Source organism: Pinus tabuliformis, chromosome 2_2 (genome assembly GCF_031772625.1).
Source record: "Pinus tabuliformis cultivar Carrire ecotype Pingquan chromosome 2_2, CPIR1, whole genome shotgun sequence".
Lineage (NCBI taxonomy): Eukaryota > Viridiplantae > Streptophyta > Pinopsida > Pinales > Pinaceae > Pinus > Pinus tabuliformis.
The window spans coordinates 232518810-232807167 of NC_142300.1; the positions used below are offsets into that span (position 1 = coordinate 232518810).

At 38.8% G+C, this 288358-nt stretch overlaps 2 protein-coding genes across 2 annotated transcripts; both read right to left on the reverse strand.

Annotated features, from left to right (window-relative positions):
* Positions 1 to 22778: 22778 nt before the first annotated feature.
* On the reverse strand, positions 22779 to 192589 carry LOC149192167 (nifU-like protein 2, chloroplastic). Its single transcript, XM_089404493.1, has 4 exons — positions 192244 to 192589; positions 191949 to 192066; positions 96308 to 96618; positions 22779 to 23269 (listed from the first exon to the last, which is right to left on the reverse strand). Exons 1-4 carry the CDS (start codon positions 192370 to 192372, stop codon positions 23081 to 23083), a joined length of 747 nt encoding a protein of 248 aa, XP_089260619.1. The 5' UTR covers positions 192373 to 192589; the 3' UTR covers positions 22779 to 23080.
* Positions 192590 to 279505: 86916 nt separating this feature from the next.
* LOC149192168 (citrate synthase, glyoxysomal-like) lies at positions 279506 to 280271 on the reverse strand. Its single transcript, XM_089404494.1, has one exon. The coding sequence runs from the start codon at positions 280221 to 280223 to the stop codon at positions 279543 to 279545; it is 681 nt and encodes a 226-aa protein (XP_089260620.1). The 5' UTR covers positions 280224 to 280271; the 3' UTR covers positions 279506 to 279542.
* Positions 280272 to 288358: the final 8087 nt, after the last annotated feature.

Below are 288358 nucleotides of genomic sequence, written 5' to 3' on the forward strand. Positions count from 1 at the left end.
TTCTCAACAAGCATTTCTTGTTGCACACTTTTCAACAAGATATGCCTCATCTCCTCCTACTACAGATTAGCCCATACACGTTCCCAATCTGGTAGGTTTTCTCTACCCAGGATGCTCTAGACAAACACTTGCCAATCTTTAGAAAAACTATTCAGCACTAATCAAACAAACTCTGTAGGTTGGGGCCCTGACCCTACTGAAGCCAGTTGATCCCGAACTTCCTGAAGCCTCTTAAGGAAGGGGTATATCCACTCCCCTTTTTGCATCCTAGTGCATCTCAATTTCTCTTCTAAGTGCATCTTCCATTGCTCGGAAGATCCTTCGTATAGCGTATATAAGGCTTCCCACATCTGTCGAGCAATAACTGGTTATATGGGATACTACATCATCTCGAACCCCGTTGAGAATGATCCTCTTAGTCTTCGCCATCTCAGCCTTGTACTTCTTGAGTTGATATTCATCGGCGAGCACAGCTACCATGCTATTGACATACATCTTGAGATCATGCTCATCTAGAAGGCAGGAAATTATGGCCTTCCAGATCACATAGCTGGACGCTTCATCCAACCAATCTTGATCTCTCAATTTTGCGGATGTCATCTCTCCTGAAAAAAAGTCGAACCACTCCCTCTTCTTCTTTGCACAGCTGCTTCCCAATTATTCGCACTCCCTTTTGAAGTGATAAATCTCACACACAGCTACTGCTACTCTGATAGAAAAAATCAGAATTCTTGGTTGGAAGCCCTCTAAGGAATAAATTCCCTCAGTATGTACTATTCTCTCCCTCTAACGCTATTCTACCAACAACTGCTATAAAAGATTTGCGTCCCAACTGAAGATCTTCTCTGCAAGGAAACATCATTGCTCCCTTTTGCATCTAGAAAACTTCAATCTAGAGAATCGAATTTCTTTGTCAACTCACTCACAGAAATCAATCTCACTCAAAACTTTGACCTCTTTGTCCCAAGTACTGCGCTGCCTTCTAGGGTTTCGAATTTTTGCCTCTGCAATAATTTCAAACTCCCTCCTCCTCTCTTTCCTGAGCTCTCCTACTCATGATATGTGCTCGGATACCATGTAAAAAATCGGTTACCCGATTCCTACTGCAGCAAACGAATAATATTTCACCTACTTGTTTAAATTACCTGAACAAGTTGCTTGCAGTTTTCCAAGGAAAATACTGAAATACATACACTGTAGCCTACACAAAATAAAATATTGTGGAAACTAAATATTGTACTAGAGAGAGAAATAAACACACACATCAACACGGTTTTTTTGGACAATGTCCCTGGAAAAACCCAACTTGGGAAAATTGGCACAGCATCTGAGGGTTTTAATTATTATGGAGCAGTAAATCTAAGTACAAATCATTGGACACTCAAACTAGCTATCCGATGCAGAGAAATGTTGGAAAAAAAGTTAGTGAGAAAAATCTCACACTGATTCGAGAGATCTGACTCTGATCAAGGGCTGCCTGAATGGCCTCATGCTTCTTTTGTGCAACCTCTATGTCAATCCTACATAGATTTGCGTCACACTGGTTGGGCTCTACATCAATCCCTCTTCTACCTCTTGTTGTTTGGAAATTCGACCTCGTGGCCCTCTGGTCTGACACCCCAGCTTTTGGCACTGAATCTCGTCTCTCCTAGCTGGAATTCGAACTCCATCTAAAGCTTTGCGCTGCCTCTACGTGGCACCGCACTTCCTCACTGTACTTCTCTCTACCTTCTCTTCCTTACACTCCCTGAATCTGGAAAACTTCCTTCGATATACTATCCCTACCCCTCTCTAACTACTTCGACTTTATTGAATCACTTCTGGCAACTCACAGCTGCTACTCAAGAAATTGATTCTCTAGTAAAATCGAACTGCTCAAGTGTGTTTCTCCAACCACATCGAACTCCTTCTTATAATCTCTTGTTGGAGATCCAACAGCCAGTATTAAAACATAATTTATGGCTAAGATTAATGTAGAACCTCATGAATGCTTCATTTTGACACTCTCCCTTACCAAATTTTCCTCTATCTGACCATCATCATCAACTCAAAAGGCATGAAACTACAAGGTTTTTGGCATGGTAATATATTTAATTGTCTTATCTTTCATATTTAATAATGTTCCTTATTATTGAATAAATGTTTGTATTAGCTACCGAATTCATGAAATTCTGCAACTAAGCCACGTTTATGTAGCCAACTCCAAGTTTTACCAGGATCCGAGGTGCGAGCTAAGAAGAAAAAGATATGGACTAGTGGAGATTGATCTCTTTAACAATTCCCTCCTATCCATCTGAAACAGATCATCAAAGGATTGTTTGATTGCGTGGTCAAAGTGTGAAAGTCAATGTGTTGCTGAATAGGCGAGCGAGAGTCCAAAAATCTTATGATTCACGATTTTCTTTTCCAAATAGAAAACTGTGAATGAACGATATTTTGATACATTGTGAAGCTAAGTTTAGAAGTTTGTTAGCTAATGGTAGGCTTAAAATCCTCGAACAATTATCTGACACAGGCTTTGAAAAATATCATGCAACAAAACATGAAGAAAGGTTGAATTTGATGTATTTGACAGTGATGTTTTAAATACTTTGTTTTCCTGTTAATGAATAATGAATCTTGATGCATAGCTAACTGTGTGATTAGAGTTTCGTGACCACATGTTTAAGGAGGGCCCATGCAAACAGTGAAGGTTTTGCATTTCTATATTTCATTTTTATCATTTATTTCAGTTATTTATATGTTATATGATCGTTTTGCAGTGTTGATTTTAATTAAATAGCAATAGCAAGATTTCACTAATGATGATAATTGTATCATAGACACCTTTCATAGATTTATTTACAGCTTTCATTCCAAAAGCATTTTGTAGATTTCTTTACAATTTTATTTCAAAGTGTTTCATTTCAAAACATGAGTGATTTCCTTACAGTTTTGTTTCAAAGTATTTAATTTTAAAGCATGATTGATTCCTTTGTACCTTTGTTTAGAGGATTTCATTTCAAAATCATTTTATTTCAAAGCATGAGTGATTGATAATGAGAAGATGTATGGTTTTCATTTTAACTAGAGGTCAATTTCATTTTAGTTTTTATGCAAAGGATTGTTAGAACATTAGATGAATACTTCTACTTTTAGAGATTAAGTTTGTGTTGCAATAGATTAGTTAAGTTTTTTCTTAATTGAATAAGATAGTGTAAATTTTCTATAGTTTCATTTTACAAGTTTAAAGAGCATTTTTTTGATTTCATTAGAGAGGAGCGAGCAAGAATATCATTGATATTGAATATGTTAATTTCATTTTGTTTAAAAAAATAGGAACACAAAAAATCCTTAGAAATAATTTTCAGTAAGTAAATTATACACAGTAATAATCTAAAGGCTTCTAGCATATATAGTGCACTTGCACTTCACAAGTTTACCAACTTCGGTCGATAATAGTAACAATTTAAGACAACTAAATTGACAAACATTTTGGCATTGTTGCCTGGGAATTGTAACTAGAATTCTTTATCTTTTCATAATTAAAAACAAAAAAAACATGATATGCATAGGGAAAGAGATTCTAGAGGCTGATTTGTATGTAGAGATAAGATTTTAATTCCAACAACATCACTCACCCCACCACGACCTCGTAGTGCCACACCACCCACACCAACCCTAATTTCATCCATAGTAGGAAAACACAAACTCGCTAAGGTATTAAGATCCAAAATCCAACCTAGAGATTCACCAACTTCTTCAACATAAGTCGTAATAGATGAATAAGATCCCATATCTCCAACAACAAGAGTAATTTTCCTATATTCAACTGGAGAACAACTTCTAGCTCAAGAGTTGGAAGTTCCTGCTGAAGAAGAGGAAGAAGAAACCTATTCTAACAAACCATTGATAAAAGAACCAGAGGAACTAGAGGAAGCTGAAAACCCAATTTTGGAACCAAAACCCTATATTAGTTCTAGAGAATCTACAATGGTTGGAGAAGGGGAAGGAGAGTTACATAATGTGAATGGTGAACAACGGTATAGGATTGGAGGAGGAAGAGGAGGAAATAGGAGAGGTGGAATAGGTGGAGGAAGAGGGAGAGGGAGAGGAGAAGATATAAATCCAGAGCCCTTTGGATTTCCTATCCTCGATGAAGATACAACTATGACAATGAAAAATATATCACCCTCTATCCTTCCAAACTTTCATGGACTAAGGAGTGAAGATCCTGAAACATTTCTCTTTGAATTTGAAGTCTTGTGTAGATCATATGATTATCTACATGATGCTCAAAAGTTGAAATTATTCCCTGCAACCCTTAAAGATGCAACATTAAAATGGTTTATGGGTTTAGGAATAAATTCCATAAGAACATGGGAACAAATGAAAACTACATTCTTAGAGAAATATAAGGAATATTGTATGCCCCATAATATTAAGGATGAAGCCTTTAAATGGTACAGAAAGAAGATGAAAATCTTGAAGACTTCATTGAAAGATTTTCTTATAATGTTAAAAGGGAAAAAATGAATAATCTAGATGAGGAAACTTTGAAAGCTCTCTTATTGAAATCCATTAAAGATGAGTGGATTGATCTTCTCAATCTAATGGGTAAGGGAGACATTTCTTAGTTATCACTTGGGAAAATTTGTGAACATAGTTCAAGAGGCAAAGAAAGAACTCAGAAAAATCCATGAGATCCTCTTTTATCAAGGATTAATAAATCTACAATTGGGACAGTAAGTAGAGCAGGATTAGGTAATTTGCTTGATAATTTTAAAACCTATATTTTAGGGGGTATTAGTGAACAAGTTGACACCCTTAAAATACAAAACAAGCAAAAACCTGAAAATGTTTCATTATCCATCTTTTGTCCTAACTGCAGAAAGAAACATGCCTTGAGAGAATGCCCTAACTTGTGTTATATGTGCGAAAAATCACGATATGAAAGAATGTGCCTCAATAGCAGGTCTTAAAGCTATTTATCAAGAAGAAGAAGTACCGAATCGGGTGGATCCTCTTTTTTGTATTACTAAAAGACCATGGAAAAATTCACAACCAAATACAACTCAAGGTTTTAACACCCACCAACCATTTGCACAACCATCGCAAAGTAATTGGAATGCACCAATGCCTTGGCAATCTTGGCCACAACCTTGGACACTAGGATGGAAAAATCCTTATGGAAAATACCCTCAATATCCTCAATATCGAAAATTTCAACAATCATATCTTATTTTTCCTCCATGATATTATCCTTAGCCTGTTCAACAAACTCAACCCCGCAATTTGAATCCACAACTTTCATTACCATTTCCTCAAAGACCAAACCAATTGTCTGCCCAACCACTTCCAAATCCAAATAATAATAAAAAATCACAACCTATTTACAATATGGAAGGGAAAATTTTCCAAACTTACATGATAACTCAACTAGATCTAAACAATGTCCAACTTAGACCTAGTAGAGTATTGGAGAAAAAGACCCCGTCAATTTTTATTCAGGAAAGTGAAAAGATCTTTGAAGTAGAGAAATCTCTTAATGAAAAAGAAAAAAATCATAAACTAGTTACTCCAACACACCCAAATAACTCAACTCCTATTATGGAACAACCTTCAGTATCTGTTTCAAAACCACCTTTTCTTGAGAGATTGAAAATTGATGGAGTAGAAAAGAAGATTTTATTACCTAACTATGATATGTTAGATGAACTGAAAAATGTTTGCATAAAAATTCCTTTGCTACAATCCATTAAGGAAATACCAATTTTTCAAAGACAATTAGAGAGTTAATCATAAAGAAACCAGGAAGAAAAAGAAAATAAGTCAAAAGAATCCATCTAGTCGGGAAAATTGCAGATATCATGATGGGTAAAACAACAATTCAAAAATATCTTGATCCAGGAAGTCCCATTGTAAAGACACACATCAATGGTGTATAGATCCCAAATACATTGATTGATTTAGGAGCAAATATAAACATCATGAGTAAATAAACTATGAATCAACTAAAACTTCCTAATATACACCTACAATGTTACAATTAGTAGACAGATCTATAATCAAACCTGATGGTGTATTAGAAGGTATATATGTATCATTATATTCTTGGAATATCCTATTGATTTCATTATTTTAACACCAAAGAATAACTTAGGAGAACATCCCTTGATTTTAGGAAGACAATGGTTGGCTACGGCTGATGCTTTCATAAGTTGTAGATCTGGTGATACGATTATCTCTGATGGAAATTCAACAAAGAAATTCACACTGTATCCACCTGCAAGAACAACGATAGAAGTTGAAAATGAAGAATGGTTAGATGATGACATTGATATAAGACCAATATTTGCTACTTCACAAATAGATGAGGAAGATCAAATTTTGAATTTAATGGAAAATAATGAGTCTTCATCATATTGTGAATCTAGTCAGAGTTTTCAAGAACAATGCAATATTGAATATTTATCATCTCGTCAATTATCCTTGCATTCTATGGAAAAATTTGGCAATTCCACAATTGAAATCTTTCTACAAAAAACTTTGAATATCAATAATAATTTGGAATAATTTCAAAAGAAATAACTAATAAAGATGTTACAAGAACATTCCTCTGCTTATGCATGGGAATATACTGACATGAAGGGAATTGATCCTGGTACTTGTATACATCATATTTACATTGAATAAAATGTCAGACCAATTCTACAACCTCAAAGAAGAATGAATCCAAATATAATGAAAATTGTTTTCATGGCTTACCGAGTGCTTCCTTTTGTATTATGTAATGCACCTGCAACATTACAAAGACCAGTATTATGCATTTTTTCTGATCTAATTCATGATTGTGTGGAAGTATATAGACGATTTTACAGTTTATGGAAATTCTTTTGAAGAAGCTCTTAAAATTTTGGAAAAAATTATCATTAGATGTAAAGAGGCAAATCTCTCATTAAGCCATGAAAATTGTTTTATGATGTTTACTGAGGGAATTGTTTTAGGACACCATATTTCAGGAAATGGAATTAGAGTGGACACATCTAAAGTAGAAGTTATTTCTAAATTATCAATTCCAACTTGTCAACGAGATGTTAGAATTTTTCTTCATTTCATTGGTTATGATTTAATTCACAAAAGATTGTGAATTAAATTGGAATTTTGATTGCCAAAAGGCCTTTGAAACATTAAAGGAGAAAATCTCTAAAGCACCCATTCTTAGAGGACCAAACTGGAAACTACCTTTTCACATTTCAACTGATGCTTCAGACACAGCTTTAGGAGTTGTACTAGGACAAAAGGATTTAACTCCTTATTCCATTTATTACACCAGTAAAAATTTGACTCTTGCGGAGTTAAATTACACTGTCACAGAAAAGGAGATTTTAGTTGTTGTCCATGCCATCAATAAATTCAAACATTACATTACTGGCTATGAAACTTTTGTACATATAGGTCATTCTGCAATTTGGTACTTAATGAATAAACCTATCACAAATGGCAGAATTATAAGATGTGTGTTGTTGTTGCAAGAGTTTATCATCACTATTTTGGATCGACCTGGGAAACAAAATACAGATGCTGACTTTTTGTCTAAGATTCAAAATGATAATATTGATGTACCTGTAGAAGACAATTTCCTTGTTGAATATCTTTTTGCAGTATCTACTAAATCACCTTAGTTTGCAAATATTGCTAATTATTTGGCTACGGGGAATTTACCATCATATTTATCTCCTCGAGAAAAAAGGAAGGTAATTCAAATTAGTGCATCTTATTCATGGATAAATGAAAAATTGTATAAAATAGGGCCAAATCTAATCATTCAAAGGTGTGTTAGAGAAGATGAAGTACGAGAGATATTGAAAGCTTTTCATGATGAGCCATGTGGAGGACACTTCGCTAACAAAACAACTTCCTACAAAGTCCTCTTAGGATACTATTGACCTTCCCTTTTTAAGGATGCCAAGGGTTATGTTAAGAGATGTAATAGTTGTCAAAGGATGGGGAAACTTGTTCCCTCTAATGAAATGCCTCTACAGCCTCTGACACTTATTGAGCCTTTTGAAAAATAAGCTTCAGATTTTGTTGGTCCAATCAATCCACCATCAAAACAGAAAAGGTACATTCTTGTTTGCACTTATTATGTTACAAAATGGGTAGAAGCTAAAGCACTTCCTTTTGCTACTGAAAATGTTGTAGTTTCATTTCTTTTCGAGGATATCTTTACTCATTTTGGTGTCCCAAGGGAAATTGTAACAGATCAAGGTACTCAATTCACATCCAAGTTGGTACAGAAGATAATGGAGGAGTACAAAATCAAACATCGGAAGTCCACTCCATATCATCCTCAAGCAAATGGACAAGTGGAGTCCACTAATAAAGTAATTGAAGCAATTCTCACCAAAATTGTGCATCTGCATAGAAGAGACTGGGCATAAAAGCTTCCAGAAGCTTTATGGGCATACCATACCACATGGAGAAACACTACAGGACATACTCCCTATGAAATTTTTTATGGGAGGAAAGTCATTTTTCTTATTGAGTTTCAAGTAAAAACTTTCAAGACAAGAGTTAAATTGGGTCTTGATCTTTCAGAAGCACAAAAACAAAGAAGGGAGCAACTAAATGAACTTGATGAGATAAGACAAGATGCAATCCAAAGAACCAATCTAGTTCAACAACAGATATCCAGGTGGCATCACAAATATATCAAAGAAAGAAAGCTCCAGCCAGGAGATTGAGCATTACTTTTTTATTCAAAATTCAAATATTTTCAAGAGAAATTTCAAACTCATTGGCTTGGGTCGTATGAGATTGAAATAGTTTCTGATAATGGTGAAGTTAGGATCAGAACTATTGATGAAGAAAGAAACACCTTCCTTGTAAATGGTCTTAGATTAATAATTTATCATAAGCCATTTACAAAGGAATATTTTATCAAATATCTGCAAGACAATGCTGATTTTCAGTTGGTTAAGAAGGATTTTCCTTCTCCTCCAACTTGACTCGCAAGCTTTGTTCTTTTAAAATATATATATATATAAACATGAAAACCAACATTGTTGGCATGTTTATACAGAAAATTCAGGGTGAAAACCAAGTAATTTTGGCATCCTAAATTTTCTTTCCCATTCCTATTTTCTTTTTATCCCTCTTCTTCTTTTTAGAATAATTAGCTACAGAATTAATGAGATTCTGCAGCTTTGACAGAATTCTGCAGTTGATGTTTGACAAGAACCACTAATTGGAGCAATTGAAGAAATTATCAAATCCACCCTTGGAAGCACCTGAAGACAATGCAAAAAGGAGAAATCAAATGTTAGAATCATCAATTCAAAAGGTATGCAAATATTTAATTTAATAATAAGGGTCAAAACATTAGTGTATGAATTATATGGAAAATATACTGTTGGTTCAAAAATCATCATTGCTGAAAGTGAGATGAAAATATCTTGTCATATCAAATAAAAAATCTGTAAACTGTTATTTGTCCCTCATCATTACACAACACTCCAGTCTCAAATTCCACATTCATTGTTGAGATCGCCCAACTCATATTCATTCATACCCTAACAGTCACTTAACTTCACTTATTTTTCCTCTCGCTCTCGTTCATACTCTCACCAAAAGCCATTATCCTGAAACCCTGACTCATACCCTATCAAGAAGCGAATTCTGAGGTGAAACTTCTCAACCATGGGCGTCATAGTGAGAATAGAACCAAATGGTAGAAAATTTATGGAAGGATATCCGCAGGTGAAAGAAATGTTGCAGAAAGCATAGTGGCTAGATTTCGTGGAAAATTTTGATGGTTTTAACAAGGAAGTAACCAAATCATTTGCCAGAGCTTTTGATGGCGTAGAGGTTGAAATTGGAGACATTAAGTTTGCAGTGACAGAATCTCTTATTGTTGAAGCCACCAAACTGTCAAGAATCAGAGAAAGATGGTTTAAGAATGGGCGCATTGAAGGAGAAGAATGGAATACTTTCTTGAAAAACTCAGGTATGGATACCCACTATTTTTAAGAAAGGAATTCTCAGTGCAGCACTTAAAGGAAAATGGAGAAATTTGTTGCTACTAATTTAGAAAATTTTCACTTGTGAAGGAAGATTTGGTTGTATGTTCTTTTATCACATTCATTTGATGATGCATTTTCTCGAAGAGAATGAAATCAATCTTCCTTATTTTATGTTAAATAGATTAAGGAAAATGTCTCGGAATGTTCAAAAAATGAGCCAATTCATAGAAAACACCATGTATCACCACAACCTTATAAAAGTACTCATTGAATTTCATCTTGAAAGCCTAGGAGATAATTGGGATAACCTCCTAGTTAGAAATCATTTTGAGGAAGATCAAGAGCCACTTAGCAGCAACAAAGAAAAAAGAGGAAGGAAGAGAATATCTAAGAATCCAAATGAAAAATTACCTCAACAACAACTATAAAAACAGTCAGAAGATGAGACTCCTATTGCATAAGTTTTAGGAAGCATTAAAAGGCAATCTGTTAGAAGAAAGAAATCTTGCAAAAAGGAACAAAGCACATCCAAGAAAACAGAGGAAGCTAAAACAAAGAAGAAAATAGCTAAAACTAAAACCCCACTTCCATCAAATGTAAGAAGAAGCGCCATGCTTAATCAAAAACCATCTCAACAGCCTACATATGTTGTTAATTTGGAGGAAGAAGGGAAAATGAAAGTTCCATCACCTACTGTCATCTCACCTATTCATAGCCCAGGCTGAAAAACACCAAAAAAAGATCCAGTACAGCAAGAAATATACGATTACATTGAATCTCTGGATAAGAAGGCCACAGGAACAACATCATTTTCAAATCAAGAAAAAGAAACTCAATCTAGTAGCCCACAAGAACCTCCATTCATAAATATTTTGAAACGGGAAATATTTGAGCTGGAGACGCTAAATAGACACATACAGCAGGAGCATGAGGCCTTAAAGATACAGAATGAGATGCACATATTCTTTTGCATTTGAGCTTGTGGTATAAGAAAAACAAACAGTTAAAGCAAAAGAATAAGGTTCTTAGAGGAAAGGTGATAAATCTGAAGTATAAAATCTTGATGAAAAGGCCAAGAATGGCAGTGGCTAAAAAGAGGGTGAAGAAGATAAACCTAGATGTACTAGCTCAAGTCTCAGAAGAAATGCAGTAGTCCAATTCTAAATTTTTGCATGAGGACATGCAATGGCCTCCATGTGGGGGAATGTAGAGCCTCATGAATGCTTCATTTTGACACTCTCCCTTACCATTTTTCCTCTCTTTGACCATCATCATCAACTCAAAAGGCATCAAACTACAAGGTTTTTGGCATGGTAAGGTATTTAATTGTCTTATCTTTCATATTTAATAATGTTCCTTATTATTGAATTAATGTTTGTATTAGCTACCGAATTCATGCAATTCTGCAGCTAATCTATGTTTATGTAGCCAACTCCAAGGTTTACCACGATTCGAGGTGCCAACTAAGAAGAAAAAGATATGAACAGGTGGAGATTGATCCCTTCATAAATCCCCTCCTATCCCTCTGAAACAGATCATCAAAGGATTTTTTGATTGTGTGGTCAAAGGGTGAAAGTCAACGTGTTGCTGAATAGGTGAGTGAGAGTCCGAAAATCTTATGCTTCATGATTTGTTTTGCCAAATAGCAAATCGTGAGAAAATAATATTTTGATACCTGTTAGAAGCTAAGTTTAGAATTTTTTTAGCTAATGGTAGGTGTAAAAGTCTCGAACAGTTATTTGACACGGGCTTTTATAAATATCGTGTAGCAAAACATGAACAGAGGTTGAATTTGATGTATGCGAGAGTGATGTTTTAAAAACTTTGTTTCCTGTTAATGAAGAATGAAGCTTGATTCATAGTTAACTGTGTGATTAGAGTTTCGTGACCGCCTATTTGTGGAGGGCCCCTGCAAACAATGAAGGTTCTGCATTTCTATATTTCCTTTTTATCATTTATTTCAGTTATTTATATGCTCTATAATCGTTTTGCAACATTAATTTTAATTAAATAGCAATAGCAATATTTCACTAATGATGATAATTGTAGCATAGACACCTTTCATAGATTTATTTACAGCTTTGATTTTGAAATCATTTCATAGATTTCTTTACAATTTCATTTCAGAGTGTTTCATTTCAGAACATGAGTAATTTCCTTACAGTTTTGTTTCAGAGTATTTCATTTTAAAGCATGAGTGATTCCTTTGTAGTTTTGTTTAGATATTTCATTTCAAAAGCATTTTATTTCAAAGCATGAGTGATTCGAATTGGATCCAAGAAGAGTTATCAAAGAACCATGATTGTATCAGGTCGGGACAGGCTTCAAAGAATTAAGAGCAGCAATCAGAAACACCTCTAAATAGTGGCAATTAGTAGCCAGCGTGGAACGACGAGGACCTCGGTAAAAGTGTGCTGACCGAGGCCCATGGAGACTGCGCAGGAGGCGAAACTAACCCCTGGGAAGCCCGAATTAGGAAAAGGAGGAAGTTTTTGATGCACGATTAAATCGCGCATCGCTGGGAAAATCCCCTTGAGAAGGAGAGGCCCCGAGCGCTCGGTCGCATGAGAGCCGGGAAAACCGTGGGGAAAAAGGCTAAAGGCAAAGGTAGGACCCGCGCTCCAAAAACCGGTGGTATTTATCGGGGGCACCCTTGGGCGGTAAGCAGATTTGGCAAAAATGGAGCGATTCCACTTAGCACCCGACGCGTGGCAAGTGGAGGAGAGAGAAAACTGCCGCTCATCACGCGCTAACGGTCGAGCAAGTCAACCACGCGAAATGAACGAATGGCGTTGGATCTGGAGGATTCAGATCTAACGGCTGAGATCGTGCCCGATGGGAAAGCCAGAATCGACAGGGGATTAAGTCGCGATCTATATGAATTTGATGTCTGATTTGACCGCTAAGGTGGCAAATGACTCATTCCACGACTTAACTGAAAAAACCGAATCGACGAAGCAAGCTAGCGCAGTCATAGGAGGACAAGTGGCTACTCCCTGTGAGCCTGATGATGATGCTGAGACAGGGAACTCCAAGCGAAGCTATAGCAGGCGATCCGACGGAAGTGGAAGAGGAATCGAACAGCCATGAGCTCGAATGGCTTTAAAGCCATGAACAGACAAAGCAGAAGACAAGGAAGATAGAAGAGGAAGAAAGAGAAGAAAGGAAATAAGACAGAGAAAATGAAGGAAAGACAGTGAAGCAAAAAGCAGGAAGAAGACAGAGGGCCGAGCTGACCAAAGGAAGCATCGAGCACCAGAGAGCTTGAGAGATTCAAGCCATCCCTGATAGGATCTGTCAAGACTAAGCACCACGCTGGGCTCCTTCCATTAAAGACCAAAGAGGTCAAAGAAACTAGTGAGGGAAAGAATTTGTGCATTTTAGTGGCTTGGGGCATCCAAGAACCACCCTGCCAAGCAAATTCTGTTTCAAGAGACTCACATTGAGCTCCTTCATTGTAATTCTCTGCTTCAAGACACAATAAAAGAAGGCCACCACTGAGCGTTGGACCGGAGATGTAGCCCTGGAGGATAAGGTGAACTCCTTATTAATTTCTTATGTTCATGTATTTTCTTACTGTATTTCTCTATTGTTTTCCATTTCAAGTGTCTGTGTATTTGCAATATGATCGATCCATTGCCTAAATAACATAGACACACACCAGCACATGAGTCTGTAATACCTTCAAATAATAATTCTTAACTGAGAACACTCATAGGATGATTTTCAGATCAATGAGTGATTGATAATGAGAAGATGTATGGTTTTCATTTTAACTAGAGGTCAATTTCATTTTAGTTTTTATGCAAAGGATTGTTAGAACATTAGATGAATAATTCTACTTTTAGAGATTAAATTTGTGTTGCAATAGATTAGTTAAGTTTTTCTTAATTCAATAAGACAGTGTAAATTTTCTATAGTTTCATTTTACAAGTGTAAAGAACAATTTGTTTTTTATTTCATTAGAAAGGAGTGAATAGGAATGTAATTGAGATTGAATAATATAATTTCATTTTGTTTAATTAATTTCACTTTGTTTAAAAAAATAGGAACACAAAACATCCTTCGAACTAATTTTCAATAACTCAATCATACACAATAATAATCTGAAGGCTTCTAGCATATACAATGCACTTGCACTTCACAAGTTTACCAACTTCGGTCGATAATTTATGTAACAATTTAAGATAATTAAATTGACAAACAATTAACTTAAGTTGATCCTCATCTTCTTCTAGAAGATTCACACCTGATTTAATTAATACCCTTTAATTAACCAAATTTCCTAAGTTTAGACTTAGGGAACCATTTTAAAAAGTTAATTATTTTAATTAAATCATCTCTAGGTGGAATTTTCATAAACGATTTCTAGGTTTTGGAGAATCCATGTGTCTTAGCCTCTCTGCAAAGTTTTAAGGCTAGAGCACATCCAATGCTACAAAAATCAACAGTCAAAACTTTTGGATCTTTAAATTTGTTGTAGCATATGTTAGATGAATTAAGAATCACAACCCATTAAACATAAAGCATCTATCAAGGATGAATTTTATGCTTAACTTTAGATGAAAAACACTGGTATTATTTGAAATGGAATGAAACAGAGCATCTATCTAGGATGAATTCTGTAACATATAATATTCATTCAAATAATGGAAAGAAGAACATGTTCATGAATAACTTAGAAAATAACACATAAACGCAAAAGCTAATGACATGGGAATCCTTGAGAAAAAGAGCTTTGTACTTATGTACTGATCACTTGTATTAAAACTCCACAGTTTACAATATCAAAGAAAAAATTTCTCTTTTTATCAACCCTTTGCACACTAAAATTCATGAAATATATACAATTAGCTCATCCCTGGACTAAGGAAGTTGAAATCCATCATTTTCCCAAAGATAGGAAGAGGTTACAATGCTTTAGGAATAAAATATTTGGAAAATCTGTCCATATCCTATTATCTAGAGTTTGGTTTTTTACTAAACAAGAATATGCTAACTGAAGAGAAAATCATGGAATTGGGAAGAAAAATCTTCAAACTTAATCATCCAAATCAATTTGGAGTCAATTATTCCAAGTTGGAGATCCACCAAGTTGAATTCCAAAAAATTTTAGAACTCTGTCAACAAATCTGGCTTGGCGAAATTGTGAAAAATGGGTCTCAAAGTGACACCTATAATTCCCAAACTGTAACACCTGTGTAAAAACAGAGAGAGTTTTTTGTTATTTGATCCATGCTTGACAAAAACCTCTTTTTGTTTTCAAAAATTCGCTTCTAGATATTATAAAATTGCACCAACAAACAATGACTAAAATAGGAAAAAATACATAATTTTATTCTTTGAAAATAGGCCTCAAAGGTGCATATCTCCCAAACCATGATATATGTGTAAATTATGAGAGAGGTTTTTGTTATTTGGCCTATTATTGAAAAAAACCTCTCTTTTTTCAAAATTCATCTCGAGTTGGTCAGAAACTATTCTTAAAGTTGACTTGTAAAACAGTCAAAAACACAGCAGAAGCGCAACAAGTTCATCTCTTTGTGAATTTTGAGACCTCCTTGAATTTTGAAAGGTTGTATAGGTTATGAATGATTTTTGGAACATCATAGACCTATCTAAACACTATTGATCATACTGCATCCTCCCATTCTTTAAACATCAACTTCTAAACAGAAAGCGCAACAAATTTGAATACATTGAATGTCTTCACAAGAATGAGGCTCAAATATCCAAAATTCTTAAGGACACTTGCCACAACCATAGAAAATGATTTCAAGAAGTTTGGAGTCAAATTTGATGGTTAAATTGATGACTATGTAAAAGCGCAACAAATTTGTTGTGTTTTCCCCTTCCTTCAGCAAAAGCGCGGCGACTTCTCTCTTTTCATATTGCAAATCATCCTCTGGCCTCCTGAATGTGATATGAAGGTGAGAGACATCCTTAGGATAATCAAACACTGGTTATATAACACCTGTTCATTGAGCTATAAAACTATAATTCTTCAAAATCGGCACCTACAACAAAAGTGCAACAAATGTTTACTTCCATGATTTGACCTGATGTTCAAATCTCTGACTAGGCAATATAGTTGATGGATGATGTTGCCACCCCTGTAAACTTCCTTTAAACCTCCATACATAAGGAGTGCCAAAACTCTAATCTCACACTCTTCACAAAAACTAAGGACTTGATCTCTATGAGATCATAGCAACACTTTACAAATTGACCAAAATGATGAAAAGACTAAACTTGACTTTGATTACTATAGCATAATACTCTAACACCGTATAAGAAACTAACCCTAAACCATTTCTTGATAGACCCTTAACAAATAGATATACTATACACAATCTTAAGGGGACTGCTCCTTCTCAGAGATGCCTTTCTTATCAAAATTGCTTTTAGTAGGTGAATAACTTGTAAGACTTGTTATGAGGTTAGGATTCTCCTCAAAATATTGGTGTATAGACAATCTTAAGGGGACTGCTCCTTCTCAGAGATGCCTTTCTTATCAAACTTGTTTTTAGTAGGTGAATAACTTGTAAGACTTGTTTTGGGGTTAGGATTCTCCTCAAAATACTGGTGTTTACTAGATATGTTCATAATGTCTTCAGAAGTGTTGCACTTCATTGTAAATTCTTCAAGGACACTTGTATGCCTTACTCAATTTCTAAAGTCTTCTTGACACATAGTCCATACCTTAGAAAATATGTGCTTAGAGTGATATATAGGTTTGCGACTTTCTCTTTCTGTAAGGTGATCATCTCTTGGGGGTATAAACTTCACAAGTCGACTCCTCTTACTGTTTTGGCTTGCATAGAATGATATATATATATATATATATATATATATATATATAAACTTCACAAGTCGACTCCTCTTACTGTTTTGGCTTGCATAGAATGAATATATATATATATATATATAACACCATATCTGTGCTTCCTTTTCACAATATTCTAGTCACCATACCATAGTACAAGACTGCGAGATTTTTCTTCAAGATTGATAATTATAGAAAAGAGACAGATCTACCAAAGCAACTTGATCTTGGGTAGATTGTACAGTATGGACAAGACTACTATGATCTTATACAAGACTTTGACTCCTTTTATAGGATGACAAGGATGACATGGAAGACAATCCTTAAACAATTTGTTCTTCGGTCTCTTTTAATGTACAGATCTGGAAAGGGTCTCGTCTTTTCACAAGATGACTATGGATAAGTCCTTCAATAATACACCTAAGCTTGATGAGGAGTCTCAAATCCCTTTCAAGTTGTTGAGGCCATCCAAAATTTATATAGGAGACTCAGTTCCTCTTTTTCAAAGTGAATGAGATTGTGATAGATCTTATGCCCAGATATTTCAATTGTATGATGATGCTTAGCACCTTTTACACTCCTTTGTTGGCGATTAGGACTGATATTTTTCCACAAATATATACTTATAAAAATTTGGCTATGAGACACCACAGAGAATGCGGACTTCTTATGACAGTGATTTCAGATCTTTTAGAATATGCCTAGAGGTTCGATCTCTGGCTTGGTGGATTTGGCCTTCCCTATGCTATAAAATAGGCCTCTTGGTCCCAAATATCAGAGGCTTTAAGCCTTCCAAGAACCCTCGCTTTGCTTGAAGAGGACTTCAGTCTTTTCTCTGTGAATAGAGTTTCAGAATTCTTATCCTTTATTTCTAGGAGCTTCGTCCTAGCTATAAGACTTCCCTTGACTGTCTTGAAGCCTTTAATGATCTTCTTTTTCCCTTATGTATATGAACCGTAGCTCTAATACCATGTTGAGAAATCTAGGGCTTTCATTAGGGTAAGGTAATTACATGATTTCTCTTGAATGGTGACATTTATTTGTGACATATAGTTACTTCATTATCATTATTATTGTGTTCTTTCCATCATCAAATGAATGTTGAATGTAGAAGATCACAAAACAACAAGAGAACACCAGAGATAGGCTCCAAGCCCGGGCAAAACCCCTCCATAGGGGAAAAACCAAAGAACTTATAGAATCATTGTCAAAAGAGACTTCCAAGACCATAGACCCCAAAACAAATTCACCAAGACCAGGCCAGCCACCAACAAGAAATTTCTTCTTCAAATTTCTTATGTTCCTCTTTAGACATGTAGAAACCTTTGTATCCATAGAAAAACTCACCTGGGAGCAGTATTAAGACAGATTTCAGATGTAGACGTCCTCCTCTTCTTCGTTGGTCTTTATCTCCCATATCCAAGACTCTCGCACTTGTCTCTAGCCACATATCAATTCAGATATCCATATGCTAAGTGTGTGTTTAAAGGAGGTCAAAGTCTCTTCTTTATATAGGCTTCACAAGTGCTGGAAGGGCCTCTCTAGGCTGACATGAAGGGGGATAGCCGACCTAGTCTTGGGGACTCTCTAGAGACTTCTAGACATCAAATAATTTTCTTTTTCTTGATACAAATGCCCAATGGGTCTTTTACATCATTGACTTTGACTCAATACTAAATCTATAGAGCACTCAATGAGTGTTGGACCTAGTACCAATGACCATGGGCAAGAAACCCATTCCAAAAATGAATAGTTTTTCTTTTACACAAATATTTTATTTTTCGTTCTTTTGGAAAGTACAACAATAATTACATCAAATCATGAGCCAAATACAATTATGAAGACCGAAACTAGTTACAACTTTCAACAACGAGGACCTTAGTTGGGGTGTTAAAAACACCCTAATTTCACTAACCAAGAAAGCCATCATTGACATTCAAACATGTATTTTGAGTCTACATACTTGATTATTGTAGGTTCAAGTGCTTTCAAAGTCACTTCATAACCATCTTGGTCTAAGGAGAGGAATTTCTCCTAGTAGTCAGTGGAGTAGGTCCATGTGAAACAAGTCATCGAATATTTGAAAAAACATCTACTCCCCCATTATATTTGAGATAGAATTCGTCCTTGAGATTATCATCTTCCATAATAAGGTCTTCACATTGAATATGCTTATGACCTAGAATGTTGATAGGAAAGCATTCGTTAGTATCTAGATGGAGGGACAATTGTTTAATTTCTTCTAATCTAGAGTGTTCAATGTACTACCACCATAACAAGGGCTCCTTGTGCATTTATTGATATGGGCATCAATCTTCTTAAGATATCAAGTATCACCACCTAGTCACTGCAAGAAGGGACACTATGGGTTCTTTATCGTTGCAGTGGAGGGGATTAGCAAAATGACTATCCAATTCTCAAGAAGAATACCCTCCATGGATTCATATTTAGGGTAGGTCTTCAACCATCAAAAAAAAATGGGTATCGTGGAGATGTCCTTAATCCAAGGTTGAGAACATCTACAACAAAGATTTGATGAGGAAGAGCTATGGTTTTGGTTGGGTCAATGAGTAGGATCTTTGATTTGTGGCATTTAAGTGTTTCCCTCTTCAACAACCCTCTTGTCATATGTATAACCCCTACTACTAGAGCCAAATATTTTCATTTCAATAACTTCAACATGACTCAACAATTTCTTTCTGTAGTGATGGATTTTCCAAAAGATTGAAGTTAGATATCTCACTCTAGATTTTTGTACATATATTTGAAAAAAAATGTCCCACAACAAATCTCTATATAGTTTGACCTTAGACTCAAAGAATTGGAATTTATCAATCTATTATTCAACAATCAAGTAATTCTAGAAAAAGAGCATGAGTTGATCATAAGGCTCACTCCAACTACAATATATTCTCTGAGTTTATTCCTTTTGCAAAACCCCCTATATTTTCTCTGGGATTTTTAGCAATCCATCTCTCACCCCAACTAAGGGTCATTCCATCCAAATGCTGTAGTTCCTCATTCAACTTATCCACCTAGTAATACATGCATTTCACTTTGAATGTTAGCTTGACCTTGCTTAGACATATATGCACATCCACTGCTCTATCAAAGTCATATTGCAAGATCTTCATCTCTTGCAACTCATCCATGATGGTACTATGTCAACAATGATTTCATAGTAGAATTTATTTTCTTTCCAAAAGGGTTTATCTCTACTTCCTCCTCAAAGCCTTTATGATTTTGGAATGAAGACATTGGGCCATGTTCAAGGGACCCTTTCCTAGGGGCTTCTCATCATGTCAATTCCTTTTCTTCTTTTGCAAAATTCCTTAAACTTTCTTGCAACTGTCTTAGCCACACACTGATATTTCTTCTTCAAAAAAAAACTTCTTTTGTATAAAAAATAAAGCATACAATCGAAAATCCACTAAAGCTCTTGAACCAACTTGCAGTGTTCTAATACCCAACATCAGATTGGCACTACAACAATGGAATTACCAAAACAGAAAACAAAAATTAATAGCAAAAAGAAAAGAAAAGATTGGGGGGCCTACATATCAAAGAGTAAATTTTACCTACAAATGCAAGAAACAGAGAAAAGCATGTCCAATAAACCCCTGCAATTGATTGATTGCATTGACAAATTGATCAAAAATACTTCTATTATGAAGGAAACACTTATTTATAGCAACAATGTTACAAAAACCTAAACTTCAAACTTAAATCACTAATTGTTTAAAATTGTAACTAGGTTCAGTCTTTAGTATGATGTAATTGTAATCATGACATTGTATATTCTTTGGAAAGAAAGAAAAATAAATTATATTTTTATTTTTGGAGTATGGGTTTCATAATCAAGTTTGATTCAAAAGCATGTTCTTCGTGCTTTTAGGCCTTCTAGGTCTTTCTAGGATAAAGAATAATGTTGGTCATGTGTCAATCCGATTTGGACTCATTGTAATGAAAGAAAATATTTATTTTGTCAAGAAAAAACCATGGATAAGCCCAAGACCAAGTCGGCCCAAGGAGCAGATCAAGTCGGCCTAGAGGGAGGGAATTCGACCCTCACGAAAGGTTATATAGAGTGAAACTCAACTCATTTGGTCACTCATCTCAAGCAAGTTTGATCTGCAATAGCAAAGTTGAAGAGGAGCCGCTAGGATGGTGAAGAAGAGGAGAAGAAGTCAAAGTCTATCAAAGAATCTCTCCCCTTGTCTCACTAGGGTTTGTGAAGCTACTAGTTGCAAGAAGCTGAAATTCAAAAGCCACTGCAAGAGGCCAAAATTTCAGGGCCGAAAATCTGTTGCAGGGGACGAAGTTGCAGCATCAAGGAAGCATTATCGAAGTTCTGAAGTTGTGTCAAGGAAGATCTTGCTGGGGGTTGGCTTGCGGCTTGGAGAGTTTGTTGGCTTTGGCCTTTGGGTCTTGGAAGTCTCTTTTGTAAGCAAATTCTAAAAAATAAGAGAAGCATTTTCTAGGTCCCTTGGAGGGGTTTTTCCCTAGCTTGGAGCCTATATCTTGTGTACTCTGTTTCTTTGTGATCTTCATTGTTTTGGTAATTGCTTGATGAACAGAACTAAATAAGTGATAAAGAACCATCTAACATCACAAGTAATTATCAGGATAAGGAAAATAAGTTCTAATCTACAAGTCTCCATATTTTCCAACACTAATAAAATCATTAAACTCTTAATATATTAAAATGGTTTTTTAACTCAAAGATAACATTATTAATCATCATGAACATACACACAAAATGGTCCATATACATAGAGCAATACCTATTAAACAATGATGTGGTTAGTTAAGTACATCAAATTGTAGTTGTTATCTATAACCAGAATCAGTGCTTTATAATTATAACCAATTGTATTTGAAAAACACCCTTGTTATATAAATGCCATGCCCAAATGCAGGTAAAATTATAATGGATAATCTGTAAGAGAATGATGTGCTCAAATTTATAGCTCAAATATACAGAGATGCAATAGGAACTTAGAGTTCAAGAAGGTGATAGGAACTTAGAGTTCAAGAAGGTGATAGGAACTTAGAATTCAAGAGGGTGAAATTTAGAATTGTAGTTCATACCTTACCAATCTGATTGTTCCTATGAGAAGTTTGTGTAATTCAAGGAATTTAAGCTGTACGACTATATATCATATTATATCAATATCCTCTCAAATTTATTCCTTTATTTTTCTGTACATGATTATTTCCAACTCTATTTGCTGATGTGACTCATGAATTTTATGGACACACATATACACTAAATTGTTACTTGATTCAACCTAGCAAAGCTGGATTTAGATTTTTAGTATCAATGTCAATCTCGAGATGAAACCAGAACTGACCACATTTAGTAGCAAAGCCCAGTCCTAGTACCACAAATAATTTTGATATCAAAACTCATTAAAGTTCTCTTAGAACATCATACATTTCCAGATCAACTCTGGCCATGTATCCAAACATCATGAATTTTGAATCTCTATTCGGTATTCTTTTTTATCTATAAAAAGCAGATGGATTTGATGTGGAAGTAGTAATCAGTTACAAAGAATATCTGTTTTTTTGGTGTATTTTCCAATTTTTTTAACTCCTCTTTACATCATTCAAATTATTTTCTGTCCTTTATTGTCTTTAATTTTTCTAATTTGTGCTCAAAGGGCTGCAATGGTGACTGAATGATTTCTATAAAATCTAAGTCAAATATGCTATGTTACCTCATCCTATGTGACACAAAATAAATGTGTTATCTTCAAACGTTTCCTTGAACGAATCACATAAGACATATGCTTTGTCAATATTGAATCTATGTTGTTTAACTGGACTTGAGACTGCCTCTAATAAAAAATCAAGATTTATATGGAGTAAAAGCTCGTCCCTGCAGAGGTTGATAACCTTGATTACTATGAGCTAAAGGAAAACCAGCATGATGCTCAAAAACGGAATATAAGTAGGTTTTTATTAAATATAATAACTTGGAAAAATGGTATGAGTGGCCCACCAAAACAGAGACTTTCGGGCTGACATTACTGTTCAGTCATAATGGACTTGATGTGTAAAGATTTACAAATCGTTTTATTATAAATGGTACTGACTACACGTAATTGCTACTCTACTTGTAGTAGACATCTATCGAACCAAATAGAAGTAATTGAAAAGTAATTTACTTTACAATCATTTTATAGATACAGGTGGATGATTTTAAATCATCTCCAACTTCCAACATACAGAGATAAGCTCCAGTTTATAACAGTTGGACTGCTGCGATTGCAGGGATCTTTTCACGTAGCTTTTGTGTGACTGCAACACGCACAGTCATAACTCCTGCTGCTGGTCCACCAATCCTCACTTTTACTATTGGATCCTCAATTTCTACCAGTTCAAGCTCCCCACCGCCCGTGCCCACAAGATAAGGCCTTATTTCTTCAAGAACCTGGACAATACAAGTTGAATTAGACATATATAGAAGAGGATTAAATGTATCTACAAGTTGATTTTTCTGTAAACGGCATATATATTATATCTGGAAGAAAGTGAAATATCACATACAAGTGAGAAACTATAGTGGCAACTCAACACTCACTTTATCATTAGCAATCCTTGTCCACTCTTTGGCTTCTTTAAATAATGATAAATTCCCATCTAGCACTAAATCTTCTATGTAATCATAAGTAATCAGTATTTCTTGGAAGCATCCGAAAGTTCTACTTACATTACAATTAAGAAGCTACAGTGGCAACTCAAAACTCACTTGTCATTAGCAATCCCTGCGCATTCTATAGGTTCTTTAAATATACAGAAATTTCCATCCAACGCCTAAATCTTCTTTTAAGTAACCCAGGTTTCTTGGGAGCAGCCTTACAACATCTAAATATCTCCACCCTGCTCAAATACCTTCAATGGTAGTTGATACTGAAAGTATTTTAACACCTTGCAATGTGACAAATTTATAGTCTGTTTTATTCCATACTATTGCATTTTCAGCTATTACTCACTTCTATTCTTGAAAATATGTAGAAGGTGGCATCTTTTTCTGGAACACCTTCTACATATTTTGATATGAAGATATGTTCACAATCCATGGAATTAGGGTAACACCATCAGCCACCTATGACGACCTTGCATGTTGAAACAGCAATACAATGGGAGATGAAGTGAGTAAAACGATTCATATATATTAACAACATCACAATAGATATAGCAACTTTCCTAGAATTATCAAAATAGCCTAAAGAATTGTAGATATTACTTCATGATCTGAATTGGATCATTAAATTGTTTGCCATCCATCTCGATGCATTTGGAGTGGAAAAAATGGAGTAATTAGCTCACGGGGCAGTTTTTACCAATGGAACCTAGTTTGGCGAAACGCAATCTGAAACTTTCTGAAGCATTTTTGAGGCATCAAACGACGCTTTATTCTACACACAGAGACCTTTCCAACGGCACAAGAAGCACGTCAAGTCCGTATGCAAAAATGATGCCACTCAGAAGTTGACCTTGTTTTCACACCTATAGTTCAGGAGAATACCACGTCAGCCCCCATTATTTATGGAAAAGAGGCTAGCCACGTGTTTGTGATGTAAAAAACCAAATGTTATGAATAAATATATAGCAAATAATGTAAATGATAACAATTAATAACGATTAGTTAATTAGTAATTAGGTTGAAGAGTCATGTCTAAATGAGACATGACTCTCCATGAAGAAGCACCTGCATAGTTTATAAGCAGACCTCTCACTCTCATTTGTATCAATCTTATTGACACATTTAATATATAATATTTGTATCCACATGGATATCTTTATATTCCAAGACTTCTGGAGTAATTAATCTGAAGAAGGAACTTTGTTCGTTTCATTTGGTATCAGAGCAGTTCGATCCCTTGGCCGCTTCACCGCTGCACAGAGCTCGTTCTCTGATCCAGATCTTTGGCCATCAAAATCCGTCAACTTCGTTGTCGTTGAAGCGTTTCACTACAAGCTTTTGGAGGGTCTCCAATCCGCCAGTTGGCCATTGACCATTTAAAAAAAGAATATTAAAAAAATAACAATAAGTCAAAATTTCTATATAAAAAAGAGCATATATAAATACAAATATATATATATATATTATTTAAAAAAATAGTTCATATAAAAGATAATAATAATAATAATAATAAACAAATAAAAATTACCTATTCTTACCTGCTCACCTATTCGAGCATTCATAGGCCAAACATGGTGTTCGACTCTGATTCATCGGAACCATCAGTAACCTAGTCGTCGCCCTCGACAAAAGAGGAGTTGTCATCGAGGACGCCACCCTCACCACCGTTCAAATTTCCGTAGATGCCATTGCTCAACCGCCACCAACAACGGTGCTCAGGTAGCTACAGCCCGAGCCACTACCAACAATGCCACCCAAGCCACCAAAGTCGCCATCAATAACATGGCCTGAGCCAGCCGATAACGATAACCAAGTCACTTGTAGCTGCTTTGTTTCCTTGGCAGTTGTGGGCGCCATCGTGCGAGCTTCCGTCGTCGCAACGCGCACTGTGGCGAGCGCCTCCACAACAAGCCGATCAACCAGCGACCAACAGGCCCTGCCTCCAACTCTCGATTGTTGTAGTTTTGTAGCCACATCCGTCGTCGAGCCATAGGGAAGTATTTTAATTACACTGCCTCCACATTCGTCGAAAAACAACACCACCGACCGTTGTCACACTACAATCAACAATTCTGACCATCTGCCACCCATTCAATCCAAATAGTGGACGCCATTCTGTCGTAATTAAACAAATCCACCACTTTGGCCACACATAGGGACAAAATCTAGTTCAAAGAAACCCCTTTAATTCCCTGTTGTGGTGATCTGTTCATACAAGGTATCGATTTAATCAAATCAAGTGATATAGTACTAAACGCTACTCGAGGGAAGATTGTGATGGTTGAGGGCAGGAAAATCGACCATTTGTGAAGTTTAAAGAAATTTTAAAAAATTACATCAACGTCTTAAAAAAAATATAACGTTTAAAGGAAGTAACGAGTTATTTAAATTTTAAATAAAGAAATTATTTAGGAAAATAGATCATTTTGAATCATAAAGAAGTTTTGAAGCACTAGAGGTAAACAAGTTTTGAAGCACAGGGGAAGTTAATAAGTGAAGGTTTATAATAATTAAAAAGAAAAACAAACTGCTAATATATATATCTATATATATAGAGAGAGAGAGAGATGGGGGGGTTATACTTTATAAAGTAAAGGGAAAATATCAAGTAAGTCATTAGGAAAACAAAATTTAAAAGGAAGTTAGTGGAATTAGGGTTATTTGGGAAAAAAAATTATGGGTTTCTTTTCAATATGTCCTTTTTGTTCAAAAGGATATCCTAATTGTCAAGAGTCATTCAGAAATCAAAACATCGTCTGCACAAAATGTTACAAATTTTTTTACTTTAGTTGAATGTCTAAGTGATACAGAAAAACAATCATTAGCAAGAGATATGAAACAATTAATGGCAACAATTAGGCAGCAACATACAAATTTTAATAAGGAAATGAAGAAAACGGAATCCAAATTACAATATAAACGCCCATTATCACCCCTACAAAACGATGTAATCCAATGTAACAAGAAATCGCAGCTAGAAGATCAAGAGAATGGCAAAATAGCCAAACTTTAGCAAAACAATAAAGTGTTACAACAGGAATATGAAGATCTTCCATATATTCATTACAAACAAGTAATGGAAAAGGACAAAGAAATTTCTCGCCTCAAGGACCACATTGAAAAATTAATTGCACAAGTCAAGAGACGAAAGTCACAAAGAAGGAACTCAAGTAGCAATTATCAGAACAAGAAGAGGAAAATTTACATTTAAAAAACCTTAATAAAAATTTATAAGAACAAATCAGAGATCTAAAAGATGAAAAACTTAAAAGTCAAAACACTGAAAATAAGGTTGATAAATCATAAATCAAAGAACTTTTACGTCTGAGAAACCATAATCAAAATCTACTCACTCAAATTAAGAAACTTAAGGATGATAAGAAAGCATTAAAAGACAAGTTAAAACAATTTACTCAAGAAGAAGTATCGAAATCTCTAGTCGTAACAGTCCAAGTTGAAGATAAGGGAATGAATACCGATCCAATGAATATCATAACTCAAGAAGAATGCAAACTAGTTGAAGAAAAGATGCACTTAGATGTTGCAGTTCAGATGATAAACACCCCAAGTGAAGGTTTTGTAACCAATTCAACAACATCGTCACCTAAAGTAAATCAAAAAATTTCCACGTACTTAATAAGGGAAAGTCAAACCAAAAAAGTTCCCCATCGACATTTGAATCATGAGAGTAGACAACTCAACCATGCTACGTATCAGAATCATTCATAATAGAAACAACAAACCGATGTTCCAAAGAATATTGATGTAACCTCAATCTAGTCCTATGATGATGATTCGTTACAAAATTCCAGTGATCAGAATATTCCACAGAAGATTAATCTAGGATGGTCTGATCCCTTCTCAGTGCGACAGCTTTGTTTGTCACTTAGAAGATCATATCAACTTGTATCGACGAAGATGATTGTTCTGGGATGAGAAGACATTTGAAACTAAAAAAGAGATCAAACCTTTTTCATCGACAAGCTTTGAGGACAAATTTCCAACCTCGAAATAATAATAATAGAAATAACAATTAGCAAAAGAAGGGTCAATCTAGTGAGCAGAGACCTCCTAATCCGTTAACTAATTTGGTCAATAATGCTCCTCCTTACTGTCGGGTTTGTGATGCTCTTCATGAAGAGGCCACTTGTCACATCATTGGAAGAATTTTAGATAATGGAATGTTTGGCGCAGGTGATCAAATAAATGTAGTAGGTAACAAGTTTCCTTTGTCTATGGATGATTGGATAGAGGTCAAGGAAAATAGTCGTGACGTTATGAATCCTTCATCAGCTTTTAGTATAAATAACCTTGAAAATGAAGATGACATTTTGGCTAGGTTATATGGTGAAAAACCCTCTGCAGAGCAAATCATGGAAATTGCTAGAGATAAAGGTTTAACCTATCAAAGAAGAGATAAAGATCAAAGCGGGAATCAAATTCCCCCTCGAACCTTTAACCCTGGTTTAAACTCTGGATTAGATGTCGATTTGGGAAGTTGGTTTAACAATGCGAAAATCTGGGTTCCTGTCTCCGAGATTGCTAAAATCCCTTCCCAAAGAGATAAGTTACTAAAAGCTATTCAAGGTCCTCAAGTAAAAATTTCTCAAGAGAAGACCCAAGAAGTTGACTATCACGATGCTCCCATATATTTGCAAAGCTTAGATGCGGATAACAAAGATCACCAGCGTTTCTTTATCACCTTGTTAGTTAATGGATATAAATTGAATAATTGCATGTTGGATTCTGGTGCATCAGCTTATGTAATGACTAAAAGGGTCATGGAACAGCTTAACTTAAGAGTTTCTAGAAGGATTCTAAGAAAATTGAAGTGCATGGTTTGATCAAAGATTTACAAGTTCATCTATCAGTTTACCCAAACATCATGATTGTTATGGATATTGTTGTTGTTGATGTGCCTGAGGCCTGGGGTATGCTTTTATCCAAAAAGTGGGCCTCTGATTTAGGAGGAAGTATTCAAATGAATTGGTCATATGCTATGATCCCTTCTCCTAGAGGTGATGGTTTTGTAAGACTTAATAGAGAGCCCGAAAGAAAATTCCATGTGGAAGATCCTAAGAGACCTCACAATGAGATAATCAAAGAGCAATCTAACATTGGGAATTACGCTATCATGTCTAATTTCATAATTCCTCCTAATGATAAGATTAAGGATCTCAAAGATAGAGTTTGGTACATGTACTTTGATGGTGCATCGTCTAGGCATGGTAAGGGTGCTGGAATAGTGCTTCAATCTCCCTTTGATCACATTTTCAAGTTTTCCTATTGATTAGAATTTGAAGCAACCAACAATGTCGCTGAATATGAGGCTTTATTGTTGGGTCTTGAATTGGCAAAGTATTTGAAAATTAAGTTGCTTAGCATTAAGGGGGATTTTGATTTAATTATCATGCAGCTTAAAAATAAATTCACATGTAAAAATCAAAGATTAAGGAATTATTGAAATGCTGTGTGGGATACTATGGAACCTTTTGATGCCCTTGACCTTGAAGTTATCCCAAGAGAGCAAAATAGTTTGGCAGATGAGCTTGTCGTAGCTGCTACTACTTTCCAGTTATCTGATGAGTTAATTAAGGATAAGATCAAAATGGAAGTAATATTTAGACCATCTGTTCCAAATAACTCAGAGCATTGGCAAGTCTTTAATGATGAAAAACAAGTCATTCGTTTTCTTAATAGTCTGGATGAGTTTGAAGATTTCCAGATAGATTCTGAGGAGGATGGATCTTTAAATCATGAGCATATCATAAATCCTACTCCTAGGAATGTGGTTTCCTTTGAGCAACACTTTGATCGTCATGATGCCACAAAGTTGAGAGAGGAAAATAAAATGGACCTAGGCGAATATCTCGAGATAAACATTGGTACTTCTGAGGACCCAAAGATTGTTAAAATTGGTAAAGGTACTAGTGTGGAGGAAAGAAAAAAGTTAACTAATTTACTTCGCGAGTATCGAGATGTTTTGGCTTTTTCTTATGATGAATTAAAGGGCTATAGGGAAGATGTCATGGAACATACTATCCCCTTAAAAGATGAAAATGCTAAACCCTTTCGCCAGAAACTTAGGCAGATTAATCCTAAGTTAGCCCCTTTGGTTCAGAAAGAGCTTGCGAAAATGCTTGCAGCAGGAATTATCGCTCAAACAAGGCATTCGACATGGTGGTCAAATTTGGTGATTGTTAGGAAAAAGAGCGGTACGATAAGGCTTTGTATTGATTTTCGGAATCTTAATCTAGCATGCAAGAAAGATAATTACCCTTTGCCAAACATGAATACTTTATTGCAAAGAGTAACCGATTCTGGAATAATGTCGTTGCTAGATGGTTTTTCTGGGTACAATCAGGTATGGGTTAAAAAGGAAGATCGTCATAAAACCACATTCACCACACCATGGGGTACTTTTGAATACATTAGAATGCCATTTGGATTAACCAACATTGGGGCTACATTTCAAAGGGCTATGGATTATGCCTTCAAGGGGTTAATCGGGAAATTTATTGAGATTTACCAAGATGATCTTACTGTATTTTCTAAAGATGGTATAAGTCATATAAATCATCTTAGGCAGGTTTTCGATAGATGTAGAGAATACGGGATTTCTTTGAATCCAGCTAAGTCTGTTTTTGGAGTAACCAAAGGGAAATTACTTGGCCATATCATTTCTAAGGATGGAATCAGAATTGATCCTGAAAGAATTGAAGCAATCCAAAAGATTCCTCTTCCTCATAATCTTAAATCCCTTCAGTCTTTCCTTAGAAAGACAAATTTTCTTAGAAGGTTTATTCCAAATTATGCAGAAATAGCTAAGCCTATTCAAAGTCTTCTGAAGAAAGATGCGAAATTTGTTTGGCAAGAAGACGGCAAAAAGGCTTTTCAAGAAATCAAATGCGCTATTGCAAGAGCTCCTGTCTTAGTTAGTCCTGATTATTCCAAGGATTTCATGATTTTTTCTTTCGCTTCCGAAGATACCATTGCTGGTGTCCTGTTACAAAAAAATAAAGATGGTCACGAGCAGCCTATTGCTTTCATGAGTAGAGCGCTTCAAAATTCCGAATTGAAGTACAATACCATGGAAAAGCAAGCTTATGCCCTGGTCAAGTCTCTTAAGCACTTCAAAACTTATGTGGGTTATTCTAAAATCATTGCTTTCGTCCCACATTCTACTGTTAAAGATATATTAACTCAAACCGATTGCTTAGGGACTCGCGCTAGGTGGGTTACTAAAATACAAGAATATGATTTAGAGATCAGACCCACCAAGCTAGTCAAAGGCCAAGGTTTGGCTCAAATGTTGACTAAAAGTAACGAAAAGACTCTTGGTTTGTTTTGTCTTAGCGATCTATCTTCGTCGGAGTTGCAAAGATTAGGAGAGCATGAGTGGTACAAGGACATTGTTTATTACTTGATGAATCTTACATGTCCTAACCATTTAGCTGCTCATAAGAGAAGGGCTCTTAGAATAAAAGCCACTAAGTATTGCCTTATGAAGGATGGCCTTGGGTGGAGAAATCCTAAGGGCATAGTGCTTAGGTGTGTCGATGAAATTGAGTCCAAGAAATTAATCTCTGAGTTTCATTCAGGATTTTGTGGTGGTCATTATGCTGCTAGAACTACCGCCCACAAAATTATGAGAGCTGGTTATTATTTGCCTTCAATTTTTTCTGATGTGCATAAGTTTGTTAGGACTTGTCAAGCCTGTCAACTGTTCACTGGGAAACAGAAGCTTGTTGCCCTGCCCTTGCAACCTGTCATTGTAGAGGCACCTTTTCAGCATTGGGGTCTGGACTTCAGAGGAAAGTTCCATGAAAATTCTAGCAATGGCTACTCATGGATTTTGATTGCTACTGATTATTTCACTAAATGGGTTGAAGCCATTCCTGCTAAGAATGCCACTAAAAAGGTTATTATAGATTTCATTGAAAATAATATCATTACTAGATTTGGTGTCCCTGCTAAGATCACTACTGATAATGTCAAGGCTTTTAGTTCTTTAGAGTTTTCATCTTTTTGTTTTATGGCATTATCTTATCTCATTCATCAAATTACTATCCTCAAGGTAATGGTCTGGCTGAATCAAGTAACAAGAATCTCATAACCATTATCAAGAAGATAGTAGGAAATAATAAGAGATCATGGGATAGAAAAATCAAGTATGCTTTATGGGCAGATAGGATCACTAAGAAGAAAGCTACTGGTAAATCTCCCTTTGAATTAGTTTATGGCTTGGATGTAACCTTACCTGTGCACCTGAAATTGCCAGCTTATCAACTCCTTCAACATTTTTCTACTAATAAAGATGTTGTTCAGAATAGAATAGATCAGATTGTGGAGTTAGATAAAGCTCGTAGGACAGCTTTTGATGCTATATGTAAAAATCAATCTAACATTAAGAAAATCTTTGATAAATTCTTTCGATCTAGGTCTTTGCAGTTGGGAGATATGGTACTTCTTTGGGATCGCGAGAATGAAAAACCAGGAAAACATAAGAAGTTCGACAGTTTGTGGCTGGGACCGTACATCATTCGAGATATCGCTGGACCAAACTCATTCCACTTGAGCAGATTGGATGGCGAACCACTTGATCTACCTACAAATGGCCAAAAGCTCAAGTTGTTCTTCAAAGATGATATCTGATGCCAAGGGGCATCCTCTGTATTGTATTTCTAACCCTACTCCTTGTCATTTCAACATTTTATTTCTGTTTTAAGATTAGATTTACTTTCCTTGTTACTAGATAGTTAATAAATGAAGATCTTATATCTTTCATGTGCTTAATGTTATATGATGATTTTTGGATGGACGCTACTTATTTTTGGTTGTGTGTTGCGTGAGTGCGGATTCTGGATTCTCACATTCCTACAGTGCAGCAACGTGTCCCCAAGTAGAGCCAGATGTTGACCACTACGTGTCAACTACCCATAGCAGTACACCCCTTTTTTTCGCAAAAGGGATAGCGCTTGATCGATGTGTCCGTGCCATTCAACTTCCATCATCAATCTAATTGTGTTATGTTGCAAACCCAGTCTACATGTATAAATTGTAAATAATCTTAGCAGAGATGAGTCATATATGTAAATTGCCTAGGTGGACCTCATTTTTTAGTGATAATCTACGTTCCGGAAGGTTTTTTGTCTCACCGATCCATGATCGGCAGAGTTTTCCTTCAGCCTAACCCCAAAGCCAGAATGAATTGTCATTAAAATCTTAGGGGAATCCTAGTGCGTTGATCTATTAGATTATATTTGATCGCAGAACTAGGTGGTTTATGAGGGTCTATGTCAAATGGGTTTTCCCCCTTGAGATGTAAAATTGTAAAAGTCATGATGTAAAGTGTCTTGAGGGTTAGAAAATGTTTTAATCCCCTCATAAGTCCTAAGTCCTAGGTCCTAGGTGATTTTTCCAAAGACTAAGTTTGGGGATCCAAAAATAAAAATTAAGAAAATTAAAAAATCAAAAAATAGATAAAAATAATAATAAAGTAATAATAAAATAAGTCGAAATTTTGGGAAAACAAATGCAAAATTTTAATTTTTAATTTATTAAAATTTCGACGGATGAGATTAAAAGATATCTTGATCCTCATCGACGGTCGAGATCATTTTGACATGGATCACTTGAACTAGCCGTTGGGAATTTTTCCTTTAAATAAGGTGCTAGGGTTCATTTGAGATCATTCGATCTGTGAGTCTTGTGCTGAAGAAAGCTCTCTTGTAATCTTTTTCTTGTGCAATAAAGAAAGAATTTAGAGTTGAAATCTGCTGGTCTTACTCTCCTAAAATGTTGTAAGCTGCTTTATTTTCTGCATAAACTTATTTTCAGCCATTAGTAATAGCTTGGTGAAGAGTGATGTTGAACACAGGTATCTTGTTTACTCACTAAGGTTTAAATGGTAATAAACTTTCTGAAAATAATGGCTGGTATCTCCATTAGATTTGGATTTTACTACTGTTTTTTCCCTCTTAGTTGATAGTTGAAGTGAGCTGTGCAAGAAAATCTAAATTGTAAGGATCATTGGGCGTTTGGGGAAGTTCTCAGCTGAACCAACCAACTCGAGAAAAAGCATTTTCTTGTAGAGCCCAACCAGTTTCGATTCTGGGTCTATCATTTATTTTTATTTTTTTTAATTGCAAGAGAGATTTCTGAAGTATCTCATAGTAAATCTGAAATTCTGAAAATATTATTGAGGACCACTGACAAATCTGGCTGTTGTAGAGTCATAGAACTGTAAATATTGTAGCTGGTTTGCAAGGTTTTAGTTTTTGCATATATATTCTCTGGGTGTTTATCTTTCCATTACAGGTTGCAGGGTCTTTTAAAGATTTCCGAGCGTTTGATCAGCTCCTTGCTATTGCTCAAGGTTTCATTGTGTCACAGGTTTAATTGTGTTACAGGGACATTTTGAAATTTTTTGAGGCAAAGCTGCATTCTATTTTATACACATTTTCGCAGTCATCCCAGCTTCTCCTTACGCTGCCATCATTCTTCACGCGGATTGTTGCAACACTGCCCATGCAATCCTATTTTTCTCCTCATGCAGTCAAATCCGCATTCTCCACTTTATTGTCATAAAAAAAAGGGGTTGCGTTTTCCTCCATTTAGAAGTGCTGCCAACGTTCAATCCTTTGTTCAATCCAGCATTCAAAACTAAGCCGTCCTCACTCCCTTCAAAACATGTGGTCATCCAATTCCTACGATTCCTTCACACTGCCCACGTAGCTTCAGCTCTCACCATTGCTAAACTATGTCTTCTCTGCTCTTGTACGTGGCATTCAACTCCTTGCTCATCCGTTGCCTGCCCACGTATTGTTGTCGAAGTCCCTCACCCACTGGCTGATACCTCCCCTACACTGCCCAATCTCCTTTCAACCGTCGCTGTCCAACTCCACGCAGTCATTGTTGCTACCTGCGTCCATCTTCCTCCAGCTCTCCCGCTGATCCTTCTACCTCTCCTCTCCACAGCCACATTTGCTCTCTTCCGTACCCTGCATCCTCCGTGGAGCTCACCTGCACACACAATGCACGCTAAAACAAATAAAGATTTTTCTTTTATGCACGGTAGGGTTTAGAATTAGTTCTTTTTTTTTTAGATTTCATTTTATTATATACGCTTCATTTTAGTTCACATGTTTTATTAACATTTCATTTAGGATTCATTAGATTTCATTTTTTTTGTTTAGATTTTAGAACTTTAGATCGATCTCTTTCAGTTATGTTTAAGTTTTTTTTTAATTTTAAATTTTAAAATCATAAAAACAAAAAATTTAATTAATTAATTAAAAAAAAAAAATTCAATTTTCATTTTCTTTTAGGTGTTAGTGTTTTTATTTTGTATTTAGCATAGTTAGTCTTACGGTTAGTATATTTAGATTTTTAGTTTTTAGGAATTAAATCTTTATGTTAGCTTAGTTCAATTTTAAATTTTAAGTTTTTGTTTAGCTTTAGATTTTTTATTTTTTTTAAATAGAATTAATTTTGTTTAAAGTTAGATCTTAATCATAAAAATCAAAAAAGCATGAAAAATAATCTTTAGACTTTTATTTTGTTCCATAGTTTAAATTTTTATTTAGATTTAAATTACTTTTACTTAGAATCTAGTTTTTGCTTAGCTTATTTTTGTTTTATTTGAAAATATAAAAATATTTCGGAAATATTTTGCCAGATTCAGTCTTGGCTCAAGGATTTGTCACGTTTGCAATATATCTTTTCTGCTGAGACTAAAATTTTGATGTGGGATTGAAATTTATCATTTTTTATGTGGTTAAACATGCTTGAATCTCCATTTGAAAATTAGCTGTATGAAATTGATAACTGGTTAGCATTTAAAATTACGTGGTTATTTAAAGCGTTTAATCTTTCGAATTTTAATCGCTGGAATATCGTTAAACCATTGAGCATTTATCGATTATCTCGCATTTGGTAAAAATTAATCTTTGTTTGAGTTATTTGATGGTAAATTATTGTTAATGAGTTCATATGTCTGCAAGCATTTGATAAATAATCATTCAGTCATTAACTCCATAAGGCACTGGTCTATTAACTTAATAAAATCAATTAAGTGCTTGTTTCCCCTCGTGTCTCCCAACCCAACTGATCCACAATTGGTCATCCATTGTCCCATAGGGTCTACCCCTCTTAGCCGCGGGAGACAGGCTTAAACGGAGAAACCGGGGATCAGGGTGACAGCCCCCGGTCTAAGCGTTGTCGTGACAATTTGTGTGACAACACTCCCCAAACACTATGGCATACCGGTCAAGGATGGCCTGTATCTCTGGGTGCGTCGTCTACCCTGTAGTCCCTGCCTCTGATGCACGCAGTTCCACTGCCCACTCTATGTCTCCCTTCCGGAAGACTGCCTCCATCTGATGAGCTGAAACAGTCTGAGGCGGGTATGTGTGTTGTCCCCATATCTTCTCATGCCTCCCTGTCTTCTCATCATCCCACTCCATCTCTAGGGCCTTCCAATCTGTAGTGACCTTCCCTAGAGTGATAAGCCACTGAACACCCAGTACTATGTTGGTATCCGGAATATTGACCACGAAGAAGTGATCAGTCAGTGTGTAGGTGCCCATCGTCACTGATAACTCTGGAACATAACGAGCACACACCATGGTCTGATCTCCTGGGACCAAAACTAAAAATCCATCGAAGCTCTATGTCAGTATACCTCTCCGCTCAACCATCTGTGCATCGATGAAGTTGTGGGTGGCCCCACTGTCAACCAAAACTGACACTCGCTCGCCACGTATTGTCCCCCATACGTGCAGCATCAAATACTTGGGAACTCCTCGCAATGCTGCGAGGGCTCCTCCAGTAGGTGCAAAAGCTGCACCACCTGCTGCTGCTAGTGGAGGCAGCAAGGGACCCTGCATGGCATGACTATCTCCTAACTCCACATCATCCTCCTCATCCTCTTCCCCGCTGCTCTCGGAAAAGACCTCAATTAAATGTGCTTTTCCAACAACACATCTATGTCCTAGTGCCCACAGCTCCTGACAAGTGAAGCACAACTGCTTCTTCTTCAACTCCCTCCTGGCATCATCATCAATCTGTACCTGTCCTGGATTCCCCTTCGGAGGCGGAATCCTCACATCCTTCCCCTTAGGCTGAAAAGCCTGTCGCTGGGGATAAGGTGTCTGGGTCCTGGGTAAGACATCCTGTAAGTCCCGGGTCCTGCTAATAGCATCCTGAAGGGTGGTTGGTCTAGCGGATTTGACTAGACCCCGAAGTGGCTCTGCTAACCCCTCAACATACATGTAGATCCTGCGTGCCATGGATAGATCTAGCACCATCACTAAAACCCTCAAAAAGTCCGCAATGTAGGTCTCTGGGCTCCCTGTCTGTTTGAGCCTTGTCAGCTCAACAAAGTGTTGTTCTGGATCCCTCCGGTCAAACCTCTCCATCAATCTCCTAGTGAACTCAGCATACGCCGTCGCTGTGGAATGCCCGAGTGTAACCATCCCATGGAACCACCAATCTTGGGCATCACCATCCAAATGTAATGTCGCCACCTTGATGGCCTCTGTATCCGACATCTGGTTAAGCTGGAAATAGATGTCCAGCTTCTCCACCCAAGACCTTGCCAAACAGTTTGATGAGCCATCAAATGTAGGCAAGTGAAATCTACTAGTAGTGCGGTGGGTGTCTCCATCGTGATAATGCCAGTATCCTCTGTGATGGTCGCGGGGTCTACTATCCCGCTGGAGCTGAACAAAGTCTCTGAATGAGAGAGCATCCTTGAACTCCTACCCATAGGCCTGGTACTCCGCAAAATAGTCGCCTATATGACCGTGCTCTGCCTCCTGCTGTGCTCCAGCCCTCGTATCTGCTCCTAGGAAAGTGGGCATGGTAGAGCGTATAGGGGCATGTGAGGCCACTTGCTAAGTAGTATCACGCTGAGTGGCACCCTACTCTGGCAAATGGTGAGATGCACCCGATCCCTCTCCAACCTGGAAAACTTGTGGGCTCTCACGCTGTCTAGCCTCCACTGCCGTGAATCTCTGCCCCATCACCTCGATCTGCCTCGACAGATCCTGCACTGATTTGAGGAGCATGTCCACAAATTTCTTCCCGTCATCATCTGCCATCGGATTCTCCTACTCTGCGTCCACCACAGGCTCCTCCTGTTCTGCGTCCACCACCGGAACACAGTCTCCCTCTCCGTAGGTGTTCTCCAACCTACGCCCAACATCTCTGTATCTCCTAACTCTGTAACAGATGTAGGGCTTTTCCCCGGTGTCATAAATTGCTAGCTCCACAGGCTGAGCCAGATCTATGTTCTGATACCACTGCAATATCCCGTTTCAGAGATTTTCCCTCAAATCCTAGTAAACTCCAACCAAATACGCACAAATAATATAATAACCGAGAAACTCAAAATGATAAAAATAACAGTGGTGTAACATATAATAATATAAGCATGAAATATAAGAAGATACTCAAGAAATGTAGAGAGAAATGCTAAGCCATTTTATTATACTGAGTAATGGAATGAGTACAGGAGGTGATTAGAAGAATGGCACCTCGACTTGCACCAAGCAAGTGAAAAAATACACTCAGAATAACAAAGGAATGGCCTCTGCATGGATGCTGCTGGAAAACTGTCGTGCTGCTGCTACTGTTGGAAATCAAATGAGGATTTGGGGTTGTTCCCCTCCTCAGAAAACGCTGAAACTCTGGAATCTGCCCCTACTCAGAAAACCCAGAAAGCTTTTCTGAAATGGCCGACCCCCAAAAATCGCCTCCTTGGGGAATCACGCAATCCCTCAAGGCCCTGCGCTGCCACTGAGTAGAATCCTCCAAAATACTGCCTGAAACTCTGCCAAACCCCTCCAATATGCAAGAGTTGAACCCTTGCTCAATATCCCAGCTCAACTCCTCCACAAATCCTCAACCTGGAACTGCTCCCAGAAGAACTACGTCCCTCTCTCTCAAGATTGCGCAGTCTTCCAATGCTCAGCTCCACCTCAATGCCAAAGATCAAAACTACTGCAAAAAGACTGCTGAAAATACCTTGCCCGAGTAGGCACTCGAAGTCCCCCAGGGCTAAGGGTGAGATCTCCAAACGAAGACACTCATTGCACTAAACAGTGCTACAAACAGGCTAAACAGCCAATGTGCTCCAAGTTGAAGTGACTAGCTCAAATGCTCATAATCCTCATCACAAAATGAGGGGGTTCCTCTCTCCTTTATAGCATTGGCCTCTCCCAATCCCAAGGCTCACCTCCTCCAACGTAATCCCCTCTTGCCACGTGTTCCCTTTCCATCTGCGCAGTCCCTCCAAGTGTCTGCGTGGGCCCCATCTCTGCGTGGTCCTTTGGCCCCCTTGGCTCCCCTTTAAGTCACAATGTTGTGCTACTAGGAAGTGACTTTTTATTCTAAAAGTGAGTTATGTCCCATTTTCCTCACCTTTTTATCTACAAATAACTATAGAAGACACAATTGAGCAAAATCAAATATTCTAATTAGCCATGGCTAATTAGGAATATTACACCCTCTGATCACAAACCTAGCTTTATATTTTTCAATACTACCATTAGCACCATGTTTAATTTTATACAACCATTTAGAAGACACAACAAATTTACCTTGTGGTCTTAGAATCAATTCCCATACATCATATTGAATGATGGACTCATATTCTTCAACCATTGCATCTTTCCACAATTGAGCCTTCACAACTTCTTCAAAAGTGCATGGCTCAACTTGAATAATGTTGCTCATGGCTACAACATATCCTTGGAACCGACATGGTTTCTTGCTCTCTATGAAGGTTCCTCTAAGAGCAGCATGTTTATCAGCGTCTTGAAGGGTGTCATGAAGCCATAAAGGTCTCCTTTTAACACATAGAGAAGCATCCAAGGACACCATGGGATCCATTGGTTCGTCAACAAGATCAAGCTCAAGCTCAGGATCTTATTGTGCATCCAAGGCATCATCCTGTCTTTCAACATTAGTAGGAGTGTCTATGGATTTTCAAAGAGATGCATCTTCCTCAAATGTTATATCTCAGCTAAACTCTATAGTTCTTTTACCAAACACATATTTTCTGCAAGCTTTAGAATTTTCACAATAACCATCGTCCTTGCAAAAGTCTTCAGCTCTTGTCCACTTCATGTCCACTCAAGTCATGGGATGGCTTGACATCTTCCTCAATCTCGATACAAAGGACTTGGTTCTCACATTCATCAAATGTACTTGTTGATCCTAGAACAAGAGCAAGAGCAATAGTAGCAAAGTAAATAAACATAATGAAAGTATACCTGGTGATGAGGCAGGTCTTTCTTTCTTTTCTAGATGTGAGAGTGGCTCCTTCATTATCCTTGCACCAACTTCCTCTTGGAGTTTACTCTTCCTGCACTATTTTGCACCCTGATGATCTTCAAGATCTGTTTTTCTTGATCACATCCTCATCAAGAAGTTAGTGAAAGAATCATTCAAATACTCATGCAGGAAGAATAACCAATGATCTATAAAGATAAATCTAAACAAGAGTGGTGACATAAAGAAACAACATAAGACTTGAAAATTATTATTTTTTCTTTAAGGGGATTGAAGGAAGTTGTTAGTTCCCTCTTGATTCGGCTTCTATAAGTTACCACTGTCCATCAAACATATGTCATTGACAAAATAAATGCATCTTTTGTTGAAGGAAATGTAACTAGGTTCGGTCTTCATAAATGTACTTTTGATATTTGTATTTATTCAAGAAAAGAAATATTATTTTTATAATATATGTCAATGAGTTTCTTGCTCATTGAAATAGGTGTAGCACTATTTAAAGTGCTATAGGTGAATCAAATAGTCAAAAGAAAAGGTTGAAGACCTTAAGGGCATGTTACACCTTGTATAAATATATATTAAAGTCAAAGGGAAAACCTCCAAGCAAAGTCAAGTCTATGCCTATGCAATGGCACCATCAAGAAGCTCCTTCAAGCATGCTACACCACCATGGAAACTATCTGAAGTCTGCTCAACAAATCCGCCTCCTAGCAGTCCTGAAGTCAGCCTACAAACAGTTGACAAGTCAGCCTGCAAACAGTGGACAAGTCGGCCTAAATGGAGGGACAGACCTCTATATATAGAGGTTGTCCACTCCTCCATAACGCATTCAAGCAAGCTCTAAAATCAGCAAGGAGACAAGCCGAGAAAAGGAAGTTAAGGGAAGTCTAAAGGGTCTCCAAAGTGCAACGAAGAAAGAAGGAAACTCAGCGAAGGTTAGGGACTGTTTCTAGGGCTAAGAAACAGTCACACATGCGAGGATAAGGAAGACAGACTGCGGTTTTAGCAGCAGCAAGATTTCAGTGCAAGATTCGTTGGTATTTGGGCTAGTCACTAGGCTCACAAGGCCTCCCAAGACAAGCAAAGAAGCCCCTCTCTCTAGCAAAGGAAGAAAGACCCTAATTCACTAAGGGTACTCTCCACACATGAAAAACTAGGGCAGAAAAACAGCAGAACAATCATACACTCAAAAAGGATCTCGGTTGGTCAAAGTTGAAGTATATTTGAGCAAGGGATAGAAGAGGAACACCTCATCTAGAAGACTCACTCAAGGAAGATCTATCTCTAGACAAGAATCATAGTACGAGAACGAAGTGCCAGAAGAAGGAGGACGAAGCGCTGGGAAATAAGGTGCAGAAAGAAGGAAGGACTTGACTTGTGCTTGGAGGATACTCTTGTCAGGGGTCTAGGGTTTGGCATTGATCAATAGAAGCTTCAATAAGAGAAATTCTCTAAAGTGTTTTCCTCTCAAAAGAAGAGAGGTTTTGGCCCTAGCAGAGAGCCAACATCTTGTGTTCTTGTTTTTTATGTTTTGGTAGTAGTTTGATGAAGTACACACATATGCACTAATAAGAGGAATAAGAAGAGTAAGCTAATAAGGAAAAGTAAAAATACCCCACAAATTGTTATCAAGTAACGAAGAATCACACTACACTACATTGCCCTAGATTCTTCAACATGGTATCGAAGCTAAGGTGACACATCAAGGAAAGGGCATCTCAAGAACACTCATCAAGGGAGAAGCATCTACAAAGTTGAAGCATCAACCCTAGATGTCTCAATCACTTCAAGGACAAGAAGGGTATGCAATCCATCATTCATCAAGGAGGTCTACAAAGCTAGAAGAAGAGCCTTACATAAAGGCACCTACAAAGAAGAGCAGGTTGAAGCAGGACCTACATCAAGCTACCAGTCATCAAGCAAATCTCATCATCAAGCAAGTCCACTTGGAGAAGGCAACTTGAAGAACATTAAGATCCAAGGAAGGCAAGCCATCAAGTCTCCAAAGAGGAAGAAAATCCACTACATCTCAAAATCTATCAAGTAAGTACATGTCCCCTTCTGAATATACATCAATGTCTTTTTGCAAGGAAAACAATAAATTGGTAGGTACCAATAACTTTCTTGCATGGAAGAAAAGGACTGATCTACTTCTCAAGGAGAATGAACTCCTAGAACATGTCAAAGGGAATATCACTATCCCTGCTAAGGAACAAACTCAAGCCTTAGCCAAGTACAATAAGGATGAGACAAGAGCTCAAAGGATTCTGATAGAATCAATCAAAGACTCTCGCATTCCCTATGTCTCCAAATTTGAAACATCAAAAGAAATTTATGATAATCTAGTAGAGCTATTCTCGGTATCCACAAACGAAGAAGTAATATCTCTAAGGAATGAATTGTACAAGATGAAGATAACAAAGGAAGGAATATCTCCCTACTTCATGAAAATCTCTGAAATGAGAGATCAACTTCAAGAGCTTGGGGAAGCCATGTCTGACAGAGAGATGACAACTGTAGTACTAAATGCTCTACTTGAGGAGTGGGGAAACTTCACATCAAGCATATATGCCAAGAAGGAAGCAACCACTCTCAGTGAAATGTGGTCTCTATGCAAAACAGAGGAAGCTAGACTTAAGGCAAAAGAAGATGTGGGATCAAAGGAGCAAGCATTTGCTACCATGGCCAAGAGAAAGGGTAAATTTGGCAAGTTTGGTCCGCGAAGAACAAACAACAAAGACATTTCCAAAATCCAATGTTTTGGATGCCAAGAATATGGACACTACAAAAGGAATTTTCCTAAGCTTAATAAGGACAACAACAACAAAAGAAAGAGGGAAGAAGTGAAAGAAGAAGGAAAGAAGCAAAAGAAGGAAGATCCTCTAGATCTCTACTATGACTAGGTCAAACTCTTTACTTCTAGACTTCTTTCAAAGTTTTGAGTAGTATAGGAGCATGTAGAAATATTGCATGGCTAGAACCATCCTCTAGAATCTAGAAGCATGATGTACATAGAGTTCTAGATACTCATGAATATGTAGCATTTATAATAAGAATAAAAATGCATGGGTAGTGTTGACCACTACCGGTCAACTACCCATAGCAGTACACCCCCTTTTCTTTGCAAAAAGGGTAGCGCTTGATCGACATGTCTGTGCCATTCTGCAGTCATCGACAGCTTGATCAATTCATGTTGTAAACCCAGTCTGCATGTATAAATTATAAATAATCTTAGCAGATATGAGTCTGTCTGTAAATTGCCTAGGTGGACCTAATTTTCTAAGTGATGATCTACGTCCCGGAAGGTTTTTCGTCTCACCGATCCATGATCGGCAGAGTTTTCCTTCAGCCTAACCCCAAAGCCGGGATGGATTTTGTCATTAGAATCTTAGGAGAATCCTAGTGTGTTAATCTGCTAGATTATAGTTGTGTCGCAGAACTGGGTGGTTTATGAGGGTCTATGTCAAATGGGTTCGCCCCCTTGAGATGTAAAGTTGTAAAAGTCATGATGTAAAGTGTCTTGAGGGCTAGAAAATGTTTTAATCCCCTCATAAGTCCTAAGTCCTAGGTCCTAGGTGTTTTTTCCAAAGGCTAAGTTCGAGGATCCATTTAAAAATAAATTAAAAATTAAAAAATTAAAAAAACTAAAAAATAAAATAAAATAAATAAATAAAAATAATAAAATAAAGAAAAAACCCTAAAAATAATAAAATAACAATATTTTTGAGTAAATAAATGCAAATTTTCATTTTTTAATGAATTAACTAATTCGACGGATGAGATTAAGAGATATCTTGATTCTCATCGACAGTCGAGATCATTTCAACATGGATCACTCGAACTAGCCGTTGGGATTTCTTTTTCTTTAAATAGGGTCCTAGGGAGTCATTTGATTCATGAGATCTATAAGTCTGGTGCTGAAGAAGCTCTCTTGTAGTTCATTTTTGTGCAATAAAGAAGACTTTGGGGTTAAAATTCTTGCTGGTGTTACTCTTCTGAAAATGTTGTAAGATTGTTCTATTTTTTCTGCATAATTTTATTTTCAGTCATTAATGATAGCTTAATGAAGATTGATCTAGGCACAGGTATCTTGTCTGATCTTTGGGGTTTGAATGATAGTTTAGATTCTAAAATATATTGGCAGGTATCTCCATTTGATCGGGGTTTCACTATTGTTTTCTCCTTCTATGTTGATGGTTGAATTTAAGCTGTGCAGGAAATCCTTTTTTTAGATTACCGGGTGTTAGGGAAAGTTCTCAGCTGAACCAGCCAACTCCCAGGTTGTGTTTTCTGAAAGAGCCCAGCCAGTTCTTGATCCCGGGCTTATCATTCGAAATATATTTTTTATGAATGCATGCAGGCTTTTCTGAAGCATTTTACATTTAAATTAAATTCTGATAATATTACTGTGATTATTGATAAATCTGGCTACTAAAGAGCCCTAGATCTGTAAATACTGTAATTATTTAGTTAGCTTTAGGGTTTTGTCTCTAGCATATTTTATTTCTGGGTTTTCTGTTATTGTAGGTTGCAGGTACAAGTTTTGAAAGTTTTGCAGGGTCACTGTTTCGCTGTCCAGGGGTTTTTCAGATCTGGAAAAATTTTCGCATCAGTTTCATTTGATAATCAGCTCCTGAGTTTCTCACCGTGAGATCATCATTCAGCAAACTCAAACCAGCGCAGCTAAGCCTCTCTACCAGGCTGCCAACTACCTCACGTCTATCCCATTTGCTGCAAAATCCGCCATTCAAATCCTCTCTACAGTCATCTCAGCTCCACCTGGGCTCTATCCACCCCACGCAGTAGCAGTTTTCAATCGTTTCTAAACCCTCACGAAGATATTTTCTCTGCCTTTTTCCTCCTTTCCTCACGCCGGCAGCTTCAACGCACCCCTGCAGTTGCTACACCAACCTGCATATATTACGCCCAGCAAATCCATTTTAAAATTTGCTGATCTACCCACCAGATTTTTGTTGGTTCAATTTGCACATTCATTACGACTCCAAACGGCAGAGAAGAAGCGTCTCTTTTGGGGATACACGCTGTTCAGGTGATATATTTTGTGTTGTCATGTGCGTTGAAAAGAAAAACTGTGCTGCGTCCTCACCCATCCGCCGTCAAAGGTATCCCGCCAGAACGTCTCCCTTTCTCATGCAGCCCAGTCTCAAATCCCTGCGTTGAACAGCAAAATCGAATCAGCACGCCAAGAAATCGATCACGTCTGCATACAAACAAGGGTGATGAAACGTTAGACGCAGCATCGTTTTGAAAATTCGCAATTGATCCACTGTCGCCGCCCTTCTCTACCTGCAACTTGGCCTGAAAGGAATAAAATCGCAGGCGTGGGTGATTCGGAGCTCTGTCCGCCGTCGAAGTTTTCAGCCGACAAACAAGAACTTGTTGTTACGCAGGCCAGTTCCCTTCATCACGCAGACGGTAACATAAAATCTAAGTTGTTTTGAATACGCCTGGGTTTTACGTTTCGATAAAGTCACTTTCTTTTCCTTATCATTAGAGTTAAATTCAATGTTTCATTTTTGTTTATTAGCAATACGATTTGGTGTTAGCATAGTTTCAGTTTTTTGTTTTTTTTTTATTTTTTTATTTGAACAGCGTAAGTCCCTTTCTATGATGCGTTTTCATTTTATAAAAATCTAAAAAAGAAATTCGATATGATGTAGATTTTTGATTTATATTAAATTTTCATTTTCTTATTTTCTTTGAGGTAGGTTATATATTCATGTATATATGTATGTTTTAGGTTTTGATATTAGAATAGACTTTTTTTTATTTAAATAGTTTGTTTTTGTTTAGGAATTAATTTTAGCTTAGTTTAATAATTTAAATTTTATTATTTGTTAAGCTTTAGTTTTATTTTAAATAGTTTCAACTTTTTAGATTTTATTAATTAAAAATCATAAAAAAATATAAAATCAAAAAAAAAAAAAAAAAAAAAAAAAAATCTTTTCTGGTAAAATTCATTTTTAGATGTAAAGTTTCATTTTCATTTAAAAGCTAAAAATAAAAAATAAAAACATAAAAACATAAAAAAATTTAAATTTTAAAATCATAAAAATAATTTAAAAAATATAAAAAGTCCCTTTAGTTAGGGTTTTGGTTAATTTTTTAGAACTAAAATTTTAGTGTAGATTTAGATTTTTTTTTTTTAGTTTCATTTAGTTTTAATTTTTGTTTTAAATTTTTGTCTGAAAAATAAAAAAATTAAAAAAAAAAATCTAAAACTTTTGCCAGATGCAGTCTTAGCTCGGGGATTTATCACGTTTTATTTTTTCCTGCTGAGGCTAAAATTTTGATGTGGGATTAATGTTTATCATCTTTTATGTGATTTGGCATGCTTGAATGATCATGAATGTAATATCTGGTTAGCATTTAAAATTACGTGGTTGTGTATCAAGCTTTATCTTTCAAAGTTTTAAATTGCTAGATCATCGTTAAAGCATTGTGAATTTACTGGATATCTTGCATCGTTCGAGTTATTTGATGATAAATGATTGCTCTACATGGTTTACACCTCTGCAACATTTAGTGAGTAATCATTTAAACATTAACTTCATAAGGCACTAGTCTGTTAATCTAATAAAATCTATTTAGTGCTGGTTTCCTTTCGTGTCTCCCAACCCAACTGGTCGACAGTTGGTCACCCATTTTCCTATAGGGTCTACCCCCCTTAGCCGTGGGAGACAGGCTTAAACAGAGAGATCGGGGATCAGGGTGACAGCCCCCGGTCTGAGCGTTGTCATGACAATCCGTACGACAACAGGTAGAAATATCCTCTAGCATATAGGAGCATGGTAGATATAGCTCAAGATATTCATGTAGAAGAATCATACCCAGTATAGGACCTCATCCACGATGAAAGAAAATTGATCATGATTAAGAATCTTAGAAGACCTCCATTATCAAAAGAAAAGAAACATTTGCAAGGCAAGGATCTTTAAGATCCTATGATAGAATCTTCAAAAGAAGGTTCATGGACCTAAGCAAATGTCTCATTGGGAATCCCATTCCTAGGATTCAAGAAAAGGATGATATACAGGCAAGCTAAGATGAAGCAAGAAGGGCAACACCAAAAGATGATCAAAGAAGAATCAAGATGAGGTATGTATACATCAAATTTTAAGTCATGTTATCATTTCTATATTATTAAGTCATGGGAATAGTTCTATAACATGATCAAGTATGAAAGAATCTCTTTCACCAAGGACATGCTCAAAAGCATGCACTACATTGCAATGACGGTCAAAAAAAGAATATGCTCACATAAGGAGCATCAGATTGTTGACTAAGAAGCAAGAAGAAACGCTGACAAGTCTAGGAAGCAAGAGATGAAGTAATGCTTTCATAGGAAGCACAAGATGGTTGACCGATCATCTAAGGAGAAGCAAATGAAGAAAGAGATCAAGCATGTGAAGAACACCATGATCGTCGAAAATCACTATTTGACAAGATACTTTGAAGATATCTCCCGAAAGAAGGCAGGACAACTCTGATATAGGAAGAAAGAGTCCTTGACACCTATGAAGGCCTTGGAGATATAAAAGGTGCAAATAAGTGATTCTACTCTACAGAGATGTCGTGAAGAAGAAGCCATCCAACAAAAGAAAAGGCAATGTTGAAGCAATATCAGGATGAAGTCATGATGGGCTACTAGGTCAAAGCATGTAAACAAGCAAGTACAATGAAGCATCCATGAGAAGAATATTCTGAAGCATGGACAAGATGACAAAAGAGTAGCCAAGATGACAAGAAAACCTAATGAATGACAAGAAAACCACTTTCCACGAAGGAAGCAAGACATGACAAACCAGGAAGAAAAGTGATCAAAGGATGGTGCCCTACCTAGAAGAAGTTCGAACAAAGAACTTCATGACATCAAAGAAAGGAAGGAAATCAAGCAGCTGAAGGAACCCCGAAGAAGAAGTTGTTGATGAATGAAAGAGTACCTAGTTAAGAGGGAGCTTTGACAGGTCCCTGATCAAGAGGGAGTTTTGGATCACCCCTGATTACAAAGGAGTGACAATTGTGCTTTCCATTTCATGGGTCATGCACTAGACCAGGACTAACAGCCGTAAGTCTAGATGAAGGCCATGAATGGAAATTTAGACACAAGATGGACACGACATTCTTGTCTTCACTTGGGAAGAAAGAATGGGAGGATTAGGTAATCATCTGGCATCCAATACTCTTTGAAGATGTGTGGGGCATCCAAGATAAGAGTAAGCAAGAGGACCAATATTCTTTGAGGGTTGGGAACCCAAGATAAGAATAGTCCTAGAAGGTCATACTCAAAGAACACCCGAGTGGGTATGTACCATGAGAGACAATGATGAAGGTGTCTATAAATCATTGGTCTCACCAGCATTGTAGCTCATGGTCTCGTAAAGAGATGGAGCTGTTAGTCAAGGCCTTGCACTATGACAATGCTGATGGATATGATGCTATAATAGATGGATTGCAAATCTGATTTCTCTTATGTGAATTATTCAAGATTGATAATAGCCAAACACCTTAGAATATTGTATGAATACCTCCCTAGATAAGAGGGTGTTGAAAGAAATGTAACTAGGTTCGGTCTTCATAAATGTACTTTTGATATTTGTATTTATTCAATAAAAGAAATATTATTTTTATAATATATGTCAATGAGTTTCTTGCTCATTGAAATATGTCTAGCACTATTTAAAGTGCTATAGGTGAGTCAAATAGTCAAAATAAAAGTTTGAAGACCTTAAGGGCATGTTACACCTTGTATAAATATATATCAAAGTCAAGGGGAAAACCTCCAAGCAAAATCAAGTCTACTCCTATGCAATGGCACCATCAAGAAGCTCCTTCAAGCATGCTACACCACCATGGAAACTATCCGAAGTCTGCTCAACAAATTAGCCTCCTAGCAGTGCTCAAGTCGGCCTACAAACAGTTGACAAGTTGGCCTGCAAACAATGGACAAGTCAGCCTAAATGGAGGGACAGACCTCTATATATAGAGGTTGTCCACTCCTCCATAACGCATTCAAGCAAGCTCTGAAATCAGCGAGGAGACAAGCCGAGAAAAGGAAGTTAAGGGAAGTCTAAAGGGTCTCCAAAAGTGCAGCGAAAAAAAAAGGAAACTCAGCGAGGGTTAGGTATTGCTTCTAGGGCTAAGAAACAATCACACGTGCGAAGATAAGGAAGACAGACTGTGGTTTTAGCAGCAGAAAGATTTCAGTGCAAGATTCATTGGTATTTGGGCTCATCACTAGGCTCACAAGACCTCCCAAGACTAGCAAAGAAGCCCCTCTCTCTAGCAAAGGAAGAAAGACATTAATTCACTAAGGGTACTCTCCACACGTGAAAAACTAGGACAGCAGAACAGCGAAACAGTCATACACTCGAGAAGGATCTCGGTTGGTCAAAGTTGAAGTATACTTGAGCAAGGGATAGAAGAGGAACACCTCATTATAATACTCACTCAAGGAAGGTCTATCTCTAGACAAGAATCATAGTAAGAGAACGAAGCGTCGGAAGAAGTGTCGAGAAATAAGGTGCAGAAAGAAGGAATTGACTTGTGCTTGGAGGATACTCTTGTCAGGGGTTTAGGGTTTGGCATTGATCAATAGAAGCTTCAATAAGAGAAATTCACTAAAGGCTTTTCCTCTCAGGAGAAGAGAGGTTTTGGCCCTGGCAGAGAGCCAACATCTTGTGTTCTTGTTTGTTATGTTTTGGTCGCAGTTTGATGAAGTACACACATATGCACTAATAAGAAGAAGAAGAATAATAAGTTAATAAGGAAAAGTAAAAATACTTCACAAATTGTTATCAAGCAACGAAGAATCACACTACACTACTTTGCCCTAGATTCTCCAACATCTTCTTCAACACCACTTTGAAAACTTCATCATGATCCACTCTAATCTCAAGCATTTCGGAAACCATCTTTCTCACATGAGGTAATGTTTTATAGTGAAAATGAGTAAACCTTCGGTGCCACAGTTTATATTGATGATTATTTATCATGAATCAATGCATGGATAAGTCTTCCATTGATTTTATAAAGATCTTCAAATCGTGATCCAAGAGTGAAGGCATGTAATAATAATTATACATATTGACTTCATTGCCTGTAATGATATTAGTTATAATCCATCTTTGTTCATTGAAAAAGAGGTTAGTTTAGAAAACTATCATTCTATCTTTTGCAAAAGTCATGATTCTTACCTATAACCACAATTGTTAGTAAAGTCTAATATCAAAATTATCAAAACCCATAAGATTATGACCTTTGTAAAGTTTTGTAGATGTTCTATGCTAAGAGCAATTTCACTTTTCTCACAGCAATCATACAAGTAGATAAGCAAAATGCAGATAGAACATATAAGCAGATCTTACAGAAGACAAATCAGAAACAAGAAAAATGTATGTGTTTGTTTCGGCGGTCAACAGGATGCTTCAACCAGCAAAGTCTCCTTTGGTCAGCCAGCCCAGCATGTGTCACAACAACCCTCCAACCAGTAGATGAGTCAACCCAAGTCAGTTCTACAAAAGTCAACGCTGTCCTAAAAAGTCAACGCAGGGGCAGCAAGCTAAAAGTCAACGCAGCAGCAAAACGGTCAACCCTTTGACCTCGATTTTTGTGCCAAGTAGTATGGCCTTCAAAAATCGAACCTCCCACAAGTTTTCAGCTTGTTTGGACCAAGCGTTGACCAAAGTCAACGCTGGTCAAACTTCTGCGAAACCCTAGCAGCAGAAACCCTAGCAGCAGAAAAATCCTCTTCGTCCTTCCCACGTGTGGCTGAAATTCGTCCTCCAGGTAGCTCGTACTTTTTAGGATGAGAGAGGAAGATGTGAGTTGTTTTTTTTTTTTATCAAATTCTCTCCAACTTTTCCTGTATATATATATCCATCAATGAGGGTGTGTGACACATCTGTTGGGCATGTGAGCCTACATTACAAAACTGGCTGACCTTTGCACATATAATTTATTAAGAATAATAAATTCAAAATATAAGTTCTGCTCATCGGATTAAGACTATTTTTATATGGATTTTACACCTCTCAGAAAGAGGAATCCAACAAAAATATTAGTCTCTTAATCTGAGCATCAGAACATGGAGTTTGGACCTAGTTGTCCAAATTTAACACTCCCTCTCAACTAGGGAGAACTCCATCTATTAGTGCGATTAACATCGTGAGTCATCCCGCCGAAACTTGCTTTACTGGCTTCTTTATTTCAGAACAGAAGTGGGTCAGTCACAAAGACATCATTCCCCGACTGACATAATCAGTCCAGAGGTCCCAGACCTCACAAATCTTGATCCCAGATCAAGTGGTTGGACCATGCCATCCTAGATAGAGAGTACGGCAATCTCTGATGCGTCCATCAGTCTTTGCTAATAGTCTCTAGCTTTTCCACACCTCATTGGCCAAATGAGAGGTACTTCCCATGAGCCCTGAACTCAATGGGTAGGATGCATACGGGGCACAGATTAAATGAGTGGCGAACCAGCTCAATAATCACAAGGGTGGGGCAGAAGCATTATGAGTGCTTATAGCTCCGAGAAGCTATCCCCAAAGCCCCCCAGAGCTCCCAGAGCTCATTGTCCAACAGGACCCACATCATAGGGTCTTTCCACGACACCAAGACTCTCACGGAAGGTTAGGAACTTGACCTTCCCCAGGGGCTTAGTGAGAATATCCGCGACCTGCTCATCAGTTCCTATATGATCGAGCCTTACGGCGCCTCGCTGTACCATATCCCGGATAAAGTGGTACCTGATATCAATATGCTTGGATCGGTCGTGGAACACAGGATTCTCAGTCATACGAATCCCACTCTGATTATCACAGAGTATTACAGTGGTATCTAGCACATGTTGGAACAGCTCACTAAAGAGCTTCCTCAACCAAACTGCTTCACAACAGGCCATACTAGCAGCAATGTATTCGGCCTCCGCGGTGCTCAAAGCCACCGACTTCTGCTTCCTGCTCATCCATGAGATCGAAGCAGAACCAAGATTGAAACAGCATCCAGATGTGCTCTTACGATCCACCACACTGCCAGCCCAATCGGCATCAGTATATCCCCGGAGTATCACACTCCCGGCAGTGTATCTCAGCCCATGTTTTATCGTGCCCCGAAGATATCTCAAAAGATTCTTGGCACCAACCCAGTGAAAATGATGAGGCTCAACCATCTGTTGACTCAAAGTATTCACTGCAAAACATATGTCCGGACGGGTGTTCACTAAGAACATCAAAGCTCCTATGAGTTGACGATACTCAGTAGGATTGGCCAAGATAGGCCCTGCAGCGCTGCCACTCAACTTCTTAAAGTTGAGTTCCATTGGTGTCGACACGGACTTACAGTCCACCATCCCAAATCTTTCCAGAAGCTTCACAATATACTTTCCTTGAGAAAGGAAAATCTCTCCAGGTCTCTGCCAGACCTCCAGGCCTAGGAAATAGTGCATCAGTCCTAGGTCTTTCATCTCGAACTCAGCAGCAAGCTCCCTCTTACATTGATGAATGAGAGGGTCATCACCTGTCAGGAAGAGGTCGTCCACATACAGCACTAGAATGAGAGGCTTTCCTTCCTCAACCTTAAAGTAAAGGTTTGGATCAGCATTGCTTCGAGTGAAGCCCAGCTTCATCAAGTAACTATCCATCCTCTCATACCAAGCTCTGGGTGCTTGCTTTAACCCATAGAGGGCTTTCTTCAACCTGCAGACATAAGTGTCTCGATCTTGAACTTCAAATCCCAGAGGTTGTTCTACATACACCTCTTCCTTTATTGCACCATGCAGAAAAGCAGTCTTGACATCCATCTGATGAAGACTCCATCCTTGCGTAGCAGCAAGGGCTATGATGGATCGGATGGTGGTATATCGAGCCACAGGTGCAAATATATCGTCATAGTCAATTCCTTCCTTTTGAGAGAAGCCACGGGCAACAAATCTTGCCTTAAACTTTTCAGCACTCCCATCAGATCCATGTTTAATCTTGTAGAGCCATTTAGCGGTGACAACAGATTTGTCCTTCGGTCTCGGGACCACATCCCAGACATCATTCTTCATAATAGCCTCATATTCTTCATGCATAGCATCCTTCCAGACTTGATGCTTGATGGCTTCTTCAAAAGATCCAGGTTCAGATTGTATAATAGTACTCATGGCAGCTAGATACCCTTGGTATCTACACGGCTTCTTGCTTTCTCGGAATGTTCCCCTTGGGGCAGCATGACCCTCAGCATCTTCGAGGGTGTCCCTGAGCCATGATGGCCTCTTTCCTAGAGAAGGGGAAGGATCAATAGGGTCCATTGGCTCTTCAACATCAGGCATAGTCTCATCCTGGGGTTCTTCCAGATTTCCAGGTCTTTCTTCATGGTTTTCTTCAGATCTAGGAAGATCTACTACTTTCTTCAGGGAAGCATCTTCGTCAAAAGTGACATCATGGCTTATCTCTACTTCCCTTTGACCAGGTACATAGACTCTATATGCCTTAGAAGTCTCACTGTAGCCCACAAACATTCCTTTCTTCCCAGTAGCGTCCAGCTTACTTCTCTTTTCTTTCGGCACATGAAAATAGACAGGACATCCAAAAATTCTAAAATGTGAGACATCAGGTTTCTTACCAGAGAAAACCTCTTCGGGAGTTTTAGAGTCCAAAGCGGAATGAGGGCATCGGTTTTGAATGTACACAGCAGTATTTGCAGCTTCTCCCCACAGAAACTTTGGAAGACCCTGGTCACATAGCATGGCACGGGCAGCTTCCACAATAGTCCTATTCTTGCGTTCAGCAACACCATTCTGCTCAGGAGTATATGCAGTGGTAGTCTCCCTCTTAATGCCAACTTCTCTGCAAAAGTCTTTGAACTCATTTGACTCATATTCAGTGCCATTGTCAGTCCTCAAAATCTTGATCTTCTTTCCGGTCATATTTTCCACCAAGGCTTTGAAGGTACGGAACCACATGAAAGCCTCATCCTTCTTCTTCAAGAAGTATATCCAGGTTTTGCGAGAGAAGTCATCAGTAAATGTCATATAGTAAGAACATCCCCCCAGGGATGTTACAGGCAACATACCGGAAAGATCAGAATGGACCAGTTGCAATATCTCAGATGTCTTTGTGACACTTGAGGGGAAAGGTCCCCTTGTATGTTTTCCTTCAGCACAGCCCTTACATACACCTTTATGATTATTTCCAAAATCAGGCATCCCTGTCACCACCTTCCTTGCTTCGGGAAGAGCCTTGTAATGAAGGTGTCCAAATCTTCGGTGCCATAGTTCGGTTTGACGGATAGTATCACAAGTCATAGCTCCCAACGGACTCCCTCCAACCTAGTAGAGTGTACCAACTCTAAAACCAATTGAGATAGCTTCCTTGAAGCTCTTCTTCCACATGAGTACCTTTCCATCAGAGAAAGTTACATTGAATCCTTTGTCTTCCATGGCAGATACAGACACAAGGTTCTTCTTCAATTTAGGTACATAGAGTACATCTTGTAGATGGAGGACTTGTCCTTGAGACAAGTGGAGGGTCACAGTCCCGGTCCCTTTCACAGGATAAGTGGCATTATCCCCAAGGGTAATTTCTAGATTAGTATCCCTTTCAACCATGTCAGAAAGTGCTTCCTTGAATCCGGTGATGTGTCTTGAGGCACCACTATCGATTAGCCAGACATCCATAGTGTCGGGCGGAGATGCAGCTGAGAGAGCAGATATTAGAATATACTCATTTCTTTTATCAACAACATTAGACTCCTCATACCTGGTATTTCTGGTCCTTTTAGAAGGTGGATGGTTTCCTTCAAAGTGAGCCTTCCTCTTTCCTTTGGATTTGTCATTTCTTTGATTCCCATTCCTTCGGTTGTTGTTGTTGTCGTCACTATCGGGAGAATTCTTCTGGAAGGGGCATTCTCTAGCATAGTGTCCAGTCCTATGGCAGGTGAAACATTTACCCTTCTTCTTTTGAGTCTTAGTCCTTCCTTTGTCCTTGGAACCACCAGAGTTCTTCTTTTGGGAATGAGCAACATAGGCAGCATTTCTTTCATTATCAAATTCCTTCATCCTTGTTTCTTCTTGCATACATCTAGACAGAAGCTCATCAAAGTTAGGGATGGTATTATTGTTGAGAATGGTAGTTGTGAATACTTGCCATTCATATGGAAGTCCTCCAAGTGCGGTGAGAACCATCTCATGATCAGCTATTGTCTCCCCAATAGCTAGCAGATTGTTCCTGGTTTCGGTCAACTTCATAAAGAAAGTTTGAATAGACTCGTCTCGGCCCTTCTTCATATTCTTCAACTTGTTCTTGAGGAATAGCACTTGGTTCACATTGTTTACTCGGAACATAAGTATCAGTTTGTCATACATCTCCTTGGATGTGCCTAGTTCAGATATGTAGGCAACCAGACTCTTATTTATGGATTCCCTGATCAGCAGTTTTGCTCTGATTTCTCCCTTCTTATACTTGTGTTTAACAGCAGCAGAGGCATTTGATGGAGGTTCTTGAATCTTCCCTGTCACATGATCTAGGAGATCATGATCTTCTAATTTGAGATCTAATAACATCTTCCAGGCATGGAAGTCATCACTTCCAGTCAGCTTGTCATTCTCCCTGAATTCAAGCTTAGAGGAATCCATTTCCTTCGATGATGATTGCTATAGATAGAGTTTGTCTTCACCTCAGCTCTGATACCATGTAAAGTTTTGTAGATGTTCTATGCTAAGAGCAATTTCACTTTTCTCACAGCAATCATACAAGTAGATAAGCAAAATGCAGATAGAACATATAAGCAGATCTTACAGAAGACAAATCAGAAACAAGAAAAATGTATGTGTTTGTTTCGGCGGTCAACAGGATGCTTCAACCAGCAAAGTCTCCTTTGGTCAGCCAGCCCAGCATGTGTCACAACAACCCTCCAACCAGTAGATGAGTCAACCCAAGTCAGTTCTACAAAAGTCAACGTTGTCCTGAAAAGTCAACGCAGGGGCAACAAGCTAAAAGTCAACGCAGCAGCAAAACGGTCAACCCTTTGACCTCGATTTTTGTGCCAGGTAGTATGGCCTTCAAAAATCGAACCTCCCACAAGTTTTCAGCTTGTTTGGACCAAGCGTTGACCAAAGTCAACGCTGGTCAAACTTCTGCGAAACCCTAGCAGCAGAAAAGCAGCAGAAAAATCCTCTTCGTCCTTCCCACGTGTGGCTGAAATTCGTCCTCCAGGTAGCTCGTACTTTTTAGGATGAGAGAGGAAGATGTGAGTTGTTTTTTTTTTTGATCAAATTCTCTCCAACTTTTCCTGTATATATATATCCATCAATGAGGGTGTGTGACACATCTGTTGGGCATGTGAGCCTACATTACAAAACTGGCTGACCTTTGCACATATAATTTATTAAGAATAATAAATTCAAAATATAAGTTCTGCTCATCGGATTAAGACTATTTTTATATGGATTTTACACCTCTCAGAAAGAGGAATCCAACAAAAATATTAGCCTCTTAATCTGAGCATCAGAACATGGAGTTTGGACCTAGTTGTCCAAATTTAACAACCTTTCTCATATAATGTGAGAGAGTCAAAATCCCCCTATCTTCAGCATTCAATTTCTATGAGTTACTCTTTCATAACTTCTTATGCATTACACTTTTTTCAAGACAACACTTCCTTGCACATGCATAAACAGAAGTAAAATTGCTCTTTATTTCTGTATGCATCAACAAGTACCAAAACCACAACTATTAAACACATGCAACACCTTAATTACTATATACAAAATTACTATCATATCTTGGGTTCCTTGAAATCTTGTAAGAACAGTAGCAGTAAAATTTCAACAATAAAATCTCAATAGTAAATTTCAGCAGCAAATAGAAAAGGACAACCAGAGATATTTCAACTGTAAATGAGATATTTTAGAAGCAAAAGGGAAGAGAAATTTCAGCAAAAAATGAGCAGCGAGTAAAAAAAGCAAGGGAATATTCAACAGAAAGAGAGTTGCAAATGGAGCAGACAACAAGAGATATTTCCACAGAAACAAAGTTGGAAATGGAGTGGACAACAAGAGATATTACAGCAGAAAGGGAGTTGCAAATGTAACGAACAAGAGATATTTTAGCAGAAATAGAGTTGGAAATGGAGCTTTTCTTCACCAAAGCTTTGATACCATGTTGAAATTCTAATGTTCTATGTTGTAACAATCACTTATGACAAAAGTTTTTTATGTTGCAATATTAGATAAGCAATTGTAGATAGATAGAACACAAATCAAATGCACAATAGAAGAGAACTAAGAACAAAATGAGACACGAAGAATTTAGGTTCAATGACCGGGAAAAACCCACAAGGGGAAAAACCAACTAGATTCTTCTTTTATTAGAAATCAATTGTTCAACAGAGATACAGAGTACAGTGATAGATCAAGAGAATGAGTAAGTTCACCCAAATCTGAACAAGTTGTAGCATGAAGATCACTGGTAGCAGTAGCAGATGCGCACACTAAATAAACCTTCCCTTTAACTAAATCAACACTGAAACACTTAAGCACTGAATCAACCTTGGCTCACCAAGTTCTGCTCTTACTCTCCAAGTCTCTCGCTCACAATCTTCTTCAACTCTCTCCCACTCTCTCAAGTTTGAATTCTTCTTTCACAATGCACAAGTAGTAAAAATAGAGGATGAGAGGCACATATATATAGGAGGAGCTAGGAGTTTTAATCATAAAGGAGGAGTAACTCGCATGCCTTGAGGTAGAGTTACATATGCCAATTAGGGAGTGTAACTCAAGCCATTAAGGAGAGAAATGTAGCATATGTATTAGAGAGTGTGTAAGAGGAATCTTTTATGACATCCTTTTATTGAGTGTAAGAGGGTGTAGGAGAACCTTTTATGATGTGCTTTAATGAATGTAAGAGGATTATGCTATGCCAATAATGAGAATGTAAGAGAACATTATTGAGAGCCATGATTGAGTGACTTGAATTTCTTTTTAATAATAACATCATAGTATCATAAGAATATTAATAATAATAACAATAATATTAATGATAATATTGATGATAAAGTTGAAATTGAACTATTAGGATTGATTGATGATCAGAAGGGATTTTCCATCAACAATAATTGATTACTAATTGATGCAGGGTGATTTACTATTTTTGGAAATTCATACTTTTAGGCTTTCTATTTTTAGAAATTCATCCCTGAGCTACCAAATTTTCAACACTTTCCTAGTCCTCAGCCTTACTTATTTAGCCCTTGCAGCCAACCTCCTTTCTCCTTGTTTTAGCCAACAATCCCAAAACTATCCACCACAGCCCTGTGGCGTCACTTCTCTTTGTTGCAAGTAGGGAAACAAGCCCTAACACAGGCTTCGTCGTGTCCCTTTCTTCACTTGTTTCTCATGTTTCCTTGCTGCAATAGTTACAAGGCTCGCCTCAACCCTTCCTCAACTACATGTGTCAAAACCACAATCAGTCCCTTCCCACAGGGCTCATACTTCTCCTTAGCCCAGCGGATGCCTCAAACAAAACATGGTCCATCCACAAACCTCAAACTCGGCCAACCTTCTTCCAATATTTCTCTTGCGGCTAGGTCTCTTCTAGCCTCTTGCTTCTCAAAAGAAAAAATAATCCCTCATTCTTCTTCTCCTCAAGCCTCACCATTGGCTTCTTATTTATACTTGTCCATTGGTCCCTTTGGAAGCCCCCTTTTCCATCAAGAAACCTCCAAAACTAAACTCAACATTAGATTAAAATATTAAATGTTTTCCTTGGGCATAGACCCCCATCACTGTGGGTATTGTTACCCACCAAAATGGGTAAACCTATAAGATAAAACTTTTCTTCTACTCTTGCTAGTCAGTCGATCAGTCACATAGTCAGTAGCCCCTGACAGCCACCACTAGTTAATGATATGCCATTATATCTCCGCCACTTGCATCAGCCACATGCTTCTCACCCATCTGGCATGAACACATGGATGAAGGTGGGCTTCCACTCAAAAGGCACTTTAATCATTTTGCAATTAGGTGCTTATGCTTGTTTGTATTTGGGCATTTGGTATGGATTATGAGGTGATCTGAAAGAAGAATGGGCCTCGACCGTGATCTTTTTCTCTCACCTTAAATGGGAGCCTAATCTTTGATCCTAGTCCAATGGGACCTCCCCTAATTTCCCAGTGGGTATAGGAGGGGCACTACTTTGGAAGCCCAGATTGAGATAGCGAAGTTCCATCTATCCCTATGTCATACTTAACACTTTCCATCATACATTACAAGCCCATATCTCACATCCATTCTTCGGGTTCAACTGACCATTGGTTATTTGGTATTTGGCACCCATATGTCCACATACTTGGGTAGGGCCCGTAAACTTTTCCCTAGGAGATTGATGCCGCTAAAAGTAATAAAATGAGCATATCACGACCATCGCAAAATTTAAAAGAAAGAATACCAAAATTCAAAAGATGGCCAAGGACATATACATTACCCAGTGAGCAAAAGCCCAACATGAGCTCTATCTCACTCATTATGGCCATCACCTAGTTCTTGAGAACATGTTGCTCCATTACGTCAAAGAAGGAACCCATGCATGTCCCAACCCCAATGAGTGATAAACTAACTCATTATTAAGGGGTAATACAACTGCCACATCATTCAAAACAAGCTCTAACCATTGAGTTATGAGCAGTAATACAAAGAAAAATCAATAAAACGATAAAGTCGCACACAATGGGTGGAAAAACAAAGGCCAATTTGGTATCTGATGCATCCACGAATGCTCCTGCCTCACATCTATACACTCAAGATGTGGATACCCCCATCAGTTGGTCCCTTTGACCATGGCACTTGGCCATGAAGTCTTATCCCCTCCGTCACCATCATTATTATTCATTAACACCTATCAATTGAAGGGTGGACTGAGGAAATGTTACTTCCCCTTAGGGGCTAGAAACACCTAATAGGGTTGTCCTTTAGCCACTCCTACCTAGGGAGGAAACACCATTGCAAGTTCAAGGCCTTGATTTTGAAAGGGGGTCCTTGTATAAAGTATTAAATAGCCCACAACACTCAAATTTGGTTCCCTTAGATGCAATAATGATTTTTGTCCCTAATGACTGGTTGCTTTCGCTAGAATCTATGTTGTCATTGTCAAGTGGTTCAGTAGCCCATGTCTTGGGCACCTTTACACAAGTATCTAGACCATAAAGAAGCATATTGGCACAAACAAGTGATGCGTTGAGACTCTTGGGTCTCCTAGCAGCACTAGCATATGACACATGTACTAGGGCACCTCCTACACCCAACACATTGTACCACTTTGCAATGGATTTGATGATTCTTCAGGATGACACACTGGTGGGCCCCAGTATTGTAGCAATAATGCTACAACTCCTGGAACTCCCTTCTTTAATTTTATCAACCCGGTAGTTCGTAACAAACTTGGAAGCGACGGTGCTGTATGCACAAGTACTAGCTCTTGCCGCAGCTGTCACTTGGTCAGCTGGCACAAGTCCACTAGGAGCTAAAGCCAACTTCTATGAGATCTTAGAAGAAGCTTTTTAATTGATGGATGAAAGCTAACTCGAAGGAAGCTAATCTAATTGCAAAAAGAAACTGAAAGCCAAAAAGAAACGCAAACCCTAGCAAACCCTAATTCTACCAACTAGTCCTACTGATGCAAAAATGAGAATGCAACCTACGAGAAGAGATGCCATTACTTCTAGGAAGGTAAAATGCATGTGTCTAGACTACCTCTATCTGAAGAAAACATCTTTTTGTATTTTTGTTTAATTTGTTGGAATTATCATGCATGTGCTTTTAACTGGCTTTTCACTGTGCAGGGGTGGATCAAGGAGGAGAAATGCTTGGAAAAGGTTGGGAAGACTCGGAGAGGGTCTAAGGGATCCCTATCATCCTTTCAGAGAGTTTCACAAAGTTAGGATGCCATGCAACCGTGTTTATGAACTTCTACAGGAAGTCTGCAGGGGTTTCTACAGGAAGTTCTGTAATTCTTCTACAAGATGTTTCGTGATTGGGTTTTTGACTGATAGGTGAGTGGGAGAGAATGCATGAATGGGTAGGGAGGTAGGGTAGGGGCCTGGAATGACCCAATGACTGAGGGATGAGGTGATGAGAGGGTGTGGAAGTCTAGCTTGCATCAAAGAAGGTTTAGGCAATGGAAAGGCAAGAAGGTAGGGTTACGTGGCAAAAGAGCAGATGGGAGATGAGGAAACAGACTTGGTGATGGAGGAGCTGATCTGGACAAGGCTCAGATGAACGAGGAGGTGATGAAGGTTCCCTGCATAGTGTTTACCAGATCAAACCAACTACGTCTTGCATACAATCAAAATATTAGATGATCTATCTAACAGTTTAATGAGATCAGTGAACAACAACCTTATTCATGACAAGAATCACGTACAACATGTGAACAAAACATTATCAAAGAGATATAAACGCATGACTAACTCCTACCAATCCATCCTAAACATAAAAAGCTACTTCAACCATCAAAAGCAACCTAAGTAACAAAGCACGAATTAAACCTAAAGAGCAGACTTTATTTTAAGAATGCAGCGAACACACATAAAGATAAACAAGGGAGGTACTGGGCGCTTGAGATGGGCCCAACCCCAAGAGCTACAGCCTCCCAAGAGAGATTTAGAGCTGGTGCAAAGCTGGATTCATCTTTATTAATCAAGAATGAAGAGTTACATCAAAACTGTCCACAAGGAGAGCTTGAGAATGAGCTAAAAGCAAAGCTAATCTATTGCCTACAAATCGAATTACAAAATGATTACAACAAGGCTATGAAATGACTAACTACTAGCTACTATCTACTGGCTAACTAGCTAACATCCACTGGCTACACTGGCTAACCAAAATGAGGCCCTAAGCCTTCTTATTTATACAAATTGAGGACCCAACAGTCCTCCTAAACTTTAGGGACTCAGCTGCCCAAGACTTGTCGTTAACAGCAGTCCTACTTGACTTGCTTGGCTGCCCTTGTGTTGATTGATTCGGTGGCCCTTGAACTCCGAGCTGATGGTGGAGAATTCGAGGTAAGGGCCCATAAATGAAGGGGACACCTTCCTACAAATCCTCTAGCTTGTTCTCCCACGAATTTCGCTGCCAAGTGCTCATTAAGACCTTCAATTTTGTCTCCAAGTTGACCAAAAAGGCTACACAAAGCACCCATTAGACTTGTTGGCATAATGACTAACCAAATTCACTCTATTAACATAAATATAATCAAAAACATGCAATAAACTAATGAGAATGGTGGATTAAGTCAAATTAGGAGGTTGAATGAGCCCAAATAATTGTCCATTTTTGGGGCTCATCATCACCCCCCTACTGAAAGTGTTGCTCATCCTCTGAGCAACCAATCTCTCTCCTCGTCTTTGATGGCCCTGGTGGCTTCTTTGGCTAACATCTCGGCTGATTTCTCCTTTGGCTTCCCTCTTTTCAAACTTCCTGTAGAAACAGTTCACTGGCTTCCTGTAGAAACAGTCTGCTAGCTTCCTGTAGAAACAGTCTGCTAACTTCCTGTAGAAACAGTCTGCTAACAGTTCTCTGTCTTCCTGTAGAAACAGTCGGCACTGTCTTAGCCTGCTTGTCCTCTCTCTGCTGTTCATCAGATGTTTCCTTGTCTGCTGGAGGCCCTTCTTGCTGCTGTTGTTCTCCCAAAATGGAGGGCCTATCTTCGTTATGACTTCCCTATAGCTGTAACTACTGTTTCAGCAGCTCATTCTCCTCCTGTACTTTGTCTCTTTCAGCTTAGCCAGAGTTTCCTGTAGAACCATCTCAGCTTCCTGTAGAGCTGTCTTTGAGTCCATCCTTTCAATCCTTTCTCTCCAGGTGGATGTTTTCGGGCTTCGTCGTTCATAGGTGATGGATATCTTTGGGGGAGACTCCTCCTTTTGTTTAGTTGTGGCGTCCTCAATGATAATTGGCTCTTTTGACTGTGGTTGGGGTCTGCCCACTTTTATCCGTGTGCTCCTTCTTGCTTTAAAGTACATGGATGTTCCCCTTTTTCGCCTCCCTTTTTGCTTTGGAGATGTGCTTAGGGCAGCAAGCACAGTTGCTGCCTCCCTAGCCAATATCTCGGGTGATTTCTCCTCTTGCTGCTCTTTTTCCCCGCTTCCTGTAGAAATCCCTGTGCCTATTTCTGCCTGTTTTGCTGACTGCGTTTTCTCCTTTTGTTTTTGTGTGGTTTCTTTGGCTGTGACACTCTTCAGTTGGACTTTCTCGGCCTTCTTTGTTCTGTGCTGCATCCTCTTTTCCCTTGGTGTTTTTGCTGTTGTTTCTTCCCCTGTTTTAGGCTTAGCAATCTGGCCCATTTCTCCTTTTCCTCTTTGTTCTTGCTGTGCCTGGATGTCTTGCGGTTTTTCACCATCGATTTTCTCACCTTTTTCAATGTGTTCTTCTTCCTCACTGCTGGATGGGGTGATATCTTTGGCCAAACTCTGATATTGTCATCCCTAGACATGTTTTGGAAGATTTCCCATGATATGGGGACAATGTAGGTGTGCAGGGCATCTTCTACTAATAATTTGATGAGCCCATGATGGGCCATCTGGTCTGGAATCCCTTCATTCATTTTTGTCCCACATTCAACCAGTGACTGAATAGGGAATGCTGGTTTCAAGACTGCTGTGACTCAGCTCTCAGCGATCTGGTTATGAAAGGAAGAGTTTTTCTTCTACAGACAGAGGACAGAGACCAAGTTTTCTTCTCAGGGCACATTCAGATATGCAAATTTTAAAATTTTCATCCACAGGCTGGCTCTCACAGCTGCATATGCCTTCCTTATAAGAGAATTTTAGAAACAGGAAACGTGGAGAAGAATCTTGATGCAGACACAACTGAGAAACTCAGTGCAACACACAGGCAAACTTTCTATTTCCAATACACAGGCAGATTTTCACTGATTGTCCAATCCGATGCCATGTTTAATTCACCACCTTGCACAAACAAACCATGCATAGAGGAGTTTTTTTCGAGCCTACCTCGTCTGGAGCTCCAAATTCAACGAAAATTCTGGGTTTTCCTTCCGCAGAGCTGTTCTCTGCCTTTCCTGTAGACGCCTTCCTGTAGGCGGCTCTCATTTCCTGTAGAACGAAACAGTGCTCCCTGTAGAATGCCGATAAGCAGGAGGGTTCTGAAAAATGGCCGAGAAAGATTGGTTTGCTACTATGGAGGTGGTATGGAGCTTGTTGCAGCTGCAAGGACGATGATAAACTGGAAACAACGGAGGTGAGAGTTTGATTGGCTGTTTATGGAGACTTCCGTTGATGGAGGGTGAGCTGGCCAAGTGCACGTTGGCCCCATGCAGACCGTTTAAACAACCACCACTAATCACGTCCATCACGTTCACCAGACTGTTTGTTCTCTGCCTGTAATCACGTCCATCAATCACGCTGGAGTTTTACTACCTGTTTCCAGTTTTCTTCCTGAGATGGCTGAGCACACGTGTCGTAGTCACCCACCGAGCGCTGTTTGAACTGGATGAGGGTGGCCAGTTAGCTGGCCACCGATTTTTTTAATCACAACCATCTCATTGTTCACGCAGTTCTCAAATTACATTCATGCAACAAAGGAATTAGTTTCAGTCACGTACCTGGAAGTCGAACGGCTGCTTGTGAAGCTTTTTGCTGCTGCATGCTCTGATTCTGCTGCTGCATGCTTGGATCCTTTGATTGCATGAGGGCTTGGCTGATGGTTTTTGATTGCTTTTCCTTGTGCAGGTGTCCTCTGGCCGGATCTGAGCTGCATGCAATTGTTTCCACGTTCAGATCTGCACCTTCAAGCTGCTGCTGCTGCATGGTCACAAAACCAGAACTTGTTTTCGCCATTGCTCTCAAACGGTAAACCGAATTGATCTGAAACTTGGTGAGCATGTTCCTATCATCATTATGCATCTCCCATAGCAAAATCATGATCAATGGATGCACGGATTTCGAGAAAAATGGAAAATGGCTGAAGATTTCAGAGATCGATTTCTCGGAAACCGTGCATCGGAATCGGCTGAAACTGCTTGGGTTGGTTACCATCACTCATATGCATATCCCCATGAAACAGGTTTTGAAACGGATGCAAGGATATGGAGAAAATGCAAAAATGGTTGATGGTGATGGAGGCTGATTCCTTGGAAACCGTGCACCGGAATGGCATGAAATTGCTCAGGCATGTTGTCATCACCCTTGTACAATTCCCCATAAAACGGTTTGTCAAATGGATGCATGGTTTTCAAGTTATGGCAAAAACAAATTTTGTTCTAGGTATTTTTGCTTCAAGGCCTTTTGCAAGTGTTTGCATGGAAGGAAAAACTGAGCTTGGGCTGTGATGCAGGTATGGAGATGATGGAGGAGGAGTTGGAAGATTGCATGAGGACTTCTGAACCCTTGAGGAAGCTACCATGTTCGCCAAACCACTTTTTGAAATCCATGTCTAGTTTCCCATAATTTCTACAGGAAGTTCCTGTAGAAGCACAATGAGAAGCACAATGGGGTGGAAAAACGATGGAGAAAGGCAAGGGATGGACACACAAGTGCTTGTGGGCCTAATCAACAGATTCCCACCATTAGATTCACTTTTGAAATTGGATTTGGCTCGTCCAAAGGTTCTACAGGATGTTTCCTGTAGAAATACAGAGCTTCCTGCAGAAGGCACAAGAAAAATTCCTTTAACCTTGATTTGAGTGCTCCTCCTGTCATGAAACGTCCTCCTTGCAACCTGCAATTAGCCAATGGAATTAGTTTTACTTTTCTTTTTCTTTTTCTCTTCTTTTTTTTTTTTGAAAAACAACTAGGGCGCCTCATGGAGGTTTTCACCCTAATTGCCTGCCTTGGGCGCCTCCAAGGGAGGTTTTCACCCAAAGATCTTATTCTCTTTTCTATTTTTTTTCAACCCATTGACCGCCTCATGGAGGTTTTCAATCAATGAGCCAATCTAAGGCGCCTCCGAGGAGGTTTTCACCTTAGATTTTTATTTTTTCTTTTTTCATTTTTTCTTTTTTCTTTTTTTTTTTTTTTTTTCTTTTTTCTTTTTTTTTCTACCCTACCCTACTTGAAAAACAAACTCATTTTCAAGTATAAGAATACTTCCAATGGAGCCATGTGCACATCGAGATTAGAGAAAAAATCATGTGAAGGCTCGAAATGCATGCTTGGACAACTATCCGGACTTTAGAGACCAAATGATCTGACTTTGAAGGGATCAAACATAGCTGAGGAAGAGAGTACCGCTGCAACTTAGTGACCTTCTGAAACCATATCTCAATATAGCTTTGATATCCTTGGTCCTCTTGCTGATTTGGATCATTCTTCATGTCACCTTCTATCATGACCTTCTGATCTTCCTCTTTTTGTTGATCTTTCTCTTGAGTACATGGAGGATTTGATGATAACCATGAGGGAACTCTCTCGATCTCTGATTTAGATCTCTTCTCTTCATCAAGTGCAGCCCATGGTTCTTTGATCTCCTCTTTGGAACCTTCTTTTTCCTTTGGTCCTTCAATGTTGTCAATAGATTCTCTCTTTTGCAACACTCTTCCTGAGCTTTGGTGAACATCATTGAGCTCAAAAGGAGTCATTTGCATATGTTGTGCCTCAGATTTGCAATTGGGTTGAGCTGCTCCAATGGACAAGTTTGGAAATGGTAGTATGGGTAGCTCAGTGGGGGTGTATATTTGAGATGGATGCGGATGGGGTTGTGGTTGGGTAGGCATTTGGGGTTGCCTTGGTGGAGCAGGAGGCGATGGTTGTGGATGAGCAGGTGGTGGAGGAAAAGAAGCGGGAGGAGTGTTGTATTGGGGCCTCCACCCCTGATGATGTGCATTCCATTGAGGCTGTGGCTGAGCATAAGAGTGAAATGAATGAGCAGCTGGTTGGGCATAATATGGATCAGTGAAGGAACAAGGAGGAGGTGTGAACCATGAAGGATGAGCAGGGGGACCCCAAGAGGGCATGAAAGTGGCTTGATAGGGGTCATAATAGGTCTCGAGTGTCCCTTGCAGTTCCTGCTGGTAAGATCTAGGTCCATGCGGCCAACTTTGGTTCATGTAATAGAGTGATTCAGTGGCTCCTTTGGCTCTCTGATATGCAACTTTGAATCTGGGTAAGGAAGGGCACTGATCTGTAGGATGGTATGCTTCACAGACAAAACACACTTCTATGGAGTACAATGGACATTCGTTCCTAGGATGCTTTCTAGTGCACCTAGGACAAAAAATGACCAAAGCCCTCTTGGCTTCCTCTTGCTTCTGTTGGATCCGCAAGGTATCCAGTTGCATGGCAAGAAACTGCCTCATATCACTCTTGAAATCTTTGATCTGATTTTCAAATTCATCTTTGGACAAAATGTTGCTCCCAACATTTCTACTTGTAGCCATTTGCTCCAGAGGAATGTTTTCTTCTTCTTCTCCCCTAGAGGTTCTTTAAATATGCCTTGATGTCCACCCAGGGGTTCTTTAATCACAGCCATCGAAGAAGAGAGAACGTTGGCTGTTTGAAGCAGTGGGGGTGTTGTGCAATCATTTTTCTAACTTATCTCTACTCCTACAAGACATGAAACGAAATCTTTTTGGTTGATTTTTTCTTTTTTCTACTTCTACATGCAAAACTGAAATAGATTGAACTGCAACTAACTGTCTTGCTAAAATGAAAATGCGGAATTGAAATGAAAGCAGGAAAGGACTAATATATTTTGCTCAAATGAAATTGCAGGAATGAAATGCTAGGCTACGCTTGCGGAATTGAAATGCTAATCTACGCTTGCAGAAATGAAATTGCAGAATTGAAATGCTAATCTATGAAAGCGAGAAATGCTAATCTATGAAAGCGGGAAATGCTAATCTACTTTTGCATAAACGAAATTGCATAATGGAAATGAAATAAACTACTTAGCAGAAGATTGTAGTGGAAAATAGAAGAAAAGCGACAATCACCAATACTTTGACGCTTCCCCGGCAACGGCGCCAAAAAGATGGTGGGCCCCAGTATTGTAGCAATAATGCTACAACTCCTGGAACTCCCTTCTTTAATTTTATCAACCCGGTAGTTCGTAACAAACTTGGAAGCGACGGTGCTGTATGCACAAGTACTAGCTCTTGCCGCAGCTGTCACTTGGTCAGCTGGCACAAGTCCACTAGGAGCTTAAGCCAACTTCTATGAGATCTTAGAAGAAGCTTTTTAATTGATGGATGAAAGCTAACTCGAAGGAAGCTAATCTAATTGCAAAAAGAAACTGAAAGCCAAAAAGAAACGCAAACCCTAGCAAACCCTAATTCTACCAACTAGTCCTACTGATGCAAAAATGAGAATGCAACCTACGAGGAGATGTCATTACTTCTAGGAAGGTAAAATGCATGTGTCTAGACTACCTCTATCTGAAGAAAACATCTTTTTGTATTTTTGTTTAAGTTGTTGGAATTATCATGCATGTGCTTTTAACTGGCTTTTCACTGTGCAGGGGTGGATCAAGGAGGAGAAATGCTTGGAAAAGGTTGGGAAGACTCGGAGAGGGTCTAAGGGATCCCTATCATCCTATCAGACAGTTTCACAAAGTTAGGATGCCATGCAACCGTGTTTATGAACTTCTACAGGAAGTCTGCAGGGGTTTCTACAGGAAGTTCTGTAATTCTTCTACAGGATGTTTCGTGATTGGGTTTTTGACTGATAGGTGAGTGGGAGAGAATGCATGAATGGGTAGGGAGGTAGGGTAGGGGCCTGGAATGACCCAATGACTGAGGGATGAGGTGATGAGAGGGTGTGGAAGTCTAGCTTGCATCAAAGAAGGTTTAGGCAATGGAAAGGCAAGAAGGTAGGGTTACGTGGCAAAAGAGCAGATGGGAGATGAGGAAACAGACTTGGTGATGGAGGAGCTGATCTGGACGAGGCTCAGATGAACGAGGAGGTGATGAAGGTGCCCTGCATAGTGTTTACCTGATCAAACCAACTACATCTTGCATACAATCAAAATATTAGATGATCTATCTAACAGTTTAATGAGATCAGTGAACAACAACCTTATTCATGACAAGAACCACGTACAACATGTGAACAAAACATTATCAAAGAGATATAAACGCATGACTAACTCCTACCAATCCATCCTAAACATAAAAAGCTACTTCAACCATCAAAAGCAACCTAAGTAACAAAGCACGAATTAAACCTAAAGAGCAGACTTTATTTTAAGAATGCAGCGAACACACATAAAGATAAACAAGGGAGGTACTGGGCGCTTGAGATGGGCCCAACCCCAAGAGCTACAGCCTCCCAAGAGAGATTTAGAGCTGGTGCAAAGCTGGATTTATCTTTATTAATCAAGAATGAAGAGTTACATCAAAACTGTCCACAAGGAGAGCTTGAGAATGAGCTGAAAGCAAAGCTAATCTATTGCCTACAAATCGAATTACAAAATGACTACAACAAGGCTATGAAATGACTAACTACTAGCTACTATCTACTGGCTAACTAGCTAACATCCACTGGCTACACTGGCTAACCAAAATGAGGCCCTAAGCCTTCTTATTTATACAAATTGAGGACCCAACAGTCCTCCTAAACTTTAGGGACTCAGCTGCCCAAGACTTGTATTTAACAGCAGTCCTACTTGACTTGCTTGGCTGCCCTTGTGTTGATTGATTCGGTGGCCCTTGAACTCCGAGCTGATGGTGGAGAATTCGAGGTAAGGGCCCATAAATGAAGGGGACACCTTCCTACAAATCCTCTAGCTTGTTCTCCCACGAATTTCGCTGCCAAGTGCTCATTAAGACCTTCAATTTTGTCTCCAAATTGACCAAAAAGGCTACACAAAGCACCCATTAGACTTGTTGGCATAATGACTAACCAAATTCACTCTATTAACATAAATATAATCAAAAACATGCAATAAACTAATGAGAATGGTGGATTAAGTCAAATTAGGAGGTTGAATGAGCCCAAATAATTGTCCATTTTTGGGGCTCATCACACACCTGGACCCAACAAGCCCCCACGCTAACCTTAGCACCAATTGACGGATGGCAATTGATTCAAGGCCCATATGAGGATGGTCTCACCTTCAGAGACTAGGGAGACCTAGTTGCACCAAGAAAGCCCTCAATGTTGGAGCAAAGATGGACACTTTGAGCAGTTGCAGACCCATGGAGACCACTTTGTGGTACCCTAGTTAGATCTTGGGACCACAGGGAGCCTAAGGAGCCATTGAGGTGAATTTGAGGGCCAACCCTCAAATATTGATTTTTACATGCTTCTACATCACCTTGGACAGATCATAGCACTTGGACATGGAATTTGGAGGCTATTTCATGCATGACATCATCCCTAGAATGCTAGCAGCTCATACGTGTGGGCTTATTAGAGTTTTTATGATTTAAGCCAGTGGGTTGGCTTATAACCCAAAGTCATTTTGTCATCAAACTTGTTTTTAGGGGTGTCATTAGGCTAGTATTAGGTCCTACTCCTCATATAAATAGAGGAGAGGCTCATTCATTCTATCTATCATCACTAGTGACTATTTCAGCCCTCTAAGGAGATTTTCAGCCTCTTTATATCTTGAAGAGATGTAATCTATGGAGAACTTTGTTTATTGGAGCTATTGTCTTGGCATTGGAGAAGTTATCTTGGATCAATGAAAGGATTGTTCATGCATTTTGTCTTGTAAGTGAGCCTTGAATTTGATAATTTTTTTATCTTATTGTCTAATGTATGGAATGTATTGATAATCTATGGTTTTTCTATTGCACCATTTATTATTGAAGATCAATTGTATAGAATCTAGATATCATCATTGTATGCATTACTCATGAATGAAATGTGAATGGAAATCCCCTTGGTGAACTTTTGAATTAGCTCTCCCAAAAGAATATTGATCCCTCACAAAGGTAATAGTTAAGATTTTGTGCTAGGGAATCAAAACAACCTTACTCCTTTGCATGATTTGGCTTATCTATCACACCCATAGAATCCATCAGCCCAAGAACTAGGCACTGGCCTTGTCAAATTGGTGATCAAACCTCATCTTATCCATAACTTGAATTTTGCTCTCTTTCTCTCCTTTAATTTTGGAGCTCTTAAGGATAAGCATCCTAACTAGAGCTTGGAGCGAATTTGTTTAGAAGAGGATTTTTTGGTGGTAGAAGGATTCATCATTCAACATCAAGGTAATGCTTGGTTGCCTCAAAATCAACCCTTTTTGGTGGCTAATCTCTCTATTTTAAGCCTTGTTTCTCTTTCCGTAGCTAATTTTCCCTAAGAGAAACCCTAGTTTTGCTAAGCTTCAACTTGAGGACTTTTGGAAGGTTTCACATGCCATTGGCTTGCTAATATTCATTGTTGGAAACCTTTTCTTTGCATATTGACCTTAGAATAATCCATTTTTCTTGCTATTACTTGAGCCCTAGATCTAGTGTGCCCTAATTAGGCCTTTCTAGAGGATGTGAATTGTCGTTTTCCATTAGTTGATCCTTGTACTTAAGAAGAGCGATCCTTTAGTAGCCTCTTGTGCCACCTTAAACCTTCAAGCATAAAATATCTCATAGGTGACCCATCTACCAGGAAGCCTCCCATTTTTGAAAGTTCATAAACAGCAGGGGGTAGTGGTTGTGGTGACAATGGGCCAGACCTCATTGTTGTCACTTAGTCTAGTGCTTGCCGTATAGAGCACCCCTTTTAAACACCTACTAGATTTTGAGGCAACATTTTTGGCACCATTGTCGGGGAGGAATTGAGTCAACCTCCCTGTAATCTTAAGATTAGCTTCATCCCTTTGAAGAGAATATCTCAAACGACAAGATAGATCCTCTTCTGGGGACTAGAATATAGCTAAACCATGGAAGTAACTACTCAATCCTTTTAAACATATCATTGAAGGAATGATGACTCTCCTGGTACTCCCTTCATAGGCAGGGTGAGCATGAGGAGAAGGATTGCGCATTGGATTCAATATGTTGAGCCCCTTGAATTTTGAAAATATCCTAGGGGCACCTCACCCTTTGCCCATTAACTATATATGGATACTTTTGTTCTATGATGGGAAAGATAGACCCTAGGAAGCACAGCTGTGAATTTGAAATAGCTTGCTCTAGTATTCATATTAAAGAAGATCAAGAGGATGTGGTCATGACCTTGTTCACCCTATCGCTAAAAGATTATGCTCAAAATTCGTTCATGAACCTTCCAGAAAAGTCCATTAACTCTTGGGATGAGTTTGTCAAAGCAGTTTCCTTTAGGTGGACAGAGGAAAGAAGTATTGTTGATCTATATAAGGATTTCCTCTTAATACAAAAGGGTAAAACCGAAACCATTAGGGAGTGCAATCAACAATTTAATGCCTTGGTGGCCTTGATCCCCATAAAGTTAAAACTACTTGATGAGCTAGCCCTTTCAATTATCTTCAAGCCTTTTTGGGGGAGATGGCATATTCGACAAGAGAGAAAAAGCCTACAACTCTCTTTCATGCACAAGATGCAGCCCTTAAGGCTTGTGAGATCCTAGAGCTTGAACAAGCCAGGCCAATAAAAACCCTGGAGCCTATCCAGAGGATCTCTTCAACTAGTTTGAAAAATGTTTTGAGAGTGTAGTTCCTACCATTTTACAGAATTACAACACCCTTATCTCCCAAGTCAACAAGATTGAAGAGGAGCAAAACAAATCCTTGCTCAAGGTTGATGAGGAAATCAAAACTAATCCTCCAATTGTCTTTTACACTAGACAATTTGATGAAAGGCACCCTCCATTCTTTATCACCCTTCAAATTATGACTCCTTCATGAATGTATGCTTGATTCTAGATCAGAAACAAACAATATGCCATTAAAGGTAATGGAGAAATTAGGCTTACACATCTCCAAGAAGTATAAAAATGTCTATGGAATTGACTCCAAAGGAGTCAAGGTATGTGGGATAAGAGAAAACCAAAAGGTTAGTCTAGAAAGGTACCCGAAAAAGAAAATCACCATGGACATTCTGCTCATTGACATCCCTGATAATTGGGGGATATTCATATCCAAGGAATGGGCATCCAACATTGGAGGAACTATCCAAATGGATATGTCTTATATAAAGATTCCCGTGGAGGAAAATTCCTATGCTCTCATACACAGGCAATCATCCACTTGACCCTTGGTTGTGCCTCCTTGTGTAACCATTGAGGAAGATGTAGAAGAAGAAGATTACGGATGTGAGGAATGGAGGATATCTCAGAAGGCTTCTAATCCCAAGCCAGAATATAGAGAAGTATGGGCTATGTATTTCGACGGATCATGTTCTAAAACAGGTTCAAGGGCATATAAAGTTTTGATATCACCCTCCAAGGCTTACACCATGTTTTCTTATAGGCTGGAATTTAATTGCACAAATAATGTAGCTAAATATGAAGCCTTATCTTTGGGCCTAGACATAGCCTTGAGTAAGAAGATTCAACATCTAAAAGCTATAGGAAATTCTCACCTAATTGTGACCCGAATTAAGGGATCCTTCAATTCCAAGAATGAAAGACTCAAAAAGTATAAAGATCACATACTACATAACATACAAGAGTTTGAAACATTTGGTATTGAAGCGATTCCCAGAGAAAAGAATGACCTAGCTAATTCCTTAGTAGTAGTTGCATCTACCTTGCAACCCCCTAGTAATGAAATCACTAAGTTAGGCTACTTTGTGATGCAAGTCATCTTTCAACCAGCTATACCTAACAGTGGAAAGCATTGGCCTGTGTTTGAGAATGACAAGGAAATAATAGGTTTTCTCCAAAATAATGTCTCTGACCAAGTTAACCCTAGGGGCGAAGGAAAGGAAATAGCTATGGAAAAGGAATTTGATCAAAATGACAAAAGTAGAATCAAAGAGAAAACCCAAGAATCACCTGCCATTATAGAGATCAACTTAGGTTCTAAATCTGCTCCCCAAATGGTTAAAATCAGGAAAGGGTTATCAAAGGACGAAAGGATTGAATTAGAAAATCTTTTGAGAGAATATAAGGATGTTTTTGCTTGGTCATATCAAGATCTTAAAGCATATAGCCCTAAGGTCATTCAGCACACCATCCCTCTTCAGGAAGGGGTCAAACTAGTCAAACAAAAATTGAGAAGAATAATCCCTATGTTAGCCCCTTTGATCAAAAAGGAACTTAAAAAGATGTTGGATGTCAGAGTAATCTCCCCTATTAGACACTCCTCATGGGTATCCCACCCATGTGGTCACACGAAAGAAGAAAGGAAACATTAGGATGTGTGTGGACTTTAGAGTCCTAAATCAAGTGTGCCTCAAAGATAACTATCCCTTTTCCCAATATGGACAATCTGTTGCAAATCACTAGATCCAAGATTATGTCTTTCCTTGATTGATTTTCCAAATATAATCAGGTAACAGATTGTAGTGAAAGAGGAAAATGAATTAAAAACTACCTTCACCACTCCTTGAGGAGCCTACAAGTACCTAGGAATGCCATTTGGATTATTGATGCTAGAGTTCCACCTTCCAGAGGGCAATGGATTTTGATTTCTGAGACCTCATAGAGAAGATCAAGGAGATATATCAAGATGATCTAATCATCGCATCTAAAGAAAGACATAACCACTACAAGCATCTAAGGAAGGTGTTCGAAAAATGTAGGCAAAACAATATATCCTTGAACCCTAAAAATTACATATTTAGAGTTGACCAGGGAAAATTGCTTGGTCATCTTGTCTCTAAAGATGGAATTAGCATTGACCCTAAAAGAATTGAGGCTATCAAGGGTATTTCTCCCCCAAAGGATAAGAAGACCTTAAGATCATTCTTTGGTAAGATTAATTTCGTGAGAAGGTTTGTCCCAAACTTTGTTAAGATCATTAAGCCTGTGAACGACTTATTGAAGAAATATGTTCCATATGTTTGGGATGAAAAGAAAGACAAATCCTTTGAGGAAATCAAGGAAAAGATAGCATCGGCCCCCGTCCTAATTAGCATTGATTACTCCAAAGATTTCATCATTTACTCATTTGCATCTGAAGATATGATTGTTGGGATATTAATGCAAAAGGATGACGACAAGAATGAAAGACCCATAGCATTCATGAGCAAGCCCCTATGGGATGCCAAAACAAGATATACTCTTACTGAAAAGCAAGTTTATGCTTTGGTGAAATCCTCGAAATACTTCTGAACCTACATAGGATATAATAAAATCCACGCGTTTGTTTCTTACCTAGCTATCAAGGATTGTTGTCTCAAAACAATTGTCTACGATCAAGGGGAAAGTGGGTTTCGAAAATCCAAGAATATGACTTGGAAATCCGACCTAAGAAGATCATCAAGGTCCAAGGCTTCGCTGAGATGCTAACCGAAGGTATGATAAGGTATGATAAAGCTCTCCAAATGGGTGAGGAGGAATAAATTTGTGCCACTACCATATAATTAGAAGAAGATGAATGATATTCTGATGTGATATATTACCTTAGGAATTTGTCTGCTCCGAGATTGGTAGATCATAAAAGGAGGGCCTTTAGGTTAAAGGCCGCTAAGTATTGCTTAACTCAAGATGATCTTGGTTGGATGAACCCTGATTGAGTTATTCTTTGTTGCATGAAAAAGATGAAGCTGAGAAACTAATCAAAGAGTTTCACACGAGCTTTTGTGGTGGGCATTATGCTGCCAGAACTAATACACATAAGATGCTTAGGCCAGGATATTATTGGCCCACTATTTTCACTGATACATTGAACTTTGTAAGAACATGCCAACCATGCCAATTATTCACTGGGAAGCAACAACTCCCATCCATACCACTTAAAACTGTTGTCGTTGAATCTCCATTTCAACAATGGGACCTTGATTTCATAGGAGAATTCAAGGACAACTCTAGTAACGGTCACAAATGAATCCTTACAGCCACTGACTATCTAACAAATTGGGTTCAGGATATTCCCACTACGAAAGCCAACAATCAAATAGTGATTGATTTCCTCGAAGAACGTATAGTTCAAAGATTCAGTGTCCCTACCAAGATCGTGACTGACGGTGCTAAAGCATTCAATTATATGGCCCTCGCCTCAATGTGTTGTAATTATGAAATAGTATTAGTCCACTCTTCAAATTATTATCGTCGAGGAAATGGCCAAGCTTAATAAAGCAACAAGAACCATATGAGAGTAATTAATAAAATCATGGGCGAGAATAAAAGGAGTTGGGATAGTAAGATCAAGTGCGCCTTGTGGGCCAACTGCACAATTGTGAAAGCATCTATAGGTTATATTCCTTTTCAGCTGGTGTACAAGGCAGAGGCAAAGTTACATATCCAATTAAAATCACCTATGCTTGAGTGCCTCAAAGGATTTATGGACCAACAAGATGTCATACAATCGAAAATTAACTAAATCATTGAAATGGATGAGGCCTAGCATAAGGCCTGTTACCCAGAAATCATAGGAGGGGTATGTAGGAGTGTCCCCCCCCCCGTACCCGCTCCCAGAGCGCACTCCAGAAGGGAGCGCATCGAAAGCGACCCTGAGCGCACTCCCAAAATTCGCTCCCTGCCAATTCAAGAGCGATAGCGGGAGTTGAAACATATTTTTTTGCGTGGGGCGGCCTAATGTTCAAGCCTATGGCCTTAGTGTTGATATGCGGTTCATGGTAATGTTAAATTCTTAAAGTAAAAGTGACATTCTCCTAGTGTTCCACGGGGACGCGTCCCCCAGGGTCGGGTGCACGCACCCCACACACCTGGGACGGGGGGACGTCTAGGGAAACATTTCCCCACGTCCCCCTTTTGGGGAGACGCGGGGAGACGCAGGGGGGGATGTTTCCCCATTGTGGGGGACGCGACTCCCAGAAAGGGGGACACCTAGTCGTCCCCCCTTAAATTTGCTTGTAAACAATGGTTTATGACAAAGAAAACCTAGTATTTGACCATATTTCCCTACTAATGCTATGCAATTCATAGTAATGATAAATTCTTAAAGTAAAAGTGACATTCTCCTTTATCTTTCATTTTCATCCTTTTACTTAAATTTTTAACATTATCATGAAATGACTCAGGATGTTTGAGAGTGGTTCTGACCTCATTGGATTTCATATGGAAAAAGTAGAATTTTAAATCTCACTCAAAATCCAGCAGAGTTAACAGTTTTTCAGGAATTCGGAATTCGATGGATTGCAATGTTTCCATTGCATTTTATCATGTACAAGGGTATGGAATTAGTATTTAATCAAAAGCACCAAACCCTCTGTGTATTTTAGAGTGACTTTTAGACTCATCACTCCACTATTTTTGAGTTTTAGTTATATCAATTTACTATCCCAGACTTTAGATTTCAGTATCTATTGTAGTCTATTTTTCTTAGTACCAATTAGATTCTAGAATGATGAATTTAAATTTTAAATCAATTTAGAATCTAGAATGATGAATTTAATTTTTAAATCAAAGTAGATTCTAGAATGGTGAATAATGTATAATGAATATGGATCAGAGTATTTCATTATTGAATCTTGTGGTCTACGGATGAATCATGTATGTATTAGTAAGGATGATAAGTATGGATCAATGTATTTCATTATTTAATTCCAATGTGTGTATTATTGTATTTATGCTTTCATTATAGAATATGAATTTGATATCTATATATATATATATATATATATATATAAAAAGAAAAAAAATTATATACCCCGACGTCCCCCCTAAATTTTCCTAAAATTTGAGGGTACTCCCACACGTCCCCTTTGTGCGTCTCCCCGCACACATGACTCCCCGTCCCATAGTCTTGGTGGAACATTGCATTCTCCTTTATCTTTAAATTATGAAAATGAAAGATAAAAGAAAATGTCACTTTTACTTAAATTTTTAACATTACCATGAAATGACTCAAGATGTTTGAGAGTGGTTTTGACCTCATTGGATTTCATATGGAGAAAGTAGAATTTTAGATCTCACTCAAAATCCAGAAATTAGAAATTTCTCATGGCAAGAGGGTCAAGCAGTAGATAATAGATTTACTTGTCTTCTTTAGTTTCTAGTACTTTTTATAACTATTGACTCTTTCATATTTATTATGGTATTTTTTGTAAACAATATATGACAATTTAAGTTTGAAGTTTGAAGTTGGTACTTATAACTCATTGGTAATGAATTATGAATATGATGCTTCGTGAAAGTTGAAACGTTTCATTTCATGTTAGATATTCTTTTTTATCATTTGGTTACTTGGTAATGGTAATGGTTACAAGTACAAGTTACAACTTTAGTGATCAATGATGATAAATGTTATATATTGAATTTTGAAAGTTTTAAACTTTAAGATTGATGAATCATGAGACTCGATATGTTGTATGTTACTAACTTGTGGACGTAGTTGATGAAGATTATAACTTCTAGATGATTGATGTTATATGGTTCAATCCATGTTTTTATGTTTTTTATATCTAATTCATCATTCTACATGTTTTTGTTGACATATATGCATCAAAATATATATTATATAAAAATTCACTCCTGAGCCAGGAGCTTTTGAAAATGTCGCTCCCCCGCTCCCACTCCCAAGTAACCTTGGCCGGTACAAACACATTTAGCACGTGGGAAAAAGCCAATACATGAGCTCTACCCTATCATCATGGTCATCACCCTGGTTCCCCATCATCATGGTCACCACCCTGGTTCCTATAGGTTCTATAAGCCTCCTTCATCATATAGGAACCCATGATAGTCCCAACCCGTGATGGGTAATGAATCGACCTACCCTAAAAGGGGGTATCCACTGCTATATGTCACACATCATGCTCTCACACCTTGAGCCCCGAGCAATTAATTAAAGAAAATTCATAAAAAAGCAAAAGGCATATAAAGAAGGGTGGAAAATCAAGGTCGTGCCACCTCATGTACCACGATTGCTCCCTCCTATACATTATATACCCAAGTGTGGGCTTCCTTTCTACTAGCTACCCTTGTACCCCATCATGTCGCCCAAAGCTGCCCCTTCTCATTCCCTACTCCATTCACCTCTTTATCACATGCCACCACCTTTTAAAGGGTGTATCTTGGACATATTATCCCCTTTAAAGGTAGAAACCACCTAATAGGATACTTGGTTAACCCCATTTGGAGTTTGGATACTTTAGCACATGCCAAAGCCCATTATGGAAGGGCAGGCCATTATGAAGTCCCCATTTGCAGTCCATGGTTTGTAAGCTCTTTTACTCGATTTCCTTGATGACTTGTTGTACTGGAAGGCTAGGGAATGCATTGGATCTTATGTAGGATTGCAAATGGTCTCCATCTTGGGTTTCATCTCCCTATACGGAGTCCTAACCCTCCAAAGGGCTACATGGGCACATGTAGGGTGTGTGTTGAGAGCCATGGGCCTCCACAACATTAGACAGCACTCCATGGATCCCCAGAGATGTTCAGAGACTGCTCGAGATTCACCTATTGGATGAGGAAGATGCACCTAGTTCACCTTTGCCCTGCCAGCCCCACAGATGTACCATGCGCTTGGCAGCTAACCCAGGACTTGTAGGATGATGTGGCATCACCTACACCATCATTTGAGCCCTTAAAGATGGTCTGCAGGCATCTTCGACTTACTTGGAGACCCATGAGGTCACTTGTGTTCCCTCACAACCATTGGGAGCACCACAGATTTATTATGTGGAGAACAAGGGGCCAACCCCTTGTCCATCACTTTTCGAAGTCCAACTCATTTTTGGCACTTATGGACTTCATCAAGCCTCTTAGAGAGCCCAACAACATGCATTATTGATCATTCGACCTCTTGGGAGGCTTATTATTTTCTTTGTGAGCTAGTTTGGTGGGCTTGTCACCAATAAATAGTTATTTGCACATTATTTTAGTCGATGGGCTAATGTAGTCTCAAATTAGGTCATTCAAACTCCTAATGAGTGTATAAATAGGAGAGACATGAATTCATGTGTATCATCACTTTGGATTGGATCATTCTTCTCTTTAGAGAATTTCGCACTTTTTCTGGGATGATGAATTGGAGCATGGATGAATTTTGATGTTTCGATTGGAGTATTTTATCTTGGAGCTTCTTTATTGTCAAATTGTTGATGGTTGGATATGTTCTATTACATGTAAGTACACACGTTTAATGCTATTCTTGTTTTACTTTTGTCATATGCATTGAATGGGATTTTCGCTATATTAGGGCTAATTGTTGCATTGCATAATTGAAAATTTGTGGAATTATTGTTTTTATATAACATCTCTCAATGTTTGGGTCATGTATGTGAATGAAATCTCCTAAGGACAATTCCATTGGTGAATTTATCTTGATAAGACATCTCCTTTTTCAAAGCGAAGTATAAAATATTTGAGGTCTCTTCTTGCCCTAAAGGCCAAGCGAAGTAGCCCTTAAGGCCTCCTTGACTGAAATACGAGTTCCTTTCTCATCATTCTCCTAGACTCCATTCTCCCCAAGGGATTAGGCACTAGTCCACCAATAGGTGATCATTCAAAGAAGATTTTTTCTCCACCTCTCCCTTTCTCTTCTAGGTCTAGCCAAGTTGGGTCACCTAGGGCATCACTTTCCCGACAAAATAGCCAAAGAAAAAGTTTGATCTCCTAGCCTCTACTGCGTTGGTGTGTCCTCAAGGCCTCCTCCAATTTTGAAGCCATTCTGATGGTGGAGTTGTGAGATAACCCAAGCCCTAGCTCTGAGATCAAACTTTGCCCTGGTATTCCCTAGGCTAGCACCTCATAGGATCAATTTGACACCTTTAATTGGAAATTCTTGTTTTGATCCTTTCCCCTTCCTTGTCTGGGTTAAGAACACCTTTGGTTGCTAGATTCTCTCTCCTTAACCTACGTTGGGTCCACTTGGTCCCATACCTTTGAAAGGTCAATTCTTCAAGAACCATTCGGGAAGTCAAGTTCAATAAGGATTTTAGGATTGGGAAACTCCTTTACAAGGCATATTCCTCTAACCTAACCCTCAAATCCTCACCTCCTTATCCTAGAAATCTTTGTACCTTGCTTGAAGAGCAAGTAAGCTCCATTCTTTACCCCCTTCTAGGAAAAGGATCATTAAGGTCACTTCACATCCATTTGTTGATTCATCCTTCACAAGTGACTTCCATATACTGGGTCTCCTCCCATCGGTGAAAGTCCGTAAAGAGTAGGGAGTCTTAGCTAAGGTGATAGTGGGCTAAGTCTCCATTGTTTCCCTTGGCCTAATCGTTGTCCCCCTTAGGAATCCCCTTTAGGCCCCCTACTAGTTTGAGCAGTAACAAGTCCATACCCTCAAAGTGCCAAGAAGACAATGAATCATAACCAGAGAAATCACAAACAATTACAGAACTCAGACTTGTTCTTTTTGTTTTTAATCTTCAATGCAGAATAGATATTGCACCAGATCCATCAAACACCATATCAGTGCATCTTTTAATGCCTGAACAAATACATACAATCGCTCCATAATTGATGCAATTTCGCCTTTATTACATCTGTGGCAGAATAGGGCTCGCATTTCACTACACCTTCATCGCACCTGGGCTAGCAAGTAAATCAAATGAAAGACCATTGCACAGACCATTCTAAAATCTCTTTCGTCAACACTTCACTTCAGCCAGCACACAGATTAGTCTTCCTTTTTGTTCTTACATATGAGATCCTTCTCACTTGTCTTTTAGGCTGCTCTTTAGCTTTGCTTTGTATACCATGTTGATTTTTCGTGATCTTCTAATCTAATAATTACCTCCAATGATTTCTTAATTAATTCTTCTCAAGGTTACTTAGGAGCGAGAGCATGAGCGGAAGTGGGAGCGAGGAGCAACATTTTCAAAAGCTTCCGGTTTGGGAGTGAATTAGGAGTGAATTTTTATATAATATATATTTTGATGCATATATGTCAACAAAAACATGTAGAATGATGAATTAGATATAAAAAACATAAAAACATGGATTGAACCATATAACATCAATCATCTAGAAATTATAATCTTCATCAAACACGTCCAAAAGTTAGTAACATACAATAAATCGAGTCTCATGATTCATCAATCTTAAAGTTTAAAACTTTCAAAATTCAATATATAACATTTATCATCATTGATCACTAAAGTTGTAACTTGTACTTGTAACCATTACCATTACCAAGTAACCAAATGATAACAAATAATATCTAACATGAAATGAAATGTTTCAACTTTCACGAAGCATCATATTCATAATTCATTACCAATGAGTTATAAATGCCAACTTCAAACTTCAAACTTAAATTGTCATAAATTGTTTACAAAAAATACCATAATAAATATGAAAGAGTCAATAGTTATAAAAAGTACTAGAAACTAAAGAAGACAAGTAAATCTATTATCTATTGTTTGACCCTCTTGCCATGAGAAATTTCTAATTTCTTGTCTCGTGCTTTATTTGGAGTCTCCTCTTGCATAAGTCGAACGACTTTGGCGCTCTTGGTTAAATACAAGTTCCATACCCTAGTACTCTAGGTGCTCCTGATTATTGGGAGTCTCCCCCGCATAGAGGGCTTGATGTTCTTGATTAAATACAAGTTCCATACCCTAGTACATGACAAAATCCAATGGAAACATTGCAATCCCCTCAATCCTGAAATCTTGAAAAAATGACAAGTTTGTTGGATTTTGAGTGAGATATAAAATTCTACTTTCTCCCTATGAAATCCAATGAGGTCAAAACCACTCTCAAACATCTTGAGTCATTTCATGGTAATGCTAAAAATTTAAGTAAAAGTGACATTCTCCTTTATCTTTCATTTTCATAAATGAAAGATAAGGGAGAATTTCTCACTTTTACTTTAAGAATTTAACATTACCATGAACTGCATATCAACACTAGGGCCATAGGCTTGAACATTAGGGTGCCCCACTCAAAAATTTATGTTTCAAATCCCTCTATCACTCTTGAATTGGCAAGGAGCGAAAAAAAATTAGGGAGCACGCTCTAGAAATTTCTGGAGCGCGATGTGGGAGCGGATTCGAGGGGGGTGCTCCCTCCGCAACCCTGATTCTTCTTGTGTTACATCCTTCATTAAGCAATTATGCATAGAAAATATCAACTGTAAAACGATAATGACAGTAGGATCATGAAGGGACAACCAAACACAAGAGACACAATTTTTTACACTGGGAAAGTCCTAACTAGGAAAAAAACCAACAATCTTTTCTTAGAGAAATTGTCCAATTCAACAAGAGATTCAATCTGATTTTCCTAGTCAAACTAGGTCAAAATGACCATCAAATAAACTTAGGTCAAACCTAGTCAAACTTCATGTTGCACCTATTTTGTCACAAGTCCAAGGAAGCAGTTGTGCAATTTTTTTCAAAGTTCAGAATCATTAGCGAGCACTTTGATGTATCATTGTAAACCCAATTTCTGCAAATTATAATGTAAATAATGTTATTATAATGTAAATGATGCTAGTACAATCATTTAATTATGTAACAGCCTAGGTAAGCCTATGATTTTGGTGACGAATTTCATTCGAGGAGGTTTTTTAACCTCACCGCATTATGTGTGTTTCAAAACACAGATAATCGACGAAGTTTGTCCTCTAGCTTAAATCCCAAAGCTAGGGTGAAATTTAGTGACAAGTCTTAAGTGAATCCTAGTGTTATATCGAGTTGTTGTAAAAGTGGTTTGGGAAAATTTTAGGCTATTTGGCTAAATTATTTTATTAGAGATTACTTGGTGTACTAGACCCCCGCAATCTTGATTCTTCTTGTGTTACATCTTTCATTAAGCAATTATGCATAGAAAATATCAACTTTAAAACGATAATGACAATAGGATCATGAAGAGACAGCCAAACACAAGAGACACATTTTTTTACACTAGGAAAGTCCTAACTAGGGAAAAACCCAGCAACCTTTTCTTAGAGAAATTGTCCAATTCAACAAGAGATTCAATCTTATTTTCCCAGTCAAACTAGGTCAAAATGACCAGCAAATAAACTTAGGTCAAACCTAGTCAAACTACATGTTGCACCTATTTTGTCACAAGTCCAAGGAAGCAGTTGTGCAATTTTTTTCAAAGCTCATAATTATTAGCGAGCACTTTGATGTATCATTTTAAACCCAATTTCCGCAAATTGTAATGTAAATGATGCTAGTTCAATCGTTTAATTATGTAACAACCTAGGTAAGCCTATGATTTTGGCGACAAATTTCATCCAAGGAGGTTTTTTACCTCACCGCATTATGTGTGTTTCTAAACACGAATAATCGACAGTGTTTTTCCTCTAGCTTAAACCCCAAAGCTAGGGTGGAATTTCTTGACAAAGTCTTAGGTGAATCCTAGAGTTATATCGAGTCATTGTAAACGAGGTTTAGGAAGAATTTCAGCTATTTGGCTAAATTATTTTATTACTGATCACTTGGTCTACTAGATCATATTGTGTCGCAGAATTGGGGAATTATTTTGAGGGTCTATAACAAATGGGTATTCCCCCTTTGAGAGTTGAAGTTGTAATATCTAATGTAAAAATTATTTTAGTGCATGGTCCCTCACAATCAGGGACCATGGCCAAAGTATTTGAGGGTGGAAAAATTGATTAATCCCCTCTTGTGTCAATTAATTAATTTTTCTAGAAAAAATAAAATTAAATCCTAAGCCATAAAATTAATTAATTTAGAGTCAAAAAATAATTTTAGAGAAATTAATTTCTCCAAGTGGAAAATGACCAAAAAAATCGTGGGTCTAAAAAAAGTTGATTTTTGAAGGTCCTCCGCCAACGCAAAAATGGATTTTTGAAGAAAATTAAGCCCTTGGACCTTGGTGGTTAATTCAAAGTCAAATTGTTGAAGAAATTAATCCAAAAAACTAATTTTTGGATTAATAAAAAAATGGGTTTTATGAGAAATTCGAAAATTCCTCAAAAATAAATATTTTCGATGGCAGAGATTAAAAGATGATCAAATATTTATCAATGGTCGAGATTATTTTGACAACGATCAAACCAACTAGCCGTTACTTTCCACTTGGAAGATTTATCTATAAATTAGAAGCCATTTTGCTTCTCAAGTCATGATGATGACTCTAGTTTTAGTCTGACGTAATTTTGTAACACTGGTGTTGAGCCATTGTTTTGCTGCGAACATTTGAATATCATAATAAAAGACTTTGGGGTTCAGTTCATGGTGTCTTTGTCTCATTGATCTGTGGTACGTGTTGGCTATGTGCTTTCCTATATTGTGTTGAATTTTTATATAAGGTTGTTATTTCATTTGTCGGTGATAAGAGCATTCTATTGGTAGATTTTGGGTCTATCTTAGGTGATCTGATTCACCATATGTCTAACAAGTTTGCTTGAAGAAATATATAGAGATTTGCAAGTAAACCAGCCCTTGGGCTCCAAGTTCACAGACTGTGGGCACGAGCTGACCTTGTTTGGGCTCCAGGAATTTTATATGATTTTCTTACTTCGGTAAGATTGTGGTTAATACTCTCTTTCGAAATACATTGAGCCAATTGTCATTATTAAATAAATTAATTAATTAAAACAAAACAAAAAAATTACAAGCATTGTATATTTGTACATAATTTTGTAAAAATATTTTTTCGTAAAATACTTTTCTAACCCTTGTTTTGCAGCAATTGGGATTTGGGGATTATTTTTGAATTTTGTATATATTTGGGTTTTGGGAAATTTTTTATCTCATTTGTGCAGGTGAGCTCTCAAGCCAAATCTGAAGTTGCGGAAGGGTTTCAAGGGTTTCTACCCTTGGGAAAAAATTTGTTGGGTTTTCTAGAGGTAGATCTAAGCCTTGGAAGGCAAGATCCACTCTCTATTTTCTCTTCTAAGCTCAGCATCCAAGCAAAGAAGGAGGTTGTTAGCATTTGTGGCATTTTTTGGGAAAATTTGTAACAAATTTGAAGATCTGAAGTGAATTTTGGGATTTTGCAGGGTTGTGATAATATATTTTGGGCATTTTGGGCCCATCGTCAAGCCTCCAGCCTTAGTCACATGCCTAATTTGGCCTCCTAGGCCTGGTCATGACCCTTTTAGCCCCTGCCGTGAGCATCTTTAGGCCTTTCAGGTCCTGCTCTGCCGCCTTCCATCCCCTCTGTCAGCCCTCTTTCCCCTTCACTGGCCCTTTCATCCTCCTCCGTGATCCTTTGCTTTCCCTCTCTCAGCCTGCCGCAAGCCCTCTTGGTTCCTTCTCCCCTACCGCAGGCTTTGAGGCCTCTTTCCCTGCCTCTATGGCCCTCATACCCTAGGTCACAGGCCTTAGGGCCTTCCTCCAGCCCCTCGACCTTCCCTTAGGCTAGACGGCAGCCCTTCTAGGGCCTACCGTGAACCCTAGAGGTTCCTCCCTTGGAGTCGCAACCCTTTATTGGGCCTCCCTCTACCCTAACGCAGGCCTATAAGGCCTTCTCCTTCCATTGCTGCCCTCATTTCAGCCCTCTTCCTTGCCCTCTTTGCCATATTCAGTCATTTCATTGGGTTGTTGGGCTAATTTATTGTGGTTGCAGTGATTTTTAGGTGAGTTTGGAGCTAACATTTGTGGTTGCAGGTGGTCTAGTCATTGGAGAAACTTTGGGCTAGTCTTCTAGTCATCTACTAGGCCAAAAGGCCTATTGGTTTGCCTCTCAAAACCTTTATTTTCCTCACTGTTTTGCGTCAGTTATCTGATCATTTCCTAACAGTGGTAAAAATCTCATTTGGATGCTCTAAAATCATTAACAAATCACCTAAGTTCCTCAACTAGTTATTGCATAAATTTGGTAATCATTAATTGGCTTGTTTTAATGATTTATTGCTGACTGTCAGAAACATACCGAAGTCTGATATATAACAGTGACATTGGCATCTAAAGGAGCTTAATATCATTAAGGGTCTTGCGGTTGCTAAAGTGGTTTTTCTCATTTGCATTTTTGATCTCATAGACATCACATATTTTGCATCTTGAATGCTCTAATTGGAATTTACTCACTGCTGTCATAAGAATTAAGTTTGCTCATTTAACATCATTGGAACGTAAGTTTGTTATCGGTTGATGTCTTATTGATAGGCATAGCTCATTGTGGAAAAGGTAGGTTTCATGGTCTATATTGTTTACATTGAGCTATTGAAGTAATCTAACAATTGTTCAAGTTATTTCGTTAGAATACTAACTCACTGTTGTCTTTTGTGAGTTTCATAAACTTCAAAGTTTCACATTTTGCACTTAATAAGCTCACTCACACAAGCACTTGTCTAATCAAAAATTTGAATCTCACCTTGAATAATTAAATATTGCCTAAAGGATATTGGAAGCCTAATTGTTCAACATCTAATTGACATTGTGATAATTGGATAATCGCTAATTGTGCATCTAAATTTTGAGCAACCCCTTGTTGGCAATTTCTTTTCATTATTGTGTTATCTCTAAAGAACCTTTGGTCAAATTGTTTCAAGTAATTTCTTGGTGATAAGTGCTCTAAGTTCTATTATTGGCATTGGAATTATTGCTCATATGAATGTTTGACATATTGGTAAATTTGGCTTAAAGAGAATTTATCTTGTTATCATTTGGGCAATTATCTCTTGTTTATCTCTTGTATCTTGTGGGCACTTGAGATATTGAGCACGTTTATCTTGTGTTTTAGATTGTCCCTTAATTCATTTATTAAGTACTCTTATGATAAGTAAATATCAATTGTAATCAAGTATTAAAGATCATAAACAATCTTGAAGCAAGATCACTCAAATTAATTTGCATTTGCATCCTAGGTCTAGATTTGCACTAATCAACTTACCTCCAAGCCTAAGCTTGGTTGATAGAAAGATAGGAACACCCTTTATCTCTTGCTTGGGAACGCTAGACCCTCTATAGTGGTTAAAACTTAAAATGGTGACCTTGTAGTCGTCAGAGCCACAGTCTCTACAATACCAGAGGCACCATGTGATGTCCCTTCCCAAATGGAATTGTAACAGGTTTTGGTCTCTCCCCAATTTTGTATAAAATTTTGATAAGTAAAGGACTCAAGCAATTATGACTTAGGGACTTAGGAGAAATGAAGGCTAGATTAATTTTCTAGTGAAAAGTGGGGGCCACCCACATGGGAAAATGCATTGGGCAATTCGAATTGCCTTGGGGGGGAAATTGTATGGCTTGTGGAGGGGCCCACATGGGGAAAAGGGAGGCCCATGAAGTTATAAGGAGGAAGGGCTCTTCATTTGATCATTCATTCATACTTGCACATCGAATTCACTTGTTGTTTGCTCGAGTTGCTTAACCGAGTCAACTGGTTGTTTGGCCACAAGTCTCTAAGGCGGGAGATTCAACCTTACCTTCGGGGGACTACGAGTGCCACCCTACAAAGGCCTTTTCAGATTACCTTGAGGAGCACAGGGGAAGATTCATAGCCATTACACTCATCCCACAGACCAACAGAGCGTATTTCTGGACTACGCAGAGAGGGGAACACGTAGTTGTGATCAGGGGCTCATTCGGGCAGCACTTGCCGGAGAAACTTGGAGAGTTGGAGCACATCAGGAGATCAGCCTTTGGGAGGAGTTTTGGAGCAGGTGGGTGCAACATCTGGGCAGTTCGAAATTCAACTTTGGAGGACTGCGCAGAGGGCCAGACTAGGCTCACGTAGGTATTGAGGGAGAGAGCCATAGCACTGGGACTAAGCTGGAGAAGGTTGGAAATTCATGAGGGATGGCATCTCAATGATTTGCTGCAGATTTGGAGAGCTTTCCCAGCACATTCCAGACAGGCCAAGTTTGCAAGCTTGAGGAGGAGGACGATCTCCTTGGGGGTCGATTTTCAGGGGTCTAAACTAGGCCAAACCCTTCCTGGGTTTTGATAGGTTTTGGCTGAGGATCTGGGAGCTGAAGTTTCATAATTTTCTAAGCAAGGGAAGCACTGGTTCCAGCACTTCCTTTCCAGCAGACAGCGTCGTTTTCTAGGCAGCGTGGATTAGTCTTGGAGCAGCAATTGGGCAACGCTCAGATCATCATTTTCCCACCTGTGTTTTGTCACGCTTGTCCTTGGAGACAAGCCCAGGTGCACCATTCCATTCATTTTTGTATTTGCCCCTTGATGATTTAATAAAATGGCTCAAAAGTTCTCTATTTCCAGTGTTTTCATGGTTTTTGGTGATTGCATCTCATTTATGATTGTTGGTTTGTCTGCTTGCTTTGTTTATCACTAAATTTCCTAGTTAGGAACATTACACACCGGGTACGTTAGATTTCAAGGGGAGGTATTGTTAACCAAGCCTTTGATTGCTTTTCCTTGACTTCTCTCTGCCACTTACTTTTGAGACTAGCCTCAAAATAGATAAGGATTAAGGGATTTACTTAGCTAGGCATTTAATTAAAATAAACCAAGATCTTGCATTTCACCTAGATTTTAGATCTTGCATCTCATATAGGATAGCTAAGCATTTAAGCAGCAATTATTCATTCGATCACCTGGTTTTCAATTTATCTAAAGCAAGTAGTTGACTCCATAAGGCACTGGTCTCAGAAATAATTCAATCTAATCCTTTTAACTTGCTATAATCAACCAAGTGGCTAGGCCATTCAATCGTGTCTCTCAGACTTATTGGTTTCCATTAAGTCGTGCATTTTCCATCTTCCATGGGGACTACCCCCCATAGCCTACTGTTGGGAGACAACTAGAATAGAGACGTTGGGGATCAGAGTGGCAACCCTCGACCTGAGTCATTGTCGCATCGTGCCTGTAAAATTTGAGCAACAACACTACCCACAAATAGCCTAAGTCAACCTGCGGTCAACTGTCTAGACACAAGTTGAATTTCGACCTCATGCAACTGCCTCAGAAACTCAGTCAACGTGTCTCAGACCTGCAGTCTATGTTGCACGGGTTCCCGCACCCGGGGGTGGGGTTCTCGAACCCGTCTCGGGTTCCCGCACCCAAGTACCGGATTCGGGTACGGGTTCTTCATAGAAGAACCCAGAAGAACCGGGTTCTTCCATGAAGAACCGGGTTCTTCAAAAAAAAAAATTGGGTTCTTTTCCTTTAATGGGTTCTTGGATTCTTGGGTTCTTCGGGTTGGGTTCTTTGGGTTCTTTTAAAGGCTTGCCGGAATGAATGTCACAATTTCTTGTTGTTTCGGACTGTCTGCAACATGAGCCACAACTGTCAGTCCACTTTTATACACTGAATTTGCCTCCTACAGCTGCAGCATAGTCCCTCCTCCTTGTTGTTGTCAAACGCTGAGCTGTAGGGCTTGATTCATGCCACTGTTTACATAAAACAACTCACTGTTCACTAAGGAACAGACCTTGGCCTCCCTATGCAGACTCCTGTACCCAACCGAAGCCCTAAACAGAGATGACAATGCCACAAACTTACCTCTACTCAGCCCAGACTTGTTAAATTTTTAATTTTTTATACTATATACTATAATATGAGAAGTATATGTTTCAGTTCTTTTAACCTGAAATAATTGCAATTAGATTAATAAAGCGCAAAAAATATTCATCATTTTTTGCATTAATGAATGGCATTACATAAATGCATTCATACACTGAATATAGCTCTGTGCTATTCTTTACAATATAAACCGTCCAGTGAGAATGTATTTCAACTCAATCAGCTACACAACATTCAAGTCAGTTCATTATCTACCCTCTATCAATGGTGTTGTTTGCCCTTGCAATGTAATTTCACCATGTATCAACAAAATCCAATTAAATGGTTCAGAATTTGTTCAGGAAAAAGTAAAACATTTCATAGTATATATATTTTAATTTTTGAAAAATTGAATCATTACATTAACATATAAATTCTGTGGTTTTCTTTAAGGCTTGTGGCTACATTAAAGTATAAATTATGGCTGCTGGCAGCATATAATTCACTGCTGTCCCACAAAACACACAAGGCAGCCCAATAAAATAAAGTTTAAAATGTTGAGTCTTTGAGAACTCAGAATACTTTAGGATTTTTTAGCGTACTCCTGAGTTTGTAGGAAACTTGGCTAGTGTATCTCAGTCAGCTGTGTGTGACAAAATCTGTCCCATATCATGATTCATGTTAATATGTAAACAATGAACAGTTTTTTGGTGATAAATTTTGAATTTCAATGTCAATGTTGAATGTTCAATGATGTGCATGTTTAAATGATTATCATTAAAGTTTTCTTGTTTAAAGTTGAAAAAATATACAAATTCAAATTTCATATATATTATTAATTATAAATTTATAATTTATAAAATATAATTATTAAAATTTAATATTATTATATTACCCAACGAACCCACGCACCCTGTTTCCAAAAATGCCGTCCCCGTCCCCGTTCCCGTCCCCGAACCCACGTTTCCTGGCAACATAGCCTGCAGTCAACCTTCCTCAGAAATTCGGTCAAATCTTGAAAATTTGGTCAATGCTGTTCAAACAAATCTTGACTCTCTCTCTCTTTCACAGATGTGAACAGAAATCAGATAATCTTGTTAGGTGATCCAAATTTTTGCTCCAAATGGGTGAGGAAAAATGGCAATATATAGATATCGAAAGAGCTCAAATAGGTGTGTCTTTTCATTCAGCCGACCTATACTTCTTGGAGGGCCAACTTGACTTTTGGAGGCAAAAATAATTTCCAATATCAACATTTAACGTTTTTCCCTTTTTTCCTCTTTTATATGGAGCCGACTTGAATTCAAATTTATATTTTCATTTTCTTTTTCTTTTGTGAGCTAATACAGATATCGAAAGAGCTCAAATAGGTGTGTCTTTTCACTCAGCTGACCTATACTTCTTGGAGGGCCAACTTGACTTTTGGAGGCAAAATAATTTCAAATTTCAACATTTAATTTTTTTCCCTTTTTTCCTCTTTTATATGGAGCCGACTTGAATTCAAAATTATATTTTCATTTTCTTTTTCTTTTGTGAGCTAATACAATTATTGAATACCAACCATAGCTACAAAAATTCAACACAACCATGGTGGCATGAATTACCCTGTTCCTTAGGCTACTTTTTCCGCCCCTCTGGTGCACCTTTTACTTTTTTATGATTTTTCATTTATTAGGTGTATAGATTAGGAGACCAAGCTTTTAAGATTTTATATTACCCGTTTAAGCTAAAGCAGTTTCTCGCTCATTAGAGTTGAGACATACAAGAGTGAGTTCATTTAGATGAAGCATTAAATGCTTGAGGAACTAGGTGATGGATAATGAGCGGGGTAGAGCTCACGCTAGGCTTTTTCCTACATGTTAATAAATGTCCCAGTCTTATTTTGCATTTTAAATTTTTCTTTCATTGTGGCTTTCTTATGCTTTTATCCTTTATTTTAAGTTTCATTAGCCTTCAGGGCTAAGTTTCTAGGCCCAGGCTCAAAGATGAGGATGAAGGGTGCCAATTTCAATGACCAATTACGACCAGCCCGAAGAATGGAGATGATTAAGAAAGAAAGATGCAAAGTGGTAAGTACAGATTACCTTGGACATCTACTTCAATCAGTGCTTCCCTAGTAGTACCCTTCCCAATACCCTAAGGCCTCAAAGGAGGTGCACTTAACTCAAGGACTATCTGAGGTGAAGTAAGGGAACAAGAATACGTAAAGATTGGTCAACCATCCAATTTGCACCATGATTCATAATTTCATATTAGTATGCCCATAACATTAAGTGAAAGCACATGATTGCAAAATGGTCAAAGTAACTATTGATGGATGACCCACCTTTCTTCAAGAAGATATACTAGATGGGACAGAAATCTAACTGGAGCAAGAAGTGGAGGATCCTGGCATCATGTTATGCGCTGATCATATAGGGCTGCTGGCCGGTTGGCTATCCAAAGAGCAGAAAAATTTTCCCCTATGGGTTACCCACTTTCTAGTATGTAACACAACCAATTATTGAATGTTGATGAGTCCAAGCAGTGGACCAGGATTACAATATGGGTGTGGTGTTTCCAAGAACCACCATGTGGATATCATGGTGTGCTTGAGTTATGTAACAGCATGTGTAATAATGCAATATCCACCAAGAAGGTTGCTAGAGGAGTAACAAGGGGGCCATAATACCACAACATGGGAAGAAAAAAGGGGGTACATGTGTGAATTGACCTTGTCACTTGTCCTTGAGGAAGTACTACCCTTTTTCCCATGCTTCCTTGAAAATTTCTCACATCAATCTTTGATGTATACAAGGTACGAGTTGTCACATCCTTGGGAAGAGAGAATGTAGCCTTCATGCAATAAAAGGTCTCTTCTTGTTTTTCATTCATAATTCTTCCATTCTTTCCAAGAATTCTCTCCCATTGTTCTTCTACTTTTCATATCCCATTCCATGAGATTTTGTCCAGTGTGTTATGTAGTAACCTGTGTGAAATCATGGCAGTTATGCCTGCAAATGGAACAGAATCCCATCAGCTTGTGGCTAGTGAGAACTTGTGATAACATGGGAATTTTTGTTGTTGGTAAGAGAGAAAATGGATTGGTTCTTAAGGGAGAAACATCACTGGAATGTCCAGCATCGCTAGAGAAAATTGTAAAATCTACAACCCTTGTGTTTGTGCTAAGAATTGTCCGTAGTTGAGCCAGTGGTCTGCCACTCCATGATCCCCAAGGAACATTCAGTTGTCCAGATTCTTCATGCTTGCACTAGAGCATTGAGGGGAAGGGTTTTAGAGGGGCAGTGAGCAAAGAAGGGAAAGATAGATTCCTAAGGGACCTTTGAGCAGAGAAGGGAATTATGGACTCCTGAGATACTGAAGAAGAGAGAAAGACCTTCCCTTGTGTTGTGTTTCATTGAGGGAAAGATGATCCATGCTAAATGAGGAATGGATGAAATGCTTGGAGGAGCTTCCTTGGGAGATTTGATGGTAGATGGGAGACTAGTCTTAATTCTTGGGCACTGTGGGTTGGGTTGAGAGAGAAATAGAGCCCCATAGAACTTTCCTTCATTCTGGTGCTATCATGGCCTAACTTGGAGGTGGAATTGATAGTCAATTCCTATGGCTGGGCAGTGAATTGCTCCTTAGTAGCCAGTTCGGTGGACTTGCATGTGATTACCATAAAGTGTTCAGATTTATTTAAGTGTGGAATGCTTATGTTTGTACTCTGTTATGTGATTCCAAGCATTGAGCTAGCTGTTAATATGTGAATTATGCAATGGAATGGTTAATGGATAAGAATCTTTGTGATCATGCATGTAGAGTAATGCTACTCAAGCTATTTATGAGATCGGTGTGTAGGCATGGTTTAAATCCACTACAAATATAAATAATGTGAATAATGCAAATGTAGGTGCTTGTAAAATCTGTTACAAGGTTGTGGGACTTCACTGCTGGTAAATCCAATTAAAAAATGAAGAAATTTTATTTGGAGTGCCCCAATGGCCAAGGGAGGCACCTAGGTGTGATACAAGTTGAAGGAGCTTCTTCAGCCAAGAGAAGAATCGCGAACCAAGAGACGTATGAGCAAAAATAAACAAAAGAAGCAAGTTTATTCCTGTTTATTTGATATCGTAGTAAAGTCATCAAGATTCAAAAAAATGTTTCACTGAAAAGAATGAGGAAGAAAGACCTCAAGGAGGGTGAAGGTAAAGTTTCTTGTACAACAAAGAAAATCCAAGACAACCATGAGAACTTGAGTTAGTTGGTGGAGCAGCAAAATGAATGTAAAGAGTCGTGAAGTCCAACTATAAGAGGTGCAATGGACATTGCAGGCTCAAAAGGCCTGGTATCCCAGCAAAAGTTTATTATGCTAAGATATAGAATAGATGCATCTAATGGAAGACAAAAAAACTCTGCGTAAATGGTAAATGGGCAGAATTTTTCAATCATCATTGACTCCAATCCAACTAGTGAGAGAGTAGATGATCAGATTGTTGGTGACTTGGTATCAACTATGTTGGATACAAATTTTGCAGTCAACTTTATCTCATATTGTGGCAACATCAAAGAGATATACAAGTTGCATAGAGAAGACTGCAGATTGAGACGTTGTAAGCCTTACTTTTTTGTTGATAGGTTGCTCTACTTAGAGAGGAACTGCAGACAGTTTCCACAACTTTAAACTAGATTAGTCACCTAACTATTTTTCAATTCTGGGAATAAGAAATGAATACTCAATCCCTCCATGTACCCACATAAAAAAATCTTGGAAAATAAAAAAAACTAGTTCAAATTGTTCTCTCTCAATCGCCTGGTTTAAATTTTCAGCTATTGCTTATGCAATTCCTGATATGAACATCCACAAATCACAGAATCAGTACCACAATTATCGTAGTTGATTTTATGGACTATCACCTCTTGGATGGGATGGGCTAAACTATCCAAACCAATATAGTATATACATGAAGTTCAAGGAACTAAGTTACTAACTACAAAAATTCTCCAGGGGAGAACAGACATTAAACACCAGATAAAATCCAGCTATAGCAGCAGTTAGACATGGCCATATGAGCAAAATCTAAAGGAGGAAACGATGGGCATTACACAGCAAAGTAGGATGAAGCCAACAGTAGCATCTATCACACTTGCCAATCAAAAAAATAGTTACCAAACAGTAGAAAAAAGAACACTCATACTGAGGAACTAGAAATTAGAGCAGCCAATAAAATAGGTAACACACAACAAAAGGAATAAGGCTGTGACACTTGTTGGCCCTCTATGCATGGAGATCATGGGTCTAGTGAAGAATGGCTGCATATTAGAGGAGAGGGAATGCAACCAGCCTGTCATAACCCAATGAGTGTTAGACTCATGACCTTTTAAACAATGTAGGAAACCATGTGGCAAAGAATATAAGACTCTGTAATATGCATATAACACCCCCATTTATATGAGAAAGGAGATAGATCTCCTGTAATTTTAGGGCATCAAAGCCAACTATTTCATGTTCAAATTTTATATGAAAGAATCTAAAATCAATATCTATTGGTTTAGCAAAATCTGCATTGCCTTGAGATAGTTACAGAAGCAATAGCTGCTCATCCTTTTTAAGAGTAAGCAACATACATGTCCTCGCGGCAGCAGTAACTATTTGTCCTTAAATTTTGGGAAAATTAGTTTGTCCTAGCTTGTCATAAAAAAGGTGTAATGGATGTTCTGTTAATGTGATGGCCATGGGTGATTAGTCAACTTGTCTCTGCCACCCTAAAGCAACTAGCTAGAGGTGATACCAGAGCAGTCAAGAAAACAGTATTTGTGGCAAGAAAAAGCAATGGTGGCAAGGGGCATTTACAAGGAGATATCTGGAATAAAGAAAAAAGAAGCTATCATGTTAGCACTTAATGAAACAAGCATTGAAACAAAGCACCAACATTGTAATTTCTGAGAATCTCAGTTCTAATTTGACCCAATAGCCATGGTAACATAAATAATATTTCCCCACTTCAAGATTCATAGATGGGAAAGTCCAGATGTGCACATGAAATCTTTCAGGTTTCAAAAGAAAATAACAGTCAGAAGCTCCTCAATGTCATTTGACTTGTTCAGTGCCAATGTGTTGAACACAAAACAAGCTAATAAGGTTTGAGCATCTACCAAAAAACGATGATCCAACAAACCTTTTGTGCAATTTCTTGTCAGAAGGTTTCAAAAACTGAAGTGGAATTGCAGTGTAATGAAAGAATACCTTTTCCACATTTTCTTCAGTCAGCTGAAGACCAGTTTCCTCATCCATAACTTGTTCCACTGCAACAATTTCTGGAATATTCTCCATCAAACGCCTTTCAATACCCATCTTCATTGTCATCATTGAGCTTGGACATGACCCACATGCCCCTTGTAGCTTCAATTTAACCACAAGACCATCTATATCATATAATTCCACATTTCCTCCATCTGACATGAGATATGGTCGCACTTCATCCAATACCATTTCGACGTTTTCTTCAGTTAGAGCTAACCCTTCTGTGGATGGTGGACTGGCAAGTGCTTCAACAACTGCAACCAATAAAATCATCAGTTTGAGTACAGCTTCAACTTTTAAGAAGAGGAGTCCCCATATCCTCAAAATTTGTTTTTAAAAAACTAGACACTTCAAATCTATTTGAGAATCAACCCACTTAAATCATATTAAAGGAATAATCAAGGTCTTTCCAAGCCAAAGTTGGGAGTGATTCCTCTTTGAATACCCCAGAGTTTATTAAAGAAATAAATAATAATAAAACCTACAAGCAAACAGAGACTACTTAAACGTGCATTAATTATGAACTACTATTTTCAACAACACTGAATGATCAAAAACCAGATGTTAGAAATAGTAAAAGGAAAATGAACTTCTGTCTCTAAAGTATATAGGTTTCTATCCCTTAATTTTATTTCCAAAACGACGAGAACAGTGTTGAAGATTAAACATTTGAAATACATATTTCCCCATCTCCATCACCAATCATCAATTACACACCAAATTTGTGATAGAATATTTTGACAACACAAATGGATAGCCGGTGGTTTATGAAAATGAAGACAAATTCAGAATTACTGGGGATCAAGCAATGGATGACTTAGTAATCAAGGATGAGAAATGACCAGGAAAAATGACTTATTACACTATGTCTTGTAAGCAAGCAAAGGAGGCTCTGTGGGGACAGGTGAGTCATACACTTTGCAGTTTTGTAGCAGAGCAATTATCTCAATGAATGCTGAGAAATAGCAGGCAATGAATGCTGAGTAGCAACAGCAATTGATCAATTAATTGCTGATGATTTTCCAGCTTGTAGAATCGAAAACCCATATATGGTTTATGGTTTTGTTGCCTAATTATTGAGTGCCTGAATTGGAGGTATAAGAGAGAGTTTTTTAACTTTATCATTATGCTGCGAAAATTTGTCCAATACATTTATGCTATTGGATACTCTGGTTGAGCGCACAGAGACTCTATAGCGTATTGCAACCATCTATTAGTTGTTGAATAAATTATAATACATTGAGTGTGCTTTGAACTGGGGATTTTCTCTCAAAATGGTTTTCCCAAGGAAATCACCGTTTAATGGTTGTATGTTTCTGTGTTGTTTATTACTAAAACTATGTTTATTAAGTTTTCTGCACATTCTACCCTGATTGATTAGTGTAGGAAGCACATTCCACACCTTTGCTTCCTTTCATACTATTGGAAAATATGGAGACTTGTAGATTAGAACTTATTTTCCTCATCATGATAATTACTTGTGATGTTAGTTGATTCTTTACTACTTCTTTAGTTCTGTTCATCAAGCAATTATCAAAAACAATGAAGATCACAAAGAGACAGAGTACACATGATATAGGCTCCACGCTGGCGAGAACCCCTCCAAGGGGAAAACCCAGAAAAATGCTTCTCTTCTTCTTTAGAATCTGCTTACAAATGAAACTTCCAAGACCCAAATACCAAAGCCAACAAACCCTCCAAGCCCCAAAGCCAGCCCCCAACAAGATCTTCCTTGAGACAGCTTCCAGAATTTCGATACTGCTACACTGCTACTGCAACTTCGACCCCTGCAACAAAATTTCAGCCTTGCAATTTCGGCTCCCCTACAACTGCTACAGAATTTTGGCCCCCTGCAACTGGCAACTTCACAAACCCTAGCGAGACAGGAAAAAAAGAGATTCTTTGGAAAACTTCAACTTATGCTCCTCCTCTTCGTCCTCCCAACTACTCTTCTTCTTCTTCGCTATTGCAGATCAAACTTGCTTTAGTTGAGTGTCCAAATGAGGTCGAGCTCCTTTGTATTTATAGCCTTCCTGAGGGGTCGAATAACCCTCCTTTAGGCCGACTTGATCTTGCTCTTGGGCCGACTTGGTCTTGGGATTATCCATGACTTTTTCTTGACAAAATAAATATTTATCTTCACTACAATGAGTCCAAATGGGACTATGACACATGAGCAATATTATTCTTTACCCTAGAAATACCTAGAAGACTTAAAAGCACGAAAAACATGCTTTTGACTCAAACTTGAGTATGAAACCCATACTCCAAAAATAAAATATAATTTCTTTTTCTTTTTCTTTCTCTTTCTTTTCTTTATAAAGAATATATAATGCCATGATTAAAATTACATTATAATGAAGACAGAACCTAGTTACAATTTTCAACACTCCCCCTTAACTAGGGAGGTATTCACAGTGCAAGGAATCTCAATCTTGAATCATTCTCATAAGAAGAGTTGGATTGATAAGCCATCTTTTGTCAAGCATCTTTATTATAGCTAGCATTGTCCCTGGAGACCTTAACTGGACAATCTCACCTTTAATAGTGAGCATTATTTTGGGAGGCTTTACGTGAGTTGCCACACTACCTCTCAAGGCACATACCCCATCTGGATGTCTACAAGGTATGCCCTTTTAGGACTATTCTTATCTTGGATTCCCAAACTTGGATCCTCAAAGAATATTGGTCCTCTTTGACTACTCTTACCTTGGATGCCCTACCTCATCCTCAAAGATCAACGGTCAACAACTTCTTTCCATAAACTCTCCAATCCATAAGAAGTTCCAATTTAGAAGCTTATCCAATCCTGCGGACTCCATTCTTCCTTTATGGCCTTCACTAAGACTTACGACTATTAGTCCTAGTCTAGTGCCTGGCCCATAAAGACAAGAACTATCTGATATCACTCCCTCTCAATTAGGGAAGAGATATCCACCAAACCAAGCTTACCTCTCAAGTACTCAAGCTTCTTGTTTGGTAACGCTTTAGTCAATATGTCTGCTACCTATTCATTTGTAGGTAGATAGTGCAGCTCCATGACCCCATCTCGTACCAAGCTTCTGATGTAGTGGTACTTGTTGTTTATATGCTTCGTCTTAGCATGAAACACCGAGTCTTTTGTCAATCTTATGCAACTCTGATTATCACAATGTATCCATGTAGGGCTAAGCGGTCCTTCAAACAAGTCTAATAGTAACTTCCTGAGCCAAACTGCTTCCCGACAGACCTCGCTTGCAACAACATATTCAGCTTCAGCACTACTCAAAGTAACAGTATCTTGCTTTCTTCTCATCCATGAGACCATGGAAGATCCTAGGTTGAAGCACCCACCAATTGTGCTTTTTTCGTCTGTCTCACTGCCACCCCAATCTGAATTTGTATATCTCACGAGTTGGACTTCATTACCAATGTACCGGAGGAAGTGATATATAGTTCCACGTAAATATCTTAGGATATGCTTGGCTGCAATCCAATGATCATGTTTTGGCTCCATCTGAAACTGACTTAGGACATTTACTGCAAAACAAATGTTCATTCTAGTATTTACTAGATACATCAAGGACCCAATCAATTGTCTGTAGCAAGTAGGATCCATCGGACTAGATTTTGAACTCCTCAACTTCTTTAAATTGATAATCATAGGAGTCATCATAGGCTTGCAATCCATCATGCCATACTTTTGAAGCATCTTGATCACATACTTGCCTTGACCAAGATATATCTCTCCTGGCTTCTGCCATACTTCTAGTCCCAAATAATAATGCATAATCCCAAGATCCTTCATATTGGATTCTGCTACTAACTGCTACTTGCATTCCTGAATATGATGCTCTACACATGCAACTAGTAGATCATTTACATACAAAAGTATAATAACTGGTTCATCCTGGACCACTCTGATATATAGGTTAGGATTTGTAGTACTCTTGGTAAAACCAAGTCTCAACAGATATGCATCCATCCTTGCATACTAGGCCCTAGTGGTTGCTTTAAGCCACATAGAGCCTTCTTCAATCTGCAAACATGAGTATCCCTCTAATTTATTTCAAATCCTTGAGGTTGCTTAATGTAAACCTCCTCATCAATGGTCTCATTCAAGAAAGTTGACTTGACATCCATTTGATGGATGTTCCATTGATCCAAATTGGATCATTTTATTGTTTGTCGTCCATCTTAATGCATTTGGAGTGGAAAAAGTGGAGGAATCAGCTCACAGGACAGTTTTTACCGGTGAGACCCAGTTTGGCCATATTTCCAAACGGAGAAAGAGAGCGAAGCAACCTCACCTTCTAGTTGGGTTTTCTCCCGAAAGGGTTTCCTAGAGAGCATATCTTGTGTCTTATGTGTGTGTGAGTTTATTTTATCGTTCTCTACTTTTCTACATAATTTCCTTTTGCATGCATGCACTAATTACAGTAAAATCTACATATCTAGAAATTAAATAAAACTATATAGTGCAGAATCTCAGATTTTTAATATAATATTATCAAATCTATTGTGGTGAACTGTCCAGTGGAATATCCACGACAGTTTACAGATCATTTGGTACCAGAGTAGGTTTCTTTGGCTATTTGTGGATATTTGCAGGGGATCTAGGTCGGCAGGGTAGAAAATCATAAAACCCTAATCATGGTCGACGAATCCATAAATGAACCTCGTGATCCTACAGAGCTGAGGTTTTTACAGCTCGAACAAGAAGTCGCAGATATAAACCGCAATGTAAACCTCCTCATGGCGACGCTAAGCAATAAGCTGGGGATATTTGGAGAAGATGGGGGTTTGAATGCAGAGGAAAAATAACAAGGGGGATCAGGAGATCGAGAAGACACGAAGAACATCCGAAAAAAGAACCCAGAAAGGATCAATCCAATTTGAGTGTCGTGAATCAATCCAAGTTCAAAATGGAGGCAAAAGTTGATATCAAGCCGTACCACGGCAAGATCAACACTCTGAAGCTGAACCACTAGTTGCAGCAACTGGAAGTTTACTTCAGCGTCCATCAGATCGAGGAAGGGCAAAAGATCTCATTCGCGTGACTAAAATTAGAGGGCCATGCACTGACTTGGTGGGAGAGCCACACGGAAACCCTAAAGTTGGAGGGAGAACCTCCAGTGGCTGAGTGGGAGGATTTCAAAACCATCATTAACTCACATTTTTATCCCATTGGGTACGTGGAGGACCAGTGGATCCGGTGGCATTACTTCAGGCAAAATCCAGGCCAAAGCATGCAAGAATACACCACAGAATTCAAAAAGATGGCTATAATGTTGGGTATCTCTCCAAAGAACCCAGATGTACTCCTCAAGTATTTGGGGGGTCTGCACCGCCATCTGCGTGAGCAAGTGATGTTGTTCAAGCCCAAATCGGTGGACGAGGCTTGTGTATAGGCACAATACCTAGAGAACATAGGCTTGAAAAGAGCGCAATCAAGTGGATCGAAGCAAAAGGAGCAACAAGAAGCTTCTAAGGAGGGGAAGAAGAAGCAAAAAGGGGGAAAAGATAAAAAGACAACAACCACAGCACACTAGTGCAAAGATCCTAGCAACCACTGCAACATTGATGGCCATACAGAGGAGAAGTGTTGGAAGTTGCATCCAGAGCTAAACCCGAAGAACAAGAAGAAAGATAATAAGAAGAAGAATCTCATGGCCACTGATTCGAGCAACCAAGTTGAAAGCAACTCAGATGTGGATGAGAAGATCATTTGTACATTAGTGCAGAAGGAGGTGAATCTGAGTAGCCTTCAACAACAGGAAGAGAAAGAAATGACCAAACTCTTCCATATAAAGATACAGGTCAAGAAGACAAAGATTGATGCTCTGTTTGACTCAGGATTGCAGGCGAATCTCATTGCAGCAGAGTTGGTCAAGAAGTTGGGGTTGGAAGTTCATGATCATCCAAACCCATATCCACTGGGATGGGTAAATAAGGATGTAGAGATGAAGGTAACAAAACAATGCAAAATTAGATTTGTTATCAGTGTTGATTTTATTGATGAAGTAGATCTGGATGTGGTTCCCCTTGATGTATGTGGAGTCATGTTTAGGAGTCCATACATGTACATGCGTGATGCAATATTCATGAGGAGAGCTAACCAGTACCAGCTCATCAAGGATGGAAAATCGTTCATCATCAACGTGCACAAAGTCAAGTCAAAAATTTCACTGATAAGTGCCAACCAAGCCAAGAAATTGATCAATTCCAGCAAGAAGTATGTTTTATTGTTTTTAAGAGAAATTCAATCTGAAGAGGAGTCAATAAGAGGCAAGGCATCCCGAGAAGGGTGTACTATGAAACAGAAACAACAAATGGAGGAGTTATTATAGGCATACAAGGATGTGTTCAGAGAGCCTAAAGGGTTACCACCTAAGAGAGAAGTGGAACACGAGATCCAACTATTGCCAGACTCCCCATTGCCAAATATTGGGTTGTACAAGCAATCTATTATAGAAGCGAGGTGAAGAAATAGTTGTAGCAGCTGCTGGAACAAGGTGTCATACGACTGAGTACATCACCATGTGGGTCACCCATCATCATTGTGCCAGTGAAGGATGGGACTTGGCGGATGCGTATAGATTACAAGGCGTTGAATAAAATCACGCTCAAGAACAGATACCCCCTGCCCAGGATAGACGATCTGCTAGATGAGTAACAAGCGTATTTCACCAAGGTGGACTTGAAGTCTAGATATCACCAAGTTCGAGTCAAAGAAGAAGATAAATGGAAGACCACCTTCAAAACCAAGCAAGGTTTGTATGAGTGGTTAGTTATGCCATTTGGCTTATGTAATGCACCAGCTACATTTATGAGATTAATGAATGATGTACTGCACCATTTTATAGATTCATTTGTTATTGTCTATTTGGATGATATACTAGTATATAGTGCTACCTTGGAGGAGCATATGTCACATTTGACGCAAGTCCTAGAAACATTGAAGAAGCACCAGCTCCTAGAAAATCTCAAGAAGTGCAAGTTTTCGCAACAGTCTTTGGTGTATCTGGGGTATGTGATCGGTGGAGGAGAACTGAAGATAGATCCTTCCAAAATGCAAGCCATCATGAAATGGTCGGTGCCTACTAATGTTTCTGAGATCAGGAGTTTCATTGGGGTAGCACAGTACCTAAGGAAGTTCATAGCCTCATTTTCAGCATTAGTAGCACCACTCCATGCCATAACAAGAAGTGGCAAGAGTTTCCAATGGGGAAAAGGTCAGCAGAAGGCTTTCGAGGAGCTAAAGAAGAAGATCAGTCAAGCACCAGTTATGGCATTACCAAACTTGCAACGGCCCTTTGAAGTGGAGACAGATGTGAGTGGGTATGCTATGGGAGTTGTCTTGATGCAAGGAGGAAGGCCCGTTTGCTACCATTCTGAAGTATTTCATGGGGCAGTTCTTAACTACCCTACCTACAACAAGGAGCTCTATGCCATGGTGCAAGTTGTGAAGAAGTGGAAGCACTATCTGATGGGAAATGGGACAGTAATCCATAGATCACCAACCGTTACAGTGCTTGCAGGCCTAAAGTAAGCTACAGCAGACTAGGCATTACAAGTGGATGGGGCTTTTACAGCAGTTTCATTTGGTGATCAAGTATAAGAAGGGCAGCACAAACAAGTTGGTCGATATGCTTTCAAGGCCACCCACATCAAATATTATAACTTTGGGGACTCTTATGCACATGGAGCCATTCGCCCATAATGCATACAGAGAGGCATATTTAGAAGATGAGGACTTCAAGGAAGTGTATCAATAGTTGCAAAGTCAAAGTCATGTGCACGATGGCGATAGCACGGTTGACTACCATCTCCAGGATCAGTGTTACAGGAAACGCCCCCCCCCCCCCCCAAAATCAAAACCCCGATCAGCGATCCGTACAGATGCGTGGGGAAAGCGTCGTACGAAACGTGATTCGGACTGATAAACACGCTTCCTGGAAATTTCGGAAGCGTGTGACCGAAACACGTTTTGGTTTTTTCGAAACGCGCTTCGTACGAAGCGCTGCACTTCGGAGTACAAAGCGTACGGATCGCGAGCGATTCCGTACACGCTTCCTCCATTTCCGCCGCGCAGCCAAAAAAAAAGTTATTTTTTTAATATTTTTTTTTTTTTTTGGTATTTTGACTTGTTGGGGGTGGGTCCACCTTGGGTTAGGGTGAGGAATGAAGGGATTTAAGCCCCCATTCATCTCTCATTTTCTCAATTTGAATTTATGAGAGTTGGACAAGAGAATAGAAGAGAGGAGAGCTTGGAGGAGTGAAGGAGGAGGAGCTAGGAGAAGGAGCTTGGATGACTTCCATCTACAAGAGCTAAAGAGGTAAGTGCAAACCCCAAACTCCCTTATTTTTTTTACATTTTTTTATGTATTTTTCTCCTCCCTCTCCTACTCTTTCCCATTATTTCTACTTGCTCATTTAATTGCAGGTTGTCCACCACCTATATCCATATTCCAAGATGGTGTTCTTTTGGCTTCTATGTATCATTCCACTTTTGGTTTTAATGATGGCAAGGGAGAGTAGGAATAGAAGGGAAGAAGCACAAGAGGACAGTGGTCCCAATATGAGTGACCCAATGTATGATGAGGGGGAAGGGTTTGAAGAAGAAGGGGATGAAGTTGAACCTGAAGGGGAAACTGAAACACTAGAGGGGACGTTGCATTAACACCCTTGTGGAACTATGTGATCAAACTTGAAGGGGGAAAGGGTGGTGGAAGCTACAAATTTTTGTGCCCTCATGGTTGTCATGGAGGAAAACCATTTAGTGGTTCATATACCCGTGTGAGGAGGCATCTTTGTGGGGTGATGGGCAGTGATGATAAAAAGGGTGTTGTTGCGATACAAATTTGCCAAAACATTTCATCTAAACAAAGAAGAAAATACATCCAAACAGAGGAGGCTGCACAACAAAAAAGCAAGAAACAAAAAACTCATTCTGCATCAAGTGCAAACTCTAGATTTGGTAGCTCATCTCCTCATGGTACTTCTGGAAGCTCTGGAGGTAAAAGAACAATAGGGGATTTCCTTAATGTTGCTGGGAGGGATGATGTGGATGGAAAGATAGTCCGATTTCTTTGTGCTTGCGGCGTACCATTCAATGTGCTTCTCTCTCCCTATTGGCATGAAATGGTAAAGGCCATCAATGAAGCCCCAAAAGGGTACAAGTCCACCAACTATGAGAAAGCTAGAACAATGTTATTAGAAAGAAAAAAAGCAAAGGTTCAAAGAGCTTTCACACGTTTTACAAATGAGTGGGTAGATTGTGGGGTATCCATTGTATCAGATGGGTGGACAAATATTAGAAACCAACATTTGATAAATGTTCTTGGTGTTTATGCTAGTGGTGCAGTATTTATTACATGTCATGACTCCTCCTCCATCAGTGCATCTTCCCAAAACATTGCAGATCTCCTATTGCAATCAATCAAAGATGTTGGTCCGAATAATGTGGTTCAAGTGATCACAGATAATGTAGCAAATTGTAAGGCAGCAGGAAAAATTATTGAGCATACTCATCCACACATCTTTTGGTCTGGGTGCCTGGTTCACACATTGAACCTTTTGATGCATGATATTGTGAAGCATAAAGAATGTGGGTGGATTAATGAGCTTTACAAGAGAGGGAAGCAACTCATTAAATTCATCACAGGGCATACAAGGGTAAACTACTTCTATGGCACTTACTCCAAGTTGCAGTTGCTTAAACTTGCAAAGACAAGAACTGCCAGTTATTACCTCACCTTTAGGTGGCTAGTGAAGGTGAGACAATCTTTAACTAATATGATGTGTGCTGAAACATGGGATGAAATTAACACTGATAGAGATGGTGCTAATGCAGCCAAGGACACTATTCTTGACATGTACTTTTGGTCACAAGTTAAATATGTTTTGCAATTCACCAAACCAATTTATTACATGATCAAGTTTGGAGATTCGGATTGACCAATAATTGGGGAGTTGTATGAGCAAATGGATAGCATGTTGGGGCAGATTAAAGACATTGTTGAGCCTAAAGATATCACCTTGTACATATATATTCGTGCAAAGGTGGAAAACTGATGGGAAATGCTAAATTTTCCATTGCATGCATTAGCATATGTTTTGACACCTAAATACTATCATCCATCATGGCTTTCAACACCAGCACCTGGGGGGGGAAGCAAGAGAAAACAACACCAAGATCAAGAGGTTCCCAAAATATATATGATTGCATTGAGTAAATTAGTCCCTGATGAGGAGGATGCTGCCATGGTACGGAGACAGTTGAGCAACTATACGCTTAACACTAGTCCATTTGGGAGCATGCATGCAATTAGAGATCGAGAGACTTTTTCTTCTCGAGTGGTGGAACATGCATGGAGGGGCTACTCCACTTCTACAGACTTTGGCATTGCGGGTGCTATCACAGGTGGTAAACACTTCATCTGCAGAGAGGTGTTGGAGCTCTTATTCTTTCATCCACAATGTTAAAAGGAACAAGTTGAGTTTAGACCGAGAAGAGAGCTTGGTTTATGTTCATTACAACTTGCAATTGTTGTCCCATTACTGTGATGATGCAAAGACTAATAAAGACCTTAAGGGGACAGGAATCCAGAGGAGCCCAATTTGGAGGGATGGAGTGTTGTGATTAGAGCAATTAGAGGATGCTCTTATCCAGGTATGTCCATTGTGGTATGAATTTTCCTTATAAAGCATTTCTCTAATTCATGTTTTAAATTTTTTTTGTTAACTAGTGGTTTGTTTTTGTATGAATTTTTTGAGCGATTCCAGGATGATGATGATCGTGTTGAGATGCCACCTCCATTTGGTCCCTTGGTTCCTAGGTTCCATGGTTCAACACCAACAGCAGGGGGTTCGTCTTCATCAGTTTCAATGCCACAACTTCCACAGGAACCATCTTCTTCATTGCCACCATGTGGAGGCCCGTCGCCACGTTCTCTTCGTGGTGGAAGGAGGAGAGATTAGTAGAAATATTCACAATTTACTACTTATGTCATAGATTAATCATTAGACTTGTAGGCTTGTGAATTTGCACCTTTTTGTCTTGGCGGTGACCAAGTGACATATTTTGTAAACATTATTATTTGAATTTTGGACATGATAAATGTTGACAGTTGCTCACTTGCTAGATAAATCATAATATGCTCTATGTTTTATGTTTTATGTTTTATAATATGCTTAAATGTTTTATGTTTTATAATATGCTTAAAATTTGATGTATGTTTGTAATTGCTAGAATATAGATGCTTGATGTTCAAATAATTAATCATTGATGTACATACTAGTAACTACAATGGAATCATGGATGCCATATCTATCTTGATTTACGCAAAAATATGCATGTTTTCATGTCTTCTACAACTAATTTGGTATTTGGGATGTTTGTTTTGAGTATAAATGCAAAAAAATATAATATATCTATATATATAGTAGACGCTTCGCTTCCTAGATTTTTGGAAGATGACGCTTCCGCGTCCCCGCTTCCAAAAAATGTCCCCGTTTCGTCCTCGCTTCGTGCAACATTGTCCACGATGGGTTACTCTATAGACTGATAAGCTATGTGTTCCTAAAGGTGAGAATTTGCAACTGATTATAGAGGCTCACACCTCCAAGGTTGCACGGCACTTTGGTGTAGGGAAGATCGTGGCTAACTTGCAAAGGTATGTGTATTGGCCCAAGATGCAAGAGCAGGTAGCTAGCCACGTTTCTATGATGTAAAAGACTCTAGGAGAGTCTAGATTGTAACTCTAGTTAAGAGTTGATGTAGTCAAAATTAACCACTAGTAAGATATCAGGTTGTGTTATAACTGGGCCACTAGGAGGAAGAGGCATTCCATTCTTTCGGGAGCATTTTGTTCCATCGTTGAGCAAAGATAACCCGGAGAGATAGGACGTAGAGCACACAGAGAGGAATTGTGCACTGTAGCAGCCCACAAGCCACAGGCATTACTTCTTTGTACATGCAGCGATATTCCAAACAGAGAAAGAGAGCAAAGCGACCTCACCTTCCAGCTGGGTTTTCTCCCGAAAGGGTTTCCCAAAGATCATATCTTGTGTTTTATGTGTGTGTGAGCTTATTTTATCATTCTTTACTTTTTTGCATAATTTCCTTTTGCATGCATGCACTAATTACAGTGAAATCTAGAAATTAAATAAAACTTTAATAGTGCATGTTGGGCTTCAGTTTTGATCTTATTTTGCTTTGAGAAACTTACCTAACTATCCATTTATCCTTCATTTTCACTTTATCCATTTCATTTTAATGAATATTTGATGTCTAATCAAGTATTTAGCTTTAATTTGTCAATTTCTAAAGTTTTTATAAAAGTTTGATTTTAAGTGCAATTTTGGCAATTTCAGAAATTCCCGTAATCACTTCATGGTTGATATGGATGCAGGCCACTTCAGCACGAATGAGATGCATGAATAGAAAGCTTGGGAACTAGGACCAAGCCACCTATGCTTGGTTCCAACAGAACGAGCTTTATTATGCCTTTTTGGAGCTAGTCAATCATGACTAGTCATCCAGAAATCCCATCTAAATAGGGCTGTTTTGGGATTCCAAGATATTAGTCATATTTCTTGGGATGAGGGAGGTGGATTCGACTTGGATAAGTGGATTAGAGTAGATATGTTTGTTAGAGTGATTTTAGATCAGTTGGTTTCATGAACTCCTTATTTAAGAGCCACACTTTGATGGCTCAACACAATTGACATATGATACTTTTATGCTGTAATATTTTTGGTTTGAAGACTTAATTTGAAGACTTGTGTTACTCTCATTTTGCTGATCAATACATGGATGTTTGGCTGATATAAAGCTTCTGATATCATCTTCATAAGTGTGCAAGGCAAGGGTGGAGGGCCCCCACTCCAAGCTAAGTACACTTCCAAGTTAAACTAGTTTTATTTCATTGCAAATTTGGTTGATGGTAGCTTTAGTTTTTCAAAGTCTTATTTCAGATTGCATCATGGTTATGAATCGTGATTGATTTCATTTGTTAATGGTTTATTCATCATCTAATTGAGTTGGGAAACAAGTGTTCAAGTTGGGCATTCTCTCTATGAAATAGTGAATTAGAATTAGTCTCTTTTGTTTACATGCAAATAGTTTGTTTCCATTTAGATTTATATCTTGAGATGAATGAGTTATGTTGGAAAACCTTAAGTGTCTCTTAAGTTAAGAGCCTTTTTCATGTATGATTTATGCATCTTGAGTTTTTTGTTATAATCTCTAATTCATTAAGTAATAACTGAGGTGGAAGTAGACTCCTTGAGTCAAGAACTCTTTCAATGTTTCCTCTTTTAAGCTGATTGAATCAAGAGTTTTAAGATATATTTTCTCTTAGTTTTTAATCATTTATCTTTCAAAGTTTGGTTATATTTGATCTTCACAAATAGTGAATTTGCCTCCAAGAATAAACAACCCGGATTGATAGTAAATAATTGTGTTAGTTTAGGAACATAAATTAGCTCAACATTTTGGCGCCGTTGCCGGGGAGGCAAATATCGGCATAATCAATAGAGAGTTAAAATCCAAAATACACAAAAACATTAGTTACATTTCATTTCTTTAATTATGTTTCTTTATGCCTAGAGTTAGAGATCTTCAAGGTAGATTTATCAAAAACCCCCCACAAGTAGAGATAGGATCATCACATACACCTGTTACTGGTAATCCAATCATTGAAGAGCTGATTGAAAAACAAAGAAGTGGCCAAAGATTAACCTTGATTGAAAGGCAAACTTTGTCAGCTTGGGAAGCAAAGCAAAAATTCTCCACTTCCGGAAAACCAAAAGAGAAAGGAAAACAAATTGTTTTTCCATCCATCGATCCTCCTATCTTTCCACAACTTGAACCTCCACCTAAAATTGAAACAACTCAAACAATGGCAGAAGGACATGGATCCATTCATCTTAATGATGAAGAACAAAGAGCTGAAAATGAAAGACAAGAAAGAGAATGGAGAAGAAAGAGAGAAGAAGAAAGGAAGCATGAAAATGATAGGAAGGAAGAAAATGACAGGAAAAGACAAGAAGATGGACTTGACCAAGAATCAACTTTTGGTTTCCCAATAATAGATACAAGTGCAATACTAGGAGAAGAGGTAAAGATGAAAAACATTCCACCTTCCATGTTGCCAAACTTCTATGGAATGTCTACAGAAGATCCTGATTCATTCATGTTTGAATTTGATATCTTGTGTAGAACATATGGCTATACTGATGATGTCCATAAGCTCCGTCTTTTCCCTGCAACATTAAAAGCAGCAGCCTTAAAATGGTTTATGGGTTTAGGAGAACAAACAATAGCCTCCTGGGATGATATGCGAACTGTCTTCCTTAAGAAATATCAGCCCTATTGTAGATCTAGAGATTCAAAGGAAGATGTGTTTAGAATGACACAGCAAGAAGATGAAAATCTAGAAGAATATTTAGAACGATTTGCATATAATCTTCAGAAGTCTAAACAACATTCCCTAAATCAAGAAACTGTTCGCACAAGCTTCCTCAAAGGTATAAGAGATGAATACCTTGACATTTTAAATGTAATGGGTAAAGGAGATATTTCAAATCTTCCATTTGATGAAATTGTCGAGTTATGTCAGAAATATTCTAGAGGAAGATCAAAAGCCGGAAGAAGGGAAGTGAGTTCCAAAGCAGCAAAGTCAGCTGCAGGAGGGATAACAAGGGCTGAAATAGGAAGTCTACTGGAAAATTTCAAAACAGATCTTTTGAGTACATTAGGGACACAAGTAGATGTGCTAAAGGCAAACAAAAAGAAAGAAGAACAAGAACAAGCCTTAGCAATATTTTGTTCAAAATGTAAAAAGAAACATCCTTTGAGAGACTGTCCTTTAGATAGCATTCAAGTGTGTGGTCTTTGTACAGGCAATCATTCCACTGAAAATTGTGTAACATTAAAAGACTTGCAAACTAATTCAATGGAAGAAATGCAAGGAGCAGAAGGTTTCTATTATGTTGCACCAAGAAGACCATGGCCACCTAGAATGCCACAACCGAATCAGCCACAAGTCCCTCAGCAAAATTATGCTTATCCATCTTATAATCCTTGGACCCCTCCAATGCCATGGCAAGCTTGGCCTCCACAACAATATCCACAACAACCTGCACAAGGTTGGAGAGGATATGGTTATGGAAACCAACAGCCACAACAGTCTCAACAATATCAACAACATTACCAGCAACAGTACCAACAGCCATTTTCATATCCTCCGTCCATGCCAGTTCCGCAACAAAATTCTGCATATCCATTCCAGCAGCAGAATCCACCACCATTACTTTCACAACCACAACAGTTACAGTTACCTTCAAATCAACCCAGACCAACGCAATTACCATCCCAACCGGTGGCAAATCCGAATAATAGAGCGGACAAATCTACATATACAGTAGAGGAAGCAGCATATTATCCTGCATATTCAATTCTTCCTCTTGATGATGTCCATTTAAGGTCTGGAAAAGTACTTAAGAAGGATTCTCCTCCAATTATAGAAGAACCAGCTGAACAAGGGAAATCATCTGAAACAGCACAAACTAAGGTACAAAATCAGCACAAACTAAGGTACAAAATCAGAAAGGAGCAAATATTACACGAACACCACCTTATCCTGAAAGGTTGGTAGAACAACAAATTCAAAATCAAATAACCCTTCCTGAATTTGATATCTTAGATGAGTTAAAAAATGCATATGTTAAGATTCCTTTATTAAAAGCCATTAAAGAAATACTGATATATGCAAAGACAATAAAGGAACTGTGCATTAGGAAAGAAAGAAAGAAAAAGGATCCTGCAACAATCCAAGTCATTGGTAAATTAGCAAGTCTCATGTCTACTCAAACTGTAATAGAAAAATATATTGATCCTGGTATCCCAATGGTTACCATATCAATAAATAATTTCTCTGTACCTAACACATTAATAGACTTGGGAGCAGCTATCAACGTAATGACAATGGAAACAATGAAAACTTTGCAATTAAACAACATTAGATCGACCTCAACAGTCTTGGAATTAGCAGATAGATCTAAGGTTGTTCCTGAAGGAATGTTAGAAGATATCATAGTTTCCTTGGATTCATGGGAATATCCTGTTGACTTCTTGATCTTGCAACCGAAGACAAACTTGGGAGGACATCCTCTGATATTAGGCAGACCATGGTTAGCCACTGCAGATGCCTTCATAGGATGCAGATCTGGAAGTATGATAATTTTACATGGAGATGAGAGGAAGCATGTCACTCTTTATTCACCTGCACAAACCACTTCTTTAGAATCAATACTTGAAACCCAGGAAAAGCAACAAACAAAAGCAGTTTTAAGTATCAATCAATTCTTTGATTTTAGAGAAGAAGAGGAGAATGAAGATCTGATGGACCTTTTTATCTTAGAATCAAGTATTTCAGAGCAGCTTAGGAAAGTTCAATATGAAGCTGCAAATGAACTTTTGAATCAATGTTTTCAGGAAACATGTACTATTCGAACTTTGCAGAATTCTTTGGGAAACATCTTTCCTGTAAACACAATTAGCAACCCAATAATCAAAACAATTGAGGTACATCCTGGAAAACATTTAAATATTGGAAACCAGCTGCAATCAAAACAAGAACAAGAGGTAATTGCATTACTACAGAAATACTCAAAAGCATTTGCCTGGGATTACACTGACATGCAAGGAATCCATCCTAACACATGTATCCACCACATCTATACAGATGATAAACTTAAACCTGTTAGACAACCACAAAGAAGAATGAATCCAATGATGAAAGAAATAGTGAAAGAAGAACTGCAAAAACTGCTAAATGTTGGATTCATCTATCCTATTTCAGATAGTCAATGGGTTTCACCACTGGTTGTCGTACCAAAGAAAAATGGAAAATGGAGGGTATGTATAGATTACCGAGAATTAAACAAGGCTACATTGAAAGACCATTTTCCTCTAACATTCATTGACCAGGTGCTAAATTCTTTGGCTGGAAAGAAATACTTCTCTTTCTTGGATGGGTTTAGTGGGTACAACCAGATTAGAATAGCAACAGAAGACCAAGACAAAACTACATTTACTTGCCCATGGGGAACCTATGCATATAATGTTTTGCCATTTGGTTTATGCAATGCACCTGCAACTTTTCAAAGAGCAGTGCTCGCCATATTTGCTGATCTAGTCCATGAATGTGTAGAAGTTTATATGGATGACTTCACAGTGTATGGAAACACATATGAAGATTGTTTGAACAATCTTGAGAAAGTCTTGAAGCGATGTATCGAAACAAATCTGTCATTAAGTAATGAAAAATGCTATATGATGTTAACAGAGGGTATAGTTCTGGGACACCATATTTCCGGCTCCGGAATTAAGGTGGATCCAGCCAAAATTCAAGTCCTAGTTAACTTAATGCCACCTACAACTCAAAAGGAGGTTAGAAGTTTCTTGGGCTATGCGGGCTATTACAGAAGATTCATAGAAAACTTTAGCAAAATAGCTCAACCCCTGTTTAAACTTTTAGCAAAAGATGTTGAATTCCAATGGACGAATAGCTGTCAGAATGCTTTTCAAATTTTAAAAGATAAACTGTCAGTGGCACCCATACTTCGAGGGCCAAATTGGTCTTTGCCTTTTCATATTTCCACTGACGCATCAGACAATGCAATAGGTGCCTCTTTGGGGCAGAAAGAAAATTTGTTCAACTATGCAATATACTTTATCAGTAAGAATTTGACACCTGCATAAACAAACTATACAGTCACTGAAAAGGAAATGTTAGCCGTCATACATGCAGTAAACAAATTCAGGCCTTGCATCACAGGATATCAAGTTTTTATTCACACAGATCACTCAGCAATAAAATACTTGATGAACAAACCCATCACTAAGGGACGAATTACTAGATGGCTCCTGTTATTGCAAGAATTTAACATTACAATTCAAGACCGGCGAGGTAAAGAAAACCAGGTGGTTGACTTTCTGTCCCGCATACAATCACCTGAAGACCCAAATCCAGTTATAGACAACTTCCCTGATGAACATCTGTTTGCCATAGCAGTTAAAACACCTTGGTTTGCAGATATTGCCAATTACTTGTCATCTGGAAAATTTCCAACTCAGTTCACTAGCAAGCAAAGAAAGAAAATTGTTAGAGAAAGTTCTAGGTATAGCTGGGTGAATGGTGATTTGTTTTATACAGGTTCAGATCTAATGATTAGAAAGTGTGTGCGTGAAGATGAAATACTAGATATTCTCAGGGCATGTCATGACGAACCATGTGGTGATCATTTTGCAGACAAGCGAACAGCATATAAAGTGCTGCAATTGGGCTATTACTGGCCATCTATCTTCAAGGATTCTAAGGCATATGTCAAACAGTGTGACAGTTGCCAAAGAATAGGGAGACCCATCATGTCAGATGAAATGCCGCTCAAGCCACAAGTCCTCATTGAGCCATTTGAACAGTGGGCACTTGATTTTGTTGGACCCATTAATCCACCATCAAGTGGAAAAAGGTACATACTAGTGTGCACAGATTATGTAACAAAATGGGTGGAAGCCAAAGCAGTGAGCAGAGCGACAGAGGACACAGTGGTTACCTTCCTCTTTGAAGAAATTTTTGTGAGATATGGAGTTCCAAGACAAATAGTGACAGATCAAGGAACGCAGTTTACCTCAAAGTTAGTGCGGGATTTGACAGAGAAATATAAGATAAAGCATAGGAAGTCTACTCCATATCATCCTCAGGCAAATGGTCAGGTAGAATCCACAAACAAAGTCTTAGAAAATATCATGACTAAGACAGTGCAGCAGAATAGGAAAGATTGGTCTGAAAAGTTGAAGGATGCATTATGGGCCTACAGAATCACATGGAAAAACACAACTGATTTTAGTCCATACCAGTTGGTCTATGGGAAAGAAGCCTTGTTGCCTATTGAATTTCAAATACAAACCTATAGACTAGCAGCAGAATTGGGCATGGACCTGACTGAAGCACAGCAACAAAGAATTATGGAACTCAACCAATTGGATGAACATCGTCAACAAGCAATTGAACAGACAACATTAGTACAGCAACAGAGAATCAAATGGCATGATAGATACATAAAGACAAAGACATTTCATAAGGGAGACTGGGCCTTATTATTTGACTCCAAATTCAAGGATTTCAAAGCGAAATTTACGACACACTGGCTAGGGCCATATGAAATCGAGGAGATTTTTGATAACGGAGCAGTGAAGATAAAGACCATTGACCAGGACCCCACCTCATTTGTTGTAAACGGTCATAGGCTGAAAGTTTATCATCAGCCTATTAGTAAAGAGACATTCATGAAACAACTGGTAGAAGAATCAGGACTGGAAATTATGGCTCTGCCATCTTCCAGTTCAGAAAAAGAATAAAAAAATAGTAAAAAAAATATATATAAAAAAAAAAACAAAACAAAACAAAACAAAACAAAAAAAAAGAGAAAAAGATATATGAAAAAAAACAAAACAAAAAAAAATATAAATTGTTTGCTGGTGAAAACCAGGCAACTGGCACTAAGAAAACACGAATTCATAGGGGAAAACCAGGGAAACCTGGACTCTATGAATTCTATATTCTTGTTTTACTATTCTCACACAATTTCAATGCAGGACCTTTCCACAATTGACTTGAAGACAAGTCAAACATTCAGCAAGGGAGAGTCTTGTAGCAAGCTTTTAGCTGTCACAGCTAAGGGATTGTGTTGTCCACTTTGGACCTGAAGCAAATTTGTTGCAGCAGAACCTGAAGGGACCTGAGCTGAAACATTATTACAGAAGGGACCTGAAGCAAACTTAGTTGCAGCAGATCAAATCATTCCAGAAGCATTGCAGAGGGACCTGAGATGAAACATTATTCAGTGGGACCTGAAGCAAACTTAGTTGCAGCAGAACCAGATCAGAGCCGACATAATCTATCAGAAGCATTGCAGAGGGACCTGAAAAAAGAAACATTATTCAAAGGGACCTGAACAATTCAAGAAATGGAGCATAGTAAACAAGGAGCAGTAATAAAAGTCTACTTTTCATCTATCCACAACATTTTGGATTCCATTCCACCTGAACAAATAGCATTCAACATTCCACCTGTACAAACAGCATTCAACATTCCGCCTGTACAAACAACAGCAAGGGAGTATATTCATAGCCATTTTGTGCTTGAAATTCAAATTTTTTTTTAGAAACTTCTAGTTTTGATCTAATTGAAGTTAGTATCTGCAAATATTCATTGATATTCATTCCCAATATATACCCCACATTCCCTATTCATATTCCATTTCATTCACATAAATTTCCCTAGGTATTTTCCTTAAACACAAAAGGATCAAACTGGGACCACTCTTTTCACCTGCACATGAACTCAGAGCATTAGAATGATTATAATTTTAAACATGACCCCAATGGTCATTTTAAAATTATAAAGCTATGTTATAAAGGTATGCGCTAAAGTTATCAAAGCATTGAACATATACATCATAGGTTATATGAGCGCTAAAGCTATTTTTCAAATGTGCATAAACTAATAATGTTGCAAAAAGAATATAGTATGCGCATATATCAAAGGTATTGGGTATAAAATATTGCGCATACAATATGGAGATATAAGGAATATATATAACCAAATGCGCATATCCAAACAACCAAAAAGCATATAACATAGTGATAAAAGGCCGCGGGCAATGTAATGATACAAGTGGAGGATGTAATGATACAAGTGGAGGCCGTAAGCATTCAAACACGATGGTGAGAGAAACTATGGTATGGATATATATTTCAAAAGCATATATATTTGAACGCGTTATGGCATATATATTTCAAACGCACCAAACTATGGTATAACGTTAAAAGTGCAAAGGTTATAAAATTCAACCATAAGCTTTGGGCGCATATCATATGGAGCATAAGGTATATATTGGCATAGTTGTGCACAAGCCATATGATAATGATCAGACAGCAGTGCGGCAGCCAAGTAATGAAACGCCATATGCAAAGGTCGTTGTAATGAAGACGCACGACGGTGGCCGTAATCAACAAACATTGCAGCAAAGAATAAAATGATAGACCATAAGCGCCTCGCAGGCCAACACACAGGTACGGTGGTGACACAGTGTTCTGGCCGTTTGTGGGTATTGGATGATGGAGCGGTGGAAGGTATGCATTTGAAACAACCATACGGCCATCCTCATGACTCAGTCGGGCGACTGAGTCAATGAGGACGGCCATGTAACCACGTATACCAAACAAATGAACGCAGGGTACAGCGAGGAAACGGTCATAAGAAACCTTCCCTGCGCTGTTCAAACCACCATTCCTCATTGCCAGAGCTCAGAAAGTCGAGTTTGAAGCCGAAACATAGCAAAAGGAGAAAGGAGTGTGTTGAGGGAGATTTTAAAGGCAAAATCTGAGTCGTATGAGTAGAAGAAGCCGAGTTTTGCAAGCAAACAAGGTAAGAACTCGAGTTTATTTCGCTCGGCGACTGTAGATAGGGATGAGTTCGCCATTAACTCACAAGATTTCGTTGCTTTGACACCAGTTCGACTGACCGAGGAAGGAGGGATTTGAAGTGTTTGTTTGCATCCCACGCGGCCAGTGACAGTCAGGTAACACTAAAACCGGGATAACTCCAAGTCTGCAGCACGTATGGATAGATTGAACAGATATTTATGCGTAGATTATGGTGTAGAAACAATGGTCAATCGCCCAGCATTTAAAGTTATATGTTGCATGCATAACACGATAAGAGGAGTTTGAGTTAAATGTGGAACCTAATGCATCAAACGCGGAGAGTTAGTTTGAATGCTGAGCGCTAAGGGTTGTTATATGTATGAGCGCTGCTTGTTAAACCATTGTTGCATTTAACCTTCATTTGTTTGCTGCGAGCTAAGTCTCTGTCATATGCATGATTAATACGATTTTGCTGTGCGCAATTGTCATTGGCTGCCAACAGAGGAACGCATAAATCATGGAATGTTTGTCATATGCATATGGATACATGTTTGCTCAGAACAGAGGACGCATTAAATTGCCGAGTGTTGTCATATGCGTTGTGAAATGCATTAAATCAGATTGTTGAAGTGCTGTTATATGTGTATGGGCTGTAAACCGAGTGCGCATCGGTATATGCCGAGAGGATTGTCAAATAAAAACAAAGGAATGTTGTAGGGTGCATATTCAAAACAAGTCAAATGCATTCATGCTTCACTGTGCGCCTATGTATTAAAATTTTAATATATTTGTGCCATTGGAATGCGTGGGATTGCCTGCATATACGCTATATTGACTGCAAATCTTAGTTGAATGTTGAATTTGCATTGTTTGTGCCTTGAGGCCGAGGGTTGCATAGTCTGCGGTTTTAAAAAAAAAAAAAATTGTTTGACATTTGTTATAAGCAGTAGGGAATATGAGGTCGAGCGCATGTGATTAGTCCTCTAGGCTTATAACTCTGTGTGCAGTATTTACACAGTCATATTTTTATAAAAAATGAATGATGAAAAGGATTGAGGCCAAGAGCAATTTGCTAGTTTATACAGTCATTTTTTGAGAATTTGTTGAAAGGCCAGAGCAATTTGCTGCATTACAGTCAAATTTTGTTGAGATTTCTTGAGAGGCCGAGAGCAATTTGTGCATTACACAGTCATTTTTTTTCTCTTTGTGAATCGGCAGAGAATGTTTTGGAAGAGCTGTTGAGAGGCCGAGAGCAAAATTTTTCAAGTTTTTGTTTAAATACACAGTAACACATGTTATTTTGAGATTGAGAAAACATGGTTATTGCTGCATGTGTATTTACTTTTCAAAAACAAACAGAAAACAGTGTATTGATAGAAGATATTCAGGTGTTGTGTGCCTTAAACAGGGAATTGAAACAGAGTTTGTGCAGAGGAATTAAAATCAGAGAATAAGGCACAGAAAAAGGACAATGCAAAACTAATGAAAACAAATGAAAAGTTACAAGAAGAAATAAGCAGGTTGAAAAGGAGAAATGAATTGCTTTCCAAACAGGCATTCCAGTGGTTAAAAGATAAAAACATGTGGAAAGCTAAATATGAAAAACAAAAGGTTAAAGCAGCAATGTTAAAGGCAAAACAGGAATCAGAATCTGATTGTGTGAACAGGGAAACAGCTACAGGTACAACATCCACTTCAGAGGGCAGAAGGTCCAAGAGGAGCAAGCAAGCATGGGGACATGCTTGATCATAAGCATGGGAGAGATGTTGGACTTCAGTTTTGATCTTATTTTGCTTTGAGAAACTTACCTAACTATCCATTTATCCTTCATTTTCACTTCATCCATTTCATTTTAATGAATATTTGATGTCTAATCAGGTATTTAGCTTTAATTTGTCAATTTCTAAAGTTTTTATTAAAGTTTGATTTTAAGTGCAATTTTGGCAATTTCAGAAATTCCCGTAATCACTTCATGGTTGATATGGATGCAAGCCACTTCAGCACGAATGAGATGCATGAATAGAAAGCTTAGGAACTAGGACCAAGCCACCTATGCTTGGTTCCAACAGAACGAGCTTTATTATGCCTTTTTGGAGCTAGTCAATCATGACTAGTCATCCAGAAATCCCATCTAAATAGGGCTGTTTTGGGATTCCAAGATATTAGTCATATTTCTTGGGATGAGGGAGGTGGATTCGACTTGGATAGGTGGATTAGAGTAGATATGTTTGTTAGAGTGATTTTAGATCAGTTGGTTTCATGAACTCCTTATTTAAGAGCCACACTTTGATGGCTCAACACAATTGACATATGATACTTTTATGCTGTAATATTTTTGGTTTGAAGACTTAATTTGAAGACTTGTGTTACTCTCATTTTGCTGATCAATACATGGATGTTTGGCTGATATAAAGCTTCTGATATCATCTTCATAAGTGTGCAAGGCAAGGGTGGAGGGCCCCCACTCCAAGCTAAGTACACTTCCAAGTTAAACTAGTTTTATTTCATTGCAAATTTGGTTGATGGTAGCTTTAGTTTTTCAAAGTCTTATTTCAGATTGCATCATGGTTATGAATCGTGATTGATTTCATTTGTTAATGGTTTATTCATCATCTAATTGAGTTGGGAAACAAGTGTTCAAGTTGGGCATTCTCTCTATGAAATGGTGAATTAGAATTAGTCTCTTTTGTTTACATGCAAATAGTTTGTTTCCATTTAGATTTATATCTTGAGATGAATGAGTTATGTTGGAAAACCTTAAGTGTCTCTTAAGTTAAGAGCCTTTTTCATGTATGATTTATGGATCTTGAGTTTTTGGTTATAATCTCTAATTCATTAAGTAATAACTGAGGTGGAAGTAGACTTCTTGAGTCAAGAACTCTTTCAATGTTTCCTCTTTTAAGCTGATTGAATCAAGAGTTTTAAGATATATTTTCTCTTAGTTTTTAATCATTTATCTTTCAAAGTTTGGTTATATTTGATCTTCACAAATAGTGAATTTGCCTCCAAGAATAAACAACCCGGATTGATAGTAAATAATTGTGTTAGTTTAGGAACATAAATTAGCTCAACAGTGCAGAATCTCATATTTTTAATATAATATTATCAAATTTGTTGTGACGAACTATCTAGTGGAATATCCACGGCAATTTATGGATCATCCATCCCATAGTAGCAACCAACAAAACAAGCGATCTTATTGTTGTATACCTAGCTATGGGAGCAAACGTTTCCGCATAATCAATTCCTTCCTTCTGCGAGAATCCTCTTGCTACAAACCTTGCTTTGTATTTGTCTATGCTCCTATCTGCATCGTGCTTTATCTTGTAAATCCAATTTGAAGTGACTATTGATTTGTCACTTCACCTAGGGACAATCTCCCAGACATCATTCTTCATTATGGAATGGTATTCTTCCTGCATAGCATTCCTCCATTCTTGATGTTTAGCTGCATCTTCATAGGAGGAAGTTTTTGCTTCAATAAGCCTTGTCATGTATGCAGCATATCCAGAATACCTCTTCGGTCTCTTACTTTCCCTAGATGTCCCTGATGTTTTATGTCCTTCTACCTCTTGAAGGTTTTAGCCAAATAGGCTTCTTTCAATTTTCTGGAACAATTACTTGTTGTATAGCCTCACAAGGACCTTTAATATCTTCTTGAGCAAATCCTGGTTCTTGACCATTATTATCCCTAGAGATATCCTCAAAGATAGGTATCTCTTCTTCATCAGAGTCAATCGAAACATCCATTGATTTCTTGTAAGCTATGCTCTCATCAAAGATGACACCCCTACTTACTTCAATTCAACGACCCTCCTTGATATAGATTCTTTATGCTTTTGATGAAGCACTATATCCCACAAAAATGACCTTTAGACTAGTAGGATCTAGCTTCTTCCTCTTGTCCTTAGGTATATGAATATACACAGGACACCCAAATATCCGAAGATGATCCACACTTGGCTTCTTTCCTGTAAATGCTTCTTCCGAAGTCATGTTGTTAAGAATCTTGTGAGAACTTCGATTCTATAAGTAGATAGTTGTGATGCATGCCTCTCCCCATAGAAATTGAGGGAGATCTTGATCATGTAGCATATCCTTGACACATTCTTCAATAGTACGGTTCTTCGTTTCTGCCACACCATTTTGTTCAGGATTAAAGGGAATAATGAGCTCCCTCTTAATTCCTGCTTCCTTGCAACTCTTTGGAGGTGTATTCTCCTGTGAAAATTCCTAAATCTAACGCATCAGAAACCCCTATTGCAATTATTGGTTTACAATCTCCTACTTGTTCTTTACATTAACAAGATATCTAATTGCATAAAGATCGAAGTAAACACTATTGCAACCTTCACAGATATACAGATCATGTACTGAAATAAACAAAAACAACAACACAAGGGACACTGTTATTTCTGGACAATCGTCCCCGGAAAAACCCAATTCGGGAAAACCGGTGTAGCATATAGAGGGTTTGTATTATTAAGCAAATTTCGTGAATACAACTAGGGTGCCAAAAATGGCTCACCGAACAAAGAATATCCTCGACAGTAGTACCTCTATCCGGAGACAGATATTCTGGCAAATCAGCAACCAGATGATCAAACCCCACAGCGACTCCAACTGTTCCCTATGCTGGACAGTGAAAACTGCTCCAAGCACTGCTCAAAAACTACGTCAGTCCTCCAGGAGCTATGTCACCCTATCCCGGCTTAGAGTCTGTTGATCTGCTCCCACCCTACCCCACAAAATCTCCCTAGCACTACCTCTGAAGCCCTCTACGACTTCTGCGTCAGCCTCTACGGCCCTCAGCGTCCTTTGCGTCAGTTCCTACATCCTCTGCGTCAGCCCTTCTAGGGCCTGCATTGTCTCTCTCGGCACTTCACTACCTCTTTGCTATGTATTCTTCAACCTCAAATGGAAATCCCTTGCTTAACTACCCCTCACTGCAACTAATCACTAACTCGATTTCCTCAACAAACCTCACCCCAGAAAATCGAATTATTGATCTATCTTCGTGTGTCTCTAACTGACCCTCAGGCCTCCTCTTATGCTTTTCTTGTTAACAATTCAACGACCAAGATTAAGTCCCTAATCAATGGCTAAGATTAGAACAAGCTTGATCCTCGTCACTTAGAACTTTCTCACCCATATTTTATTACTACTCATTAATATTTTTATTTTCCTAAGTTTAGACTTAGAAACCCATTAAAAATAATAATTATTTTAATAACTCCTCATCCAGGCGGAATTTCTCCAAACGATTTCTGGATCTTGGAAATCTCATGTGCCTTAGCCACTCCACCAAATTTCATGGCTAGAGCACATCCGATGCTACCCAAAATCAATACTCCCTCTTAGCGAGGAATGTGCTCTAGCAATGCTTCACCATAGAAGCATCACACTAATCCTCTGCATCGGTCCTCTGTGTTGATGTTTGGCCTGCTGCCACACATACACTGCACTATTGCTTCCTGTACTGTTGCCCATGACACTATCACTGCTACTGCTACATCTGTACTGCAACTCCCTCTCAACATGTTGCATCATACTGCCCATAGCACTGCCACTGCTAACGGTTGCACTGCAACTCAGTTACCGACAAGTAAGTAACGGGCTTCACCCAATCACTGGCATCCTAGTCAGTCTGGAACCCTTGTGATGTTGAAGCTACCTCTTCTGCTATCATGTTCTCCCTCTGTTGCCACTGCGCTACTGCAAACACCTTTGTGCCTCTCGCACTGTTGCAACCTCCACTGCGCTGCCTCAGATTTCGACACTCCAACACTGCCATTGTTGCTCCATCACACCTTGCTCGACATGACACCTGTCATCATGCCACTGTCCTTAAGGGCTCCCGTAACCGTATGTGATCCAAGAGTTTGGGCACCTCAAGGATCCTACCCCTGCTTCTGTAGTCCTCTCAACTACAGCTTTATGTCTCCCCACCTCTTCTTTAGGGGCACATGAGCACTCATGGCACAATCGTCATCAGTCTCGACATCCTTCTCTGCCTTTACTAGAGCATCCTTTGAGTCAGAAGCTTCTCCCTTGCCTTTCTTCCTGGGGCACTGAGAGGCATAATGTCCTAGCTCCCCACAGTTGAATCATTTGACCTTGGAGATGTCTTTCTTCTTCCTCTTTTGTACCCCCTGCTGTCCCGTTGGTGTGAGAGTTGCATCCTCCTCCTCCTCCTTCTTGGTTCGAACTCCCTTACCGCTACTCCCCGCCTTGGCCAAGCTCCTGAGCTCTTCCTGTCGAATAGCTGCCCACATCTCCTCCCAACTCGGGAGAGTCGCTCTGCCCAAAATGCTTTCGTCAAACGTCTCCCAGTCCTCAAAGACTGCATTTAGAGCAGTTTTGACCATGAACTCTAGATCTGCTGTAGACCCCACGGAAGTAAGTTGGTCGCAAATTCCTTGCAACCTTAGAAGGAACAGATCTATCTCCTCTCCTTTCTGCATCTGATATGACCTTAGTTGATTTTCCAATAACATCTTTCGCTGCACGGAAGAGCCCTAGTATAAGGTGGTCAGTGTCTGCCACATCTCCCTTATTGTGTTCTTCTCAGCAATATGTGGTATGACATGATCCTTGACCCCGTCTAGGATCATGCATTTTGCCTTCGCCTCGGCCTCCTCATACTTCTCATTTGCATTAGGGTCAACTGGGACAGCTACTGTTTTCAAGGCATAGTCCTTGATGCAATGTTTATCCAAGATTGCCAAGATCCTGACCTTCCAGATGACAAAATTGGAAGCCCCGTCCAATCTGTCTTGATCCCTCAATCCGTTCACTGCCATCTCTGCTCCTCTTCTCTAGACTCCCTCTGAGTCCTGATTTCCCTCTCGGAAAATCCTCTGGCCAACCGTCAAATCACTCCTCTCCAATCCTCCTTTGTCGCTGCAACCCGGATCTAGATTCCTTGGCTAGAAATCTGTCGAGGTAGTGCTTCACTCTACCTTGGTTCAATCTCCTTAGACATTGTTCTGCACCAACAGAAACAACGTCCCACTAGCTCCTCAAATCAAAATCTGCACAGCTCCCTTAGCCCTGGCAACTTGAAGAATCTGAGCCCTTTATGCTCTGCGCAATCTCTACATGGGTTGAATCTGCTCCTCCAAGCCAACTGCATCAATCCTTCCTGGCTCATAAAGATGACGTGGCTCTGTGTGAGCCTGATTTTCCCTTCTCTGCCTCTGCGTTGGCCTTGGTAGTTGACGCAGCTACTGCGGGGGCTCCTCCCAGCTAACTGCGTCTTCCTCTCCCGGGTTAAAGTGCTGACGCAGGCACTGTGTGAGCCTCTACGTCACCTCTTCTGCACTGAGTCACTCCTCCTTCTGCCTCTCCGGCCCTAGAACAGTGCTGTCTCTCGAAACGGCTGCTTCTCTGCTACAAACTCTCAGATTTCTTGGCTGGTGTCTTCAGTCGCCTATGATCTGCAATCACTTTGATACCATGTGAAAATTCCTGAATCTAACACATCAGAAACCCCTACTGAAATTACTAATTTACAATCTCCTGCTTGTTCTTTACATTAACAAGTTATTTAATTGCATAAACATCGAAGTAAACACTATTCCAGCCTTCACAAATATACAAATTATGTACTGAAATAAACAGAAACAATAACACAAGGGACACCGTTATTTTTGGACAATCGTCCTCGGAAAAACCCAATTCGGGAAAACCGATGCAGCGTATAGAGGGTTTGTATTATTAAGCAGATTCCGTGAATACAACTAGGGTGCCAAAAATTGCTCATCCAACAAAGAATATCCTCGGCAGTAGTACCTCTATCCGGAGACAGATATTCTGGCAAATCAACAACCAAATGATCAAACCCCACAGCGACTCCTATTGTTCCCTATGTTGGACAGTGAAAGTTGCTCCAAGCACTGCTCAGGAACTGCGTCACTCCTCCAGGAGCTGCGTCACCCTATCGCGGCTCAAAGTCTGCTGATCTGCTCCTAGTCTGCCCCACAAAATCTCCCCAGTGCTACCTCTGAAGCCCTCTACGACTTCTACGTCGACCTCTACAGCTTCTGCGTCAACCTCTACAGCCCTCAGCGTCCTCTGCGTCAACTCCTACGGCTTCTACGTTAGCCCTTTTAGGGCTTTCACTCTCTCTCCCGGCACTTCACTGCCTCTCTGGTATGTATTCTTCAGCCTCGGATGGAAATCCCTTGCTAAACTGCCCCACTAAAACTGATCACTAACTTGATTTCCTCAGCAAACCTCGCCCTAGAAAATCGAATTCTTGATCTCTCTTCGTGTATCTCCAACTAACCCTCAAGCCTCCTCTTATACTTTTCCTGTTGACAATTCAACGACCAAGATTAAGTCCCTAATCAACGCTAAGATTAGAACTAGCTTGATCCTCGTTACTTAGAACTTTCTCACCCATATTTTATTAATACTCATTAATATTTTAATTTTCCTAAGTTTCGACTTAGGAACCCATTAAAAATATTAATTATTTTAATAACTCCTCATCCAGGTGGAATTTCTCCAAACGATTTCTGGGTCTTGGAGATCTCATGTGCCTTAGCCTCTCCACCAAATTTCATGGCTAGAGCACATCCGACGCTACCCAAAATCAACATCTCCACCATCGTCTGACCTTAGAATTTTGATCTTTCTCTCGGTTAGGTTTTCCACTTCATTCTTGAACTCCTAAAACTTTTTGATTACCTCATCCTTGTTCTTGAGAAGGTATAACCAAGTCTTCCTTGAGTAATCATCAATGAAGGTTGCAGAATACTGATGCCCACCAAGAGACTATGCCCACCAAGAGACTTTACTGCCATAGGTCCACATACATCCGAGTGTATAAGATCTAAATTTTCCTTCGATATGGTATCACTATTTACAAATGGTTTCTTTACATTCTTGCCTAGAGCACATCCGTTACAGATCCCTTCATGATCTTCCTTTATTTTGGGGATGCCATTGACCATTTGACTCAAAGATGGCAAAATCTTATAATGAAGGTGACCTTACCTTCTATCCCATAGTTCGGAAGGGTTCAATTCTAAGCGAACTAGGGCTTGAGTTAGAGGTGTATAGAGTCTATACAATGTCCCCTCATGAATCCCAATCACCCTCCCTTCATTAATACTATAGCCCTAACCCCGAACCAAAACCTTGCCATCAACAAAAGCAACTCTATCACCCTTATCCTCTAAACAAGAAATAGAAAGTAAGTTTTTCTTCAAACCTGGAACATATAAAATGTTGTTAAGGTGAATGCTTCCACCTGACTCGAGCTCTAATGATGTATATCCAATGCCTTTCAATGGATAGCTCTTCTTGTCTCCAAGTTCGATAGAGTGAGATGAGTTTCCCTTAGATAGAGATTGGAATTGACTGCATTCTCCCGTCATATGTCTGAAGGCACCACTGTCAATAACCCATACATTCTTGTCCTTGAATGTGCCAGATAAAGCGGAGAACAAGCTTCCATCTGTCACTTCCTTTGCGATCTTGGGGATGATATGCAATAGATAATTCTTGATAGATGTAGCGAGACTTCCAAGAACCTTGAAACCCTTTCTTTTAACCTTTTCCTAGTGCCAACAAAGATGTGATCTTCAATCTCATTCTTGCATCTTAGCTCTAATACTATATTGAAAAATATGGAGACTTGTAGATTAGAACTTATTTTCCTCATCATGATAATTACTTGTGATGTTAGTTGATTATTTATTACTTCTTTAGCTCTGTTCATCAAGCAATTATCAAAAACAATGAACATCACAAAGAGACAAAGTACACAAGATATAGGCTCCAAGCCAGGGCAAAACCCCTCCAAGGGGAAAACCTAGAAAAATGCTTCTCTTCTTCTTTAGAATCTGATCACAAAAGAGACTTCCAAGACCCAAAAATCAAAGCCAACAAACCCTCCAAGCCCCAAGCCAACCACCAGCAAGATCTTCCTTGAGACAGCTTCCAAAACTTCGATACTGCTACACTGCTATTGCAACTTCGACCCCTACAACAGAGTTTCGACCCCCTGAAAATGCTACAGAATTTTGGCCTCCTGCAACTGGCAGCTTCACAAACCTTAGAGAGACAGGAAAAAAAGAGATTCTTTGGCAAACTTAGACTTTTGCTCCTCCTCTTCGTCCTCCCAACTACTCTTCTTCTTCTTCTTCGCTATTGTAGATCAAACTTGCTTTAGTTGAGTGTCCAAATTAGATCGAGCTCCTTTGTATTTATAGCCTTCTTGAGGGGGTCGAATAGCCTCCTTTAGGTCGACTTGATCTTGCTCTTGGGTCGACTTGGTCTTGGGCTTATCCATGGTTTTTTCTTGACAAAATAAATATTTCTCTTCATTACAATGAGTCCAAATGGGACTATGAAACATGACCAATATTATTCTTTATCCTAGAAAGACCTAGAAAGATCCAGAAGACCTAAAAGCATAAAGAACATGTTTTTGACTCAAACTTGAGTATGAAACCCATACCCCAAAACAAAATATATATAATTTTTTTCTTTCTCTTTCTTTCTTTATAAAGAATTTATAATGTCATCATTACAATTACATTATAATGAAGACCGAACCTAGTTACAATTTTCAACACATACGGTATCAGAGCCTAATCATCTTGGTTTGAGTGGGAGCTTGCATAAAAGGATATCTTCTTGCAATGAAATGGTGAGCATGTCTAGACTAGAAATGGAGAAGTTTAATGGCACTAACTTTGAGCTATGGAAGCTCATGCAAGAGGATTTGCTCCTAGATCGCAATCTATGGGTTACAGCATCTAGAACCAAGCCCTCTACTGTGAAAGATGAAAATTGGGTAGTTTTGGAGAGAAAGGTAAGAAGCCTTATCAAGTTTTGTTTGGACAATTCAATGTTCCAAAGAATTTGGGGGATATTTACTAGGCTAAATCCATAAGCCTTTTTCTATGGAAAAAAATGTTCGCCTTCAAAATGGGTGATGGTGATTATGTGGGCATGTCTAGATTAGAAATGGAGAATTTTAATGGCACTAACTCTGAGCTATGGAAGCTCATGCAAGAGGTTTTGCTCCTAGATCGCAATCTATGTGTTACAGCATCTAGAACCAAGCCCTCTACTGTGAAAGATGAAAATTGGGTAGTTTTGGAGAGAAAGGTAAGAAGCCTTATCAAGTTTTGTTTGGACAGTTCAATGTTCCAAAGAATTTGGGGGATATTTACTAGGCTAAATCCATAAGCTTTTTTCTATGGAAAAACATGTTCGCCTTCAAAATGGGTGATGGTGATTATGTCGCCAAGCATCTAAATGCATTTAATACTATTGTGACCCAGTTGATCTTAGTAGGAGTGAATATGGATGAGGAGGATTGTTGTATGACCCTTTTGTGTTGTTAGGAAGATTCATGGGACAACCTAGTAATGACCATTGGAAGCACTATAAAGAAATTGATGCTAGATGAGGTCATGGATGCTTTACTCTTGAAGGAGGTGAGGCAAAAAGCATTTGAATGCACCAATGAGGCATTGGTTGTCCATGGATGATCTAAGGAGAAAGGAAGGAAGAGAAAAAGGGCATTATCCAAATCTAATGGGAGACCTAAGTCTCATAGGAAGTCTAAGGCAACATTTTGGAACTATAATAGGATCAAAAGTTCCATAAGAGACTGCAAGGAAGAGAAAAAGAAGAATAAAGGAAAAGAATGATTTTGATGATGAGTTTGAAAAATCTTCTGAGGAGGATGCTGGAGATGCCTTTGTTGCATCTTTGGCAATCGCTGTAGGTCTTAATGTGTGGTTCATAGACTCTAGAGCTTCCTTATGTATGATCTTGAATAGCAAGAGCATATCTTGGAGAGCCAAAGTGATTCAATGTTTGCATCAACTACTGCTATCAGAAATATTCTTCAAATTTGGGTGAACTTCTTCATTCTCTCAATGTACTTTCTATCTCTGCTGAACAATTGATTTCTAATAGAAGAAGAATTTGGTTGGGTTTTTCCCTAGTCATTGACCTAACTTCTTTGTGTCTCATTGAGCTTTTGCTTGTCTTCCATTGTGCATATGGTTTATATGGTTTATGATCTATCTACAATTACTTAACTTATTTTGTAGCATAAGGAAGTTTTGGATTTAAGTGATTGTAACAGCGTAGAACAACAAAATTTCAACATGGTATCAAAGCTTTGGTGAGGACAAGATCAAGAAGACAAACTCCATTTCCAACTCTCTTTCCACTGAAATATCTCTTGCTATCCGCTCCATTTGCAACTATCCTTCTGCTGGAATATCTCTTGTTGTCCACTCCACTTCTAGCTCTCTTTCTGCTGAAATATATCTTGTTGTCCGCTCCATTTGTAGCTCTATTTCTGCTGAAATATCCCTTGTTGTTCCTTTTACTTGCTGCTCATTTTCTGCTGAAATATCAATTTTCATTTGCTGCTAAAATATCACTTGTTTCCCCTTATTTCTTACTGTTGAAATATTATTTGTTGCTCCTTCCTTGTTGCTGAAATTTTATTTGTTGCTTCTTACTTGCTGCTGAAATAAGAAGATCTTATTTGTTGTCCTATTTGCTACTGAAAGCAGAACCAAAATCAGAGTACTTTCTTGTTTCTGCTCTTTCTAGTTCCTCTCCTGCAGATTCTTGTGACAACTGGTTGGTTGATAGTGGTGCTTCAAGGCACTTTACTGGTTATAAAGAAGTTCTCTCAAATTTGGTTGAGAGGGAGACAGATCTGAAAATTATACTACATATCCTATAAAGGGATCTGGTTTTGTTTCTTTTTATCTGGATCAAGAAGTTTTGTATGTACCTGGTTTAAAATTAAGGTGTTGCATGTGTTTGGTAATTATGGTTTTGGTATTTGTTGATGCATGTAAAAGTAAAGAATAGTTTTACTTTTGTTTATGCATGTGCAAGAAAGTGTTGGCTTGAAAAGAAGTGTAATGCATAGAAGGTTATGAAAGAATAACGGATAGAAATTTAATGTTGAAGATACACTGATTTTGATTCTCTCACATTAAATGTGAAAGAACATAATCTTATGGGTTTTGGTAATTTTGATATTAGATTTTACTAACAATAGTGATTGCAGGTAAGGATCATGACTTTTACAAAAGATGGAATGTTAGTTTTCTCAATTAAGCTCTTTTGCAGTGATCAAAGATGCATTATATCTAATATTATTGCATAGAATGAAGTCAATATGTATAATTATTATTACATGCCTTCACTATGGGATCAAGATTTGAAGATCTTTATAAAATTAATGGAAGACCTATCCATGCATTGATTCATGATAAGTAATCATCAATATAAATTGTGGCACCGAAAGTTCACTCATCTTCACTATAAAGCATTACCTCATGTGAAAAAGATGGTTTCTAAAATGCCTGAGATTAGAGTGGATTATGATGGAGTTTTCCAAGTGGTGTTCAAGAAGATGCATTTCTTCTACCAATGACATATGATTGATGGATAGTGGTAACTTATAGAGGTCAGATCAAGAGGGAGCTAACATTAAAAAATAAGTATTTTCAAGTCTTATGTTGTTTCTTTGTGTCACTGCTCTTGTTTATATTTATTTTTATAGATCATTGATTATTCTTCCTGCATGAGTATTTGAATGATTATTTCACTAACTTCTTTATGAGGATGCGATCAAGAAAAATGGATTCTGAAGATCATCGAGGTGCAAAATATTGCAGGAAGAGCAAAGTTTAAACTCCAAGAGGAAGTCGGTGCAAGGATAATGAAAAATCCACTCACGTCTAAAAAAGAAAGCAATGCATGCCTCATCGCCAGGTATACTTTCATTATGTTTATTTACTTTGCTACTACTACTCTTGCTCTTGTTCTGGGATCAACAGGGACATTTGATGAATGTGAGAACTAAGTCCTTTGTATCGGAATTGAGGAAGGTGTCAAGCCATCCCATGACTTGAGTGGACATGAAGTGGACAAGAGCTCAAGACTTCTGCAAAGAAGTTGGAATCGGGAAAGAGACCACCGTACAATATAACCCAGAACAAAATGGGCACTTAAGGATCTTTGACTGCCTGTCTACTTTCATGTGCCAAAGGAAAAGAGTACCAAGCTAGAAGCTTCATGTAAAAAAGGTATGATTGTTGGTTATTTATAAAATTCTAAAGCTTATAGAATATATGTACTTGGACAAAGAAATATAGAGTTTAGCAGAGATATAACATTTGATGAAGATGTAGCTCTTTGAAAAGCCATAGACACTCTTCCTCCTGCTAATGTTGAAAGACATGATGATGCCTTGGATGCACAAGAAGATCACAAGCCTGAGCCTAATCTTGTTGATGAACCCATGGATCCCATGGACTCCTTGGATCCTTCTCCATGTGCTAGAAAAAGATGATTATGGTTTCATGACACTTTACAGGATGTTGATAGACATGTTTCTCCCCAAGGAACCTTCAAAGAAAGCAAGAAACCATGACGGTTCCAGGAATACATGGTAGCCATGAGAAACATTATTCAGGCTTAACCATGCACTTTTGAAGAAGCAATGAAAGATCAAGTGTGGAAATATGCAATGGTTGAAGAATATGAGTCGATCATTCATAATGATATATGGGAAGTGGTTCCAAGACCACACGGTAAATTTGTTGTGTCTTCTAAATGGTTGTATAAATTTAAACATGGTGTTGATGGCAGTATTGAAAAATATAAAGCTGCATATGTGGCCAAAGGGTTCTCTCAGAAAGAGGGAATAGACTATGATGAAATCTTTGCACCGGTTGCCCATTATACAACCATCTGATTTATTGTGGCTCTAGTTGCTAGCCAAGGATGGTCCCTTCACCAAATGAAGAAGATTTCTTTTCTGCATGGCTTCCTCAAGGAAGAAGTATTAGTGGAGCAACCACAAGGCTTTGGCGTACATGACCGAAAAACTCATGTGTTCAAACTAAAGAAAGTCCTCTATGGTTTGAAGCAAGCTCCAAGAGCTTGGTATGCCTGCATAGGTAGCTTCTTGATGAAGTTTGGTTTTACTAGAAGTAATGTTGATCCAAATCTTTACTTCGAGATAGCCCAAGGTATGCCTTTTGATTTTGGTATTATATGTTTATGATTTATTTCTAACCAGTGGTGAACCTCTTATCCTCCAATGTAAGAGAGAGTTAGCTTTTGAATTTGAAATGAAAGATCTTCATTTGATGCACTACTTTTTGGGTCTTGAAGTATGGCAGAGACCTGGTGAGATTTTCCTTTCTCAAGGAAAACATGTTGTCAAGCTACTGGAATGATTTGGTATGACATAATGCAAGTCCATGAATTCTCCAATGGAAATGGATTTCAAGAAGCTATGTGGTGATGTTGTAGGTCCTAATTTGGCAAATCCTTCTGAGTATCGTGAACTAATTGGGGCACTAATGTTCTCAGTGAAGACTAGACCGAACATATGTTTTGAGGTGAATACTCTAAGCCAATATACGATTAAGTCATCACATGCACACTAGATTGTTGCAAAGCATATGTTGATATACCTGCATTGAACCATCAATCTTGGATTGAGATATACTAATAAAAATGTAAGACTTCATGGATACACTCATGTTGATTGGGTTGGTAACTCTGTTGATAAAAAGAGCACTTCTAGGTGTTGCAATAGCTTGGGATCTGCCATGATCTCTTGGATGAGAAGAAAGCAGGAGTCTCTTGCACTGAGAACAACTGAAGCTGAGTACATTGCTGCTAGCATGGCTAGTTGTGAGGCAGTATGGCTGAGGAAGCTCTTTGGAGAGCTATTTGAGCAAGTTCCAGACACAACAGTTATATATTGTGACAATAAGAGTGGGATTTGTCTTGAAGAAAATCCTATGTTCCATGACAAGTCCAAGCACATTGAGATCAAATATCACTATATCTAGGATATGGTGCAGAAAGGAGCAATGAGGCTCCATCATATTGTGACTGATGATCAAATAGTTGACATTCTTACCAAGCCTTTACCGAAAGGAAAGTTCTGGGGAGCTTGGACTTATGGACATGACCCTTTCGGGAAGCAATCAACACTGATCGAGAACACTAAGTTTCCTTTCCCCTTGTCAGAGCTCACAGGATTAGGGAATGATGCCGAAAAGATCTTGATGATGAAGGACCTCTTATGTAGTGTGTGCCACAAGAGTAGGCCTCAGTATGCATCTAACCCACAGTCTGGGACGTGGGAAGAGCCACCTATCTGGCCAATAGGTGTAGTGAGACTTGTCTATGTGACTTGTCTAGGATGTAGGTGTTTCACCACTTGACATTTAATGAGACTTGGATGTGTGAAATCCTTGTCATGTGTTGACAAGTGGATCCCCCCAAGTAGTGATGAGCCTTGGATGTGCGAGATTCTTGTCATTTGTTGACAAGTGGATCCCCCCCATGAAGAGATGAGCCTTGGATGTGCGAGATCCTTATCATGTGTTGACAAGTGGATCCCCCCAAGCAGAGATGAGCCTTGGATGTGTGAGATCCTTGTCATGTGTTGACAAGTGGATCCCCCCAAGCAGAGATGTATGTGTGAGATCCTTGTCATGTGTTGGCAAGTTGATTCCCCCAAGCAAAGATGAGCCTTGGATGTGCGAGATCCTTGTCATATGTTGGTAAGTGACATTCCCCCCAAGTGAATACAGGGTGATGGATGAATCTCCCCAATGATGATTCTTCTTCATTAGAGTGAGACATCATTGTTCCAGATGATACAGAGCAGAGATGAACAAAGATGAGCAGAGAAAGTAGAGATCTTTAATGCAAAAAGAAATTTCTCCCTAACTGAGAGGGAGTCTTGAAAATTGGCAACTCAGGGATGAATTTCTAAAAGTAGAAAGTCTAAAAAAATAGAATTTCTAAAAATAGAAAGTCTAAAAACGGAATTTCTAAAAATAGAAAGGCTAAAAATAGAAAGTCTCAAGTATGACTTTACAAAAATAGTAAATCACCTTGCGTCAATTCGTAATCAAGTATTGTTGATGGAAAATCCCTTTTGATCATCAATCAATCCTAATAGTTCAATTTCGACCTAATCATCAATATTATCGTTAATATTATTATTATTATTGTTATTATTATTAAAAAGAAATTCAAGTCTCTCAATCATGGCATATGTAACTCCCCTCGATTAATGCATATGTTACTCTCTCTCTCTTAATGGATTCATTCCTCTCCCTTTAATGCTCTTACACACCTCTTACACTCTCTTACACACTTTAATGACTCGTCATAAAAAGATTCCTCTTACACTTCTTAAATGCGTAAGTTACACTCCTCTCCTTTATGGCATAAGTTACACTCCTATTTTGGCATATTTAACTCCTCCTCAAGGCATAGGAGTTACTCCCTTGTGAATTCAACCTCCTTGCTTTTCCTATATATTTGTGCCTCTCATCCTCACTTGATACACTTACTTGTGCATGTGAAAGGAGAATTTGAACTTGAGAAATAGAAAGTTAGAGAGTCTAGATAAAGATTGAGAGAGAGAGAGTCTTGAAGAGCAAGAGGATATCTTGGAGAGCGAAAGTGATTCAATATTTGCATCAGCTACTGCTATCAAAGATATTCTTCAAATTTGGGTGGACTTCTTCATACTCTCATTGTACTTTGTATCTCTGTTGAACAATTGATTTCTAATAGAAGAAGAATTTGGTTGGGTTTTCCCCTTGTGGGTTTTGCCCTAGTCATTGACCTAACTTCTTTGTGTCTCATTGAGTTCTTGGTTGTCTTCCATTGTGCATATGGTTTATATGGTTTATGTTCTATCTACAGTTACCTGACTTATTTTGAAGCATAAAAAAGTTTTGGATTTAAGTGATTGTAACAACATAGAACATCAGAATTTCAACATATGACATCCCATCAAGACTAATTTTCAATGTGAAAAATATGATAGTGGGATGATATACCTAGATGATGACTTCCCTCTCAGCATAGTTGGCCTTCGTAGAGTCTTGATCAAATTCCCTAATTGCAAAGTGAAGAGGATCAATGGAGTTTTGCACATTCCAAATTTGGCTCGAAACCTACTATCAGTAAGCAAATTTAATGATGTTAGTGTACAGGTTATTTTCTTTGATAAATGGTGTAAGATGCTCTGAGGAGCTATGGTATTCACTAAGAGTGTTCATGTGGGAACTTTGTTTTAGCTTGATGCATGCATCATTTAGTGTAGTAGTTCTTCAATTTTTGCAATGAAGAGATACGTAGAATCTACACCTTCACAATCAACAACCTATATCTACTTCTAATGGTCATGCTTTTTGGGTACCTAAACGAGCTCTTGCTCTAGAAAGCAAGTTAACTATGGCACCAAAGATAGAGCCATATAGAGGAGAAGGGCCTATGGACCTTGAAAAAACAAAAATCTTGTTGATGGATTGAATGATCATGCTCTTGGATTTGATTTTTGCGAGCATTGCATATATGGAAAATAGAACCATGTCCAATTTTATCCTAGTTCTCACAAAATGCTCTAGGTTGTTGGACTTATTTCATTCTATTGTATTTCATCCTGTTTGAGTTCCTTCAATTTATAAGGCTTTGTATTATGTGCCATTCAGTGATGATTATTCTAGAAGGACATGGGTATATTTGCTCAGAAGTAAATCTAAGGTCTTTAGTTGATTTAAGGAGTTTAAAGCTCTCTTGGAAAAACAAAAAACTAGGAAGATTAAGTTAGCGACAACTAATAATGGCGATGAGTTTTGTTTTACAAAGTTTGATAAATTTTGTAAGCAAAATGTCATGAGAGAAATAAGACAACTCCATCTACCCCTTCGCAGAATAGAGTTGCATAATAGATGAACAAGACATTTATGGAGAGAGCTAGGAGTATGCTTAGTTGAACCAACTTAGCGCAGAAGATCTAGGGAGAGGCAATTGCTACTGAATGTTACCTAATTAACAAGTATCACACATCAACTCTTGTGGATAATATGTTACCCATTGAAAGTGGGTGACCCCTAGAAGAATTTTTCTCCTAATCATCTTCTTCCAGCCGGTAGCCAGCAACCCCTAACAACCACCTTGTAGCCGCTGTGATGTGTCATTTCTACTGCAACCTGCATCAGCCATATGTTTCCTAGTCCATTTGTCAAGAGCACATGTTAGAAGGTGAGCAATCCAATCCAAAAGGTATATTATTCATTGTGCAATCAAGTGCTTATGCTTGTTTTTCATTTGGACATTTGGCATGGATTATTGGGTGACTTGGAAAAAGGAGGGGTTTTGACCATGGTTTTGTTCCCTCGACTTAAATGGGGAGTTAATCTTCAATCCTAGTCAATTGGGACCTCCCCTAATGGCCCATGGCTTTAAGAAGGGCACTACCTGAAAACCCTGATTGAGATAATGTGGTCCCATTTTCTCATTCCATACTTATTACTTCCCTTCGTACATTACGAGCCCTATACTCCACCTCCCATCTTTGGGTCCACTAGGTTCTAGCACACCCCCTCCCCTTACCCACATGTCTGGGTCAGGCTTGGAAACTTTGCCCCAAGAGGTTGACGCAACTAAAAGAAAAGTAAAAAGAATATCATGGCCACAAGCAAGCAACAAAAGAAAGAGAAGATTATAAAATACAAAAGATAATCAGGACATTAACAATAGCACGTGGGCAAAAGCCAAGCATAAGCTCTACCCCTTATCATTATGGCCATCACCCGATTCCTAGGGCCAATGTTGCCCTGCCACATCATAAAAGGAACCCTTGCATGTCCCAACCCCTAGTGGGCAATGAACTACCCCACTTTTAAGGGGGTGATCCACTGCTACACACCATTCACAGCATGCTCTCATTTCCTAGAGCTTTGAGCAGTAATACAAAGAAAAATCAAGAAAAGGCAAAAGACAATAGGAGGGGTGGAAAAACAAAGGCTAGAGTAACTCATGCATCCATGATTACTCCCTCCTCACATATCTATGCCCAAAATGTGGAAATCCTCATCATTCTACCCCTTTGACCATGGCATATGGTCCGAAGACCCCTTGTCCCCTTTGTTCCATCATTATTCACATGACACCTAATGATTAAGGGCTGTACCAGGGACCTATCTTTCCCCTTAGTGGCTGGGAACACCTAATAGGATCGTCCATTATCCACTCCTACCTAGGGAGGTAACACTATTATGTGATCAAAGCCACAAATTTGGAAGGGAAGCCCCATATGAAGTGTCAATTTGCCCTTGATTAGCAAGCTTGGTCCACTTAGATGCATTAATGATTATTGTACCTAATGGTGAAGATGCAACACTGAACATTGTGTGTGATTAGCAGATGGTTTTCATCATGGGTTGGGCAACTTAACTGGGGCCCAAGTCCCACTATAGGAGCATTATGACATCCTACAGGTGAAAAGTTGAGATCCATAGGACTCCTACAACTTGCACAACATCATTCCATTCCATGGGCATCTACAACACGCCCAGTAGCTTGCACTTTGCCCCACATTATTCATGAGATGATGCACTTGGACCAGCATGACCCAGTCAGCTTCATAGTGTACACATGATTTGGCAATTGATCCAAGGCCCAGATGAGGTTTGTCTCACCCTTTGAGACATGGGAGGGCTAGCACCATCCTCAGAGCCCTCAACATTGGAGCAAAATCAGGCTATTCTATCACTAGGTGACCCATGAGACCCATTTTGTGCCCCAAACACAAAACTGGGGTCCACATGATGATTTGCATGGAGATCTAGGGGATAACCACTAGATCATGATTTTTGGAGGCCCCTACACTCGATTTGGCAGTAGAGGGGCCCAACACATTCCTTCAAGAGGCCTACGCATGGATGACGTCAACATTCCAGCCTCTTTGTGTGTGATTTATCTTGTTTGCACATTGGTTACTAGGTCAGTCTGTGACCTAGAGTGTGTTTCACACATTATTTTATGATTTTAGGGGGCTTTAGGCCTCATTTGATTTAGCAGGACATGTATATATTGGAGAGATGTCATCATCATCACACTTGGAGATTTCGGATCTCTTAGAGGAACTCGCATTTGTTTCTTTGTGGCTATTGGAGATTCTTGGAATGCATTTTTATGTGTGGAAGCTAAATTTGGATTGTCTTTGGAGCTATTCTTTGGAAAATGGATGGATATATTGCATGTTATATTGTAAGTGCTCCTTGTCGGATATTTTCATTTTGAATGTCTAATGTATGGAACTAATGCTTCTAGATTAAGCTAGTTTGTGCCCTAATTTGTTGAAAATAAATTTTGAAGGTTATCTAGATGAATATTGCATATGTTACTCGTGAATAACATGCAATGAATGTTCCTGTTGGTGAAATTTTTTAAAGATCTCCGTAGAAACTCCATTTATCATTGAGTGGGTAAATGTTGGAATCTTTATACCTAGGGCATCGAATTTTGGTCTCCTTAGAAACGAATTTGGCTTATCTTGAGCATCCTTGACTCCATATGCCCAAAGGACAAGGCATTAGTCCATGTCCTTGGTTATCAACATTAAATTTTCTCCATAAATTTCTCTTCTCAAATTCAGTCCTTTTAAGGCTAGGAGGAAAAACTAGGGCTTAGAGCAAAATTTCAGGGAGGAGGGTTTTTGGTGGTTTAAAAGCCTAAACATCAAGAGGTAGGTCTTGACTACTTGACCTATTATTTTGGTGGGAATCCACTCAAATTTCATTCACAAAATCTCTTGCCCTAGGTGTTGCCCTAAGAGGGAAACCCTAGTTTCTTCTCCCACAACTTGAGGACTTCCTTGAAGGTTTCATGAGCCTTGTCATTGTTGGAATCTATCATAAGAAACCTTTTCTCTTTGGTATTGACCTTTGAAACTCCTATTATCATCAATTACATCAAACCCTAGGTCTTGCACCTCCCTTTTCTAAGTCTTTTCATTGGGAGTAAATTGCTTCCTTAAAGAATCCTTTGAGCTTATATTGTATCTCTCTCTTGAATGAGCCCTAGTGAGATCATCGTATACCTTATATACAGGCTACAACCTATCTATCTTAGAATTGATCTCTTCTTCTCCTACCGGGACTCCTCCCATCAGTCAAAATTCGTAAAGAGCGAGGGGTTTTTGCTGAGGTGACATTGGGCCTCTACCGAGTTGTTAGCACTTTGTCTAGCTTTTATCTTGTAGAGTTTCCCTCTCCAAGGTATACTAAATTTTGTGGTAACACTACCCATATGCAATATCCAAAGTTGAAGGTGGCAAATATCAAATTCAAGTTTCAAATAGGGATTTACCAGTGGAAGTATGGATTGCTTTGTTATAAGAGTGTTGTATATATACTAGATTTTCATCCCAGGGATTTCGATGCTTTTGATTGTAACCCGTCAAAAGCTGCACCAAAGTCCTATTGACTACTTATGTCTTCCCATCTGTCTAAGGATGGAATTTTGTAGACCTCTTCAACTCCATGTCCATCTTCTCCCACGATGTAGTCCAAAATGCACTAACAAAATCTCATGTCCCTATCTAAAACGATGCTCCTTGGTAACCCAAAGTGCACCCAGACTTGTCCAAAGAACAAGTTTGTTGCTTCTTACTCATTGATGGTCTTTTTACAAGGCATCAGAACACACATCTTGCTGAACCTGTCCACTACCACGAACAAGTGGTTATGTCTCTTCCTAATTGTTGGAAAACCTCCCACAAAGTTTATGGAAATGTTTTCCCAAGGACGAGTGGTACAAGTAAGGAATGGTATAGACCTTGTTTCCTGTTACTAGGCTTGTTGGTACAATAAAGCATGCATTCTCTTATGAACCTCGCTACCTGTTCTTACATCTTGGGCCAATACACATGCCTCTTCAAGTTGGCCATTGTCTTCCCTACACCAAAGTGCCTTGCAACCTTGGAGGTGTGGGCCTCTCTGATCAATTGTAATCGCTCACCTTTAGAAACACATAATTGATCCAGCCTGTAGAGTAACCCATCCTGCAGATGGTAGACAACTGTGTTCTCACCATCGTGCATATGACTTTGGCTCTGCAACTGCTGAAACACCTCCTTCAAGTCCTCATCCTCTAAATATGCCTCTCTATATGAACATGGGTGAATGGCTCCATTTGCATCAAAGTTCCTGTTGACCACTCATGTGTCAACAACCCCTTGAGCAAAGTACAGTGCAAAATAGTTAGAACTTTTTCAGATTTCATCATCATCTTACAGCTTTTGGTCATCATAATGTAATCGAAATTCAGCAACCCCATGGGCCTTGATATAAAAATGATTCTAGTATGTTTATATAGCCATGTAAAACATCTAGATAAGCCTATGATTTTTGCCAAAGAATTTCACTCTAGGGAGTTTATTTTCCTCCACCAATTATCTGTGTTTTTCAACATTTATAATTGGTAGAGTTTTTCTCCCAAGCATGCCCCAAAGCTAGAGTAGGACTCGATGGTAAGGCCTTAGGTAAGTCCTAGTGTATCGAGTCTATGTAAATTATCATACTAGATCATTTGTAAAGGGTCGTTGAATCTGGTTGAGTCTAGAGGTCATGTTTTTATTGTCAAAATTCCTCTTCTGTATGGGATTTTCTATGTAATGTCTTATGTAAAGATGTAAAAAGTGTTGTCTATAGGAGTTCTAGGGGGTATGGGTACTCAAAATTATACCTCAACTCCTAAACTCATAAACATTCTATTTAGACACACTTTGAGGGTGGAAAAATATGTCTAGTCCCCTCTAGAGTTATGATTATTATTTTCTGGCAAAAGATGGCAAAATAATTAGCCAAAAATTAATCAAAAAATAAAAATGAGAGAAAATAAAATTTTCTCCAAGTGGAAAAATAATTAAAAAGGGAATGTGCATTTTCCAAAAAAGGGATCAAATTCAAAATAGAGAAAATTCTCATTTCCAAGGCAAAAAAGACCCACAAAAAATTCGTTGGTCCAGAAGGAAAATAATTTCTCAAAGGAAATGGAATTTTTTGGTCCAGGTGGTTATTTTGAATGAGGGAATTTCGAGAAAAAAAAATTGAAGATTTTCCAGTGGTCCAAAACCACCCCAGGGTCAAATATTGGTCCATCCAGCTCATCAATCAAGGAGGTCGAAATTTTTTAGAGCTTTGTGCAACAGTAATCAAGGGATAAAATTGTTATGAGCAGGATCAGGCCATGGATCAAGTCAACTAGCCATTGTTTCCACTTGGAGGGGCTCATGCTCTCATTTTTTCTATATAAAGAAGCTCTAAGCTCCTCATTGTAAGAATCATGGAATATGTTTTCTGAGCATCGGATGTGCTCTAGCCACGAAAATTGGTGGAGAAGCTAAAGCACATGAGATCTCCAATACCCAGAAATGGTTTGGGTAGATTCTAAACAGTTTGGGAGATATTTAAATAATTAATATTTTTAATGGAGTCCCTAAGTCTAAACTTAGGGAAAATAAAATATTAATGTGAATTAATATAAAACTATGTTAGAAGGGTCCAAAAGTCATGGATCAAGCCAGAGTTAATCTTAGCCGTTGATTAGGGAATTAATCTCGACCATTGAATTGTCAACGAGAAAAGTATAAGAGGAGGCTTGAAGGTCACTTGGAGAACACACCGATTTGATCAAGATTTCGATTTTCTGGGACAGGGTTTGCTGAGGAAGTCGAAAGAGTGATCGGAGTTGCAGCTGAGGGGCAGTGAATACAGAAGCAGAGAAGCAAATAGTACCAGGAGGATCAACGCAGAATCCGGGAGAGAGGGACGCAAAGCCAGCTAGAGGTTCACGCAGAGCCAGTGAGGGCTCACGCAGAGGCAGCCAAGAGCTGCGCAGAGCCAGCCAGAGGTTCACGCAGAGCCAGCCAAGGCTCACGTAGAGGTAGCCAAGAGCTGCGCAGAGCCAGCCAGAGGTTCACGCAGAGCCAGCCAAGGCTCACGCAGAGGCAGCCAAGAGCTACGCAGAGCCAGCCAGAGGTTCACGCCTCAGAGAGCCAGCGTGGGTGACGCAGAGGCTCTAAGGGTTGATGCAGTGCCTCCAAAGGCTGATGCATGGCGAGCTAGGGTGACGCTGGGCCAGAAAGGGCTGACGCAGTCCCTCGAGGCTGATGTTGGGGTTTTCGTGGGGCAGATTGGAGCGGGGAGCTGTCAGAGTGTTTATCCGGGGTTTCAGCTGGAACATCTGTCTCCGACTGAGAGGTACTACTGCCAAGATTATTCTCTGTTGAGTGAGCCGGTTTTGGCACCCAGATTGTATTATGAAACTACTTAATAATTAAAACCCTCAGATAGTTGCACCGGTTTTCTCGCATTAGGTTTTTCCAGGGACATTGGTCCAAAAACAACGGTGTCACTTGTGTGCTTATTTTGTTTCCTTCAATTGATGATCTGTAATGTGTTGAGCATGTACTTGTATTTATTTTCAGTATTTACATGGTAAATAACTTGTTAATTAATCAAAACAATAGGCAGAAATAAATCAGAAAAGTACATGAAGCGTTTCTATCAGTTAGACTTAGAAATTCCAACATATTATTCTTCAGTTATATGGTATAATTTTATGATTTCTTGTGCTTAATGTTAGACTAGTGTTTTATATTGTTATTTCCATTAGCTCTTGAAGATTCATTGGTGTACAGTTACCTTGCATCATTGTTTAGATTTGGAGAAACACACTAGGTGGAGCAGATCTATTGGTTTTCGGTTAAACCATTAGACTCCTCTATCACTGTGTTATCCAAATCTCTGTGGATCTAACAATTTTTTTCCAGTGTGTAGAAAATAATTTTGTTGATCAAATCTTAGATGCTTGGGGAAATTCTCGGTTGAATTAACCAACTATTCAAGCACAAACGTTGAAGAACCCATAGTGGGTCACTTGAAGACTTATCTTTCGAATCAAAAAAGGGGTTTTCCTTACCATTTGCTCTAGATCGAAATATCTTCAAAATATTTCAAATTATTTTAGAGCTTTAATGAATAGATTTGCTATTTAAAGAGCTTATCCTTGTAAATTTGTGAATAGATGTTGTGTATATATTTCTAGCCTGGTATATAATTTTAATTCCCTTGTATATATTTGTTGGAGTGTTTTTGCAGATCTGAAGAAGGGCATCGATCTTGGGATTGAATCTATTGTATACATTTTTTGCAGGCTTGATCCCATCGAAGTGTTGAAGAAAAACATTTTCTGAAGCTAGGATCAGCCTCCTAACCTAGACAGCTAGGTCTTTTGAGGGCAGCCAAAAAGTTTCAAGGAGTTGTTTTGTTGAGAAATCAATGTATGTAGGTATTAGGGTTTGATTCCTCTTTCTTGATAATTACTTGTGATTTATGTTGCCTTCTTTTACTTCTTTATTATGTTGTCTTTCATCAAACAATTACCAAATTAAATGTATATGAAGATCACAAGAATAAGAGACACAAGATGTAGGCACTCAACCAGGGCAAAACCCCTATCTAGGGGAAAACCCAGTCCAACTCTTCCACTAGTAGATTCAAATCAAGATGAGACAATCCAAGACCCTTTAGACCTAGACAAAGACCTCCTCCAATCACCAAGTCAACCCTTCCTTCAAGTAGATGATCAGCTTCCTCAAATGCAGCTTCAATCCAGAATTTTGACCCCCAACTTCAGAATTTCGGCCCCCAGCTTCAGTCCAGAAACCCTAGCAAACTTCGCACGTGTGAGAGAGATGCCCAAAAACTTCGATTTTTCTTCTTTCTTGGATTAGGTCTTCTTCTCTTGCACTTCGCTCTCTTTTTCGTCCTCTTTCTCTTTGTAGATCGAACTTGTGTGAGTGTGCTTCCAAGTGAGTCGAGCTACCTCTATTTATACTACTTCCATAGGGTCAAATTGCCTCCAATAGGGCTGACTTCTCCAGGACAAGGTCGACTTGGTGAGGAGGGACAAAATGACTATTTTGACTCAAAAATATTTTTTTTTACATGATACAAAAGCCCAAGAAGGGTCTAATAAATATGACAATGACTCTCTTGACTCTTGACAAAACCTAGAAGCCTTCAATAGAGGCTATGACCTAGAAAATAAATGAAAGAGCATGAAACCCATGCTTCAAAGAAATTTTTCTTTTACAATAAATTTTTCTTTTGACAAATACAATTATGATGACCGACACTAGTTACATTCTTCAACACGTCTAGCCTTTTCTTGGTGGCCACAAGGGTTTGGAGACCTATTTGCCTTCCAAATCGATAGTTCTCCAAGGGTTTTCCTCCATAATATTTTTTGCAAATTTTTCAAGTGTTTTGCTTGGTGTTTTGGCCATTCACTCTTCAAATCTGATCTTCTAGGGTAGTCACTGGCCTTAGGGCTTGTTTTGGCACCTTGTGAGGGATTATTTGTGACTTATAAATTTTTTGAGGCCATTTCCTTGGAGGCCAAAGACATTGTAGCCCTTTTTCTCTGGGCTGCAAGCCCTCTAGGGCTTCTAGCTCTTGCCATTAATTTTATTTGCTAACCGTTGTGACTTTGCAGGTGATTCAGCAAATTTTTGGAGGGTTTCTCTATACATTGTTGGCATAAAATTCATTTTCAAAGTCTCTTATCACTTGTACTTTTTTTAAGGGAAGCCGCATATTTTTTAGACCTATTTCCTCAAGGTTGAAAGATCCTAGAGGAGCCTTTTCCTTGGCTGAAGCGAAGGGCTTGTTAGTGTTGGGGATTCAAATTTTTTTGGCATAATTAAGCCTTGACTTTAAAGAGAATCACCATAAAATTTTGATTAAAATTTTTGATAAAATTTAAATTAAATTTTTGAGTCGGTCGAGGCCTTCGTTTGCATAGGCCATGGGCTTTTGATTGACTGGTATCATTTCTTGTTGAAGGTCGGGGGCCCTTTGAGGGTTAGACCTGTTGAAATATGTAACTAGGTTCGGTCTTCATAATGACATGTGTAATCATGATTTTATATATTTGATGTAATGAGAAAATAAATTTATTATTGTTATTCTTGAGGCATGGATTTCATGCTCAAGGGAAATTTATTTTATAGGTCAAGCTCCCATTGAGAGCTTCTAGGGCTTGTCATTAAGTTTACAAGTCAAAAAATTCATTGTCATGTATGGGAGACCCTTTTGGACATGTTACATATTGTAAAGATAATTTATTTGAGTCAAAAGACCCTCCAAGACCTCGTCATGATGCAAATATCAAGTTGGCCTTCTCAAGTGAACAAGTTGGCCTAAAAGGAGCAATTCGACCTAGTGGGAGACCTATATATAAGGGAGACTTCAACCTCACTTATGACACTCACTCAAGCATGAAGAAGTTCGATCTAACTAAGAGAAGGAGCCTAATACCTAGCGAAGGAAAGGAAGGAAGAGCGAAGCATATTTTGGACTGTTTTCGGGTTGTTTCTCTCCACACATGCGAAGGAATTAGGGCACCTCTTGCAGCAAGAAAAGACCAAGTTGCAGAAAACGAGTTAGGGCATCAAGGACACTTTGCAAGCCGAGTTCTCTAAGGGAGAGAATAATCTCAAGCAAAGAGGAAAGGAAGATGAATCTACCATTATTTTCCACACATGCAAGGGCTAGGGTTTCTGTAGAAGAAATTACTGGAGGTCGAAGTTGCAGAAGAATCTGATGGGAATCGAAATTGCAGAAGTTGTTGAGGTCAAAGTTGCTGAAAAGGAGGAAAGATTTGACTTGGTCTTAAAGGATCTTGGTCAAGGGTCATAGGTCTGTTGATTTTTGAGTAGCTTAGGAGGTACTCCAAGCCCTAGGGTTCAGGGTTTGGAGGGTGGAGCACCATAAGAGTCACTTGTGGGCTTGGAACCCAAGGTGGGGGTTTTGCACCCATCGATGTTCGGGCCAAAACCATGAGGCATTTTGGACATAAGATGGATGGCGATGATAGAGGACGGCAAGGAGAATCAACGTTTCGAGAATCGTCGAATTCTGAGATGTCCTTTATGAGATATGAATTTTTGAAGTTGACAAATGAATTTTTGGCACATAAGTCATGTAGGCTTGGTGTGAATGTGCCAAGAGACATGTCTATTCGTTGACCCTTCTAAAGTGAATAAATAGAAGGTGTAGAGCATCCAAATGTGCAACAAACATAGAATATCAACTTCAGAGGTAGTCACAGCTCTAGAAGAAGGCAGGTCGAGTTTCTGCAGACTAGGTTTCCACAGGCAGCGAGTTTCCACAGACTGGGTTTCCGCAGGCAGTGCATTTCCCCATACTAGGTTTCTGCAGGCAGTGCATTTCCGCAAGCGAGGTATAGGTCGAGTTTCCACAGGCAAGGGCCGCAATTTGACAGCAAATTTGAGGTATGGTGATGTTGATTTTATGTTGAATTTGTTGCTAGTTGGATGGTCCTAGTGTGGACAAAGTTGTAGCAGCCTGTGGGAGCCAATTGGGAGGCTTGTCTTGATGGTTGAAAGCCTCATCTAGGAGCAGATCTCACAGTGATTGGATTGGGCATCATTGGACTGGTGGAGGGCAGCGTGTTGATGGCCCAAAGTAGCCCTTGAAAAGCAATCATAACGAGAGCTTGACAACTGAAGGTTGGGTGAAGGATTGAGCCTAATGTGTAGCTCTTTGATGGACGAAAGAAGCTACTAGAAGGCAAATTGGAGCTCAGGTGTTGGCCAGCCTAGAAGAGCAGATTGGATCAACGCGTGTTCATTGAAGCAGAAGCGACTTGCAGCAGTGATAGGTGGCAGCCCTCCTGGAGACTCTATGTGTTGTCTCTTGATGGACTAAGGGGCAGCTAGAGAGCAGAATAGGAGTGAAGGACCGGCAAGACGAGATACGACATAGAGACTGCAGCGAGATTGTCATTGTATCTTGTATCCCTTGTATGGGAGCCCTAGACTGTTGTATTATTCAATTGGTTTAATATAACGAAGATTGGGTTGTTGTACATATTTGTACAATATTTTGTAAAAAGTTGTCTATACTTGTGCATGTGTGATTTACTGCTTTATATTGTTCTGTTGTGCAAAGTAGTTATGTTGAGATTCTTGGTTTGGTAGTGTTAGAGATTCTAAGATTCTATCCTAGACCCAAGATTGTGGAAATTCAACATGGTTTCAGAGCGTGTCTGAGCTACTTTGGAAGACAGTGAATCATCAAAGTGCACAGCGAAGTACAACTTACGAGGGAGTTGGTCACATTGTAGGTGAAGGGCTCACTACAATGTCGAAGTTGCTGGCTGGTCTCTGGTATTAGGACAGGTTGGAGGGGTTGTCCAACTATAGTCCATGGAAGGAAAGGATCAAGTTGGTCTTGCAGGTCAACAACATCTAGGAGTTCACCGAGAAAGCCATCAAGAAACCAACTGACCCAAAGGAGCTAGAAGTGTACACGGATTTGGATGCGAGGGCGAGATTGATCATCCTAAATGGTGTGAAGGACCCCCTAATACCTCATTTGTCTGGGAAGAACACTACACATGAGATGTGGATGGCTCTTTAGGGTTTGTTCCAGAATAAGAATGAGAATCGGGTACTGGTATTGGAGGAAAAGTTGAAGTCCACCAAGATGATAAAGGGTGAAGGAGTGACTTCATATCTGATGAGATTGTCTCAAGTCAAAGATGAACTTGTTGTCGTCGGTGTGACTATTTCAGATTCTAATATTGTGAGGATTTCATTGAAAGGGTTCACCAAGGAATGGAAGCCCTTCATCAAGGGGATCGTTGCCAGAGAGAAGTTGCCAGACTGGAATAGCCTATGGGACGACTTCATTCAGGACGAGTTGTGAGACGAGGATCTTCATCCAAAGAAGAGGTCTTCAGATGATGACATGGCACTTGCAGCACGAATGAAGGGTAAGCAGAAGGACATGAGTAAAGTCAAGTGTTTCAACTATGGCGAGATGGATCATTTTTTGTCGAGATGTCCGATGAAGAAGAAGGGAGATGACGAGAAGAAGAAAGGGAAGCAGGTCGCCAGTGTGCCACTTCTGTTGAGACAGATGCCCTCACTAGGAGATTGGAGGAGGACGTTGCTATGATCTCTCATTTATCGCAGGGTACTATCGATGAGGATGGATGGTATGTGGATAGTGGTGCGTCGAAACATATGAAAGGGTCACAGGAAGTTTTCGAGACTCTAGTTGAATGGGACTCGAAGTTTCACATGGTGTTGGACGGCAAGAGCCAGAAGGAGATCTGAGGATCGGGAGTTGTGCCATTTAGGATGGAGACAGGAAGGGTGATGTGGGTTCAGGATGTACTGTTTGTACCAAGACTCAGATAGAGTGTGATATCTGTCTCGATGATCAAGAAAAAGGGATTTGAGGTCTTGTTCCAGGATGGGAAGGCAAGACTCAGGCCCAGAGGCTCTAGCTCCATAAGTATTGTGTTTGGAGTTAATGAGCATAGACTATACAGGATGACGGGCAAACCTATAGATCATGGGAAGAAGAAGCAAGCAGACTAGGTGCAGGTTCTAAAGAAGCAGGTGCAGGCTTCAGAGGTACATGTACAGGTTCTAGAGAAGAAGGTCCAAGTTCTAGAGGCTCAAAGGGAGTTGAGTTCTAGCTGGAACTTGCAGATTTAGAGGGAGACTTTGCAGCCCAAGAAGAGCGTGTGGTCAATGGGGAGCAAGGGTGCTTCCACATCTACCAAGAAGGAATCATGGAGGAATTGGAAAGCGATACAGAAGAAGAAGAAGAAGCAGGATGCTTCCAGTGATAGTGACACTTACGAGAGAGGCATAGTTCACACTATAGAGATTGCTGCAGTTGTGAGCGCCAAGAGTTGGGCGAGTGTTGCAAGTAGTGATGATGATGATGAGTTATTTCCTAGTCTTGGAAGTACCTCCCTCGCTAAGAGGGAGTGTTGATTTTTTAGTAGCTTGGGAGGTACTCCAAGCCCTAGGGTTCAGGGTTTGGAGGGTGGAGCACCACAAGAGTCACTTGTGGGCTTGGAACCCAAGGTTGGGGTTTTGCACCCATCGATGTTTGGGCCAAAACCATGAGGCATTTTGGACATGAGATGGATGGAGATGATAGAGGACAGCGAGGAGAATCCAACGCTTCAAGAATTGTTGAATTCTGAGATGTCCTTGATGAGATATGAATTTTTGAAATTGGCAAATGAATTTTTGGCACATAAGTCATGTAGGCTTAGTGTGAATGTGCCAAGAGACATGTCTATTCGTTGACCCTTCTAAGTGTATAAATAGAAGGTGTGTGAGGCTCATTTAGAGCATCCAAATGTGCAACAAACATAGAATATCAACTTCATAGGTAGCCTTGGAGTCAAATTGTTGTAGAAGCGTGATCTAGTTAGGGTTACTATTGTTGTCTCACTCAATAAGTCTATGGTGGTTTTAGCTCCTCCAAACAGCCACTACAACCTCTACCCTCTCCGTAATAATACCAGGGTTCTGCTGCCTATAGTACTGAGACAAAACCACACCCAAAACTTGCACATACCAACCCAGAATTGTGCTACATAAGGATAGCAACCCTTCAACTTAAATACAACATTCTCATACCTCAAGTCTAGTGAATTGTTTTTGTAGGTTAGGCTTACTAGTTAGGGCTTCTATCAGCGCCCTATTAGCCCTTCCTTTCACCTCTCCAAGCCCTCCAATAGTTGCGGTATACCTCTCTTGTCTTACTACTTCTACGTGTTAGCTATAGAGTCAATCTCCAACCATTTGTTCATATTTTCAGCCCTCTCCAAGCAATGGAACAGAGTTCGGCTCTCTGTCCACGTTATGATACAAACCTGCGGCTTCATCATAAAAGAAAATAGCCCTAAAAGAGTCACAAAAACAAGCTAGATTTGCACTAGGAGACTCGGCCTGCTCAAACAGTCATAGAGAAGACAAAACAGAACTCCTCCTTCCTTCGTTTGGGCTCCTTATCACTGCGGCTACTTCTGTCTGTAGAAGCTTTGCAACAAGCTCTCCAAGAAGGGTCGACAATCGTTCTGTAACTCTGCCTCAGGAAGATCGGATGATTCCACAGACTTTGCCTCAGAACTTCGCACTGTCACAGAAATGTATACCACAATGAAACATTCAAAACTCAGCCTTCTTTGATCACTAGAGCGAGGGCAAACGAAGCTAATTTCTTCCTTCTATTTTCATCCTTAAAATCCTTTCATTCCTTCGCTTAGAACATAGATAAGCTAATCGAAGTGTCTTCTAGAGGTAGACAAATAGACTACCTATATCCTTCATGGGTAGGCCGACTTGGTCACTTGTGGAGGCAAATTCAAATTTCAAATTTTCAATTTTTCCCGCCTTGATAAGGTCATGCCTCATAAAATTTCTTTTGAATAAATAAATATTTTTCCTTATCCAAATTTAGTGATCTTTAAGTCAATTTTGGTCCTCTCGAAAAGAGGAATTCAATGCCACAATTATCTTCTTCAAATGAGTTTCCCAAAGAGGAATTTGGCCCTAGTTTCCAATTTTAACATGCAGTGATGCCACTAGAACCCTGTGATGTTCCTTGATTGCCACAAGCTATATTTATTAGAGGTTGCTAGTAGGATTCCCTAGCAATAAGACTATAATTTTGCGTTCTTTTTGCATGTGAAAGCCTTAGCAAGAAGGACCACTTGAGGTCCTATTTAATAGAGAAGGGGATGCTTGAGCATAGAAAGTGGAGTGTGGCAAGGAAGAGGCAACTTGAATGACTCTATTATAGAATATTCAGGTTATATGCTAGCTAACATCAAAAAGGTATTGCACACACATACATTGGGTTTGTCAAAGAAGATAGTGAGTTGAATCTCACCCGTGGAAGTCTTATGGAGTAGAGATATGTTCATAGAGATAAGAATTGGGCTGATTTTCATACTTAATCTTATGTTGTGAATATGTATGCTTCAATTATAAATTTAAAATTTACATTAATGGAACACTTGTTGCTCAAAATGGCTATGACATGCATGTTTTTCCTTTGTTGATCATTATAGGCTTGTGTCGGAATGCTATAGGTCTTGGAGATGTCCCAAGACAGTAAGAAAAAGGATTAAACATTGATCTCCACAATAGCCAACAACAGCATAAAGTAACAGTAAAGATAATGGTATTGCAAGTTCAATTGAAAAATAAAGACATGGAATGTCACTTAGAACAAGAGAACATCGAGGATGATGTTATTACAAAGGGGAGGGGAATGTAATATCCTTAATATTGACACTCGAATTGTATTGAACCCAATTCTGTGTTAAGTGTAAATAAATGTTGTAATGATGAGAATCAAGTTATGTAAATGATTATAAATGCAAAAAAAGTATGTCTTATATAAATTTTTAGTGTAGAGCTCAAAGCTGTTAAAAAATCGGAAAGGCAAAAAGATTTTCTCTAGTTGATAATTACTTGTGATATCTTTGAATTCTTATTATCTTTCTTATGTTCTTATTTTATCTTAGTTCATCAAGCAATTGCCAAAACCAAAACGCAATGATCAAGGACACCAGATGTAAGCACTCAGCGAAGGTTAAAATCCCTATATAGGGGAAAACCCGATCAAGAACTCTTCCTTCAATAATTCAAAATGAGATGGACCAAGACCCTAGACCAATGTTGCAGGAAACGTCCCCCCCCGGATCAAAGGCCTAATCCACGATCCGTACGGATGCGCGAGGGAATCGCCCTCCAAAACACGTTTCAGAAAAACCGAGACACGGATCGAGCTGATAAATTTGATTCTGGCCATTTTCGGAATCGTACAACCGATTCGCGTTTCAGTTTTTTTGAAACGCGTTTTGTACGGCGGTTCGGCCGTACGAAGCACGACGCTTTGAGGTCCGATCCGTATAGATCACAACCGCTTCACCCGGGCGTCCGCCGTTTCCGACATGCAGGCCAAAAATATCCTCTCTTTTTTTTTCCTTGGTTGGGGGTGGGTCCACCTTGGGTTAGGGTGAGGAGTGAAGGGATTTAACACCCTTTCATCTCTCATTTGCTCACTTTTATTTTATGAGAGCTTGGAGAAGGGAGGAAAAGAGAAGAGAGGAGAGCTTGGAAGAGCTTGGAGGGGGAGCTTGGAGGACTTCCATACAAGAGCTAAAGAGGTAAGTGCAAACCCCAAACTCTCATTTTTTTAACATTGTTTTTTGTATTTTTCTCCTCCCTCTCATTCTCTTTCCCATTATTTCTACTTGGTCATTTAATTGCAGGTTGTCTACCACCTATATCCATATTCCAAGATGGTGTTCTTTTGGCTTCTATGTATCATTCCACTTTTGGTTTTAATGATGGCAAGGGGGAGTAGGAATAGAAGGGAAAAAGAACAAGAGGATAGTGGTCCCAATATGAGTGACCCAATGTATGATGAGGAGGAAGGGGATGAAATTTAGCTTGAAGGGAACACTGAAACACTAGAGGGGAAAGCTGCATTAACGCCCTTGTGGAATTATGTGACCAAACTTGAAGGGGGAAAGGGTGGTAGAAGTTACAAATTTTTGTGCCCTATGTTAAGATTAGGTATGTTCTATGCTAGAGCAATTTATTTAAATTTTCACAATTAGCAATCACATCAGCATTACGATAAACTGCAGATAGAACATAAATATAAAACGTAGAAGACAAGCCAAGACAAGAGGACACAAGATATGGCACGAGCCAGGGACAAACCCCACAATGTGTGGGGAAACCCTTTGATCAAATCTTCTTTTATCTTCAAAGTTCAGCAGAGAAAGAGAGAGAGAGAGAGTACATTTACAACAAAAATCAACACTTTGACTTATCTAGATCTAGCATAGATCATTTCTCATAACGATGAAATCAGTTGGAGACATTCTGCTTCAACTGATTCTCAAGGTGACTCCTTCACCTATCATTGTGCTACATCTCGTCCATTTGCTGCACCTTACCGTGTAGCACCATCATGCTGCTCATGATCACACTTATCATGATGCTGCCCGTTGCATCATTCATCATAGTTGCACCATTGCTGTACCTTTACTGAGATCATGCTAGATGTACCTTTTGAAGTTGTTATAGCAGCATCTTTCTAATAATGAGATCTATTTATATCTTCACTGTGCTCTTCATTTAGAGCTTCATTATTATAATGACAGTTTCATCATAACGCTGCCCTTTATGTCCATGTCATGTTACAGCAACATCATACAACCATCCAATAGCTTTAGATCTCAACAGTATAATGCATGACAACTTCATATATTATGGTAATAGCCTGAGCCCTCAAATACCCATATGAAATGCTGACTGTGGTGTTATGGCCTACGGCCTAACACATAGTCTTCCTGTAGCAGCATAAACGATATACTTGTTCTTCCAATGATACCCTAACATGTTTGTTCCACTGCTCCTTTTAAATCAGCCTTCTAACAAGAAGAAATCACCCTCACATAGTTGTAACGGGGATGCTCAAACAGTCCCTTAACCTTGTTGTATTAAGGTTCCTTCTACTGCGGTTAGGGCACATGTTTGTACTGCGGTTTGAACAGCAGATCTGGTCTCCTTCTTACCAGCGTATCAGGTCCTCCTTATTACAGCGTATAGGGCTGCTGATCAATCCTTCATTTGCTGTGGATAAGGTCTCTTCATAACAGCAGATAATTCCTGTGTATTCATGCCTCCTTTTCTGCATAAAGCACTTGACGATTGTGGCACTAGGGCACCTTTAAATGCTGCAGTTAGGGCACCCTTAAATGTGGCTAAGTCTCCCCTTTTGGACAGCGTCTTACTTTCCTTTAGAACTGCTTGAGGGAGCCTTCTAGGACTGCGTATAACAGGTTGCACAATTGTGTGTTAGGATGGCTCCATTTGACTGTCTACTTTGCGTGAACAGGACTGTGTTGTAGATGTATTTCCTGACAGCGTAGGAAGGTATCTCTATTACAGCGTATGTACATATATTGCCATTGCCTGCAAATATATCTAGCTGCGTTGAATGCCATTGCTACATTGTATCTTTATTGCCATATATTCTTATGTATTGCTAACGATGAGATCAGCGTATAATGGCATCAATGTACAACATACTCTGCGTATTAATGTCATCAATGTATAGCATACATAAGTCTTTCCTGATCTGCGTATGTACAGCATACATAAGTCTTCCCTGATCTGCGTATGCCTATACCCAAGATTCACGTGGATTCTGTTTTGACTGCGAGAACAACTGTGATTCTAATGCCTACGGCTTCACTTCATGCTACGGCCAACTGTGCTTCACGTGGCTACCATGACTGCGTTGAAGGAGTCTCCTTGTCCCTGTGTTGGATCAGCATACGTTGGCTAGGGCATCATCAAACAAGGACAGCATATTATTTTTGTGACTCTCCTTCTCCAAAAACCCAAGACGTGGAGAGGAGATCACATCAAGAATACGTGTGCTAAATGATAACAAATCCTCATCTATTTATACCAAAACGAGGATGATGAATAGACACGTCGGTTGGGCTTCTAGAGCCTACATAAGAGCTGGTCGGCCAGATAATAAAACCATAATCTAAATAAATTCATATCTCCATAAATACATATCGGAATCGGATGATCTTTGGATCAATCCTACACCTCTCGACGAGAGGGATCCAATAAAAATATCAACTGCCATAAATAAGTTGACCCACATGGAGTTTGGCCCTAGTTGCCAATTTAACAGAGTGACCCAATGTATGATGAGGAGGAAGGGGATGAAGTTTAGCTTGAAGGGAACACTGAAACACTAGAGGGGAAAGTTGCATTAACGCCCTTGTGGAATTATGTGACCAAACTTGAAGGGGGAAAGGGTGGTAGAAGTTACAAAGTTTTGTGCCCTCATGGTTATCATGGAAGAAAACCATTTAGTGGTTCATATACCCGTGTGAGGAGGCATCTTTGTGGGGTGATGGACAGTGATGACAAAAAGGGTGTTGTAGAAATACAAATTTGCCCAAACATTTCAGCTGAACAAAGAAGAAAATACATCCAAATAGAGGAGGTTGTACAACAAAAAAGCAAGAAACAAAAAACCAGTGTTGTTAAAATCGCGATATTAACGCGATTTTATCGTTTAATCGCGAGTTTTTCAGCAAAAAGAGAAAATCGCGGTTAGTACTCGGATTTTTTTTATAGTCAATTTTTTCGGTAAAAATCACAGGGGGCTCGGGCAGCGCAATTTTAAAAGGAAAAACACAATTTTGTTTTATTTCATTTGGACAGCAGAGCACGCGGAGAGTTGTGGAGAGTTGGAGTGTTGGAGAGGCTTGGAGATTTTTCCATTGTGGAGCTAAATCAACTGCATGGAGGAGAAAATCAAAGAGTGTGCTAAGGAGGAGACCGATCATCTCCATAAAAATGGTATGGGCACCAATGTTTTTTGTTTTCATTGTTTTGAAACTTTGTTTTTGTTTTTTTTCAATGTTTTTTGTTGGGTTTGGAATGGGGTTTTTTACATTTGTCCAATGTAATATTTTTTTAGTTTTTTTGGTTGGGTTTGGAATGGGGTTTTTGACATTTGTCCAATGTATTGTTATTTTAGTTTTTTTGGTTGGGTTTGGAATGGGGTTTCTTAATTGTATGTGATTTACTAATTTTTAATTAGTTTTTGTACAATATAAATAGTAAAATACTAAATTGTAATCCTTATTTTCCCATAGGTTCACCGAAACACCATTCAAGTTTTCAACTTCAAAGTTCAAAATCAAACATGCCAAGGAAATTGGACCCTTTCTGGGAATTTGGTGAAACTAATGCTCCGAATGATAGACTAAACTTGACTTGCAAGTTGTGTGGGCACCATGTCCGGGGGGGTGTACAAATTGAAGTATCACCTTGCAAAAATCCCTGGATTTAATGTAGGGCCTTGCAAAAATACAAATCATGAACTCATCCAAAGAGCCATGAAAGCATTGGAAACTTTAGACCACAATAGAGAGGCCAAAGAAGAAGTGAAGAGGCAACTAAAAAATTCAGCTAAACAAGCAAGTGCCAGTGCCACTGGTTCTACTGCAGCATCAACCAATCCAGTAGCTGCCTCATCATTTTTTGTTCCTCGAACCACACCTAGTTCACAGTCATCTATTAGTTCAATGCTAAAAAGAACTGAGAAAGAACAAGCTGACAAGTTGCTGGCAAAATTTCTCCTTTGGAGTGATATTCCTTTCAGCATTGTAAGGAATAATCCATTTTTCCAACCTGCTATTGATGCTATTGCAACTATTGGCCCAGGGTACAAAATCCCTTCTTATCATGATTTCGAGGCCAGATTATTCAAAATGAAAAGCTTGACTGCACCAAAAGATTGGAGGATTTTAGGGCATCATGGGCACAAACAGGATGCATTGTTATGTCAGATGGTTGGACTGACCAAAAGGGGAGAACCCTTATAAACTTCTTGGTTAGTTGTCCCAAGGGGACTATGTTTATCAAATCTGTTGATGCATCTACACAAATCAAAGATGCAAGAACTTTATGTGATTTGCTAGATGTGTTTATTTTGGAGGTGGGTGCAGAAAATGTTGTCCAAGTCATAACGGACAATGCTGCAAATTATGTTGCTGCTAGTGGCAGGATGCTTATGGACAGGCATCCTACTTTATTTTGGACACCTTATGCTACACACTATTGATTTTATGTTGGAGGACATAGGGAAAATTCCCTTTGTCAAAGATATTGTTGAGTCATCCAAAAGCATTACAAAATTTGTATATAACCATACATCTGTGCTTAGCTTGATGAGAAGATTCACCAACAACAAAGAGTTAGTGCGCCCCGCTATTACACGGTTTGCCACCAGTTTCATATCTCTTCAATCCCTCTTGAATTCTATGTGGGATGTGAAGAGAATGTTTCTTTCAGAGGAGTGGTGTGCTTTGCCAATGAACCGCAAACTAGAGGGAGAGGCCGTATGCAAACTAGTTTCATACCAGGAAGACTTCTGGGCGGGAGTGCAGGAGGTGTGCGCCGTTACTGAACCTTTGGTAAAGGTTCTTCAGTTAGTTGATGGTGAGAAGCCTGCAATGGGCATTTGTATGAGGCCATGGACAAGGCCAAAGAAGCCATTCGGGCCTACTATGATGATAAGGGAGATGAGAGGTTTCAGAGACAACCCCTCCTACAGGAAGTGATTGATGAGCGATGGAACAACACACTCCATTGTCCCATTCATGCTATTGGGATTTTCCTGAACCCCGCATTTTCTTACGCATGCGGGTTTGTATTTGATGCTGAGATCATGGATGAATTCTTATCCTGTGTCCAGAAGATGGTGCGATCTCCAGTAGAAAATATAGAGATCTCTAAAGAAATTGAGACATATAGGATGGCAGGTGGCACATTTGGCTTTGACATGGCTGTGACTGATAGGACGATTAAAATTCTAGGTATTTTTTAGTTTGTAACTTTGTTTCAAATTTCATTGTCTCTTCAAATTCCATTTTTTTCTTATGTTTATTTAAAATTTTATCTGTAATTTTGTTGTAGATGCATGGTGGAGAATGTATGGTGCTAGGGTACCCCTTCTGCAAAAGCTTGCCATTCGAATCCTCGGCCAAACATTTAGCTCCTCAAGATGTGAGCGCAACTGGAGTGTATTTGAAAAAATACACAACAAGAAGCCAACAGGTTAACACTTTAACATTTAAAATATTGCAAATTTCCACATAAATTTTTGAATTCATTAAACAATATTTTTTTATAATTATTAATTATTATTTCATGATCTTTGTACAGGTTGGAGTCCCAGCGACTTAATGACATGGTCTACGTCTACTACAATCTTCGATTGTGGGTGAGGCAACTTGAGAGGACACCTGATATGGAGGCCATCTCATTGGATGGGATTGACACCACTGTTGCATGGAGGGTTGAGGCCGAGAGGCCTCTCATGGAGTCTGCTGATGATTGGTTAGTGCAGGATGTAGTGGAGGGGGAGGAGGAGGAGGAGTTGGAGCAACAAGAGGAGGAGGTGACACCACCTGCCCGGGCTACCCCTGCCACTAGTAGAGGACATGGTCTACCTCTTATAGCTCCTACTTCTAGTTCTTCAGCTTCTAGAGCACAACAGACTCCACTGCCAACTCCACCAGCAACAGCATCTACATCTAGAGGGAAAGGGAAAGCTGTGGCATTTTCTCGCAAGAGGGGCAGAGGAAATCAATAGTATTAGACTTTAGTCATTTTGTTCATTTTATTGTATATGACATTATGACTCATGAGATACATTATTATATTTTTTGTTGATATTTTGAGGCTGAGTTGGGAATCAGGAGTCAGGACCTACTATTCAGGACATGATTCACTGTTATGAGTGATTTTAGCACTAGAAATGATATTAAACATCTTATATATTAGTTCTTTTATCATATTTATGTGTCAATGTATTTATTTTATGTTGTAGATGGTTTAGATATTAAACAAATTGAAAAAAATGAATATTTTTGTATGTTATGATTTTTTCCCGATTATTACCGATTTTTTCCTGATTTTTACGATTTTTTCCCCGCGCCAAAATTATCCCGATAACGATTAGTGCAGCATTGCAAAAAACTCATTCTGAATCAAGTGTAACCTCTAGATTTGGTAGCTCATCTCCTCATGGTACTTTTGGAAGCTCTGGAGGTAAAAGAACAATAGGGGATTTCCTGAATGTTGTTGGGAGGGATGATGTGGATGGAAAGTAGTCCGATTTCTTTGTGCTTGCGGTGTACCATTCAATGTGCTTCGCTCTCCCTATTGGCATGAAATGGTAAAGGCCATCAATGAAGCCCCAAAAGGATACAAGTCCCCCAACTATGAGAAGCTAGAACAGTGTTATTAAAAGAGAAAAAGCAAAGGTTCAAAGAGCTTTGACACGTTTTACAAATGAGTGGGTAGATTGTGGGGTATCCATTGTATCAGATGGGTGGACAAATATTAGAAACCAACATTTGATAAATGCTCCTGGTGTTTCTGCTAGTGGTGTTGTATTTATTACATGTCATGACTCCTCCATCAGTGCATCTTCCCAAAACATTGCAGATCTCCTATTGCAATCAATCAGAGATGTTGGTCCGAATAATGTGGTTCAAGTGATCACAGATAATGCAGCAAATTGTAAGGCAACAGGAAAAGTTATTGAGCGTACTCATCCACACATCTTTTGGTCTGGGTGCCTGGTTCACACATTGAACCTTTTGATGCATGATATTGTGAAGCATAAAGAATGTGGGTGGATTAATGAGCTTTACAAGAGAGGGAAGCAACTCATTAAATTCATCACAGGGCATACAAGAGTAAACTACTTCTATGGCACTTACTCCAATTTGCGGTTGCTTAAACTTGCAAAAACAAGATTTGCCAGTTATTACCTCACCTTTAGGCGGCTAGTGAAGGTGAGACAAGCTTTAACTAATATGGTGTGTGCTGAATCATGGGAGGAAATTAACACTAATAGAGATCGTGCTAATGTAGCCAAGGACACTATTCTTGACATGTACTTTTGGTCACAAGTTCAATATGTTTTGCAATTCACCAAACCAGTTTATTACATGATAAAGTTTGGAGATTCAGATCGACCAATAATTGGGGAGGTGTATGAGCAAATGGGGCAGATTAAAGATATTGTTGAGCCTAGAGATAATACCTTGTACAATTATATTCGTGCAGAGGTGGAAAACCGATGGGAAATGCTAAAGGTTCCATTGCATGCATCAGCATATGTTTTGACACCTCAATACTATCATCCATCATGGCTTTCAACACCAGCACCTAGGGGGGAAGCAGGAGAAAACCACACCAAGATCAACAAGTTCACAAAAAATATATGATTGCATTGAGTAAATTAGTCCCTGATGAGGAAAAGGCTGCCATGGTATGGAGACAGTGGAGCAACTATACGCTTAACACTGGTTCATTTGGGAGCATGCATGCAATTAGAGATCGAGAGACTTTTTCTTCTCTTGAGTGGTGGAACATGCATGGAGGTGCTACTCCACTTCTACAGACTTTGGCATTGTGGGTGCTATCACAGGTGGTAAACACTTCTTCTGCAGAGAGGTGTTGGAGCTCTTATTCTTTCATCCACAATGTTAAAAGGAACATGTTGAGTTTAGACTGGGCAGAGAGCTTGGTTTGTGTTCATTACAACTTGCAATTGTTGTCCCATTACTGTAATGATGCAAAGACTAATAAAGACCTTAAGATTTGGGACAGGAATCTAGAGGAGCCCAATTTGGAGGATGGATTGTTGCGATTAGAGTAATTAGAGGATGTTCTTATCCAAGTATGTCCATTGTGGTATGAATTTTGCTTATAAAGCATTTCTCTAATTCCTATTTCTAATTTTTTTTGTTAACTAGTGGTTTTTTTTGCATGAATTTTTTGAGCGATTCCAGGATGATGATGATCGAGTTGAGATGCCACCCCCATCTAGTCCCTTGGTTCCCAGATTCCATGGTTTAACACCAACAGTAGGGGGTTCGTCTTCATCAATTTCAGTGCCACAACTTCCACATGCACCGTTTTCTTCATTGCCACCAAGTGGAGGCCCGCGGTCACGTTCTCTTCATGGTGGAAGGAGGAGAGATCAATAGATATATTCACAATTTACTACTTTTGTCATAGATTAATCATTAGACTTGTAGGCTTGTGAATTTGAACCTTTTTGTATTGGTGGTGACCAAGTGAGCTATTTTGTAAACATTATTATTTGAATTTTGGACATGACAAATGTTGACAATTGCTCACTTGCTAGATAAATCATAATATGCTCTATGTTTTATGTTTTATGTTTTATAATATGCTTAAATGTTCTATGTTTTATAATATCCTTAAAAATTTGATGTATGTTTGTAATTGCTAGAATATAGATGGTAGATGCTCAAATAATTAATCATTGACGTACATACTACAATGGAATCATGGATGCCATATCTATCTTGTTTATGTAAAAATATGAATGTTTTCATGTCTTCTACAACTAATTTGGTATTTGCGATGTTTGTTTTAAATATAAATGCAAAAAAATATAAATATGTATATATATATAGCAGATGCTTCCGAGATGCTTCACTTCCTAGATTTTTTGAAAATGACGCTTCCGCGTCCCCGCTTCCAAAAAACGTCCCTGTTTCGTCCCCTCTTCGTGCAACATTGCCCTAGACCAACAGACCTTCCTCCTCCACCAATTCAGCCTTCCAATATGATTTAGTAGCCTCTTCTTATCAAGTAGCTTCAACCAGCAATAATCCAGAAATTTGACTTCCCAGCTACAGAATTTCGACCCCCAGCAACAGAACTTCGACCCAGCAACAGAATTTCGGCCCAGCTTCAGTACAACAATTTTCGGCCCCTCCATCAACTTGACAACTTCACACGTGTGAGAGAGAGAGAGAAAATTTCGACTTCTAATGCTTGAGAGAAACCTCCTTGTTTTCGCTAGCCTTCTTCCTTGAAATTCAAACTTTTTCTGGCCCAGAAGATACAAATCAAACTTAGTGAGTGAGTGCTCCAAATGGGGTCAAGTTGTTGCTTTTATATAAGTTCTTATGCCCCTCAGTTTAGGCCGACTTGGTGTAGGAGGCCTACAAGATCTAATCTACATGAAAATAAATTTCTTTCTTGACAAATAAATCCCAAGAAGGGTTCTTTACATTATGACATGGACAAGGACCCTTGACATAAACCCTAAAGGCCTGCAATGGAGGCTTTGGCCTCTAAACAAATGACCCAAGCATGAAACCCATGCTTTAATAAGTCAATTTCTTAGATAATGAAATTTATTTTTCTTTCTTTTGATAAATACATTACATCATGACTCAAGTACAATTATGAAGACCGACACTAGTTACATTCTTCAACACTCCCTCTTAACTAGGGAGGTATTCATAATTACATATATATAGAGGTACATGGAAGATCTCCAAAATGAACTACGAAGAGTTCTAGCACACTTAGTGTTGCGGATTAGAAACCTAACCAGGGTATTCTATCTGGGTGGGACTAAGATGGACTCAACCCTTCAGCCAGTCTAGGTACCATCAAGCTACTTGCTAACCATCAACCCAGGGATCTAGGTGCATATCCAAGGTCAAAGCTCCATGACCAACGTTTCCCTCCCTCTTCGGGATCTAGAAATCAACACATAGGCCAGCCAGATGTCCTCCCAAGCATCCACCATTAGATGCTTCATCTCTCCCTAATAAACTAGATATATCCATTTGTCCAAGCATGCTTCCCAAATGTTCATCCTTCTTTATGGAGAGATTTACATGTTCAAACACAAACCCCAATCAGCAATAAACTTTCAAATATACATATATAAGTAAACACAAACCTTCAGGGTTCTCAGTCATCTTGATACCACTTAGTTATTCATATTCAACTATTTGGAAGCTTTTCTTCTTTCATTTCTTCAGCAGTACCAAGACATCCTCAATACATTGTAGATCTATTCATTCTTCGATTTCTTCTACAAGTTATCCATCATGATTCATTATTTCCCCTACCTCTCAATTGGGGAGATGTACTCTTTTCTTCTAACCATGTTCCCTCTTAACTTAGGGAGATCAACAATTTTCTTCTTCTATAACATCGGAGAAGCTTCAACCTTTCACGACTTCATCAAGGTCATCTTGATCATCATCATCCTTATAGCTTCCTTCATCATGCTCACCATTATTTTTCAATTATGAATATCTCCAACATCTTGAAGATTATGTACCTGCAAAACTTTAATAGCAAGTACAACCAAATACATATCTAAGCATGAGGTTAATTATGTCAATTTCTTATAATAGAAACATCAAACCATTCAGACTTTAAACATCAAATACCTAAACCTAGTTAGGTTCATAATTGATAAGAGACACATCTATTTGCATACTAGACTTCAACTTCTTACTAGGGTTTTGTCATAAACCCTAGATTCCATTTCGAGACAGAAGGCCTTAAATCAAATAATAACCCAATCACAATACTATACATCTAAGGTTTCAATAATATATTCTATGATAGATTCTACTAGGGTTTGTTCCAAACCCTGGATTTTCATCATCAAAACTAAAACATATTAATAATATCATGAAGTCCTAGAATATCAATTTTTACTAGGGTTTTGTTACAAACCCTAGAATTCACAAACTAAAACATGAGCATTAACAAGCATACTCGCATATACATAACTAGGATTTCATAATCATGCACTTAGCATATCACTACAATATCTACTAGGCAAACCCAAGACACAAACATCAATACATTGAAGTTAGATATACAACAATTTTGACTAGGCTAGGGTTTCGATCAAACAGACAAACATACACCTAGGGTTTCATTCCTAGGATCTTACCACAACTATCACAGGGGTTTTAGCTTATAAACCCTAATTTAACAAACCTTAAAGATCTAGGGTTTAAACATTAACAACAAACCCTGAAGGACTAGGATTTTGTCATAACAATACCAAAACCCAAATATCAAAAGAATGGGATTTCTAGATTTCATTAACAACCCTAGGTAGACTAGGGTTTCATAATCAATATTGGCATACCCTTAGCAACAAGAGGCTAGGATTTCATAATCAATATTGACATACCCTTAGCAACAAGAGGCTAGGGTTTTGTAGTGAACCCTAAAGGTTAGGGTTACACAAGAATGATCAAATAATATCGCGAGGGTAGATTCAACCTAATGATTAATCACCCTAAAAAGAATCTTTGTGATTCAAAACCCTAGACATAACGATGTTAGTAATGTAAAGCAAATTTCAAAAGAAGAATGATTGTACCTTTTATATGAAGAGAACTTTATAACAAAGTTTATAGTCTAAGGCATACCTTTGAGTTGTTCCTTAACAAACCTTATAGGACATAAAATCTTGACGGGCTTCAATAGAACATCTTCCATGCTTCAAGTCTATCCTTTGAAGTTTCTTCCATGCCCCTTGAGCAATTAACAAGCTTTCTTAACCAAGGAAAATATAAAGAGAAAGGTTATTAGCATACAATACAAACAAGTCTTGATGTGAGGAGGAAACCAAACATGAAAAGATGAAACAAAGAATAGGATACTTATCTTTTGGTAAAATGGTGGAGGCTCCCTCTTAACCCAATCCCTTTGAGGGATACCTACAACCTTATCAAAATAATGTGAGTGATAGAATTCCCCGAGTCTTTGGCAAATAGATCTTTGATTTCAAATTCTCCAGTCTTATTTCTCTTAGGTGGAGCTTCATCAACAACATTTGCATGTTCTCTTTCTCTCTTCTTATTCCTTGGATCTTCAAGACAATGACTTTTGTAATGACCCATCTTATGACAATTGTAACATTCGATCTTGGATAGGTCAACCTTCTTCTTTGGTCCTTTGAACTTCTTGAAGGTTCCTTTCTTCTTATGATGAGCAGAATAGGCATTAGAGATGTTTTCTTCTTTATCCTCCTTGTTGTTTACTAATGATATTCGAGCTTCTTCTTGACTGCGTGCATTCCACATTTGCTCAAATGTTGGTCTATCCTTCCAACTGTTAAGTCTTGATGCAAAGGCACTCCAAGATTTTGGTAGTCCTAGAAGAGCAGTAATTACGAGCTCTTTTTCTGGGACAACTTCATCTATTGCTTGGAGTTCATCTCTGATTCTAGATATCCTTATAAAGTATGATGATACAGTATCATCTTTTGTCATCTTAATAGTCCTTAATTCATTCTTGAAGTTTGCTACTTGACCAATGTTCTTGATAGTGAATAATTTGGAGAGAACCTCATACATTTCTTGAGCGAAATTTATGTTGGATATGTATGGAATTAGGTTGTCCTTAACTCCATCCACTATTATGTTCATAGCCAATAATTTTGTTTCTCTGGACTTTGCTTTTTCTGCTTCACTTGATTCTTTTTCTGCTTTGTTCTTTTCAAGGATGAGATCTATCCTCTTTTTCCATGCCCTGTAGTTGGAGGCACCTTCTAGTTTATTTTCTCCCTTTGTTGAGTTTGATATAGTTCCTGTAGATAGTAGACTTATCTCTTTTATATGATACCCTTTTCTTCAGTGACCTTTCCTTTATCTCCTTTTCTTCAATAGATCTTCAACCTGCCTATTTCTTCTCTTCTTCACCTTAGCTCTAATTCCATGTTAGAAAATCAGAAAGGCAGAAAGATTTCTCTAGTTGATAATTACTTGTGATCTCTTTGCATTCTTATTATCTTTCTTATGTTCTTCTTTTATCTTAGTTCATCAAGCAATTACCAAAACCAAAACACAATGATCAAGGACACTAGATGTAGGCACTCAGCTAGGGCTAAAACCCCTATATAAGGGAAAACCCAGTCAAGAACTCTTCCTTCAGTAATTCAAAATGAGGTGGACCAAGACCCTAGACCAACAAACCTTCCTCCACCAAGTCAGCCTTCCAATATGCTTGAACAGTCTCTTCTTATTTAGCAGCTTCATCCTAGCAACAATCCAAAAATTCGACTTCCCAACTACAAGATTTCAACCCCTAGCAACAGAACTTCGACCCAGCAACAGAATTTCAACCCAGCTTCAATACTGTATTTTTCCGCCCCTCCAGCAACTTAACAACTTCACACATGTAAGAGAGAGAGAAAATTTCGACTTCTAATGCTCGAAAGAGACCTCCTTCCTTTTTGTTAGCCTTCTTCCTCTTCTTCCTTGAAATTCACAATTTTTGTAGCCCAAAAGATACAAATAGAACTTGGTGAGTGAGTGCTCCAAATGAGGTCAAGTTGTTGCCTTTCTATAAGTGTTTCTGCCCCTCAGTTTAGGCCAACTTGGTGGAGGAGGCCTAGAAGACCTAATTTACATGAAAATAAATTTCTTTCTTGACAAATAAATCCCAAGGGTTCTTTACATTATGACATGGACAAGGACACTTGACATAAACCCTAGAAGCCTGCAATGGAGGCTTTGACCTCTAAACAAATGACCCAAGCATGAAACCCATCCTTTAATAAGTCAAATTCTTTAATAATAAAATTTCTTTTTCTTTCTTTTGATAAACACATTACATCATGACTCAAGTATAATTATGAAGACCGACACTAATTACATTCTTCAACAAAAGCCAAGGCCTAACCATTGAATGGCTAGGCATATATGTAAATGTATTTATAAGGACCATGTCATAGGTCCAAGGCTGACTAAGGGAAGGCACGTAGGAGGCTATGAATCCACCAAAGGGGAAAGGTAAAGAGGTCTGATGGCTTGACTCAAGTCACATGACCTTGCCATATCTTATCTTCTATTTGACTATCCTACTTCCTCATTATTTTTAATATTAGGGAAACTAGACTAAAGCTTAGTAACTAAAGGCAAAATATAAATATGAAAAACGTAGTAAACTCCTACACTTAAGTGGCTACCTCCTATCTTGAAGCAATCAAATCTTACTTTCATGGAATTAATAAAACAATGGGGAGAGGCTCTTCTCTCACACACCATTCATTCTTGCCAAGGAGGAAATTCAAATGGGAAGAGAGGAGCTTCAGAAATACACACTTTTTTGAAGAGAAAAGAAGGGTTTCTATGAATAAAACCAACCCAACTTTTATGTGAATCATGGAGATATGGAAAAGGGATTGTAGTGTGACAATAGGGACCAACATTAAGTAGGAATACAGCCACTTCCATCCCTGTATATTGCTAAATATTTTGGGTTGTCCAAAAATCAAATTCTATTGACCAAAAAGCAAAATTTTGCTAGACATAAAATCTGAAAGTACACAGTGATTTAGGCTCTTACGACACATATTGAACAGCACACAGCGTAAGAGTATTCCTGAGGTGCTAAAGAGAAAAGAAGGGAGTGTCTTCCAGTGCTATATGGGGTAGTAGAGTGAATGCCAAAGCTGGCCTGACTAAAAGATTGATTAAAGAACTCAGAAGTGGCTTTCTTGGTCGATCTTGAAAGCTTTTGGTAAGGGAAAGAGTGACTTGAGAATCTTAAACTTGTCTCTTTGGTCCTGGTGATATCATGGCCCAGCAAAGGGGTGGCATCCATAGAGGATTGCCTATGGTTTGGAGGAAAATTGCTCACGCCAAGTCAGTTGCCTTAGAATTCAAGTTACAAAAAAAATAAGTTATTTATCTTCTTCTCCCATATAATGGAATAATCATTTTATATTGATGAATATATTTATGAGAATTTCTATGAAATTCCTGTAGGTATCGATGAGTAAATCGGTTGCTCGAAATCAATTACTTTGCAAAATGTGTTTGGAAATGCATTGGAAAAGCATGTACACTAAGTGTTTGTCAAAAGGATTGTGTTGCAGAATTGTTCCTCTATTCAATTAAGTTGATAATTTATTAATTTGGAAATTATGGTCTCCAGGAATCATTGTTTGACTTGCTCAGAAATCTCCTTTTGAAAACTGGAATTCTAGGACCCTCTTCTTGTCTGTGTATATCAACTTGCTTTGAAGACTTAAAGTATTTTAAGAATGTATTCTTGTCATGTACTCCCTCAAACAATTTAGAAGATTCCATGATGTATAATCCTTTCCTGACTAGCCCTCATATAGTGGTTTACCTTGGAAGGCCTCCTACAACCTTTAAAATCCGAAATTCTGAGTTTTTGAGCAATTCCGAAAGATGCACACTACTTTTGTGAAGAACAGTAGCAAGCTGCTTGATGGTTGTCTATAGGAAACCTGCGAACACATTACAGGCTTGCTTGTTTCCTTCACAGGATGCCTAAGCATGTCCTATAGTCGACTTTCTAGCCTCATTTTGATGAATTTGAAGATTTTAAGGGTGGGATTGATAACCTAAGGGGGTAATAACCCATGTTGCCAGAAACGGGATGACAGAAATCGTTCTTGGAAAAAAACGCGCTAGAAATGGGACGGCACGAGAAACGCCATTTTCTATGCCCATTCTAGGTTAGGATGGTTCAATGCTAAACATAATGAATTCTTTGGAATACAAAATATGAATTCTTTGCAATACATAATCTATAACTCGGTCTATAAGATGTCTAAATAGGTATTAATGCACCCTGGAAGTCGCTGAATTCCGCATTTTTAGGGGTCGCATGGATCTCGAAGGATCTTTAGCACAACCCGCGTGGTTAATAAAGGCACTTTATACATCTAAGCCTTTTATCTAATTCTTCAACTAGCCATCACTATTTCGGAGGTGCAAAAGCACCCCCCAGATGTGTTGTTCACCTTGTATTTTTCATTTCCAGTAACTTATTGGGCAACATTGTAAGTTCTATGAGTGAAGCTTCTTCTCTTGCCAAAGCATTGTGAGACAAATTAAATATTTTCAAATCGCTTATTATTTGGACATTGAGAACCATCGAGAATGTTATTGCCGGAACAATGGAATATTTCCATATAGTTTATTATTTGGATCATGTTAAAAGTGGTTAATATTACGTTGAAATGATCTAATTTTAAATTTTATTTAATATTGTATAAGTGGTTAATGTTCTATTGAGATTGTATAATCTAACTGTAATGTTCCAAACTTAAATAAACATTGATATGCAAAGCAAAAACGATTTACAACACAAATTTTAAACAATCAGCAAATGCTCATAAAAACTCCAAAAGTAATAACTAGTTGAGCCATTTTATTAATCAATGGAGCAAATACAATAGTATGGAGGAATGAATCTGGGCTTGCCTCAATGGCAAGCGTGACAGAACCCAGGTGATAATACAATGAACTCAAACGCTGGAAATGATTACTCCTCTAATGCTCTACGCTGCCTAGAAAACTACACTGCTCGCTAAAAAGGGACTGCAAGAAACTCCACCTCTGATACTCAGAAAATGCTGCAAATTTAACCTCAAGATCCTTGACCAAAAGTTCAAAACCCACAAAAACCCATAAATGGTTTGGCCTATCTCCGTGCCAATGTCGAACCCACAAAATGGTGCGAATTCCCCAACCAGTGTTACTTGGGAGCGGGAGCAAAAGCGGGGAGCGGGAGCGAGCATTTTCAGAAGCTCCCGGTTTGGGAGCGAATCCCGAAGCGTTTTTTATATAATATATATATTTTTTATATTTTGATACATATATGTCAACAAAAACATGTAGAATAATGAATTAGATATAAAAAAACATAGATTGAACCATATAACAACAATCATACAGAAGTTATAATCTTCATCAACCACGTCCACAAGTTAGTAACATAGTAACATACAACATATTGAGTCTCATGATTCATCAATCTTAAAGTTTCAAGCTTTCAAAATTCAATATATAACATTTATCATCATTGATCACCAAAGTTGTACTTGTAAGCTAAGTGTAACTACTACCACAAATAATATCTAACATGAAATGAAATGTTATAAAATGAAATGAAATGAAACAACTTTCAACTTTCATGAAGCATCATATTCATAATTCATTACTAATGAGTTATAATTGCCAACTTCAAACTTAAATTGTCATATATTGTTTAAAAAAATATCATAATAAATATGAAAGAGTCAATAGTTATATAAGCTACTAGAAACTAGAAAAGAGAAGTAAATCTATTATCTATTTCTTATGCTTGGGCCTCTTGCCACCACGAGAAATGTCTAATTTTTTAGTCTTGTTGGAAAATCAGGATCTTTGTCATTAATATCGCCCTCTAAGCATTAATATCCAAAGGTATCTTTGTCATTACCTCTGTATCTGTATAGGGATCTTTGTCATTAATATCACCCTCTAAGCATTAACATAATATAGAAAAAGCATAGCATGTCAAGTCAAGATTTTGTTTGAGTGATGCGTACATTTTTAGGAGGGTCATGATAGTAGAGTTCGACAACCAATGTCACTAACATCAAGGTACATAGAGGGATTGGTGCTCTTGATTAAATACGAGTTCCATACCCTAATACATGACAAAATTCAATGGAAACATTGCAATCCCCCAATCCTGAAATCCTAAAAAACTAATAAGTTTGCTGGATTTTAAATGAAATCTAAAATTCTACTTTCTCCATATGAAATTCAATGAGGCCGGAACCACTCTCAAACATCCCGAGTCATTTCATGGTAACGTTAAAAATTTAAGTAAAAGGATGAAAATGAAGATTAAGGAGAATGTCACTTCCTTAATCTTCATTTTCATCCTTTTACTTTAAGAATTTAACATTACCATGAATAGCATATCAATACTAGGGCCTAGACTTGATCATTAAGCTGCCCCACTCAAAAATTATTTGTTTCTTTCAAAAAAAATTGCATTTCAAACATTACTACAAAAAAAAATTGCAAAAAAGGCAACACGCTCCCGAAAAGGCAGGGAGCGAAAAAAAATTTAGGGAGCGCGCTCCCAAGTCGCTCCCGCCCAGAGTGTGGATTAGGAGCGAGATCGGGGGGAGCGCTCCGTCGCAACACTATCCCCAACTAACTAGTAATTCACCCTATTATAAGAATTAGGATTTCAGGCCCGAATAGCATCCGGAAAATTCTGAAACTTTAACCACGGACTCCTCTCAAAAAACCCAGAAAAACCCACGAAGGAATTTGGCTGGTTTAGACTTCTGAAATTTGACCCCCTTGGAGCCTAGCTTCAGCTACAACTGCAAAACTCAGCATGTTGGAATCTGCCTATAAATCCTCCCGGAAATGGACCCAAAGTGCTGGGTTGACCTCTGCTATCAATCCCCTGACTTCCCGGATGGGCTTCTAGCCTATGGCACCTGCTCCTTAGCTCCACGAAATTGCTAGACTGGCCCTCTGTGTTGTCCCCAAGCCCAGTAATTCAAACTGCTGGGATGTTGGCTCTGTTGGCTCCAAAACTCACAAGAAAGGTTGGCCCTTTGTTGCTCTCCCAATCCTCTAACTCTCCCAGCAAATGCTTGATCACTGATAGCTCCAAACTCCCCTGCGTATTCTCCAACTAGCCAGAAATACGCACTCCCTGTTGTGGCTGAATGGTAGTGCTGTAACACACTCCCGGAAATCCTAAAATACTTACGGAACTGCCTCTCTAGGGCGGGCACGGATGACCCCCCGAAGTAGAGGTTGAATCTCCCACTTGAGAGATTCGTGGCTGAACAACTAGTTGACTCACCTAAATAGCAGAGCGAACAGTCAAGTAATTTGATTGCAAGGTGTAAGAATGAATCCAAATGAGAGTTCCCTCCTCCTTTTATCTTTGTGGGTCTTCCTTGCCTCATGTGGGCCCCCCCATCCAGTACTTCGAATTCCCTCCAAGCCATTCGAATGGCCTAGTTCGAATTCCCACGTGGGTGGCCCCCACCTTCCCCTAGCAACCAAATTAAGTCGACTTTCCTCCTAAGTCCCAAAGTCGAAAATGTTGGATTCTTTCCCTTAGCCAAAATTGTGCAAAAATGTGTGGAAACACCCTGTTACAAATGTGTTTGAGAAGGGACATGACAAAGATTGTGTATTCTAATTAGGTTTTAGATGTTATTTACAAAGAGTTTGTTCTAATTTGTAGTTTTATATAAAATTGAGTGTGATCACTCTTTAGGCTGAACTTTACTTTATTTGAAGAGCTGCAATTTATTTTCTTCATATTTTTATTGTTTCTTTCTCTCTCCTCGTCCCTTGAATGCGGAACCTCCAAACTTTGTTTCTCATCCCGCTGTCGTTTCTCGTTTCGTTCTCGTTTCTCGTTTCTGGTAACATAGGTAATAACTATAGTGAAAGATAAATAACATTTAAAAATGATCATAATGATGTCCAATGATTGATTTGAATGGGTTTAACCTCTCTTTCTTACTTGCAATGGCCTACATGAAGAAAGGTGTTGGTCATTTCCCCATCCCCCTGGCAACTTGCGTTTGTTGTGCAAGAAGGTTTTGGTATCTAGTGCAAATGACCTTAAAGATTGATGTGAGGTGTTTACCTCTGTCATGTGATGGTTCCTATCATGTTTTAACCTCAAGCCTAGTGGTGCTTACCCTGTAATGGTTTTATGGTATTTTATATAATTATGCATATCTGATGATAATTCAAGAAGCATGTTGAGTAATGAACTAATCTATTGGGTTTATGAGCACCTTGTTGAAGATTGATTCTTAGTTCAATGCATATGGTATGAAATGCACGAATTTGAAGACATTAAACCTTAAACCCTAGGATTTTCATCCTTTAAAGTGAACAAGCCCTTCTTATATGAGATTCTATGGATTGAGATTGTAAAATAGATTATTATATATATGGTCATTTGCTTATGCCATCTATACTTGATTGTCATCATCTTAGAAATGTGTTATGTGGCACATTATGAATTACTACTTTCTAATTGAATGGGGAGATCTTAAAACTAAATTTGTGTTGACTAAAGAGATTTTGTCTAGATATTGCATATAAAGTTGAAATAATGTCTAATTTTGCCATTACATTCATAAAGGGATATTTTTGAAAATGGTTTGCATTGTACATAAATTTTACATTCCATTGTCATCATTGATTTATTAGATCAGACAACCCTACTTTTGATGTTGGTAATGAAGATATGTTACGCATAATATTTTAATGACCTAGTATCCCCATGGAGGACTGAAGGTACTACAAAAATCAATATTTTTCTAAAAGCACTCAAGCCATACGACTTACATGGTTTGCTCCCAACCCCCAATACAATTATGGAGCACGCTTTAACTCCAACAACTCCTACACTTGTCTACCACCTTTTGTCCCATACTTATAGTTTTCATTTTGCACTCCAACTATGTTGCCAAACTATCATTCCTCTTCAACATTTTTGGCATTCCAAGTGAACATCTCCTGTGTTGACCATTGCTTTTGTAAACATTTAATGTAATTGTGACTCCAGCATGGGGTAACTGTTGTTGGCAAAAACTCAATTTAGTAGTTGGGATTTCATTAATCAAAATTTAATTAAATTGAACTCGTTAGAGAAAGGGACAACCTACGATTTGAGTCTGAGGAAAGTCGCTTGTTTCGCTTGCATACCCTAAAAATTTGTACCCATAGCCAGTTGAATTTAATGTTGGAACCTTTAGCAGCTGGGAAAAGCCACTTTTCTGGCTGAAATAATGAGATGTGATTGGGGTCGATCTAGAGTTGGTAGGCTCTGTTGACGGTTATGTTATGAAAAGATAGATTGGATTGGGCGGTGTCCATCCTCATTCTCCCCTCTCACAGACTGAAGAGACAAAACTTGGAAGTGAATGCACTGTAGAGGCTAGGCAATGCCCTCTCGGCCGTGCCAAGGGACGCAAAAGGCAGCCCATATATACGCACCTCATAAGTGAATTGGGGGTTCTGCTATATCTAGGAATTTCATGTTGGAGATTTTGGATCCACAGAGGTGGATGCTTTGAGAGATTTCTACTTGTGTTAAAACCATTGACCTTCCATTCGTTTAAGCTTGTGTTACCAGCATGGAGAACAAACACTGAATTCAATTACTAGGTACTTGTTATTGGTTGTCAAACCACTTTATGCTTGTCCATTGGCTATGAAGCCACTAAATGCTTGTTGAAAATTTAGCAAACAAGGTCTTTGGGCTTTTGCCTTAGCTAATGAAGACCTCAAAGTGTCCTTCATCCGTTGAAAAGTGTAACTAGGCTCGGTCTTCATATGTACTCTTGATTCTTGTATATTGTAAAATGGAAAAGAAAATTATTATTATTATTTTTGTAGCATGGGTTTCATGCTCAAGGTCATTTTATTTTAGGTCAAAGCACCCATTGAGTGCTTCTAGGTTTTTATTATTGAGTCAAGAAGTCAAAGAGTCATTATCATATGTAAAAGACCCCATTGGGCATTTTGTAACAAGTCAAGAAAATTATTTTTGAGTCAAAGTATCAAAAATACCCCTCCAAGACCAAGTAGACCTGGCAGCTAAGAAGTCGGCCTAATTAGGGAATGTCAACCTATATATAAGAGAGCATTCGACCTACTATGGACTCACTCACTCATTCACTCATCAACCAACCAAAGAAGACGAAGAAGAAGGCAAGCGAAGGAAGAAGGAAAAAGGAAGTCGAAAGTTTTGGTTTTTTCTCTCTCTATCTCTCTCACACATCCGAAGATAAGGCTAGGGTTTTGGCAGCGACAAGATCGAAGTCCTCAAGTTGCAAAAAGAAGGTCAAAATTGGTGGAAGAAAGGTCTATTTGGTCACCTATTAGCCCTAGAAGAGGAAGCAGCCCAAGCGAAGGAGCAAGGAAGCCTTGGAAGCCCTGATTTCTCTCACACATGTAGAAGCAGCAACTGTTGCAGGGGCTGAAAATTTCAGACCTGCAGTAGAGGCCAAAATTCTGAAGCTGGGGGTCGAAGTTGTGCTGCTGGAAGAGATTTGACTTAGTTTGACTTGGATAGAAGAAGCACATCATCAAGAAGGTTTGACTTGGTCTTGGAAGGGTATTGGTCTTGATCTAGAGGTCTTGGAATTCGTCATTTGAAGAATCTATAGGAAGATAAGAGATTTGTGGGTTTTCCTCTCAAGAGGAGAGGTTGTGTCCTTGTGTACTATTGATCTTCATGTTTTTGGTAGTTGTTTCATAATAAGAACAACATAATAATAAAAGAAGAAGCTAATAATCAAAAAAGTAAAAGAACATCACAAGCAATTATCAAGTATAAGAGAAATCACTTATCAGAGCTAAGGTTGACAAAGGGCATGATGAAGATCATTACATCCTTGAAGAAGTTATGGAAGAACTTTTGATGAACGTGATATTTATCTGGTTAATTTTGATAAAAGTAAAATAATAAAAATGATATATTAAAATATTGTCTACATTGCATTATTTTATTAATTTCTTAATTTTTTCTTAGGTGGTTATTTTTGAGTTGAAATTTCCTCTAATGCACTACATTGTATTTCCTAGTGGCTATAATATTTTTGCTTATTGTGAAAATATTATAGGGAAAGTTTTGTTAATAGTCCCTTTATCCAGAGCATAACGCTGAAAACAAATTCCATGGTACTATTCATGTTCGACATTAGTTAGCTGCCATAGATGAATTGAGTTAAGCCTTTGTTCCTATGGAGTAGTGGGGCTACCTTGGGGATAACCTACTACTAAGAGATTATGAGCAACATGGCCTATGTCTACGTGGAATGTTTGAGGTCTATGGCTAGTTGGTGCTTCTATTAAAGGATGTTTACTTATTTTTATGTTTGCATGTTTTCCACATTGATGATTTGTGTAATTTCATGTGTTCATATGAGAAATAATTTAAATATGTCAATACACATTTATATTTCTTGCATGCAATAATATTGGATCATAGATTGCTTTAGAAATGCATAGTAGATGGTTTTTTTTTAACATGAATGGGTAGATTTTATATTAAATCTATGCCCACACACAACAAATACATGGGAAATTTACAACATGTTCATCATTTTGCATGTCCATAGAACAAAGGACAACTCATAGAATATTAACACGATGCTAGACTATATCAGTTTGAAAAATGTTCTTGAAATTGTAAACACCACAATAACTACCCAGTACAAAGCAGAATTTATATGGTAACATACTTTAGAGCCATTTGAATTCCTCTCTTGTAGCCCCCCAGATAGCTCGATGTGCCATTTTCTCCACCACCTGAGCCAACCATGTGGTCCCTCGTCCATCTGTTATGAAAGTATGTTTGAAGGTGGGCCTCCCAGCCCCAAAAGTATGGCTTTTCATTGGTATAGTTGAGTCATTTTTCTTACTTGTCATGGGCACTTTTGGGCATGGATTGGTGGGGGGATTTCGCAGAAAGAGTGGGCTAGGTCTGTATTCTAATCTCCACTGTTTGATCTCGTGGTTACCCTTGTATCCTAGTCCCGTGGGATCTCCTTTACTAGACATTAGCTTTAGGGATGGCACTACATGGGAAATCCCAAATTTGGTTACGTGGTCTCACTTCCCAATATCACCTACATCACTTCCCTTTCACTCATTTTAGCCCATTCATCTCTTTTCCCATTCGGGTCCATATGTGTCCACTGGGTCCACATAGGGTTAACCTCCCCATCGCCTTGTCCACACCTTGGGTCAGGCCTAGAACAATGCCCCAGAGGTTGAGAGGTTAATGCAACTAAAAAGAAAACAAAAAGCATCAATTGGCCACTCTCAACAAGAAATGTACCACAAAATGCAAAAGATGGTCAGGACACACAAATTTAGCACACGGGCAAAAGCCAAACATGAGCTCTACCCCTTGTCCATGGCCATCACCCTGGTTCCTATGGGCCCTAGATGAGCCCTTCCATCATTAAGGAACTCATGATTATCCCAACTCCTGTGGGCGATGAATTGCCCCACCTTAAGGGGGTATCCATTGCTACTTATTACACATCATGCTCTCATCCCCTAGAGCCCTGAGCAGTTGTGAAGCAAAAACAATTAAAAACAAAAGGAATGTGAAGAAGGGCGGAAAACAAAGGCCGAGGTAACTCATGTACCACGATTTGCTCCCTCCTACACCTCATATATCCAGGTGTGGGCTTCCCTCATTATAGCTACCCTTGCACCATGACATGTGATCTGGATGTTTCCCTTGATCCCCATTATGTTCCATTATTATATCATTTGCCACCTACCACTTGAGGAATGTACCATGGACATGTCACCCCCTTTAGAGGTTGAAAGTTGAAACCACCTAATAGGGCCCTTGGTTAACCCCCCTATTGAGCTTGGAGACACTTGTGCATGCCAAAGCCCACTATGGAAGGGCATGCCACCATGAAGTGCCACAATGGTTCTGTGACTTGTAAGCTCTATTGCTTGTTTATTCTAATGACTTCTTGTATTGGAGGGAAAGCGGACATGTTGGGTCTTATGCAGGATTGCAGGTGGTTCTTCATTTGGGGCTTGGTCTCCCTATAGGGGTCCTAGCCCTCTAGAGCGCCACATTGGCACTTGTAGAGTGAGCGTTGAGAGCCATGGGCCTCCACCATAGCAGATATTACTTCATGGATCCCTAACAACACTCATTGATTGCTCGTGTTCCACCTTTGGGATGAGGATTATGCACTTGGTTCACCATGCCCAACTAGCCCCACAGTTGCACCATACACTTGGTAGATGTTCCAAGGTCCAGAGGATGTCTCCCGTTGCAGAGGGAGGGCTTATGTCACTCCAACCCTTACAGATGGTCTACAGGCATGTTCGATCCATTTGGAGACCCATGAGGACATCCTTGTGCCCCCACACCCACTTGGGAGCACCACAGGTTTTTGTTTGAAAACAAGGGGCCAACCCCTTGTCAACTATGCTTGGAGTCCATTTCTACATCATAGCACTCCTTAGACTTCATTAGGCCTCGTCAAAGGCCCAATAACTCACTTTGTTGATCATTCGATCCTCTTAAGAGGCTTATCTTTACATTATTGAGCTATTTGGTGGGCTTGTCACCAAAAGTATTGTTATTATGCAGATTATTTTATTTTAGGGGCTCAATTAGGCATTTAGTTAAATCGAATTCATTAGAGAGTATATAAATACAAGTGAGATGATTCATTTTCATTATCATCTCTTGGATTGGGTTCGTATCTCTTGTGATATTTTCGCTATCCCTTTTGGAGGAGGATTTTGGATGTAATGGATGAATTTTGATGTTTGGATATCTTTCTCTTTTCTTGGAGCTTCATTATTGGCATATTTTGGTGATTGGATATACTCTTTACACATGTAAGTAACATTTTCATGTCTATTCTTGTTATTTGCTTTAATACTTTGATGTTGGTGGGATTTTTGCTATACTAGATCTGAATTTTACTGCTTTTCTTATGCGAAATTGTGGAAATTTAGTTTTTTGTAGCATTACATTATCTCATGTATCACATGTGAAAGGGTGAATGGTCCTAGAGATTGTTTCTATTGAATACATCTTGATAAGTCATCAATTATTGCAAATTGAAGTATAAATTCTTCTAGCAGTTGCTCTCATGCCCTAATTTCCATGCGAAGTTGTCTAGGAGGCTCCTTGATTGGGTGTAGTTCCTCTAAATCACAAATTTCATCTTGACTCCATCTTCCCGAAGGATTAGGCATTGATCCTTCCATAGGTGATCATTTTCAAAGAGAATTCCTCTCACCTTCCCCTCTTTCCCTATGTCTAGCCTCCATAGGTTACCTAGGGCATCACTTTTGTCACGATTTAGCAATCAAAAGAACTTGATCTCTTGCCCACAATTGCATTGATGTGTCCTCAAGAATCCCTCCAAATTTCACGAGATTTCGACGATGGGATCTTGAGATATTTCAAGCCCTAGCTCGAAGATCAATTCTTGCCCTTGGTTTCCCATTGGCTAGTAACCTCATTGGGATCATAGCACTAAATCATCAAAGCAAGATTCTTTCTTTGATCCTCTTCCTTTCCCCAATTAGGTCAAGTACATCCTTGGTTGATCAACTCCATATCCTTGACCTAATTTTGGGTCCACTTGGCCCTTTGTGGTCCCGCAACTTGTTGACTCCAATTCCACAAAGATCACTTAGAAGTTAAGCATCCATAAGGCCTTTTGAGACTAGGGGCTACCTTGACAAAGCATACGCCCACACCCTATCCTCAAAGTCCCTTTTAGCCCTTCCTAAAGATCCCATCACCTTGCTTCTAAAGCAAGCAACCCATTTAGTTGAGTCTCTCTTGTGAATAGGCTTAGGAATCACTTCTTTATCTTATCATTGACCATATATTCTCATGATTCCTCATATGTCGGGACTCCTCCCATCGGTGAAAATCCATAAAGAGAGGGGAGCCTTAGCTGAGGTGACAGTGGGCTATCACTCCATTGTTGCCTTTGACCTAGCAGTTTCTCTATAAGAACCCCACCTAGGATCCCCTACTAGCTTGAGCAGTAACATTTTTGGCGTCTTTGCAAGGGAGGAAGCAGGTCCACCTCCCTAGTGAATCATTGAGGAATTGATTCATTGACGACACTTCAATATTCCTCTGGCGACTCTATTCATTGTCCAAACCCTGAGTTTTCTTGAGGGTGACAACGTTCCTCTTCTAACTAGGGTCGCTGCAAGAAGGGGAGAACGAACTAAATCCCCTGTTAGAACCGCCCTTCTCCCTGAATTTGAAAAGGTCAATGATCCTACCCCAAAGATGGCAACTGGTTCTAGCACTGACCCAAAACAAGACCAACCCAAAATGACCAAAAGTGAAAGGAATTTGGTTAGTGTCTTTGCCCCTTTGAAATTGAGTGATGACCCCAAACCTTTACCTGAGAAATACAATAATTGGTTGCCCAAGTTCAAAGGCGATGCTACCATAAGTGCCCGTGACTTTGTCGAAGAATTCTATTGGAATATGTCTCTTAGGTTGATATTTGATGAAGATAGGCTCATGATGCTTTTTGCTTTGTCTCTTGAAGGACAAGCAAGGGAATGGTACCTTAGTCTTCCCCCAGCATGCATAGATGACTCTGACCAATTTGAGGACATGTTCATGAGAAGATGGTCATGTAATGCACAAGGAACCTTCAACATTGAGAAGTTTTATCAAATAAGTAGGGGAAGGGAAGACATCTAAGAATTCATCCAAAAATTTGATAGGGTAGTTAGGGATATCCCCGACCATTTGAAGCCCCCTGATGCTAACATTCTCGACAAATTCATCAAAGTTGTGGGTGGCCACCTAACTTATGCATTAAGGGACAAGAAACCTTCAACCTTGGCTGAGGCTAAAGAGATAGAAATGGAAGTCGAGGAAAACTTACGAATCTCCAAAATGGATGCTAATGACCACCCCAAGGCTAAAGCAGAGGTCAAGAAGGAAAAATCCAAAGATCAACACGAAGAAACCCTTTTGGTACTCCTCAAGAAAATGGAAAAGCTCAGCGAAGAAATGAACTCACGAGATAGGCTCTACATGAACAAGCTCACTGCCTTGGAAAGGGCCCAAAAATCTAGCTATATCCCAAAAGGGAAGCCTTTTCCTAAAAAGCAAAATGAAGAGGACAAGCCAAGCTCATCTCAAGTCCCCAACACTTTGGCTCCAACAAATGTTGTTGAACAAGATTCATCCTCCGAAGATGAGCAAAGTAATGAGGATGACAGTGATGACGAAGAAGTAGATGAGCAAGCTAACCTTGTAGAATTTGAAGCCTTCAACATTTTGTTGGGGGTTTCATATATTCGTCCTCCCAATAATGAGGTCATTATCAAAGAAGAAAAAGAAGAGGCAATCCTTAACGTTGATGATAGTGGAAGATTCAAGGGGGTCCAATATTCACGAAAGGACAACAATAAAGACCCCACAACCTCCAAGGAACCCAACAAAGACGACTCAATTCCCAAGCAGGTCCCTCCTAAAGAACCTCTCCCTAAAGATCCCCCTAAAAAGGATCCTTCGAAGAAAGCCAATCCCAAAAAGGATCCTCAAAAGAAAGAGACCATCAAGAAAAAGGATAAGGACAAAGAGGTCGGACTTGACATTGATCTAGAGACTACTATAGGGAAAATGATTATGCCAATTCCATTAAAGGAGATTGCAAAACTTCCTTGACAACAATGGCAAATCAAGAAATCCCTGGGCTTTGAAGAGGAAGAACTACCCAAAGACTTGCAAAACATTCACCTTCCCAACTTAAACCCAGGGCATAAGCCATTCATGCTTACCTTAGCCATCAATGACCTCTTGTTACATAATTGCATGTTGGACTCAGGGGCTTCTGCAAACATCATGTCATTAAAGGTCATGAAGCAATTGGGTCCTAGCATCACTAGAAGGTATAAAAATGTGTGTGGTTTTAACTCCAAACCCGTAGAAGTAGAAGGCCTCATAAAAGATCTTAAGGTTTCCTTGGCTATGAACCTTGATATATCATTACTTATAGATGTTGTGGTCATAGATATCCCTAATGTTTGAGGGACGTTGCTATCAAGGAAGTGGGGAGCCATTGTTGGAGGTCATCTCCAGATGGACCTATCATACGCCACCATTCCGCAGTCTAATGGAACCCCCTTCATTCTTTATAGGGATTCTGCCTACCCTACTCATGTGGTCAAGCCAGGACCGATTCCATATTATAAAACACACAAGATAGAAAAGCCTTCCCCAAGAAGTCTGTATTCTCAAGCGATCAAACCACAAAGCAAACAAAAAGTGGAAGCCTAAAAGGGAATACAAGATTGGGGATGTGGTCATAGTTGATAAAAATCCAAAGCCCGTCAAGATTCATGGGAAAGTTGAGGAGGACTATTACTACATTGCCAAACTCAACGACGAACTTAGGCCACAACCGATCAAGTTAACTCATATCACCCCTTTCCTTGATAATTGACACTGTATTATATGCATGTTAGAGTAGGATGAATTGCATGCTAATTTTCTCGTTATAACTAACATCATATGACATTTCTCATGGTAGATTAGTTGCATTTAGATTAGATTTGCATATTTTTACTTTCCTGTTGATTTTTACGGCTAATACTAAGCATGGGTGATCATAAGACACCACAAAAACATGTTGCCCCATGTGCTTGGTATTTGCTATGTGCACGTAACAGGTCTGCGGTACCAAGAGATTGTTGGTGTTCTCATGACCTCCTGTCCGAGTAGCTTTGCACACCATTCCAAGAGCTCATGTCCTAGTTGGAGCCAGATGTTACCCACCACCTATGGGTAGTATCCATAGGAGAAAAAATTTCTCCTAGATGGTCCTCATACGGTAGCCAGCAGCCCCTAGATAGCTCGATGTGCCATTTTCTCTGCCACTTGAGCCAGCCATGTGGTCCCTCGCCCATCTATATGAATGTATGTTTGAAGGTGGGCCTCCCGACCCCAAAGGTATGGCTTTTCATTGGTATAGTTGAGTAATTTTTCTTACTTGTCATGGGCACTTTTGGGCATGGATTGGTGGGGGGATTTAGCGGAAAGAGTGGGTTAGGTCTGTATTCTTGTCTCCACTGCCCGATTTCATGGTTACCCTTGTATCCTAGTCCCATGGGATCTCCTTTACTGGCCATTAGCTTTAGGGATGGCACTACATGGGAAATCTCGATTTTGGTTGCATGGTCCCACTTCCCAATACCACCTACATCACTCCCCTTCCACTCATTTTAGCCCCATTCATCTCTTTTCCCATCTGGGTCCACATAGGGTTAGCCTACCCCTCCCCTCATCCACACCTTGGGTCGGGCCTGGAACGATGCCCCGAAGATTGATGCGGCTAAAAAGAAAATAAACAGCATAATTTGACCACTCTCAACAAGAAATGTACCACAAAATGCAAAAGACGAGACACACAAATTTAGCATGTGGGCAAAAGCCAAACATGAGCTATACCCCTTGTCCATGGCCATCACCCTAGTTCCTATGGGCCCTAGATGAGCCCCCTCATCATTAAGGAACCCATGATTGTTCCAACCCCTGGTGGGCGATGAATTGCCCCACCTTAAGGGGGTATCCACTGCTACATATTACACATCATGCTCTCATCCTTTGGAGCCCTAAGCAGTTATGAAGAAAAAACAATTAAAGGCAAAAGGCATGCAAAGAAGGGTGGAAAACAAAGGTGGGGGTAACTCATGTACCATGATTTGCTCTCTCCTACACCTCATATACCCAGGTGTGGGCTTCCCTCATTATAGCTACCCTTGCACCATGGCATGTGGTCTGGATGTTTCCCCTGATCCCCATTCCGTTCCATTATTATATCATTTGCCACCTACCACTTGAGGAATGTACCATGGACATGTCACCCCCTTTAGAGGTTGAAACCACCTAATAGGGCCCTTGGTTAACCCCCCTATTGAGCTTGGAGACACTTGTACATGCCAAAGCCCACTATGGAAGGGCATGCCACCATGAAGTGCCCCAATGGTTATGTGACTTGTAAGCTTTATTACTTGATTATTCTAATGACTTGTTGTATTGGAGGGCAAGGGGACGCATTGGATCTTATGCAAGATTGCAGGTGGTTCTTCATCTGGAGCTTGGTCTCCATATATGGGGTCCTAGCTCTCCAGAGGGCCACATTGGCACTTGTAGGGTGAGCGTTGAGAGCCCTGGGCCTCCACCATAGCAGATATTACTTCATGGATCCCCAGCAGCACTCATTGATTGCTCGTGTTCCACCTTTGGAATGAGGATGATGCACTTAGTTCACCATGGCCAGTCGGCCCCATAGTTGCACCATACACTTAGCAAATGTTCCAAGGTCTAGAGGATGTCTCCTGTTGCAGAGGGAGGGTTTATGTCATTACTCTAGCCCTTACAAATGGTCTACAGGCATGTTCGATCCATTTGGAGACCCATGAGGACGTCCTTGTGCCCCCACACCCACTAGGGAGCACCACAAGTTCATGTTTGGAAAACAAGGGGCCAACCCATTGTCCACTATGTTTGGAGTCCATTTCTACATCATGGCACCCCTTGGACTTCATTAGGCTTCCTCAAAGGCCCAACGACTCACTCTGTTGATCATTCGAAGCCCTTAAGAGGCTTATCTTTACATTATTGAGCTATTTGGAGTGCTTGTCACCAAAAGTATTGTTATTATGCACATTATTTTATTTTAGGGGCTCAATTAGGCCAATTTAGCTAAATCGAATTCATTAGAGAGTGTATAAATACAAGTGAGATGATTCATTTTCATCATCATCACTTGGATTGGGTTCTTATCTCTTGTGAGATTTTCGCTATCCCTTTTGGAGGAGGATTTTGGATGTAATGGATGAATTTTGATGTTTGGATATCTCTCTCTTTTCTTGGAGCTTCATTATTGGCATATTTTGGTGATTGGATATACTCTTTACACATGTAAGTAATCTTTTCATGTCTATTCTTGTTATTTTCTTTAATACATTGATGTTGTTAGGATTTTTGCTACATTAGATCTGAAATTTACTACTTATGCGAAATTGTGGAAATGTATACTTTTGTAGCGTTGCACCATCCCCTATATCACATGTGAAAAGGTGAATGTTCCTAGAGATTGTTTCTATTGAACACATCTTGATAAGTCATCAATTATTGCAAATTGAAGTATAAATTCTTCTAGCAACTACTCTCATGCCCTAATTTCCTTGTGAAGTTGTCTAGGAGGTTCCTTGATTGGGTGTAGTTCCTCTAAATCAGAAAATTTCATCTTGACTCCATCTTCCCCAAAGTATTAGGCATTGTTCCTTCCATAAGTGATCATTTTCAAAGAGAATTCCTCTCACCTTCCCCTCTTTTCCTAGGCCTAGCCTCCATAGGTCACCTAGGGCATCAATTTTCTCACGATTTAGCCATCAAAAGAATTCGATCTCTTGCCCACAACTACGTTGGTGTGTCCTCAAGTAGTCCTCTAAATTTCACAAGATTTCGATGGTGGGATCTTGAGATATTTCAAGCCCCAACTCGAAGATCAATTCTCGCCCTTGGTTTCCCATTGGCTAGTAACCTCATTGGGATCATAGCACTAAATCATCAAAGCAAGATTCTTTCTTTGATCTTCTTCCTTTTCCCAATTAGGTCAAGTATATCCTTGGTTGATCAACTACATATCCTTGACCTAATTTTGGGTCCACTTAACCCTTTGTGGTCCCGCAACTTGTTGACTCCAAATCCACAAAGATCACTTAAAAGTCAAGCATCCATAAGGCCTTTTGAGACTAGAGGCTACCTTGACAAAGCATACTCCCACACCCTATCCTCAAAGGCCCTTCGTAGAGAGCCTGTCACCTTGCTTCTAAAGCAAGCAACCCATTTAGTTGAGTCTCTCTTGTGAATAGGCCTAGGAATCACTTTTTTATCTTATCATTGACCATATATTCTCATGATTCCTCATATACCGGGACTCCTCCCATCAATGAAAGTCTGTAAAAAGCAAGGAGCCTTAGCTGAGGTGACAGTGGGCTATCGCTCCATTGTTGCCCTCGACCTAATAGTTGCTCTATAGGAACCCCTCTTAGGATCCCCTACTAGTTTGAGTGGTAACAGGATGGAACATCCATCAAATGGATGTCAAAACAACATTTCTAAATGGTACCATTGATAAAGAAGTGTATATCGAACAACCCTTGGGATTTGAAGTAAAAGATAGAGAAACTCATGTTTGCATATTGAAGAAGGCACTTCATGGCCTCAAGCAAGCTCCAAGGGCCCAGTATGCTAAGATGGACACGTATCTACAAAGAATGGGCTTGTCAAAGAGTTATGTTGATCCAAACCTATATATCAAAGTACTGAAGGATGAACCAGTCATCATTCTTCTATATGTGGATGATCTTTTCATAATAGGTGTGGAAGGTCGTATTCAAGAATTCAAGAGCCAATTAGCAACAGAATTCGATATGAAGGATCTAGTGATGATGCAGTATTACTTGGGGTTGGAAGTTTGGCAAGAACCTAGTGAAATATATCTAGGTCAAGGAAAGTATGTGATTAAGATGTTGCAAAGGTTTGGCATGATGGACTGCAAACCTATGACAACTCCCATGGTCACAAATTTGAAGAGATTGAGAAGTTTTGATTCAAGCCCTGTGGATCCTACAAGTTATAAATAATTGGTTGGCTCTCTGATGTAGATTGTGAACACGCGTTCAGATATTTGTTTTGTAGTAAATATTCTCAGTCAATTTCAGATGGAGCCGAAACATGACCATTGGATAGCAGCCAAGCATATATTGAGATATCTAAGAGGAACAATACATTATTGCCTGAAGTATAATAGAAAGAATGATATCCAATTGATAGGATATACAGACTCTGATTAGGGAGGCAGTGAGACAGATGGAAGAAGCACTACTGGAAGATGTTTTAGCTTGGGATCCTCTATGATCTCATGGATGAGTAGAAAGCAAGGAAAAATTGCTTTGAGTAGTACTAAAGTTGAATACACTGCAGCATGTGAAGTTAGTAAAGAAGTTGTCTAGTTGAGGAAGTTGCTATCCGATTTGTTTGAAGGACCGATGGACCCTACCGTTATATATTGTGACAAGACTAGTTGCGTCAGGTTGTCTGAAGACCCTGTATTCCATGGAAAGACGAAGCATATAAACAACAAGTATCATTGCATACGAACATTGGTGCAAGATGGGGTGTCGCAGCTATAGTATATCTCCACTGATGAAAAGGTAGCTGATATTTTGACAAAATCGCTTCCTAATAAGAAGATTGCGTATTTGAGAGACAAACTTGGATTGGTTGATATCTCCTCCCTAGTTGAGAGGGAGAGATAGACACATCGTTCTTGTCTTCACTTTGTGAAGAAATAATGGAGGATTGGGTAAGAATCTGGTTTCCAATACTCTTTGAGGATGAGATAGGGCATCCAATAGGTAAGAGTAGTTGAAGAGGAGATTTCTTGAGAATGTGTTAATCCCAGACAGGAATGGTCCTAGAAGGACATACCTTGTGAACATCCGGATTGGGTATGTGCCTTAAGAGACAATGATGATGGTGTCTGTAAGTCATTGTATCCCCAACATTGTGCTCTATTCTGTGGAAAGATAGAGTTGTTAGTCAAGACCTTACTATATGGCAATGTTGGTTGGTATTATGAGATGCAATGAGATAAGCTAAAATAATAGCTTATGAGATGGCTTATCAATCTGACTCGTCTTATGAAATCTCTTTAGTATGAGAATGTCTATGTACCCTTATGTATACCTCCCTAGTTAAGAGGGAGTGTGTTGAAAAGTGTAACTAGGTTTGGTCTTCATATGTACTCTTGATTCTTGTATATTGTAAAATGAAAAAGAAAATTATTATTATTATTTTTGTAGCATGGGTTTCATGCTCAAGGTCATTTTATTTTAGGTCAAAGCACCCATTGAGTGCTTCTAGGTTTTTATTATTGAGTCAAGAAGTCAAAGAGTCATTGTCATATGTAAAAGACCCCATTGGGTATTTTGTAACAAGTAAAGAAAATTAGTTTCAAGTCAAAGTATAAAAAATACCCCTCCAAGGCCAAGTCGGCTTGGCAGTTAAGAAGTCGGCCTAATTAGGGCATGTCGTCCTCCTTGGACGCCTGTATATAAGAGAGCATTCGACCTACTATGGACTCACTCACTCATTCACTCATCAACCAAGCGAAGAAGATGAAGAAGAAGGTAAGCGAAGGAAGAAGGAAAAAGGAAGTCGAAATTTTGGGTTATTTCTCTCTCTATCTCTCTCACACGTGCGAAGATAAGGCTAGGGTTTTGCAACTACAAGATCGAAGTTCTCAAGTTGCAGAAAGAAGGTCTAAATTGGTGAAGAAAGGTCTATTTGGTCACCTACTAGCCATAGAAGAGGAAGCAGCCCGAGCAAAGGAGCAAGGAAGCCTTGGAAACCCTAATTTCTCTCACATATGTGGAAGCAGCAACTGTTGTAGGGGCCGAAAATTTCAGACCTATAGTAGAGGCCGAAATTTTGAAGTTGGGGGTCAAAGTTGTGCCACTGGAAGAGATTTGACTTAGTTTGACTTGGATAGAAGAAGCACATCATCAGGTAGGTCTGACTTGGGCTTCGAAGGGCATTGGTCTTGGTCTATAGGTCTTAGAATTCGTCATTTGAAGAATCTATAAGAAGAGAAGAGATTTGTGGGTTTTCCTCTCAAGAGGAGAGGTTTTGGCCCTGGCTAGTTGCCTACATATTGTGTCCTTGTGTACTATTGATCTTCGTGTTTTTGGTAGTTGCTTGATGATAAGAACAACATAATAATAAAAGAAGAAGTTAACAATCAAAAAAGTAAAAGAGCATCACAAGCAGTTATCAAATATAAGAGAAATCACTTCCTTAGTAGCCCTCTTGATTTCTCAACACTATCAATATGAGTGCAAGCTCATGAGTTAGACTTCAGTTAGGATGAGTTATTTCCAGTTTACTGGAATAGTCATTAAGTTAGCATGCATATAGTTGGAGCTTCAGTTAAGTGGAGACTTCATCAGTTTGACTACACAATGAGGTGGTAGTTACGAGTTTAGTTCAGGACGAGTTGGGACTTCAGTCTTTGATTGAAGGAAGGACGAGTTATAACTCCAGTGATGATTCGAGAGCGAACTAGTTTGACTCAGTTAACTAGTCAATCACAAGTTACAACTCAAGTTCTAAATTTGTAACTTGCCTAATTTAGCATGGATCGAATCTATAAAGAGGAGTATGAAGGCACAAGGAATACATAAGTTTTGTTCAAAAGGATTGTGGGACAAGACGGCTCACGAGTTTGTGAGAGGAGCCTTGATGTGGAGAGTGTGGGAATTTTGTCCTAAGAAATAGGAGGAAAAAGAGCTCTAGGAAATAGGAGAATGATTGTGCACAAAGCTTGTGTCCTAAGTAATAGGAAGTCACAAGTGCGCAAGATCAAGGAGAAGAGAGCAGGGTTTGTAGAGCAAGTCAAGGAGGCAACAGAGGATCAATTGTGTGCAGGAATAGAGATCAAGTAGTGATCAAGCATTAGAGAAATTTTGAAGTCAAAAATGGGCCTCAAAACAAAAATGTACAAAAAAATCAACTTTATAAGAACCAATAGGTATCAATATGCTGATGTCAACCATGGGGGATGATTCACCATTTTTGGAGTAAAAAGGTAAAAAGATAAAAAAAAATAAAAAATAAAAACTATTTTTCAACTCATATTTTCAACTTATCTCCCTACGATTTTACTCAAATTTTGGGCGGGAGCACTTGTTGGATGCGGAATTTAATTTTGCATCCAACGAGTACGGATGTTGCATACTTTCGATGGATCCTACTACACGAAATATGTGAAATACATGAAACTATGTGATTGTAATCACGGTTTTTCATGTATTTCACATTTTTCGTGTAGTAGGGTCCATCGAAAGTATGCAACATGGGTACTCCTTGGATGAAAAACTAAATTTTGCATCCAATGATTGCTCCCGGTCGAAATTTGAGTAAAATCATACGGAGATAAGTTGAAAAAATAGTTTTTTCTTTTTTCCCTCCAAAACTTGATGAGGTAATCTGATCTTATTTTATTATTTCCACTATTATTTTATAATATTCCTTAGGAGGCCCATTTTAGACCTCAAAATTTCTCTAATGGCAGCCAAGATCAATTGTATCCACTGAGATTTGAGAGAGAAGCAAAACGCTTTCTCAAAGATACATATTGCTTTGTAATAGATCCAAGTGCTCAAGAACAATCAATAAAATAGCCACATCAAGCAAGCAAGTTTTACCTGTTGGGTTTCCCGAGAAGATAAGTGTGTCAATTTGTGCATGTGTTTTTATCTCTGTTTTTATTCCGCTGCATATGAATTGTTAAGAAACTTTGTATCTTAGTGAAAGTAAACTAAGTTTCAGTTTTCGGTTTTCATCTAAGTAGTTGCAGAGTTTCATCGAAAAATACAGTGCTTACATGTTCATTGTTAAGCCACGTGAACCACTAGGTGATTGTTGTTGGTTGTGAAACCACTAGTGCTTGCCACTCTGTTGTTAAACCACCTACAAAAGTGAAATCAATCCTCTGAAGCTAAGTAACACATTCCTTTGAAATTTGAGTGAAGCCCTACGTTTTGAAGCTCCAGAGAACTTGACCAATCCATTAGTGTGAATTTACCCCTGTGAAAGCAGTTCCTCAAGCTTTGGATCTAGCTCAGGGATGGTCAACTACAAGAGAGATTGCAGTGTACTTAGCCTATGGTTGGGTGGACAGTGGAAAGTAGAAGTCCCTCCTTCAGTTACTAGTTAAATCCACTCAGATAAGTATAATTACGTATGTAAATTTGATTTATGGATTGTGGTATTCCATGTTGTGCTTTAACTAAAGCGTAATCCTGTATGTTCATGAGTAACTACCTAAAACTCACTATCATGCTAAAGACTGACCAGTTGTCTTATGTGCCCATGAATATAGATTGTATGTTTGAACCATGTAGTTCATTGTCATATGCATAATTGTAAGATATCTTAAACATTATAAATGATTGCCTGAATTTATTGTTATATTTAAAAATGACAAGTTACCTTACAGATTTATGGCTTTGTTGAATGCTTGGATTATGACGATTTCCACCACACTTATGAATTACAACTATCTTGTCTGTTTCTAGTTGATATAAGTTCTAGGATGTACTGGTTAACGCTATGATGAAAGTAATGAACTATGTATTCAGCCTCTCTTTCCCTTTACCTAACAATCAATTTATAAATCATAACTCAGCCTACTCAAGTGGATTGTGGGACGCCTAATAGTTTGGTTGTAGCCTTCCTTTTGAGCAATCATTTCACTTGTGAGTTTTATGTTTAGACCAATTATTAATTCACATCTCCTTCGATAAGTTTAAATGGCTTGTCAGCCTAATGCTTGTGGACCCCGTAAGTTGACATGGCAATGCCACTTGGACTAGGTGAAGGCCACTTGGGTGCCACGTGGCCGCTTGGTGATGACTTGGCCTCCTTTAATAGGCCAAAATTTCTAACAAGCATAACTTTTGATCCAAAACTCGGATTGAGGAGAAATTTATATCGCCAAAAAGCTCTCACTGAGTTGGGTACGTTGGTGATATCAGATTTTAATTCCGCAAACTTTGAAAAATAAGCATTTTTTGTAACCCCATCTTCACTACAGACTATGGAGGTTGGATGAAGTTATTAAGTAACACCTTCCACAGCCCTAGAAAGTACAAGGAAGTGGGAAAGAGTGTAGTAACACAGGGAATTTGTGGGATTAGTTCCTCCTACCTTCTCCTTTTTTGGCCGAAGCAGCCTACTATTAAAGTAGAAGTTGGGGAAATAGGCTCCATGTAACCATAGCCTAAGCTTCTAGTAACCTGCTCCTACTACTCCTTTTTTGGCCCAGCAGCCTACTGTTAAAGTAGAAGATGGGGAAATAGACTCCATGGAACCATAACCTAAGCTTCTAGTAACTAATGCGTTAAGGTACTGATTTGAATGTTTTTCTTTTCTTTTTTTTACTAGTGGAACTCATGGGTTGATGTTGTACTCATTAAGCACTCATGTGGACACTTGGTTTGAAAGATTAGTATGGTTACTTACAAAATTTCAATCATTGTGCTGTATCCACTTACCCACCGGAATCCCACATAGCATTAATCTCTAAAAGTGCAGTTTATATCGTTCAAATCACCACTTCAACCATTTGGCTAGACTCGGAGATGCCATAATAATCTAAGGTTGCAGTTTGCATATGCAGAGATTGTAGATTGTATCAACTACAGTGTCATGACCAGATGGATCAATTCCTATCAAAAAGACCCGTAGAATGAGAGGCAAGGCAATATGATGGCCATTTATCCCACTTCCTTCCCCACTTACAATTTTGTTAGGATGAGAAGATGGGAAAGCCTGTGACTTCACCTCTGCCTGGCCTGAAGAGAGACAGCAGCTAAACCAGGTTCTATGTTCCATCATGTGCAAATGTCAATAGCACCAAATATTACTCATTAATTTAAATTAAACCTTACACAAATACACAAAACATGGATCGTAAATTGTACCATGTTTTCTTCTTCTTTGTTGCTGTCTCTGTGAATTTCGAGAACGAACAAAACGGTTGAATTCGCCCTCAACAAATGAATTATGTTTCGCCACAGCATAGTTGCTTGAGCTTAAATTCTGTTTCACCACACCGACAAAAAAAAAAACTCACTGAATAATATCTAATATCGTTTTTCATAAATTCCACATGTACACTCAATTATGCTATGAATCCACTCCGACCCACAAGAAACACACTTAATTCATTGAAAGAAAAATAAAATGGCAAATTCAGGGGCATGTAGGTACAAAAACCTCAAACATCATCCACCGCTTAGGAAAAAAAGAAGGCTGTGAAGAAACGGATCCATGGGGATGGGAATGAAAATTGCTAGAAGCTGTAATTACAGGTACCACCTGCGCATGGCTCCCGGTGGCCTGCATACTTTCTTCTATCCAAAACAACCAATTGAATCTGGTTAAACGGGACCACTAGACCAGAATTTTAAACCTCTGTCTCTGATTATTATTTGGGAGCAAAATGAAACCTCCCGTGCTCAGCTCTGAATATGAACCCTGTCATAGGTTCCCATTTCATAGCCAAAATAATTAATATTTAATATATGATATGAGATGAAATTCCTTTTCAAACAATCTTTGGTGGTTCCTAACGTAATCCAAAAATGCAGAGATACCCTTTGGGCCGTATATTTGTGGAGATCTAATTTAAAAAATAAAAATAAAAAACATATTTTATTTGTAGTGTCATTTTGATTTAGTTGACATCAATAAAATATTTATTTTCGTTAGGTTCCACTTTGACAAATTCTGAGGTATATTTTTTATTATGATGTTTTGAGGTATATTTTTTATTATGATGTTTTGCGGTTGGTGGTAGATGTTGTCATAAAGGCTTTATGATAAATTATTTAAATTAAAAGGTAAACATTACTTAAATTAAAAACTTTGATAATTTGGAAATTGATCGGGTGTTCAAGTGTTATTTTCAACATTATTTCATATATTACAATGGTGAAGGAGCACAATTATAATTATTAAAGGGAGTTGTTTTTAGTGGGATTTTTTGGATTTTTCTATGTCAGAATCGAGTAGAAAAATTTGAGGTTAATTTTTTATTTGTGTTATTTAAATTGGTTTTTTGACTATATATGGATTCAACACCCTGAAAAGTCCTTAGGACACTTCTTTGAGGTTAATTTTTTATTTGTGTTATTTAAATTGGTTTTTTGACTATATATGGATTCAACACCCTGAAAAGTCCTTAGGACACTTCAATTGTGCAGGGTTACCATCAAGCTTGTGATTTCAACAAATTCTGGCCAGATTTTAGAGAAATTAGACCGGAAAATCCCAATGGGAAAATTTCCAAAAAATCACACTAAAATCAACTCGCTACTAAATTTGTGCTATTACGATTTATGTATAAAATTTATGTTTTTACAATTTTAAAATCCAAAATTAATATAAATTCTTTGTGTGATAATTTTTTTGTGATTTTTATTTTTAAAAAATATTATACATTAATTTAATATTGGAATTTATTTTAATTTTTAAATTAAATTATTAGTATTATGTGATTTTAAATTTGATTTAGAAATATTTTTTGAAAAGGATTATATATATATATATATATATATATATATATATATATTTATTTCTAATTATATCATATCAAAAAAGTACATCAGCTTTTTTTGTTTTTTTGCGTTGGCTTATTTGCCACTAGGAAAACTAAATTAGTAGCATAAAATTAGGGTTTTAATTATCATAAATTGTTTATAAAGTGTGATAATATAATTTGAAAATGACTAATAAATTATAAAGACATTGATGACATTTCTTCTTTGTGATAATAGTCAAGTTGCTATAATTAAACAAAACTAAATAGAATAGAGTTGACATGTATGGTCTCATGAGGGCCTATATCTTTAGTGCAGTTAGTAAACTCCAAATTTGCTAGTTGTTTAGCAAGCACATTGGCCTTTTCATCCAGCGATTTCAAATGCAATAGAATTTCATCTATGCTCAACATAATTTCTTGTTGACCCTCAAAATGCTCAACTAATACCTTCCCCATGATGGTCTTTAGTTATCAGTATATATCTATTGTTTGCATGTATCTAGTTTGCATGCTTCTTATGTTTCCATTTTCTGGAATCCAACCTTCAAACTCCTCCTCTGCCTCTGCATCGAATATGAATCTTCTGTAAATATGAGCCTCCATTTCAGCATTGTGAACTTCCTTTCTGACTCTCAAAGGGGTGCATTGGACATACATTATAGTGAAACATTCTACCCTTGTTGGGATTTGGAGGTTGAGGGGGGGGCTAGAGCTTTTTCTCCCTCTTCTACTATTAGACCCCAAAGTGCAAGGCATGTTGTTGCAAGTGACATTGTAAGGAACAAAAAGAGAGGAGCAAGTGGGAATACTCAGGGGTGATAGACTCATTTGATAGAAGGGCCAACATGGATAAGATGAGAGGGATGTCAAAATCCCCAAAGAAGAGGCTAGCCAAACATAGGAAAGAAGGAAAGAATAAAACACAGTGACCCCCTAGAATGTCGAACCACTAGAATCATGGATAGTAGTAGTTAACTACATTGCAAGGAAGATCCAATCTACTAAAGAGACCCGCAAACACAAGAAATGATGACTGTCAAATTTGCCTAGACCAAAGAGTGTTCAAATGATAAAACCAAAATGCTATAAGGAGTAGAAAAACAAGGCCAAAACTACAAAGATCTTAATACCATCTACTCAAAATGAGAACAAGCTAACATAAAAGAGACCAATCCTTAACATAATTCAACCTTGCTAGTGAATACCCTTCCAAGTAGACTTACAAAGGATCTCACCTCTCATAGATCAGACTGAAGATGGCAAAACCTTTACAATTTTGGCCCCCAAACTTTTTTCTTTCACTGGTACATTTATCTCCATCAAACTTAGAAAAATTAAAGTCCCAAACATTTAAAAATAGAATTAAACCAAAATGCCAATTAAGTCATGGTTGGTAAGTACAATAATGTCAAAACACTATGTGATCTCTTACTCATATCTCTTGTGTGATATTAACAAGCCAACTACACATTCATATCCTCATCATCAGTGTTTGGATTCCCTATCTTTGGCATGTATATATATGTTCAACTTATATAATAATAATTTTTTTATCATTTTTTATGACATTAGGCACTTGATATTATGAGAATAAAGAATTACATAGACCAATTTTTTTCTATTGTTGGTCTCCCCGAAGGAAAAGCAGACAAGTATCATAGGTTCAAAGTTTTGTGGTTGTTAAGACCTCATCTAAGTAAAGCATCTAATATACAAAAATTCATATAAACGGGTTGGTTACTCTAGTCCTTGTCATACAACAACATAGTTAAACAAAAGGAACTATTAAAACTATAATCAGAGGACCAATAAACCATAGGAGCCAGTGTGTTATGAAACCAGCTCACAAAAAGATAGAAAAGATAGATCAATGTCTTAGAAATAAGCCTCTTCGGGGGGGAAACCTCCTTTACATTACACAGATGAACAATTCTTCAATGATACAAATGACAAGACCTCCTTTCTATATATAGGAGTCTAAGGAGTCATAATATAATCAAAACCGACATAACAATAATAATGTAAGGGCACAATAATAACAATAGTGGGCTTCTATGGGACGTAATAATAACAATATGGGGACTACATGGGAACAACAATATAATAAGGGGGTTGTACTAATAACAATAAGGGGTTACACTAGTAGTATAGGGACCTAACATGCCCCTCTCCTTCAAAAAGTGTTGTCCTCAATGCTTGAGTAGTTCTTGATGCTTCCGTATAAAATTTTTGTCCTCCCATGTGGAATCGTCAGCGGGTAAGTTCTTCCACTTGATGAGATACTCTGAAATTGATCGATTTCGTAGCTGTCGGTTTCTTGTTTCTGTGACTGCTCCAGGTTCCAATATGATTTTTCCTTCCTCATCAAGTTCTGGCAATATTGTTTGAACTGGGATCTTCTACAACTTTTGAATGAGTAGCCACACTTCTTCGTCCTTCTTCCATTCATCCCTTGCTTCGTTTATCCAATTTGGTTGGATAATAGAAATAGAACAAAACAATGCTTCCACATCCTCATCCTTTCTTGAGAGTGCATCTGCAACAAAATTTTGCTTCCCTTTTTTGTAGATGATTTCAAAGTCATAACCCAATGTATTTGTGACCCATTTTTTCTGTTCTTCTAAAGATAATCTTTGTTCTAAAAAATATTTAAGAATATCATGATCCATTTTTACCTTGAAGTGTCTTCCCATTTGGTAAGGTCGTCATTTCTTAAGTGCATGTAGTATTGCCAACATTTCCTTCTCATAAATAGCTTTCTTGATATGTAGCCGTAAAAATACCCAATCGCCTACATCAAAACTTCTTTCACTGCGATGTTGATCTGCCTGTTGTTTCATTCGATTCTGCACCAAAGTGGCATTATCCTTTAAAAGTTGGAGAACTTGTTGTTGATGCTCGATGTGATATTTCACTGCTTGAATCTTTTTCCTCTTGATATGTCCTTCTATCTTGAGAGTTTGAGGAGTGGTAATTTCTTCCAATCCATTACAAGATATGGTCGGATTCATTTCTTGATGCTCGATGTGATATTTCACTTCTTGAACATTTTTCTTCTTGATATGTCCTTCTATCTTGATAGTTTGAGGAGTTGTAATTCTGGCTAATGCATTACAAGATATGGTCAGATTTAGGGAAAATTTTAAGAACCCCCCCCCTAAATTTATATGTATAATAAATGGGCGAATCTCCATGGTATATAGGAAAAATGGAAGGCGATTTTATCAATAATATAATATGTATATATAATTTTTTGGCGAATCTCTCACCAGGCATGGCGAATATTTTAGTCAATTATAAAATCTTGTAAGATCTTGGCGAGCCTTTCACTAAATAATAAAACTTTGTAAGGTCTTAGTGAATCTTAGCATTGTGAACTCTTAGAGAATTTTTTGAAAAAGTATAAAACCATATATGACAAGAGCCACATGGTGGCAATATCACTGTTTTTTTTTCACATTTCCACGACATGGGACTTGTTTATAAAATTATAAAAAAGCCAACCAAGTCCCTTATAATATGCAGGTAAGCTTATAACAAAGTTGGATACATCTACTACGCTTGTCTTCATTCAAGTGTCATAGCTGCTATACTTAACATTGTGAATCACAAATCTCTCAGAACTCAACTCTATAGTGTAATTAAAACCTTTGGAAATTGAATCCAACAACTCTATAAAAAGGATTAGTTAAATAGAAGCTTTTGTGAATGAGCCCACTAATTATCACTGCTAAACAATCAATCTAGACTATAAAGTCTTCCATCTTGATCACAATCGTGCTCACGATCAAGGGAGTGCGACCACCTAGCCTGACATAATGGCCATCATAGCTTCCAATAATCAACAACCACCTTGCAAGGACATCCTAGCTCATGTCTCATGAATTTTATTCATCAATCTTAACTGATATAAATCTTATAAAGATAATATTAGAATCCTCTCCGGATTCACTGTTAATACAAGGGTAAAGGAAATTTTCTAGCTCAAGGCACTAGCCAATACCAACTTTGGTATTTGTGACCCCTTTGTGGAGATGCACCTACCCTGCCCCGTTGGGTTTCTGCCTTGTAACATAGCTCAAGGATCACAAGACTTTCCAATCTTCCTACTCCATTAGACACACTTTATATGCTATACATAGTGAATGGAAAAGAAGCATTATAGAACACACAATTTCATAGAAGGAAGAAAAATCTTAGCCAGTTCAATATCAAAATCTTAACCATTGATTAATAAAGAATAACAAGTAGTGTAATGAATTGTTCTGAGTTATTTATTTACAAGCTATAAAGAATGTAGTGGAATGGAAAATATTACTTAGGCAACCCTTCAAAATTTTCTACTAATATGTCTATGCATGTACATATGAAATTAAGAGAATTGTTGAATACAAAGTTTCCTTTTCTCTTGCCTCCATTTTGACAAATCAGTGTGAAATCAGTGTCACTTTGAATCTCCTTTTCCGTGTGGATGTTTTGACAAATCAATGTGAAATCAAAGTCACTTTGAATTTCCTTTCCTGCGAGGGATCACATCCACAGTTGATTAGTAAAATATAATCTACTATATATTATGTTCAAGAAACTGGCTGCAATCTACATTGGAAACGAGACCTCAATTCTTATTCTGAATTTGAATATCTCAGGACAACATAAGAGATAAAAATGCATATGGCCTTAGTAGCTAGAAAACAATCACTCCATCATTACAAGACCACCTAGATTTCGGCACTTAATCTAAATAATGGCACTAGTTGTAGTGCTTATTTGCATTAACACCATGGAAAAGCAACAACAATGTTTCAAAGCACACTTACTAGAAAAGTTGTAACGTTTTGAGAATATTTAATGATAGCATATGAACCTCATAGCTATGGTGGGGAAGCTAGGGAACCCAAATATTGGAAGATATCTCACACCAAATCTGAGAAAAAAATAAAAAAGGGAAAAAATCAAAATCTATAAATCAAGCAATGAATTGTTTACAAATCAAATACGATTCCTTTAACTAACAGTTAAATTGTGGTGATATATTTAAATTTTTAGTAAGAGGGTAACTTCAAACCATGGAATATTACCTTTGTCATTACTGTCATTCGTTAATGACTGAGATTACAAATTAATACTTATGGAAAGATTGTAAGAAATTCTGTGAAATAGTAAAGCGTAACCTCTATTTTCAAGCAACAAAATCAAGACATTGTTACATCACGAGCCATAATTGATACATAATCAATGAATCAAGTCCTTGTATGGCACAAGCTTGTTTCACAACCTCTATTTTCTCAATAACAAAATCAAGACATTGTATGTGGTTATTGCCAAAAGGAAACTGCGTTCTAATTTGGAAGAGGATCTTATCAAAAGACATGGATTTATTCAAAGCTACAAAGCCTAATGGGTTACTGAAAAATAAGTTGGAATATGGGATCATGATACTCAAATTGAAAAAATATGCTTTCCTTTTAGAAACATTACAGTTATACAATGCTTTTTGAAAGCATTAGAATTTGAAATTGGGCCTTTCTATCAAGACAAATTTTCATTAACAGAATGTACTTTCCTACCTAAAACGTTGTAGATATCCAAGAAAAACTTGAAAAACATGAGAGAACTTAGCATAATGTACTTTCTTTCCTTCCTTAACATTCTTAAAGAGTTGAGGTTCTCCAAGTTATCAGGTAACTTTCGAAGGAAATGACAGTTAGTAATAGTCCAATTCGCAACTGAATATGTGTCACAAAAACGAGGGGGCATCTCCTCCAAATCACAAAAGTGCTCCAGGTTAAAATCTAGCATTATTGGAAGCTTAATGCTCGACTGGTTGTTATTGAACCCAGACATTTTTCCATTCTTCACTAAAAGCTTAAAAATGGCTTCTCTAAGTTCTACATGACTTTACTATGCTCTTGAAGTGGGGGCACATGCAGGCTCTCTAAGTGAATAGTCTTAAACTAAGTGAAGATAAGGCCGATAGATCATTCAGTGTGGATCTCTTTAACCCATAATTGAATACTACGTCTCTCTTGAACCCATAATTGAATACTATTAGGAATTTCAAAATTTTCATGGAACTCAAAAATGTTGGAAGAAAGTATTTGCTTCCAAAAATAGTAAAACTAAAGCCTTTGCTTGAGGACAATTGATGTCACACCACTAACACTTCTCCATGGAATCTATATAGGTAAACCACAAATCTATAATTCCATTAGAATATTGTGTTTATTGAATACACAAATGAAATCATTGCATTTCTTTAAAACATCTTTTGAAATCAAAATTACCGAAATTACATATCAATAACCTAGTGGGTGTAGGATAAAATTCACCCGTGTCATTCACAGAAAGCATGAGAAAAAATCTAATACTATATATAAAACCAAGAAAAATTCAAATTCATCACTTCTAGGGACCTCGTAACCACCCTGCCAATACACAAGTATGTTCCTGTTTGCAGTTAGACAAATTACCTAAATTACAATCTTTTTACTCCAGCATATGTTGGAAAGTTATAGAAGGATGACTAGTGCAATCAATCCATTCCTTTTAGCCTTGGATTTGTTTCAGTTTAAAACAGAAGTATACAAATATACTTGTCCAATGTTTATGCTTTAACCATTCACCTTAAGATGTTTTTACAATATAATTTCCTAAGTCTATTTAATATCTTCATTATCATAAAAACTAACCTATATCCATCTTAACTCTACATCTACCACTCGTAGGGGGATGAAATCTATTTATCCCTCTGAGCACTTGGTAGAGCCAGAATTAAGATGGATCTAAGATGATAGAATTTCCCCTTTAAATAGTCTATGCTCACATGAATACCATGGTATTACCATGGGTCAATACCACGGGTTATCATAAACATAGAGCTTAAAAATTACTATTAGTAATTTATAAAAATCAATAAAATTAATAGTTGAATTTTATTTTATTTTTTACTTTAACCAAGCTAAAATGTTTAACATACATTAAATCCACCAAGCCCCGAGAGGGATTAAATATTTTTTCACTCTATGCTAGTTTGCATATCACGATATTTGATAACTCTCAGGGGTTAGTAGATCCAGAGTAAAGATGGATCTATGCTGGTTTAATTCCCCCATTTAAATAGGCTACATTCCAGGTGAATACCATGGGTCAATACCATGTGCCATTTTTATTTTTATTAATACTAATATTAGGGTTAATAATGTTTTTTTGCATGGTATTAATAACAATCTAGTCCATGGTATTTGTCCCGTAGTATTTTGCCCATAGGTTTCACCTAAATATAACGCATTTTTTGAGTGTTCGTAAATATAAGGTGACTTATGGAGTAAATATAAAAAAATGTTTTATTTGTTTACCATACCTCTCGTTTATTTATATTTTTATTAATTTACCATACCTCTTTTACAAATATGGTATTTGGCCCATAGGATTCACTTAAATAAAACCTCTTTCTTGAGCCTTCATAAATAGAACGAGGGTTATGGACTAAATATAAAAAGAGGTTTAATTTATTTACAATACGTCTAGTTTATTTATATTTTTATTTATTTACCATACCTTTTGAGTAAGTATAAAAGGACGTTTTATTTATTTACCATACCTCCACTTTATTTATATTTTTATTTGCTTACACCCTTGCATGTAAATAAGGTGACTTATGGAGTAAATATAAAAAATGTTTTATTTATTTACCATACCTCTCATTTATTTATATTTTTATTAATTTACCATACCTCTTTTACAAATATGGTATTTGGCCCATAGGATTCACTTAAATAAAACATATTCTTGAAAATGGGCGAATGGAAGGTTGTAACTCCTAGTGTCAAGGGCTAAATTTACCTTTTTTACCCTCTCCCTTAAAATAAGGTGGGCTATTTGAGGTGATTTGTAAAAATGTGCTATGATACAAAATATTCGTGCACTAAAAATTTAGAAACCCCTTAATTTCGCCAAAGGGCGAACATTCGCCCCTAAAATTTTCTATGGTCGAATTCATTTCTTCTTTCTCGATGTGATCTTGTTGAGATTTTCTGTTTCATAAATTAGGCAAAAATCTCTAATGTGTGACAACAATAGGAATTGGTTGCTAGATTAGCTCCAGGTTGTTGGGAGGGAGTTAATGCATCCTAAATTTGATGTGAGAGGATTTATGAGGCAGTTAGATTCTCCTTGCTATAAAACAGGTATCCATACGAATTGTTTTTTATAGTGTGAGAGTTTGTGAGGAATTGATTAATACTTTGTAATCTCCTGTTTGATTAATAAGATTGCCGATGCCTATGTTTGGTGGACGTAGCCCAGATTGGTTGGGTGAACCACGTTAAATTTCTGTGTTTCCTGTGCATGATTTTATGGCTGTGTATATGTTTTATTATTTGCTGTGCATCTGATCTCCAACAATTGGTATCAGAGCAATGTTGGAGTGTTGGTGCTGCTAATTGCTGTGCGTGGCGTCCTGGAGTCTGCGTGCTGAAGGAGCTGCTGAGTAAAGCCTGCATGTGGAAGATGAGGTGAATCGCCAGTGCGCGTGAAGGTTGCTGGTGCGTATGACCAGTGCTGGAGATTGCTGCGTGTGTTGAGGTGAAACGCCAGCGCGCGTGGAGGTTGCAGGTGCGTTGAATGGTACACACTGCTGTTCAAACTGCGTGGAGGTGCGTGGTTTGGTTATTGGCGCTGTGCCTGGTGCGTTGAACGCAATAAAGAGTTCAGGTATACATTTATTTCAATAAGAAATTCATCGCAGGTCATATTAATCAAACCATTAGAGCCACCATTTTGAAAGTGAACGCAATAAAGAGTTGAAGTATCCATTTATTTCAATAAGAAATTCATCGCAGTGCATATCAATCAAGAGAAACGTTTCTAATGAGAAGCTTCGAGTGAGAGAATTTCTATTCAAAGAGTGTAGAGGTATCGTCTTAGAGAGTACATGTAGAATATATTTGTGATGTAGCGCATACAATTCAAATTACGTGCTGCGTAGGGAGGCTCCAAACAGTTTCATTTGTTTAGTGCAAACCACATTCGGTGTTTTTTGTTTGAAAATTGGTCTTTTAAAAAGGAGCAAAATCATTTACAAATGGGTCGCCGTGGAGCAGTCGATTTGAAAGTTTTTTTTTAAATAGCAAAGGCATATAAGGCATAGGCAGTTTTTTAATTGCTGGTATTTAAAAGTTGGGTTTTGGAGATTATTGTGTTTTTTTGTTGATACAAGATGGCAAAAACTCAAAGTGCCCAGTTTGAAATTGAGAAGTTTAATGGCAAAAATAATTTCGAGATCTGGAAGGTGAAAATGTACGATTTGCTTGTCCAACATGGTGTGGCAAAGGCGTTGTTGGGCAAATCCAAACAGCCTTACAACATCACAGATAATGAGTGGGCCGAGATGGATGAAAGAGCGATAAGTGCTATTCGACTGTGTCTAGTTGATGATGTCCTGTTTAATATCGTGTCGGAAACAACAGCTGCTGGTTTGTGGACGAAACTGGAGAAACTGTACATGACCAAATCCTTAACCAATAGGATTCTCCTGAAGCGACAGTTGTACAGTTTGCGAATGAAGGAAGGTACATCGATTGCTGATCATTTAAATGCTTTTAATACTCTTCTTGTGCAATTACAAAGTATAGAGGTAAATATTCAATCCGAGGATAAAGCTATTACTTTATTGTGCTCGTTGCCCGAATCATGGGATCATTTTGTTACTTCTATAAGTCTTAGTTCATCAGAAACTATTGAGTTTGATGATGTAGTTGCATCCTTATTATCGAAAGAAACAAGGAGAAGGTCGCATTCCGAAACCTCTACATCAGAAGCTATGATGGTTAGAGGTCGTTCGAAAGAAAGACACTCCAGGAGGCCGAGCGACTCACGTTCAAAGTCAAAAGGGAAGAAGAGTAAGCTAAAGTGTTGGTTCTGTGGCAAATCAGGGCATTTAAAGAAGGACTGTTGGAAGCGACAACAGCAAACTTCTAAAGCAGATTCTTCGACAGAAAAGAAGGAGGCAAATACGACAGATACAGGTTCGACCTCTGGTTCAGGTATGAGTGATGAAGTATTATCAGTTAATGTGTCAAATCATGGTAAACATTGGTTGTTAGATTCCGGTGCATCAAACCACATGTGTATTCATAAAGAATGGTTTAAGACATATAAATCAATTGATGATGGTGTTGTGTACATGGGTAATGATGTAACATGTAATATTGTGGGAATTGGGAGTATACAACTGCAAATGTTTGATGGGACAACAAAAATATTAACTGATGTGAGGCATGTACCAGATTTAAGAAAAAATTTGATTTCATTAGGAGCACTTGATTCAAATGGATATAAAACTATAATTCAAGGTGGAGTAATGAAAATTTACAAAGGTATTTTACTAGTTATGAAAGCTAAGAAGGTAGGAAATCTATTTCAGTTAGAAGGAAGTACAGGGTCAGATTATGTGTCTACGGTGTCTGAACATGACAGTAGTTCCATTCACTTATGGCATCAAAGATTGGGGCATATGAGTGAAAGAGGGTTAAAAATTTTGGCTGATTGCAAGTTACTTCCAAATCTAAAATATGGAAAGTTAGATTTATGTAAGCATTGTCTGTTTGGAAAACAAAGTAAACAAAAGTTTAAAATAGGCAAACATACTAGTAAAGGCATACTTGATTATATCCATTCCGATGTTTGGGGTCCAGCTCCTACAACTTCATATGGTGGTTCGTCTTATTTTGTATCATTCATTGATGACTTTTCTAGGAAAGTGTGGGTCTACATGTTGAAAAGAAAGTCTGATGTTTTTTCAGTTTTCAAGCAGTTTAGAGCATTGGTAGAAAACAGCACTGGTAGAACAATAAAATGTTTAAGAACTGACAATGGTGGTGAGTTTACTTCCAAGGAGTTTGACAGCTATTGCAAGGATGCAGGGATCGAGAGACATAAGACCACGGTTTATACTCCTCAGCAGAATGGAGTTGCTGAACGCATGAACAAGACTCTTCTAGAGAGAGCAAGGAGTATGCTGAGTAACGCCGGGTTGCAAAAGGAGTTGTGGACGGAAGCAGTGGCAACAACTTGTTATGTGATAAACCGATCTCCATCAACGGCGATAGGCTGCAAGATTCCGCAAGAGGTATGGAAAGGACACCCTTGTGACTATTCTAAACTCAGAGTGTTTAGTTGTGATGCATATGCTCTAGTGCCTAAACATCAGCGAACTAAACTAGATCCAGAGACGAAAAGGTATATCTTTGTTGGGTATGGTGTTGGAACAAAGGGATATAGATTGTGGGATCCTACTACCCGCAAAATCATCATCAACAGAGATGTAAAGTTTAATGAATCCTCTCTTGTACAGTTAGATGTAGATAGTAGATTGAAACATGATGATGTATCTGATTTTCAGCACATTCAGTTTGATAGCATTTCTAATGATAGTCATGATGACCATAGTTCAGATACTAGTCATGAACAGGTTTCAGAATCATAACATGAACAGGGTTCAGGTATAGATCATGAATAGGTTTCAGATACTGGTCATCAAGAAGTTCCTACAGATGGTAGTCAGCCAATCGAGGAAGCGCCAGAAACATCATTAAGGAGGTCGACAACAATCAAACGACCACTAAGAAGGTATGATGATTATGTCACTTCTGTTGCATTTACTGCTAATGACGATGAACCTCTGTGCTATCAGGAAGCAATAGAAGGTTCGAAAAGTGATAAGTGGAAAGCAGCCATGAAGGATGAAATGATGGCCTTGGGTAAGAATGGCACATGGGATCTGGTTGAGCTTCCGAAAGACATGAAAACTGTGGGGTGTAAATGGGTTTTCAAGCTGAAACGGGGTGTGAATGATACGGAAGACAGGTACAAAGCGAGACTGGTTGCAAAAGGGTTTTCTCAGAAAGTCGGTATTGACTTTCATGAGATTTTTTCACCAGTGGTTAAAATTGTTCCAATTAGAATTGTGTTAGCATTAGTGGCTTTGCTTGATTTAGAGTTGCAACAATTAGATGTTAAGACTGCATTTCTACATGGAGACTTAGATGAGGAAATTTATATGGAACAACCGGAAGGGTTTGTTCAACATCGCAATGAGAAATTTGTCTGTAGGCTCAAGAAGTCATTATATGGCCTGAAGCAGTCGCCTCGGCAGTGGTATAAGAAGTTTGATTCTTTCATGTTGAGTCAGAAATATGTTAGAAGTGAATATGATCATTGTGTGTATTTTAAGCAATTTAAAAATGGCATATTCATTATCTTGGTATTGTGTGTTGACGATATGCTTTTAGCAAGCAAAAGCATAGAAGAAATCAACAGGTTGAAGGCTCAAATGGCAAGGACATTTGATATGAAGGATCTAGGAGCAGCAAGACAGATTTTGGGCATGGAGATTTTCAGAGACAGAAGCAATGGTAAGCTATGGCTATCACAACAAAAGTATATTGAGAAAATACTTTTGAGGTTTGGTATGAATAACGTGAAGCCTGTGACAGTCCCTCTCGCTTCCCATTTCAAGCTTTCTTCGAGTTTATGTCCTAATTCAGATGAAGAAAAGGAATTTATGTCTCGAATTCCATATGCTAATGTAGTAGGGTGTTTAATGTATGCGATGGTGTGTACGCGACCAGATATTTCACATGTTGTTGGGGTTGTCAGCAGGTACATGGCAAATCCGGGTAAAGAACACTGGTCAGCAGTGAAATGGGTGCTTCGGTATCTGAGAGGCACAAGTAGTTATTATATCACTTACAATAAGAGTAGTGAATTTGTTTGCGGATATGTTGATTCTGATTTTGCAGGTGATTTGGATAAGAGAAGGTCAACTTCAGGGTATGTCTTTACTCTTGCAGGTGGAGCTATAAGCTGGATGTCAAAGCTACAGAACATTGTCGCTTTATCCACTACTGAAGCAGAATACATTGCTGCTTCGCATGCTTGCAAAGAGGTGGTTTGGTTGAAAGGTTTGCTTGGTGAGTTTGGTAGGTTACAGGACAACATCAGGTTACTTTGTGATAGTCAAAGCGCAATACATTTGGCTAAGAATCCGGCCTATCATAGTAAATCAAAGCATATTCCAATTAAGTACCATTTTGTAAGACAGGTATCACTGAAAGGGGAGTCTCTCTTGAAAAGGTGCATACAAAGGAGAATTGTGCAGACATGTTCACGAAACCAGTTTTGTTAGAGAAGCTACGCTGGTGTTTGGCTTCTCTTGGCTTGCAGAAAAGATAAAATAATAAACAAACAGGGCATCAGGCTAATTGTTGTCAAGGTGGAGATTGTTGAGATTTTCTGTTTCATAAATTAGGCAAAAATCTCTAATGTGTGACACCAATAGGAATTGGTTGCTAGATTAGCTCCAGGTTGTTGGGAGGGAGTTAATGCATCCTAAATTTGATGTGAGAGGATTTATGAGGCAGTTAGATTATCCTTGCTATAAAACAGGTATCCGTACGGATTGTTTTTTGTAGTGTGAGAGTTTGTGAGGAATTGATTAATTGTAATCTCCTGTTTGATTAATAAGATTGCTGATGCCTATGTTTGGTGGACGTAGCCCAGATTGGTTGGGTGAACCACGTTAAATTTCTGTGTTTCCTGTGCATGATTTTATGGCTGTGTATATGTTTTATTATTTGTTGTGCATCTGATCTCCAACAGATCTTTCACTTCTTCAACCTTTTTCTTCTTGATATGTCTTTCTATCTTAAGAGTTTGAGGAGTGGTAATTCTTGTCAATGCTTTACAAGATATGGTCAGATTCATTTCTTCTTTCTCTGGGGTTGGTTCTTGGTGTATATCCTCTTCTTTTAACGTTTCTTGATCCTTTTTTTCCTCCTCTTCACAATCAATGTAATATAATTTCTTCTCAACACACTTATGACCTTTAATGTATTTGTTATCACAATTGTAACAAAGCCCTTTTTCTCTTTTTTCTTCCAATTGTTGTGGTGTCAACCTTGTAGGTTTTGGAAGGCTAGGAGAAACAACACGTCCATATTTATAGTTGTGAGGGGTAGAATTCCTTGTTGCCATAATTTTGCTTTCCACGTTTCTTGCCACCCTGAATGCATTCTCCAATGAATCAGGTTCCCAAAGACGAACCTCATGTTGAATGTTATCCTTTAAAGTCCCTATGGAGACATCAATCATCTACTTCTCTAGAAAATCATTTTCCCTTATATTCAATTTTTGAAAGTCCTCAATGTGCTCAGCCATTGAACACTTTTTTTTTATATTTATCAATTGGCTAAAGAAGGTGTTTCTCTTTGTATCCTCATAATGTGCTATCATTTCCTTTGTGAAATTGACCAAGTAACAAGTGCTTTACGAGAACAAAGCCCTTTATACCATAAAAATAGATCTGGTTCTAAATATGAAGATGCAATACTTACCTTTTGTAACAGTTGCACTTCATGTAGATCAAAATATTGCTCCATCTGTAATATCCAATTTACCGGATCCTTTCCATCAAACTTCCTCATATCACCTTTTCTTGATTTTAGGAGCTCGATCTTGAAACAACAGTAACTCTGTACTTTCAGATCACCCAGTTCTAAAATTGTCTCCTGTAGAAGCCCTCTGGGTCCTCTTTCTAACCGCGCAAGTCTGATCAAAATTTGATTCTCCAAGAAATAGTTATGCCCAATCTCCTAAGATGACCTGATTATATAATGTTTCAGTAGAGCGAACTTGTACGACATGCCACATGTCATTGTTTCGTCTTTTGAATCTAAAAAATATATACCAAAAACTACAGACTGTCCTCTTTCTGTAACTTCTGACGAAATTTCAATTTGTTGCTTAGAGAGAAAGTTATGATGATTTTCCCAAGGTCACCTGTTTAGAATGTAATTCAGGAGTCTGCAAAAACCCTAACTTCCTCATATTATATCTCCAAACATATAGTGAGACAAGATTTGAGATTTGGACCCAAGCTTCACCAAGATTTCGGCTCAAATGGGTTTTAATTTCAGAATCTAAACCTTCATAGAAAAAATATTATGGCGAAAATTCCACGATGACCTGTTTGAGATGAAATTCTGGAGCTTGCAAAAACCCTAACTTCCTCATATCATATCTCCGAAAATATAGCGAGACAAGATCTGAAATTTGTACCCAAGGTTCAGACTGATTCCTTCTCAAATGGGTCTTTTTTTTAGCTTCTGAAACTTCGTAGCGAAAAAGTTATAGCGAAAATGCCACGATGACCTATTTGGAGCAGCGAAACCCTAGAATCCAAAGCTCTGATACCAAATGTTATGAAACCAGCTCATAAAAAGATAGAAAAGACAGATCAATCCCTTAGAAATAAGCCTCTTTGAGGGGAAAACCTCCTTTACATTACACAAATGAACAATTCTTAGATGATACAAATGACAATACCTCCTTTCTATATATAGGAGTCTAAGGGGTCATAATATAATCAGAGCCGACATAACAATAATAATGTAAGGGCACAATAATAACAATAGTGGGCTTATATGGGACACAATAATAAAAATATGGGGACTACATGGGCACAACAATATAATAAGGGGGTTGTACTAATAACAATAAGGGGTTACACTAGTAGTATACGGACCTTACATAGTGGGCTGAGTCTCCAAGCATCTATGTTGGCCAAACACCCTCCTTATTCAAGAAGAAGGAGACGTTGGTTGATATCCTGGCTAGAGTGGTTAGCTTGTGATTTATGTCGTCAATATTTTCCTCTAGTTTTGCCAATTTGATGGAGTTCTCATGTTGATTTTCTACGCGATCAATGGCAACTTGGCCCATAAGGATTTTGGTGTGCTAATAAATAATGACAGCTTGCATGTAGCAAGAGAAACATGACTGGGTTGAGGTTCCAATGTCAAGGATCCAATCCTGAGTGGTTACATCAACATGGTGATCAAGGATGAAATGTCAATCACGATGCACCTCTGCTTCTACATGTTCAATCATGTCAGACTGAATTAGGAATGAGTTCCTGGTAACAAGCCATAGAGTCCTAGGCATTAGCTTGGGAAAAGAGTCAAGAAGTGGAGGCAATGTGGTGGTCCATAGGCTCAGAGACAAAGGAACACCCTTGGTGACCTCCTCTTTAGCCAGAAGTTGGTCTTTCAAGAGGCATGATTACACAGAAATAGAATGAAGCTCGAAGGGAAGTGAAAAGCAACATCGATGTAGGGAGAGCCACAGACGGGTGGTTGAGGGGCAAGAGAACAAGGGTGAGGTGGGACCAACCAAAGAGAGTTCGCTAATAAGTGAACAAGACAAGGTAAATCTAAGAGGAGAAAGAGATGTGTAACCTAAATAATGTAAGATTCTAAGATAAAGGAGGGTGAGAGAAAAAGAGAGGAAAGGGTCAAGATGAGAGAACAAGGTACTAGAGGTAGAACCTAACCACAAAACCCATTAGAGAAATGTGAACCCAGAACGCAGCTAACCCACAATTCAACAAGTATGAGCAAAAATAGACAAAAAAATAAGAAATCCTAACGGATAGAGCACTTACCTTGAACAGTGAGATTTCCATAGTGAGACCAATTTCAAGAACTCTTATAGAAACTGGTGAAGGGAAACTAGTAAATAAGAGTGCAACACTAACAATTCTAAGCACGATCATTCTTGAGCATTGTGCATGCATTGGACTGTGGAGAATTGCCAAGGCTGAAAATCTGAACAACGTAAAGCTAGTGATTCAGAGGCCAAATGCAGTCTTTGCATTGCCAACCAAGGGATTGGAGTCAATATTGCCAATGAGATTAGATTTTGTTTAAATTCAGGGTGTCATGAAGCAGAGTGGATTGAGTCCCCATAGTTGGTATCCCTTGTACAAAATGAATGAGAATTTAGACTTGTTGCTAATTATGTCATGAGTTGAGTGTGGTAGAGAGCCATTGCATTAATCCATGAAGATATCTTGTACCTTATGGTGTTGCCCACCTATTGCAAATGACATCTATATCGGTGCGAGGAGCAAGCCATGGCATGTGGTTTGACCCAAATACATGCAGGGTGTTAGGTATCATAGGAGTTATATCTCCTTTATAATCTAAATTCCATTATATTAAGGCAAGGGGGAGTGCCCACTCCAAGGCACCCTCCATGGGGAATGAGTTCCTTTGCAGTCATCTCCTAACAATGTAAATGGAGGGAATCGAGAATGTTATGGGTCTAGTCTCTGTCAAAAAGAAGATTTTTTATACTAAACCCATAATTAGCTGGCTTATGTGTCAGTTTATTGCTTTCTCGACGAGCATGTTAGAGGAGGGGAGTTGTGATTTTAGCCAGGAGATTTGCAACATTTCCTATGGATGCCTCCAACCTCCAACTCTTAAATATCTTAGAAGGATCTATCCCACATTTAATTTTGCAGAAGATAAGATAATGGTCTTGGAATCTCCTTCAATAATAAGCTTATGAAATTGTTTGTGTATAACAATTGTAAGACCATGTTCAAGAGCCCATATTTAAACAACATTATTGGTGTTGTGACCTATAACGCTTACATATAAGTGTAGAATTTGTCCATTAGAAAAGACTTCACCATAATTGGCTTGGTTGTGATTTCCTTTCGAGGCCCCATTAAAGTTGACTGTAACACCCCCTCCCAGGTCTACCCAAATTAACCATGCTAATCGGGGTAAACATGAGGAGATGCTACTATGATCAGATTCAACCTCCTACATCACCTTAAGGAAGTGGAATTGATGGAACATCACATACATTCATCCAACATCATCAATAGAACCCTCAAGAGACAAGTCAACCACTCAGACAGCCTGTCCCTGGTTCCCAACGCTATTCTGTAGCTCTTTGGCCATAGTCACTCTCATGCTATGGGCAAGGGAGTGGCCAGAAACCCAAAGCCTCTCTCACAGGTCTGCCTGCCAACGACTGTGGACCAAAATTGCTAGTTTTGTGCGAGCGACCCCAGGATTTAAGCCACCTTTTTAGCCCATAATCCTGGCCTCTGTCCATAACTTGTTGTAACTTCCAAAATTCATTAAAAACATGATAACGATGCTGATCAATCCAAAATCACCCTCAAGACTAGGCTTGAGCATCCCCAACTGGGTTTGACGTTCTTTCAAACACTTGGCATCAATGCAACCTACAGGTCTAGGATACAAGACAAATCATAAACGACTGAAACAACTTATGAAACATAACCAGAAGGATCACCTCCTTCTCCATTGAATTACTACATCATCAATTAGGTCTTGCATCCATCCATTTAACAGTTACAAGTAAATATATGAAATAACCATGACATAAACCAGTCATTCAACCATGCTTATAACCAGCATAAAACCATATAAATATCAGAGATATGACAACCATTAAATCCACATATAAATCAGTGCAAAAGTAAGAGAACTTAGCTTTTATTAATCATAGGCAAATCTGACCAGGTTTGGGACTTCCACGTACCACCCGACCATAGACATGGCTGAACCAAATCTCTATTTCAGTCAGTCACCCCCGTTCCATATTCCAAGCATGAATGTGGGATCTAATAGAACAACCAATCCGAGAACAACCAAGGGAATCCAGAGGTTAAGCCACCTCCACCCTCATCAAACCATGATCACACCAAAATCAATGCTTCGATCACAACTGAACCAAACTTGGAATGCCATACATAATCCATCACTATCCTTGAAGAATTTTCCATCTCCTTTTCTCTCAAGCTTTACCGTAATCCAAAATCGGATCACTAGGCCCGAAACTGAGACTGCTCCCTCAGGCTTTACCATGTATCCTGCCAAAACCGGTCAAGGGATTCCTAGGCCTTTTGGAATGAACCTTGAGACCACCTCTGCCCTAGATTCTGAAATCCACTGTCATAACCCGACAAAACCATGCCAATGACAACAAGAGAACCATACACCAACATGCAAAGCCATGTATGTCCAAACAAGCTAGGAAATCACACATGCAAAAGGTTACCTACAAGTATTCCTGCTGAAGTTGCTTAATCCTTGTTTCCTTCCTTTCCCTTTGCTTTCTTTTCCTTCCTTGATCCAAACTTAGAGTGCTCCAAGAAAACTTTAAATGACCAAGAGTGAAAGAGAGAGAGAGAGAGAGAGAGAGAGAGAGAGAATAATGAGAGAGCTCCAAACTTGAACTAACAAAAGGTTACCAACTGATCCTCAGAAGCCTTTTTATGAATGAGGCCTCTATTTTCTTCATTTTCTATTATTTTCCTTCAATTTCCTCCTCACATGCAACCTCTAACCTTTCACCTTACTTTTCTCCTCATTTCCTTTATTTTCATAGATAAATGTGCCAAAAATGCCTTTCTGACTTTTAATGCATTTGCCTTAGCCTTTGCCAAATTTCTTTAGCTAAAACACATATCCAGTGATGCCCACTTGGATATATTTTCCCAACATTCAGCTTGGAATAAGTGTCCCTTAACCGTGGTCTTATTTTTTCCTTTATTAACTTTTATTACATGAACTTTTCACTGGGGTTGTTACATTGACTTTAATGAGTTCTTTGGGGGGGGACCAAAAGGTTGGGCTAGAGGAAAAGAAGTAGGGTATAATTTCCCTTAGTTTATTTAAAATAGCTTTTCAAATGAGACATGGTGAGATTATAATATTTTTGAATGTCCATCTATTTGGCTCCTTCCAAACCTCCCATAGGAGGAATCCAGAGAAGAGTTACCATGCTTTGTTGACGATTAAATTGTTGAAATGGTAGTCATTCCAAGATTGTAAGGTGGAGACAACATTGTTTTGGATTTTGTATGTCTATCGAAAGAGCATAGCAAAACGGCCCCAACGAGACGTTGAAAATCTATAGTGGTTGAGAAGATGGTTAATATTTTCTAAGTTGGAGAAACAAAGTAAACATATTGAGGGTCCATGAAAGCCTCGGTCTTGGAGCTTGTCCCATGTTAGAGTTTTTCTCCACTAGGAGCCATAGAAAAAGTGTCATTTTGGGTCAATGCTTGAGATTCCATATTTTGTGCAATTTGCTTTGATCTTTCTCATGACTGTTGCGAGCAAGAAGGTGGCAAGCTTCAAGAGGTTAAAATTGCCTAAAGAATGATAGCCCAAGTGGATAATGTCATAAACCTCTTGGAATGTGATTTTACTATCTACTAAAGCTTATTTAATGATTGTATTTTAATTTTGAGAGGGAGGCTTAGGTCATTGCTCGCATGTTTTCCAATTATGCCAATGGGAAGTGCAGGGAGATGAGTCCCAGTAATGAGAAACTGAGTTGACCTCTATAGATGGGAGAGTCCCTGATTGGGTGATGTTGTTCATTGTAACCTAATTTTGGTTGTTGATACCATGAGTCATCCCAAAACAGGTTTTTGTTCCCATTTTTTATTTTCCAAAAGTTGTGCCCTTGAACAAGATATTTGTGACCCCAAGTAGCATTCTAGATGTGAAAGCCTCTAATGTTTCTTGTCATTTTGATAAGCTAAGATTCCTGAACATTGGGGGCATATTTTTGCTTCCACATTTTTCTCCATAAAGCCTTCAGGTTCTTGATCCATCTTCACTAGGCTTGGGAACTTAAGGCTTTGGTTAAAATGTCTATATCACAAAGACCAAGACCTCATCCTTTTTTTGGAAGATAGATTTTGACCCAAAAAACTAGAACCCATTTTCATTATCTTTTAGCGCCACCTTAGAGAAAGGTTGAATGTTTCTGACCTTATTTAGGATGGCTTTATGGGCTTCCATTGTTAAGAGGAGATAAGCGATGAGGGATTGAAGGGATATTTAAGTAAGATCAAATGGCTTGCTAAATTGAGCAATATGAATGTTCAACAAGAGAGTTTAGCTTCAAATTTTTGAAGAAGGGTTTCCCATATTTTTTGCCTGAGAGAGTTGTCGATTAGAGAAGCCCCCAAGTATTGGGATGGAAGAGAGCTCCTTTGGAAGCCATGTAGATGGGAAATATGAATTTGGACTACCAATAAGGTGTTAAAGAAGAATATATGAGATTTTTCCAAGTTAATGGAGGTTTTGGAGGAATCAAAAAAGTGGTGAAGGATATTTTTAAGGGTAGTAGCTTCTTTGAGAACAATGATACTTAGGAGAAGAGTGTCATCCACGAATTTCTAGTGATTTGAGGAGTGATCATGAGAACCTAAAGGTAAACCTTGTAGATGTCTAAGATGAAGGGTTGAGTTGATAAATCTGTCGAACCCTTTAACGATAAGGAGAAAGATATAAAGGGAAATAAGATATCCTTGCCTAATAACTCTTGAGGAGACATAGTGGGTGAGGGAGAATCAGTAATAAGGATGGAGAAGAAATATTCAGAGATGGGGGCAAGTACCCAATGAATCCATATTTCAGTAAGCAAACAATTGTGAGCATGTGGAAAATAAATTGTTAGCTTAATTTATTAAAGGCCTTTGACATATCAAGTTTAATGAGCATACCAGGGGTTTTATTGGATTTGAGCGAATGGATATGTTCATGAGATAGGAAAATACTATATAAGGTCTATCTCCCTTCCACATAACTAGTTTTCTCTCGGGAGATGGGTGAGGGAAGAATGGGTTTTAATTTATTGGCAATAGCTTTGGAAATTATTTTGTAGATGATGTTACAGAGGGCAATGGTTCGAAGTTAATTTTTTAGGGCTAGATTGTTCTATGTTGTAGATAATTGCATTTTCAAACTTTTCCATCATTTACATATTACATTCACCCCATAACATCATGACATCATTTGCAATTATGTAGAGATATTAATAAACATCAACGTTGCAACGAAATAATAAGGAACAACAGAAGAAAAGCATACACAATAGAGACACCGGGATTTAGGTCAGAGATGAGGGCGAAACCCCACAAGGTGGAAAACCAAACCAACTTCTTCTTCTATTAGATATTCATCAATTTTCAGCTGAGATACAAAGTACAATGAGAATGAAATATAACAGTCAGATCAAGCCTCCTAGGGCCAACCCAAGTCAGTTCACAACTTCATTTGTGAAATGAACGAGACAAGTCCAACAAAGTTGTTATCATATCCTGTCATATACAATATCACATCGGCCACCCATCATGTAATCACTGTCATCAAGGGTATTGTCATCTCTATGTCACTGTCAATCCAACAAGGTCACTATCATAACAAATGGGGTCATTGCCAATCACTGTCATAACAAATAGAATCACTGCCAATCATTATCATAACAAATAGGATCATTACTAATCACTGTCATGGGTGAAATCCATACAACGTTGTTAAAGGGATAAATCGTTCATCCAAGTACTTTGGTCATACATTACTGTTCATACATCATGCTAAGTCATATTACATACATCATTAAAAACCAACTTATGTTCTTAGGTCATTGTCATAGAGCAGGGTTACTATAAATCATTGTCATGTCTTATCATCGTATAAATCACTGCCACAAAGTGTAAGATTTGAGCTACAAAATTATAGGCTGAGTTATAGCGTATAGGATGTAAGTTTTTGAGATATAGTGCAAGCCAAATGTGAGCCTCAGAAACACGAGCTAAACAATACTAAAATGCAAGCCATAGAGTGAAGCATAGAACAATCCATTCTTCATTGTAGATGTGAGCCATACTTCACTGTAGATGCAAGCCATAAGAGAATAACGTTGCTACAGTCATGGAAGAGCGATGCCATAGGAATAAATGTTGCCATTGTTCATTGCCATTGTTATGATATCACGATGCCACCATAGAGATCACAAAGATAGAGTGATGCCTTTGGATATACATGATTCCTTTGTCATGTGATTCCATAGTCATGTGATGCCACGAGTTTTAGAGTTATAAATTCAAACCATGGTAAATGATACAAACCAGTGAAGGTATATAAGCCATATGGAAAGATTGCAGACCATAGAAGAGATATACGAACCATAAGAAACATATACCAACCACAAATTATAATGTCGCATTGATATATATATATATATATATATATATATATATATATATATATATATATATATATATATATATATATATATATATATATGAGTGAGCTTCCAAAATAAAATAGAGAATACGAGCCCAAGACAAGGATCCACAAAAATTAGAGCGAGATCCATCACTATAATTCATAAGCCTCAAAGATCACAGTTATACGAGCCTCATAGAGTCATTGATATGCAAAATTCAAAGCCATCTCAATGTGAACCTCAAAAATCTTGCGAACTGTATCTTTAACAATAAACCTAAGCTTTTCTATTATTGAATGGTAGAGGGAAAGGCTCAGGCCCCAATTTATAGTTGATTCTAAATGTGAAAGGTCGTTACCATTATAGGAAGGTCGACATGAGCATTTTAGAGACTTGGCGGGAAATATATTTAATTTCAATTTTTTCTTGTAACAATATTAAATATAATTACTTGCCCTCATTTGTGACACATTAATAATTATTATTTCTTTATCAATTTTGGATTCACCTTTGGGGAATGGTGGGCTTCTTGGGGGTAGCAAAGTTTCCCTTTGGGGAAATTCATCCTAAAGCTGCCCAAATTTCAACACTCCCTCTCAGCTATGGAGGAATTTTCATGTGCATCACAAATCTCATCTTGGATGTCTCATCATCATCTCTCATCTCATCTCATAGAAGAAGAAGAATTTGCAACGGACAGTAGGGGAGATGCTCCAAACCCTACTGGGCCCTAGGTCAAGTTCCATGACTTTCATCTCAGAAATATCAACAATTCATTTATCTCATCACATATTGTTTCAACTTAACTCAACTTTAATCATCAGATGAACAATAATGTCTCTATCTAAAGAGTAAGAATCATCATAGGGGAGCTCTAGCTACCACCCTATATCCGTGGACAATATGAGAGATTAATCTACCACCCTATATATTTGATCGATAATAGGCAGGATACCACTTACCATGAGAAGTAAGGATCACAATCTATCCTATTATTCAACAGTGGGCAGGATACCCAACTTTTCATAGGTTACAAGGATCACACATCCTATTGTCTATTGATCTTCCCACCTTGAGCATCAAGAATCAAGTGGTAGAACATCAACATCCACTAACCTGGGGAGTACACCCAACGTACCAGAGGTAAAGATCACACATGCCCTAGTCTCTCCTCATCCATTCGCCAGATGGGTGGCAATCCTGACAAGCCAACCTTGTGGGTAGGATGCATACTGGGGTATACTTTGTCATATCTTAGACTTGATGGCAGGGGGGATTTCCCAACTTGCCATAAATGACAAGGATCACGTACACCCTATAGTGACAATAGGCAGGATAACCCAACTTGCCATAAATGACAAGGATCGCACATCCTATTGTCCAGAGTTCCCTCAACCCGGGGAAATCTCTGGCTCCATTCCTACCCTGGGAGCTCAAAAAGGGGGAAAGAGAATAGCTTAATGTCCTTGATCATTTAGGACCCTTACCTGGGACCTTCACATCCATTAATCTAAGTTGTTGTCTAAAGACCAAGAACTTTCCTTTCAGCAACGCCTTGGTAAGAGTATCTGTTATTTTCTCACTTGTTGAAGTCTTGCTACTTCAATGTTGGAGCCTTACTGCTTCCTCTAGACCACATCCTAGATATAGTGATATCTCATCTCCAACTACTTGGATTAGTCATGAAACACAAGATTCTTAGAAAGTTAGATCCCACTCTTAATATCATAGTCATGTCCAACACATGCTCCAGTAGCTCTCCAAAGAACCTTCTCAATCATACTGCCTTGCAGCTAGCCATGCTAGCAACAATTTGCACTCCCTCAACCATACTAAAATCAACAAACTTTTGTTTCGGCTCATTAAGGAAATCATGGTAGATCCCAAGTTACAACAACACCCATATGTGCTTTCCCTTTCAACAATATTTTCAGACTCAGTCAACATTGGTGTATCCATCATGTTTTCGACAATGTGTTTCAATCCATGACTAATAGTCTCATGTAGCTATCTTAACATATGATTAGTATTGACCCAATATACATGTCCAGGCTCTATCTAGCTTAGAGTACATAATGCAAAACAAGGATTCATCTAACTGTCAGCTCATCATGGTATCCATCACGTTTGAAGAAGAGTCTCTCTCAACTGCTTCAGTGTAATTCATCATGCCAAATCTCTGTTAATATACTTCTCTTGACATCTCTTTATTACACTATACATCTCAAGATGTTGACCATCTGGGCTTAGAGTTCGACTCCCTTTGTCACTAAATGCTAATATGATTTGATCATTTCAGAAATAAATTATCAACATATAAAACCAAATATCAAAAACATACCTGTAACGTTAATGGAGGTCAGTTTCTGCATCAGATGTCCATCAATCCAAGCATTCTTGGTCCAGGGGGCTTTCTTGAGTCCATATGGGACTTCCTTTAATTTGTAATCATGAGTCTCATCTCATGTGCCTCAAAGCCTTGAGGTAGCTCCAGGTACGCTTCTTCATATATCTGATAATAATGCATTAAGAAATGGGAGCTACAATCTTCCTCCTCTGAGAGCATATTCCTTATCATTGTTGAACTTAATATTGTGAAAACATATATTATTATTACTTCTTGTCATCTAGAAAGGTCCTTACGTGAAGGACATGTTGCTTCTCATCTTCTCCTTATCTTAAAATATCTCATCATTACATGACAATATGCTCCCTCCAAGGGACGAGATCCTTCCTTCAAAGTTTGAGCTCTTGTTCATTTATCAAGTGACATTCTAATCATGGGATGGCTCGAAATTCTTCTCAATCTTGATATAGAGGACTTAATACTCACATTCGTCAGATGTATCTGTTGATCCTAGAATAAGAGCAAGATAAATCATTGTAAAAATAAGCATCACGAAAATGTACCTGGTGACGAGGTGGGATTTTTATCCTTTAGCTAGGAGAGTGACTTCTTCATTATCCTGCACCAGCTTCTTCTAGGATTTTGCTCTTCCTACACCAATATAGATCCATTTAAACTCCATATATATCAAGTGTTGAGAGGAATCAAATCTCTCGAGGTGCAAACCCATTTTTTGAGTGCAAAACTTGAGGAAAGGTTTGCACCTCGAGATATTTTGTCCCTCTCGGCACTTGATAGATCCAGAGTTTAGATGGATCTATGCTAGTTTATAAAATACATTACAATATATTATTTGAGAAAGTAGTTCTAATTTGTGAAACTCACAATAATATAATATTGAGAAAAATAAATCTTAATATTTAAAACTTTAGTAATAAGTAAAATATATGTTTTATACTTTGTCATTTACTTTCTGAAAATAATTCTTCATGTATACCATGTCTATCTACTTTAATGGAAAATAAATATTCTTTGTGAACTTAATAAATATATTCAAAGCCATTAAAATGAAGGAAACAAATGTATATACAATGATATGAATTTCAATTGTAGTGGTCTTTAAGTGCGATTTTTGGAGTTTTTGATGAATTTTTGCCCAAAAATCGACAAAAAAATTGTGGCTAGATCTTGATTTGTGTTGTTTAAATTGGTTTTTTACTGCATATATGGATTTAGCACCCTCAAAAACCCATGGGGCACTTTGATTGTGAAGATTTCATCTGTCAAACTTGTGATTTCAATGAATCCCAGTCGGATTCTAGACAAATTAGATTAAAAAAAAAAACTGGAAAATTTTCCAAAAAATCGCACTTAAAGACTACTCGATTTCAATTCATCATATTTAGAGATGATTTTTATGAATAAGTTCTATAACAATACTTTGAAGTTATAATTAAAAAAATAAAAAATAAAATTTATGACGCTTGACACCTTTGTATAATTCTTTGAAATTAAACTTGAATGACCAAAACCTCGATGACACATAAGCCTAAACTAAAAGTATATAATAAGATTACCCCTAAATAAAATTAAGAAAAACAATGAAATCCAAACCCACATAGGCAAATTAAATCATAGCCAATCACATTCTAGTTATGATGATTGAATGAAGACATACCCTTTAAATTAAAGTTATATAATTTCCTTCAATTAATGCACTGTTTCACTAATTATATCTAATTGGATTCAATTTTCTGTAGTTTGAAAGATTCAATTTAATTAAAATCCCTAAATAAGATATACAAAACAATGAATTCTAAATCCCCAAAAACTTGTCCAATGCATTTTGCTTACATCATTGCATTATGCTTACATCACTGAATGGAGGAGTACTCTTTAAATTAAAGTTATAATATTTCTCTCAAATAAGGCATAGTTTGACTGATTTTATTTACCATTTGTTGCAAATGTATAAATCATCTAACTCACTCGAGTTTGGATGCAATTGCTCAACTCTCCAAGGAGACAACGATATGCAAGGGTAGTTTAATTCCCCACTTAAATAGGTTACATTTCACATGAATCCCATTGTTCATTTTTATTTTTATAGGATTATTTTCATTTGATTATTTTTATTTTTATTTTATTTTATTGTGATCGAGTTACAATTTCAATTTACATTACATTATATTACAACATCTCTACCATGGAAATAAACTATTTATTTTTTATTTTAACGGAGTAAAAATCTTTACATTACATTACATGACACATCTCTACCATACTGGACTAGATAGTGGGTCAATTATTAATTTTATTATTTTATAATTATTACTATTTTCTATTTTTTTATATATATATATATATATATTTTAATGTAATTTGATCAAGTCAAAATGTTTAGCAGGATCCAAAGATAAATGGGGGTGGGGAAGAACTGGAATTTATACAACAGCTCAAGGATTCTCCTCATTACAAGCCACACACTCATCTTTGCTGACTCCGAAGCTCTGGAAATCCGTTTGGTCTCCCTTTTGCTTTCCAAAGGTGAATTTCTTCACTTGGTTACTCATGCATAAAAAGGCATTAACATGATTAAATCTGAATAAAAGAGGCTTCCATGGACCCTTTAGATGCTGCCTGTGTACTTCTACTATCGAAACCTCTGACCATTTATTGGTTGACTGTGTTTTCACACAAGAAGTTTGGAAGATGGTCCTCCATGGACTTAGCGTACCCACCCCCTCCCAGATTTCAGTTGTTACTCTCTACACCTCCTGGGCAGATCAAAACCCTGAGAAAAAATCTAAAAACGTAGGCTGGAAAAACATTTGGCAAGCTATTCCAAAATGCCTTTGGTGGAAAGTGTGGTTGGCTCGAAATGAGTGCATTTTTAACAACAGGATCTCGAAAACACTGGAAGTGGCTGCCAAAGTAAAAGCTCTATTGTTGGAAATAATAGATAAACCAGCTTTTGCCTTTATATTATCTGCAGAAGTCTCTACGTGGCTAGGACCCTGCGTGCCAGGAGAAAGGAAAGATTCAATCAACAAACTGATGAAAGATCCTACTTGGCGCCTGCGTCTCACTGCAGGTGACTTTCTTAAGTGGTGGCAGGGGACCCCAAAAGCCACTATCTTCTTTGATGGAGTGTCCAAGGGGAATCCAGGCACTACAGGCGCAAGGGGATTGATTCTTTCCCCAGACAGATCAGAAAAAACTAGTTTCAGTTAGGGCCTAGGCATAAGTTCAAACAATCAAGCAGAGAGTTACAACCTCCTAAAAGATTTCCAGATTGCGAAGGAGTTAGATTACAAATAAATCCAAATATTCAGAGACTCGGAGCTTCTGATAAAGCTCTTAAGCTCTGAAGATTATTTTAGTAATCCAGCTTTAAACAAAACCTTGCAAAGAATTCGAAATATCTTGAAAGACTTTGACACAGTCGACTCATACCATATTCTGCAGGATTTAAACAAACAAGCGGACTCGCTAGCAACTAAAGCTTGGCTGCTGCCTCAAGGTAATCTTAGCCTTAATTGAGGACCCTGCTCGATTCATCCTCTGCCTTAGACAATATACAGAAGGTAGATCTACTTTTCAGAGGGAGAGTGGTATTTGGTACCTTTAAAGTCACATTTAGGATCGCCAAGCAGCAAGCAGATGGAACAACAAGCACAAGGACTATCAAGCAGAAGAAATAGCACCAGAAGGTATATCAACAAATGATAGAAGGAATAGCCACAGAAGGAACAACAACCAGAATGAACAACATCATAAGGAACAACAACAGAAGGAACAACAAGCAGAAGGAACAGTAGAAGAAGGAACAACTTTCGACGGAACAACAGGGCGAAGGAACAGCAGCAACAGCAGAAGGAACAACAACCAAATTAAGGAACGACAACAGAAAAAACAGTAATCAAAAGGAACAACACTAGAAGGAACAACAAGCAGAAGGAATAGCATCAGAATGAACAACATCCGAAGAAATAGCAAGCCGAAGGAACAACAATAGAAGGAACAACATTTGAAGGAACAACAGGGCGAAGGAACAGTAGATCGAAGGAACAGCATCCGAAGGAACAATAGGCTGAAGGAACAACAGGCCAAAGGAACAACAGTTCGAAGGAACAACATCCGAAGGAACAACAAGCCGAAGGAATTGCAACCGAAGGAACAACATGGCGAAGGAACAACAAGCCGAAGGAACAACAAGCCGAAGGAATAGCAACCGAAGGAATAGCATGCCGAAGGAACAAGAAAAACGAACAATAGCAAAAGGAACGACAAACTTAAGGAACAATAAAAAGAAAAGCAAAAGGAAAAGGTCGCAGAATTTGCTCTCCCAAAGATAAAATGTAAGACAGAAAACAAGAATAGCCAAAAAATTCACAGAACTTTTGAATATAAGCACAGGAGAAGGGACTACCATCAGCTCATTCTCATTGCTCATTTTTTAAAAGCTACTATCGATTGTAATAAGAGCTTGCTCCACTTTTGGCAATAAATACATTAACCGTCCTTGTTAAAAAAAATGTTTAGCAGGAGAGGATAGTACCTTACAACATTTCTTCTTTACTGGGCTGGAGAGTGCCTGTCGGCACATCTAGTTCCCTTTTGGGGCTTACTCTTCCTGCACTATTCTACATCCTAATGATCCTCAATATCTGCTTTCCTTGATCACATCCTCATCTAAGGATTTAGAGAAAGAAGCATTCAAATGCTCATGCAAGAAGAATAAATAATGATCTAAAATGATATATCTAAATAAGCGGTGTCATGAAGAAATAACATAAGACTTGAAAATACTTATCTTTAATGAGAATTGATGGAAGTTGTTAGCTCCCTCTTGATTTGACCTCCATGAGTCACCATTGTCCATCAATCATATGTCAATGTCATCTGCAAAAGAAATGCATCCTCATGAGAGACATTTGTGTACGTCATCATTATTATCGCCAGCCAAGTCCAACCATAAATGTATACTATGACCACTAAATTTTCAACATACACTTCTCCTAGGGTTTCTTTGATTTATCATAGGCTTTTCATCGATCATGTCATATCAAGAAGTTTCACTATGTGGTTTCATTGTTGTAGGCCTTTACCACATCCAAGGACACTCTGAGAGTTTCTCACAAACCCTAACCTCTATTAAAAGAATAAGGGTTTCCTTCAAACCCTAGCATTCTTTTAGGTCTCTGCCATCTTGATCTCTTTCGCTCTAGTTGATCCATTGGTGTCTCCCAGGGGTGATCTCAATGAATTTTCTTCAACCCAACTCTGATACCATGTTAATTTTTAAGGCTAGATTGTTCTCTGTTGTAGATAATTGCATTTTCAAACTTTTCCATCATTTACATATTACATTCACCACATAACATCATGACATCCTTAGCAATTATGTATAGAGAACAATAAAGATCAATAATGCAAAGAAATAGTAAGGAACAACATAAGAAAAGCATACATAATAAATTCACTAGGAATTAGGCCAGAGTCCAGGGTAAAACTCCACAAGGGGGAAAACCCAACCAAAATTTTCTTCTATTAGATATTCATCAATTGCTCAGCTAAGATACAAAGTACAATGAGAATGAGATATAACAATCGCATCAGGCCTCCTAGGGCCAACCCAAGTCAGTTCACAACTTCGTTTGTGAACTGAACGAAACAAGTCCAGAGAGTTGTTATCATATACAATATCAGATCAACCACCCATCATGTAATCATTGTCATCAAGGGTATTGTCATATCTATGTCACTGTCAGTCCAACAAGGTCACTCTCATAGCAAATAGGGTCACTGCCAATCACTGTCATAACAAATAGGATCACTGCCAATCATTGTCATAACAAATAGGATCATTGTCATGGGTGCAATCCATACATTGTTGTTAAAGGGACAAATCGTTCATCCAAGTACTCTAGCCATACATTATTGTTCATACATCATACTAAGTCATGTCATATGCATCATTGTAAACCAACATATGTTCTTGGGTCATCATCATAGAGCAAGGTTCTTATAAATCATTGTCATGTCTTATCGTTGTATAGATCATTGCCACAAAGTGTAAGATGCAAGCTACAAAATTATAGGTTGAGTTTCAAAGTACAAGATGCAAGCTATTGAGATGTAGTGCAAGCCAAATGTGAGCCTCATAATTGATGCAAGTCAATATGAATATTATTCGAGCCATAAGTAACTTAAGCGAGCTTAGATCAACTAATGCGAGCCATAGGATAAGTACAATGAGTCTCAAGATTGTAATGTGATTCTCATAAACACAACTAAATACTACTGAAATGCAAGCCATAGAGTGAGTCATAGAATGATCCATACTTTACTGTAGACACAAGCCATACTTCAATGTAGAAGCGAGCCATACGACAATATCATTGCTATGGTCATGAAAAAGTGATGCCATAGGAATAAACATTGTTATTATTCGTTGCCATTGTTATGATATTTGATGCCACCACAAAGATCATAGAGATAAAGTGATGTCTCTATGTATACACGTTGCCTCTGTCATGCGATGCCACAGTCATGTGATGCCATGGGTTTCAGAGTTATAAATACGAATAATGGAATATTATACGAACCAGTGAAGGTACCTGAGCCATATGGAAAGATTACACATCATAAAAGAGATATATGAACCATAGGAAATATATACCAACCACAAATTATAATGTCACAGAGATATATAGATAAATGAGCTTCCAAAATGAAATAGAGAATGAAAGCCCATAATAACGATCCACAGAACTTAAAGTGAGATCCATCACTGTATTTCATGGGCCTCAAATATCACTGTCATAAGAGCCTCATAGAGCCATTGATAGGCGAAATTCAGATCCTTCTTAAGCGAACCCCATAAATCTTCTGAAACATCTATTTAGCCACAAACCTGTTTTTTTATGTTCTTAAATGGTAGAGGGAAAGGCCGAATTTATAGTTGATTCTAAATGTGAAAGGTCATGACCATTGGAGGAAGGCCGAAATGAGTATTTTAAAAACTTGGACGAAAATATATTTAATTTCAAATTTTGCTTGTTACAACATTAAATATAATTACTTTCCGTCATTTGAGCCACATTAATAATAATAATTTCTTTTTCAAAGTTGGAATCACCTTTGGGGCATGATGGGCTTCCCTTTGGGGAAATTCATCTCAAATCTGCTCAAATTTCAACAGTCAGAAGTCAGAGGGAGAATCAACACATGATGATATGGGAATTAGAGATATAAAGGTAGTGTCAAGGGTTGAGAGGATAAAGGATGAGCATCGGGAATATTCTACAACTTTCCAAACAAAATGCCCAAGAATTTTCCAACAAGTTTGGTATAAATTAGTAGTACAACCATGAGAATGTTGGTATTTGCATTTAGGCATTTTCATAATTTATTCTTCCACTTCTTGCATAGTGATTTCCTTCAAAATATGGTTGTTTTGTTCCCTTGTTGCAATTTAAGGAACATTTTTGGTTATTTTCTGGATAACTGACCTTATTTATGGAACAGATTCTGTGAGTAGGGTTTGAAAATGATTTAGCAATGCTCGAGCTATAACATCACGACTTTCCACATTTTGATGATTGGATGTTTTGATGCTTGATATCCTATTACTTTGCTTTTAATTGATCATAGATCTATGAAAAAAATTAGTATTCTTTTCCCCCTCTTTTAACCATTGTACTCAAGATTTTTGTTTCCAAAGGATTTCTTCCTACTTCAAAATATTTCCTCTAGCTAGGGGTGATTGATTGCTTCTTAATGATCTAATTCTTTAGACTTGCCCTCTAATATTTTTTCTTGTTGGATGGTAGTCATTTCTTGTTCTAAATTGAGTTCTTCATTGTGAATATTACCAAAGTCTTTAATATTTCATTCTTTGAATTTCATCTTGAGATATTTAAGTCGTTATTGGAAGCAATACATAAGGGCTCTAGAAAAATTATCTTATTGTTTCCTCCATTTTTCCACTCTGGAGAGAAAGTTTGGATGCCTTAGCCAGGAAGCCTCAAATTTAAAGGGGTTGTTCCCGAGGTTGCTAGTCCAATCCATTAAAAGTTCTATAGGCTAGTGATCTAATCCACGACAAGGGAGGATTGAGGCTTTAAAATTTGTGCCTGAAATGAAGAGAGACTCTACAATGAGGAATCTATAAAGTTTAGAAGTTATTTAGTAAGATCCTCCTTTCTTATTATTCTAGGTGTATATGCCATTATGAGTACTTATATCTATGAGTTTGGATTCATTAATGAATTCTACAAAGAGGGGACTTTCTTCATCAAATATGTGAATTACACCTTTATTTCCTTTAAGATTCTTGTTCATATTACCCCCCCCCCTCTCATAATCCAAAACCTTTCCCCTATAAGCTTATATGGTTTTTGGAGGTTTTGATGCAAGAATTTCTTATCACTAGGAGTACTTAATCCATAAACATTGGTTATGAAACTCGTACTAGTAGAACCAATATGTTAGAAGTTGGTTGTGAGGAGTCTAGGTAGGGAAAAGGAGTCTTGAGGAGTTACCGAGGAAGGGTTTCATGCAATGGAAATTCCTTTTGATGCCTTTAGTGCATATTGGGCTAGATAGTCACAATTTTTTCAAATGATTTTAAGGAATTTGCTAAGAGAATCAAATGAGCATTTCGTTTGCCATTTTCTCATGATGTAAGCGTGTTCTTGATAGATTTTGTTTTTTAGGAGTCTTTGCTTAGATTTCCCATTGAGAACCCTATTATTCCACGTGATGAATTTCATTGATGATATTAAGAGGAGGGTTCAAAGATGGCATCCTTTGGTGATACCCTTCCATTGTTCACTAAGTAGTCTCCTAGTTCCTGTAATAATTGAGTATTGCTCTTCTGGCCTTTCTTTTTTGGTTCTCTCAATGCATTCAATTGGTCTCTAAGATAATTTATTTTAACACCATGAGAGGAGAAAGAAGAGTTAAGAGTAGTGGTGTTACTTGATTCCTAATCTTGACGGAGAAGTAGATCTTGGTTTTAGATGTATGCCCTGGTAATGATTTGTACTTGCTCCTCGAGAATGGTTGTTGGTTCTTGATTTCTCCATCATTAGACAAGAGATTGTAGATAAATATTTTGTAGTTCCATTGCCTCATAATCTTCAACATCAAATAGCTCTTGGGTGTTTTCCTCCATTTCTAAATCTTCCTAATAGTCTTTATCTTTCAGTTTCTCTTATGTGCCTTTTGTTGCCTACAATTGTCACTGACTATTTTTCCCAATCTCGACCGTTTGGGATTTTCTATTTCATGAGTTTATTCATTTTCTTTCATCTCTTAAAAGACTGTGTACTAGTTATGATCCATTGCATTTTCAAGAGTTGGGATTGTTAAAATTGGAAACTAGGGCAAAACTTCATGTAGGTCATATTATTCATGGTTGATAATATTTTTATTAGATTCCTCTCGTCAAGAGGTGTAGGATTGATATAAATATCATTCGATTCTGATAAGTATTTATGGAGATATGAATTTATTTTAATTATTGAATTATTATCAAGCTGACCTACAACTCATGTAGGCTCAGAAGCCCAACAGTCGCATCTATTCAAACATCATCAGTTGTGTATAAATACAAGAGGACTTTTCCTCTTTTTCACTCACTCAACTCATCACATCTCTCTCTCTCTCTACTGCGCAGAAAAGAGTCTCTTCTCTATTGTGCAGAAAAGTGTCTCTCCCTCACACATGCGAAGCCGAAAGCTGCTGAAACTAAAGCTGCAACTGCAGAAGTAAAGTTTGACCTACGTGGACTAGAAGATCTCCTCATCTGAACTACACTGTAGGTTCATCTAAACCTCCTCTGAAAGCTGCAACTTTTGGTGGTGGAATCAAGTGAATCTGACGGACGGTTTGCAAGATGTCGACTGCCCTAGTTTGAAGGAAGCTGTTGAAACTGAAGCTGCAACTGCAGAAGCAAAGTTTGACCTGCATGGACTAGAAGATCTCCTCATCTGAACCTCCTCTGAAAGCCGCAAATTTTGGTGGTGGAATCAAGTCAATCTGATGGACAGTTTGCAAGATATCGACTGCCCTAGTTTGAAGGAAGCTGCTGAAACTAAAGCTGCAATTGCAGAAGTGAAGTTTGACTTGCGTGGACTAGAAGATCTCCTCGTCTAAACTATGTTGTAGGTTCATCTAAACCTCCTTTGGAAGCCTCAACTTTTGGTGGTGGAATCAAGCTGATCCGACGGTCGGTTTGTGAGATATCGTCTGCCCTAGTTTGATGATGAAGCCACTAATGCTGATGTTGCTGATCTAGGGTTTGCTACTGTTGATATAAATCAGATTTATTGTACTATTTCTCTCTGCTGAATTATTGAAGATAAAAGAAGATTTGATCAAAGGGTTTCCCCACACATTGTTGGGTTTGTCCCTGGCTAGCCGCCACATCTTGTGTCTCTTGTCTTGGCTTGTTTTCTGTTGATCGTTTAATGTTCTATCTACACTTTACTTTATGTACATGTGATTGCTAATATGTGGAATATAATAAGGAAAAGAAGTAAACTGTTATAAGCATAGAACATACCATAACTTAACATGGTATCAGAGTTGAGGTGAAGACAAAGCCCAGGCAAGAGCAAGAGCAATCACCGAAGAGAAGATAGGCAAGGTTATTTTAAAAGAACTATGGGGTCCTCAACACTCTTTCCTGCCGAAGACAAGCTCCGTGAGAAAGCTGACTATCACAGATGGAAGATATCTATCGATATAACCCTAGAAGATCAAGGAGTGCTGGACCATGTAAGAGGCAATATTGTTGAGCCTCCATCAAATGCATCCGCTGTTGCCTGGAACAAATGGAAAAAAGGAGAAGTCAAAACAAAGAAGATCATCCGGGAATCTATCAACAAGCACTTGGTGGCCTACATATCTGACTTGAACACCTCCAAGGAAATCTACGATAGACTGGTGAGTTTATTTAAAGTTAATGATGCAAATCAAGTTTTGTTTCTTAGAAATAAGCCGAAGGAAATTCATAAGGGTAAAGATGAGAGTATGCAAGCATACTTCTTAAGAATCACCGAGATCAAGAACGATCTCCTATCTATTGGGAAGACTATTACTGACAGAGAAATGGCACTCACGACTCTTGGAGGATTACCATTCGAATGGTACGTGTTCAGGACTACTCTTCTGAACAATCATGTAATTCCTGGTTTCAAGGAATTAATGGCTAGATGCATTCTAGAAGAAACAAGGGTAGAAGAGCAAGAAATGCCCTTGCCTAAAGGTCCTCCTGCTTCCTTTTCTTCTCATGCTAAGAAAAGAAATAATTCCGGGACTAAACCAAAAGGAAACGCTGGACCTAATGGTGGAAGAAAAGGACAATGTTACATTTGCAATAAAGCAGGTCACTATGCAAGGGAGTGCCCTGATAGAAAGGACTCACACCGGGACGATGATCAAAATCCCTCTGATGGCAATCAAAGGAATGACAAATTCAATAGCAAAGGTAAGAGGAGAGTTGGGAATCAAGGAAGAGGACAACCATTCAAGAAGGCTAGAAATTCCAGGATGTATTAAATGCACCTGACCTCCGAAAGAACCTGGTGTCCATCTTGGCAATGGAAGACAAAGGCTACAAGGTAACCTTCAGCGATGGCAAGGTACGTGTATCGAAAAATAATGTTAAAGATGCCTTTACTCTTGGGTTTCATGTTATCAGGTCGATGAAAGTCAGGTAGGTGTCATGTCTTATGACACATCTCTTTAGTCCGAACTTTGGCATTGGAGGTTTGCCTACCTTCATTACAAATATCTACTCGGTGTAAGACATATGGTAACAGGGATGCTCGAATTCCGAGTAGAAAAAGAAGGTGTATGTTTGGGATGTGCCGAAGGAAAGCTCAAAAGGGGACCATTCCCCTCAAGCCTAAGCAAGACCTCCGATATATTACAGTTGGTTCACTCAGGCATACCTGAGGTTGGCATTAAGAGGGAGACTACTACATGACATACTCCAGAGCAAAATGGTGTGGCACCATATGATTGTGGAAGCTATCTCTATGGTGATGTAATAATGCCTGATGTGGAAGAACCAATGGATCCTATTTATCCACCTGAGCCTTCCTCTTTCAGGAGGAGGCCTTCATGGCTTAGGGGGATACTTGATGATGCTAAAAGACATGCTACACCCCGAGGAACCTTCCGTGAAAGTAAGAAACCCAACAAGTATCAGGGATACTTGACCAGTATGAGCACAATCATACAAAACGAGCCTTCATCATTCTCAGATGTCGTCAAGCATCATGTATGGAAGGATGCTATGACCATTATGGAGAATGATGTCTGGGAAGTAGTTCCCAGACCCCAGGACAAGACAATTGTTACTTAAAAATGGCTTTACAAGATAAAGTTGTAGCAGATGGAAGTACATAATAGTATAAGGATCGTTTTGTTGCTCGTGGTTTCTCCCAGAAGGAAGGTATAGACTATGATGTGATATTTGCACCTGTTGCCAAATATACGACCATTCGCTTGATCATAACCCTTGTGGCTTCACAAGGATGGAACCTACATCAGATGGATGTCAAGACCACGTTCTTGCACGGTTCGATCAAAGAAGAGGTCTATGTGGAGCAACCCGAAGAATTTGAGATTTATGATTGCAAATCTCATGTATGCAGGTTGAAGAAGGCTCTCTATGGGCTAAAGCAAGCACCTTGAGCATGGCATGATAGGATCAATAGCTACTTGATGAAGCTAGGATTCACTAGGAGTGAAGCTGATCCTAACCTTTACTTTAAGGTTGAAGATGACAAGCCTCTCATACTGGTGTTGTATGTGGATGACCTCTTTCTAACAGGTGCATACTCTCTCATTCACAAATGGAAGAGGGAGTTGGCTTTTGAATTTGAAATGAAGAACTAAGGACTTGAAGTGTGGCAGAAGCCAAGGGAAATTTTCCTATCTCAAGGAAAATATGTGGTGAAGATTCTGAAAAGATTTGGTATGGTGGACTGCAAGCCTGTGACTATCTCGAGGATCTTAACTTTCAGAAGTTATATGGAAGTGATGTCGGACCAGATTTAGGAAATGCCTCTGAGTTTCAAAAACTCATTTGTGTTGATGTTCTTGGTGAACCTCCGTCCGAACATATGTTTTGCAGTTAGCATCGCGAGCTCATATTTGGTTGAGCCTCACTAGATTGGCGCCAAGAATCTTCTGAGATGTCTTCAGGACACAATTTCTCATGGATTGAGATACACTGCCGGAAATATGAAACTGCATGATTATTTGAATGCTGATTAGGCAGGTAGTGTGGAGGATCACTAGAGCACTTTTTAGTGTTGTTTCTCTTTGGATTCTGCTTTGATATAATGTGTTATCTCAAAATCAGGCCCTGGAAGGCTGCAGACCAGGAAGACTTCAAGTAACTATTTCAAACCTACTTTAGGCTAAGGCTTAGCCTCCTCAACCTGAGAGGGCTCTCTCTAGATGGGTTAATGATTTTGATTAAGATAAGATGGCTAACTCTTTGTGAAATAACTGTGACAAATATAGTTGCTGGAAAAACATTAAACAAGTTTCCATTGGGCCTATGGAGTCAACAACACCTCAATAAACAAGGATCTTGACTTTACATAGAAGTCAGGGCATTCAACATTTCAATATTCAGAACATAACTCATATGAAACCACAGTTTACAAATGCATATAGGAAATCAGAGCACAATCAGTGAATTCTGAGTGATTATACATTTATACAACTATAAAAAATTTAGGAAAGGACAAGACCGCACATTCTGAACATATAAATCCTTCATGAATCCTGAGAAGTAAAGCCAAATTATATTACTGAAACTCTGTCTTTACATAAGCCAAATACAGTGCTCTGTCATAAAGTTTTCCAACCCCCATTACATTGCTGTTTCAGCTATATATAGAGTCCTTATTCTAACTGATCGAGATTCCTCCTCCATCATGAGGGGAATTCGATAACTACCTCTAATGACACCTATCAACTATTTAACTAACTAATAAATACAATAAAGTGATGACTGGAGCTTTTTAGAGTTCTAAATTCACTATGACTCTAACTCCATATTACATGCTTGATGGCTTTAATTACAATGAACCTCGTTCTTTGACATCTGCTCCCCTTTAGTTTGGCTGTAACGGATGTTCAAAGCTCCATGTTTGATCTTTAATGACACATCCTTTACAATACCATGAAATATATGAAACTGTCCCTGTGTATCGGTCTTTAGTTTGCCTTAATATGTCCGGATCCAATGAAGTATATCCTTTATCTTTTAATTACCCCAAAATGGAGCAAACTGCCACGTCTTTGATGTGCTGTCCACCGTTTGCGTATGTGAAAGCCAAAATTTTTGCAACTGTAACTGTCTCACATATCCTGAAGTGTGATAAATATGAAATATGCTTCCTTTATGACAAAAATCCAAAATTGGATTCGAATGCATATTATCTCCACGTGTCTTGACCTGGTTAATTGTTAGACAGCTTCAGATGATGCCTTGTATGCCTTTTTGGATGTTCCCCTTTCAAAATTCCCGCTTATATTCAAAACTGCTTGATTTGCGTTAAAATCATCACCTACAGCAGTTTCGTAGCGCTACGAAACTGCTGTGTAATTTCAAACAGCTTGCTTTTTAGTGCTTAGCGGACCAAGTAGTGGTAGCTGTGATATTACTAATGCAATAACTATACGACTATGAACATGAGGCCAAAATGCTGCTACACTCTCACACTCCTAATTATACACATGGATAACCTGATGTCGATACAAAAAGTATGTAAATCCAAAAATATGACTATGAAAGGCAGAAGTATTGGTGTGACCGCTGCATACACCAGTCCAAGCAAAAAGTATAGTTGAAGTTGAGGAAGTGCTTCTGGGAAACCGACACTGCCAGGATCCATGGAATTCTCCCTATCCTTCTCAGTCTTCATCAAAAACATGTTCTTCAGATAAAAATGATTAATGGCTTCAATCAGAGAATTTCACCAGCAATGCAAGCCCATCCATCAACCATGATATAAGTGATGAAAAAGGTAGCTTTCATTGGTATTGAAACTCCAATAGTCTTTGGTATCTTGGTAGAAATCCTTGAAGAAATGACTTGATAATTTTCACCTCTATTATTGGTTTCAGGAAGGGAGCAACCTTCTCAATTCCATCAAGGTTGGCCAATGACTTCATTACTGTAGCTACTTGAAGTACATTCTGTGCTAACATTTGTTGGCCTTTCTGGAATAGCATTGCCATGACTGCTGGAACAACTGTTTACAAATTTCACAAGATTCTTCCCACTGCTCGACAGAGATGCAGCCGCACCTGAACAGCAACAGGGTTTTTGCCTTGTAGAATGTGTGACATTACTCTCTTCAACATCCATGTCACCTTTATTCCATGTGATTTCTTCAAAATCTTCACTGGCAATAGGATGAGTTTTAAGAAGATGACTAAAAGCCCCACCCAGTCTAGAAAAGTCAATACGATGTGAATTTGCTTTTAGAAATAAGCCTACAGGAAAAGTTTGTTTCCCCCCCCCGTGAAGAAATCCTGCCCCAGTATCTATTTTTTGTCTTGGTCCCTTCATCAATTCACATGTATCATCCATACCAAAACCTTCAGACAAGAAACACAGTAGTATTGTGTATGCAGAAACAAGAACCGAGTGATTTGAAAGACCAGGTGGAGGCATGTTACGATCTGCTCCTCTGTTCTTCCAAACAAGATTCTGTAAAAATGACGTGAACACTGAACCTGCTGATTGTGATGGGCTGGATGAGGGACTGAAGTTTATCAAAAGCCGACTCCGACGGAGTTCCCATTGCATCTCCTCAACCTTAGGTAAAAGAGAAATTGCAACCCATTACTATCTTCATACCTGCTTAAAATTTGGAGCCAGACCCAAATGATAGAGCGACACCATTGTATCAAATAATTCTTCTTCCCTCAAGGCACCAGATAACACTTGAGTCGACCTTGATCCAGCGTTTTCTGCTGTTGAATTAGTTGATATCTCTGCTCCTTATTCGTGGCTTTGTCTTTAGCAGATACAGTCACAATACCGTTTGCATCAATGTGCTGGTGGAATGCAAACAAGCTCAAACTCGCCAAGCAGCTTATTATCTGAAGCCATTTCCCGCTCACCTTGCAATACTCTCACTCCTACCTGAGTTTGACCATCTGCAGCAGTTGAAAACACCTGACTTTTCTTTGTTGGAATTGTGGTGTTTCTGTTGATAAGCCGTGTAAATACACCACCAAGAGTTTCAATTCCCCACGACAGAGGAGTAACATCAAGAAGAAGTAACTCTTTCACATCACCACGAAGTATACCACCCTGAATGGCAGCACCCATGGCAACGGCCTCATCGGGGTTCACACCTTTACCACGGCATTTCTCCAACCTCTACCATAAACAAGAATAGCATTCTCCTTGTTATAAGTAGTGAAATCACTTCCTCTTCCAGTTGCTCTGTACTTGGCACCTCCATGGAGAAGAGTCCGGCCAAAATAATGAGTTCTTGTTCCAAGGGAAAATGTAAAAAACACAGAGCATAATTGCAGTTGCATTATCACGAAATTCACAACAGCCTTCAGAAATCCCTGTTCTAAGATGAACCCCATGATCATTGGCATAACAGTAAATACACCAATTTGGAACAGGAACTGTGTATTGAGAGCTGCCTCCAGAGCTGTGCTATCCAAAGAACGAGCTTTGTCGGTGATTGCAATATCCAAACCAGACAGGGCCAGGTATGCTTCAAACAGAGCAATTTGATTAAGTCCCACATCTCGTCCTTTTCCAACCTGAATGTACTCATGATGAGTGATATTTCCCTTCAGATTCAGAACTGATGACAAGCATACACGTAGGAGCTTGAGAGCATGCCTCCTGTAAAATACATCCACCCCAGAGCTATTTTGCATGACAGTTGCTATGGATTCGAACAAATCCCCAATTTTGTAGCGCAGCCTAAAACATGTTGCGCTGCGAAACTACAAAAAGGCTTTATGCGCTGCGGAAACACTTCAAAATTATTTCATGAGCTACGAAATAACCTAAAGAGCTTTGTGAAACATAGTAACTTTTGAACAAAACTGACACATGGCTATGAGACGGGGATGAATGAGAATGACTGGTGATTAATGAGAATACATAGTTGACTCAAGAGTCTAGAAACAAAAATCAAACTTAGACTAGCACCGATTTTTTTTTTTACCATCAAACTAATGTGAGCGGTTTTGAAATTAGAATTCTTAAGTGATAACAGTGGCTCCACTTGGGATAGTGTGCTCCTGTAGTACACTAAGAACTCGCAGGTCCAGTGCTTTGTCTTCTTTATTACAAACGGAAATTTGCTTGACAAGCATCCCCTTCAAGATTCTTGGGCCTTCACCTCGGGCTTAAACTTGATGATCACTGTGGGAAAAGAAATCTACCACTACTGAAAAAATGCTCAGTCAACCTTGAGCTTATTTGCATTTTCCTACCTACCTACCCTAACAATTTCAATCTCCACTTGTAGCTCAAGGAACATGAAACTTCCAATGAAGCCAGTCATCGATCTGATCTAAGACTTGAATCCTTTGGCTGTGCTTGAAACAAAAATAAACCCGATACTGAAGTAACCAAGGCAGCATGAGGTGTAACTGTTCTTCAAGATGAAAATATAACTGGAAGCCTGAACAATAAATCTTTTCCATGTATTCAGCTATAGGGTCAAAAAACACATGGTTAGTTTGATGATTCTCAAAACTTTCTATATCTTCAGACAACTGATTCTCAACCACACAAGACCCCTTTGACGTGCTATCCAACTGCCTTTCTGCATGATGCCCACAAACAATGTAATTTTCTTCATTATAAAGATCATTCTTTGATGCAAGCTGCTGCAAGGAATTACAAAAATGAACAACCTTTTCTTCTGCCTGAGGGTTATAAGAAATTTCTTCCAGTATTTCTTCTTGTTGTGTGCAATCAATTTCATACTCATTGTGATCAAAATCTTGGCAAGTTTGCTGCATCTTCTCATTTAAATCAAAGGATGTAACATGGTTTTCATAAGTAAACCCCTGCTGCTCTTCATGCTGCGTTTCATGAGATGTTATACTTTCTTCTTGGTGCTGAAATACATTGTTATGAAGAGCCTCCAAAATTTCTTCATCCATAAATTCATCATCATCATAACAATCCTCCAAGTATTGAATAAGACTTAAAGAATGTCTACAGCAATCTTTGAGCAGCAATAAGGAGGGATGACACTCTTTATACATGTCATAGAACACATCATGGAAATCAGCAAGAGAATATAATGAACCATTTTCCAAACTTTTATACCAAGACCATGCCTTTCCTTCTAAAGTGGTCATAAACATCCTCATGAGACAATCCTCAGGAAAGTGAACCTTAAGACTGCGTACATGCATATGAAACCTAACCAAATGAAGAGCAGCATTGTCTTTCTTTTCATCTTTGAATATCGGAAGATCCTCTAACCAATCAACCTTTGGCATAGGATTTGGAAAACTAGGGATATGAGACCGATTCATAGGAGCATACCTGGCATTCATTCTTGCAGTGGAATTCATCTTGAAACTTCATCAAGCTACTGATCTTCTAGCAGTGGAGTCACCTTCCAATTTCTTATTCGATGTGTGGAGTCGCCAAGGTAGTTTTGCAGCCTCAAAAAGATGTCTGAGCTCCTGCTACCTTCAGAAGTTCAGCCTCTAAATTTCGGGAATGAATAGACTTCAGGCTCCCGGCAGACGCACCAAAATGTTATCTCAAAATCAGGCCCTGGAAGGTTGCAGACCAGGAAGACTTCAAGTAACTATTTCAAACCTACTTTAGGCTGAGGCTTAGCCTCCTCAACCTGAGAGGGCTCTCTCTAGATGGGTTAATGATTTTGATTAAGATAAGATGGCTAACTCTTTGTGAAATAACTATGACAAATATAGTTGCTGGAAAAACATTAAACAAGTTTCCATTGGGCCTATGGAGTCAACAACACCTCAATAAACAAGGATCTTGACTTTACATAGAAGTCAGGGCATTCAACATTTGAATATTCAGAACATAACTCATATGAAACCACAGTTTACAAATGCATACAGGAAATCAGAGCACAATCAGTGAATTCTGAGTGATTATACATTTATACAACTGTAAAAAATTTAGGAAAGGACAAGATCACACATTCTAAACATATAAATCCTTCATGAATCCTGAGAAGTAAAGCCAAATTATATTACTGAAACTCTGTCTTTACATAAGCCAAATACAATGCTCTGTCATAAAGTTTTCCAACCCCCATTACATTGTTGTTTCAGCTATATATAGAGTCCTTATTCTAACTGATCGAGATTCCTCCTCCAGCATGAGGGGAATTCGATAACTACCTCTAATGACACCTATCAACTATTTAACTAACTAATAAATACAATAAAGTGTTGACTGGAGCTTTTTAGAGTTCTAAATTCACTATGACTCTAACTCCATATTACATGCTTGATGGCTTTAATTACAATGAACCTCGTTCTTTGACATCTGCTCCCCTTTAGTTTGGCTGTAATGGATGTTCAAAGCTCCATGTTTGATCTCTAATGACACATCCTTTCCAATACCCTGAAATATATGAAACTGTCCCTGTGTATCGGTCTTTAGTCTGCCTTAATATGTCCGGATCCAATGAAGTATATCCTTTATCTTTTAATTACCCCAAAATGGAGCAAACTGCCACGTCTTTGATGTGCTGTCCACCGTTTGCATACGTGAAAGCCAAAATTTTTGCAACTGTAACTGTCTCACATATCCTGAAGTGTGATAAATATGAAATATGCTTCCTTTATGACAAAAATCCAAAATTGGATTCGAATGCATATTATCTCCACGTGTCTTGACCTGGTTAATTGTTAGACAGCTTCAGATGATGCCTTGTATGCCTTTTTGGATGTTCCCCTTTCAAAATTCCCGCTTATATTCAAAACTGCTTGATTTGCGTTAAAATCATCACCTACAGCAGTTTCGTAGCGCGCTACGAAACTGCTGTGTAATTTCAAACAGCTTGCTTTTTAGTGCTTAGCGGACCAAGTAGTGGTAGCTGTGATATTACTAATGCAACAACTATACGACTATGAACATGAGGCCAAAATGCTGCTACACTCTCACACTCCTAATTATACACATGGATAACCTGATGTCGATACACAAAGTATGTAAATCCAAAAATATGACTATGAAAGGCAGAAGTATTGGTGTGACCGCTGCATACACCAGTCCAAGCAAAAAGTATAGTTGAAGTTGAGGAAGTGCTTCTGGGAAACCGACACTGCCAGGATCCATGGCATTCTCCCTATCCTTCTCAGTCTTCATCAAAAACATGTTCTTCAGATAAAAATGATTAATGGCTTCAATCAGAGAATTTCACCAGCAATGCAAGCCCATCCATCAACCATGATATAAGTGATGAAAAAGGTAGCTTTCATTGGTATTTAAACTCCAATAGTCTTTGGTATCTTGGTAGAAATCCTTGAAGAAATGACTTGATAATTTTCACCTCTATTATTGGTTTCAGGAAGGGAGCAACCTTCTCAATTCCATCAAGGTTGGCCAATGACTTCATTACTGTAGCTACTTGAAGTACATTCTGTGCTAACATTTGTTGGCCTTTCTGGAATAGCATTGCCATGACTGCTGGAACACCTGTTTACAAATTTCACAAGATTCTTCCCACTGCTCGACAGAGATGCAGCCGCACCTGAACAACAACAGGGTTTTTGCCTTGTAGAATGTGTGACATTACTCTCTTCAACATCCATGTCACCTTTATTCGATGTGATTTCTTCAAAATCTTCACTGGCAATAGGATGAGTTTTAAGAAGATGACTAAAAGCCCCACCCAGTCTAGAAAAGTCAATACGATGTGAATTTTCTTTTAGAAATAAGCCTACAGGAAAAGTTTGTTTTCCCCCCCGGTGAAGAAATCCTGCCCCAGTATCTATTTTTTGTCTTGGTCCCTTCATCAATTCACATGTATCATCCATACCAAAACCTTCAGACAAGAAACGCAGTAGTATTGTGTATGCAGAAACAAGAACTGAGTTATTTGAAAGACCAGGTGGAGGCATGTTACGATCTGCTCCTCTGTTCTTCCAAACAAGATTCTGTAAAAATGACGTGAACACTGAACCTGCTGATTGTGATGGGCTGGATGAGGGACTGAAGTTTATCAAAAGCTGACTCCGACGGAGTTCCCATTGCATCTCCTCAACCTTAGGTAAAAGAGAAATTGCAACCCATTACTATCTTCATACCTGCTTAAAATTTGGAGCCAGACCCAAATGATAGAGCGACACCATTGTATCAAATAATTCTTCTTCCCTCAAGGCACCAGATAACACTTGAGTCGACCTTGATCCAGCGTTTTCTGCTGTTGAATTAGTTGATATCTCTGCTCCTTATTCGTGGCTTTGTCTTTAGCAGATACAGTCACAATACCGTTTGCATCAATGTGCTGGTGGAATGCCAACAAGCTCAAACTCGCCAAGCAGCTTATTATCTGAAGCCATTTCCCGCTCACCTTGCAATACTCTCACTCCTACCTGAGTTTGACCATCTGCAGCAGTTGAAAACACCTGACTTTTCTTTATTGGAATTGTGGTGTTTCTGTTGATAAGCCGTGTAAATACACCACCAAGAGTTTCAATTCCCCATGACAGAGGAGTAACATCAAGAAGAAGTAACTCTTTCACATCACCACGAAGTATACCACCCTGAATGGCAGCACCCATGGCAACGGCCTCATCGGGGTTCACACCTTTACCACGACATTTCTCCAACCTCTACCATAAACAAGAATAGCATTCTCCTTGTTATAAGTAGTGAAATCACTTCCTCTTCCAGTTGCTCTGTACTTGGCACCTCCATGGAGAAGAGTCTGGCCAAAATAATGAGTTCTTGTTCCAAGGGAAAACGTAAAAAACACAGAGCATAATTGCAGTTGCATTATCACGAAATTCATAACAGCCTTCAGAAATCCCTGTTCTAAGATGAACCCCATGATCATTGGCACAGCAGTAAATACACCAATTTGGAACAGGAACTGTGTATTGAGAGCTGCCTCCAGAGCTGTGCTATCCAAAGAACGAGCTTTGTCGGTGATTGCAATATCCAAACCAGACAGGGCCATGTATGCTTCAAACAGAGCAATTTGATTAAGTCCCACATCTCGTCCTTTTCCAACCTGAATGTACTCATGGTGAGTGATATTTCCCTTCAGATTCAGAACTGATGACAAGCATACACGTAGGAGCTTGAGAGCATGCCTCCTGTAAAATACATCCACCCCAGAGCTATTTTGCATGACAGTTGCTATGGATTCGAACAAATCCCCAATTTTGTAGCGCAGCCTAAAACATGTTGCGTTGCGAAACTACAAAAAGGCTTTATGCGCTGCGGAAACACTTCAAAATTATTTCATGAGCTACGAAATAACCTAAAGAGCTTTGTGAAACATAGTAACTTTTGAACAAAACTGACACATGGCTATGAGACGGGGATGAATGAGAATGACCGGTGATTAATGAGAATACATAGTTGACTCAAGACTCTAGAAACAAAAATCAAACTTAGACTAGCACCGATTTTTTTTTTTACCATCAAACTAATGTGAGCGGTTTTGAAATTAGAATTCTTAAGTGATAACATAATGGATGAGCAGGAAGCAGAAGTTGGTTGCCATAAGCACCGCTGAGACCAGTTACATATCTATGAGTATGATCTCGTATGAAGTTGCCTAGTTGGGGAAGCTCTTCAGCGAGCTGTTTGAACACATACCACTGTGATTCTCTGTAACAACCAGATGTGGGATTTGATTATTGAGGAATCTCGTATTTGTCAATTGCTCTAGTAGATAGACATCATCTGGGATATGGTAAGTCGATGAGTAAGGAGGCTCCATCGCATTAAGATGATGTACAGGTCGATACACCTTGTCAAAGCCCCAAGGAAATATCTAATCTGTTATTTTCCCAAACGACTTGGAGTCGTCAAGAAATCCTTGTACAAGGGTCCTGCATGTTGCATACATTGAGCTCTGGGAGCTCTGAGGGCTTGCGGTTCTTACTAAAGCAACATACGACCATAGGGTGACTCACCCTCCCCTGGTGGTGCGCACTGGAACAAGATGATTCGCTCTCTTGTGGGACAAGATGATTCACTTTCTTGGGGAATAGGATTAGCTCTCCTGTGTAGCAGGATGATTAATTCTCCTATGAGGCCTGGATTGATGTGTTCTCCATGGCGATTGTAGCAGGATTGATGTGTTCTCCTGTGAGGCCTGGATTGATGTGTTCTCCATGGTGGCCTGGATTGATGTGTTCTCCATGGTGATTATAGCAGGATTGGTGTGTTCTCCTGTGAGGACATGATTGATTAGTTCTCCTGTCAAGGCATCCTATCCATGCAGTCTGGGACTCATGGGAAGTACCTCTCATCTGATCAATGAGCAAGAAAATGAAGTTAGGGACCATAGTAGTACCGATGGATGCATCGTTGTATCTACCGTACTCCCTATGCTAGGATGACCTCCATTGATCTGGGATCAATGATACTAGTCTGGGACTAGTGGTAGGAGTTGTATCATACTATGACACTTACTTCGGGTTAGTTGACACTGGTCTGGGACCAATGGTACATACTCTGAGACTGACTTCATGTCAGTGCAGTACTGCTCTGGGACCAGTGAGAGTGGTACATACTATGACGCTGACTTCCGGTCGGTTGAGACTGGTCTAGGACTAGTGGTACACTCTGTGAGACTGCGATACTAGTCTGGGACCAGTGGTACACTCTGTGAGACTACGATACTGGTCTGGGACCAGTGGTAGGAGTGGTACTTACTATGAATCTGACTTCGGGTCGGTTGAGACTGGTCTGGGACCAGTGGTACGCACTCTGAGATTGACTTTGATTCAGTGGAGGATGATACTGGTCTGGGACCAGTGGAGTTGTACTCACTATGACGCTGAATTCAGGTTGGTTGAGACTGGTCTGCGACCAGTGGTACATACTCTGAGACTGACTTTGAGTTAGTATGATACATCCTCGATCATTTCTTCTTCTTCATAATTCGGACAAAAGCAAAGCAGAATAGAACAAAGTAGAGCAGTGCATAACAGAGCAGAGCCGTACAAATCAGTACAGGGCAGAACAAGACAAAACAGAATAGGAAGAATAGAGCAGAGCAGGGCAAGGGTCAGGCTGTACAGGGCAGTGCATTTGATGGATGAATAGTAACGACCGATAGACAGATTGCAGATGAAGTTCTCCCTAGTTGAGAGGGAGTGTTAAAATTGGCAACTAGGGAAAAACTTCATGTAGGTCGTCTTATTCATGGATGATAATATTTTTATTAGATTCCTCTCATCGAGAGGTGTAGGATTGATATAAATATCATCCGATTCCGATAAGTATTTATGGAGATATGAATTTATTTTGATTATTGAATTATTATCAAGCCGACCTACAACTCATGTAGGCTCAGAAGCCCAACAGTCGCATTTATTCAAACATCATCAGTTGTGTATAAATACAAGAGGAATTTTCCTCATTTTCACTCACTCAACTCATCACATCTCTCTCTCTCTCTACTGCGCAGAAAAGAGTCTCTTCTCTACTGCGCAGAAAAGGGTCTCTCCCTCACACATGTGAAGCTGGAAGCTGCTGAAACTGAAGCTGCAACTGTAGAAGTAAAGTTTGACTTGCGTGGACTAGAAGATCTCCTCATCTGAACTGCGTTGTAGGTTCTTTTCATATAAACCTCCTTTGAAAGCCGCAACTTTTGGTGGTGAAATCAAGTCAATCCGACAGACTGTTTGCAAGATATTGAGTGCCCTAGTTTGAAGGAAGTTGCTGAAACTGAAGCTACAACTACAAAAGCAAAGTTTGACCTGCGTGGACTAGAAGATCTCCTCATCTGAACTACACTATAGGTTCATCTGAACCTCCTCTGAAAGCTGCAACTTTTGGTGGTGGAATCAAGTCAATCCGACGGACGGTTTGCAAGATATCGACTGCCCTAGTTTGAAGGAAGTTGCTGAAACTGAAGCTGCAATTGCAGAAGTGAAGTTTGACTTGCGTGGAGTAGAAGATCTCCTCATCTAAACTGTGCTGTAGGTTCATCTGAACCTCCTCTGGAAGCCGCAACTTTTGGTGGTGGAATCAAGTCGATTCGACAGTCGGTTTGTGAGATATCGTCTGCCCTAGTTTGATGATGAAGCTGCTAATGCTGATGTTGCTGATCTAGGGTTTGCTACGACTGATATAAATCAGATTTATTGTACTATTTCTCTCTGCTGAATTATTGAAGATAAAAGAAGATTTGATCAAAGGGTTTCCCCACACATTGTGGGGTTTGTCCCTGGTTAGTCGCCACATCTTGTGTCTCTTGTCTTGGCTTGTTTTCTGTCGATTGTTTAATATTCTATCTGCACTTTACTTTATGTACATGTGATTGCTAATCTATGGAATATAATAAGGAAAAGAAGTAAACTGTTATAAGGATAGAACATACCATAACTTAACAGGGATCTATGTCCCCTCAAATGTCTTTTTTTTATCTGTAACCCTAGCAAACCCTTGTTTATTCAAGGTCAAAATTTCCTGCATTCTTTGTTTGGTGTGGTTTGTTGGGAATTCTAAGAACAGATGGTCATATTCATGGAATTTTATGCATATAAATGAGATTTGTTCATATTATATTGGTTGTTCCCATATTTCATCTTCATTTCTTAGTTGACCATTGGATGGAAGGGGTTTTGATATGTCCAAGTAGGCATAGAGGTGAGCATAAGAAGTGTGTTGAAGTTGCTTAGGGGTATTCAAGATCATAAAATAATGCCCTATTTTATTACCAATGCTTTTAAGGATATCATGGTCCTAGAACTCTTGAGGGAGTGAATAGAGATAGATCTAAAATGGGGGTTAAGGAGAAATCCTCTTTATTAGGGTGGAATCTTTGGATCCATGACTTCATCAATAAGCCAACTAAGTTCATGAAGTATGGTCCTCCCTGAAATATGCGATCTCTATCCTTTATATTATTGAATATGGTCATGAAAAAATACTTAAATTCAAACTTGAGCTTGACATCCCCTTTCAATACCCCCTCCTATTTAACCTAGTTTGGCTCTCTTTACACTCATTGAAAGAGATTCAAGTGTCCCTAATTATATATAGAGCATCCACTCAAAACGTCAGATGTTTCATACGCATTCCACAAATTTTCCATATGTGACAATATATGATATGAATTCAAAATGTGAAAGCCTACACTCTCAAATATTTTCTTCTTGCAATAGGATCTCCTTCACCCCAACCCCAACCCCCGACCCCGCCTTGAATAATAATAATATTAATTGTATTCATTTATGGTACTTATCAACATTGTTTAGTCTAAACTTAAGTAGCTTTTGATTTGGAATTCTTTCTTGTTTAAGTAGATATAGGGATTACCACACAAAAATAGAGTAGGTTTTTCAAGGTTGAGTGTGTGTATGTTCATTTAGATCTTTGTAGTCTCCTCCTCCTACTCCTTTAGCTCAACTATGGAAAGATAAGACTCTTCAAGGGGCAAGTTTCCCTCTTTCCTTTGGACCGCGGGTTTTCTATTTAGCTTTGAGTGCTTTCTTGAATATGGTAGAATAGGCCACTCTTTGTGTTTTTGACACTAGGTAAACCAATCAACTAATGTGGGATTTCTTCGTACACTCTCTACCAAAATTGCCAATAACATAATCAACTCCACTGGGGAAGATCATTTGATAAGTCCCTAATTGGTTAGGGATCTCTTGTTTGATTTCATGCTCTCTTGTTTTTTGCTAGTGGTCTTTCTCTATATGGGATCATGGCAACCTAATGTTGTGCCCATGCTCCTTGTTTTGCATTTTATCTTCTTGATTTTTCTTAGGTCACATTTCTATTTTTAACTCCTCTAATTAGTGGCACTAGTTTCCCAAGAAACACTATGCAATCAAATAAAAAACTTCTCCAAACCTATGCATGTCCCTTTTTGCTACATGCATGCCCTTTTCCACATTCTACATGTGTGGTTGCACTTTTACTTGTTTGTTTCTAATGTAGTTTTGCTATGGTGGGAATTTGTTCATAGTTTTGCATATTTAGCTTAAAAGTAAAAAATTTCAAATAAATTATGGTTTTTTGGAGTATCATTTTTAGCTTGTTGCATGGGATACTTGGTCTCTTCTTGTTTTTTAGTTTGGTAATAATAAAAAAAGAGAAAAGAGAAGATTTATTATCAATTTTCATTTTTTTTCTTTTTTAGGAGTTTGATTTCAAGCATTTCATTTTTGCAAATACACATATAAAAAGTGCACATTACACACCATGTTAAGCCCCTTTTTATGTTTGACTATCGTCATTTACAAAGGAACTTAAGTTGATATTGGGGCAGTGATTTTAAATTCCACACGGCCTATCAATTAGAAACCTAGAGTTGAATAATTCAGTTAAATCCATAGCCATAACATTTGTGTTTAATTAACAAGATGCCTTCAAGTGACAATCAGAGAGGAAACCATGTGGAATAATAATCACTAGCATGGGCCCCCTGTATTAATACGACGATTCTTAGAAATGCCAAAATCAACACTAATGACTTACCATATGCCCAACTTTATGGGATAATAAATGTCAGTGGCATAGGCTTGGTAACTCTATCACACTTAGCCATACAATATGAATCGATATCATTACTTCCTTTCTTTAGGGTTTCCCTAAGGGAACATTCTTGTGAGCTTGCAAAAAAAGTATCTTTTGGAAATAAGTATTCATACTTGATGACCTCCATAGGATTTTATTACTTTTGATGGCATATTTGTGGTTATTTAAATTACCTTAAACCTTCACTTGTGAACACTCCCTTAAATTTCATCACCTTCAGTGGGAATGAACTTGGAAGGGCCCTTATGATTTGTTTGCTTATGCATTGATAGCGTGTCAAAAGGGTGTGTTGTTTTTCTTTGTTAGATTAAAATTAACATAAATGAGGACCTAAAAACTTTATGTAAAATTGCGATAATATTGCATTGAACAACAACTAAACATTATTTTAAAGCTCTCACTTAAGTTCATCCATTTACTGGGATTATCTTCCCTTCATAGAAAATCAACTAATAGTACCTTAACAATATCTAGCATGGCTAATTTTTATGTTGATCTAGGAGGATCTTCAAATTGACATTTCAAGTTAGTCTCAATTTCTTCCAAAGTTGTTCGTACAATGAAAAGCTTGTAAGAAGCTTTCCAATATAGTTTGAATGAGGTCAAGATGACTTTGCACACAAAAGAGATGTCTCATTAAAGTTTTGAAAAAAGTAGCAAAAAGATAAAATGACATGATTAAATTTTGAAATTAGGTGTCATAACCTAAGAAAAAACATATCATGCTAATGACTTGTCTTGAAATTTTTGGGAAAATGTTGGTCTTGTAAGGTGGTGGATTTTTGGGCATAATAATATCTTTATCAAGACATGAATGAAGTAGGGTGGCCTTCTTTTTTTTCATTAACTAATTATAAGCAATGGTTAGCTTTTCTTCTTGAAGAATTGAGTTTTAGGGTTTTTGGTGAGTTTGGAATTTTCAAGAATTGATTGGAGATTTAGCATAACAAGCATTATTCCATTCTTGGATATCATAGAATTCTTACTAGGAACATAATTCGTTGTACACCATGACACAAATTTAGGAAATTGGTAAGTTTGCGGAACCATAATTTTAGCAAAATCAAATTCCTAAGCATGAAGGTAGTCATGGAGGTATCGATAGTGGCATGAATCTAGTAGCCTTATTTCAAAAAAATAAAATTAGGATATGATAATCAAAGAGTTCATTGTCATAGTCTACTAAGTTTTTATCTTCAACATTGTTAGATTTATATAGTTATGAATGGAAAACATGGTTGATTCTTTAACTGAAAAGTACCTTTCTTTTTATTTTACCACAACTTATGATAACCTTTTTACCTTTTTACGCCTTTAACTTTTTGAATATTATGCTTAGGACATGTGGCATGTTGTCATTGGTTGAAAATATGGTTGCAATGCACTTCTTCAACGAAAATGGGTCATGTAATCATACATCACGCTAACATCACATGCCATGTTATGTGGCACATCAATTTTCCATGGAATTTGCTACATTGACACCTTGTTCCATTGTTTTTTTTGTCACCATACTATGTCTTTGATGATTTTTAGGGGTACCCTAGTGGTTTTAAAAACCATCAAGAGGGGGCCTAGAACCAATATGTTGTTTCCATGTCCTATCTATCAAAACCAATAATATCCATTTTGAAACATCCCCTCCCCCAACCCCCCTTTTGTTAATTACCATGCAAATTGTGGGGGGCAAGATGGATAATGGTTGTAGATCTAGGAAGGCCTACTTCCCATCTGTGCATTTTGACCTGAACACGTTATTCCATACATGTACTATATAGTATGCAAATCCTTTCAAATTTTATTACTTGAAATGACTTTATTCTTAAGGGATATACCTTAGTTGAAAACTTTTTTGTATTTATATAAAACAACATTAAACAAAGTTTCTTGTTAGAAGAAACCTTATGACCATGTACATTTTTATTATGTGATCTTGGGAGCACATGACTTATCAAAGTCAAACATAGGAAAGACTCATTTAGGATGTTTGGAAAAATAATGAAGTTTTCCTTCTATGTTGAGGGAAACTTCGAACGTCCAAGAAGGTACACAAGGACGGTCACCAACTATTTGATGAGTTAGGAGTTGAATTAAAATATCATAACATTTTGTCAGATGTGTACCTTTGCAAGGTAATAATGTCTAGGATATGCTAGAATAAACTCTACTTTGTTGTAAAATAGGTATATCCCACATTCATCATGGAGTAAAATACCCTTGTAATAATATATTATATAAAGAGGTGAAATTAAATTATTCTACATGTATTATTGGGATGCAATTCCTCCACATCTCTTGGTATATAACAAATGTTAGGGAGTCCAATGCGACACACAACACAATTGAATATGATATTTTTATCATTGTAAATAGGTGAAACATTTGTGGTGGTGCTCTATGGAAGATTGGAGATTTCTGAAGATAATAAAGAAGTTATTACCTTCCCATGGATGTTTCTCTCAATCATGATTTTACCACATAAATATGGTGTGTTCTCTCTTTTGTCTCTAGTCTCCTTTATTTTATTGATTAAGTGTTGTTATTATGCATAGGAGGTTAGATTAGTAAAATTTTGTGGTGTTTTATATTGTTATATGTTTATGCATATTTTTATAATTTTGAAATGGTATCAGAGCATGTTACTATTGTCTACCTCCTTTAGCAATTTTTGTTTGCAGGGAAATTCCACCAGGTCTTGCTACAATTTATGTTACTCTAGGGTCAATTTCATATTGTAGAGCACCAATTAGTTACCTACCATCTACCTAGCTCTGATAAAAAGCCACTGCATGCTAGTGCAAGCCATGTAATCAATTATCAAACTGGACCCTAAACCTTAGCATGTAGTTTTGACGACATAACTACAAATCAATCAGAGTTTGATCCCTCATGTTTAACACAACTATGATCGTGGTTGGTGTTTGGCACTGGTGCTATACTATTGGGCCCATGGTGCTTATGTCTGTTGGTCAAGTGATTCCTTGATAGAAGATCATCGCTTTCATCCATGTATGCCTAAGTCAAATGGTATATGGTCCACATTATATGGTAAGTGAGAAAGATGGTTGATATTCTCAAGAGTAAGAACACAAGAAACCTAAAAATGCTAAAGACTTGGATATATGGGAAGAATGATGTAAACATGCAAGAGGTCTCACTGGGAAAACCATCTCAAAAAATCCATGTAGGTTTTAACCCTATACAATTAATTGTTGCAAATAGATTCTTAGTTAAAATAGAAAAGATGCAAAGTAAAATACACACATTAACACATATTTTATCCTATAAACCTAAAAATAGGAAAACCAACAAGATTTTTCAATATATATTATTTTATACATTATTACAATACAATATATATCTGGTGGCATCCATGAATAACCAATCCATTCACCTCGGATTAGAATAAAAATGTAATTCCTTAACTGAAACTACAAAACCATGGGAAAAGCCACCACTTACCACAGAATTGCTTTTAACAAAAATTATGTGTCAAAAACTGCCCAAAAAAATGCAAAAAAATGCCATATTTTTCTTTCGAGAGCGCTACTCCTAAACCCCTCGAATAGGGGGGGGGGATATCACCCCCCTTGTGACACTTTTGCTGCATATCATACATTTTTATAATGTGTGGGGATATTTGTGCAAAGAATATAACACATAACCAACATTCTCCCACTTGTTGTTTTCTTTGCACATAGGGGGTGATAGGGGTACATGATCAACAATCTAGGGCAATAATCCCCATTTTTCATCTACACCAGGAGAACTTCTTAGTGCTCATAGTTTTTTTTAATGAATCTGTAACATTCTTCAAAGTGTTTACTTTTTTTGACAACACCTTTATCTTCAATCATATCTCTGACAAAGTGATATCAAACATCAATATGTTTTTTTTCAAATAATAAGTTGAGTTCTTTTCCAAGAGGATTGCAATCTAACTATCACAATCTACTCTTACAACTTGTTGTACCAACCCAATACCTAAATACAATCTCTATAGCCATATTGCTTCCTTGCTTGCATGAGTGGCTACCATGTTTTCAACTTTTGTAGTTGATAGTGCCATTATAAGTTGCCTTTTGCTCATGCACCTGATTGCTCCTCCAAATTGGTTAAACACATATCCACTTATAAATCTTATTTGATCCATATATCCAACCAAGTTTTCATACACAAATCCATAAATGTCTAACACTATGTACAATCCTGGTCTTCCTTGGTATCACAATCCATAACTAGTAGTGCCACACAAATACTTGAAAACCCTCTTTACTATTGTCCAATGCTCTTTCCCTGGTTTTGACATATACCTGCTCAATACTCCCATTGCATGTTCAATGTCTGGTCTAGTACAAACCATTCTGTACATCAAGCTTCCAACCACACTGGCATACGAAGCATGGGACATGCTCTCTTCCTATTCCTATGTCTTGGGGAATTAACATACATATAACTTTATACCTACAATAATAATGTTGGGTCCTTCATTTTTGGGAACAATTTTGGTGGAATATAACTTCAAGAAATAAGAATCGCAAGCCGAGGAAATCGAATGGTTAATATGGTTGGAAAGTAGCATCGAAAAAGAAAGAAAAGGTAAGAGGAGGATCAAGCAGTTATGTTAGAATTTGTCAAATCCACAAAAGAAGCATCGAGCTGCCAAAGATGAAGGGATCAAGTGAATGTGGAACCAAGTAGGTATAGATCTCATCAAGATGGTTAGAGTTGACTACATCAAGTGAGCGCCGATGAATCTAGACAAGTTCAAAGGGGAAAATACTATATATAGACATGCAGAGTGAGCTGTAAGAGAGGGAGACTAGAGAAGGGTTGTTATGTTGCTGAAGTTAGGATATAGCCCTCCACTACTGTATTTCCTTTGTAATCATGCATAATTGTGAGATTGTAATGAGTTTTGGAATAATATTTGATAGATCTAACCGAATTAATGTAGATATGTAGATGTAATACAATTTTGGCCCAATAATGATAAAAGAGGTGACTATTGCATAGAGCTTGATTGAGTATTTTGATTGAATGAATGTGTCTATGGTTATGTGGCTACTTTGAAAATTTAACTATTGCACAAGGTATATTTACTTTATCTGTGAATGTTGGTGATTATAATGTATATTTTATTTGATGTAAAGGATTCTACCACCATACAAAACCGATATCATCGTATATAAGTATCAAAATGCCTTGGGTGAGACTTTGTTCCCTTGCGGAAGATCGAAAATGCCAATGTTATGGTAGACTACAATGACCCATTTGTTGGCACCCTACGACAAAACCCTGGGTCTCTATAGTCAAATTTTTCTCTAGAATGGTTATGTTGCCTGGACTTGAAAAATAATTTGGGTTCTTAGATAATGGTGACTAGGATCATCAAGAGGAGTGTTTGAGAACATTGGGAAGAAAAACTTGATTCATTTGTTTACCAACAAGCACAGTTATGACAAAAAAACCTAGACTGGGTTCCGGACAAGATTCTCTTTGCAGATCCAACTTGTGATCAATATGAAATCTTTTGGTGCAAATTTCCTAAGGATTTGTATCATTAGCTGAGTAGATTGCAACACACCTTGGGAACTAGAAGTATTGGGCAAATCTTCAGGACTTCGACCATAGATGATATAGCTGCTTTACATCTACTGGATCACGAAATTACAAGGTTTTTTGACTTTTGGGCATAAGCCACATTGGAAGGATATATCAATTAGTTTGTTGCAAAGAATCGTTAGTCATTTTCTAAAATGAAAGAAATGTTCAAGTACAGATTAAGAGGACAACTTCTAAAAGAAATTCCTTTGTGGATTAAAGTTTTCATGGTGGAAGAAAGGCTATTGTTGTTTCAAAAATCCAATATGACAATTTAAAACCATTGTATTGGAGGTAAGGTTCTTAGGGAAGATGTTGACTAATTGCAGAAGTTGAAAGGAAGTTGTGATGGACGAGGAGGAGTTATGGAAGGCATGAGACCTCAAAGCAATTAGGAGGGTGTGTATATCTGATGAATGGAGGGAACACAAGCTATGTGAGATTAGGAGAAGATGAAGGGAGTTGAAGCAAATAGGTGAAGTGTTGAACAATCCAGGGTTGTGGAGAGGAGAGATGAGCAGTCTGAAGTTGTAGAATGAGATAGTAGGAGAAGGATCAAACTCTAGTGTAAGAGGAGGAATTAGAGGAGATGATATAGAAGATTAAATTAGGAATAGTGAGGCCAATTAGGAATCAAAAGGAATCTGAGTGCTATAAACACCATGACCACTGATTGTAATACTCTTGTAGATGAGGAGATGAAATTTGTTATGAGAAGATTGCTTCATCAAGATGATTCCTCCCCCACAAGTAGAAATCCGTAAGGTAGCAGCATGGCTGACTCTCTCCCTGACCTTTCCCTTATACCCTGTCAAGTTAGTCAAGACTCTAGTATTTGATAAAGTTCATTAAAGTGTACGCAGTTGGTAGTTCTGGTAGCAGTGTTCAATCACATCTCACAATCTATTCGCAACCTGGTTTGAGAGGATTTATCTTAATTCCACCTAGTTAGACTTCAATGGATGGGAATGTAACTGGATCATTTACTCAATATCTTGAATTTTCAGTCTAAGGAGATGAGCATGCAGAGCAACATTGTAGGATTCCAAACAAGGAAACTACCCAATTGACCACAAGTTTATAAGTTTTTCAGTGAATATTTAAGCTAGAAATTTTGTCAAACATGTCACATGAAAACAACTATAGGTGTATCTTTTAATTTTGTTTGTTAGACAATGTGTTCTCTACTTCATATGAACCCACAAATTTACCAAAATACATCTATATTTTTTATGACAGCTCAGAAATTTATAAATACTAGTACATTGATTTCATCACAACAAAAATAGCCATAACATTCCCTTTATTTCATTACTGTGCAAATACAATTGGAAAAACAATGGACTAGAGGAACCTGATAATGTAGCTTCAGCAAAGATGCCTCCAACTTATCAGTTCCTTTCAGGGAAAACAACCATACATATCAGCCTTTAATTGGCCATGTCCAACAATGTTATTCACTCTAAAACTCATCCCAATCATATGTATATTGCACCAACAACTTCCACGTTCAATCAACAAGAAAGATGGGCTAATATTAAACTAGATTTGGTCTCTAGTCTTGGTCCATACACATCCTTGCACAAAATGCAGCTAAAAAACTTCTCTCTAAGCCCACGAAACTTCTCCACAGAAATTCTCTCAGTTTCAATGTAATTATGGCAATTGTTTACAGACCTTGCACAAGGGTCTTTGACATCAACAATCCTCTTCAACTATGCCTTGAGATGGTACATAGTCTCCTAAATGAGGTTATAGTAGTGAGGAATAATCCTTTGATTGTCTATATAATGCTTGAGAATTCGTTGCTATGCTCAGAAGGGAGATGCAACCTCTTGAGAAATGATTTGATGCCCCAAACATGTGACACAACCTGCCTGTAGCTTCGTATTACCTCCTACAATGAATACGCTCCCTCCTCTATATAATATGTAGCCCATAATTTAATTGATAGACCTGTTTAAGCTTATAAGTATGCTCCACAACCATTATCCTCAGTTTCACAATCAATATGCAGTCCCAAGCAACCAGGGAACTCGTCCATGCAATAAAATAAGGAATAATTGTGATTGGGTGCTCGAGTTGCCTTTCAGAATATGTGAATTGAGCTACTAATGCCCTTTATTTGCTGCGATTAAATGAACAGCCACTGTAAACAACAAACTCAACCTCTATTTGGTCATGGAATTCGTTTCTCGGGGTTCATCTTTCAGGCATTTCCTCCACTTGCAAAGGGAATATAGAAAATACCAAATAACTTTTAAAATCAACAGAGATAACTTGGATACCTCAATTTTTCTTGCAAATCTCATTCTCCATTGAAGCTCTACGGTGAAATATGAGTGATTTCACTCTCAGAGTAGGGGGTATCGTCACAACATTGAAGTCTGGTAGCTAGGGCTCCAAAGCCCTCATATTCCTCTTCCAACTCTCTCCAAGAGTTCTCTCTTCAAACTCACATAATGTCCCAATGAATTAGAGTCTCCTCAATGCCCTTCTTTAATGAGTTTAGGATTGTCTTTTCATATTCGCCTTCCCTTTTGTCTTTTCATCTTCACCTTCCCTTTTTTTCTTTTTCTTTTTATTAAATTCACTTTTATAAAGTCACTTTATGATACTCCACTTTATAAAGTTAAAGTGACATACAAATTGCCTAGGAAATATTATCCTTTGTCCTTCTTTAATAAAGCCTCGTTAGGAAAATTTAAGTCCCCTTATTAATTATTTCACTGCTTTAGCCTACGGGAACCACTTTAGGCTATCATAATTCGTCATAAGCTTCGTATGTGGATGGGGACATTACAAACATCAATACCTGTGTGAAGATATCTAGAGATCCATATATACTCCAGATGACTCTAAAGTGATTGAATTCTAGACCACATTGAGAAATAGAGCTCTTCAATGGTTCGTTAAATGGTCGCTGACAATTCAAAATATAACCTTAGATAAAATTAGACAATAATTCATTAAGGAGTTCAAATTGCCTCAGTATGAGTAGCAAGGCTTAGTTGAGTTGTGGGACATTAAGCAACGAGAAGGAGAAACTACATGGGAGTGCATGCAACAGTTCAATGATAATGTTGAGAAGTTGATGATGGGCCTCTAAATTAGACATGAATTAAGGCCCATGCCTCTAATTTAAAACATAAATTAAGGCATATGACCATACTTCAGCACATTAAACTTCTCTTTCTGCATTAGATAATTTATTTTTAACTTTAATATATTCATTAGGAAGGTTTATGAATAATTGAATATTTTTTCCTAATATATATATATATATATATATATATATATATATATTTTTATTTTTTTTGTATGGAATATTATGAGAATATTAGGCAGATTATGAAGAGTTGGAGGAGGAGATAATTTAGGGACTTGTTCCCTACTACTGGAGGATCAATAATAAATAATAAGTCAATAAGATATTATGGAATTATGGCACAAATTGTGGAACTCCAATGATTGAGAAAATCTAGGAATGTGTTCCACTAATCAAGGGAGCAGATCCACCAATCAAGGGAGAAGATCCACTAATCAAGGGATTTCGGTGGGGAAAGCTTCCTCCATCCATGAGGAATGATTCTTAATCATTTTTTATAAGTACCAAGTCAAATTTTCCTCTAGGGAATGATTGAGAAAATCTAGGAATGTGTTCTCTTCCATTTAATGCAAATTCCTAGTATTAGGGACTAGATCCACTAATCAAGGGATTTTGGTGGGGAAAGCTTCCTCTATTCATGGGGAATGATTCCTAATAATTTTTTATAAGTACCAAGTCGAGTTTTCCTCTAGGGAGAGATTTTCATTAGTGTTATTGTGGAGAGAGCTTGCATTTTTGTAGCTTCCCTGTATTTTCTTGCAGGGATGTAATTCTATTGATGAAAATAATGAAGATTGGTGTCATGTTCAGCTTCTAAATCTTGTTCTCCCCATAGGTCTCTAATTTTCCTTGGGCTTGGCCATCCTAGGAACCTTGGAGCCCTTTTGTATCATTTTCTTTCCCTCTTTTCTTTGCTTATTCACATGCATCTCTTGTTTTTATTTCTTTCTATTTCCGCATTTAGAGTTAATGATTCCTTGTTGTAGGATTGAGTTAATTGGTTGATGTAAGTTCTTTTGTAGGATCACAAGCATTATTTCATCCTTGGAAAATATTTGGAAGTTCATAGGAATCATTGAGTTGCTTGGATTAGTCTTCTTCTTCCCAAATCTAGCTTGCTAGACCTCCTTTTTAGCAAAGAACAGTAAATTTCTGCTATTTTTTAGAGCATGCTAACAAGCTTCAATCGAATTGATTCCACTTGCATTAGATTAAAAAAACATTCTAGTCATAAAAAAAATCACCCCATTTCATTTGCACTTGATTTGGTTAGGCATTTTTTAGATTTACTAGCTCACTAGTTCTCGAATTTCTAGATTTTCGACTAGTAATGTTTCTTTATTTTTTTTTTTGCATCAGTTAACAGAGGTCTTTTTGAGTGATTCCACTTGGAATAGGGACCTAAGACATCCTAGTTAATAAAAAATTTTGTCCCGTCCAATTTGGATTTGATTTTCTTGGTCATTAAACCCTCACCAATTTCATCATTTCACAAGGAAACTTCTCCAATCTTTTTGAGCAAATCCATCCATCTCCCAACTTTGGTTTTGAGTTCTGAGTGATCCTAGGAATTTTCTCACTCCATTACACCCATCTACCACCTTCCCTAAGAATTCCATCACCTCCAACACCTCACATTTTTCTCTCAGTTGTATCCTGTAGGTTCACTGTAATTCCTACAGGATCATCCTGTAGGTTTTCCTGAAATGGCTTGTTTTGAGGCCGAATTGATGGAAAACCTCTAGGAAGTTACCAAAATCCTCCCAAGGGTCTCCCACAACATCCAACTGTCTCCTAACCCTTCCATCCAACCTCCAACATCCTTAATTCACTTGCCACATCACCAATAGAAATTAGTTTGCATACTTGATTTTGCATGAAAAGACAAAAAGACAAAAAACATATTTATTTCAGTTCCTTTACTTGCACATTAGTGATGTTTGATGCTTCTTACTTCCATGCTTAGATAGTAGCATTTGGTTCATGATAATTTATCATTATTGCAAGCATAGTTTCTTGGCAGTTAATTAGGAAATGGTGTGATTTAGCATTGAATTTCCGTCTCTTTCCTTGTACTTTCTTTCTTGCAATAAGTTAAGGTTCCATTTCGAAAATTTCATTTTCTACAATTAGTTTAGGATTTGACTTCAGTACATGCACTCCATTACATCATGACAGCAAAGGAATGACACATTATATGCCGCACACATAGTGCTGACACCTCTTAAGTTTGTACAAACCCCGAGTTGATAATTAAAGTCGGTAGCCTTGGGAGTTGCAACATTCTTGTTGCAATACCTGTTATAGACATTTTTGTGCCTTACAGCATTGAGCATGAAATTCCCATAATCTAAGGGATCCAAAGTCCCTAAACATGTTGTTCCTACCCCTAGAAGAACAAGGCTAACAAACCACAGCAATTCACAGAAGTTCTCCACCAGAAACTGCTCAAAAACAAGTCAATTCAGGATCAATTCAGTGGCTCCACTAGCTGTCTGCACTGAATGTCAAAGCCAACACTGGCTACCTGCACTGCAACGCAGGTAGAAGCACTACCAGGGTGCGCTGAGTGAGAGTTGACAAATGGCAAGTTCATTCCAAGAGGTGTCAAGACCCAGGAAGCTTCCAGAATCTTCCTCAATGACACTTGCCTCAGTGAATTCGACTGGTGATGAGTAAGAGGTTCCTAATCTCCAAGTGGAAGCAAGAAACTCCAAGTGGAATCAAGAACTGACAGAGGGAGAGGACACTAGTCAGATCTCAAGCTGACTCATCCTCTCTCCAAACATCTATATATGGATCTCTCCTCCATGAGATCTGGGGGCTGGAATTTTTTTATTGCAAAGAATTGCTGTTGGTTTGAGATTGGAATCATTGGGTGCTTAATGCTTTGAAGGGGGTGAAGATAGGAATTCCATTTGCTGGGAAGGAGATGCTGGATTGGAGCCCTCTGGGTTGTATCTCTTCCTGAACCTTGTTATTCATCAATAAAAGCTATCTTGGTTTCTCCTATATACTGATGTATTTTTGATGTATGATTGCATTAGTATGTTTAGTTTATTTCTAATCCTGAACTAGTTATGAATATGAATTCATGTCTTGTGTAGTGTTCTCTTCTTGTGATCTTGCAGAAACCTCTTGAAGCTGGGCGAGCGAGAAAGCAAGTAGCTGGGAACTCTCCAAGAGAAGAGAAACCGGATCGAGGGACAAACGAAAGACACCGGTTATTCCATCCATCTCTCTTCATTCTTAATTCATAAAGGAAGAATACTAGAATAGCTGTCTCTGTTTGTTGCTAAGGCACTGTCACACCTTAGGTGGATAGGATCGTCCTGCATAGGCATTTTTCCCCACAACAATACCGAGGCCCATCAGTTGTTTATCTGATTCATCCACATCACTAACATCACTAAATAGACTGGTTCATCAAAGCACTGGTTCCATTGACCAAAATTCCGTTAATGCTACAAAAAAATGATTATATACATGATGCATTGGAGAAGGCCATGAATATCATGTGAAAATTTCATCTATTACAACAACCGGAAATTATTCTCCTAACTGTAAATTTAATTACGTAATTTATTTGCTACGACAAACAATGAATAAAATCATAACAATATTTTCACCATAAAAATAATGCGGAAAACAAAATACTGGAAACTAAGAAATTCTAGCACACACATAAGAATTTTGACATTGTTATTTTTCGACAATTTTCCCAGGAAAAACCCAACTTGGGAAAATTGGTGTAGCAGATGAGGGTCTTATTATTATTCTTCAGTAGAAAATTTGAGTAAAATAATTTGGATTCCAAAATGGAAATCCAATATGAGAGAATCACTGGCAAAATTATTCTGATGATTTTTCCTCACCCCACAGCTAATTTCAACTCCCGAAACTGGCCCCTCAGCAATTCGTATTTCCTTTTGCGTTAACCTCTGCACAGTTCTTGCACAGGACTTACTATTTTTGCCTCTTAAACTTCTGAAATCTACATCTCTGCTTCTCTCTGGCTTTAGAACTGATTCACTGGTCTACCTAGATAAAATTCTGACCGCCAGCTACTGAATCGACTGCTCCTCCAGCTAGATCGAATTGCTCTGCTGCTGCTGCATGCACAATCCTTGTACAATCCCTCTCAAAAAACTCACACTCCCTCAATATGACTCTTCCAACACTTAGAACCTCCACTGGAATACTGCTTCACTCCTTTTTCCCCCTGTTGGTGAGCCCTGGTATTGCACCAAGAGTGTTGCAACTCATAACAGAACCTCAACTTAAATTATCAACTAGGGGTTTGTAAAACTTAGAGGTGACAGTGTTGTATACACAATAGGTTAGGTTCTACTCATGCCACCCTCAATCGTGACATTAGATCAAGGTGTTCAGAGACTATTCCTCCAACTATAGTGAAAACTCCTGATGAAACTAATTTTAACTATGAAAGTGAAAATGCCATTCATTCAACTTGTAGATGCTAATTAACATTACATGCGAGGGAAAGGGCTAGTCTACTTGCGAAAGTGAAGCTACTATATTTTTCACATTTCATCAAATCAGTGACTTACTTGCAGGTATCATTGATATACTTTACATTTTCTTGAAAATAAGAAATTTGACTTGTAACATGCTTCTGAATAAAAGCATTAATTCTACTTTGTTTTGCAGTGAGGAAAAGAGGAGGTTGGAGTGGTCTAAGAGCTTCTCTCAATCATAAAATCACAAATTAGGGGTCATTATTCATCTTAAGCAATTAACGTAGTAGCGGGGAGCAAAATAGATGGACGACAATGGTAATACAGGTGTTGCTACAGGGGGTCCTGTATTGCTACAAGAAGCCTTGTATTGCTACAAGAGGGGTTCTGAGAGCCTTTTGAGGGTAGAGATGGTGTCTTTAGGGCAGGATAAGATGGATGATTGTATGAGGGAGTGAATGAAGGTTGGGGAATCCTCCTAGCCAAGCCTAGGATTTCTTAGAGGCCTGTCTTGCACCAAGGTGGATGCCCACATTGTCCTTCATTTCCTAAACATAATCACTATGGAACTAAAGTTTGAGAGCAGTGTGAAGGATAAAGGGAGAAGATGGATAAATCCAAGTGGAGATGAAAATATGTGCCTACCCCTGCATATCAACACAACCCTACAACTAGCCAAATGTGTGCATCAAATGATCAATAACACAATGATATAAACTGTCATGGAAAATATGAGTTGAATTTGACTAACATCTATTCTATTTCACAACACTACTATGATCACTAAACTAACTCGCAAGTTGCAAAAAGTAATCATGAAAAAGGATAACTAACATCTATCTATTTCCAAGAAATCATAAACAAATGTTTTTGGATTGAGATTGTAAATCCTTCCAATCACTCTTCCCACAAGAGAGATGATAGGGAAGCCCGCAATCACAAGTTTTTATAGCTTAGCAAATACCACAATAAAAGAAAGACATGAAATGCTTGGAAACAAAAACAAGACAAAAATACAAAATAGGGACTAAAGTCTCTGGGTTGGGCCCAAAATCAAGGGTTTCAGCCCTCTACAACTAGCTTAGATGCAACTCAATAAAAAACTTCTCATTAGTAGAAAATAGTAGTCTCATACATCACATGAAAGTTAACAATAACAAGGTCAAGCCCTGGGCTCCATATCTACTCGTAGCTGAATAAAAAATTCAAATCCTAATGAGCCTTTCAGCTGGTTTATTTTACAAAAAGGTAGATGATGGTAGCTCCCTTGAAAATATAAATGATTCCCTCCAAGATCTCGAAAATTGTGGATTTGGTCCTTCTTGAGCTTCACTTGCACTTGGCGTTACTCGATTGTGAATGAATTCAAGCTTGTGAGTGAGGATTTTGTGATCTCAATCCGAGTTAGAGAGTTAAGGAGGTGGACAAGCCTCCCTAAATTATCTTTTGGTTGTCTCCATCAAGCCCTTGTATATTAAATTCCTAAAAAATGTTTTTTTTTTCCTGCAATTTAATCACATTAGGCCACATACTATGACGAACACCTTTTACTCTTCTTACTAAGCATATTATGACTAAAAATGTGAATTAATGTGAGAAAATGATAATTCTAAGGGCTGGAGGATAGCATAATGAACCTAAAAATATACCTATTAATGGGACCCATCATCACCCCCCTGTTGAAGGTGTTTCTCATCGTCTGAGCAACTTAGTCATCACTATGAAGCTCATTCATGCTTCGATGGCCTATCTAGCAACCCAAGGCACCTCAGATGGTGTGCCCTCTTGTCAATAAAAACTTGCATTTCCCTCTATCTCTAACCATACCTTTTATTCCTCTTCCTAGTTTCTTTATTATTTTAAGCCCAATAGAAAAGGTGGACTAAGTTTGAGTCTTATCCATTTTATCTTCAGTCGTTGCATGATTTTTTTGTACAATGGGATTCTTTCCAAGGAATTCCTTAGCCTTTCAAGAGAGTGACACTCTCTGATTTTCAGACTGTGGGGTAAGGCATGCCACATTCTCTAACAAGCTTGTAGACTCTATGTTCCTAACATTCTAAAAGTGTCCTCAAAATGTAGAATGGATTTCTCTTGGGTTTCTATGTACATAGGTGCTAAATCAGAATCAGAGGAGATGAGGTTGTGATTGTTTATGATGGCTACAGGGCTTACTAATTCTGCTATGATGTATAAGGAATCGTTGTCTTCCTTTTCCATCCCCTTCTTTAGCTCTTCAACCCTTATCTCCTCATGTTTTAACCAAGATTCTAATGCCATGAGTTGCATGTCTCCCAATATTGAATTGGGGCATTGACGATGCTGGACCCGTCCGGCGCCAACATGTCAAGGGGATCTCCCCGGTAATAAGTCCCAATTAGACCTCAAACCGTTTGGTGTAGCAGTCCCAGCAGTGGATCGTAAAGTAATGCCTTGACTGTGATGTCGCATAGAGGCAAGTAAAGTAACTCTGTTAGTATCAAGGGTGTGACTGATGCAGTGACTCAAGGAAGGTGTATGAGAGGTTATAACACTTCGAAGGGGGAAGGAAGTGAAGGTGAGTTCCAGGTTGAAAGGGATCAATCCCAACTCGGCTAGGAAAACAAAACAGAAAAGGACATGCACAGCTTCTGACGGAGCGGTCCACTTAGATGCAGCAGTCACATCATACAAGGTAAGATAACACGTACAACACTCACGGATCAGTCCGAGACAAGTGCGATGGTCGTTACAACAAGGTTCATGTGAAAGGTTTGTCTGATGTCCGACAGATCAGTCGACATGGACGGTGACAACATATACAACATATACAAAAAATTAACAACAAGATTCATATAATTGCATGTGAATCAGTTCATACACAAGTACGTAAGTTAAACAACATATATCAGTAAGGCAACCAGAGCAATCCAACTACAATAGCAACATATGCATGAAAATGTGTTGGCTCTTATTATATAAAGAAGTGTAAGTCTCAATCATACAATACATCTATGTAAACCTATTAGCCCCAATAGTGGAACATTACAACCACATCTACCTGCTCCTCCAAAGAGATGTACTAGCTTCGTGCAATGGAGAAGCCAAGGCACATTACAATACTATCCAAGCCTTCTTCAAGATAGTCTTAGTATAAGATTGGCTGACGAAAAGCCTATACAATGAGTTATGAGGGACTATTTATAGCAAAGGATGGGGTGACCCTTGACATTCCCCTTTGTGACCATTCAACTACCCTCATGACTCTTCACCTACTCTATGAATGTTACATCCACTATTGAGACTCGACTTACACTTGACATGACTCAACATTACAATGCACATGTACCCATGTGAATAATGGCTTGAACAAGCCAAACTAGACATCATTCGAACTTAGACAACCACAGAAGTCCAACTTCTCGACATCCTCATGCTGATCAAGAGTGACAAATTGATGCCAATATTGGTAGTCCTTGATAGTGTCTGTGTGTTCTACTGTGACATCCGTCTAAAACCTGAACCTGGACTCCATAACATCTGGGTACACTGCTCGGGCTCCTCTGTACAACTCGTCTGAGAGCATGTGCATCATTGTCTTCAATGTGTCCGGACCAACAACATACTTGCGCATGATGTCTACATTAATAGGAAAGTCTAGGCTGGTGGCGGTGCACATCAACTCATCGAAGTACGAGTCAAGCTCCTGTTAGACCTGCTTCTTTGTCTTCACCTGGGTGAGATTCCCAAGTAATGGGATCGCGTGGGTGTGCACTATAGCATCCATGCTCTTGAATACTCGTGCATGGGAAGCTTGTATGCTAGTGATGAGTTGCGGTAGGTCTTCATAGTTCCAGATTTGACTCTGGATACGTGCTTGCAGCTCGACCTCATTGGTCCTCATCATCTTTAGCAAGTGAAGTGGGGCTCCCTTGTACTTCATCATCCATGCTTGCATGTTATCAACAACAACATGTATGTTCTTCAAGATGTGTGCTCTTCTCGCACATCGCTGCTGCCACCCGTGGAGATGGACGACTGCTTGGTGCACGGTACCAAACTTGGAGTATAATGCTCGCATAACTATATCAAGGGACAATACTTCATCTAGTGTTGCCTTCTTCATTTCAACTTGAGCAGACATTATCACCAAGTCTCCTCCTTGCTTGGCCACCTGTAGTTCCTTTTTCATTCGCTTATTCTCAACTATGAGGAAAGAACACTTGAGCTAGTGGCTTTGACATAGACTCTAGTTGCATCGGCCAAAGTAGCTAGATGCTTGTGCACATAAGTCATGATCACTTGTTCTTCAACTTGCGCAGGGGATGTTTGGTCCTCCGGAGTCGATACTCTCTGAGACTGCACAACTCTGTGATGAGATTCGTCAAAGGAGATGTTGTGCATCTTCGATTTTGGTTGACCACCAAGGATCTTAGTGCCTCCTTGGTCATTCGAGACTTACTCATCATCACGATGCAATGAAGCGGGTGAGTCGACCTCCTTGTGGTGAGGCATGAGGTCGATGTCCTATTCCAACTCCTTTTGCTCCATGTCTGCATCCAACTATTCAAGCGCATGTTCAATCTCATGAGCAAAGTCTTGCCCCTGCGATGGTTCCCCCTGCTCGCCTGATGCCAGTTGTTCAGATGAATCAAATACTTGTACAAGCACTGCTTCATGTATCTACACGTGATGCATCCCCTACTGTATCTGTTGTTGCTGCATTTATTTGTCATGTTGGCACAACTCTTGTTCTTTTTGGAGTTGCTCCCTCAGCTCATGCAACTCCTTCTTTGCTTCTTCCATTCTCTTCTTATCCCTCTGCCTTCGCGCGATGCACTTGTCGCGTTGTTGTCTCTTTGCCTAGATAGCCATAGCTACTTGTTCTACAAGTGGATCTGCTCGAAACTTGCAGCTTTGCTCCTCCTCCATACGATTGACAATCTTCCTCTTCCCTTTGTCGCGCACAGGTATGCTTGGCTCTGCTACATCTATTGCTACTGCTACTGCTGGTGCTCTCTGTGATGCTGCTTCATGCTTCTTTGCTAACCACTCAACGATGAAGCCAACCTGTTCATTGGGTTTGGAGGAATTGTAGCAGTACCTCCATGAGTCCTCCTCGGCCCAATGACATGCCCTATGGATTCAGTTTAACTGAACTCTCGCGTAGTGATCCTTCACAATGTAATGTGGGTCATATGGTTGAAGCTTTGGAGGTTAAAAGGATACTTCCTCATCTGTTCTGCTTCGACATTTGCTTGCTTGATACTCTGGATCTCATATAACCCAATCCGCAATGGAAGAGGGGGCCAAGGTGCATTCTTCTTCCATTGCAGTCTAACTATCAATCATGTTGAGATGTGGTATGCTACTTCCTGCATGACAAGCACATCTAAGGAAAAATTTGGAAGCACATGCGAAGACTTCTCTGCACTGAACACTCAGATGAATGTGCCACACGGTGAGGCATACCAATCTGCAATGCCTAACAATGCCTTCATCACTTCCTCTAACATGCAGGGTGGATCCTGTTCAAATATCAACCTGTATACTAGGGTGACAAAATGGTCGGACAGTCGTATGATCACTCCTTTGAAGTTGCATTCAGACAACAACTTGAAATACATGTTCACAACAGTCTCCGCCGGTGACCATGCCCACTCCAAGCTTGGGAACTCATGTCGGGCATAGACTGCATCTAGAATGTAAGCGGGCATATAAATCTCTGCATGCATACCCTTGGGTGACTGTCAAGCCTTCGTGACTTGTTCCTTCAGCTAGTGAGCCAGTATGCTGGACCAGTTGCATGGTCTTCCTTCTCTAGCCATTTGGTCCAATGTGATCACCCAACTATGAGGAAAGGTTTTAGTGCTTGCATGGCCACTCAGTCGACATGCGAATATGACTAAGTATTGGTATGCCTCCCTCAATATCTTTGTCTTGTAGATATGGTTGGGTGTCATCGTGAAGCGAGCTGGCTCCTTTACCCAATCCTTCAGAATGTCTCTAGAGTGAGCTTTGTTGTTGGCAAGCTGAATGGGAGGATCATGATGGTCACGGGTTCGGACATCTTATACATCTCATCGTAATATCGTGCCCAGAAGGTTGCAAGCTTCATCCCATTGACAACGCTCAAGGTCATCGTCTTGGGGTCAGTGTGAGAGAAAATCCAGTGAATCATGTTCGCGCATGGTAATGCAGGGTATCTGCATGCAATCTGGTACAAGATGGACTTGTACATGTTCACACACACCTGATGGTCTTTGAGGTCTTTCCCAGCGAATGCTTCATTAACCTCCTGCCACTTCAGTTTGATGTCCTTGTCTAGATATAACTTCTTACCTTCATAGATCGACAGACTAGTGGACCCCTGCTCAACTGCTGCTTCACTTAAAACTCCATCAGTGTCTTGCGATCCTATTCTCTTGGAAGCCATTGTGACAGATGAACCTGAAATATCTGGAAATAAGCAACATGCATGGCAAGAAATATGCCAATGGAAACAAAGCAAATCCAAGGGAGGACACAACTCATACCTGGGAAACTAATGAGCAAGATTGCGCAAATTTTACTGGGAGGCTGGGTGACTAGCTACTAGAACTGTGCAAAAGGTAGTCTGGGCTGTCTGGGAGGTAGGACTGGCTGCTAAATCAACGAAATGTGCAATCCATTCAGGAAGCTGGCTAATGGGATTGCATAATTCACAATTCCAGCTGGGAAGGACTGCTGGCCCAGGGACAAATTTACGCAATTTCTTGGGCCAAGCAACCACTGTCCTCCAGAAATGCGCAAAATAGTCTTGGAGGCTAGTGGTGGGAAATAATGCGCATTTCTGAGGAGGAAGATGAGCCTTCCTTCCCCAGATTGTGCATTTCAAACTTGGTGAAGGTAAAGCCCGGGCTAAGGTTGGCCCGACTCACTAACGCTCAACTAAAAGCAACTAAGACAGTAAATACATGGTGACACTCAGTGATAGTAGAAGTGATTGATAGTGCATGCAAAACATGAATGAAATATTCAGCAAACATATCAACATGCATGTGGGGAGGCAGTTCGTCAGCTGGGTGAACGTCCGTGCAAAACAGTTTCATGCATGCGATAGTAGTGAGATAGCAACGAAAACTGAAACAGAGCTAGGAAGAGCTAAAATAAATGTAAACGACAAGATGCATTCAAATAAATCAAGCAAACAACACACACACAAGCGAATACACAAAAAGCGATAGAAATGTTGAAAAAGACTAGTTGAGGCCACTTACCCGTGAATAACTGAGCTGGATGTGTCGAAGAGTCCTGGATGTGTTGTGGGATGTTAGAGCTCCAAGATTGATGTGAATGAATGAGCTCTGATGCGTCGAATAAATAAGTTTGGTCTCAAGATGCGCATGCCACAAATATACGAAAAAGCGACACTTGGAGGGAAACTTCTAAAACAACTTTGCATGTAACCTCCAGCTACTAAAAATAGCTCCCTGAATCATGGGGTGCCTTTTGCATGTCGTCTCTTGCTATTCTAGGAATATCAAGTCATGCATGCATGCAAGTCAAGTTTCCTCGGTCCCGGTTGGAATTGGTCAACTAGACTGTCCATGCATGCAAGTGCTAAACTACTTGGGAAAAATGTGCATTCTTGGTTGGAAGCTGGGCTAATTGCCCAGGAGGTTTGTGCAATTTCTAGGTAGAGTAGCTGGCTGCTGCCTAGATTTTCACAAATCTTGGGCTGAACAACCTGCTGCTGGGAAAATTTTCCCAAATACGGCTAGGAGGGTTGGCTGGCAGGATTGCGCAACCCTGGAGCCCAATAGGCTGTCAGAGAGGATTGCATAATTCCTGAAGGGAAGTCTAGTTGCCCTCTAGAAATGCACAATTTTCAAGGGGAAGCTACTTAGCCTGCAGCTAGACCAAGTCCGAGTGAGAAACCTGTGAGGGGAATGGATCTACAATGATCGACAGGCTGCCTTTGTGCAAGGAAAACATTGAAGCTTGAGTACTTGGCGAAGCAAGACAAAGTGTTGTGTAAGGTTGGTAGGGAGGTTCCAAAACAGGCTAAGGAAAAATTTTGGAGGGTGGTTGTAGCTGCTACAACACTTGGTGACACATTGGTAGAACTCCAGCTCTCTGCATAGACCTTGTTCGTGAAAAGCAAGTCTAACACCTCTGGAAGTATTGTTTAGTTCTTAGCTCATCTTGGTTTCACACTAACTTGATTGTAGGATGTAGCATCTACCAAGCCCTTGGTTGATTGACACACATTCCTTGCCATGGCAACATAGTTGTTTGGATTGGAGTTGAGGGGTATATAGATGCACAAGCAGTATAGTCGTCAAAGTCTTAGTTTCATGTCAGGTGTTGCTCCACTGCCAGCATGCCTGGACAGTACCCCGGTGGTGTCACATAGGAACACAAGCATTGCTCTGCTGCCAGCGAGCCTGGTCAGTACCCTGACAGAGTTGCTTGCATCACCTCCTTGCGGAGGAAGAATTTCTCTTCTTTCAACTTATTGATTTTTCATTTTGATTTTTTTTTTTGACTTTTCATTTTTCATTTTCATTTTCACTGTGCATAGCACTTATTCATCTAAGAGGCGAAAGAGGGATCCTGACTTATTAAGAGCAGAGGAGGATGTTCCAGCGGAGAAGTATTTTATTGTATCTCTGACATGCCTGTTAAAGTTTTTCCCCCTCACCTTACTCTACTTGACTGAGATGACAAGGGTTAACCCAAAAACAACCAACTATAGAAGGTGGCACTAGTTAGCGTGCAAGCATTGTGTTTTCACCAAGGTTCACTTCAAACAGTACATATTTTCCTTCGAAGTATCATGGAATAAAAGGTAACAAGCTCATCACACAGAGGCAAGATGACAGATAAGCAAGTAGTAACAGTTGTACAAGCCCTCTTATAGTTTACCCAGCTCGTTTCAAGAGTCATACATGGTTTCATGCAAAAATATCCTATGAACAAAACAAGCGAACTGAAAAACATCAAAGCAAAGAAAAAGCAGAAGCGAAAGTGAAAGCAAAGCACGTAAGAAAACAAGCAAACAAAGCAAATAAGCAAATACACTAATGGTGCATGGGCCTGATCATGTGAAATGATACTTCCAATGCAGCCATCGGCGCATTGGTAGATCCATGTTGATGAAGGCCTGGTCCGTGAGAAACCCAGTTATGTGAACCAACAAGCAAGAAAGATATAACAATGAAGATAACCACACTTCATGTTTCAAAGTGCCCACGAGACGTAAGTGAGTGCAAGTGCATGACGGACAATCCGTGGACTTCTCATGGTGCTGTGTGACACTATGTGCAACTTTGAAGCATAAGCATACTCTTGACTGTGACAGGCAAGAAAACAAGAGAAACAAAGATAACTTGCATCATGAATGAGTGCTTGTAATGTAAGACTCCTCCAATGCACGAGCAATGGGATTGTGCAGTTCGAGTGGAGGAAGTGTGATCTGTGTGTGACATGGATCTCCAATGCATACAGATAAGTGATGAGGTGCCTTGGGTGATTGAACAGTTTCATGATCAGAAGTGAGACTAACCCCAAGAGAGCGAGGGCCTGACATAACCATCAGCTCGGGATGAAGTGCCTCGACAGTCTTGGGTGTCTCAACTTCATCATCAGGTAGATCATCATACACTGGTGGCTTTTAAATATCAATTGCGATAGGTTCATGATCGTGAAAAAAAATGGAAACAAATGGATCATGACCACCACGATTAGAAAAATCAATGAATTCCTCGACATCCTCATGATCAAATGAATCAAATAGAGGGGTATATGAAAAGCGAACAAACTCATCCTCTGTGTTTTTGGAAAAACAGATGAAGGATCAAGTGGATTTTCAACGAGTAACTTATCCTCTTTGTTATCGAATGATGGACTAACATCCGATGAGTCCTGCGAGTGATCAACAATGGGTGCATCCATGGATGAAGACACACATGCAAAATCATGGATGGCAGGTTCACCAAAGAGGCTAGGAAAGAATGGAGGGGGCTCAGACAGAAGTGAGTCATCCTTCACCGAGTGTTGATGTTCAAGCTCCCACTCATATTCTTCATAAATGCTAGCGCATATTGGTTTTGAAACACCAACTCCGTCAGTGGGTTGTTCATTGTTCACAATAAGTGAAGAGTCCGGAATGGACAAACATAAGACAACATCATCCAGAGGAACCCCTGAGTGAGAAGACTGAGAGGGAGGCGGACAGTCAGTTGAGACAGTGCCCGCTCCCACATGGAATTGCGTAGTTCCATCCATGAAGAATGTTGAGCGAGGCTTGATCTCAAGCTTCCTCTTGGGGTGGACAGATTTCTTAAGGCAATTCTTGAACTGGTCCCAAAGATAAGAAAATTACATCTGGCTCCCTAGAGCTTGAAACTGTAAGTCACGGAAGCGCTGCCAAAAATCAATAACGGATTCATGCGGAGCCCTCTGTTGCTGTAACAGTTTCCGGTCAAGATGGTCTGGATCAAAATGATAGAACGTGTCTTTAATAAGATCACAGAAGTGCTCAAATGAGTGCACGGTGTCAGTCGGTAGGCTGGGTAACCAACAAAATGGAGATTCGTGAAGTGTGTATGCAAGCAACAAACTTCCTGTTCGTCAGAAAACTCATCTACCTCGTGAATCATGGAAACAAATTTATGTAAGTGCTCAGGCTAGGCCACTTCACCTTCACCATCATAGATGTGAGTGGACAAGAGGTCAAAAATATTCCTCGAGATGGAGACATCTTCACGATTCGAAAAACACCTCAGGGGAATAAGAGTGCAAGACTCCATGAAAGATATGCAAAGGTTCAAAACTGGATGAGAGGACACAACTTGTCATCAAGCCCTCCTTCTAGCGCTAGAAATGTTGATGGTGTTGGACCTGCCAACATGTTAAGGGGATCTCCCCAGTAAAAAGTCCCAATTAGACCTCACATCATTTGTTGTAGGAGTCCCAGCAGTGGGTCATAAGGTAATGCCTTGATCGTGATGTCGCAAAGAGGCAAGTAAGATAACTCTGTCAGTAACAAGGGTGTGACTGATGCAGTGAGTCAAGGAAGGTGTATGAGAGGTTATAACACTTCAAAGGGGGAAGGAAGTGAAGGTGAGTTCCAGGTTGAAAGGGATCAGTCCCAACTCGATTAGGAACACACAACACAAAAGGACATGCATAACTTCTGGCGGAGCAGTCCACTCAAATGCGGTAGTCACATCATACAAGGTAAGATAACATGTACAACACTCACGGATCAGTCCGAGACGAGTGCGACAATTGTTACAACAAGGTTCATGTGAAAGGTCCGTCTGATGTTTGACAGAGCAATCGACACAGACGGTGAAAACATTAACGACATATACAACACATTAACAATAGATTCATATAGTTGCATGTGAATCAGTTCATACACAAGTACGTAAGTTAAACAACATATATCATTAAGGAAACCAGAGTAGTCCAACTACAATAACAACATATGCATGAAAATGTGCTGGCTCTTATTATATAAAGAAGTGTAAGTCTCAATCATACAATACATCCATGTAAACCTGCTAGCCCCAATAGTGGAACATTACAGCCACATCTGCTTGCTCCTCCAAAGAGATGTACTAGCTTCGTGCAGTGGAGAAGCCAAGGCGCGTTACAATATTGTCCAAGCCTTCTTCAAGATAGTCTTAGTAGAAGCTTGGCTGACGAAAAGCCTATACAATGAGTTATGAGGGACTATTTATAGAAAAGGGTGGGGTGACCCTTGACATTCCCCTTTGTGACCATTCAACTACCCTCATGACTCTTCACCTACTCTATGACTGTTACATCCACTATTGAGACTCAACTTACACTTGACATGACTCAACATTACAATGCACATGTACCCATGTGAATAATGGCTTGAACAAGCCAAACTAGACATCGTTTGAACATATACAACCATATAAGTCCAACTGCTCGACATCCTCATGCTGATCAATAGTGACATATTGATGCCAAGATTGGTAGTCCTAGATAGTGTATGTGTGTTCTATTGTGACATCCATACGAAAGATGAACCTGGCCTCCATAGAATCTGGGTACACTGCAAAGGCTCCTCTGTCCAACGTGCCTGAGAGCATGCGCATCATTGTCTTCAATGTGGCCGGACCAGCAACGTACTTGTGCATGATGTTTGCACTGATAGGCAAGTCTGGGCTGGTGGCAGTGCACATCAACTCGTCGAAGTACGAGTCAAGCTCCTGTCGGACCTACTTCTTTGTCTCCGCTTGGGTGAGAGTCCTAAGTGATGGGATTGCATGGGTGTGGACTATAACATACATGCTATTGAATACTCGTGCATGGGAAGCCTGTATGCTAGTGATGAGTTGCGGCAGGTCTTCATAGTTTCGGATCTGACTCTGGATACATTCTTGCAGCTCGACCGCATTGGTCCTCATCATCTTTGGCAATTGAAGTGGGGCTTCCTTGTACTTCATCATCCATGCTTGCATGTTATCAACAACAACATGTATGTTCATCAAGATGCGTTCTCTTCTCGCACATCGCTGCTGCCACCCGTGGAGATGGACGGCTACTTGGTGCACGGTACCAAACTTGGAGTATAATGCTGGCATAAATGTATCAAGGGACAATACTTCATCTAGTATTTCCTTCTTTATTTTAGCTTGAGTGAACATTGTCACCAAGTCTCCTCCTTGCTTGGCCACCTGAAGTTCCTTCACCATTCTCTCATTCTCAGCTGTGAGGAAACGAACACTTGAGCTAGTGGCTTTAGCATAGACTCTAGTTGCATCGGCCAAAGCAGTTGGAAGCTTGTGCACATCAGTCACGATCACTTGTTCTTCAACTTGTGCAAGGGATGTTTGGTTCTTCGATGTCGGTACTCTCTGACACTCCACAACTCTGTGATGAGATTTGTCAAAGGAGATGTTATGTATCTCCACTTACGGTTGACCACCAAGGATCTCAGTGCCTCCTTGGTCAGTCGAGACTTGCTCATCATCAAGATGGAATGAAGAGGGTGATTCGACCTCCTTTTGGAGAGGCATGAGGTCAGTGTCCTATTCGAACTCCTGCTGCTCCATTTATGCATCCAACTGTTCAAGAGCCTATTTAATCTCGTGAGCAAAGTCTCGCCCCTGCAATGGTTCACCTTGCTCGTCTGATGCCTGTTGTTCAAATGAATCAACTACTTTTACGGGTGCTACTCTATTTGTTTGCATGTGATGCACCCCTATTGTATCTACTGTTGCTACGCTTCTTTCTCCTATTGGCACAACTATTATTCTTTCAAGAGTTTCTCCCTCAGCTTATGCAACTCCTTCTCTACTTCTTCCATTCTCATCTTATCCATCTGCCTTCATGCGATGCACTTGTTGCATTGCTGCCTCTTTGCCTGAATAGCCATAACTGCTTGTTCTACAAGTGGATCTGCTCGAAGCTTGCAACTTTTCTCCTCCTCCATGCAGTCGACAATCTTCCTCTTCCCTTTGTCGCGCACATGTATGCTTGGCTTTGCTGCTACTGCTACTGCTAGTGCTCTCCGTGATGTTGCTTCATGCTTCTTTGCTAACCACTCAACGACGAAGCCAACCTGTTCATTGGGTCTGGAGGAATTGTAGCAGTACCTCCATGAGTCCTCCTCGGCCCAATGACATGCCGCATGGATACAGTTGAACTGAACTCTCGCACAGTGATTCTTCACAATGCAATGTGGGTCATATGGTGTAGAAATTCTCACTGTAGATTAACCTGATAATGCAATATACTAAAGCAAAATTCTTAATCTACTTCTACAATCAAACTTGCGGAAGCTTAATCGATTTGAGCAAGATCAAATAGAACACATATAACAGAGAAGAAGAATCAATTCACATGAAACACAAAAGAATACTATGGGGAAAGCCTTAGCTAAAAACCCCGCTATCTGTATTATCATACAAGTGGAAATATCTCAGGATTACACAAAGCTCTCAGTACAATCCCTCACTCTCCTCATAGATAGAATAAACAACTCATATACATTCTCCTCTGCCCTCCAAGCCTCCTGTTTCCTTGCACTGTTTTCCCTAGGTGTTCCAGCTATAACCTTGTGTGACACTGGTCTCACACACTGCTCCAACACACTGTAAAAATGCACAAATATCAAGGAATGAATTCCTTCTGCATGCAAGAGATTTTCTTATAGGAAAATTCTTGCAACTAATAGTACATTGTCCCTGCCTTTAATCTCAATTGGGTCTTTGTCTGAACTGACATGCATGAGTTATTTATGAGAGAATATTCAGTTATCTGGAGTACACTAGTTTCATGCATGCATGCATTAACTGATTGAACTCACAATTAGTTCCTCAAACTATTTGGAAATAATTTAACTGGACTTAACTCAGTTAACTGAGCTAACTAATTACAATTCAAATACAACTCATCCTTATCTCCTTAACTAAGGGATAATTTCCTTAATCAAAGGGAAAACTATTGCATGACTTCACAAAAACTTCTAGCTTTAATTTCTCCAACTAATTAACTCAAGGTGAGTTAATTGATTATTTTTCAAGCAGCTGGTGAGACTAAATTTGAATTTTAATTCAAGGACAAATTAAAATTGGAATATTCTTCTTTCCACATTTCAACACTCCATCTCAACAAGAAAGGGATTATCTGCCACCCCGATCCTGTCTCTATGGAACTCAAATTTACACTTTGACAATGCTTTAGTCAAAATGCCAGCATCTTGCTCCTCGGTCGAAATATACTGCAACAACATGATCCTCCTCACCACACAGTCTCTGAGATGATGATACCGAATGTCGATGTGCTTGGACCTGTCATGAAATACTGGATTCTCAGAGAGTTTAATACAACTTTGATTATCACAATAGATCACAGTTGGATTCATCCTCTGATCAAACAAACCAACTAGAATTTTCCTCATCCAAATGGCCTCACATCCTGCCTGGCTTGCAGCCATGTATTCAGACTCTGCTGAGCTGAGTGCAACTGACCTCTATTTCCTGCTGTACCAAGAAACTGTAGCTGACCCAAGGTTGAAAATTCCTCCTGATGTGCTCTTCCGATCTGATGGACTCCCTACCCAATTTGCATTTGTGAAGCCCTATAGCTTCACTCCCTCTGTCCGTCTATACCATAATCCATACTGAGATGTGCCTCTGAGTTATCTTAAAACATTCTTAGCTGCCTTCCAAAACATCTTGGTAGGCTGAACCCTAGCTTGACTCAGTTGATTCACCGCATAGAACAAATCTGGTTGTGTGTTCACTAAATACATCAGTGAACCCACAAGCTGCCGATACACAGTAGCCTCTACTACTTCTCTTGAAGTAGCATCCTCCTTCCTTCAGTTACCTGCTAGAGGAGTCTGCATGGGCTTGCACTTCTCCATGTGGAATCTCCTGAGTATCTCATTGACATACTTTCCTTGAGACACAAACAACTCCCCATCCTTCTGCCACACTTCCATGCCAAGGAAGTAGTGCATAAGACCCATGTCTTTCATCTCGAGTTCTCTTGCAAGGTCCTCCTTGCAAGACATGATCAACTGATCATCACCTCTGAATATGAGATCATCAACATAAATAACAATGATCAACTGCTTACCTTTTACCATGATGTGGTACAGGTTCGCAACTACTTCACTCTTTGTGAAGCCCAACCCGGTGAAGTAGTTTTCAATCCTGGTGTACCAAGCACAAGGTGCTTGCTTCAGCCCGTACAAATCTCTCTTGCGTCGACACACATGTAACTCATGATCGAAGGTCTCAAAACCTTCCAACTGCTCTATGTACACCTCTTCCTTAATCTTGCCATTGAGGAAAGTAGTCTTCACATCCATCTGATGGATCTTCCAACCCATCTGTGCTGATAGTGCCAACATCGATTTGATAGATGAGTACCTTGCTACAGGAGCAAAAGTCTCATCATAGTCGATCCCCTCGACCTGTGAGAAACCATGGGTAACAAATCTTGCCTTATGTTTCTCCACACTACCATCAGCAGCTTGCTTTACCTTATAAAGCCAACAGGAACTCACAACTGACTTGTTCTCTGGTCTTGGAACCAGATCACAAACACTGTTCCGAACTATGGAGTCATACTCCTCCACCATAGCATCAACCCAAATCGGATGCTGCACTGCTTCCTCAAAGGAAGATGGCTCGGTCTCAACACATTCCCCAACAAGGGCCATGTATCCAGTGTACCTATCAAGTGACCTCCTCTGTCTGCGCTGAGAAGATAGTTCTCCCACATTCTCTCTCACATTCGACAACAATCTGTCAACTTCTCTTGTGCACTTTTGTCCCTCTCTGGAAGACTCTGCTTGAGTGGATGTCTCCACTCCCGGAACCTCTGCATGCAGCTGCTCCGCATTAGTCTGAGGCTCCTCCTCCTTAGGAACCAAAAGTTCCTCCATAGCTTGTAGTTGGAGCTCCCTCTCAAGGGAAACTCGCATGGTCTTCTGCTCATCAAACTTGAGATCTATGTGAACCACTATCCTCCGATTGGTAGGCAATTACACCCGATAGTTGTGAGGTGTATCGGTGTACCCCATAAGTATTCCCAACTCAGCTGTCGGCTCAAGTTTCTTTCGGGCATCCTTGGTCACATGGCAATATATCGATGAGCCAAAGATCCTAAAGTGACCCACATCTGGTCTCTTCCCGGAGATAACTTCCTCTGGTTTGTTCATCCCAAGAATGCGATGACGGCTTCTATTCTAAAATAAACCATTGTGTTGCATGCCTCAGCCCACAAATGAAGTGGTAGGCCTTGGTCATGCAACATCGCCCGAGCTGCCCCCATAATCGTTCTGTTCTTCCTCTCGGCTACCCCATTCTGCTGTGGGTTATGAGTTGCCATCAACTTCCATTTACTTCCTTCCGCTGCACATAAGTCCTTAAACTCTTGAGAGACATACTCTCCACCATTGTCGCTTCTTAAGGCCTTGATCTTCTTCCCTAATTTTTTCTCAACCAAAGCTTGGAAATCACAAAACTTTGAGAAGGTTTGATCCTTCTTTTGCATGAAATAGATCCACCATTTATGAGAAAAATCATCAATGAAAATCACATAATACATTTGTTTCGCGGTGGATGCTGTCGAGAATGGTCCACACATATCAATATGAACTCGCTCCATGATTTCTTTAGCTCGACTGTCTCGATCATGAAAGGAAGACTTGGCATACTTTCCCAAGGTGCAACCTTTGCATGTGTCCATTTGCTCAAGTTTACCTTTAGGAAGTCTGGTAGAGATCTGCTGCATTATCTTCAAGGTCCCATGATGCAAGTGGCCCAACCACCTATGCCATAACTCGCCAATGTCTTGGCTTTGCACTAATTCTACTTTCGAACTCAATGCAACACAGTCATCTACCTCTAGCTTATAAAGATTCTTCACTTGAATCTCAATCCTCTTGGTCTGACTTGTGGCAATGTGTCTCAGGAACGCCTTTCCTTTACTGAAGACAACATCGTAGCTTTTGTCCTCCAACATTGCGACCGATACCAAGTTCTTCTTCAGTCCAGGCACATACTTTACATCAGTCAGGGTGAGAGGAGCTCCATGCTCCCTCTGAAAAGCAGCCGTGCCTTCTCCTGAAACACAGTACTTTCCATCATTGCCCATCTCTATGCACATCTTGAGGTCTTTCTCCTCCAAGGTACTGAATAAACTTTTATCGCCGGTCATGTGGAATGAGGCTCCACTGTCCAGATACCAAACACAACCCACCATCGATGAAACCATGCATGCGATGAGGGTAAAATCCAATTCGAACTGAGAGGCTAGTGCCTCACCTTCTAATCCTTTCGAGGATCCCTTCTTGGATTACTTCAATGGACAATTAGTTGCATAATGACCCACCTCATGACAATTAAAGCATCTCACTTTAGATTTGTCAATCTTCTTCCTTCCATGGGAAGAACTCGATTTGGAATGGGAAGCCTTCCCTTTCCCTTTCATTGCCTTACTTGCTAAGGCTATATTTTCTTCATCATCATGCTTAGGTGAAGAACCATCTCTTATGCTCGTTCTAATCTCCTCTTGCATCAGATCAGACCACAATTGTTCCTAATCCGACAATTTCTCTCTTCCATTCACAGAGTCCTGGTAGCTATGCCAGCTTTTTGGAAGACCGAGGAGAGCAAGGCTCACCATATCATCGTCAGTTGTCATTATTACCACACTACCAAGCTCATATCTGCAGGTGGTGAGCTTGTTTAGATATGTGGAAATAGTGTCGCCCTTCTCACACTTGATTTTCCGAAGCTTATCCTTGAGCGCCAGTTTCCTCTGGTCGCCACTGTTCTGATATAGGTCTATTAGCTTAGTGGGGCCTGACCCAGGTTCGGAAGTGATTTAGCCAAGCAAATCCCAGTACTACTAGCCCTTTCAGCAACAGTCCACGGAGTGTGAACTGAGGTCTCACCCGAAGTAGTATGGGAGGGTGCTAGAACCAAGTTTTTGCACCCTAGGGATGTCTGATATGAGGTGATTGGTACGCTGTCCAACCTCCGCGCTTACTGCGCTACGCGCACCTGCGTGCACCCCGCACCCTGTGATACTGTCTTCGCGTAGTTCTAGCCTCCGGGTGACCTGTGTTATTTACCCAATTCTTCCTTAGTTAGTCTCCTTTAGTTGATTACTTAGATTAATTCACATATAAACATTCGTACGAGTATTCATCAAGTGCGCGTAGTAAATAAATAGAGTAAAAGTAATGTAGAACTTCAAAATAAGGATTCAAGAAAAAATGCACAGAATAAACTTCTCTTTATTAACTTTCAATTCCAAGTACAGACCCGACTCCGCCCTCCGCACTCAGCTGCAGGGGTCCACGCACTCAGCTACAGACTCTACTAGGCCTCTGCACACTCAGCTGCAGAGCCTCTACCTACTACTGTGACCCAGTACACTTCAGATTCCACTCTAACCTCGAACCATGCCTTTGCTATTATATATTTTTCCGATACTAAGCTAAGATGTCTTTACACTTAGAGCCTTGCTCTATTTATACAATCCCATGGTCTGCGGACCATGGGTAGGCCGACACAACTTTACATTAAATTACAATACAATGCTTAGGGTGGGTGAGAAATTGTCTCAACTAAGTGAGTCTAAGATAGACGCACTATCTTAAGATCACTTTCTCATGTATTATTAAATGATTTGAATAAGAGAGAATTACATGAGCATGAGAGACCACATGATGGCTCTCTGTCCTTTCCGCCAGTTTGGTTATGTGTGTTAATTTGCTGTGCATATGGATTTGTGATATGGCTGTGTGGTTTTCCTACATGTGGTATTAGAGCTGAATGATTTTGAGAAATATTGCTCTAATTGTTTCTGCCTACGTTGCTTTTCCTGTCGAGATTCATAAGTAGATAAGATCGACATTGCACCAGAAGGCCAAAGGGAATTGACGTAGTACTATATCGAGTGTGCAACAGACCTGTGCACATTCGTGGAGAAAACTCGTGCATTGGAGAACCACTTGCATGCATATGTAGATTCATTGGAGAACACATTGCTGCCATCAGAGGCGAAAATTTATAAACTATTGAACAGTTCATTTCATGCTCCGCATGCAAGATGAAAAGTACATCAATGGCTCTTGCTAATCGAGGATTGGGTTTATATGATCTGTCACCCAGTGAATCCAACATATATAGGAAATTCTTTGAATAAGAAAGGTTACTAGAAGGTAAGATAGGTGGTCTCCCTGCCATTCTCAAGTATGTAGCCGCTGCTATAGTTCATACCTTTCCCAAGACACATGCAATCTGCTTGTCTCGAATGGACTTTGAATTGTAAAGATCTTGTCCCCTTAATGCTAGATTGGCATCTAGATGAAATGTAGAAAGTGCACTTATTGCACTAACAAGAATACCAATTGGATGAGCATCATGAGGCATTGCTTGTATGATATCCAATACTCCCTCGGGCGCTGCTAAATGTTGGGAAACATTGAATTCCCAATCTGCTAATTGGGACTGAGAAGGAAGATTTCCATGCATTAAGAGGTAAGCCACCTCAAGGTAAGTGCTCTTCTCAGCTAACTCCTCAATTGGACAACCTCTATATCGCAGGATTCCTTCATCTCCATCTATGTAAGATATTAATGAACGGATAAGAGCAGTGTTCAAGTATCCTGGATCATAAAGCTTCAGTCCTTTGTCATCCCCGCCTACTGTTAACTTTTTGAAATTAGTGGCCTGGACTGTTCCTCCCTCACTGACTTCGACCTCAATTTTCTTCCCCGTTCGGTTATCAATAACAGTCAGAGAACCTCTCAGATCCCCCGAGGGCTTTACAGACACTGTAGAAGTCTCAATACCCAAAGAAGAACCCACCGGAGGAACCGATAAATGGCCAGAAAGTACTGCTAATCTGCTGTGGGCCATCGATTTTTCATTAAAACCTTCCATGGGTGCCATTACTGGATCAAACCCAATTACCCAAAACACCTCAAGATTGAAACTTGGCGATACTTAGTAGTACCCAATACACTTCTGAACCGGTCCCAAGCAGAATTGAAAAAAAAATTATTCAGTGGAAATTTGAAAATTGGAATGTTATATCAGAATTGTATATACAATGTATATATAGTGACTTGGGATACACAGTGTGTATTATGATGTGAAAGAACCTTTGGTTTTGGACCAGCTTTGGAAAATGTTTAGTACAACTTACATATCCTTGTTTCCTACATGAATTTTGCAAAGTCAAACGGTTGTGATTTTGGATCCTCCGAAGTTCTTCTTGGCAGACAACAACTCTGGTGGCGTTGTCCTCATCAGCAACATCCAGTCGTGAAACATCCTTGAGGAGAGGTCCCCATGAATGCACATAATCAACAACGTGGATGTTCAGCAAACGACGACACTTGGAGGTAGTGTGAGCCATGGGCAACGTGAACCTTGGAGGTTGCCTTAGCCAGAAGGCAACATTGTGAGAGAAGGCTGCAGTGGACAACAAACATGCAATGAGGGAGGAAGCAAAATATACAGTCAACCAGTTGAAGGAGCCAATTTATTGCAGCATTGCAGAAACATCGTTGAGCCAAGTGTAGCCTACGTGAAACCCAGTTGCCCTCCGCGTGGAATGTGCAAGTGAGATCGTTGAACCTGTATCTTTATAAGTATGGATCTACATTTTATTTTTGATGCATAAAGTTTTAAAATTGAAACTTCCATTCATATTTTTTTTAAAAGTGCGTTCATAAACATTCTTTTAATGGAAGTGACTTTTCAAAAAGTCACGACCACTCACCTTTTAAAGTGACTTGCATAAATTTTATACAAATTGTGAGGGGTGTGGCTTTAGTGGAAACATAATGAAAGTGTCACTTATAATATTGGAGTCATAAGTGAATTTTTTATTTTGGAGAGATAAGGAGTATTTGTAATTCTTTTATGTCATGGAGTCATAAGAGCTTTTGTGGAGTCATAAGGTGCATATTTTGTAATTTTGGAGTGATAAGTGAAGATTTTTAAAAGGGAAGCTCATTGTTGTATTCTGAAGAAAGATTTTTAGCAGAGTATACTTTTATTTTTGAAGACAAGGGGCTGTGTGAGCGTGGCATTCTCATTGTTTGCGAAATTTCATTCATGATGTTGTGAAGGTGAAGGTTGATGTAATTCACTATTTAATAAAGACATATTTTTGTGGTGTTTGTGTCCTAGATCCACCCAAAATTGAATAAGGGGATCTTAGGTACACCGTGTGTGTCACACGGAATAAGTCGATGTTGCGGACAAGATAGACCTTCCTAGAATCTAAAGAAGACCTAATGACAAGCAAACCAACCAGACACTATCTTTATCTAAATATGCTTTTATAAACAATGGCAAACAAGTGTTTTTAGGGCCTACCTTAGGTCCAACGCAAGTTTGTGGATCCCCTCGCTCCTTCGATCCAAATGAGCTCCTTTGTCGCGAATCTGCAAACACAAACAAGGCAAAAAAATTAAATAGCACCTGAAAAGCCAATTGCATAAAACATATTTAACATGAAAGTCAAGGAGTCCATGAAACAAATAACATGAGATACTTGTTGAGAAAAATGAGTTTGATTGTATTAATTCAAAAGAAGAAGAACTTTACAACCTTTGCCTTGACGCTGTACAAGCTCCTCCCAGGGTCCAGCAAGAAGTCTCCTCTACTTTGACAAGTTTCACTTACTCCCCAATGAAGCCAAAAAGGTATGTGATCTCTCCTCTTGAGCTCAACTAGGAAGTCTTGATTTCACCAACATTTACCCTAAAAAATGTTCAGCTTCTAACCTCTTTAGCAACCAACCCAATGCCTGTATTTATAGTGCAATGGAGGGAGGTTACTAGTTCCTCCTTCAAAGGGATAGCTCCTCTCATCAAGGGATTAGCTCCTTCTCTTTTGGGATGCATGAACCACCTCAGAGCGAACAATCCACGTCAAAATTCCTTCTAGAAACCTCTAGAATTAACCTAAAGTGAGTTTTTTAAGATAAAACTTGCGCCTTTTGACTTTCACAGGGGTCCGCACCCACACCGTTAGGGACAGAGCAGGCAGGTCCGCAGCTTTTGTAAACAGAAGGTGCGGGACCGCAGGTGACAGTGAGAGAAAGTGCGGAACCAGAGTTACATTGATTTTTAATGTCTTTCTCCCATTTCTAAAGCTTGAATTGAAGAGCTGAGGTCTGAGAATTGCTTAGGAGGATAGTACAAGTGATGATGGACCCATACTGACTGCAAATAATCATGGTGACGATATTTTTGTGTAACAGATTGCCCCCTAAAGTGCGAAGTCTGTAGTAGATGAGGATTTCATTGATCATTTAGGAAGAGTGAAGTACTTTATCATTTCGAGGATCATCTTGTGGATAGCCCGGTTGGAACCTGTAAAAACATTCAATGCAAGATATATATATGAGATCATATCATCGCTGAGGTAGGCATTCCCATACTCAGATCAAAACTAACTAGAAAAACTAACTACTGGTCTGATATAGGAATGATCTTGTAAAACATCACAAGTATAGACTCAGGTGGACACAGTATGGACGCAGCCATCTATTTATAAATCGTCCATTATATAATGAATACAAAATTCCTCGCAGCCTGGATTGTGGAAACTAGATCCAGGGTCTTCATTTCTACTTCCCGAAATAGTACGATTCTATCCATGCGAATGAATGTGTTGATGTCGAACATGGTAGAAACCACTTGATTACCAGTCAATGATGTAAACTGTTAACAAGTGTGAGAGAAACCACCAGTGATGTCAATGGCTCTCAAAGTACCCAGTACAATCCATGAGATGCGAATAAATGTGTTGATGTCGAACATGTCACGGAATCCTTTGATCGAAAGTCAATGATGTAAACTATCGTCAAAGGCGAGAAACCTGCCATTGAGGCATGCAGATCTCAAGGTACCGACGATTTCTAGATCATCTTTCTAGATAATGAGCTGATGTCGATAGAAAGCGATCTGTCGTAGGCAAGCCCACAACACGAAATCATAGATCAAGTTGAATAAATTTAGTTGCAAGGACTAACTCAGGGATGGTCAAGATGGATGACAGATATTTTGCAGATGAATGGCTTATTGGCAGTGACCTCTTGAACACATAACGACACGACAGATGGTTTGGTGACAATTGACCCCAAGTTAATACCCAGAAACTGGCTGAAGACTTTCAATGTGGTTTGATCAATTGTTAGGCAAAGGATTTCCCAACCTAGGTGAATGAAAGTGTTGTGTTCAAGAGTGGTTACAAAGTATGACAAACAGATTCATTTTTCTCTCTTTTTCCCCACCATTTCTGGCAAGTACCTCTTTATTTTTGACATGCTTGAGGAGGATAACATTTGCTTGATTATAAGCTCATCCTTCCGATGAGTCCAACTTAGTTTAAATTCGAACCCTAAGAAGGAGTGGTTCGTTCCTGTTTGTAATTGAACAGGTCCTTTACTGTGAAATTTTAACGAGTCCAGTATAGGAGAAACTTGGTGTTTTTCAATTTTAGAGAGTCTGAAAGAACTTAAGAAGACTCCAGGGTTGACCTTTTTCATAAATTTGTGTCTCCCAAGCCCGAAAAAGTATAAAATAATACTTGAGAGAACCGCTTGATCTTTTACGACCAAGGAGTACTTTTCGTCATTAGTGCCTTTGACCTGAAAAAGTAAAAAAGCGATCAACGACACGTCGTTTTATAACCAATATCGAATTTGAAACGACAAAAATCCAGCGATCTTTTCATGTTTTTACGGTTGGAAAAGAGTTGTAAGTGGACCGTCTTTTAATTCCGTTTTAACGAGTTTAAAAGAAGAACTCGGCAATCTTTTCATGTTTCAGGAGTCAGAAAAGAGCTTAAAGGTGACTCTAAATGTTTTTCGTCGAAAATGATAGATTTCGCCTGAATAATCTGTTATCCTGCACAAAAACACAAACATTACTCATACCTGTTTGAAATAGATAAAAATGTCGCAAAAATACCTTTTCAAAGTGAAACATAAACAAATTTGCAATTTATTTACTCAAAAAACTTATAAAAAGGGCCTTTGTCAATTCATTTTTACCGTTTGAGTTTGGGTGAGAAAATAGTGCTTTTGCTCAGAAAACTTCCTGTGAAGATTGCGGAAAATCAAACCGTCGGAATCGAACACCGTCTTCTCCAAGTAATCCACATCATCCTACTCTTCATTTTTAACCGTTTCATTTTTTGTTTTAGTCATTTATTTCATTTTTTGGGAGGGTTTTTAGGCATAAAACCTGCGCGCGGGGGCCCGCAGGTTTACCACTGCTGGCCTGCGGACCCCGACTTTTTCTCCATTGGGAAAAAGCTCGGGGTCCGCACCTTCCATGTAGACAAAGTGTGGTCCCACGCACTGTGTCTAACCCGAAGAGTGTGGTCCCCGTCGCAAGGGTTTTTAACCCAAAAATTCTAAAAAATGGACCAATCAAAATAATTTCTAGCACTTTAATTTACCCTTATGCTTGATGCAGAGAGTACATCATGCTAGATTGGCGTGAACGAGAGCATGAGGACGTGGATGCTGCTGCATGGAATCATCAGCCTTCACTTGATGCTTTGAGGGCGTGCGGATTGTACAAATTCTGGGCCATTCCTGGCATGAGGGCTCAGGTGGATTTCTTACAGTGGATGGTTGACAGATGGAGCATACAGGACCAGTGCTTCTTCATTGGTGGCCACCAGCTCGAAATCGAGCTGGCGGACATATATTTCTTGACTGGTTTGCCTAAGAGAGGCAAAGACTTGACTCTGTTTGGGGCTAGGGCAGGTGGCCAGTTTGTCGATAGCCTCAGGCTAGAGTACTGCAACAGCCAGGCTAGAGACAAAGGGATAGACATAAAGACCATATCCCGTCCTGAGCTCATGGTGATTGCGTTCACTGTAACCAGACTTTGCGGGGCTGTCGCATTACATATTGCCACCGGATCCCAGATGCGTATGGCAGTTGATTGCTTCCGAGGCACCATCTTCAACTGGTGCGATGTTGTGTTGGCCAATGTGAAAGGCCAACTGACCAGGGCCAAGAACGAACGACTAAAGACCTTTGGTTATGGGGCCTTGGTTGTGAGTTTTGGCCTGGAGAGGGTTCCTATGCTGATCTCGCAGCACCTTACTGTTGGAGCTGGGCTTCCTCGAGAGCCCAAACTGATGCGATGGGTCGCAGTTATGGCCCGTCATCTGGACGAGAGGACAGAGGTTGCTTGATTCAAAGCTGAGTATTTCCAATGGTTGGAAAACCAGGTCTTTTCTATTCAGGACTTCCCTTATGCTGGGATAGATTTTCGTGGTGACCCAGACATGGTTCTTCCACCAGGAGAGCAGTGGGATGATTTAGGTAAAATCCTTTTCAACATTTTTCCTATTTTAATTTTTTTTGTTGTTTTTCCATCATCTCAAAACTGATAGCAAAAGTTTCAAATGCAGATGTGGGTCCACAGCGACCAGCCGCTCTCCGGCCTTACGAGAGGAAGCAACCAGTTGCACCCGCGCCAGCCCCACAGGACGAATCAACAGAGGTTTTGGCTGAGTTGGAGGGTCATCTCGAGCGCTTGACAGGAGATATTCCGGAGACCACTATAGATGACATTCCTCGTCGACTTCAGCGCTATGTGATTGGGGTCCCGGGACCTTTTAGGAGGTTCCTTTGCAAGGTGGCCCGTGCAGTGGTTTCTTATAGAGATCATCACCAGTGATAGGATGATCGCCTATTGTGGGCACATGTGACATTTTTGTTTTTTGTACTTATCATTTTTGCCGATCATAAGGTGTTTTTCAACCTATGGTCGAGAATGATGTATTTTTTGACACACTCCTATATATATATCACTATTACCGGCTTATTTTGTAAATCATGTTATGGAATGGTTTTAAATTTACATGTATGATTATTGCAAATGTCTGTTTAACATTCGAGAAGCAATTGCATCTGCTAATGTATTTAAAGATCTTGGAATATGCTGATATTCAATATAATCAAATTCACGTTCCAAGAGACGCACTCTCAAAAATAATCTTAATAACACTGGATTTATAATGGCATACACTCTATTAAGTTGTAATACAATGAGTTCAGAATCTAACCTCACTATCAAACTCCGAATCCCAAATGAAATAGATTCAGATAATAACTCAATCACTGCACTATACTCGGCAATGTTGTTCGTTGTTTGACCGAGGCTTACCCCATGCATAGATACTAACTCGTTAGAGGGCGAATAGATAACCCAAGCTGCGGAAGAGATGTTCCATGTATTACGACAAGCACCATCAGCGAAACCAATGTATGTTTGGAGAGGCATCGACATCTGCAATATCAAGAGTAAAACCAAGATAGGTAGGAATAACGACGAAAAAACACTCTCTAAGCTAAGCACACTGTTTAAACTAAAACACACCAGCTAGAAAGGAAAAAACTATCCTAACTAAAAATCTCCATACCCATCGTTTAAGCATAATACCTCTTCAAGTAAAGACCATTTCTGGGTTTACCAAAGAGTCCCCGTCAAAGTCTACCAATTCATAGGCCCCTTTGGCTAGCTTTTTCTTGACAACATAGGGACCATGCCACATAGGAACGAATTTTCCAGCGCCTAATTTATCATTAGCTTGATCATAAACTAAGACTAGATCTCCTTCCAAAAAATTTCGAGGGGTCACATTTCGATCATACTGAGCTTTCATGCGTTTTGCGTGAGTCTCGATCGCCAATGGAGCATCACGTCGATTCTCATCTAATTGAGCCAAGTATAACAAACGCTTTTCCTCTTCGGAAGTGGCTGGAAGTAACTCGATGGCCATTTGCAGTGACGGGATTTCGCATTCAATGGGTAACACGGCTTCCAAACCATAGACTAGTTGGAAAGGAGTGAACCCTGTTGATGTTTTTACTGAAGTTCGGTACGCCCAAAGCGCTGAAAATAGCATGTTGTGCCAATTCGACCGATGAATCCCAATGACAACTAAAACTTTGTTGATGGATTCAACCAGACCATTCGCTTGTGGATAATAAGGGGTTGAACTATCATGACGTAAACCAAGCTGGCCTGTAAGTTCGGTCATCATAACGTTTCGAAAATGGTGCCCATGATCAGTGATTATCGCTTGCGGGACACCAAACCTAGCAATTATATGATTGAATATGAAAATTGCAGCTGTCTTGCCGTCTGCCTCAAATGTAGGCATCGCCTCGACCCACTTAGTAAAATAATCTACCGCACGGATGATATACGCATGCCCCCCGACCGAGTGAGGGTTACATGTAATAAAATCGATACCCCATTTGGCAAAAGGACCAACGGAAATCATATGGTGGAGAGGAGCAGGTGGAGCGCGCATCTTACGATCAAAAATTCGGCAGTTGTGGCATTTTCGGACCGCCGTAATACAATCTTTAAATAAAGACGGCCAGAAGAAGCCAGCGCACAATATCTTTTAGGCTGTGGCATACCCAGACATATGACCGCCACACGCTCCAGAGTGACAGTCATTTAGAACCCTTTCAGCTTCTTCGTGAGTTAAGCAACGTCGAAAAACAGAGTCCGCCCCACGGCGATAAAGAGTATCTCCAATAATCATGAATTGTTGGGACTGGAATCGAATTTTTCGACGTTCCAACCTTGAAATTTCTGGCTGAAAGGATTGGGTCTGGAGATAAACGATGATATCCCCATACCACGGATCTAAAGTGCTGATTAGAAACAAGGATTCGTCCGCAATGGGCTCCTTCGCCACAGTTTCCGTGTCAACACGCGGGAAGTCACACATTAACTCCGCAAAAACTAAAGATTTCTTTGACTTGGATTTCTCAAATTCCAAGTCGAACTCCTGTAGGATAACGATCCATTTAGAGTACTTGCCCCCTAGCAATTTCTTGGTCAAAATGTAGATCATAGGGTTGCAATTTGAAATTACTGTAGTTTTACGTAGTAAAATGTAGTGACGAAAACGTTGCACAGCTTGAACGGCTGCCAATGCCAATTTCTCCACATGTGAGTATTTAGCTCAGTTGGATTTAAAGTTCGACTAAGGTAATATATCACATGTTCAGTTCCGAATTC

What these genes read in the sequence shown, in the direction of transcription:
- LOC149192167 (XM_089404493.1), bottom strand. Translation starts at nt 192,372, where the DNA reads ATGCAGGCCACCGGGAGCCATGCGCAGGTGGTACCTGTAATTACAGCT. An exon ending in AGCGGTGGATGATGTTTGAG is followed by an intron (nt 192,067 to 192,243) that starts GTTTTTGTACCT and finishes GTGGTGAAACAG; the next exon opens with AATTTAAGCTCAAGCAACTA. An exon ending in ACAAAGAAGAAGAAAACATG is followed by an intron (nt 96,619 to 191,948) that starts GTACAATTTACG and finishes TATTGGTTGCAG; the next exon opens with TTGTTGAAGCACTTGCCAGT.
- LOC149192168 (XM_089404494.1), bottom strand. Translation starts at nt 280,223, where the DNA reads ATGGCACCCATGGAAGGTTTTAATGAAAAATCGATGGCCCACAGCAGA.